The sequence below is a fragment of the Lineus longissimus genome, chromosome 2 (assembly GCF_910592395.1).
Source record: "Lineus longissimus chromosome 2, tnLinLong1.2, whole genome shotgun sequence".
NCBI classification, from domain to species: domain Eukaryota; kingdom Metazoa; phylum Nemertea; class Pilidiophora; order Heteronemertea; family Lineidae; genus Lineus; species Lineus longissimus.
Window position 1 is genome coordinate 27330948 of NC_088309.1, and position 224491 is coordinate 27555438.

Below are 224491 nucleotides of genomic sequence, written 5' to 3' on the forward strand. Positions count from 1 at the left end.
TTGATATTACCCAGACAACAACTGATGCAACATTTGAAGGCATCAATGGGAACAAAAGAAGCATCGTAATATCTGCCCAAGGGGATGTCTATTTGAGAAAGGACCCACACATCCCGAAGTAATTGTCGCATCGCGGAATAATTGACAGCTTTATGTCTCCATTATATCATTTACTCATAAATCCGATCGATCACTGAAACAATTATATCGTCGATGTACCACCCAGGGGTTCAGTTTTGTTCAGGAAGAGATGGCAACTTTAATATTCCTCAGCTCTAAAACCAACATACTGACCAACGGAAGCAACCTACGGCGGTTTATTGTCTTTATATATATATCACCATGCATATGATCTCTGTTTTACGAAATAACTACATACAGTGCAAGGAGTCCGATGGTAGCTAAAGCTGACTTAGAGGCCTATACAACCAGACTTGATGCCACATCCGCGACAATGTTATGTTGCTGTCGACACATGGGCGATTTCATGGAGGGGTGTCGAAGACAACTCCATGCCGATCTATCGTCGTTGTGCGTATCCATTTGCCATTCACTGCCGGCAAGTCGGCATGAAAACAATCGTTATAGGAGGAGACGACACTGAAAAAAGAGGTGTCAAGAGTTGTTCTATGTATTTCTCGTTCTATCTCGAGGAAACTGTCGTGCTGCGCTCTGTACTCTTCGTTAATATTGCCATTTTTTCCAGGTTTTCAGTATTGTTTTTCCAGCTTGCATGGTATCTTCAAGATTTTGTAACGCAGGTGCAATTTAGACGTTTGAAAATGTCCTAAGAAGAGAATGTCCCGGAAACAAAGGATTCTCTTTCATCTCTGTGTTATTGACGGTGGTAGCCTGAACATGCCATAATCCTTCAAAACAATATAGGGCCGGACACCTTTAGCAGGTGGACATTTTCATCTTCTCTATACACCGGCATCAATAAAAGCGTCTTGATTTGGTCAGAGGAGCTAGAAGTATACGAGAAGGAAGTGTGTGTCGAGAAAACTAAAAAAGGGTTCTGAAGCGAGTGGTGAATGTTGATTATATAAGTCGAAGTTGGTGGTGAAAGTAGCATTGCACTGTGAGCCTGCGTGACGACCAGGCTTGATTTATGCTTCGTTTCAGCGGTCAGATTCCGGCATGAAGCGAGTGGTGAATGTTGATTAAGTCGAAGTTGGTGGTGAAAGTAGCATTGCACTGTGAGCCTGCGTGACGACCAAGCTTGGTTTATGCTTCGTTTCAGCGGTCAGATTCCGGCATGATTCTCTGTCCAATAGAAGAAACAATTAAAACATAACTCATGCTTCTTGTCTCAGTTATCGCCTCCCTCTTTCCAATTGGGTATGACTGCAGCATTATGATAACACTGTTCTCTCCAAAGCGTGTTCAGAATATTGTTGTTGGCTTCTCTTCCCCAGCAATTGAACGTAATGTCATCAAGTGTAGTTTCTCTTGCCTTGCCAAGGAGTATTGCAAGGGATTCAAGTTCTTCAGGGAAGGGAATCAATGCAGGCTGATCAAGTACCTGTGTCAGGCTAATAGTACCAAGGAAAAGAAAGATATACCGGCCGGAGTTCGCATCGATGAGGCACACCTAATACATGAGAGAAAACGAGGTCGGTTCTATCATTTATATGTGACTTGCCGAACTACAAGTCATGAGTTACAATGTCCATGATTTGGGTTTGGAAAAGTAGTACATGTATATGTTTATAGGTTTAGTATGCATGTAATTATCACGCCCATGGTAGATACGACCATGGGTTCCATCCATGGATCAATGATGGGGATTCTCCATCGTCTGTCCATGAATGGGCCAATCACGGATGTAGAGAAAACTTCATCCGTGTACCCATGGATGGAACAATGATGATTAACCCTCATCAAAGATCCATGCATGGACACTTTTGCATCAGTTATATAGTATTTTCGTCTTTATGTGGAATATTCTCCTTTTCCTCCACATGTAGTCTTTAAAGAAAACTCCCTTGATTTCACATTTGCTGGGAAAATGTCAATTGAACACCATCATTCGGTAAAGAAATTTGGAATCCTCAAAAATAGTGATATGTACCTTGCAACAGATGTGGGCCTTTATCTTCATAAGGCTTATTTTGATTCAAAGCCGAAATCACATGTCTACGAGGGGAAACTCCTTCTTAACCGACGGGTGTCATCTGTTACAGAATATAATAATTTGCTTTTAGTATCAGCGTTTGTTGGTTCAACAAATATTATTCGACGACAGCTGCGTCTTAAAAAGAAGTGGCGCCTTTATTTGTTTAACATGTCGGCAAATTATGAAAAACTGGCCAAAAGACTTGAACTGTCCTATCCTAGCCCTACTGCAAAGATTGTGGTCTTAGATGATTATCTATTCAGCGTGGCGTACTATGTAAAAACAAAGTATAACAAGCTTGGACATTCGAAACATGCATATCGTCTTAACGGACTCGGTACTTCATTGCTTGCGTCTCAGTTCACAGTAAACTCCATCCTTTTGAATCATAACCTGCTTTTCTCAGTTACCCGTGAAAACATACTTTTTGCCGAACAGGTTACGCAGGATAGCCCTTATTATTATGGTCATTATTTCGTTTGCTTTCAGTTTTGTGGACGGTACATGTTAGACCATGTCAGTCACACTTATTTTACAACCTTTCTGACAGAAAAAGATTATCGTTACTCGTATGACCCTTTGACTGATTTTATCTTTATTGGCCCTGGCAGAGACGGCCAGTGGTACAGGTATTGCCAAAGACCACATCACACGTCTAAGTTTAAGAGGGAAAACCTGAAAAACTGTTTCAATAAACCAACTGAGCACAATATATTCAGGCGCAAAGTCCACATTACTGCGGTATCATTTTCCCGGGATGGGGAAATGTTCTTAATTTATTCCGGAAAAGAAACTTTAACACTTGAACGACACGCGCGTTAAAGTGGAATTTCATCTTCCCGGTCGTATAGCCCGCAGCACACTAGCCGCCAACTTTGGCGACAAGAAGCGTTCAGCTGAGACCTCTCGACGCCGAAGTTGGCGGCCAGTGGATCCCGGTCAAAGCACACCTGCCCAGAATCGGCGTCCAGTAGCGTCTTTTCCGCAACTTTAGGCTGCCATTTTAAAAACATGTGACATCAAGAGGCATACTGATTGGCCATAGCCTCGCTGCCGACGCCAATTCAGGCGGCAATCCGTAGCACCTGGCTTCTTCTTGCGTTCGAACGCGGCGACACGCGTCAAAAATCAAACATGTTAGATATTTGGCGTTTAGTTGCGGCAAGTGGCGGCAAGTGGCGGCAAGTTGCGTTCGCCGACGCCGTTCGGAACAGACTAGGGATTTTTCAGGCGTTCAGGACTCTTGTGGCAAAAAACGCCAGTGAACGCCGAAGTCGGCGGCTAGTGTGCTGCGGGCTATATCCTCTTCGCACACGTTACATAAGTTCGGTCGTTAGTGCCGAGCGTTGGCCTCTTTCACGACTGTTGACTGTCCTGATTTTGCGATCTTTACGATGATACACTAAAAATCAGGCCAGCTTGTGGCATTCATGATTGGCGGTGGTTTCATGGTTCAGACGAGAAAAGCAGACAAGATATGCACTAGCCAAAAATATACAAGCTCGCTTATATATTTTTGCTTATACCTATAATATTTCACGGACTTCATATATAAAATACAATATCGTAAAAGAAGCAAGAACTCTCTATCAATTTGACAGCCCTCTGAAGTCAACTCTTATTAATGAACACGGTTCATATTTTGAATGAAAAGGGTTCGTTAGTGATGGTTAAATACAGATTGCATGTCAAACTCCAGTCTCGAGTCTGACATTTGGTGGTGAGTTGGAGATCTTCCCGGACATCATTTCCTGAACGATGTCCCCTTCGTCAGCTGCATTCGCTAAAGATTGCATGCTCCTCCCTTCGCATACATCGATGATCTCGGTGATCGCCCCGAGTGAAATGCCTTGAAGCCAGGATGTATTTCGACTGACAACTCAAAAAGTGAACTGGGGGATGAAGGAAGGGAGAGTTTTTCACGAGTATAACCGGTAATCGCTGGATTTGATATTGACTCGCAGGTATCACTGGTATCGCCTACCTCCCTAAATTAACCTACCATTCTACAAAAGCAAACCGACTTTGCATCATTTCGAAACTTCTTTACGGGCAGTATGTACAAATAGGTATTGAATGCAAAATTACAGTATTCGAGGATCTCTGATAATGTTACAGTGAATCGTCGTACCGCAATAACCAGCGGGGTGTTCGGTCCTGTGTAATACGTCCAGAATGCATTTCTGATTCTCACTGGAAGCTTCAGCACCAAAAACGAAAAAGACACAATTAACAACATACAGATGACATTTTCATTTGTGGAGCTGTGCGAATCCGTTACCAAATCTTTTCTTCGTTTTCTGCTGATCTCTAGTACGATGATGATCCCGATATTGCTGATAAAGATTACTACGAGTGGCAGATAGGTTGAGGCAATTGAATAAAAGTGATCGTAAAAGACCCTGGCATCAGCATCTTGAAAATGAAATGGGCACAGCCAACCAATGAGTGATGGTTGTCTCACCCGCAATAGGTTAATGGGCAGCAAGGTTACGCCAAGGACAACAAAAGTGGTTGTGACAAATCGTTTGGCTTTTCCAACATTAGAAAATGCCTTAGCCTTTAAAGGGAATATCAGTGCAAGCAGACGGTCAATTGACATGGCCTGCAACAGGATGGATGACGCCAGTGACGAATAGTAATTCCAGAACAAAAACTGATCGCAAACCCATCGGAAATTTGCGCCCGATTCGCGTAACTCTTTTTGCTTTATCGATATAACTGTCCGTTGGAGGACATAGAGCAGTAAGAATATAGAGTCTGACACCGCCATACCTTTCATGTAGACACACGTACTTTGTTTGTGATAGCCCGGTAGAGAAAGGATTAGGAAGGACATGATGTTACCCAACACACCTAAAAGGACAATGGTTGGTGCAACGTACCGCTCCATTATGCTACTAAGTGTGTAGAAGATATCATCTCCAGGATCTGATGGAAAAGTCGCGACAGTTGCAGTCATATTCATCGTACTAAGTTTGGCTAGTAATACTCACCATCACTCATCATTTCGGTTCGGGAAGAATCTTCGTTTCAAATGCCCTCTCCGCAGCTGCCCTGCAGCTTACAGTAAAAATGTCGCACCTCGCTGGTCGCATTGGTCCCGGACATTGGGCGTGGTCCAGTGTAATGTTTTGGATGCTGACCAGTCAAGTGATAAAACGGTAACCAAGCCCTAACAACGGCACTGAATCTCTCGCTCTGACTGATGGCGAACCCTTTAACAGTCTGGGGAGACGAAAGGTCATGTAAAGCGGTCTCGTGACGTGAAAGTGTGTCCTGCCTATAGCCCTGTATCAAGCCACTTATAAGTGCCGGTGAAGCTTGACAGATGACATTCCAGACGCATTGGTTACAAGGGCTCCCAAAAATAGTAAACCGGCGGCTTACCCTGCTGCTGTGCACTCTTACGCAGCGGTTCTTTTAAAAGAACGTGAAGAGAGACTTGCTGTTAACGCCGAGACTCACTACTTTGGTGGTATACAGAGCTGTTGATGTTCGACGCACCTTTTTCTTTTGTTACTGCGCTCTCACGAGGCTTCATCTTTATGTTCACGCTGTTGCAGCTGAGTTTGTAAGTGTAACATTTGAAACGTTATACGGCGTGTTGCTGCATTGTGTTGACCGGACGGAATTCGAGTCATGAATACAAAAGCTCAAGCGGGTTTTTTCTTTGTACTGAGATATAACACGATTGATTTAACTTTATGAACATTCATTCGTCGCCTGTAACAAGATACTTAAAACTAGGCGACAAAAGCTACACTGCCAATTTATTTTAAGATAGATTTTTTAGAATGTACATGTATATAAATGTATTCAGAATTGAAAACGTCGATGTTTTTTCCATTGGGCTAAACTTTAGAATTACCGATCGGATGTTCCTCCGCACTATATAAGTTGTGAATCGGTTTAAAGGGTTAGGGTTAGGGTTAGGCTACTTGTTCATTATTCGGTATTCATTCGCGCCTTAGACCTATACTTCCGATCGGGAATTCTAAAGTCGTTCCTTGGACTGAAACAACATGTACATGTACTAAAATGAGTCGCACTTATGGGCTTGATTGGTGATCCTTTTTGCTGATATAAAACATTAAACCGTCTGAAATCAAAGAAATACATTTTCCCAGAACCGAATAAAAATCCGTTGAATGCGAGGCGTCTGTATTTGAGGGTCCCGTCTTCAGTAATTCTAACCACTGGTCGATCATTGAACTGTTCTCATCGGGCAAAACCCTGGTCAGTTTCATACATGAAGTCAAAGATTACCACAATCCAATGTCATAGCCAATGGTTCTGCAAGTGTTTGGGTTCAGTCTACAGTCTGGTCACAACCTTCATGTACTCTTGTTTACGTACAAAAGTTTTGATCAGAGTGGAGTTTCACGGAGTGTTTTCTGTCAGTGTTTTCGCCATGCATCCGTTCAGTATAGAGTATCTGGCATCACCACATGTGACAATAAAGCAGGAACAACCTATTTCACCGGAGACAATTGAGAATGATCTGCGGAAGACAACGTCCCCGAGTTCATGCGACGAGTGGTCCGATCCCCTCGAGACGACGGAGACGGGGACAACGGACGGCGACCTACCAGAGGTCCTGGCGGCTTTAGAGAGACAGGTCTGTAACGGAATGAAAGGAACTGTTCAAATCAAGTCACATACCCTTATCAAAAATACAGACTATCATCGTCGAAAATCTTCACTGATTGTTTGTAACGAACTTTTAGCTTTAGAACGCGAAACAACATGTCTGCGAAAGAATGGACCTCTGCCGTCTCCTCTGGCGCGTGGCATAGAGAGTCAAAGGAGAACGTCTACGGTCGTTCCGAAAGTAACTTTTGATTTGGATAACAGCCATCCTGTTCCTTGTTCATCTGCATCATCGAACACTTCTTCTCACGCAAGTGGTAAGGACTACAGAAGGAAATCTTCTCTTCTTGTTTGTAATGAACTTTTAGCCTTGGAAAAGGAAGTCAACTCGCACAGAAAAATCGACAAAGAAACGCCTGATGTGGTCACCGGGAAGCCACCGTACTCTTACATAGCCTTGATTTCAATGGCCATCCTGAGCTCCCCAAAACGTAAACTTCTGTTGGGTGAAATCTACCAGTACTGCCTCGATAAATTTCCCTACTTCAAAACGCAGAATAATTCTTGGAAGAATAGTGTCCGTCATAATTTGTCCATCCATAACTGTTTCATCAAAGCTGGACGTGGTAGGGACGACAGGCGCTCAGCTAACTTTTGGGCGATACACTCCGAATGCATCGAGGACTTTCTGAGAGGAGACTATTCGAATAAGTGTATGAGGAAACGTGAGAAGAGACGAAACAATCAACGTGTGATACAAGAAAGAGATACCGAGAACAGTGCTCAACATTTACCGGTACCAAAACCCCGTTATCACCCGTACGCACAGCAAAAGGAGAGATCGCAGAGCCAATATGAGCCTATGACGCAATGCGAAATAATGACAACGCCAGGCGCACCTCATTTGCTGTCTGAGATAAGCAACAGCCGCCTCGGCCCATTGGGACACCAAACGAGTTATTCTTATCCCATGACAACGCCCACACCTGAATCTGCCGCAGAGAAAGTGTACACACCTCCTGTGTCTCCGCCATTTAGTGACCAAGGACAGGTTGTGACTCCGTCGCCTGAAGTCGATGCAAGTCTGACATCTTCTCAACCGAATCTACTAGCGTCACAAGAGCGTTTAATATCGGCGTCCACTTCAGATCTGCCTGCTCGTGACTACCGAGTGTCAGTTGGTGGAGATGTGCCACTTGTCATACCCCGCGCAGACACAAACGAAATCTACCCTTCTGCTTTTTCGCCTCACGACCAACACGTCCGGACGTCCTCTGCTGCGGGAGAACGCATTTCCACGAAATTTGGTGAGCGCCCACATGACTATCTCACCATATCGTATCTTTCTGGAATTGTATCGTTGAGTGGACATTATTGTGGAGCAAACACCTACTCAACATGTTTGTTAGCTTCGAACTGTGCTGGGAATTCTGTGCCGAATCACTGGCCCCCGCGACCTATCACACAGGAGCCTCAGGAGTGTCGCTTGCCGGGTTCGTCCACTGAGCCTGTTGGATACAGAAGTGGCCACCCATGGAATACCAGTTCGTCTCACAGGACGTACCCGATACAAGCGGATACTTTTGTTACTGCTACGAAAAACTTTGGCAAGCCTATACCCAGCGTTTCTGTTGGTCTTCACCCCTCGTTCAAAGTGGAGTCAAACGCGAGTGTTTCCGGTGCCAACCACGTTTACCTTCAAAATGTAGGATCTCGTGTCTCACAAGCCGAAAATGCAGCTATACAGTTTCGACAGTCTGAATCAAAGGCTTATGATGACCGTGTACCAAGCTGGTCACATCCTGGACTAGGCCAGTCACAACACTGGCAGAATGGGATTCACAACTCTGTAATCAATTCTGGGTCGTTTCAAAGTTGCTCGGATTACATTCAAAGAGGTTCGGATACATGTGTTACGAACGGTGTTAAACCGTCCGAATCGACTGGAACCCCTTTGTTTTACAACACGGACTATGAACCGAGATCTCATCATGTTCAGGTGGTGGTGACAACAGAAGGGGTGCAGTGTCCTGAAACGGTGGGACAATCTCATCGTTCGAGGACTGACGCACATTCGTCGCCTACGAACTTCCCCGAATCAGATTCAGGATATCAGCACGAACAAAATGCATGTCATGCTTCGTCTAACGTTAACCTGCAATCCGATTCGGATTGCCAAAGACATAGGGCTGTCTCCGAACTCATCGAATCACAGCCGAGAGAACGGAATGATTTGTACCGGTTGTCCATTGCAAACCATGCATCTTTCGCATCAAGGGTTTCCTCGCAAGCATCTGACCCCCATATGATATATTCTGGGAGACAGGAGAGGGACATCAATGCACCTACCAGCATGCCTACCAGCATGCTGCCTCCCCTGAGCGAGGTTTTCCCGAATAAGAAACACTAACTGAACAAAGCGGTGGGTGAGAGTCTGACTGAACTCTGAAAGTACCGCGGTGTGCTATTCAACCATTATCTTCGAGCAACACATTATGTGATTCAATGTAAAATCAGTCAGGATTCGTTGCGACCTACTTGATTGAACGAAACACTCCTAAAATCAACGCAATACATGATACTATACGAGTATTAGTTCAGCAGGCCGCTTAACAGCTTAATGTGCTATTGGGCTCTTGAACGTAAATATTATTCTTATTTTACCTATTTACTATTTGATTTTTGTTACATCATTTTACCTGTTGGTTTTGAATAAAATAGTTTAATTTCAATTCATTTTGTCTTGTAAACATCTGACAATAACCCTTCTAAGCATCGTCTTGATTCGATCTCAACATCGTCTCCGCCGGGCAGCGAATTTTTTTTCCTGAACCTTTCGGGCAGTACAGTGTTTTGTACAGGGACTTTCAGCCAATCAGATTTCGACAAATGCATGACGTCAGACGTCTTAGAAACATTAGAGCAGTTGGTAGATCGCTCGTCAGAAATGACAGAATACGATGTTCGATCCAAAGGTCACGATTTCGAATCCGGTTGTGGACAACATGTTTCTTTTTCTTTTTCACTTTATATTTTATTTTTATAATGCGTTTCTTTTCCCTTGTTATTTAGATTTTAGATATTTGAGTTATGCTTGACTCCACCTAAAAATTACACCAAGGTTACCACTAATAAACTTTGGGGACGACAGGACAGCCAACGTAACAACCAACCTCTTCCAGTTGGTTATCTGGTCAGGTTGGGAAGACATTGACACAACCTTCAAAGGCCCCTTTAGCTGTACAAGACAACATTTCATTTCCGTTCTACATGGGTGCTACATGACAACTGATTTGGTTGTACCATGGTAATCATCTCACAAGGACGGACAAAGGAACAACCAACCTCTGCCAGCTGGTTATCTTATCTCACGAGACTGGTAGTACCGAATATCTACCTGACGACAACTCTTTAAGCACAACTTGAGTTCTACTTGCGACCACAGTCATCTTAGAAGACTGGTGAATCCTCGAAGTCCTTTCTCGCACGCGAACGTGCCACCAAAAAGACATCAATATCTACAATACATAAAAATACTTTATTTGAATAATCTGTTCACAGTGTAATTTTGGAAAGAAGCCCTCAAACTCGTCGTCAGTCCTCGTTTGCTTTTGAATCACATCGTCACAAAGTCCTTCTCAAAGTATCTGATGACCATCTCCGCTGTTTGCGTGTCGAGGCTGCACTCCGTCAAAGACTTGTTATCAGTTGTTGCTATGGCACTGATCGCTTCCTAAACCATCGAGAAGGACTGCTCACTCTGGCAAGATTGGATTAAGGATCACTCATTTTTCTCACCAAGTTTTACCCAGCAGGAGACAGGAGTGTTTAATGGACAACTCTACAAAGACGCCACAGGCAAGGAGAGACAATGGAACATTGTCTCTTATGGACACCCCCCCCCCCCCCCTCCCCATTGCCCATTAAGCGACCCGACCGAATCAAGTCTGATATCATGCTATCAAAGTTGGCAATTGTATTCTGTTTCGAATGTTTGCAGGTTTCGAAACTGAGCGCCCTCCGAACGACGAACTACAAAGTACGAGTGTCTGTCGAGTTATCAAGTCCTCTTGTCTGCAAATTGATTTACGCGACGCTGAACCATCTTTTATACGTGGTTGTAGGAGGAATCGGGGAAATGATAAAAAAATGCATTTACATCGTCCTTTGGCTTACGGAACCTTCCTTATGCATTTCCACAGTTGGGCAAACTTACATGTACAAGTATGTATGCTAAAGCCAAGCCCACATTTTGACAATGCCTGCATTGTTTTGACAATGCCTCTCATATTGATCCATTGACAGAACAAAAGACTCTCGTGAGCAGGTAACTGCTAGCCGGCCTGGCTGTGTAAGGGATAGAGGAGTATAAGTGCCAGAGCGCTGTGACGTCAAATGTATTGCCTTGGTCTTTGGTCATGATCGGTCGCGGTTGATTTGAACGCCAGTCGGTTGGTGTGTGAGCTGCGGAGAACATCGCGGGAACACTTTCTCCGATATCAAACGTAAAAATACCTTCAAATTTTCCGAAACAAATCAAAACGGCTGCAGCAGAAGGTAAGCACAGTATCTATTCCTGATAAAAGTATGGATTGGTTTCAAAGGGTTTTATTGTAGAAATAGTCATGCTATCAAGGCGGGAATGAACTGCGCAGTTTGAAATTTCAAGTCATACATGTGTGAATTATGTACATCACTGTACTTCATGTACAAGTTCAACGGCAATTCTAATTGCTATCCCTAATCAAATACCATTTGCTCAAAAAACCTAAAGGCGCACGTTCAAGTCATGATGCCGGTAAGTATGGAAGTGATCATGTTAAATCTGCGTGATGCCAGCATTTCGGTTCTATCCTGTGATGTGGAAATCTCCTTTGAATTCATGAAGGTTTGTCTAATTATATGTAAGTTGACGTGAACAGTTTTAACAGTTTTAAATTCAACAATCATTCATTTGGCGGCCACTATCCCGACTGTGGTGTAGCACCCGACTATAACTGGCATGAAAAGGGGATACGCTGGTTATGGATGTCAGATCGTGGTTCCCTGACCTTTGCAAACAATTTCACTGGACGTAACCCACGCGGCGACACCAAGGACCGCTGGCTGATCTATTGATATGTTCGTATAGGGTGTCAAAGTCGGAGAGAAGAAGAGCCACTTTTCTCTTGTAGGGGGTCCATTTGGAAGTGTTTGCATTTGTTAGCCTATAAACACAAGGTGTTAATTCTTCAGTCTTTGGTTTGGCGGAGAAAACTAATCTTACATAAGTCCCAGAACAATATCATATGTCTTTATGGCAATATTTATTACTGGGACCCAGTACAGTGACGTTCTATCCAATATTCTTTGAGGCTGTTGGAGAGGCTTCTTGTCTAAACAGTACCATTCTGCCCCCTCTAAGGCAAACATTGGCTACTAATGAATTTACTGCGAAATGAACACAGTTGAACACAATGTGAATAATTCAGTCTCGGTTTCACCGAAAAGAAGGCGACATGTTATTATTTGATTATGTATGATGATCATGATAATTAGGAGACCCTGTGTGGGTGTTTGATCCAACATACGTTGATGTGATTGGAGACGGAAGTTTGCCATAGTGCCTTAAAAGGTAGGCTATAATAAAGTCAGCATTAGTATGCGGGCGGGGACTATTTCTTTATGGGGCCTTATGGTTCAGCGTCTCCAAGGAATTCTATTTTTAGAGTCCAATGGGGGGGGGGGTAGGGGGCCTTCCCCCAATGTACTGGCTAAAACCTGTCACTTTCAGAGAACGGGGAGGGGGTTTGGGGGACTCATCCCCCAATGTACTGGCTAAATATGTCAGAAGGACGGGGGGGGGGGGGGGGGCTCCCCCATGTCAAACAGTTGTGTGAGTTCACTAGAGCTTGCTCTTTACATATTACTCCTACGTCATATCGACGAGCGGAGTATATTGAAAATCAAGACAGACACACCAGACAAAACACGACCTTTATAAAAAGCTGAGACTAACACGTACAGTACAGAAGGTTACAATCACTTGAGTTTGTCTTCGGCAGAGTGGTGGGCGGTCGATACCGAAGTAGTTGGGTTAACAATGGCTACAACATTTAGGTACATTTACATGTAGTTGTTACGCATACACACGAAATTGGTCACTGGGATTGAACTTCTAAAACCTCCTTATTTTTCACTATTTTAGACCCCTTTACAGTATTAATCACTCTGATAATGGGTTGGAGTAGAGTAGGGGTGAAAGCTTTCACCTTGTTCGCTGGTGTAACGACTGGAACGACTGTAGCTTTCTTGTGGAATGGAAAATGTCGAGCAAACGAAAGTGGTCACTGCCACAAAACTGACAATCTTTACAACAATCCCTTTGTTCCTCCAGTTTATGCGTCATGGACAACAAATTTTGAACCTAGCCAGAAATGGGATGCTAATTGGGATAGGTAGGAAACTATCCTTTTCAATTCAGGTTTGAGAAAGACTTGGGCGGGCGCCTGCCCTGACACGGATGGACATTTTACCAATGGGGGCAATGTCAATGTTGGTAACATTAGCTGAGCTTGTTGAACTATTTTTGACTTTACCACATAATAATAGATAGTGAGGATAACCTGAACATGAATGAGGGTTAAGCCTGTTTAAGCGATGCCTATGATTTCATTCATACCCATGGGCCCATGTATGTTCAAATTTCTAATTTCAGGCGTGAACCAAGTAGTCGAATAAAACCGCTCAAAGAAAATGCAAGTGATGCTGAGAAAGAAGAACACCAGGCAAAGCTGTTGAAATTAACACCAAAAGCTAATCGGCATTTAATCCTAATCCGACATGGCCAGTATAATTTAAATGGCGAAGAAGACATCGATAGGACACTTACAGCTTTAGGTATAATCATATCAAATTACGTGTCTCAAATTCCTTTTGGAAAAATAAGAACTTTACTAGGGAGTTTGACACCTCTAGAAACTGCCCCCTATCTTCAACTAGAGTTGTCCAGTTGTCCAGTTGTAACCCTCTGATAAGTCTGTGGTTCTGGTAGAACTTTGTCTTAGCTTTGCATAATTATACAATCCATATAATGTGAAGTAGGTATGAATCTGTATGTTGAAACAAAGCATTCTGCATGAAACTTCCTCCATATTACTGGTCAGTTCATTTTCAGGTCGAGAGCAAGCAGACTTTGCTGGACGACGACTATCAGAACTGAAACTTCCATATGATAAGATCATCCATTCTACACTCGCACGAGCCGTCGAGACAGCTGATATCATTCATAAACATTTGCCACACTTAGCCATGATAGAAGATCCCATATTAGTAGAAGGAGCACCAATACCACCAGAGCCACCTATTGGCCATTGGAAACCTGAGGCTCAGGTAGGTTGAAGATCTACAGACATATCAAGACGATTCTCTGTGACCTCTTTATGTATGGTTTCTGAAAGGTTGTTTTTTACCCCCTTCTTACAACATATTCAAGATTAACCTGTTATAGTGTGTTATTTTATCACAAAGAAGTTTGGGGTGCACCATCAAAAATTCCCCTTTTCTGCAGAATTGATCAGAACTTCATAGTCTACAAAGTACCTATTTCCATTCACATGCAGTCCTATAGATAACATGAGTGAAAGGGTCTGGGTGTTGGTGTAGTGAGTAGCAATCTCCATGCAGTCTTAAGCCTTTAGGTAGGCCTACATGTTGTCTTCCAACAGCCCTTCCCTTGCATCTCTAAACTGCCTTTCATACCTTTTCCAGAAAAAAGGTCGATTTTCCAGTTTCTTTCACCCTAAAAGTAAACACCAGAGGAAAATGCAGGTATTTCAAAAACGTTGTTCCTGTATAAAGAGTTTCCTTACTTTTTACCTGCCTCCATTTTCTTCCTGGGTTTACATCTTCCCTTTGCATGATTATTTCTGTTTTTGCTCATGATATTGTACCAGGAGGTTTGGAGCTTTGAAATCCCTTTGCTTTGCCTCTGCCTCATGGGTACCAATGATGACCATGTGCTCTTAATTCTTGCTTCTTAAGTCCTGCTGTTAGTCCTGTATTTATGTGATAGGCATGCACTACTACTATCAGGCTGACTTTGCTTTATGATGAGAAACACATCTACAATTTATTTTCACATGCATGTCATTCAAACAAGTGCTCAGTTGTTGTGCTTGTATTAGGTGTTGGTACCCTTGTGTGATTCCCAGGTTGACTCAATACTATGCTCCAACGTTGGCAGCCACAAGAACATGAATGGGGGACCTTCCTGTCAATTTCTAACACTTGAGATGTCTCATTTGAAGCAAACTAGTTGCCCTTCTTCCTTTCTCAGTTTTCTTCACAGCCCTGCTGTCTCTACAACCGTTCTTGTGCTCATCTCGTTCCAGCAGTTCCATGAAGATGGTGCACGTATCGAGGCTGCCTTCCGCAAATACTTTCACCGGGCCGACCCTGACCAAAACAAAGATACTTACGAAGTGATAGTCTTCCATGCAAATGTTATACGATACTTCGTCTGTAGGTAAGTGCCAGACATGCACAATCTTTGTGCTTTAACACTGATCTTCAAATTTGATAATCACTGGATCCAGGAAGTGTATCCTACCAAAGAGACCAAGGAGAGACATCTACATCTACATTTAAAGGTGCTCAACTTGGAGATCTTTCCATTCAATGTTGCTTCCAATAGGCCACAGGAAATTCAACTTCTCCACAAAAACATTGAACGGATGAAACCTAATAGACTGTCAGGTGTCTTCAGATGGTTTCCTCAACTTTGTGCTGGACTTTGACGAACTGATGTCATTATCAAAAAGTCTTCTTACCTAACAGTTCTTTTTGTGTCTTTCAGAGCACTACAGTTCCCTCCTGAAGCTTGGCTCCGCCTTTCCCTGTATCATGCAAGCATCACGTACATGACCATCCGCCCGAGTGGACGTGTGGGATTACGCACCCTTGGTGATGCGGGTTTTCTGCCGGCAGATAAACTCACCACCAGCTAGTATTTTATTCTCCTACCACGCTCTAATATTCTGGATTACTATTGAGACGATCGAGTCACGGGACAGATATCTCTTGCCGTATCCTAGACAAAGTGTTTGCTCTTTGTCGCATTGACATTATTTATGAAAGGTTCTCTCTGTTGTGTTATGTTTGGAGTGGTACCCCATCACATGGAATGATCAAGTCAAACACCTTGGAATATAGTGATATTACTCTCATCCCACTTTGTTTCTACTCTTTCAGAGCATGGAGGCTTTGGTATGAATGGATGTCATTTTAAGATAGACTCGCCAGCAGAGAGCAATTCTTGATTGGTCACAATCCTTTTAAACACAAACTCTTAACTTCACCTCCAACTTGAACTCTATCATCTTGGATTATTCTACACAAGAGATCACAACCACAAACAACTGTAACTAAATCAAATTTAATGAATTGGGTTGATTATACTGAAGATACACGCATATCTTTGCATTCAATGTAAAGATGCCACATATTGTTGCTCAACTTTCCTCATGCTTGCCAATAATGTGTATGTAAAATAGATGGAATAGGCTTTGCCATCAGTTTTCAATTTTGATTTGATCCCAGGCTTTAAGTCGCCCACCTTATTAGGGGTCACAGCTATTAACATATACCTTGACTGACTTGAGTAAAAAGACACCACCCAAGCACATTCCCTCCCGTCTGAGAAAACTATTATAAGTGAGAGTTTCTCCTTGTTTTTTTCTTTATTTTCTCAGAATGAGTACCTCTTCCCTACCCTATGTATTATGACTTTTACCCAAGTAATGGTCAAATATTTATCTTTGGTATATCCATCAAGTACTTACATTTATTTTGGCTTTTATGTGCAAAATGCATGTTACTGTGATCTCTCACTATTTTGAAAGAAATAAACATAAAATTAATCGAAAATGTTGTTCTTGTTTTTTACCTAACACGTTCAGAAACAGACTTGTCCCAGCCATGCACAATTCGGTCTTGTCTTGGCTGTACGGTGGTGGAGCCAGGCTCAATTCGGTCAGATTGTGACTGTCTCATTTCTCTCACAGTGTTCGCTAATGGTGGTGGAGCAGTTCGGTCTGGTTGTGCCTGGCTCGATTTTGGTCTGGGTGGGATTTTCTCATCTCGCCTCTCTTCATATAGGCTAAACGTTGAAGCTGCCCATCCAGGTATGGTTTGGTTGTGACTGTCACGTGTTGGCTACATGGTGGAGCTGCCTGGCCCAATTTGTCTCGTCCTTGACTGCCTCGTGTTGGCTACACGGTGGTGCTGCCCAGCCCAAATGGTCAGGGTGTGAATGTCTCTCTCGTCGTGTAGGCTATGTGCATGTTTCATCTCTCATTGTGTTTGCTACAAGGTGGTGAAGCCAAGCTCAACTCGGTCTGGTTGTGACTGTCCCATCACTTTAATCGCGCTGGCTACAAGGTGGCGAAGCCAGGCTCAACATGAGCTGGGTGTGACTGTCTCACCTTTCTAATCGAGTTGGTTCAACGGTGTTGGAACCATGCACAATTCGGTCGGGTTGTGACTGTCTTAAATATGTTGCCTACAAGGTAGTCTCTCTTCGGGCTAGGCATGACTATCTCTTCTCTCTCATCGCGCTGGCTACGAGGTGGTAGAGCCAACAAGCTCAATTCTGTCTGCTTGTGACTGCTCCATCAGATTGGCTCCACGGTGGAGAAGCCACGCTCAATTTGGACTGCCTGTAATTGCCTTGTGTTGGCTAAACCCACGGTGGAGCTGTCCGACCCATATTGGCGTGGGTGTGACTGTCTCATCTCTCTCATTTGGCTACACGGTGGAGCTGTCTGGTTTGATTTGGTCTAGTTGTGACTGCATGTCTCATCTCTCTCATCGTGAAAGCTACACGGTGGAGCTGCCCGGCCCATATTGGCGTGGGTGTGACTGTCTCATCTCTCTCATCGTGTTGGCTACACGGTGGAGCTGCCCGGCCCATATTGGCGTGGGTGTGACTGTCTCATCCCTCTCATCGTGTTGGCTACACGGTGGAGCTGTCTGGCTTGATTTGGTCTAGTTGTGACTGCATGTCTCATCTCTCTCATCGTGAAAGCTACACGGTGGAGCTGTCCGACCCATATTGGCGTGGGTGTGACTGTCTCATCTCTCTCATCGTGTTGGCTACACGGTGGAGCTGTCTGGCTTGATTTGGTCTAGTTGTGACTGCATGTCTCATCTCTCTCATCGTGAAAGCTACACGGTGGAGCTGTCCGACCCATATTGGCGTGGGTGTGACTGTCTCATCTCTCTCATCGTGTTGGCTACACGGTGGAGCTGTCTGGTTTGATTTGGTCTAGTTGTGACTACATGTCTCATCTCTCTCATCGTGTTGGCTACACGGTGGAGCTGTCTGGTTTGATTTGGTCTAGTTGTGACTGCATGTCGCATCTCTCTCATCGTGTTGGCTACACGGTGGAGCTCAGTGTCCGACCCATGTTGGCGTGGGTGTGACTGTCTCATCTCTCTCATCGTGTTGGCTACACGGTGGAGCAGCCAGGACTGAATTGGCGTGGGTGTGTTGGCTACATGGTGGAGCTACCTTGCCCGATTCAGTGTGGGTGTGACTGTCTTATCTCCATCAGCGTGTTGGTTACACAGCGGAGCTACCTTGCCCGATTTGGGGTGGGTGTGACTGTCTAGTCTCTCGTGTAGGCTAAACGGTGATGGAGCCAAGCTCACTTGATCTGGTTGTGATTGTCCTATCACTATAAGGTGGGGCAGCCGGGCACATTAGGGCTGGGTGTGACTCTCTCATGTTGGCTACACGGTTGTGAAACCGGGTTCAATTTGGGCTAGGTGTGACTGTCTCATCTCTGTCATCGTGAAGGTAATACGGCGGAGCTGCCCAGCCCAATTTAGTGTGGGTGTGAGTGTCTTGTCTCCTTGGCCTGGTTGTGGCTGGCCCATCTCTCTAATCGTGTTGGGTACAAAGTGGTGAAGCCAAGCTCAATTTGGTCTGGTTGTGACAGTCTCATCTCTATCATCGTGTTGGAAACAGGGTGGAACTGTCCAGCCCGATTTGTTCTGGCTGTGACTGTCTCATTTCTCTCATCCTGAAGGCTAAGCAGTGGAGCAGCCCTGCCCCATTTAGTCTGGGTGTGATCGTCTTATCTCTCCCATCATGTTGGCTGCACGGCAGAGCTGCCTAGCCCGATTGAGTCTGGTTATGTCCCATCTGTCTAATCGTGTTGACTACATGGTGGTGGAGCTCAAATTTGGGCGGGTCTCATCTCTATCATGGTGTTCAATACAATATAGAACTGCCAGGCTTTACTTGGTCTGGCTGTGACTGTCACATTGTACTCATTGTGTTGGCAAGACAGTGGAGTCGCCCGATTTGGTCTCACTGTGACCGGACCATTGTGTTGGCTACATGATGATGGAGCCAGGCTCAATTCGACGTGGTTGTGACTGTCCATTTCTCTCACCGTGATGGCTTCATGGTGGAATTGCCTGGCCTGATTTGGTCTGGTTGTGACCGTTTCCGAAGGGTATAACATCCAGTTCGATGGAGACTAGTCACAACCTATTGAAGACATTGTAACAACTGAAGTCTGAGCAATAACAGATAACTCATACAGAAACCAGTCACAAACAAAACCGAACATAACATCAGATTCAGAACTATTCCTGAATATGTTTTTATTGAAATAAGTTTTACATGGAAAGGAGTAATCACAGCCACATAGTGGTACAGTGTTATACAACACCAAACAAGAATGTTTACAAATTTTCTCCCATCTTTATCAGGCATAATTGCCTCTGTACTCGTCATGTGTCTCCACTCAGTAAACATTTCAAAGCAACATCAATCCTGAATTATTTTACAAATGAGAAGCTTCAGTTCGAGCATTGTCTCCAGCCTGTGATCTCCCTGAACAAGTGAATCAATTAACTTCATCCTTAAAGCTATAGGGAAATGGGAAAACATAATGAAATAGAAACACTGGTTGAGTAGTGTATTACACTTGAGCAAAGTGGCGTACTCTGTAATCTGACACACAGTAGTTTGAGAGATCAATCCCTTTAACTTGTTGACAGCAAACTGCTTCAGATCACTTAATAAATATTTGTCAGCCAGGCGGAGAACTTCGAGATTCTTTGAAAGATCAGAACAGTGTAAGGAAGGACAATGAGGTTGTCTGTCACACCCGTTGAGAAAATGTAACATTGCTACAAAAGCCTCAGGTTGTACTTCTGAGATTGAAACAGTACATTTACTTGACTCAGAATAATATCCTTCCAACATGGCAGCAAAAACAGTTGATTTTGAACAGAGCTTACGTCGATTGGTACTGACATGGCTGTGATTATCAAAAGAAAACGTTACATCCAGGTCCATGTCCGATGTCTCGAAACAACACCTGCCCATCACAACTCTTCTGCGTTTACTCGGATGCATTTTTTCAATTGAATCAGTCCCTGCATTATTACTTCCATCATCAATCTTGTCAGCAGACATACGTTTTGTGTCCACAATCCCGAATTTTGATTTTGAGTCCAAGGCTCTTTCTCTCAGTAGACTACCAAGAACTGCTAGACAGTGAACAGCAAACATCAACAGTGTCTTCTGACCAGATACCAGTTCATCAAATACAAGCTCCAGTGCACCACCTTTCAGCAACATCCTTGATTGAAGAAAATGACTCCTGAAAAAGAATTTTTAAAGAATTACTAGGCATTGATAAGAAACATCAGATAATGTCTGGCTGAGACTTGTGGCCTGTTTTTTGGTCATTACAGCCCAATTTCACCCTTTCTTCTTCTCCACAAGCCATCCAGCAACATGTTAAATGATTCTTAGACATCAAATCTGATTCACCATTTTCCCCAAGTTGAAAGCAAAGATTCTAAAACAGTACATGTTTATCTTCAAAGTGAAGAGGACAACATTAGCTGAATGGTCTCTGTACATCATCAGGTGTCAAGGTCCTTATTACTACATCCTCGAATACCAGGGTCAGTTGCATTCAACTCTCCCCGCAAGTATTAAATGAGCTCTGATCTGTAAGTGAAAGACCCTGAAGCTTAGGATGTTATCAGACAGATTGCCATAAACTCTCACCTGCAAAGGTAAAGTGCATTCATGGCCCACATTCTCCTCTCCTTGTCTGTTCCATTTCTGACTCTGTGCAGTATCACTTCCTGTCCGTATCGGGATTCAACAACAAGCATCAGAGCTTGGATGAACTCCTCGGACAATGTCTGCATCTGTTTTCTTGCTTCAGCGTCTCTTGCTGCTCCAACTGCAGCCGCAACATGGCTTGGACTTCCCAACTCCTTCATTGTAACTAGTTGATTGTCCTCACGCTCACAAAGCAATGTCTCCTTTTGAAGTTGATCAGAAGATTGTAGAAGACTACCACGAGATTCAGTTTTAGCCGCAGCTATCAGAAACTTAACAACACCATCCCTTGTTTGGCCGAGTAGAATGGACACCTTCAATGGCACATTCTTTTCAAGGAGTCTTTCAAAGCAGTTCCGGTTGCGAGCAAGCCTGATCAAGATGCGCCAGGCCTTGGCAGGAGGGTTGTGACAAAGAACAATGTAACTCAGTAATAAATCCATACATTTTGTGTTGAGGAGATACACACTCGGGTCATCCATGTGGGAGATTCGAGATATCAATGTCAATATATTGATCACAGTTGCATTTTCAGATGACACCAGATCATCTCTGCAGCTTCCACTGCTCACATCAGAACCATCCAAGACAGACAGAGGATCAGACACACTTCGTTTCTTGCGTACATTGGGTCTTTTCAGATCGGAGCCGTCTTTGCTTTTAGTGCTACTGGCTGTCAGCTGTCCATCGGAGCTGCTTGTTTTGACCTTTACAACTGCTTCTTGCTCAGATTCGGAGGTACATTTTCCCAAGGATCCTACAAGTGCTGAACCTAGTGTACCAGCAATGGTACTTTGAATTTGGTCCGATTTACTAGAACTCAGCATTGGAGTGGACTCATTCTCAGTGACCTGCACATCGGTTAAAACAACTGGTTTCCTTTCCACATTGGATTCTACCACATTAGTCATGAGGCCACTTCCAATTGGTAGTGAAACGTGTGGGATAGTCTCTGGCACACTTTGGATAGGCTGAAGAATTTGGTCAGTTTGAGTGATTTTTGCAGTAGAGGCTGAGAGGACGTCAAGAGAAGGTTGTGAGTAACTTTCACAAGTGTGTTCAAGTGAGAAAGACAAGTGTTGTACAACTCTTGCCTTTTCTCGACCATGATTTAATCCTGAAGTGGCAGCCATTGGACCTGGAGGGGCTGCATGGTTAGACTCTGAGGACTGGTAGTCAGGGGATGATGGCGGGCTGTAGGTTGGGCCATAGAATGGAGACACTGATGGTGACACAAATGATGAGTTACTCAACGGACTGTAACTTGATCTTGGACTACTGTAAGTGGGAGAGAACTTGGAGCTGTAATGTGAGGATGAGTCACTATGGTAACCACTCCAATCAGACCCAATAGGTGACCAGCCACCTGAAGGATCAGCTGAAAAGGATGTCTTGCATTTCACACCTTTGGAGTACTGTGTATAGTCCCATTCAGTGTGTTCATAGGATGGGCTATCGATGCTGTATTTAACACATTCTGTTGCTAGTGATGTTTTCGAGCCATCCTCCACTGCTTCATTCTTGACAGGAGCTGTGGACTCTTCTGTTACAGCAGTAGCTATGGTACCAAGCCCATCAGCAGCTTCGAAAGAAACCTCATCCTTTTCATTCCCATACTCCGTCATTTCGACAGCATCCTGTGGAGCATCCTCCAAGTCAACAAACTTCTCACAAAATAAACCAGAAGGTTCATTACCCAACAAGTCTTCGCACTTGAAGTCTTCTTCCTTATGAATTTCCTGGTTAATTACATCATTGGCCATAGCAACCAAATCAACTGTCTTAACATCTGAACACTTGCTCAGCTGCTCTATAAGGATGTCCATCAGAGAGTTTTCCAGCATCAGAGAAAAGCTAGCCTCATCATACAGAAAACACACAAATGAACTTAAAATCCTGTTGTGTAAAGCTGACATGGATGCATCCCGTATACACTTCATTAACAAGATAATTCCTCCTAATTCTCTCATCTTGATTCGGTTTACTGATTCCCCACAGCAAAGACAAAGCACGTTTATAACTTTCAAAGTGATCTGTTGAGTCTTTGATTCGGATTCTGCAAGGCTTATGAAAGACTTGATACCTGCTGCTGCACCAAATGCAGGCCGGAAATCTTTATGCAGGGCTAGGCTTAGCAGGATAGACAAGGCGAATTCGGAGAATGTCTTATTCGTGGAAGAGAGAGATTCAACAAGGAAAGAGGTACAATCCGCTTCTATCATCTGACCAACACAGCTATCACTTAACCTAGAAAAGAGAAGTGTTGCATGAAAGCAAACAGAATGGCTACAAGGGAATGTCTTGATATTTTGAAGTTCCCCGCAAACAAGTGATACAAATGGCTGCTGCCTGATCAATATGAAACCCAGCGATTACCAGTTTTACCCTTGGACGAAAAGTAATTTCACAAAATGGCCTTTCCAAATCACCCAATGCAAACAAGACTTTTGGCCTTTGTCCAGGATGACCGGTACACTGGTTACAGATGCAAATATGCTCACCTAGCTGTGAGGTCCTGAACTGCCCTGAATGATGCAGTAACCAGTGGTTCATGATCCAACTTCAGTTTCTCAGCAATGGGTCGCAGTCCTTCAGCTTTGATGATGGCTTCACGTCCACAATCGACAGCACCAATTAACCTGCAGGAAAATAGACAGTATGAGTTTTATCTACATACCGTAGATGAAAAATATCAAAAACCTAAAGTTGTTCTCAGGGTGGCTCAAGTTATCAAACAAGAGGCCATTTCTGAACAGAACCCAGTTCAATGGACTTATTTACATGTAAGGTACCAGGTGACTTATAATTTGATCTTATGACTGTCAAAGAGAAGTGAACCCTCTCAGTTACATCATTTGGGACACAAAATATTTTTTATGCTGTTATTTTACCAGGATTTCATAGCATTCACCCCAGAAATACTGTAAAAATGGGTGTACTTAGTTAAAGGCCTGAGAGTTTGATGATGAACTGTATTTTAATTCACAAGTGTAGCGGCTGACTGACTTGACCTGCATGTATGATGGTGGTCATGTTGGAAGGATAAAACCATGGCTGGAAGAAAATCTAGTAATGAACTGATACCAACCTCAGTAGTCTTACATAACTCTGTTGACAGTCCTTGTTTTCACTCTCAGTGAGGACTTTGATGATTGTCGTGATGAAATGCTCCTCTTTCACAACCAAGTGGATGGTCCTCTTATCTAAAGCTATATTCGCCAATGTCCGGCTGGCACGATTGCAGATACTATCCGTATCACAAGATATGAGCAGTTTTGCTGTAAAAGAAGGGAAGAGCACTATACCACTGCATCAGATCTTTTAGAAATGATATAAAATAGTTTCAATCTCCATCAGTCCAGAGAGCACACAACTCATGCATATGGTGTTTTTAAAGAATTCAAAATGGGCAAGCCCAAAACTCCTTTCTCGGCCATGATATCAGAAGCTTGGATAATAAGATGTCTCCCCCTTATTCTCATTTTAATATTTATAACAACACAATATGTTACCTAATATATGGATGGCATCCCTTTTGACCAACTGGAAATAAATTCATTAGAATTACAGTCAGTCATGTCAATGAAAAATAAAAATTTGAAATATACATCAGAATCATCTCACTATCACAGCATATGCAACAAAACCATGTAACCAAACTATTTTCATCACATCACCATTAAATCATGAAATAAAAGACAACAATTTCAAATAAGGTTTAGATGTTCAGTTTAGTATTTGCTGTTTATGTTTTCCAAGTCCATTTTGGAAATGATATTGATAAAAGGACCATGCGCTCACCAAATCTCTAATTCTTTCATCCAGAAGTACACAGTTCCCAAGAATACTCAGGCAAAGGTCCAGCAGCTTTCGTTGTGGTCGACTTAACATCATCATTTCTCGTGTACCATGACTGCACTCTTCATTGGGTAAACCTTCAGCGATTGACAGGCCTTCTCCCAACCGACTCTGCAGGCATTGAGGGCAGGGTTGTCGATTTGCAGTTGCCTTCACCAATATTGGGTTCTTGCATGTTGGACTGACTGCAACCAAGCCAGTTTCTCGTTTTCTTCTTGGTACTCGGCTTCCGTTCAAACTCTCCTGCACAACAGATGTTCCAACAGTCCCACCAACTTCAACATCATTGCCTATGACGTTCGTGTTGGAGGTGGAAATACAAGTGCTAGCATCATTAATGGTCTTAGACACCAATGTCAAAAGTGCATCACTTCCCCCACAATTATGAAATATTTGTACGTTGGTCTTCTCTCGGGTATATTTCGTTCTTAGCTGCACGAGAGAATTGTACACTTTTGATTCACATGAACTCGACAACGAAGAAATGATGGCCTGAATAGTCTCACCAGTTGCTGAAGATGCTGAGCTAGATAATGGGATGTGTTGGGATGATGAAGCAATCCCCCTTCTTTTTGGACTTTCACTTTGTGTTGTGGTTTGACTCGCAGACCCAGAGCTTGAATTGGACATATTTCATGAATTAGACTGTCCTCTCCAATGTCTAATTAATGCCAATGGTACTCTTTCAACACTAACATTTGCATCACCAACTGATGCGTATTTATCATCTATTTTTTTTAGTTTTCGAGCAAAACGTATGAAATTAGGACCTTTAATTAGTCATGACAGTTCGTCTACCATTTTGGACAATCATGCAAAGTCACATGATCTTCTCTGAGTCATGTGACTTAAGCTTACAATCTCCAATTACTCTGCACAATCCGCATTTATCACCACCATTTTGTACAAAATATCATTCAGAGTATTAATTTCCAGGTTTTTCTTTTAAAAACAGGCATTATTTCTGTAAAAACTAGGAATTTCTTAATTTACCGTTGAGATGGGAACATATTTGGTTATTTTTATAGAATAAGGACTAAAAATAGTAGAATTATTTTTGTGTCGACGAAACACAAAGTTTAGTCTTAGTGAACTATCCAAAGATATTCATACACCCGGCACTTTTATTACAGAGTTGACAGGCAGAGGAGTCTGTTTTAGATTGGCGAGTGTTGATTCTTGGTCATGTGACTTGACTAAAATTCAAAATGGTAGACGAACTTTCCACTTCCTCATCGAATATGTTGCCAAGACTCTCGATTTTAAGATCGGAACAGAATTCAGTTAGGCAAAGATAGAAGCAGCAATGTATCACTAACTGTCAATGTATATTTTACTAGATAATAATAACTTTTGTGATTTATTCTGTCATTTTCAGCTTGGTTGACTGATCGACTGGGAGAAAAAACATTTTAATCATTGTGGTTTTAAACAAAGCAGACTTCTGTTACTGAACTTCCTGAACTGCTGAAGGGGATCTTCGATCATGGCAGAAGAACGGAGACCTCTGATTGTACGGCAAGATACACGCTGTGACCAACGATCAAGAACAACAAAACAGTGGGCAGGTGCAGCTATTTTAGGAACTGTAACATTGGAAAGAATTGCATTCTATGGCGTGACTGGCAACTTGGTACTGTTTCTAAACAAAGATCCATTCTCATGGATGTCATATAATGCTTCAAATGCTCTCTTTGTATTCATGGGATTATCTTTTGTATTGTGCCTCTTTGAAGGATGGTTAGCTGATGCTTTTCTTGGTCGGTTCAAAACAATATTCATTTTCTTCTTCGTCTACCTTGGAGGCTACATTCTTCTTCCTTTGTTATTTCCATACCCATTTAAAAGAAATGGTGAAGATACAGAGCTGCCTCAGATGTGTAGTAGTGTCACTTATAATACATCCAATGGGACTTCGTTCATGTCATTAGCTCAGCACTCACTATCAATCCTTGTGCAAAACTGGACTGTTGTGATCACTGGGGATACACCAAACAGAGTTAGCCCAGGAGATGAGGCATGTGCACCATTTGTGTATCTGTCTCTAGTGCTGATGGCAATTGGCACAGCTGCAATCAGAACAAACATTGCTCCTTTTGGAGGTGACCAGGTTAGTACATGCACTTGATGAATGAAACACAACTATAACTTGATCATACCATATTTATACATGTGAAGAGTTTTTATGAAGCAGAACATGGTTTCTTTATTAGTTGCATCACAAACAGATATAGCAAAACCATTTGATCTGGAACAGTGCACATCGCCCTTTGTGGTGCCTTGTAAACGTGATCACAGATTTTTATTTTTTGGCATTGCAGATGAAATCTGAGGGACCTCAAGCGAGTCGAGGCTTCTTCAACTGGTTTTATTGGTCTGTCAACATTGGTTCCTTCATTGCTCTCGGACCCATTGCATATTTACAACAAGAGGTCAGCTTCTTCTGGGGATACCTTGTTCCAGGCATCTGTCTTTTCCTGGCGATGATCGTGTTTTGTGCAGGTAAGAGTCGCACATAATTTCCTGCAAGTTGTAATAAACAGTTCATATCTTGATGGAAATTCAAATATAACACTACATGTAGAATTGTCAGTTGAGTCTGCAGGCGGACTCTGGCGTCTCTGCCAACATGAAGCCATGCAGTACACAATGCCCAGCTGTCTGCATACATTTTACATGTACGTGTACAAGGTGCCTATGGATCCACTCCATGATATGCAAGCTACCACTGTCGGATAACTATTATTATGGTCAATTTCATACCACAAGCCCTTACAGTTGGATTAAATACCTGGCGCATATCAATCAATACACTCGTTCCTGTTACTTCACACTTATATGTCAGCTGTGCAACAACCAAGGTGCTCTCATCTAAAAGAATTAAAATATATTTTCTTTTGGATAACGTGTCATTCTCATCTTTCAGGTTGCAAATTCTACCTTGTCAAGCCACAATCAGGAAGCGTGATTTCTAGTATTTTCAACGTGATCTGGGAGGCCTGTAGTATGAAAAGAAAGCAAAACAAAAGACACCAACAATATCGGTAAAGCTCATGCATATAGTCTTTTATTTCCTCAAATGCAACCAGGAAATCTGTTTGATAATCATGTCAGGATGTGTAGTGATGTAGACATTTACCACCAAAACTGTCTTCTTTTTTGGTATCGTTAACCAAATATTTGGTAAAATTTTAGCAAACATCTAAAGTTTAATCAGACCCACTTTCAGCTCCTACAAAAAAACAACTGACCACATGGTGGGACACAGTTTTGTGTCTGTTGATGTTCGAAGACATCAGAGATGATATTTGAAATGCAGTGATGATAAATGTTCTCTTCTAGGACAATTGACACTGCTGGTTCTTCATCTGAAGCTCAACCACAAGGTCTCCTCGATTATGCCAAAAGTCGCTACGGAGGTAGTTTCCATGACAATGATGTTGAAGAGGTCCGAAGCCTCGGTAAAACTGTGTTGATATTTGTGACTATGATCCCATATTGGATCGGTTATTATCAGGTGAGTGTAAATCTAAAACAAATACATGTACAGGATCTTTTAAAATCAAAACTGTCACTTAATCATGTTAATTGACATGACATATTTTAAACACGCAAACTCTCCTTCGCAAGTCTGTGAACGATACCAGTGAATGTCAGAACGAAATGTTAATTAGAAAGATGGTGAAATGACAGGAGCTGACTTAATCTTTCTTCAACTGTAGATGGAGACCACCTTTCTGATGCAGGGGTTGCACATGCGCCTGTCTCCTGAAAGAGCCTACTTCGATGATGATAGGATTGGGAATATTACTTCAATACCAGTAAATAGAACTGGCAATTCCACATCCGTGAAGCAGTTTCAGGTAAGTGTTGATTTCTGCCAGTCTCAGCAACTTTTCAACATGCAGATACTGGGAACTTGGTGCAGTCATCTGTCCTGAGATTTTCATATCAATTTGGATAGGCATTACATTTTAAAATCACTCACAAACTTCTTCAAATTCTTCCTCGGTTCTCTATGGAGATCCCCTCAGACTTGATGAATAATTGCATGACAGTATGTATACTTTGTCCAAGTAAAATGTAAGTACTTGTGATTAAACTCCATTATATTGTGACCTTTTTTATTTCAGATCCCAGCTGCCTGGCTGTCTTTGTTCGATGTCATAGTTGTGATCATACTCATTCCAATAATGAATCGATTAATCTACCCAAAACTGGACCGAATGAACAGACCTCTTTTGCTGAAGAATCGCATCGCTATCGGGATGGCAGTGTCTGTGTTAGCAATTATATGCGCTGGTGTTGTTGAAAACCAGAGATTAGCAATATTTTGGAAGAATGGAACGGAGCACCCTGTCCCACAGGTTGTTGGTAAGTAACATTTTCTCAAGTGACAGCAAAAATCAACTCTCTGGCTGTATTTAAATTGTGGGTTATTTAAAGCTTGCTTCCATAAGCACTCTAAGTATTACTAAATTAAGTCAAAAGTGTAAGGTCACAACTTAATTCCATGTACAATGCACATATCTGACAGAAGTTTATTTCAATTGTGTAAATTAGGTAATACAAGATTTTGAATTTGCGGATTTAGGTTTCGACCATTTTCAAATCACTTGTAAAATGATATTGACCTTTTAGAAAAGTCGAGAGTAGGCCATAAGTGAAAGAACTATACATGCAGCTGATGATTACTCTTGTTATTTATAGCAATTTTAAAGTCAATAGATATTTAATTTTTTCTTGAAGTCCAATTAACCTATATATTGTGTTATTACAAATACGTCCAAGAGTGATCAAATGTCCTGAAAACAATGTTAACTCTTTAACTCCGTAGACATGATATGAATTATTTTTGTCTTTAAGGTAACACAACATTTTATGCTGCTGATATGGCTATAGCCTGGCAGATTCCCCAGTATGCGCTGATTGGTATAAGTGAGGTGTTTACCAGTATTGGAGGTAAGACCTTGTTATATCTTGTCTTTTATTCAAGGTTTCTCGGCTCAACCAGTGATTATCTTCTCTGGTGACAAAAGCCATTGGGGATATAGGAACAAGAAGACTGTCCTGGAGTAATGGTGGACTTGACAGAATTGTATCCACACATTGTCATTCGATTCCTGACATGGACACACATTTGACAATGGACAATTAGTTCACTTCAATTGTCTTATGCTTTAAAAGTCACTTCCAAGAGTAGGTACCAAGAGTACCTATGGTTTGGCAAGCTAAAGTTCCAACAAGGGGGCGCCTGACGTTGATGCTCTTCAGTGGAAGACAGAATTTCCAGGCCAACATTGAGCATAATGAAAATCATTTCTTACTATGATTTCAGGTCTCGAGCTTGCCTACTCTCTCTCACCGAAAAGCATGCAAGGACTCATCATGGGGTTGTTCTACTTCATGTCGGGCATCGGTAGTTTCCTCGGAACTGCTATCATGTACATCTTCCAAGGGATATGGTTCTTCACCTGGGATCGAGGTGACATCAATTGCCGTTTTTTATGCAGTTGGGATACAGATAAGATATGTGCAGAATGTCGCATGGACTATTATTTCTTTGTCTTGGCAGGTGTGGAAGTGTTTGGACTGATACTGTATCTTTTGTTGACATGGAAATGCAGACTCGGTCAAGACCTGGGGAGGAAGAGAGTCATCCAGGATGATTCTATTAATCAATCAACACCAGCGTCATTGTCAGTTCCTTCAGACGATGTTGGAGACTGTAAACCGGAGGGAAGGAATGGAAGTGTTAAAAGGCAATCTACTAAAGGATATACTATGAATTACACGGCATGATACCATTGGGTCACTACTGTTGGCCAATGTAATGAGTGATGTGATACCACAAATATGGGATGACTGTCTCATATATTGCGAGAGTGTGTTGGCTATGTTATGGCAGGGCGATGGTTAAATTTGACATTAACAAGAAACCAAATAAGTGTAATGGCTGGGACAATCCTATTTGAGGGCAATCCAAGGTATTTCCAGGGAATTGAACTTGTGTTTCGGGATCAATCACACAATATTCGGCCCTGATTTATATCAAATTTTGTAAAATGGATTTTATACTTTGTTTATATTATGCTGTACATTTTATATTGTTTTTAATTCATTGAATAGCTGTATATTTGATGAAGTCCAGTGTATGTCCTCTTCCAGTGTGTTGTTCCCTGACATAATAAAGGTGCTTCAAGGGAACAATCATTTCTGTTTAGTAGTCATGTGGTGTGCCTGGACCTTCATTTCTTTTTATTGACTTGTCACCGAATAGTACAATGTAATAAGACTCCACAATTGTACATTTTCTGAAATTATACTCATGTTGCAGGCAAATATATATACAGTAGAACCTCTCTATTAAGGACACCCTCTGGACCGACGAGTGCTGTCCTTAATAGAGAGGTGTCCTGATTAGAGAGGTAAAATTGAATGGAAACAACTAATTTGGGACCAAAACTAGTGTCCTTAATAGAGAGGTTGCCCTTTATAGAGAGGTGTCCGCTAAGGGAGGTTCCACTGTATATGTGATTTAGTGTTTGAACATCATATTTTGGTGAAGCAAACCGTTTCACAAAACACTTGTTTTTCTGTATCATAAAAATGATCACATTTATTTTATGGCTCTAATTGGCTGAGCTTCATGACTGGAATAATACCAAGACTTAAGAGCACATGATTGATATTTGTGGCAGTTTGGTTACAGAAGCATCATTTCACCGTCAATGAAGTAATGTATTCTGGCAGTGGAGTTTAACTTATTTTTGCTCTTATATGTCCAAATAGAAGACAAGTGTAAATTTGATGTGTGTATCAAGTTTACAGAAGTAGTGGGCTTGACTTGAGAATTCACTGCCACTTTTTACTCTAATGACAAGTGCCTCTTATTTTGTCAATCAAACCAAGGCTGAGAACAGTTTTTGGGGAAATGGTGGTAAATTGTCAAGTCGCTCCTCCAAGAAGTGAAACCTGAGAAACTGACAGGCTAATTTCTATGAGAAATCAGTGATTGTTGCTTGTGCTTACTGGTCAATGCATAATCTTATGGCATTCATTATCTGTGATAAAACGCAATAAAAAAAGCTGAGGGCTGTCAAATCAAATACTGTTGAATTGTCTCCTTTTGAAACAACCATGACTGGACATCAAACCTCTAGTTGCTATACAACTTGTGTTGTGTCTGCAGTCCATCTTAACACACTGCTCATCACTGCGTGGAGAATGCCATCTCCAGGGTTTCGATGCTGTCCCAGATTCAGAAGATCAGTCCATGCCATCTATGGTGGTGCACCTCAGCCAGGCGAGGTTTTATGAAGGTCACGATATAGGTGATGGCTTTGCAGTAGTCTGCCAGTGTGACTTCTTCGATGGCTGTGATGCGGTGCTACAAACAAAAACTACCTTCCATGTTTCAACAGTAACATTTATTTGGGTTGTGACATTGTCCTTGTCTCAGGTGTGGTTGGACCACCGCATCATTGGCTCGTCCCAGACAGTTTTTACAGGGCTTTGAAAGGTTGTGCAACACAAAAAAATATTCTTCACAATAATTTACTATCTAGATTTTAAAACCAAACGTATACATGTATTAGAGAAACATTAGCACCAAGCTGTGTTCCAATCCAATTCTTCTCCCTCCAAGCACCATGTCATTTTTACAGAGTTCGTCATTCATCTCCATAATACCTCCCCTGAATGGGAGACGGAGTTTTACCTGTCACAGTTTCAATGGACTTTAATTCTGTGTTGCCATAGAAACCACATTTTAACGCAGTGATCCAAAAAGTCACGACCCTCACCGAAAAGCAGTGTGATATCAGTCAGGATTCAGTCAGGTTGCAGTGTTACCTCACATTTTTATGGCAGTGTTGAAATCAGTGGAAAGCAGTCATAGGGAGTGTTTTTCAGTCACGCAATACCAAAGCATACAGTTATACAGCAATCAAAAATAGAGGTTAGGGAGTCATAAGCAGTGGTAAGACAGTCAAAATCAGTGGTAAGGCAGTCAAAAGCAGTGCTCATTTAAATATTTAGGCTGACTGATTTCCACTGCTTTTGACACTGAAAATGACTCCCCACTATGCATCATGCACAGGGCTGGCAGTGGGGTTCAGTGTTAATTTAAATATTTCGCAGCACACTGAATCCACACTGAAACACCACTGATTTTGACTGCCATTTCCAAAACCTCTTGGAGGGAGCAGTCATTTTCAGTGTTAATATGAATAATTTATTTAATGGCATGCAGGCACGAACTGTTACTTTTGCTGTCCTATTTTACTTTTTAGACGGTGTGTTTGCGTCCAATATGGCAGTGATGACGTCATCTGCACAAATAGAGGACATCGCCATTGCATGATGACGTGACACAGTAAAAAGATGACAAATTCACATCCTTGACCTACGTCATTGCAAACTTTGTCATAATGACAGTGGTCAGATGGGTTACTAGACAATTGAAACGACACATGGCACATAGCTACTGTCAGTGATGTCAGGGATTAAAGCTAGATCAAATTGACGTCCAAATAAAGTAACTGCACACGGCCTGTAGAATAATGATCTACTGATTGATGTGTATTGAGCTCCCATGCAGATAATTTGCAGTGTATGCATACATTACAATTAACACCTATAGGGCCTACAGTAGATGCATGAAGATACATGCAGATATCTTGCAGTGTTGCATGCATTACAACACCTATAGGGCCTACAGCCTTCTTGATTTGCTGAAAATACAACTTCAGTGTCTGTCCAGATTACCCTTTTTGCATTCATTTGGCTCCTTATGTGTTCCAATTCAAACTGACTAAAACTCCCCTCTTCTCATATTGAAATTCGGGTAAATATCGAGAAATATGAAGAGCTACCATGATTTCTTGAATGTTTGACTATCAAATTCAAACTTAATACTAGCTTCCTGTCTCAGGTTGCATTATGGGTGATATTTAACACTGAATTTGACTGCAATTACCACTGCTTTACACTGCCATCAAGTCTTAATCTCACCAGTCATAAAGCAGTGGTTTTCAGTCATGTTGAAAATGCCACGGGTTTCGATCAGAGTTGGAGAAGTGGAAATCAGTGTTCTTTCAGTCATAGGCAGTGTTTTTGATTACGTCGTTCATAATGATATGCAAGTGGCAGTGCTTTGCAGTGGTCTTTCAGTCAAAATCAGTGGTTTTAAAACATTAAGAAAAAATGATATGCCTAAGACAGTCATATGCAGTGGGGGTTTCAGTCAAAAGCAGTGTGATGCAGTCATTTTCAGTGCACTGCCTTTTGGTGAGGGGAGTCCAAGGAAGCCAAATCCAGCCAGGAAGAAGAAATAATAATCCAAATGACACACATTGCATATTTTTGTGACATCATCGGGGCAGAGCAGACGACAGTTGATATTTCCCTCATCCCAAGTAAAGAACCAAATGCCAGTAAAGAAATAGCTGAATAATGCCCCAAAGAAGCTGCCAACACCACAAAAGAGCCAGAACAAGGACATGGTGACACCCTTCAAGGGGATGGAGGACTGGGAGTATGCAAGCTCTAAACCTGAAAGACAGAAGAGGAACATGGGTGTATGCCAAGTCATCAGAAGTCAAGTCTGTTTTCCCTTTAGCGCCCCACACACAAGCGATCTATTGCAGCAACCTGCAACAAAGGTCACTCTTTGCGACGTCATTACAGATGCCTGCGAAAGAATCTTTGACCACAGCAACTTGTATTCAATGGCAAAGCACACTGAATATAGGAATTTTGTACGTCCATGTTTAAAAGATCCCAAGGAGTGAACCACTGAAGGTATCAAGTATTGCACCCACCTGCTACACTGGCAAAGACTTCAGCCAGTCCAAGTAGAAGGTACTGAGGAATCTGCCAGGCTGCATTCATCTGGGCTGCCTCATAGAATGTATTACCTGTGGAGAACAATTTTAATTGTTCTTTAATGTCTGGTTAATGTCTCCTATTAACCAGCAGACAACGCAATATCTATCATCTAATACCACCTCGCTTTCAAATCAAAATCTGAATCTCTCTATTGGAAATCTCTGCCTACAAGAACTACCATTGTGTCTTTCTAACAAACTAATCACATGGCTTGCTTGTCATTATCACAACTTACTAATATTCTGATTTTTCACATGTGGTGTTTGATTGGTTGCTACTCCGGACCACATGCCATCGCGACGCTCATACTCCACAAGGCCGGCAACAACCACGGCTGAAATGGACAGCACAAACCCAATGGCAATTCGGTTACGGAGAATGTGTGGACAGCGCCCTCTCTGTTTCAGTTTGGAGTAGACCCAGATGTCCAGTAGCGGGATGAAGAAGACCATGACCAGTGGTTCAAATAGATATAACCATGCAACGGGAATCTATCATGAAAAACAAGATCATTTTAAATAGAATGAATTATTGTCTTTTGTAAATATTCCTCCATACTACATATTATAACTTTGTTTTCATTGTCACAGCAGCAGCAAAAGAAATTTTGTGGACCTACTATATGTTTTTTTACTTTATAACAGTACATTCTATCAAATAGTATGTTGTATGTGTCCTTGAAATGTGTATATATTGTTTAAAGCGTCCCCTTTACATAAATATGTGCCAGTCAATGACAGTTATTCTCCTCGACCTCTCCTTTTATGGCATTGATGAATCGATGTGTCCACTTACATGAAAGCCTACAGTTTCTGTTTGCAAATCCATGTGCAGACCTTGAAAGATGAATGCAGTAGGCATCTGGAATTGAAATAGGAAGTTGCTAGTCACACCTCACGAAGGACAGCTTTGTAATAATGTTGTTATTCTAATACTGTCACGTACTGAAATCCACAACTTGGCTCCCCTGTAGTGGATTTTCATCAGCATGCAATATCAATTGTACATTTAACGAGGTCACCTGAGGTTTAGAAATGCATCCCAAGTTGGGATGATCCTAGCCTTCAAAGTTGTACCCAATTTAGAGTCCACATTAAATGGAAAGAAGCTCTTTATTCCAGCTAAAGTAAAATTCTTGGATCTTTAGAGAAAGCTCGTGTTTTTAGCAAATAAATGTTGATGTAGTATCCTACTTGATGGTAGATTGTCCAGTAAGGCACAAAGGTTGAGAAGAGCACTACAAGCTTGAGGAAGGCCAAGCTATCATCAACCTCTTGATCACTGTATGGGCCACCACACTGCTCTCTCCTCGCATAGTCAAACCAACTGCGTGGCTTCCGAAGACTGCTCAGACTTCCGAAGTCTCCTGATACATCTGCTAAAACACTGACAGTACTGAAATGAATAATAACATTTCAGTGTTAAAGGCGAGATGAAGACATTCCAGAGACTATTGACCACTATCAACCTATATCATGCCCGAACTAATGTGGCTTTCCACCGTCCATAAGATAAGTTCTCACCTCCTGTTAGGATCTGTCTTCCAGCAGCATGAGGCCTTGAAGCAAAAACCAAACTTGAGAACCCCCAGACAATTCTTCAGGGCCAAGCGTGTCACGCGAGATGCTTCTGCTATCCTTGATTTGTACCATCCACCACCTTAAATAGAAAACGAGACCTGTCAAAGTGGAAGTCCCTCAGGGGTTCCCATCAGAGACATTATTTTACATATTCATCTGCGCTCAGAATACTGGAAACCTCCCAATGAAGGACAGAATTTGTCACGTCCCTGCATACCCTATGTTCTATGGTATGTTAAATGAGTGCCAGCTTTACCTGTTCCAAAGAAAAACAGTGCCACTCCCAAGCTGATGGTAGATGCGATATAACCAGCATGGAAGTTGAACGTCTGCTGAACAAACGCAATGATCCCCAAGGCAACCAAGGAGCCAATGTTAGCACACCAGAAGAACCAGTCAAAAAAGGATTGGACGACATCTTTATGGGGATGCTCCTCATCCTGTAAGGGAAAGAAAGGATAAGCTGATGAAATCGTTTTGACGTTGGTCACATATTATGCAATCCACTGAAAGAAAGTCCAAGAGACATGTATTCACAAAAAGAGAACAAAAATATCATTTGAATGAAATTGAATAACCACCAATGGGCAAGACAGTGATGTTGCCATTTTTGCATTGAATAATAACTTCACATTCAGAAACCAGGTTAAGATCACATGAAATGAAACGAAACTTAGCATATCTCTGTACAAATGAGTTGCAGAGCTTTCATGAGTAAACTTGAGAGCCAAGGTCTTGTCCTTACCTTCCAATGTTGAGCTCCATATGGTGCGATGTTAGCTTTGACAGCCCCCGCCCCGACAGCCATGAGACAGACAAAGAAATAAATGGGCCAGGCACAGTTCTCATTTAGGGCAGAGCGGGTCCTGCTTGCATCTGCACCACCAACAAGGTTCAGCGTGCTGTTGGAGATCGGAGTATAATTGGAAGCTTGATCAGAAAGAGATATGTTTGTTGGGATGAGGTGATCCCTCGGCACCATGATTGATCGGTGAGTGCACATCTTCGGAAGACTATAGTTAGTATTGGATTCACTGGCATCAAGTAGTTCATCCAAGACAGGGAAGAAGATGTAACCAGCAATATAGATGAGAAAGAACAAGCATATTGTCCTGTATCTGCCTAGGAGCATATCAGCTATCATACTGCCAATGAAGGAAAACGTATAAGCTGTACCGATCAGGATGAATGTTGCTATGATTGAATTGTATGATGTCCAGTCTAGTGGCTCTTTGTTGAGGAATATGCCGAGTGTGACCGCCATGCTCAGGAAGGCCACGCGCTCCAGCACCTCCGTGATGAGAATGGTCAGACAGGCAAAGTGTCGTTTCCGCTGTTTTTCATTCTGGACGGCCACATTTGGTCGAATCAATGGGGAGTTTTCCTGAGCTGTGTTCTCCATACTGTCAACAGATGCCATGCCTACTGATCAAGGAGTTTACCCTAAATGTTGCTGGATACAATACTTGTTTCATTTACACATGAAAGCTTGCATTGTCTGAAACATAATACAAGATAGAAGATAAAAAACATTCATAACTTGCAAGCTATAAATTTCCTTCACTTCCAATCCACATTTTTATCTTCAACAGTGTTGTGTGAAGATCATACTAATTTGGTGGACTTCAACTAAGATGGTGTGTTTTTTGTCAGGGATTAAAATAATCAAAGTGAATGTCAAAATAACTTCAAGATTAAACATACCAAATTATTTGTTCCGCTACAATATCCATCCAATGTATCAATGGATCTCCAGCACTAGCCTACATACCCATCTATATGTCTCGAGTTTTCATATCAAATACAATCAATGTCTAAGCAATGACCCAATTTCTGGGAAAGTGGGTCAGACAGAAATAACTTCCTTGTTAGTGGCCCACTGATACAATTGATATATCATCGACTATACAGCACTAGCCTACAGAGTGTCTCAAAAAACCTAATTTGAATTATAATAATCATAATCTTTATAATTATCATAATCTTTCGTCCTCTGTTAACCCAAGAAACATAAGATGGTCCATCCTTAAGGCCTGGGCAGTATATTTCTTATATTTTCATGTCTTTCCTGTTCTTTTCTTCGTTCTTCTTCATATTTCTACAAAACAAACAAGCAACAAAATAGTTCTTTTCAATTAGATACTCTTTATTCAAGAAGAAAATATACATTTTTTTATACCAATAAGATTATGTTACATATACATCGTTATTAAAGACTAAAAGATTCTGGATAAGATATACGACAGGTTCACTCTCGAAACTGTCCACTCTACATCTGTGACTATAGAATTAAGCAAAGATTTTTTATTTTCAAGAGCTCATTCTGGCTTGTTTTAGAAGATTGAAGTTCGATATATTATTTAACTACGAAACATGGCTGTAAACATAATGGAGCCAACAGTAGACTGTGATTGACACCTGTCAATTAGGGGAAGCATCTGTACTATCAGTTTGCCCTTACAAGTACAAGTTAAGAGTTATAGATAGATTTTAGCTTCATGCCAGAGACTGTCATAAGCCACATAACTCTACAAATGTGTTTCTTCTACAAGTTTGAATAAAACAACAGCTACTTTGAGGTATGTATAACACAACAGTCACTGAGGTACCACGAGAGTTTAGTTTTAACAATACTGCAATACGGCTGGAACGATTTTACACCAAAACAGAACTTGCACAACTTACAATACATCACACCTTGAAGACAAAGGAATTCAAATTACTGGTGAAGTGGATAAATGATCCATGAGAGCCAATTAGGAAGCCTCCTCCCCTGCCCCGAGCCCACCCTCCACAAATATCCAAAGGAAAGACTATTATATTCATATGTTACAGCAAAATGTATCCCCACATGCAACTCCCCAACAACCCTCCTGGCAAATGTCACTTCTTCCTATCAGTGTCTCCATGTCATTTTATAGGCACCCTCTACTAAACTGAGATTATACACAAGACAGAATTTCGTGAACATTTTGTTGATATTTCAAGATATCCCCCTAATAGACCAATAAATAGACCGTTTGGCCAAAGCCATCTCAGAAAAAGATGCAATTTACAGCTGGAATGCTACGACAACAAATTAGCCTGAAAGATGACAGCTCCTGGGCCTCCGGTGCTGGTTCTTCAATGTTGGTTGGTTGTACCATTCGTCCTGACCTCCACTGATGCCAGAACAACAGGACATCACCACACATGTCATCCAGCAGGCTAATATTGTTTATTCCACATCTCTCCTCCTAATGCTTATGTACATGTCCTGGGTTGAATTGTGAATCACCGTGAACCTTCATCATATGCTCGGCAAAGCTGAAACATGAAAGGAACAGTTGTCATCCCAACATGAAATCAAGCCCATTGGAGTGAAACCTATATGAATGCAGTCTGAACACTGTTTCATGTATGTCCGGCAATTGATGGCGATTTATTACAACACTAGAATCACAATAAGCATTCCATCTCGATACGACAGGAGGATGCACTAAGGAATGATTGTCACATTTGGTGCCTATGTGGAATCATCAAACTCACATGGAGTAACGGCCAACCTACTTACTTTTGATGACATTCAGATGCGAGATCCCTCTTGCAGTCTTCAGTGTGAGCGACTTTGTAGAGAACCTTTAAAGAGACAGTAGAATCAATATAATGGAATTACTATGACTATAGTCCATTTATACTCTGTTCCCTCAAGTTTGGGACAGCCCCTTATACTAGATAATATCTTGATTTGCTCAGACTGGTTATTTGTTGGACATCATAATAGCGTGGTTCTACTTACAAGGAAGACTAGACAATGTAAGATGATCGTGTAGAAGAAGGCGATGGTCCGTGCCATTTTGTTACCCATAATGAAGCGACCCTGAAAAGACAAACAATCAGAATGAACCAAAGGATGAAGCAAAGAACCAGATGGAGGCTCCCCTCTCACGCTATTACAGGAATATCTCAAAACCAACAGCTTCTCCATCTGGATGTGCCAGAACAATAAAGGAGTTTGACTTTTGTGTCCTAGCGAACGTCACTTTCATTGACTACCTTGTCTTGGCAGGGAGGGACTGGCCCTGACCTCTAGATAAGGAGCAGAGACAGTTTTCTTACCATGCTTAGTGTGATTTTGTCATAAGGCTTCAAGTTGGCATATTTCCTCATCCTTTCCTTCTTATTGAATGTCGTGAACGGGTCCAGCTTCTCCTCGTATTGTGTGGAGTAACGATTCAATGCTCCGTCATCTCCAGCTGGTCGACTCTGTGGAAGCAAGATGGTAAATGAGTGTGAACAAGGGCAGTCGGTGACTTCTGTATATCGCAGAATAAGCACACTGATACCTCATACAATACATGAATACAAGAACAAGCTGGACGGCATTACGGGCTATAAAGTATGAGTAGATTAGGACTTCTCTGAGACACACTGTACATACTTACTCTGCTGGGGTAGGCTTGCAGGAATTTAATTTTTTCGTAGAGTTTGACATTGTCTGATCGGAGTTTGTCCATTTCATTCTGAATCATCTGTATTTGTTGTTGATGGGCGATGTTTTGCTGAAAGACAATAAAAAGTCGTTTATCTGTAGGAGGGGACATTGTAAACAGTCACCAAAATATCAAAAAAATTTGAACATTTTCTTTATGACATGGAAGACAATGTTTTTTATGTTGATATTTTGAGAATATGTCCAAGTTGTCATTTTGTGATATTTGGAAGAATAAGGTATATTATTAAGGTATATTATATCCCAAATCTCTGTTGATGGACCAACATCAGTCAGGTACTCACAGCCTCTAACTCCTGAGCCCTAACTCGGAATCGTTCCCTCTGACTCTGGACAATAGGCAGCAAAGATCCCGCGGCAGAGTTCGACTTGGAGTCTGGGGTACTTGTTGCTATGGTGACCTCCTTCAGGGCGTCTGCCATGATCTCACTGCTTGGGTTGGTGCTTGGCTCACCCTAAAACAAAGATTGACATGATATTTCATGTGACTTGTCACTGGATAAATGGAACAAGTCTTGGTAGGAGTAAAACCTTCAGTCTCTCCTAAGCTTCAAGGTTATCTACTGTGGCAGGAAGCAATTACGTAGGAGGGATAGAAAGCCATTTTCTCCTTCCAGTGGCTACTGCTAATGATATGGCACTCTAGCTTATTACCACCCTCAGTAGAAAGGAGTATTTTGTATGCTTTGACTGGCAATGCACAAAAGCTTGGCAAGTTGGCCCCCAAAACGTGTTACAGACCTGGTGGATGGTCTCAAAGTGGCCAAATGATCACCACACCACACCTACCTCTCCTTCACCTCTGAATAGCGATGACAAGGCATTCACACTACGGAGATCTTCCTCCAATTGACTAATCAGCTGTTTCTGCTCATGAACAGTGTTGACGGCCTCCGTGTACTGCTGCTGAAGAGCATCGTATCGCACTGGAATGGATTACAACACTTACTGAACCTATACCAACAGCAGACATCAGCAAGATAACAACATGTTAAGACAAAGAGAGAATAATAAGGAGACCCAACTTGTCCTCATTCATGATACCACATCACTGTCATGTTCACCGCCCAAAAGATAGATATTGTTATGTGTACTCACCATGAATTCAATCACGCAGTATGCTTTGGACTTTCAGTCAAATGTGAGAATGTCCTATTTGATTCATTTCAGCCATTGTGTATGGTTCAATAAGGTCAACCTCGAGAGAGATGTGGCATTTCTCTCCATTTGTGGAAATGTTCAATTATAAGGGTTTACATAGGGTACCACTGGTCCTCCAAGTGTACCAACATGTAAAGGTGATGACGCCAGCATTTTGTTCAGTTTTCACCACACTGGCACGGGTAACAACAATACAAAACACAGACTCCAAGCACCAATCTGTCATCGCCATTTACGACAAAATAGGCAGCCGATAGTCCAGATATTCTATAAACTGATACTCAAAGTGCTGCTCCTAACTCACAATCCCCGTCTTCAAAGAGCAGACTTTCCAAATTTTTTCACTTTCTTACATAAACCAGATTCGAAAGTCAGCCTGTCAGTAATAACATGCCAAATACAGTCCAGCCTCTACCACTGTGCACAGGAATTAAATGTTTTGCACCAGTTATTATGACTCGCAGGCCAACTTTCGAATGTGGTCGATTCCGCATGCATGTCCTCAGAGAGATCGTAGAGAAAGCACAGATGGGACAACAAATAGTTTTAAAGCAGGGGCAGAGAATGGTGTGGAGATATTGGAGTCTACAAGTACTGCATAGAAACAACTAGAAGTAGGACATGCAGAAACTGATATGAAAGAACAAAGCCTGAAGTACAAGGCACAATATACAATTTATTCACAAAATGGAAAAAGTCCTCTATTTCATATAACTTCCCATACCGGATAAAAATGCACATTTCTTTGTATTATATAAAATGCCATACAAAAGCTTCTTATAAGACAGCATAACACAATAGCACAACAACATCGATATGACTTTAAAAGGTTGGGAAAACAGTATATGGAACAAGTCATCAATGGAAAAGTATCAAAGATAAAGTCAGAAGCACAAGGAAAGGCTCAGAAAATATGCTGCTTTGGAATACCAATGGCAACGATTTCGTTTCCGTGCAGAACTGGGGATCGACTATCTCCCTATGTCAACTGGCATACTAGCAATGTTCTAAGAGTTCTTATTCACATGATTTTGAATACATTCACTGATGGTGAAATTACCACAGATTATCTTTATATGACTATTTTTTGGAGTGATATTTGATGTAGGGAAGTACGAGCATGCAAGACCACACAGAGAACACATGCATCGAGAAAAAGATTTGGGGCAGAGGGAAAGGGACATGAACACAAAGCATAAAGTGCTTCTTGAGGACAAATGTCCGAGTTACTCTTAATGTCACCATTAGAATACATTTAGATCGTAGCAAACAGGCCAGTACTATTCTCATTAGAATCTAAAGGACTCAACTCCTCAAAGGTTAGCTACTACCTTGTAGATGTTTGAGAAAAGTATATCCTTGGGTGTTGATAATGGAATACACAAAGACTGTTCAAATTTGGACAGAAATAGTGAAAAACCTGTCCAAGTTTCCACCGACTGCCCTGATCTGTCATGGAGTGTCATATTCAATCAACCTCAAGTTTCATGCCTAAGGTCATCTATCTATAGGATAGAGCAGTATCCTATACAATACACGTAGCATCATCCTATAGAAGAGTACCCTTATACACAACTGTATGGGGCACACTGAGTGGAAGCTTGAGGTGGAATGAATAAGAGAAGAAATCGACATTGATGAAAGGAAAACATGCCTGAAGTCTTGTATGCATTTCACATGCACAAATAAACCGCAACAAACCGACTAACCCACGAAATCAATCAAGGATTTAATCACTATAATGAGCATTTACAAATATATCATTTCACTTCAAAGAGCAGTTTGAATTGTTACAGTGAAATACAATATTCTCAAAGTAGACTTATACGAAAAACAAGTACTTAAAACGTCAGAGTCAATTTAGGCAGCAAGGATTCAAGATTTTATCATTCATTAGCCACATATTCAAAACATTTCAAAAGTGTTCCGAAACAAAGATTCTGATGATGAAACTTTCTGCAGTTGATTACTAAGATCTTGAAACAGAAAATCTCCAATCCTCACTTTCATAATTGCCCACTTGGTGTTTACAACTAATGCACTTCAAGGCAAAATCAACAAGAATCCTTTTAAAAAAGACCATTTTATTTCAAAGACTTATTAGAAACGACATCCAGTAACCATCATAAAGAGGGATTAGTTCCGAAGACTTGTAAAATTTGGAATACGTGGAAAAATGACAAGATTTACTGACATCACAACCGAAACAAGTCAAAGAACTGTAGAATGTTCATATTCATAATCACAAAAGCTAGGCCTACCTCTTCTTGAGGGAGAAAGTTGTGCTGCACTCAAAGTGAATCAGATAAAGTCAAACCCATCTTAATAGATTTGAATGCAAAATCTTTATTCATTCATTGATGCTGGACTACCTATGGTATCCTACTGTACTTCCCTCATATTTCAAAAAGAGGGTCACAACTGGTATTACATGTAGTATGCAGTGAATCTTAGGACATATGTAAAGGCACTGGCAACAGTTGTCAACTAAATGCATGAACCGGCATGCCACTAACATGATTTGATCCAATATGACCAACCTAGTGTTGAGTACCACTAATAAACTTGTCCATTAGAACTAGCAACTTGATGAAGAAAAGTGATTTTTCAGTTCATCTGACAGTGGTCTTTAGCCTGATTTCAGTAGAACACCTTGGGTGGAACGTATCACCTACATCAAGCTACAAGAGAATGCAAACAAGTACATTGTTCACACAAGGTATTTAAAGAAGGTTATAAACCTAGCTATGTGAAGTAGGAAAGAGACCCATTTGTCTGACCATAAGTGATTTTAAAAGTATGTTAAGATCCTTACTTGAGTTGTCTCAAGTAACTGGAAGTACAGTTTATATCTCTAACTACATTTAAGTAAAACCTCAGATAGACTGGCCATATATGTGGGAAGCATTCATGGTGAGAAGACCATGGCTCACCAGTCCCTACTGTGGAACCTGTCGTTGCCCTGTCAACATCACACTATCCCCCTCCCCCTCCAATGAACTAATAAGGCACAGAGTCAATGATCATTTCTGTCTAAATACTCAAACTACTCCAGATAACTCTGAAGTAATTGGTATTTGGCTGATTGAAAGAAACAGATCATTTGTTTCTTCAACAAACTAGAATGCCCTTTTCTTGAGGACAAAATTAATCCAAAATCTTTCTCTACTCAATGCACGAACTTGGAAATTCAACTGATTTTCAAAGTAAACCGAATGTCCTCAGACTGGTATGATATTCTGAATCAGTGGTTCAATCCATTTTCAAACTTATTCAGGCAAATCTGGCCAAAAGGCCAAGAAACACAACCGGTTTTGTTATATGTTTTCTACTGCTATTCAGGGAGACAGCAAGATTAGCATTAAGTTTGTTTTTGTAGGATCATGAGAAGTACCAACACATTGTAGAAGTATGCAGAGTTACTGAGGTTCAACATCATCACAACCATCTCGTGTCACTTCAACAAGACAAAATTTAGTTGAAGCCATCATTGAGAATTTTATACATGATTTCTACATGGAATTCATACTCGATCGTATCAACCAGCTATAATGATTTCACTAGACAACACAAAATATAAACGGCTCCTCGTAGAACCTAAAGAGTATTGTAAGGATCCCTTCGAAAGATATGTTACATTAAACCATTGAGGATTTTGCACTAAGGTGAAAAAGCCATTTACAAGTTGCTCACAATCCATTAACCCTTCATTCAACTACTTATTGAAGCTATACCTGAATAGGATGCCACTGGATTTCTTCCAGTTGACTGTGTTGAAAGTATATCAGATATTGTTTTCAACCAAGTGACGGTATGAGTTTGTACGAATGATGTTTGAAGGGTTAATGGTTGATTATTATGCAAACAGAAGTTATCAGATCTCTTCTTCAAAGACAGTGTATGCTCTACTGCGTCTCTAGTCAACACTGAACAAGGTTAAACAAGGCTTGATCATCAAAGCAGCCTCTCCAAGTGAACCCTGCACCCGACACACCAATTTACCCTAACAATTACGGCTTGTCAAAACCTATACACATGACCATTCACTGGAATGCCCTCGGAGGGCACTTTCTGCTGATACCATTTGAATTTGTGTTATGATCCGACATTTTCCCCCAACACGTCCAAATCCACCACCTTCACAGGTGTATGGCCAGACGATGTTGTGATCTCAAGGCCTTGCGTGTCAAGATGTGATTCGAGTACATTGTACATTATTGGTGCACATCATGTCGTTATATCAGATGTACAGTTCATGAGTTAGCACAATAAGTATGTCACCGACTCCAAAGTTGACTCGAGACGTAGTTAATGTAGGTTATAACAAGTGAAGACATGAAATGAGCAAAGAGCAGCTGACCCGAGCCAGGGTCATATACAAGTAAAACAAAAGCAGTTAGAGCGATGAAATCAAATCTCATATACATGATCAATATCTACAGCAATTACAATATAAACAGATAACCTTCAATCAAGGTTCGTGATAGGGAAAGGAAGCGATGCTCGGGGACTGGGAAGGGATTTTTAGTCCAGGATGGGACTCGCAGAAATGCATTTGTGCATTAGTGGATTATCACGAATATCTACAGACCGAAAGAAGATAATGAATTTCATTCATTGGTAAAATATCTTTACATTTGTATTTGAAACTAAAATGGAAGTCTACCAGGATATTGGAACACATCATTAAAACATGAGGTTAATCCTTTTATCAGAAACGGAGGTATGAATCTTGGATATTAAGTCTTAAATCTCATTGGCGTATTTCACTGCAATGTGGTTTTAGAACAAATGTGTTGAAGAGCATATGTCACCAGAAGTTGGCTTTGGGAGAGGAAGCTAAACTTAGCTTGATATAAAACTGCTTTCAAGTTGAACAATATCTGTATGATCATTCAACCAATCATTTAGACTACATGACTATAAACAACAAGAAGAACTGGTTCAGATCATGCCCCCCCCCCCCCCCAGTCCCTTCCCAAATAACTTCTCAGTCAAAACACTACAGAAAATAAATTCATGTTTAAATGTGTTGTTACACACTGAGTTTCACAGTAAGACAAGCCTTGTGTAACACCAAGTTCCCATCAAACTAGAACAGCAGAATCATAGGCCGATTCAGTTTCTCAACACTTTATAATGTAGACTGTGAACTACAGCAATATGCTATTTGACAACACCTTTACAATACAGAGTAGCACCTCATGAATAGGTTTTATGTTGGTTCGTATATATTTCATGTATGACGACACAACCAGACAGCCAAAGGCATCTCAGCATGAGCAATTGTAGTTCATGGCACAACGTCACAACTAACACGCAAATAAACAAAGGGGGACCCTTTGAAAAGATCTGAACCAGTTCAACGTTTCTATACCGGACAAATGAAGGATGTGATGATTCGGAAAAGGAAATGCTTTTGCTGACAACCTCAAATGGTTACTTGGAGAAGCCAAGACTGAGTCCCCTCAAAGCATAAGGCAAAGCTGAAGAGTGTCAACTAAACCATAAAACAATCCAATGGCAAGATTCTATGAGTATATAAACTAACCAAAACAAGAGAGAAGGCCATTCTTTACCACAAACTTAACCTTAATCAGAGCAGAGTGTATATGCTCAAGGTCTTAGAAACGGGGTAGACATGGTCAGTACAGATCATCAGCTTACCATGGATACTGGTATAACAAATCTCAAGCTGCCCTCATATATTGAATTTAATCAGAAGCAATATTTTGCTAAAATGATAAAAGTCTGAAGAGGCATTCAATAGAATGACCCTACATACATTATAGACCAACTGCACAACTTCAGGCTAGATTTGAAGCCACCTGTAACAGAATAGCTGAGTTTCAATCTCACTTCTTCAGTTTGTGCCACACATTTCAGTATTTGACCAAATACAAGGTGATTCCCAGAATACTCCAAAGTGAAGGAGTAAGACATTTTTAAAACAATCGGAAGACATTTCAGTGAAACTGAAAAGAATGGTAAACTCATTAAGAATCAACAAAAGTTAATACTAAAGCAGAGAGTGAGCATTAAGCATCTACTCAAAAGAAAAGATGCGTGAAAATGAGTATTCTTGAATGAATCTTGGTCGACTCCTAGGTTATTTACCAATAAAATAACACATGTCCTGTCCTCTTGTGAACTAAATCATTCTCCCAAGGAGTAACTGGAAGCTGTCTATTCAGGAATAGGGTATGACCTGATGTCGGGAGAACCCGCACCAGTTGACCCCAAACTGGCATGGGATGATTTCAACATTATCGCGGTAAATTTCATAGGTTTTCAAGTGTACATGTTCCATATTTTGATCCGATGATCCATTCCTGACCATTCTACACCCCTCCCTAAACTACACTGAAAAATAAAGACCGCGTTTGTTTTTCTTTATAAAATACATGCGACCATAGTAAAACGTACAGATATACAGCATATAAGGACTTGAAGTTCAAAATGTTTCATACACTAACCCACTACATGGAAAATTTCAAAAAGTTCAAATGGAAAAATAGGAATAAAAATCTTTGAAATTTTATACATTTATATGTTTGTTATACATGATAAACCACAATCATCATCGACAGCACAAGCGTACACAGTCTCATAATGTATATGTTATTCATATGAATTGAAAACAATATGCAACAATGTACAAAGGAAGAGTTGAGAAGACACCAGAATCTTTGAATACCAGAACATTTCTACAATTCGAAACACTGACAAATAGAGGCAAAATGTTTAGGGGAAGCTTAATTACACGATGTTCAATCCAACACAATCAACCCATTTTATGTTTATCCATCATAGGGACTAGGTTAAAGGATCAAAGGCTTAAAAGAAGACTTTGGTTTAAGAGTTAGTAGATTGACAAGTATGAAAACCAAGAGAGCCGACAAAGACTTCTGACCCGAGAACAGCCTAAGCAATTTTTGAACATTCTGCTGCAGCTATCTGCGACAGTTATCACTGCAATGAGCGATCAAATGATAGCTCATCTGCGGGGTAAAACCCATCATCCCTGGCTTTGATATTGATTGCCAGATGCAGCAATAGTGGATTCCTGTCACAGCTACCTGTGATGACCACCACAACCATAGATTCTTGTCTTAGGCGATCAGGCCATAGCGACGAAAATTGATCATTTGTTGGGCGTTATTCCAGCCTCTTATGTTAAAGATGACATCAAGGAAATCTGAAATTGCTATATGCAATCATCCTCAGTCTCGACATTGAAATCAGTGCCAGCCATTTTTGGCTGTACAACACATCGTGATTCTTACAATATTGAAAACTACGACTCATAATAAAGTTCTCTTTTTGAAAAGAAAACATGTTGTTTAACAACAGATGCCATTAATTCAGTTAACTGGTATATAAAATGATGAAGCATACACAGGGAATGTTGGAGCAAAGGTGAACCATGACGATTATATTAGGAGAGACAAACTCTGAACGGTAAAGTTTCAAAAATATAGAGAAAGGCCGCTAATGGCCTAATGCGACATTATGACGTCATGATTTTGTTCTAATTTCTCAAGTTTTTTTCCAAACAACTATCATCACAGAGTTAATCGAAGCACAACAGGGAAAACACAAACACTGGAATGAAAGTGTAAAGCATTTAACCTTTTCACAAGTCAAACATTGAAGAAAATAGTTTACAGTGAACCAAAGTCAAATGCTTAGCCATCTTTGTAGAGTCTTGTGAGACTGAATTGGTTTGTTCCTTAAAAAGACCTCTTGGATCGATAAATTTATGTATATAAACAAGTGATTCCAACTTATTCTAAAACATGCTGTGTAGCACAACACGTTTTACCATCAGATTAGGAGAAATGATGTCATAATTTTGACAAGATCTAAATCGTGAACACTCTTTCAAATAAAATCACACATGAAAACTTGAAAACTCATTCTCAATGTGAAAAGGTTAAATATGAAAAATATTTCATGATGAAAATGACAACATGACAAATGTAACAGTAAAATGCTTTAAACCCACTGTTATAAACCTACAATGGTGATAAAGTTTCAATGAAAACAATTCATGGAATTTTAAAAACGGTTTTGAATTCTCTCAGTTTGGCAGTACTGATAATGACACAATGACATGGCACCAATATACGTGCAGTGTTAATAAGGTTAGACACCACCAGCCCAGCTCAACATGAAATAAATGCAATCCCAGATTAGCACAATATACTATCAAATTAAGATCATTATTCTTGTCTGCTCTGATTAATAAATGGAACATGTCATTTTTAGCTTATTTCAAGTTGACACTGCCTAAAACTTTTGAGTGAAATGACTTTAACAATCCAAAATACATCCACAAAGTACTAGCAGGCAATGCAGTTGTTAAAAAAAAACTGATAATCTTTTATTCCATGATACAACAAAAAGCTGTACAACAAAGAATAATGATTTTAACGCGATACAAGTAATTTCTGTTTTGAACGACTATTGTGATACGACATCACTGTCTGGCAATGGATAGACACACACAAATGACATCGTACAACATTTAATTGTAACTTGAGATTACATTGCAATTGGCTTCAGAACCAATTCAGAGATTCTCCATTCTGGCAGTATGTGATTTTGACGAAGTTTCAAAACCATCCAAAAGTTGTTTACCATCCGTATTCAGACAGATGAGAGAGATTCCAGACAATGAATAGGTAAAAGAGATGAAAAAGAAGTATTTCAGTCGAATCTGCTCCATTGCCAAACTGTGATGCCAGCTCTTCAGACACCAAGATGAAGAAATGCCGATGACTGCTTGGAGAACACAGGATATCCTGACTGTTGGATTGTACGTGATAGCTTTGAAGGGTTCAGCAGAAGAGTGACTGAGACGTCTGCATTATCAAAAGGTAATCATATTCAAAGAAAACTCTGTAAAATGTGTCATTCTTTCAGGAGTTACCATCATACGACACTTTTACTGACTTGAAAAGTTGTCTTATCTGAAAATCTACTGTAAGAAATGTGTATAAGTCAAGTTGAGACCATCAATGAGGAACCTTATGCATGATAAACCATGTCAGGATGGTGGTGCTGCAAACATTTTAGCAGGGTGCTTACACTTGAAACACACATAGCACATCACACTGACTCTGATATGAGGCAACGCCAGAATCAGTGACACCTCAAGGATTGGTCATGCAGGTTCTTGACTGGCCCTACACTGGTTCACCCTCAGCCGCCAACTCTGGATCAAAGCTCTCTCTTTCTTGAAATGATCGATGCAAATGTCTCATGAGAATGGATAAGGCAGAAAACGGTGAGAGGAGTAATACTTTACAAAGACGCAGAGTTAGAAAGTCACATGAATATACAACTGTGGACTTGAGAAGATATTTGAACCATAGAAAATATAACTTCACAACACGGGATGATAAAAATTTATATGCAGATCTGAAATTCCATAATACAAAGTGTCCATTAATTTGAGAAATAGTTTGAGGTAAAATTTGAAGAACAGTAGCGTTCTGGCAAGACAGCACAAAGTGTCTGTTTGAAATGACATTCAAATCACAAGAAGTTATGAGAAAGTATTCAATCTACAGCCTAGGTCACCCGCTCTGACAACGGATGTAAACTTGTGTCTTGAAATGAAATACTCGACACTGATACTCATCTAATTGATATACTAAAGAGTAAAGTAATATAGAAGTAAAATGCAAGAATACTGAGTTAGGAAGATTAAGATATTTGCCAGATATTAAAACGGAAGATGCAGTTTTTTTACGCAGACGTCCAGGCCTGTTTCACCTGAAGTTGCTGACTGTTTATAAGTAAGGTCATTAGAGAATGCTACGTGTGTAAACAAACTGCACCTGCCCACCAAGATGATCATACTGACCTCAACGCTTTAATAGGCCAAGTAATGATCCTATTCTACTTAATACAAATACACAATGAACACATGTTAAAGTTATATGTGCCACTTGAATGTCCACCAGAAAACAGAACAAAACTTTTCAGAAAATATAGATCTGTGCAAAATGGAGATAAATGGTGAGAAGGAAGATGACATAGAATCAAAACAGTTGCAACAGAACATCACTGTATAGCAGCATTATCTTTTTAAGTAATGAAAAATAAAAGATACATGGTTGTGTAGCGAGATTCTGATGCAAGTGTTTTGAGACTTGTGCGAGATGAGCAACAAACAACACATGCAAAAAGTTAGATCAACAGTCGAGAAACCTTCACAGTACAAAATTTAGGAAGAAGGCAATATGAAGACATAGACCAACCCGAGGGAATACACCAGCCGTCCAGGAGAAGCAGATAAGACCTCAATGGAAAACATGAGCAGGGCTTCTCCGTGGACATCACAATCACCAACACACATGCTGGGCTGATCCATGATAAAGCACCAACACGCCTTGACACGTCCCAAGTGAGCACACAACACTTGGGTTAGAACAGAACAAGTCAAGGCAGAAAATGTCACACAACCAGAAAATGGCTGCCTACTTCACATAAGGCTGCCAAAAAGTGAAATATGGCCACCTAATAAATGTATGCGGCATTAAAATTCCCAGCCTTCATTTCTTCCATTCTCTTCATGAAGGTTCTTCTCCAGCCGTGATATCTTCTCTGAGCGGTCCACTTCTTCCCACTCCAGCTCAGACCGCTCAATCGCTTTCTGTAGCTTCTTGATCTTGGTATCGCGTGGTGATCCATCCTTTGAGAGATCGTCTACTTCCAGCCGACTGTCATGGCTGTGAACCGACGTGGCAGTAGCAGGGGTAGACCGCTCACTGTGGTCACCCTGCGTGGTCAACACATCACTCCCTTCACTCATCACTGGTAGATCCATCCCGTCCTGTCGCTGTGATTTATCCAACTGTATCCCCTGATACACCCACTGTGGTTTAGCCGACTTGCGCCGATTCGATGCGGACAGCGATAATCGTCTCTGTCCATCGGCACCGTTACATAGACTCTCAGAGTCAGAGTCTTTTGCATTGCTGCCATTATCCATCAAATGATTACTTTCAAACGAATTCGCCGACGAAGCCCGACTCAAGTTTACAGGTTCAAAAGATGGGAACATCCACTGAGTCATTTCCCGACTCTGAGAATGCATGTACTGATTATAATCATTTGATAGTTCACTATTATCAGACATGTTTTCTCCATCTTCGTTTTTCGCCTGTGAGTTTTCTGCATCTGACCCGTTATCATTGGTGGGTGTTCCCGGGTGAGCTTGCTGCTTTGTTCGCATGCGATGGTTATGGAACCAATTGATGACAGTTTTTGGAGCAACACCAAGCTGCATGGCCAAGGCCTCTATTGTGCTCTGATTAGGATATGGGTCTTGTAGATATGTTTGACGAAGCGTCTCCTTCTGTTCCTCAGAGAAGAAGACGCGGGCTTTCTTCATGGGTACACCACCTGAAGAATTTGTATTCTCCAGGGACTGATCCTCAGCTTGACTGATATGGTGATTCTTCCTCTTACGGTGGGCTGAAACAAGATATGGAAAATCATGAGTTGGTGAATGGAGAAGTAAATATAATGATAAATATTAGACATGACATATCATGGAATGGCGATAAACAGGTGCAACATCTTAAGTTGTCGTGGAAAGTTATCAAAGAGCGTTGTAAGTTCATTAAAATCTGTTAAGGTTTGTGTCTATGAAGTTCACACAGTTGTAGTTGTGGCAGTTAAAAGTTTCTCTCAGTTTAGACTGTGCCTCTTTGAATTTGTTTCAAAGCTGCAACTTAACATCGACTCAGGGAGAGTTAGGCAATGTTAGTCGCAATCAAAATGAAGAAATGATGTCAACTAGTGTAATTCATACTACTTAATGACGAAGTAAAACAAAATTAAATTAATCTATGAACAGAATTGGCTAGCTAAACAGGAAACAATCTAGCTTATCATGACTATCGTGGCAATCTAAATTGAGTGGCAGCATTTGATGAAATAAAGCATTAACGAAATAACTCATCCCCACTGAGCCGAAAATGTGACAGACACCACCATTTCGGATTCCCAACACCAGGTTTGAAATGAGAGGCAAACTTGGCAGAGATGTGTACTCATAGGGTATATGAGAACCAGATTGAGAAGAGAGAGAGAGGGTGGTGGGGGAGAACAGGCCATTACCTTTCTGTTCAGCTTGATATGAGCGTAGCCTGTCCACATTAAGTGGATCATTCAACCATTTGAACATCTTGATAAAAGGCTCCCGGCCTTTCAGACTCAACATTTGCCAAGGTTTAGGTTTTGACAGCAATTCACTAACGGATCCCTGCGACAAACCCAAGATGGCTTCACCAAATAACCTCTGTCCGAGATTATTGGCCTGAAGGACTTCTTTCACTTGGCTCGTAATGGCAAGAGTGTCTAATTCGTTGGTGAGAGCATTCAGCTCGTACATGGTTGGATGATAAGGTGGGCATAGTAGTGGAGGTGGACACGCTACTGGACATGGTGGTGTGCTCGCTGCTGAGTACTTGGCTACTGGAACTTCAGAATTTTCCTGAGGGTGACTAACGACCGGTACTCGTTGATGGTTAGCCTGGTGGTCGTGACTAGTGACCGGTATTCTTTGATGATTAGCCTGGTGGTCGTGACTAGCGACCGGTACTCGTTGATGATTAGCCTGGTGGTTATGACTAACGACCGGTACTCGATGGTGGTTAGCCTGGTGGTCGTGACTAACAACCGGCACTCGATGGTGGTTAGCCTGGTGGTTAGGTGGGAATTTATCAGCAGGTGAAGAAGTTCGAGAGCGGGATTTTTTCTTGACGTTACGTACAGGCGTCGGTAGAGGCGGAGGAGGCGGAGGTTGTGGAGGAGGTACATCCTCTACTTTAACCGCAGCCTTCGCTGCTGTAAATACAGAGAACCAAGAATCAGAGAGCTGCCTCGCTGAGCTCCTTGTTTCCCCAGGAAAATTCTGAACAGGTGACACGACCCTCGTTTCTTTCATTCAGCTAGACATTCCATTTCTTCAGCATTTCTGATTTCACTTGGTTTTTGTTATTCAAAATTAAGAAGGTGCAGTGAAAACGAAAGTGTAACTCTTTGAGGATTTAGGATTCTCTTTTGTGGTCCATATGTTCACTGGGCTCATTGAAACTACTTCCATGTAGTGCTTGCCATCAAATATGATCCTGGACACATCTCATGGACTCCAATGCCTACTCTAGGTGCCATGTGAATGAGTGTCCGACAAGACTCTGACCCAGAGTTCTTTCAGAATCTTATTTTGTTCTTGTCAAAACAAGAGCTTTTTTTGGAAAGTGCCACATAACAGTCTATGGATGTACTATTGAACAACAGTTAGTGGCTAAAACTACCCAACAACAAAATGTGCAAATCCTCAAAGAGTTGACTACCTAAGATTGAACTCTACTGCACTAAGAAACTAACAATGAAACTGAAAGTGAGTGTGGCACCACACTGTTCAAAACTCCTGTGGGAAACTAAAGAACGGAAAGAAAACACTCTAAAGTGAAAAGGAACAGAGAAAATATGTGAAACTAGATTAGAACCGATACCAATCGACTGCTAGATGATCAGAACCAGGTATGGTTGTGCCAGTGGCGTCAATACAGCCACTGGCTTCCGTTGAATTTGAAAGTCAACGAGAATGTCTTAGTTTTGACTCTACAGGATTCTTGCTTGTCCCAACAAATGCATTGCACACCAGAGACTGAGCCCAAAAAGTATGAAACCCATTTCTGATCTATACTGGGTGACTGAATGCTTTGATCATCACACCAAGCCCTAGCAATGTTGATTATTCATGTTCTTTATCGGCAAGTCTGACCCGGTGATCATCTAGCAGTTGAATTTCTATGATACAACAGAATAAACTTGAAAGCTTAGAAGCCTTTGCAATGAGTTTAACTAGGCTAGTATTTCATGATTCAGATGATTTCAGGCCGGCACGAGATCAGGTCGTTCAAAACATGTATTTCACAAACTGGAATAGTCACTGACAGGAGCTCATGTAGCTATCTCCAGGAAAATTTATCAAGAAGCCAGACAGTGACACGCTCCAGTATCAAGCTTCCACATCTATTACAGCCGAAATTATTGAATCATGATATGCATTTTGGCTTAAGGAATGCAATGGAAAAGCAGTTGTTGGAGGGCTTGATACGCTTCATGGTTTTTACTTCTGAACAAGTTTTTTTTTTCAGGAAAAAGTGCTCTAATAACAAACTTCCTTGGGGTATTTCTACCTTTCAGTGTCAATTCATCAAAAAACGTTTGTGATGGAAGACTGTTTAGGAGGTATATTTTGAGGAGACTGACTATTTCTTCATGTCTAAATCTTACTTCAGTTGTTCTATGAAAGAACTCTGCCAGAACAAAAGCCCAAGAGTGAAATCTGAGGTTCAATTCGAGTCACAAGAAAGGAATGACATCCTTAGATGTTTTGCAGTTGCTAATAAAGGCAAAGATCATTTTTCCCATAGCTACACCTTTGCTCGTGTTCACTGAGTGGAAAGAACTAACAAGTTTGATTTAGAGATATACCTCCCTGTCTTGGAACGATTGAACCTCAAATACTAGTGAAGTGAAAATAAATCAAAAGAAGTGAAAATCAAAAAATTGTCAAATGGAAAACTGTAAAATGCCCGCATACATACCTGCTACATGATTTGCCAAGTACATGGCGTTACTCCTCATGAGCTTGTCAGGGGCAATCCTATACTGGCTTGCAACGAGCTTCGGGATTGCCTCAGCATCCTCCAGGAAGATCTGCATTCGTATGAATGGCTCACGACCTTTCTGCGTCAACATGTGCCATGGTTTAGGCCGGGCGAGAAGGTCGCTCACACTCCCCTGTGACAAGCCCAGGACATGTTCACCAAACAATCTCTGACTGATAGAGTATTGACTGAGAGTTTCTTTCACACGCTTGACCAAGTCATCCGTATTGATCGTCGAGTAACAATCGAACTGTTCTTGAGTGATAGGTGGCAGCACAGCTTTGAGAGGTTTCTGAGGGGGAAACGGCATCTGAGACTTGGACACCAAAGAGTTAGCGATCGTCTGCATGTGTTGCAGCGGTGACATTGAGTTGCTTGGATATGACGCATCCAATGGCATGCCTTCAGATTTCGGCCGCACCAAGCAGAAAGCACTCCCAGCATGCCTGGCAGCGTCCTGCGTACTATCGCTACAATTGGATTGAGTATCTGATTGGTTTTGTGGGCTCTTTAGATGTGAGCTGTGATCGGAGAGATCAAGGGGTTCATTTTTGATGTGAAAGTCATAATGATTGTTATTAAGATGCGGTTTGATATCTTGGTGCATTGGATGATGAGGATGATGATGCTGAGCCATGTGGTGGTTCTGTTTCTCCCGCTCCCTCTCATGATGTGCCTGCACCTGCTCTTCATGCTGGGCATTCTGCGCCAGACGTGCCAACTCCTGCTGGTACATACGACACTCGGCCATATTGCCCATACTCTGAGCAGCCTGCGCCAACTTCTCCAACTCCTTCTGATAAATTCTTCTCACAATCTCCTCTGACATACCCGCATCATCTTGATGGCGCTGTTCCTCTGACGTGCGACTCCTCTCCCGTCGTTCCTTCTTATGGCCACGATTCTCCTTATCCTTCTCCCTCGGCCGCTCCTTCTGTCGTTCCTGTGGCATGTCTGCCACCATATGATACGGAGAAGCACCATTAAAGCTTGAGTTATGAGCCATCTTGGCCAGTTCTTGTTGATAGATACTGTTCACCATATGAGTAGCCATGTGAACCTGAAGAATGAAGACAATGAAACCGTGAATCAACAGTTCATTTTATATCCAAATATTTTTTTCACTTTTCTTTTTTTCTGCTCAAAATGAACCAACATCATCAGTCCCAAAACTTTTTGACTCTGAAAATTTTTCAAAATTTTGAACTGATGAAAAAGTTCAACAATTTTGGCGGGAAAACTTAATTATGCATTTTGTCCCCGGATTTTCAACTTCACCCCGGTAACACGACCATTCAACCTCTGTCCCATGAGTAGTCGTATTTCCACTGTAGTTATAACTTACATCATGCATGTATACCTTTTCCTGTGCTTGTTTGGCCTGCATAGCTGTCTGGGCGTCACTCAAGATTTGAGCAATTCTTTCCTCAGTTTGTGAGTCCTCGTGCTTATATGGCGATGTTATAGGTGTTGAACCTGAGGAGAAAGGGACTGGATATTAAATACATGTACTATGAAGTAATATCCTCACGTGGTAAAGAGAAGATCTTAAATTAGTACACTTCACAACCTACTATCACAAGGACTGACAATGCTTCGTAACATCAAAGTTCAAGAAGGTATGCACATCATTGTCTGTAGGCACTGTAAACATGATGATGATGAGCTACTTTAGACTGTCTTATTCTGAGATGATTGCTGATTCAGCAGTTAGTCTGCAGCTTTTGATTCAAGCTTTATTTGTCAGGTTTGAGTTAAAGAAGATGAAACAATCATTCTGCAAGTACCTTTTCTTGGTGATATGGCTTTCAAGGCCATCACATTCCTCCCATCCAGAGACCAAGCAAACATTTTCCGATACGACTCACGTCCTTTCTCCGTCAACTTGTCCCAGTGTTTGGGTTTCGACAACAGTTCACTGACCGTCCCTTGAGACAAACTTAGCACATGTTTAGCAAACAGCCGCTGCCCTATATTATGCGTTGATAATATCTCCCGGATCTTTTGTGACACATCAGCCGTGTTTAACGCAGGTGAATTGTTACTCTCTTTCTGAGCAATAGTTTGTAGTTTTTGTAAGGCGACGCCATCTATTTGTTCGGATAGCACACTATTTTCTCCGTTAAGACTGGAGGAGTCCATTGACGAGTCCATGGACTTCTCCAGCTTGACACCACGTGGCAGCACAGGTGGTGTCGATGGTTCTGATCCTGAGTTCGACATCTGATACGCTGCGAGATTCTGTCCTTGATACATGTTCGCGAATGCCTCCAAGTCCTCTGGAGGTGGGTACTCACGAGAGGCTGCAAGTGAAGGAAATAGTCATCAACTACAAATTCATCTCAATCAATCACTTTCAGATTTGACTTCCCTCTGCCTAATCAGCAAAATAATATTTGCTGCACAATAACTGAACTTTTAACTGCAGTATTAAAACATGATGTCCACTGGAGTGACACAATTTGAACATCTTTCAGACTGGCTTTAGATGCTACTCACTCATTATTGCAAGACTAAACACAACTATCAAAGCATCAATGCCAATTAAGTTGCCTGAGTCTTCACTTTTTACCATTTTCCATACAATCCAGACTGTTTCAAGACAGTTTAATTTCCGAAAGAAATACAGAGCAAAATCTGTCGCACTCACCTTTGCGCGAGGCCATAGCCTTGAGAGCTAAAACATTCCTCTCATCCAGGCACCAGAGGTACATCTTACGATACCAATCACGTCCTTTCTCACTCAACTGATCCCAAGATTTGGGCTTTGACAACAAGTCACTCAAAGTCCCTTGTGATAGTCCTAGTACATGATTAGCAAAATGCTTCTGACCAATATTATGCGCACTCATAACCTCCCGGATTTGCTGAGAGACCTCAGCAGTGTTGATCTCAAATGACGGCGAATCATCGAGAACATTTTTCTCCGGTTCATTATCCACCTCGACCTCTTCAGGCACTGTGTCAACGTCTTTATCTACCTCTCTATGAATCTCAGTCATGTCAGCACCATTGTCAGACGCAGAGTCAACGTCACCATTCATTTCAACCGAATCCACAGAATCCAATGCTGGTTCGTCGACTTTCATCTCATCCTTGATTACAGTATTTTCACCAGCGGTCGAACTGTTTGACTCGGGTTGTGGTGACGACGACGACTCCTGATACGTCGCAGCTATTTCCTCGCCCAAAAAGCTTGCAAATTTGTCCGTGTTACTTAAATCTGTGGGGCTCTCGCTTTTCACCTCAGTGCCATTCACATCATTGCCACTAGTCCCTGCAAGAAAGGTGTGACATGCCATAAGATGGAGCTTTCTCAACATCCATGCACTCGGCTTATTTCCACAAAAATAAACAAAGAAGCGGAAAATAAAGCTTCCTCATCGATGCTGAAATGATGAGCTGGCGAACCTGATCATATTCAGATCCAAGAATGAAAAAATTTACAAAACCACAGAGTTTTGACACAACAACAAAAAGTAGAAAAAGAGTCATAGGCATATACACCTTTCTTGCGTATGGACGGAAGTGGCTGGAGGAATGACGGCGTCTGAAGCTGAGAACACCTACGTCTAACAATAAGACAGGGCAACAAGGTGCTAGGGGTGAGCTACATCCTACAGTTCAGTGAAGACTACGTCAGGCATGACCTGTAGAGACCCAAAGGACCTGCATCCACTCAATCATAAATACATTTTTCAAACAAATAACTGTCATTTTGTTAGGACATGTATTTTGTAGCGATTTTTAACTGTGTTTATATGAAACAGTATGTTTTTGTTTGTTACTATTATGAGGAAAAACAGAGAAGATACACAAAGGAAGCAATCTTCTTATTTGTCAGGAAAAGAATAGGAGTATCTCAACTCAGGTTACAGGCGGTCAAAAGAATTTGGGAAATATTGTCAAGTACAATGATCTGTTTCAGGGCGCTATCTTAGAAATCAAGACATGCTGTACTTTTATTTCAAAGAATACTTGTCAAACGAGATTAGGGAGGCAGTCTGATAGAAGGGATTTTCATTCAAACAATCATTCGTGAGGCTATCAATGTTTACAACCCAATGTGACAGCACAAACCCCCATCCATGCTTAGAGTAGACCAATCTGAAATGCAACTGCAACAAACGGTATTGTTTATATGTCAAGAGCAAACCATCCAAACCACAGCAAGGGGTGTATGTGCACATGACGAAGTGAAAGCCACAAGGTCTGATCAATCAGATATCCAAGTTGAATTTGTAGTAAACAGGGTGTCACAAAATGCACAACAATATTTCACCAGCTGGCAGAAGATAGATGATGAAGCGACAGCAGGGGCTCTACTGTGACCATCATGATTGGAGGATATTCCAAGTCACGTGTTGATCTCCTCAATCTAACTCACAGACCAAAGCCTAACAAATGAAAGACTGTATTGTACATTTCTAAACGACCCAGCACATCGAATGAGGACAAGTTGGGAACCACATCTAAGACAATATATTCAACTATTTCAGCAATAAGGCAACTGTTTCGGATTGAAAATCTGTCACTATCAAGATCTTCACAAAGTTGACAATGCTTTTTTCCAGTTGCCAAATTCCTTCGGAGTGAATATTTTAAGTCAAAGTTAGACTATAATAAGATTAGGTAAAGGTAAAAGACAGTATTTAAACATTTGGTCAGAGAATATCTGCACCATTTACTTTCAATGCAGATATTTTCTGAGCGTACACGTCATAAAACTAAACAGTGCAACATCAGCAAACATCTTTTGCTATTTTCCATCTCATGATATCAAATTACCCTCAGGTAGACAGGTCAGAGGTAGCTTCAACTCAGTTGTTAATTCTCGAAAAATCTTCCCCAAGTCCTCCTGAGGTGCCAGTTGAACGTGTAAAATGAGCTCAGGAGAATAGTTTGCAATCTCTATTAAGATTAACAGGATCAACTACAGTTGATAGGGTCAATAAAGAAAGCATGTTTAGTCAAATGTCCTGCCTGAGGACGTGACATTTTCTTCCTATCATGACATGTTACCACTCAAAAGATGTAATCTGTGATGTTGCACAAACTGATCAGTTTTAAATACCGCCAGCACCCACTTTGTTCGCAGCCTCATAAATTGGGAATTTTGCAACATAAATTTCCTTGCCACTAACTTACAGGTTATGTCAACAGAAATGAAAGTGGGATGGCGTAGTGTTTAGAGCACCAGACCTCTGCCGAGAGGTCGAGGGTCCAAAACCTTCGTGCATCAGTTTGTTCTTTCTATATTCAAAAGTGACAACCTTACTCCATAACATCTTGTAGAGTACTCTAACATGCATCAACTGCTATCATCAGAATTGGAAAAGTACTTCATAAATGCTAACTTTCAAAGCTGACAGGTGGTTATAATCCAAATACACACAAGAACTGGGTGAATCGGGCATGCAAACAAAGTGGAGGCCAAAGTATATGAAATCATCTAGAATTGAGAACCACCCGTACACTTACCTGATATCTCATTGTTGGCAACCTTGACTTGTGTGTTCTCACTCTGAAGGGCCCTGTTCTTCTCCATCAGTAACATCTCCAGACTCTTGCCCTTGGTAGACTCAATCGACTCGTCGGAGGAATTTGAGAACTCGATTGACTTGAGGATCCTGAAATTGAACAAACAAAATGTTAACACAAAATATTGATCCCCCATTTCTGATCTTGTTGCGGGACAGAGCAAAATGGGAGTTGATAGGTAGATGATAGGTTCCCCACTGGCTCAAATTAGGTGTGTCACTCTTCTGGGACTAACCCAAGCAGCTCTTGTCATTGGCTTGAATGAGTGAACACTGTAAAGCATGTTGATATTTGTAGATACCAGTGTCATAGGATCCATCCAACATAGATAGGTATGTGGCCAGTTTCACTCACTCTAATTCCCTCCTCATTTCTTCATAGTCTTCCTGGGTCTCGAGCTTCTCCTCCAGCAGCTTGAATGCTTGGTTTTTGGCAGCGAGCTCCTCTTCCAGCTTGTTTATCTGAAAAGTAACATATATAGATCATGAATTGTTTTACATAGATAACTACCAATCTATGGTTTTTCTAAAAATTCTTGAAGAATTCAATCCCAGATCGCAGGTAAATTCATAATATACACTACACTTTTGAACAACAATTTGCCAAACATGCAACATCATCGAAATCTGAGGATGGTTTATCCAAATTCCATTGGATCATTTGCCATAACTGAAACTTCTGATACGCCCAGTTTGACTTTTGAACAAAACACTGACACTTTCCTTCAAAAAGTCTGGCTGATTAGAACGTGGTCTTGTAACACGTCACTGCAACTGCCGTCAGGCAACAAACCCGGATAGAAGTTTTCAGCCATGTCAGATGGATATCCAAACGTGGCCAACAGCCCACAAATTAGGAAGGAAGCTCCAATCATTACATCGCAATATGTCACATCTGATGAAAGCCCCTAATAAGAAACTCCTAAATACCCCTTCAAGACTAACGACATATATTTACGGAGACAGATTATTTTTCCACAAAGACCCCGTGAGCAAGTGACGAATCAGCCCAAAGGGACAGAAAGAAGTCAATATTTGAGAAGAAAGAGACTCGTGCTCAAGATCAGGAGGAGGTTTTTTCTGCCTTGGAAAGTTCCCACGAGCAAGTGGCAGCATCTTAGGAAGTTATGCTGCAAGGTTTGTATTGTAGGTTGGAATTCCCCGACATTGATATGCAGAAGTCTAGTCTATGCAGGATGATGATACAGGTAGCAGTACAATCATGGTGAGAAAGATGAATTTTCGACCCAACCATAAATTTCTCATGTCGAGAACTATATTCACCAGAGAATTCCAGGGTTAAGAATTTTTATTGGCGGCTGCAGAAAACACCTCCAGTCACTTTCAGATTTACTTTTGGAGAATAGTGCATATTGCTGCAGTTCTTAGTTTATGTCAAACATCTGACGTTGGGAGGGTATGTTTTTAGTAATCTATTTTCTAGTTCCAAGTAGGTCGTCGTCAGCCTCTGCACAGCAGACAGTGCCCCAATACAGACATATCATACACCACATCCTTCTTTTTTGAGACAGCCCATCAACCAGTATCACTAGACCAGCAAGTCCCTCTGCTCTCATACCAATGTACACTTCATCCTCTCGAGTCACACACATACCTGACTACTGCTGACATCACGCAGCTTATTCACCGATGCCTGCAATCGTTGAACGTCCTCAACCAACTGAGCAATCTGCAATGACATGTGATCAGATTATCAATCATTTCTAGATACAATGTATTTGCATAAAGAGGAAATCAATACATGAGAGAGTGATCTGTGTGTTGAAGATAATATGACACTCACAAGTTATAAGTGATCAGGACAGAGGGGTTTTTTCTGCTCAAAATGAACCAAAATCATCAGTCTCAAAACTTTTTTGACTCTGAAAATTTTTCAAAATTTTGAACTTATGAAAGCATTAGGCTTAGAAAATGTTTCTAAGTCCAAATATTTTTTTCACTTTTTTCATCATCAGTCCCTCACCTCTTTTTCCTTAGCTGCTAACTCCACCTCGAGACTGGATCGTTTGAGAATATCAATAGCCTGTTCCATATCTGGCGCTTGTTGCATCTGCTCGGCTTGGTGGAGATTTTGGGTCGCTGAGACGAGTTGATGCTTCAGCTGCTCAACTTCACGCTCCGCTGCTGCAGCGCGCTACAACGAGAAAGATTAAACAGCTTGAAAATATTTGTTATTGATGAACAATTATCTGCAAAATGACAAGGCTGCTGCTGGGAGCTTTCGGATTGTCTCAAACTCAAAACATTTGGTCATATTGTTGTTGATTGAAACAGATTGTAAAAAGAATTCTCGAACAGACAACCTGATAAATACAGGCTGGTTTTTGATAACTGCTGAAAGGTAGACACAAAAAATAGTATCTATTTTATGTAGCATATGCCTTTCCGCAAATCTTCATCAGACCAATCTCGCTAGATATGGACAAAACTAACCAATCCATGGTCACAAAACCTGAAGAAAGCAGTTGGCAACTGAACAAAAGTCCGCCTGATATTGCGATGAAAAGTATCAGATTTGAGAGAAAAATTCCAAAGCACTTTTTCTGTTATCTGTTACTGAGGATCTTTTCACCCGGAGGCTCATAGGAAGATTTATTAGTTCTTCTCTCAAATAAAACGTTATTGTTGGCTACAGGTAGACAAAGGCAAACGCTTTGTTGAACGCTTTTTCTCCCAGAGCATCACTGTTTTCCAAGGCCTTGACATATTGGGATCTTGTTACCTCTCAATATCTCTCATTATCGCTATTGTTCAACCGACCATGATCTGTTGTGATGAACTGTGGCCAGGTTAAGTGCAGTAGCTTGAGGAAAGCCATAACAGTGAAGTATTTCTTACTGCAAGGTTCAATGACTTTACAGAAGGCAACTAGGTCTACCTGTTCATGCAAACATGTGAACAAGAGCTGTTGTTGTTTGTGTCTGTTAAGAAACAACACAGACTTCAATATTTCAAGAAAAAGCCACAACTGAAAACTTCTTGAGCCACAATATGGTCACTGCACATCTATTAAAGGACAAAGAAATAATGGCAGACTATCAACACTCAAACCCACACAAGAGCCATCAATTTACTGCTCTTTCTTCCCTGATCAAAATGATAACCTTTCAGGCCTTTTCACCAACCAGGACAGAGTACTGAATCTGACTGAAAGAGCGCCAAATGGGTGACCTATCAGGATATTCAATAGCTATTTTCAACCCATGAAACGACACCATCATCTATGGAACGTGAATGGACCATTGAGAAAGGTATTGAAACAGAACAATCAGGATCTCAATGTATCACCGGAGTCCTGTCGATTCATCATCTCATGATTATAACACCATTGAATACCTCGTAGTTGCTGAATGAACACGCAAAAAGATATCATGAAAATAGCATGGTGTTAGTATCAGCAGAAAAATATCAGGGTACAATGTGTTTTGTCAACAAATGAGGCAGACTGTCAACATGTGTGTGTGGGCACATCTCACATGCATTGTCTTTCCTCCCCAGGCTGATTTCCACAAAAACTCCCATCCTCGGTTCTGAAACTCAAAACCCAAGTCATATCGATATTAGGCATCGTGTATCTTTAGAGAGAGAACAACTTATATATAAAGAAGCTGGGCAATAATCTGAATCCATACCTATAGGAAGGCAAAAAAGTTTCGAGAATGCTTTGAAGTCATCCCTGGAGACAACCATGGCATATGATCATCAATAAACTGTTCTGCTGAGGTGCAACACCTGAAACCATGATATTTTGGGAATACCTGATCAAGTATCAAACTGCCTGGAATCCTCCGATCCATCCATCAATCCAGCAATGTTTCATTCTCTATCATGTCAATCCATCGTGATTCTGTCAAACAACTGCTTCCAAAAATGAGAATATGGCCAGAGAGTAAACCCTACTAATCACATCTACCTGGTTTTGATACACATCCTTCTGAAAGCGAGTCCAGCCTCAGCCACGAGACACACCTCACACACTGTCAACCACATCAATACAACTCCAGTGCATCCTAATTCCCATCCTTCACCGACATCGAACACAAAAATCCACCATTTGATCAAAGGTAAGTCGACAATAAAACAGTGAGTCACATTGTCAGCGTGGAACCAATGCACGGTGTTCAGTACGAGGAGGAATCGCCTCAAGGGAGTGCGGCTCCGTCTTGTCAACCTGTCAAGTTATCCGTTCTGAAGGCAGATGTTCCGTGATTCCAATCAATACCTCAGCGCCTTTATTGATCAGACCCAGGAATAATTATCAAGTGCTCCCAATGACGAGTTATTAGTAATCATTCGTCAAATATTATCATAATCTTCTCCATGAGAGGAGAGCAATATCTGTTTTTCAATAGGGCAGGTGTGAGAATAGCTGGTGAGAATCAAATCAAATTTGCAGGGGGGAGGGGGGAGTCGTGCACCACTTGAAATATATATGGCGTAGTAATATGGTGATGCAGAAGACCTTCTCTTTTTGAGGTTTACAAGAAAGGTTGCTTCAATTCTGTCATTTGCACCACACTGCAACCTTTTCACTACAGTATCAACTTTTGAAAAAAACTAATGTTAGTTCCAGATCTCTTCTTTATTGCTAAACATCCTCAACAGAAAAATGAAATCCTTGGTTATTGTAAGCCAGTGTATGTATAAAGGATATTGATTATTTTTCTTTGAAACACAAGCCTTTTTTCATCGGTGAAATTTCTGAACAGCATATGACATGGCAAGTGTTCTAGCCAAGTTATGTATCCTAGCAATCTCCAATAGATCACAATTTTCTTTCTGTTTGCTAAACAGGTGTAGTCCCAATCCTTATTGATTGAGGCCCCCACCTAGCATTGATCATCCATCTCATGGAATGTGACACAGGGTTGCACTTGCAGGGGGAGGGAGGTGCTGGGGGTTGTATGGTTAGAGTGAAGGTGGTACATTGTGGGTAGCAGCTAGCAGACAGGGCTCAGAGTTCATGAAGGCAGTGGCTAAGGGCTGTTATAAGGATCATTGGCTAAACACTCAGAGTAGGATGAATTCTAAAAATTCACTCCCTTACTGAAAAATATCACTACCAATAACTGAAGAAACCCCTTTATTTGAAAATAGGGGACAACTGATTAAGACTCTCCTGAAAACCCCAGATCTAATCCAGGAGCACTTGGTGTCTCTGCATGCGTTCCTCCAAGTGGTCAAGACACACCAACATCCACTAAGGAGTTATTTAACGAGTTCTTCACAGATCACACCCGAGATAAAGATGGCTATAACATGGACCCTATACGAGTTGATACCAAATCGATGCGGATGGACCATTCCAATCATGTTTAGTATGATTCAAGTGCCACGGAGACATAATTGATGATGGTCAGTGTGATCAAGACTCTGGAGGAAACATTGACTGCTGTCACTGGGAATGATGGGTTGCCTTTGTGTGATGGAGCACATACAGGGTGTGACAAAATAATAATTGACAAAGACACTTCAAGACAACAGGGTCATCTGCTTGTTTTTGCTGGTTATCTTTGTTCCGAGGAGATGAAGCTTGGCAAATTTACCCACAGGCTTAGAGAATGAGAAATAAAAATTCCTGTCAACGTTGACGCATTCATACTGCATAAATCAACACTGCTTTTGTTTAATAACGCAGCATCGCCAATGGCCAATTTCGATACACCCTGTATAAAAAGGTTATGGGGAGGCAGGCCTTAGGGGAACGGTTGCCATCTTGATCTGTGGCTTTTTTTTCAGATGAAGAACCTGGCTCATCTCGAGGATGATCATAGGGCACTGGACTATTCAGATTGCACGCTTGATTTCTAATGGCGTTAACGATGTAATCTGATCTGATGAGTGATTAGTGAGTGATTGGAATAATCCTAATCCAGAGCCTGACTAGCATTGTCTTGAGCCGATTCGCCCCGATCTCATCACAACAAGGGCACTTAACGGAGATGTCCAGTTGGAGCTATGACAAGATTAGTGCCTGTGCACTTCTAGACTTCTTAACAAGCATCAACATGCTTTGAGAAAAAACAATGGCTATAGGGACACCCTAATGCTGCCCTTACTATTAACTGACTTGTATTAAACTGCTGCCATTACTAACCATCACTACAGAAGTCATTGAGAGCATAATCAAGTGACCATACTTTCTGGAATCAATACGGAATTACCAACAACAATTGTCCCCAAGTCCTAAGTGAAATCGTTAAAATTCTACATTATCGTGTTGCATAAAAAACCTCCAACACCTATTGAATCTAAATGTCAACCATGTCTTATTAAAATCAGAAATGATAGAAATAGATAGATAATTTGTTGAGGTTATATTACTGCCTGTAAGTAACAACATTTGCACTTGAGGAAGCGAAGCTGTGTTATACGTCATAATCTTTGAGTGGGTTGCGATGAAACCATATCTCATTACTTGATTGAAAAATGTGGTGATTCACACCTCAAAGTTCAAGCATTTCAATGTTTTGTTTGATTTGGATTTCAATTACCTGCTATCTGAACTCTTCAGCCCTAAGTTTGAGAACCTGCTTTTAAAAGTGTCGAGAAAGATTTCTTCTCTCATGGAAGACAACTTCAAATACCTCACCTATCAGTCAGCTGTGTGTATGAATCTGTCGATATGGACCAGATCTGAGGTTCAAACCCTAGAAAGATGTTTTGCTGCTATTCCTGACAGAGAGCATTGTTGGTCACAGATTGATTCATGACAGCACTTTTTCTAGATATTCGATCACACTATCGTTCCTTTCATAAAACAGCTGCAGCATCGTCGAGAAAAGACCTGATGACAAAAACACCTCTTGCGGCAACTATCAATACCTTACTTTACTTCGAACAATTAATTGGTCTCACAGAAACAAATCAGACATGTTTTTCTTCTCCAATGTGTCACAGATGATCAGGGGCAACATTTTAGACACCGTTTTTCCCCATGTTCAGTCACCTGTAACTGCTGTATCATTTGTTCGGAGGATGTGGTCGATACACAACTGGCAATGACAGACAGTTCAATTGCCTATACGTGACGAGTGATTGGCAACCATGAGATTGGCGAGGAACCAATTACGACCAGGTGCACTTGATCTCGCAATTATTTCACAATACTCGCGATCAACCGACAATTGTTTCCTCAGCACAAATCGATGCCTCGAATCAATCGGTGCCAATACCACGCAGACTGTTACAAGACATGCAACAAGAAAAGAACCAATACCAGATATCGTACGGACAACGAATAAAAGCCCCCGATCAAACCCCGTCCCGATCGCATGTCGCAGCAAAGTGTCCGCTTATTAAAACTCAACGTAGGACACCTGATAACCAAATTATAAGGTATCGTTCTCAATTTTCAGGCACGAGGTGTGTCATTAGGTAATCAATGTTAACTGTCGATAGCAAATGCACAATCACGGCTTGATTTAACTATCTCGATCATGGCAGGTATCAGAAAAGTGATGTGGAGAATGGAGTCTGTGGCGATACAATGATAGGTTGGTGAACACGGAACAATTCATATCACATCACGGAACTGAGTCACTCAATGTTCAAATGGCAATTTTTTAAACAATTTATCATCATAAGCAATCAAAGGATTAAGATATTTGATGAAAATGATGACATCAAAAGAAAAGAAAAGAAAGTGAACTGCAATCAGCCATACACTAATTCAGCCAATTCAAGGATCAGAAATCCAGAAATGAATACCTTGGTGGATAACAGTAGTCATAGCTAATTGTCTCAATTGTTCAACACCATGACAATACAAGTAAGACTGGACATGGTGAATGAACAAGCTTATGGTCACATGACCAGGCTCAACTGGTTTTTGGCAGTTCAAGCATTGATTTGAACTGAGTGTGGGCTGGAAAAAAAGGGTTCTTCAAGGACCTTCTTCAATTTCGGATTTTATATCTTATTTTGGATTTATGTTTGAAGTTTGATTAAAGAACAGCCTGGGGCCATGTTAAGGTAATAGTTTCCCGACTTTAGGAGATATTTTGAAGCAGTTTACTGGAGAAATAGATAATTTTTTTGGCCCTCTGATAATCTCACTCTGATTCATCATAACACTTGTTTGAGCCCACTCGTTTCCTAAAGATGAGCACTTGTTTGAGCCCACTCGTTTCCTAAAGATGAGCACTCATGTTGATCCTAATGTCTAGACCTGAATTGTAACCAATTTCTAGATTGAAGGATGATCAGCTGATCGGCTAGTACCCCCCCCCCCCCCCCCCCCCCCCCGGTAATTTCAGCTGAGGGTAATGATGTTGAAAGGGTTGCGCTCCTTGTTAATTATTCTCCAAATAACAGACATACATTCAGCGTTTATTCTTGCTGGAACAAGGTAACTTTGTTTACAATCTTTTCATTTTTGTTTCAGTGGGGGATTCACCCAGGCCGTCCATCTCTGGAGTAAGTTGCATTTCTTAAAATTTTTATCGGCTTGATTGGAGAATCCCTAACAAATGCTTCAGGGAGAGATTTCGGTTAAGGGTCAGATACAAAGCCTTTCGGTAGTGATGAACTTTTTTGGACTTTCAGGGATTCTGCAAGAGAGCACATGCCTTTTTAAAAACCACTGCAAAAGCAATGTGGTTTCTTCACAAATCAAGAACTGCTTCTTTCTTTCAGCATCCATCTGTGTTTCTATGAACTTGACTTGTACTTTTACCTGAAAGGTTGGTCACATTAGGTGAGCTATTAGACGCAATATTCAGGAAAACAGCAACTTGGTGAATGGACAGCCATACACCATTATCATGCTGAAAACGTGTCTGCCATTTCCCCTTTTTTATAAGAGAGTTAAAAAATAACAGAAAAAAACCCATAAAGCACCACATTTTCCAATTTTTTGCAACTTTACGCTGACGTAGATGATCATTCTTAAAGTCTAAGCTTTCACATAAAAGGATGAACATGCTAGACTGTCAGCCTCTGCAAGGCAAAGGCTAGATAATGAGAAATAAAGTACATAGGCCTGAATTACATGTAACAACGCAAAAACCATAGAAAATCATTGCATAAGAAACAGACAAACAACATTAGCAAGAAGAAACTAGAAGAGATGAAAAATACTTTCTAAAGATACTTTCACCCAAAAAGCTCAAGTAATTGAATGAGCACCACCAGATTAGAAAAGTGTCCATATCTATTCAATGTTTGCATCACCATTCCATATCGATTGTACATAACCCCCCCCCTCCACCACAACAAAGTCCAACCCCATCAGTACATTATTAAAGCATGATGTTCTGATAATCAAATATACATAATGTTTCACATCAGCTTCCTACAACCCCGACAGGCAACGATTGTCGTAAAACCCAATTAAAATCAACTCCAACCAATCATATGTTCACTAAAATCAAAGAGGAAGTTGTTGAGTCTCGCTTGTTGACAACTGACTTACCATCATCCCATGCATGCCAGGCCATGGGAATGGATACACCGACTTCTCACACATCGGTGGCATGATCGGGAATGGAAACGGCCAGCGCCACTGATAATCCATTTTATCCGAGTATCTCCTAGGAAATGCCAACACTGATGCCAAGAATGAAGACACGGGCCTGTAGGGCTTGACGTGGATGATGCTAATATACTGAGAGAGGAAGGTAGCTCACTTGCAGCACCGAGTGTAGTCTGTCACGCTGAATGAACGAACCAGGTTGTCCAAAGACTAAATGCTCCAGGTGAAGAAAACATGATACTAACAAATGCATCGAGGAATATTTGGTTTGATATAATCAGAAAGGCCAAAGTCGAACAAGTCCGCAACAAGTCATATCAGAAATGTCGCATGGCATTACTCTGAAAGGCCAATTCCTTATAACCAGGCAGGGTCATCCAATTCGACAAGTTACACAAAGCGATCAGATTATTTTTTAGCATCAAAGCTGTTTGGGTCGACGTCATTTTTCCTCTGTCTTTGATCTCGGCATCTTGAGGAATGAACCATTAGTCCCAAGTTACATTTTTAGCTGAGTCTAGAGCAATATGCTTAATAGTGTGTGCCGTGTGCACGGACCACTTTGAACTGGTGTCAGCCAAGCTAGATCAATCATTCCCATAGTTGAGATGACATACATCACCTCACAACAACATCCTTTACAAATTAGAAAACTTTTTCGAGAAAAAATGTCATAGACCAGCTCCCATTCACGGAGCCACGATCAAATATCCAGGCCTCAAAATACTTGATGAACCTTTTCCTGAACTTGCATCCTTTCATATGACATAAACAGTTAAAGTCAAGAAAACTTGCAATCGTTTAATTTGGGTGAAAAAATATGTTCACCAAAACATCAGTACAGAGGCATCTTGGCAATTTTCACCAGCTCGAAATTGATTAGAATGACACTATTTACACACTCAAACATATCATGCATGAGTTTATTTATTAGTGGACAAATATTTTGACCGCTTGACATAATTCACTTGTTGGTGACGAGTAGTTTAATCAGGCTTGATTATGAAGTCATATCATGTATCCTTCAAATATGAACACAAATATTTCCAATACTGCACAGAATAAATTGGAATAAAATTGGTGTAACCTGTGCTGCAGATTCATAAGCACACATTAACGAAATTTGAATATTGATGAGAATTCTATGTAGATTTTGGCCAAGAATTCTTCCACTGAACACCAGCTTTTAATACGACATCAGCTTAAATGAAATGTCTAACAATACGAATCGAAACAAATTCATAACGGACCTCTCCTCTTTCAATTTTATCTATTTCCAATACCGCCTCAAAATACTTTGAACTAAAAATATCAAAATGAACATTACAAAGTTCCGTACCCAGATTTTTATTGGAAAGAATATCACAAGTTTATAGATATTCAATCGAAATTCTAAGCTGAAGAGTAGAAGCCAAATATGAAAGGCTAGCCAATATAAGAACATGATTTTCCTTCTGCTGCCCCAAGTAAAACTAGTTCCCCTCGAGTATCAGGCTTTCGAAAAAAACTCAATTCACTTGAGAAGAATACCTTAATTGGAAAAAAACTGCAACTGTATGACAGGTTGGGATTCCAACAGCTGTAGACAGTTGGTAATGTCACGTTCAAGTGTGTGAGCCATCGTGGTGTGAGACGTGGATTTCACCCATCCCACATTTTAGGTTCAATTATGGTGCAGAACTTAGTTATGACCTTGGGCAAGTCATTTCATTGATTTCAGTACTGAAATCTACACGACACTGGGCTTAGCAGGTACATCCTGCCAAAGTCAAAACCTACTGAAACCTCACAGTGCTAGAAGTACAATGATCATGAAAGTTACAATTGAAATTACAAATGTCACCGTTGACAATGATTACATCAAAGGAGAACAAAAGCGAACAATGAGCAGTATCTTTTAATGTTGCATCGGGAAATGATAATTGAGCAAATTAGAGCAAGAATTAATATCTACGTGTATCAATTAGTTTGAAATTACTGAAAGGCGTTGCAATTAAAACTGACCCTAAATCAAAATACGACATGTTTGAAATGCGAGAAGTAATTTTTTATTCAATGACGAGAATGATTTGACCCACATTCATTTCAAATTGCAAGTACTGCCTGATTCATGAAATGAGGAACATCCCAATTAATTAGATCAATTAAAAGGCAATTAGTAATCAATTAGGGTCCTCCACGGTTATTAAGAATCACCTCTTACACTTAGAGATGACCTTTTGATCTGCGATTGGGGCTATGTAATTGACTCAATAGTTCCAATGGATGCAACTCCAAGCAAAAACTTCGATTGCACATAGTTACTAGGTGACTGCATAGTCTGAATTTACTAGTAGTTTACTTCCAACAGAGCAGTGAAAGAGTCTCCTGCATTAGTAAGTACTAAGCTCTTACCTCATTGGCCCTCTCAAGGTCCCCCATCACCATCTCCATCTCATCAGATCTGAAAAGATACAAATTCAAATCATAAGCACCAAACAAAGAAGACAGGGTTAACAAGATGCCTCATGACCACTGAAAGAAATCACAGCATCAAGTCCAATTGTTGGTAACATCTGAAATATTCAAGACGAACTGGTGTCCGCCAACAAGTGAAGATACAGCCATGCCCAGTGACAAGACTAGTCCATATTGAAATATACAAATACATACTCAGTCTATTGGAGCTAATGGTATAAATAGTGATACTTTGTTTATTCTTCCGGTCAAATGAAAGTAGCCATGCCCACTGACAAGATCGGATGTTGTCCATCAGTTTTGAGTCATTCAGGCAATATAGAGATGACATTATTCATTGATGGTCTTTTTTATCAGGTCAACGGCATATCGATGATCAAACCAGCACATAATTTATTGCTTGTGGATACCGATAATCAACCTATAAAGAAGACATTTCTATCTAGGACACAGGAATTAATCCATAGGCCACACAAGGTATCAATATGGTGATTGAGATGATCGAGCAATTAGATCCCAATTGAACGCACATGATCACTTTCAAAGGTCAGACATGTATCTATTTGCCAACAGATCATGGCAATAAAGGCCTGTCGAAAATGCACATTGCAGAAGTGAAGCTGAGACGATCATGCCAGCCAGCATTAACATCTTTTGCTTTTGTCATACATATCCACAATCCACATTCCACATTCCATCCCTCTAGACAAAGGAATGTTCTGTAGGCCTATTATACTACAGTCAACCAACCTTCACCGTATTCAAATTCAGATATCAAGAGGTTCTTTCTTCCCACCAGAGACTTTGTTTGGAGGGAAGACATATTTCTGCTGGCATCAACATACTCAAACAGATAAAGCACAGTTTATCATCAACTGATATTTTGATGGGGCCACTTACATCTAGAGATAGGATAATGTATAGAAAGCTAGTTGACCTAGGCCTAGATGTTTACACTGTTTACCATGATCAGCAGATCAATTCTTCAGGATATTCAAGCCTGTGCTTCATCAACTAGGCTTCATCTCATGACAGCCAGGTCTAACAACTATCAATTACTGTTTGATCTCATACTTTATACAAGTAACTGGGCCTGGCAAAAAGGTAGCTATTGCAGAACAGGTGAACTAATCACCATCAATCACCTCTGATATGCCTATACCTACAGACGGGACTTAATATGTAATAGCTTCTTCACAAGCCAATCAAAACCAAGTGAACCACTCCTCTGTATTCCGCTAGGCACCAAACTGTCCCCAAACTGGGACCTGTATGACAAAAGTGATAGTCTATCCAATGTGAAATTGCCCAAGTGAGCAGGCCTTGAAAACAAGGGCAGAAATAAGTCATTCACTCTGTTAGCCACAGAGAACAAAGCCCAGTGAGCTGGCGACACCTTAACTTATCTCTCAACTCAAGAACACTCGCTGACTCCTGCACAGAAAAGAGAAATTGCCTCAACTCCTCCTCATCCCTTGACCCAATGAATAGCACCGAAAATAATGCACCAACTCAAGAATGAAGTCAACCACCTACCTGGCAAGAAACACGGCAAAGATGTGTTAACGTACAGAAGATGCAACCTGTTCGTTTCATCGTGGAGCAACTAAAACATTATCAGTCTTTGTCATTTTATATCTATCACACTTATCAGTTTATTGATCGGGCTAATGCCGCAGATATCGACAATCCTCCATCCCTAACTGCTGGATACCACAACGACTGGTAAAGAGAACTCATCACAGGGTATCCCAATTATTCATTTCAAGAAACAATTCTTAAAATGGGAAAAAATCCACAGCAGAAGATCATCTGTTCTTGTGCATTACCTGAATGCATCTAAAGGTGTGGTCTAGCCACAAATTGTCAAAAAGAACTGGTCCATTATCATTTTCACAAAATCAATGCAATTTCCAATACCTTTCTCAGTTTCTTATAGTTTTTTCTTTCAATCTGTCATTTTTCACATTGGTGACTTTGAGACACTTATTGGTATTCTACCATTCTAATGTGGTTGGCGAACTTTTGTGCTAACCAATCAAGTAGTTTAAGAATGTCTGAGTGCAATCTTTTAGTTTTGATGGAAGGAAAAAAGTTGTTACTCGTTAGCTCAATCAATTTTGTTGATCACTAGTGTTGTCTGAATGACAGAGAAATTTTGCAGGAGAATCAGATAGAGTACTCTTATACTATAATTCAAAGGGAATGTACCAGTAGAAGAGGCTTCAAGCTTTCACCTGATCGACTGAGTTTCCCTTGAAATTCACTATACGTTTGAAGAGAAAATATCACAACCAAGAATTTTCTTCAACCTTTAAATCCTAACAGGATTTTTTCTTGATCTCTTGATGCAAGCACCAGAATATCAAATCAAACACAGATACGAATATTCATCCAGAAAGAAGTGGAGATAAACACAAGATCGGATAATAAAAGTTATTAATAATTTGAGTGCATCACACTTATTGAGTTTGGTGATTACGTCGCCATCACTTACCCTAGCCTCTCTCATTAACAACCACAACACTCTGGTATAAACTAACACCTAACAGTTTTTCCATTCCTCAAAACGAATCAAAAATACATTTATGCACGAGTTGTGAAGAGTCCTCATTTTTCTGTATACAAAATGAAGATTTGATAGATATTCTATAAAGTGACTTGCCTCGATGCAGGACTGGACTTGGACTTACAGGGTCAAGGGTCTGTCGGGATATATTAACAAATCATCACCAGAGTACATTGCAATAATGATGCAGATGCAGCCAGGTTGAGGCCACATCATTAACAACAGCTACTCTTCTCACACCTTAATAGTCTGATTGGTTCAGACTCATGAATATCACAGGTTTATCAGCTTGACAACATCATACATGTCTCCTACCTTCAAGTTATTCGATATGGAATAACTTCACCTCTTTTTCTGCTATTGTTCATGCTATTATCAAATTTTGCTTTGCTCCCCTCAAAACCCAGCAACTCCGATTAAAAATTCAGCAAATTTCTCGACCAAACCCACTAATGGAAAATTTCCCATCCCATCCCAAGTTTTCCCAACTCGATAGCTAGCCGGCCACCATTCTATTAATACGTTGAGAATAATCAATAGATTTTGAGTCAAGTGCGGGACTTGTTTGACAATGTGACGGGCATACCATACTCAATTGCTCGAAAATCAACACGAAAGTCCATGTTTCAGCTCTCACATAAACATGCCCCACCCCTCCTCCCTTGAACAAAACTTTCAACTCCCGATCAATAAAAGTTTTTGAACAGCAGCCAATTGTTCTAAACTTAATCACACTTTGCTGAAATAGTAGAATATTTGAAAGGATTTCTACGAACGCGGGGTAGGCATCGATTATTCACCTTGTAGCGTGTTCCAAATAGGGGAGGCGTGCGCTGAGTGGGAGAGCCAAGAGAGGCTGATAAGTGCCTGATATTGATACGTGTACATGACCAAGACATTGATTGCTATCATTTCATATTGAAATTGTTGTGTGTGAATGATACTTCTGGCCGCTATTTCATATCCGAGCTAAGAGGGGCATTATCTGACAACTTGCCCGGACTCTTTGTCTGTCTGGAACCACCTGCAATAGAAAGTCGATCCTCTTGAAAAAATGACGTTATGTACCGCCGCACTCACGTTATCTTCTCCGATACTTTACATTACATATGCCCAGCGTCAATAGCATTTGCATATCAGGATCAATAATATCTTTCAAGGAGAAATACCGAAGACTCTACCTGAGAGCGAGATTTAGAAATCATTAAGTCACTTTAACGGCCACACTTGCCTAATTTCCTCTATATTTACACCATCTGTCAAAGTGATGCACATGAGCTTCCAATAGACTTGGCTTGGTACCAGACTCCAAACTCGTTTCAATTCAAGCGACACTGAATTCCCATACATTCATTAGGCCATTATCTGACGAATACACAGTGCATTATGTCAAGCATGGCGAAACAAACGCATTTGACTATCGCCATTACGGGAACCGTTACAGGAGAGTGCATTACTGGAGATAGAAATGATATCGTGGACTGGCCGCCCCGAGGCATTAAGACGGTGTAAAATTAATATTGTTTTGTCATGCTCATTGCGGTTAGTGACTTGAGTGAAATCATCCTTTATCAATCATGATGGGTTGGCATTGCTGCATGATTAGGTTCAAGTTGCTTTTTTAGTCGCTCATCTCACACTCGGATGCAGTTTTCAATAATGCAGAAGAAAACATTTCATGTGAGATGTTCTTATTTGGAAATAGGATTAATGCTTCAAGTGATTAATCTCAAACACAGCTTCCAATACTTTACCCAAAATTCATCTGATAATTTTCAATTCTGAACCAACTTTCCTTGCATTTCATGAATGCATCTTCTTCCAAGCAGCAAACTAGCAATGGCTACAGTAACATTATTTTAATCCCTGTGAAAACAAAACTGCATGGCAGAGTTGTTAGAAACCAAGCTGTATTGTACATACTTCAACATGAAATATTCGCTATCAAAAATAACATTTTTTTTCTTATTATTAATCATAATATTTAATTTTTTACACATCACGAAAATTCATTATTATTAGTTTTGAAATTAACCAACATGTATCATGAATTATTTCTTTGAATATACATTCTGTAAGACCTATAGTTCCTAGAATTCATGACAATTTTTCTTGATCAAAGGGTATATCCGTTAACAGTAATCATTCGTAAACACTCATGAAACTCATTATAACCACATAACAAAGGAACCTTTTGAAAGTCTGCTCTTTCAAAACTCCATTTCATATGAGTGTTGAATACTAGTAAAAGGAATCATTACTTCTTGAATCCAACAATTGAATACAAATTTCAATATTAATCTCCAAATAAAAATTTGGCAAAATTATTACATCCCCAATTATAAATCATTCATTGAGAACGAGACCATGTCATCTGTCTTAATTGCGTCGTTTCTACGATATTTTTTTGTTTATTTGTTTCCACTTTGTATTTGATTGAAGCCATTCACTATTGAAGGTGGAGATCCCAGTGTTTCTCAGCCTTCGAGGAGAACATGAACTACGCCCTGATAATAATGTGTACACAAATTTTATTAGCATGCTTATCACCCTATTGAATAGTTTTTTTGAAAAGACGCAGTTCCTCATTTAAATATCGACAAGATACACATAGTTACTGAGTTTCAAATAAAATATTGCCAAATGTATTGAAACAAGCCTTATTTCCCATTGAATGACACTTTAATTAAAGACAAAAAGCATAGTTATATTATAGTATCGACCAGAACTTGACTTTCTGTTAACAAAATGGGGAAACTGAGTTGAGAAATGATGTGAATATCACAGGTTTATCATGTTTCACCACCCTTTGTTCACCATTTGAACGTTTAATTCTCACCAAGCCCTCCCTGTTCCCAAATATCAGACACTTGCCAATGCGATTCAAAAGTCATTACTATTATCTTCTTCAACTTGATATGAGAAGTACACCAATGGACTATTTGGCCCAACTGTTATCTGAGGACCGCTGATCCATCCGGTTCAAGTGACCTTTCCAATGCTTTCTCTCCAGCCATTGTCATAACAACAATGGGCGCGATTAGAATAATTAGATGACATCATAGGCGGGCCGCTAGACCAGCGGCGGCTATAGATCTATCAATAACGCTAGAGATGGGTGCAGATCGCCTCCGAGGTGGTTCGAATTTGATCAAACTTGATGTAATTACCAATGACGAGCTCCTTCTGTCGCCATGATCAAAGTGGTCACCACAGAAAGAAATCAGTTTTTGCTTGGAACGAACGTTGCCGGGATCCCGGCGGGTTCATTTGTGTCAGATTTGACATTAATTGAATTAGACAAGTATGGATTCTTGCGCAGTGGGTACTGGAGATATGATGTATTGACATAATATAGGATGGTTATAATGGTTCTACAGTGGATGGCTGCGCGAGTCCAGTGTATTGAGGCTTTTAGGTGAGGTGGGAAGGACTCGCCAAAACACTGACAAGGATTATTATGATATAGTGTAGGAGGCAGTGCTACATTTGGGCATCAAATAGCCCTCTACGAAAGAGACTTTTCGTTGCATCATTCAGAGATGAAATAGCATCCTGGGATTAGCGAACTTGGCAAAGCTATTAAGAAATGTTCCACATAACTCCACAACTGATGAGAAAGAAGAAAGGAATGAACTTTCTTTCATCGTGTTTGGCAGAATTTGCACCGAGGAGAAAAATTTGTAATTCCTTTTCAACACACAGACCAGTTTGCCACACTTGAAAGCTTATCTTGTCAAAGAAGGCCTGTTGACAATGGAAGGTTTGCACTGTTATAGCTAGTGTTCAGTATCGTGGGCTCAAATGCATCGTACAACAATGATTATAAGACAAGACAGACGATGGCCAAGTCCACAATATTAGGGGCGTGATTGCCTGCACCAGCAATGAATGATCTAAAATGGCTGCTGATCCAGTATTGCTGGGCGATTCTGAACATTGAGAATGTCCGAGAATGCATCTCTATGCGCTGGCATCATAAATAATGCACCCGGGTCTATCTGATGGTGTAATGGACCATCCAGCACAGAGGTTGCTACTCTCTGAGCATGCACTGTGTACATATTGATTCAAGTCATGATTGTTAGTCAAGATCCCCGGTCAGTTGAGATGATAAAATGTACCACTCTAAATCAAGCATTTCTTTATGGCAAGCACTCATATTGACAATTTGATTCCATATGTCACCATTCCATGTTCCTGCTCTTGCTTCAGATATGGAATTGGAAGGGGGGCCATTGATCTTGATTACACATCCAGCGATTTGTATTTGCTGCGGGGACATGATCTGTATGCCCACAAGAGCTGCTATAGTCGAGGCATGGTTTGTCATTGCTTCAATACTCTCTGTTGGTAAGCCATTAATATTAGACCAATGCTTTTTGAAGGATGGTGAAATGAAGCCTCCGTCGTAATGCTTTCAGTTAACAAATAGACCAGGACGGTTGGCTGAAACTTTTTATTTTACCCCTTCAAATGTACGGCTATGCCATATTCCAGAAATTATCCAAGGATTTCAGCTCTCAATAGTAGTTGTCAGCAAGGAAACTTACATGTATGGCATAAAGTTTTGCCAACACGAAAGAAAGCAGCTAGACTATCAAGGTTGATGGAATTTTCTAAATGAAACTTTGAACAATCCAATATCTGATAGAAAGCTGTCACACCTATGTTGGTATATCTAACTTCAATTCTTGAAAAGATTTCCTTTCACAACAAGATTTCTGCCCGAAGACATATAAAACAGGAAAAGGAGCTTCCTGATATGGATTGGAAAATGCCCGCAGTTATATTATTAGGTTGTCAACATTTCGAAAGTTCTTTAGGAGAGTCTTTACAAGACATAGCGATGAAAACCGACGAACATGGATAAGGTGGTGAAAACAACAAGGCATCCATAAAAATAATATTGAGCTAACAAAGGTTGAGTCAGAGATGTGGTGAAATAAATCGATAGAGATATGGGTGAGATATTGGGCATGTATCGTGAAGATTAGGCTTAGGAAGACACACAACAAGTCTTTAGAAACCAATATCCTGGAAGCCTGAGGGACAAAGCGCTGATCTTGTGAAAGTTGAAGTGCAGCCACGAAATAGTGGAAATCTTGAGGAAAAGTGATAGAAAACTGAAGTGGAACAAGGAACAAATGTGCCATGGAAACAGGAAAGGGTGAAGGCCTCTCGAGGATGACTTATAGCTGTGATCACAAATCTGATGACTAGAGGCACAACAGGGACCTAACACAAAAGCGAACGAACGCACTTTTTTACCATCCCTTCCGGAATTAGACTGGGAAAAAAATACCAATATTGAACCCAATATCGGAAATGTCCTTATCGTGTACATGAATTTGAGCAATAGAATATTCATCACATGCACTCCATTAGGTGGAATCAATAATAACATATACTGTTCCCACATAGTTTATCCTTTAAATAAGATGGTACAGGTAACAACGAGGGATGGTGGGGCCTCAACCAGACTTATGGAGACCAGCGAAGTAAAGCCATGGCAAGGCTTTTCCTGGTCATTAGAATGTTACCCAAGAAGTTCAATTGTTTGTAATGTTTGCGTGCAACTGCAAGTGCCCACATCAATTAGAAAAAGAGACAGCCACCGAATAAACAAGGCAACAGAAAAATTCCCAAACCTGAAAAAACATTTCAAACTCTCTCTCAAGAATATCTGTTTCACATTTCTAGAAGATATATCCTGCCTTACAGTGTATTAACAAACCCAAGCAAAATAATTTCAAACCAGAATGATTTTCAGGGTTTTTTAGCACATAATTTCACTCAGTCATACTTTTTTGACGACTTTCAAAATATTTGCTAACTTTCAAGATATCTTCACACCCTGAAATCCAGTGCAGAGTAGTACTATTAGTAACATTATTGATCTTCTCGCTCTACTTCAACTACAGGCATCCAAAATATTCGTAAAAATAACCAGTCTACGCTGATAGGAAATGACTTGTAACTTACTTGACCAACAGCCATTTACCAATAACATTAGCAGCATTTCCTTTCTTATGGCCAATCACAACACATAGGCAAGAAAGAGGCAACTTTTTATCACTCACTACTACATTACCAACACCAACAAAAAATTAGGATAGATTTATAAATAATGTAGTATCTGATAGAATATGGTGCACTTCACTCAAGGCAGTTCTGAAACATAGTCAGACTGAAAGACGGACATTAGAGAGAAAAACTTTTTTAATGATGAATTTGACATCTTCCTGTGTTTTTTCAAATGGTTTTATTACTTCCATGTCATAACGTCAGGGTCCATTTGGCATTAAAATGTCACTGCCATAATTGACAAGTACTGGTAGGCCTGCCTGCCGATACATTCATAATTATTTAAATGCAGTAAATGCAGATCACACATAACCAGGACTCCACATATGGTAAAATACATGATGACAACAGATACATTGGTAGACGTCAGAAATCACCATCCTTTCCTGATAATCACATAATCTAGTTTTAGGACAGTCAAAAGGAAATCAAAGACCCCCAAAAAAATGTATCCTAGTTTTGATAAAGTAAACCAATGTAACACAATAAAGCATCTGATGTTTTCCGCAATAAATGAGCGCCCACTCGAGAGGTGCTCAAAATAACCATCACCGAGCAGTGCAGTAACGACAACAGTCACTCAGCCGTCTAATCGCTGTTATTTTACTTGTTAGAAACCTAGCAAGTGTTGATGCAGTGTAGCATCGATAAACTTCATGACTAACCAATTTGCCTGGTAATGTCAATGAGGCGTTTAGGGTGTGCTAATGGCACATGGACAGGAAGGAAGCCCAACAGAAGATATCAACTCCGCTGCATATAGACGTATTAATTTCTTTTGACTATTGATTAGATACATCCTGTCTTTTAGATCTCGCTTTCTTCGCCGATGCAGCGGCCACAGTTTGATGGAAGTAAATATTGATCAGCTTTCACGAGGCCCGCCAGGCAAAGTAACGTGATGTTGATTGTATGAATGATACTTCTTGGACGAAGACTCCACTGATCTGCCTTGTATCATGTACTCAATCATGGTCAGCAAACACTGCAAGAGAACCAGACTTTTTTGGGCAGAATTTTGATGACCCTGAGCAGAGACCCAATCTTGAAGACGACACACCGATTGCACAAGTTACTGTTCGCCATCAAGGCAGATTTTGTCCATCGTCTCAATATCATGGACCACTTTTTAGCAAATACAGCAAAAAAAGATAATGGACTGCCCTGTTTTCATTGCAACTAGAGTGATTAACCCAGGCCAGAATGTCAAACCTTGTGTATGCCATGTGATTTGGCCAAGTTTCCTGACAATCCCACATACCAGAACAAAACTGGTGAACGTCTTGGTAAGCTGAACAATAGTTATGTTATCTGTAAATATTACATCACTCCAGCAGATCTCTCAGACCATCTCAGTATCATGTCCGCTGATCAAAGATTATGGTCCTCAAATATAGCAAATGGACATTTAGCTTTTATGCCAAGCAACGCATTATTCGCATTATGTCATCATGACCAAACATCCGTACAGACCATCAGATTTTTGACAAACAGTGTTGATCATTCGTATTATGTCACCTCGACTAGATCGCCACAACCATCAGCAGTGTTTTATCACCATCAAGTTTGGTTTACACAGCTCCAAACTTATGATGAGTAAATCGGTATTAGCACGCAATCAATGGCTTGCTTCACACCCAACTAGGCAGAGATTTCTACTTCACGTTCGCCAACCAAAGTTGATTTATTGGCACAGATAGTTATTAGATGCATCTCGACATGGCTAAAGAAATGGGCGTCGGGAAGAAAACATATTTGGTTCGTTAGGACGATAACATTAAGCAATTCTTTATCGAAGTTTCCACTTTTGGAACAAGTATTGTCCTCTTTACCAATCAGAGATGGTAAGGAAAAACCTGAGGCTAGTACTCTCAGAGAAAGCCATTTTACCAGTAGTTAATTGTTATCATATGGAAACATCAAGATGTTCATGTTACCTTACAATACGTTATTTTCCTCGTGGAGACAGATTCAGGCAAAAAGTGAGAAATCAACTGGGTACATAACTTGAGACATGAAGTTCTAAACTTTGTGCTGAAAACCTACAATTATTAGACACCGTATTTTCAGCCTACATAATGTCAAAGTCTAATTTGATCAATGAAAGTATCGCAGCATTTGCGTAAAACTTGGGAAAGTTCCCTGGCAGCATGCATAAGATCGGAGACAACAATCACACGGCAACAAGAAAGTTGTTGTAAAAGTGATGCCTCGGAGATATGTTTACCAAAATAGAGATATCTGATGTGACTGATGTATTGACTTTTCTATGAGGGAGAATCAAAGTGTGTATTCTTCTAACGGATACATCAAACTAGGCGCTTAATTCCCGCCGACTATTGTTTCCAATATTTGATATAAACTGCCAAATATCTTCATTAAAATTTATCAGTGCATTTTGCCGCCAGTGATAGTTTAACGTCACTTTGCAATGGCAGTATCAACAATGAACAGAGTCTGACTGCATTCAAGTGATTTTAAATGGATATCTGGCTTTTGGTACTATTGACACAACAAAGGGAGGGGGAATGGTTATTGAGTAAATAAGACAGCTTAACACCAAGTCAATAAGTGCACCAAATATCACTGTTGTTGTTCCATTCAGTCAACTTCTACTTTTTTCAATATATTTTTTAAAGGATTCTTGAAACTAGTTATAACATTTGTTGCAACATACAAATGTAATGGAGACTGCTGAATTTGGGGGATATCATCAATCAGAAACTAAGCCAGGAGTTGATATTCTTGCAATACAATCCCATTGGTCATGATTCACATCCAGAAGGTAGCCAATCTGGAGCCGTTCTGAATCCAACTTTACAGCAATTTGAGATTATAGATGTACATTCAGATCACCATAAACACAATAAAACAGCAAACCTTCCCAGCAATTCGAAACTTAAAGATGAGCACATTAAACTTAAATCAATTAGATGCAACACAGCGCCTACATCGTGTAACACTGTGTCAAAGCTGATAGAAGCAAATCTCTCACATAGATCACCGCCATATGGAGGAGTTAAGATTTCAGCAATATGCCAGAAGGAATCAATGGCAAGCGAGTGTGATTCACATGTTTTAGACATAGTTCTAGTCATTAAGCAAGATATCGATCACTTGGAAGACTACAGAGTCGATGCAGCCAAGAAAATGTTATCCAGACACTGCGTTATTGGGGTTAGATTTCGGCAGATGAATCAACGATGATGTATCAGCACTATGATGGAGATCTTGGGAGTTGTGCAATGTTGGCAAAGACTCCAATGAGGTGTCCCAAGCTGAACCTGAATCAGAGTTTACAGATAGACTGGCCTTTGAGAGTCAGTCACATCAAACATATCCCTTTTCCCCCCAAGCACTTTTCGAACACTGGCCAATGAATGGTGTACAGTGTCTGCAAAAGATGCATGAATTGGGTGACTGAACCTTGAACATAGTCGTAAAGGTATATATCTCTCCTGGAGCAATGACTGTTGGAGATGATCTCAGTCACCTCCCACACTTGGCTTGGAAGCTTTGACAATGCAACCCTAATCCAGTCAAGCATTGGAGATCAAAGAAGAGGGAGTAGACCTATCAGAACCCTGAAATACATAGACCCAAATCCTTGTTACTACTGCAGAAGTAACAAACTCTTCAGTGACCGACATAAAGTCTTGAATGGACTCTGAAAATAATCGCAAAAGATTCCCTGTTGAATATCTCAGAAAGAAGATAAAACTAAAAGCGGCCTCTTGCTACCTACCCATTCTGGTCCCAAATTCGGCAGAGTTGAACATTGTCAATAGAAGCTTTTGAATGGTCGACAGTCTGACGCCTCTCATCCATTGATTAGTCGTAATCAGGAATATTAATATTTGATGTCTCATGCAAATCGTAACGGGCAATGTAAAATTTCTCAACTTCACTGGAGGGGCGTATTGACTAATGGAGACAAATTACATTCGATCAAATTAAAATGCTTCCACTATGGAAAGTGTATAAGTGTATTGGATTCCACTTGACAAGAAATAGATGGAGGATTCAGACGGAGATAGTAGCAGGCTGACGCACGTTGCATCTATTTCAAACCTTTTCGATTAAGTTATGTATGCATTAAGTGAAGAAAATCAATTTTGGATGTGTATTAGAGATTTAATGTACAGAAATCATGTGCTGGTAATCAACTTGTGCATTGTGACTGAATGTTGGCCGACTGTCAATGGAGTCACATGAATATTCATTGAAAGTTGCAGTAATTAGAAACTATAAGACAAAGTTGATACTGAACAATGCATAATGCACATTGATTGAGAACTGGAAGTATCAACAGGACAAGCAACTTCCTTTTCATGCTTTCGGGTTTGTATCATGGATATTGTAGCACCTACACCATCACAACTGTTGTCAGCATTATAGGCTACATAGGCCCACTGGATGAGAAAACGAGACTTAGCAGGTTTTTATCCTGCATATAGACTTGACCACACTCAGCCTATGAACCCAGTTTAACGCTTAATACCTTTCTAGTCAACTTCCCTTGTTTTTTAAAATTGACTTTTCAAAATCCATCCAGTGCAACTTCCTAAAGTATACGTCATTATTGACACAAGTCAGATCTAGCTATTCCCACGAGTCCCACAACATATTTGGTAGGTTTCATCAAGGAAGGTCCCATCAGCACACTATTGGGTAAAATCTATACGAATATTAATGGTCTATATGTTAGTCGTAGATGTCGATTCAAAAAGCATCTTTAACTAGAGTATGTGAGGCATATTGTGCACACAGCCTCATTGATTTATTCAGCCAGAGCAATGCGAGATGGAGAACTTTAGATTATATCATTGATATACACGCTCCCCTGGATCATTTGTATTAGGCACTCGACCTGAGAGATGTCAGTCGCCGATGCTTTGATCCACTGTGATAACCTTGGATTTGGATGAAAGAAGAAACGTTATCATTCAATAGACAAAGTAATCAACTCTAGAAGATCTAGTCACAACAATGCTGATGATCAAATATGAACTTCAAACTCGTTCAATGTTCAATGTTTGACTTGTCCTCATTGGCAATCACCGACACAAATCTGGGGGACAGGATGAGTTGAGCAGCCCTGTGAACGAAACTCAATGCCACAATACATGACATATTGAAATATAGCTAGGGACACATTTGTACATGAGAAGTTGATTTAAATGGTAAACTCAGCAATGTCACCTCACACCACCCATCTGATGCATTTTCATTTGGCATTTAAGCTGATTCAACTCTGTGCTGTAACAGTACATGAACTGCTCAAGATATCATAATCCTCTAATCAAATCAGGAACGAACACATTCGGATAATCTTCTCAAAAAGTGAGTGTGATCATAAGTTATCCCAAGCAACCATCAGCTGACATTTACAAATCATCTTCTTAATTTGAAAATTTTGAGTTCTGATATCTTTTTATACAAATTCAGAAAGCTAACAAATTTCTTTCTCAGCAATGACAGGCGTATCAAAAGTTCTTTCCATGTAAAATTCCTCCCCTAACTTTTGTGTGACTACAGCCAGGTTGACTGCAGGTTCCCAAGTTCTTTGAATGAAACATGACATCAAACCAAGTGTCTTTAATAAGCCAACATATCCTTTCTTGAGGTGTGATTCACCCCGATACCCCTCAGTGGCAAAGACATACAATTAATTCTGCCAACTTTTTCAAATCTTCCACGTGACCTTTTCCACATCGAGCGTTAAAAACATTGATTTTCTCTAAACCTACCACGCCATTCTCATTTCTTCCCGCCACATATAACAAGCATTTTGACTTCGTGAAGCGTTTAAAAAGAGTTGCGAGCAGGTGATGAGATAAAGGAGATAGCTGCTTATCTAATGAGAAATACACCAATTCTTACGCAAATAGATACCCAATGAGTTTCACAAGTTTGAGAAGTTTTAATCTTCCTGGCCGTGACAGTTCAGCGAATGTCACCTGATCAGCGATTATTACCGTTCTGAAATCTCGTAGGATGCCACTCATTAAGGCACTGGCTAATCTAAGTCCACATAATGATCTCCTTCTTGAAAGAACCTTTCAAACTACGATATTTATAAAACCTGACAATTGGTTGCATTGAATTGAAATCATCATGTTACATGAACTTGACATCATTGAATTGGGATCATTTGTAAAATGGGATGGAACGACAAAAATGTTGCGATATCTTTTTTTCTCTTTATGACATCATTTATCTGGACAATATAAATGGTGAATTTCTGGCCTGAAATAAAAGTCGCATTCATCCTTTTTAACACAGTGGGCTTAAATGAATGAAGCAAGACAAGAAAAAACCTGGCCGATCCAAAAAATGAACATGGGCTGTAACTTTACAAAAGAAATGATAGGCAGCCAATAAAACTGATACTCCTAGGAACCAAACAGCCTCCAAAGCTAAATTACACGATAACAACATGATTACTAATCCCAGAAAACAATGTGTTTTCGCAGGAGCCAAGTGTTATTTGCGCAATATTGATTTATCGGGGGCAGGTGAGCGAGTGAGAATACAATACTCAGATACCGCTCAAGGATTACATGATCAACCGGCTTCTTTGTGAAACTAAGACCTACGTCTATTGGGCTAAATCGATCAATCTCAGGTTCCAGGGGCTATATCAGCATTCAGAGAAAACATGGGAGTGTTGTGTATAGCAGGTAATGGCTTTAAAGTCAGCAGAAGGCCCCTCTGATGTAACATGACCAACCAGCTTCTTTGTGAAAGTACGATATTGCCTTTTTTGACTTGCCACTCCAAATGTCCTATTAGGTTATGCCTGAGCTGCTTGCTAGAACAAAGGATCTGCTAATCACGGTTGTGCATGCAGCAGAGACTGTTGTTATAAAATGTGTGATACATGCTGCATAAACTCCATCAAATTGATGATGCTACAAATATTCAAATCCATAGGCCTAGCTACACAAACATCGACAGCAGAGATCTGATACCTGAACACAGTTTCTAGTTACCTTCAAATGCTTGTCATTTTTCTCCATGAAAGTGTACAATATGGAATGTTTTATACTTAGACAAGATAGTTGAAGTGTTAAAGGCAGGTGAATTACCAAAGAACGAGAAAATAGATCCACATCTTCAGAGGTATTCTGTTACCGGTTATGATCTGCCAAGCAAGCATCCAATACTTCTGCAGCAATAGGCCTAGTGATATGGAATTTAAGCGAGTGAATAGCCGAGACTTTTTTATGAGCTAACGAAACAGCGATGATCAGCCAAGATAGGTAGCTTGGCTAAGTAATGGTAGGCCTATCCATGACCAACAATGCGCCTACAGGTTTCACTGAACCAAGTACACTGATATTTGAGACACGATGCTTTCCCCTTTGGCTCAGTATTGGTAGGCCCTATTCGCAACCAATAATGTTTGTGTCTAGGTTCAGACTGAGCCAAGTACATATGAGATATCTTAATGTTCCATTGATAAAGGCAAGAAAATGATAACCAGGATCATTTGTCTTGTATCATTATTCGCCAATTGAACAATCTGAGAGCATGACAGCCATGACAGTGCTTATTGCTATACCATGATGGCTCAAAGACCAACTCGACAAGAACACATAGAGTACATGAAACATGAGACTTGTTCTCTTTTCTTACAGCAGCAAGAGGCAAGCTTCCAAGCTATCACCTGTTGCAATCTGTTTAAAGTGCAGTCACACACCAATTGAAGGTCTGAGTTAGGCTCTCCAGAGTCAGGTCGTTGAATCAGTCAGCACAAGTGACCCGAGACCCATGCTGATCTGAGGCCCATGCTGAATCAAAGGCTTAATCTGGATGGAACCCAACAGCATGGGTTTCATGGCTGTCCTAATAGGAAAGCCTGGGAAGCAACATCCATTGACTTTTGAAAAGGGCTCAGCTCTTCAAAGATGGGTCAATAAATCAGGCCAAGTTTCATGCGCAGTAAGGACAATGACCTTTGTTTTGTCTAATATGTATAGAAAAGGTAACTTACTTGGCTGAGGTAGCCTCATCATACTTTGACTTGAGGTCGAACAGCTCAGACTGGGTTGTGTCAAGTGCTGAAAGGGAGAAGAGCAGCCTCAGGAAAAGATGTTCAGACAACAGATAGATCATTACCAATGGTAACCTATTCTACTTTAGGTGAACCTATTGAAGGTACCAAGGCTATTTAAAGCTTAAACTGAACATGTCATTTTCTATCTTCATATATTGGCCAAGCTGCAAGATCAACATCATTGTTGTCACACACACATCCCATGTAGCTATATAGCACTAGGGGTATCAACCTAGATTAAGTGTCTATTTCTTGACCGCATGGCTGATGAAAAACTTGAGATCAACAGTTTGAGAACTTCACATAGATATGGCTGGATTCTTGTTGATTCTTAATGAGTGCATCTCCAAATGTTCTGCTTACCACTTTGCAGTGTTGCCACCTTGTGTTCAGCTTCCCCTAGTTTCTTGGCGACCGACAGTTGACTTTCTTGTCGTTGTTGTTCCTTCTCAGCAAACAATCTCTGCAGTTCCCGTTCTTTCTCCTTGGCCTTCGCCTAAAAGGAGACAAAAATAAGTATTCGACAAAAATGTACGTCTCAATAAGAAGTGAAACAGTTTGATTGAGCAAGTGCTGCACATGGATTTACAGGGTTGCCATTCAATGATCTTTGGTGATTCAGTCCAGTTCTACGTAATATGATAAGCTTTTTGGCTCTTTGTAGACTTTGTCTAAAGCTGAATAAGCTAAAGGCATTAGCTTTGAATATTTCTGCATTTCACTTGAGGTTTAAGAAGCTATGGTTTAGTGTTATTTGATTTTGAAGCAAATAGTTGTCATCAATTGTTTGAGGAACGAGCGTTATGGTTTTACAGCAGGTTTGTTCAAACTCAGCATCAACAGAATCAACTGCATTTCTTGCCAATATTTGATAACCTCAAATACTGGCTCTCAACGTCTCCTGACCATTGACATTTCCAGTTGGGTGGAAAAAAATGCAGCAAAAGGATGCTATAAGAAATATTGGCTTGGGAAGCCATAGATGTTTTATTGTGGCCCGTAACATTACACAGACTTCAGAGCTTTCAAGTCAAAGGAGAGCCACTCAGTGATTTGCCGCGGAACAATCAATGATGTGTTGGTCAATAGAAGGCCACCTTTTACAGGTCACACATATGAAGGAGATAGCAAGAGGAAAATTCAAAATCTATCCACTTTGCAAGATCAAAAAGATGGCATAAGTTTGGAATCAACAACGTAAATGCCACGGGTGACTACCCTTTCTAAGGAAGAAGGGGCGTGAAGACTGCTCTAGGCTTGATTTGGACAGTAGCATTGAAAAGCTTTCCAAGTCTTTTGCAACCCTGCTTTATTGATAAAGCCAAGAAGTCTTACTAACCACGGTACCCCTCAACTCACTCGCCCTCTTCTCCATCTAGTCTACAACTTAATCAATTCCTCACTCATCATCAGGAGTCTAAGCTTGGCTTTAAAATCTTTGATGTGGCACGTTTCATATTTCATATTTCATGCACCTGAAGTACATGTTGGGAAGACACAGTCGTGAACACTAAAATCATACCAATGTTTTGGTAGAAGAGAAAATGACAAGGCAGGAGAGGGCCGCAGGGACACAAACCACTGCTGAGAACAACACCAAGGAACTTGTCATAAGTTGTCACAAAGTTCGAAGCGAATCATTGTCACCAATATGATAAAACAGATCAAGAGAAAACCGCCAATTTTTTGTTGATCCATCCAGGTGAAATCCATGTGGTGGCAATCAGATCAAATGACTCTGCGGCCGATATCGTTATCGAAATCCCTGATCACCCACCCATCATAATCATCCAAAATGACCACCGCAAATTCGCCGACATGAGAAACAAGATATCGATCAAACGGGGAAAACTCCATAGTGATTACAAGGGGGGGTTAATGAGGTCGAAATTAGCTGATCAATTAGATGAGGATGAAGGCAAGAGTCGAGGAAGGCAGACAGGTGGATGGGTCTCACCTCAGGAACTATTTCTACCAACCAGATATATTGATGTAAGAATTGATTAGCGCTTGCTTTTATATTAGGCTGCGACATTACGAATTCAAAGCAATCTCGTTGTAATCAATGAATATGCAGGGGCCCAGGAGAGCGACATCAATAGGATCTGACAAGCAGCCAAGTCTTTAGGTAGCGGATACTGATAGCACTGATGCAACACATCAAAGAAGATCCATATGTCAACGGCTTGGCATATTGGCTGCGACTCACCATCAATCAGAAGGTTTGATATTTTGTGGGAACAAAGCCCCGATGATTAAATGGGGTGGAAGGGAAGCCGCTCGGCTGTGTGATTGATATTACATTTTTATGTAAAACTGATACAAGACAAAGTCGCAAGTGATCAGTCGAGATGCAACACAGATACAATTTCACCTCAAGCTCACCAAAATATTTCCAACAGGATATTGTACATTGATGTACTGGTGAGCCAAGGAAACTTCAGATGAAATCATTTATGATTATTTTGATGATGATCTCAAACCTAAACCCAATAGCTGTCCAGCTCACTGGATAATTTCTGCTTGCTCAAAGTGTGTGCCAAAAGATGTCCAATATAACATCTTTGAGGCAATCAGTATTGCATGATTAATGGGTATGTTGTGGTGTTTAGTGGTGTGGTTTGAAGTGTGTCAACAATGCTGGCCTAATCAAGACCCAATGATCACACTACAACTCTAATAGTGGTGCAGATTCTTTCTTTGCAAATCAGTCTCTATCAGTTCGGAGTTGTACACAGACAACACCAATGAAGGTTATCTCTATTTTTCCTCCTGTTAGCTGCCAATGCTGGTTCACTATTGTTTCTAAACTGCCCTATGCTTACCTGGGAAGCAACTTCCATTTTGTCCTCATATTCTTTGAGTTTTTCTTTCAGCAGCTTGATAGTAACTTCTGCAAAAAGAACAATTCAGAAAACAGATTAGTCGTGAAAAGCTTCAAATCCTTTGATTCATCGCCAAATCTTGTCATCAAGTCAAGTGTTGAAGCAAGCTGACTGGACTCAAGTTGATCACAACAAACAGTAAACTAGTTTTCAGATTTTAACAAAGACTTCGAAAACCACCACAAATGTCAAAGAGATGACACCAGCTTTACAAATCATAAATTGCTGGAAAGCGGTTTACCATCATCTATTAGCAGTATAAAAGGAAATGTGTGATCTTTCATTAGGAAATAGGCAAAGTCAGACTACAAGTGGCCATATAACAGTACTGACTTGGGGCAATGTTCCTGTTTAAAATAATGCACAATGGAGAAAATGTTTCAAAAATATTCCATATCAAAGCGAGATTTGTATTGTAGTAACATCATACCATTGAGATGTGCCTGGTAAAGTGAAAGTTTTGCAATTCTATTGACATTTTGAGACAGAACGCTATTCGATCCATCCGCCAGCTTTGGCAAAACGGTGTCAAATGATTGTATTGGAGATGCAAAATTTCAAATAATCTTAACGCTTTCACCCATGGGGCACCATGGACTGAATGCTTTTTAGCGAAAAGCTGACATTTACAAGACACTGGCTTTTGATGTCAGGTCAATTTTCATGATAATCACATTAGATTAGTTGTTTTAGATAAACTAACTCAAAGCAGTTTAGCATCCCGGATTTCCAATTGAAAAATCACAACTCGTTCTTTGTCTTTGTACCACGTGATATGAATTGCGTGGATGTTGATGTTTGAGAGGAAGTTTGTCTTAGTACAAAACTAAAGGTTTTCCACATCAAACCAACGTCTCCAAACTTACATGTGGATTGGGTTGACTTGCACATCAAATTCCAAACAACTTTTTTACTTATTCTGGGGTTTAGATGGGAATTTTTGGTAATTCGGGTGTATTCAGTTGCAGCTTGGTGTAAAAATGCTCATTTTGACATACAAAATATGCCAATACCCAAAACATTGTAGCTCAGTTATTCAGAATCACATCAAAGGCTCACGAGATCAGACACCTTTGCCCATCTGGGTTATGCATCAACTAATTAACTATTTTCACTGCCAGGACCAGCAGTATCTGTCCCTAACCCCACTGGGGGTGATCATCTTACGTAAATGGCCAGGTCCCTGTCCCAATCGATCAATCAGGACATTACTAAATCAATGGCTGCACCGTCCTCGTGAGAAAGTGGGAAAATAGCATGGCTCATCCATCAAGGATGATCAAACGCCAATTGCTATGCAACGCATGTAAACTGACATCATATAGATCAGGTTTATTATCTATCAAGACCTCTTTGATGGGCATAAAAATGCCATGCACATGGTGAGATATTCCAGCTCCGAACAGATCGCATAGAAAAACGCCAGCAGAATAGCGAGATATGAGCATTGGGGAAAGAAACATCATCATTGACATGCGCTGGAGTGAGCGATTCTAAAAACCAGCCCACTTTCACAATATTAAAGGTACTTTAATGCAAATTAGATGGGAATGCACAATTCGGAGCCTGTTTGAGATGATAATGATTTTTCTCTGACAGGAGTTTTTTCATTGTGTATTCTGATAGAGGAAACAATTGGGGGAAGCAGTGGGTATTGAGTATTCCATCCAAGTCGAGCTTTCTAATAAACCATGTCACTAGAGCTATGAAGTTCTGACAGAGCAACCGATGTCAGCCATTTCTATGGCAGGGAGCGCAAGAGTTAAAAGTTACCCCATTAACAAACTCATTGTAATTCATCTCCAAAAATAACTTTTTCCACGGCAAACATCCACCACTGACATGTATTTGCCAGTCTGATCAAAGGTATCAATGAAGGCTCAAGTAGGTCATCACCGCACCAAAGGCAAAGGAACCAATAGGCGTTTTTACACGGTGCGGGTTCAAGCCGGATCGAGACTAGTTCAGGTACCAGCCGGTTTATTTTCCCTCGTGTAAAAGCGAACCTACCGTCCTGAACCCTCCTGGTCCGAGGCGGGTTCCGATCGCCGGTCTCGGGTCGGTGCAGGCCGGTGTAGGCCGGTGGAGGAGGGTTTATTTATGCGTGTAAAAGCGAACCGGCTCCGAGCCGGTTTGCACACGGTACTCGCGTGACGTCATTCGCGGGAATAGCTGCCGTGTTCCTGGCATGAAATTTTCCGCGGAAAGAAACTGCTGTGAAATCTTCAATTTATCGAGAGCAAGAGCTTTCTTTCCATACAAATGCTGTGTACAAAGCAAAAACTCTGCATCTCACCGGCGCCATCGTAAACCATTTTGTATTATTTGTTGTTGTGATATTTTCGTAGCTCCACCGCCAGTAGGATTGATCAGCGCCACCAATTGACGATGTTAGTGACGAACCGGCCTGGAGCCGGATCGAGGCCAGATCGTCGAACCGTCCCCGTGTAAAAGCGAAATGAACCGTCCTGAACCGAACACGCCTCGTGACGGTTCAGGAGGGTTGTCTTGAACCAGCACCGTGTAAAAAGGCCTAATATCTCCTTTAGGTACCTCGTAAACGAGACATTTTATTAGCTGTCACCTGTGAGAATTATCTCCGCAATAAGCAGAAAAGAAAGAGTGCTTGTCTGCAGGTAAAACTGGTTACCATTGGTTTTGATTTGTGATGGCCCTCGCAGATTTTTATTTCAGGTTGCTGCACCAAAACTCTTTTGTTTGCGGGGTGCTTTAGCTATGAAAACATACCTTGGTTCTTCACTTCAGCAAATTCATTGTTGTAATCATCTAATGTTTCTCTCAGTTGCTTGTTTTCTATCTCAAGGTCCTGTGATTTGTGAGCTCGTTTCTGGAGTTGAAGGGCATGCTCTAGCACCGGCACAGGGTCTGAAAATCAAACATGATTATTTACATTTCACAATATCATAAGAGTAAGTTTCATAACATGCTGTGAAGAGACCAATGAAAAGCTGCAGAGGTGTCTCCACCAACTGACTGACTGTTTCATCAGAGCTTCCATCCATCTTCTGTGTGTATTGGCAAACCAATGAGCAGCAATATTTCAGTTGTTGACTGTTCCAATCAAGCCAATTTCAACAGTTCCTACCATTCAGCAAACAATCACCTGTACTAGTCTTCTTTACATGTAGCTTACAACTGGATCTGATGAGTCTGAAGATCAGCATCCATCCTCAGTTTCAGCTGGTCATCCAGACCATCCATGATCAATTGAAGTGTGTGAAAGGAGGCCTGTAAAATGTCGATGGCTCATCAACTGGTCAAGTGATATTTTATTGTCACACCTATCTGGGGAAATAATCAGCATTTTTCCATGTCTTACCTGGCAGATCAATGAGTCTTTTATAGATTGTCAGGAAAGATGCTTCAGCTGCTTTGCTTCTCTTTGATAAGGCATCGATCTCACCTTGGAAACTTTTCAGGAGGGGAGCTACAACTTTTCGGATGTCCTGAAAAATATGATGAGGAATCGCACATTAGTTACGTTACTGAGGTTGTCTCTTATTATAGTGACTTGTAGTCAAGAACTGCTGGCATATCAAACTCATCATTAGATACCATCTTCTTGGACCACGAGATGAGACATTGGGTGATATGAATAAAGACTAGCAAATGCTTTTACTTCAGTTTTGTACAGAAAGGCCTAGTGTAAATGTACATAGAGTTTTAGATAAAAGCATTTGCTAGTCTTTATTCATATCACCGATTGCGTCACAGCATGTCAAACCCCTCGCTCAATCCAAACACTGCTACAACGTCTGACCTAAAACAAAAACATTAAATTCTAAAGAGAGAGAGAAATTGAAGTTAGGTTTATCAATTTCCAAACCAGTAGACTCCTCTGAACATACTGTCTTATTTGATAGTCCTCTTTGTTCCTAGCAGCTACATCTTCTCCTATGAACTTTGTACCCATCAATATCGGCAATCTTGATAGGACAAATCATGTCAATGCAGGACAAGCAACACAAACAACCTCGAGTAAAAGTGTCCCCAAAGGTTACAGAGGAAGATGACTCTATCCAACAATATCAATGAATGATGTCCAATCTTTAAGTGGCTTTATAGGTCACTTCAGATAATGGCCATGGCTTGCATTAGTGATGGGTGAATCGGAGGTTTACCCTAGCAACAATAATTATCTGTGCAAATAGCTGCATGCTCTAAATCACCAGCAGGACATTAAAATTCCAATAATGGCTGGCAGGGGGATAGATAATGGGTGCATGATGGCCATTGGACAAATAAGAGACACCAAGACACCTTCCGAAGAACACATTCCATGCCTCATCTGAGCTAGCATCAATTCACACAAGGATGTTGGGTCACCGAAACCATGCAGTAACACATTGCTTTTCTTTATTGAACTGCAAAATTCTTCATTGATGGCAGCAATTTATTTTGTTGGTGGCAATGTGTTTAAAAGTCTAGTCCATCTGAAGGACATTCACCTACGTGTACCCCTTGTTCCAATATCTTATCTAGTAACCCAGTCCATTGAGACCTGATTGAAGATGTCAATATCATGATGCCTGATTATGTAACTTGTGACCAGTTATCATTTGCATACCCATCTAGCCAATGTCTGCATCAGAATGCTAGCCTCAAGACATTCCCCTAAGAAGCCACCAAGACTGGTAGTGACCACATCTCAAGTAACATGCTCAAAGCTGTTCCCTTGTTGTCGACTTTAATAGGGTCATCACTGATCCAGCATTTTCAACCATCATTACTTCACAATGACACCTCCATTCTATCAGTTCTTGAATCTTCCCTTGCAAACCTCACATTGTCCGTGCCAAGTCAAGCAAGGATGCTCTATAAATCAGTTCAAAATCTCCCATCACAGACAACAACTTCTGGCGCACAGAAAACCGGACTTAGGGAGTGACAAGCCTGATCAACAATAGCCATTGCAACACACACAAGAATGATTTATTGAAGAAAACGAGGCCAACCGACAGCATTTCTGGTCGAGTGATGCCGATCAATTCTGTGAATTCCTAATGGATGGTGGTCTGATCTGAATAGTGTTTTTCCATAGATAAAACTTCCTGTTCATTGGTGCCGAGCCATTACCTATCACTTCAATAGGATTTCAGCTTCATCAGTTTGACAAAAGGTGCAAGTCATGAACAATGCCTGGATCACAGACACAGGAAACCTATTGGAACAAAATTGTCAGACACTTCAACATTCTGTTGGATAAACTGCGCAATTCCTTTATACTTCAGTTTTCCTTGTAATTGTACCAAGCTTGAGATCAGAACGACCCAAGACCAAAATCTTGCTCATCATAACTTTATTTGACGTTGGATCTATTGCTTTTGCATCTCGAGCAAAATGGTAATTAACATAATTTTGGTTGTAAAAGTCACAATCAACATCTAACGGTTCTACCCACCAACTAATTGTTCCAGACAACAATTTGCAATTTTCGAACACCAAGCTGTACACATTGTAAACCACAGAACAGCAATGTTTTAGTCGATTATCGTCAAAATACACCAACAAGAATGCACAATTGATTTTTCCTCATTTCAAAATGTTGCTAATGCATAATAAATGGGGAACATTGATACAATGCGATTTCACAGCACTTAAAACTATCGGGCGAAACCTTCCATTTCAACATTTCAATAGCTAGCACAGAATTATGGCATTTCTTAAAGGTGGTTGCTTTTCACCAGCTTGACACCCAATATACCAGATAATCATAATCAACTGGGCTGGGGAGGGGGGCGGGGGCGGGGGAGGGGGACGGGGCTGGGGAGGTAGGTATCAAAACATCCAGGAAACTTTAGCCAAGCAAGCTAGGTAATGACAACTCCTACTCTGAGGAAAACAAACAGTCTTAATGGGATTTTACCCATCATCCTCAAAACAAGCTCAAGAGTGATAGTTTTAGCACATTTGAATCGATGTGCGGCAAATGAACAAGTAGATTTTGAATCGAAATGGCTGGACACGCTCTGAGGTAGTCTAGAGGCGCATTATTAGGACTAAGGCTGAATAATTGAAACACTAGAGGAGCAATGATGACATGATTTTAATTGGGTACTTTATCATGAGGCCTGTCACTTGGAACCACCAACAGATATCAATAGTCTGTCATTGGACAGTTGGAGTGGCCTGTTTTAAAACATGGAATGATTTTTATATTTGTACATGTTTCTGGTCAATAATCGTCTCGTGGTTATCGGTGATGCTGTGGTTACACAGTTTCGAGTATATTGACTTCTCCACATCATACTTCATATGTATGTGTGGCATAAAATACATAAGTGGCATTGAATATGTATGTGTTGGCAAAATAACTTTGACAGACGGGTGGTACATGATTGAATCGGTACGCGCCCGTGGGATCCTGGAGCCTCCCCACGAGGCGAGATGTCCTCCCAGTAGATATGTCAACTATACATAAAACTACATAGTTAGATTAAAAATCCATCTAATGATAATATCTACCAGTTTCAGCGATTAATTAGATTATATCTTCACGATTACAACTCATATCATTATCAGTTTGTTTGTTGATTTTATTATTTTTTCTTATTGTTTATTCATGACCAGTTTTAGTGAACAATGAATGAAATACAGCCTTCCTCATCCAGGCTTTGTTGATCTCAGATAACGAAAAGGATGTCTGATGAGATTTTTTAATCATCCAGGCGAGATTCCCTCTGCGAAGTTTTCATAAGTTTGGATATAAACATATGTGGCACGCAAGAATCAACAGCCTTCTAATAATTAAGACCTGAACATTTTGAGGTGAAGGTCACAAGGTCAAAGTTAAAGGTCATTTCGTTGTCAGGAGTGCCTGCAACATGTTTTTGACTCTACTGAATTCTTGTATCATTGAATCAATTCAATCCAAAATGTTGGTCGTTGCATACTAAAGGGCCAATGATGAGCAGAAGATCATTGGGTCAAGGTCACAAGGTCAAAATGATATTAAAGTCATTTTATGATCATGGCTTTTGGATCTCTGGATCAGTTCAATCCAATGTAAATGATCAGAATAGAAGCTTTTCTCTACAGTGTCACAAGTTTAAAACACAAAATCTATACTTGCCAGTTTAGGCCTACTTCTCATCCTTTGATAGCTTATAGCCGATTCATATTGAGCCAGCATCAAGGGTGAGTTTACTCTATAGTCATATTGGTAAACCCAGAACATCTATACCTAGATCAGTGAAAAACTGCTCAGATAGAATTACATGTAGAGGATAGAATGTGAATACCCTGCTAGTAACAGGAGCACATCAAATAGTCTGTAGGTTCATACTTGCAAAGATACATGCCTCTAAATAGACACTGGATACAAACAAGTATTCCGATAGTCATTTCAAGAATTGCTTGGCTTTTATCTCGCACAGCGCTTGTCAGGAAAAAAATGAAATGATTTACACATAAAGAGAGCAGTGTTTCTGTAAGAGTTCAGTCAAACGGGCTGATGCATTCTCAACTTGTTCTACTGACTTTCTGACTTTAAAACTACTCGGATTTTGAAACACCAAGACACAAAGTGTTGATTTTGCAATGGAAATTGGTCATTTTGTTATTCATATAACAACGGTATCTCATCATTGAAATTAGGTGGAGTTTAATTGCTATATTTTTTCAATGTCAGATATTTCACTTAGAGAGGCTCGAACTTTTATTTGATATTTATTTTAGTTTGTCAATTTGAGTTACAAATGCATCATAACTTGTCCATTAGGCGGTGCTACATTATTGGCGTGTAACTAAGCTGAAATAATTTTGCATCAGTAAATATGTTGTAACTGAAAAGTGCCTGGAGTAATAGAGATCAGATTCAGAATTAAAACTAATATGCTGATAATGCGGGAGGCATACTGCCTGAGGGCTGGCAGCTGTAAAAACTGTCATTGATATGTTCAATCAATTTAGGCTTCCTTTGTCATTTCCCTTTTTTCATTCATGTAACTCTTTTATTGCCATTATAATAGTTTTTATGAGTTTGATACCCTTCTTCATTGTATTTTATACTCATTTATCACCATAACTCACAAAAGTCACTTTTTGCAAGGTGAAAAATGGTAAAAGTCAGAGCTGTGGATGCATTGCTGCTCTTGACAGCATGCATTCATTTTGCTTTGTGAATATGAGGGTTACTTTACTTGAACTTCAAGCAGCAGCACTCCAAAATTTTCCATGATCCATTTTTTTTAAATTTCTGAACGCAATCACAAGAGCTTGCATGGCTCTTTTTACACTGAAATCATTCTCCGATAAATAAATCAACCTCAAGATATCAGAAATGATCACTCAGGTACCAATAACAAAAAAAACCTCAAAGAAGCAATCAAGAAAACGTCAATATTTTTCTCACTGGCAATCACACGGGCATTTTCATGCCTTGCCAACCCCGCACAGATGAGTCCAAGTTCAAAGCCTCGAGATGAAGGTGTACATTTCCCCTAAAGACAAAAGACTGAAAAAACTAATCAAAGATTCATTACATGGAGTAGCTAGTCGAGCAATCAGTCATAAACAAATTGCCAGCAGAATGTTTGGTGCTGTGAAATGATCTGATCATTTATTATCCAGGTAAATGATCACAAATGCAGCATCTATTTTCGGGCTCTCCCCTGGTTTCTTCATCGAGTGATTAGTTTTCTCTTTGCTTGATCTCATCTCGGGGTACACTGCGATGATCCAAGGTAACCAGGGATCAGGTTGCATTCGCTCATGTCGTGTCAATATCATCGCTAATATGAACAACTGGGGGGACACAGCAATGAGACGTGACAACTTATTGTGCATTTGATGGTATAAAGTTCAAGGCTGGGATTTACAACTCAAACAGATCAGCGTGCAATTGAAATGTCAATGATGAATCCATCACAGTATGAGATATTCTGATGATATCATTTAGATTCCCAGATGAAAACATCTTTAATCCTCAAGAGGATGGAAATTGAAAACAGCGAGTTCTAAAACCAAGGCATCATACAACCTCATCTGATCTCATAATGCTTGAAATTTTCCCCGAGTAAAATCTATAGATCAGCACAATTTGCAGGCCCATGCAATCTGGAAAATAGTTTGGGGATATTTGTTTTGGGATTTCTTGCATTTTCAAGAGGAACACTTTCTGATCAACCATTTCTATTCCAAATTCATGCGCTCTCATTCAGCATACCTATCAATAACGCAGTGTATAATGAAAATTAATTTGATATAAAATTTCATAAACACTGTATTAAAAGCTACAGCCCCACATCAAAGGCAAGAGGGATGGTATCCATTATCTATACCATGATCAATTTGATTATATAGGAACGCATGACAATTAGCAATAAAGCAGCACTTTTTTCCATATCAATAATGCATGGATCCAATGACAATCATGATGATACATGTGATTATAAAGTTAGTAATATGATGTTTTTGTAGGAGTGATCAACAAGATAATGATCGGCCAGGATGAGAGATGCGAGGCTAAAGCACTATTACACCAAACCCAATATAAAGTCAAGTTTGCTCTCATACAGGTCTCTGTAGCACCCCAGCTGACGATGTTATCAAAGCCTCGTTCAAAGAGCGGGTGCCTTCCTAGCGTCTTCTGAGAAGTAAAGCAACACCCAGCCTGCAAAGAGGACAATCCACATGAACACGTTTTTTAAGACTTGAACTTTTGAAAAGCAAAAGTGGTGAATTAACGTCAACAAAGCCAACCCGGTTGATTCATGCTCAACATGCTGAGCCACGTCTTAGCTTCTCGCCAAGACGTTACACCCAACACACATAAGGTCTGTATCATACTGCATCTCTAGTCAAAAGAATTATCAAGATACACCAAATAAAGCCGCCATCCATAATGAGAAGCTGGACACAGGCAGACTCGGGATACCCTATTATTATTAAAACAGATTCCCTGTAGGGATTTTTTCAACCAAAGTGTATCTTTTGTGTCGGTGCCGTGTTTATCATTAAGTTGTCCCAATAAGTTTTTGTAATACTAATCCAGGTGTCTTCCCTTGAGCGGTGTTTACGCCAGATTGGTTGAATACAATAAACCGCCGAACCTATACCGGGCACATTTCCATATTGATCAAGCCAAATGATCAACTGATTTACTTCCTTTTGTGCCCGTGGTGTACGCATCACCGGCTGCCTATAACCAATGGCAGATGGTCGAGAACTGACGCCATTACTTCATCTGGCTGACTGCACGACCTAGGACTGATTCATGACAACAATATAACACATACACGAGAGATCAATGCATTATCTATAAATTTTGCTATGACTAGTCGGCTGTATCAAGAGAATCATCGAACGGCTTTAGAGTCGATTTGCAGGTTTTCACATGTCCAACAAGTCAGAAATTTAAGAGGCGAATACCATGACAGTGCCACAATAGTTCACAACTGACAATGCACCTCAAGACCAGCCGATCACTGCATTCATGTAACGTGTTTGCCTATTGGCATGGATCCATCATGTCTGTGTCTGTGATCCCAAACCATGGATCACCACTGACCGGCTATCATACCGGTTCAAGAACATCGGCGAACAAGTTAGATTAGTGTAATTATCGAAGCGGTGCATGAAACGAATACTGGTCGCTGGAACCGAGTCAAACTATTTACAGCCAATGGTGTCCTTTAGAGCAAGATGCAATACATGCTGATCAAGTAGGGCTGGAGAGTTTGTTCATCAATTGTCTCGTAGTAGGTCAATGATCAATTTGACTTGACATGTAAACCTTCCCTTCATCTTGATATTACCTATCATAGGCATGATACACATTGATTCAGATACTCAGCCAATTTAGGACACAAGAAACTTTATGGTGAATTGATGAGCAACATTCCAATTCAATTGATGAAACTCGGGTCAAGCATTGGCTGAGTCAGAGTGAGTGGCATTCTGGCTTTTGTTCTTTAGCAGCTCTAACTTCATCTAAAGAAGCTCTGGGATGCATTCACGCACAGACCTGATTATTTGTGTCCTGAGGCATGTCACTTCACCTCAGCAGTTGCTACTTTCTTCCAATGACATGAGATAGTTGTAAGCCAGTGCCTTGGGTGTTACACGCAGCCTGAACTTGTTTGCCCCCTTTTCCAAATACAGGCGATAGAATTGATACCAATAGAAAAGAGTAGCCATGTCAAATCTGGCTAAGTTTTCATCAACCTATTATTAGCTCGTTTCCTTACTAACCAAAGCCATGATACTTTCACCACTACCATAAAGGAAATTATTCATATTTGAAGGGCATTTGATGCAACCGGACACAATACTTATGAATGGTCCTACTACTCAAATAATGCCACCGGAAATAAGGAATCATTTATTGGCAATACAGCCTACTCCATCAATTGAATGATTCGGCCTAGATGCAAAAACTCGAACACCACATTGAAATAATTCAGAGGTGTTTGAGAGGAAGAGACCTGAATGTCTGAATCAGGTCATCTTTTTATACAGTGGTCCAATTTTCACTTGAAATAGATTTGTCATCGCTCAGAGCCATCAAAAGTTAGGATCTGGCTTTCTTCAGTGATTGAAAGTGTAGGCTCAAATCTATTTTGGGTCAAGTAACTCAACACATTTGAGAATGATTTTCGACTGAACATATTTTGGTACATGCTGATTGGCAGATGAAATTAAACTGGTTTTGTATGTTGGTCATCCATCTTGAACAACGAGGTAGTGTACTAGTACACCGAACAGGATATTGCTTTAGCTTTAGCACACAGTTTCTTTTTCCCAACACCTACATACCAAGAAGGTTTGGGACTTCTTTCGGATATGAGCAATAAATCCCACATCCCAGTCTGTAATTTGAGATGTTTGCCCATTGATTCAAAATTGAAATGAAAGTCTTCCAAGGATTCTGACTCTTCCCTTTAAACTAGAGACTTCTAAAGATGTTTCTCCAGGGTGAAACATTGAACTGATCATAAGGATAGATGCAATGCCAAGCATCCTAACAACCTATAAACCTGGGTAGGCCTATTTTAGCTGAAATACCAAGAGTGTTGGTAACCTCTCTCAGAGAGTTTCTCCGGAGTAACAGGGGTCCTAACCAGGTGATCAAGTGGATACCAAGAAGACAAAGTAATCATTAGTTTGCCAGGGAAGCAATCAGACCAGACACCTGCATGTACCACTCCTGATGTGCCACCACCCAAGACAGATACCCATCCCCTCAGTTGCAATCATTTTTCTCCGCCTCGCCTCGTAAAAAGATCGCATGTACAGTAAATCAAACCTCTTGGGTTCATTTCGTTCCCCTGGCAGCTTGTGATCAATATATGTTCACCTGTATTAAGGTGGCTGTCATCAGCTAATCTAGCCAAGGCTATCAGCCTGGAACACAGGATCAAATATGGGAAGAGAGACAACATGGACAATGGATGATGATGGACGGATGTGTTTAACAGGCAATGACTCAAAAATGAGGTACTGTGGTGATTAGGATAGGGGAACCTAATTGTCTCCATACCTTATGGTCTTTGAAGTAGAAGAGTCCCCTACTGGGGAAATGTTCATGACACAAAAGGTTGGTGAATTTGTCATTGGAGTTGGAATTTTCCAAAGTTTCCTGATTTTTCCTGATTGTCTACAGTATCCTGAGTTTCTAATCATATTCACCCGATGACTCGCTAACATGCAAGGGGAGCAGCATGTGAATGACCCTAGTATGCCATGATGAAGCACTTCAACCCTTCTTTACACTGATCTCTAAGTCAAGTTACCACATGTTATCAAACCAAGCTGAACAAGCCGGAGCTGGTGGAGAATAGGACTAAAGCATGAAACCCTGCATACAAAAGGTTCACTGCTGGGTCATTGATGCCCACAGTCAGAGATCAAACCCGCCAGAGTGGCATGATTGATGGACATTTAAAGTGGTCAAGTCATGGACAAAGAATTAGGGCAGGATGCTGCCAATTGGACTGTTTCACTAGCAAAAGAATGCAAACAAGTGATCAAACCCTGCCGGATTTCTTATGGTCAAATGACTGGGGAAAGGGACCAAATCTCAAAGTATCAATTTAAGATCACGACTCCCTATAAACATTGAGCTGAACTGCCATTATAACTTTCTCCAAAGAAAACAGTTGACCGAAACTTCTCACAATACTATGGGGTCTATAAAACAGATAATTTCTTGTTGAATTATGGCAAGACTAAGACTATTAATGGTCAGGACAGAAATCCAAATCAAACAGCTTTCTTTTCCCTCAAAATATCCAAAGTAATTTCAGAGACCCTATAAATCTTTGGAAACTGTTCATAGAGACCAGTGCTCAAACAGTAGAAGAATCAAAGTATGAGAGTGACTCTTGAGACCAAAACCGCTGACACCAACAACCTGAAGAGGAAAGTGATTTACTACAACATTATGCACAAGTTTGTCCACAAACAACACTAGTCAGGGCATTTTTCTCCAAAGACGAAGAAACCGATTGAAAAATATAACAAGGCGCGATCCTCTGGTCATTTAAACATGTCCGCTCAATGATACAAGAGGGAAATCATGGTGATAGCCTTATTTTGCTTGTTTTCCAGCGGCGAAGCCACAATGGTCATTGTGTGCCCAGATCAATATGGAAAACACTGGTCAATGCAGTTCATCAACACTGGAGAGGCTGCAAGAAATGACTGGCTCCCGCTCCGTTCAATCTTTGGCTTTGGGATGGGAGAAAAAAACTCTGGAGATCAAAGGATACCATGTTCTGAGCAGACGTCCATGATAACATGAGATATATTGTCCATTGAATATGGACCAGAGATTGATGGTTGCGGAGACTTGGCTAAATCACAATATTTTGGGATGGGAAGGCTTGAAAGTGGGAAACAAGTCAAAGTGAACAGTATTATCTTATTTTCCTTGTTCAATTTTTCAAAGATCAGTACAAGCAGTTGATAAGTGATCCTTCTGCATGCAGTACATAGTCCCTATACATAACAGAATTTTGTGATTTGTCTTGGTTCGATCAGGGAGGCCATAGCTCACTGCATTTCACACAAACAACATTCAAAGCATATTGGCAAGAAGTTTGAATGACAACTAAACAATTATTATACCAATTTAACCAATTATTTATTGGAAAATAATCAAAGCCTATTGTGGATAAAGTGGAAGGGTTGATAACTGAGGATCTTTCAACGATGATGAGCTCAGACCAAAGGGACACAGACAGTTTTCAATTGAACTTGGAAAGTGATGTCTAATTTGTTTACATAATCCAGTTAATTACGGCCTATATAAGATAATCGATGCACATATATATTGAAAATTACCTATTACCTACGAGACAGAAATCCCATTTTCTGCCTGAATGGACATGTTAAATTGAAGTTCAAGAAGTTCTGTTGCAATGATGACATAAGATTACTCATGGGTACATATGCAGGCACAGAGACCTCATCAAACTTAGTTTGAATCTAACATTCCATTCAATAATTGGCCTACTTTTCAAAAATTGTTGAAACAATTTGATATGATACATTTGGCTGCATAACATTTTTGAGGGAAAAGGAGCAAAAATCACATTCAAAAAATTTCACTTTAAAGTTCGCCCATTTACAGATCTAAAAGTGGTCAAAGGAGGGCCACTCGACACAGCTTCATACACGATGATAAATGGGTCGATTTTGTAAATCATTTCACGAATATTGGTTCTCAACTTCATCACGGCAGGAACAACTTCAACATGCAAACACATTATTCAGTTACTAATGTATCGTGATGGTGAGGTGAAATATTGAGAGCCAACATTGATCCAGTTCTAAACAATAGACTTCAAATTTGACAGTAATTGGGTTAAGAAGCAGGAAACTCCTAAAATATTGATGAGTGGGGAACGGGAAAAAGTTCAGCGGCAATAAAAATATTGATTGCCAATCTGAAGTGAAATTTACAATGGTGCACTAGTGAACCAGAGACAATGTATGGGGTGACAAATTCTAGCAATGATCAAACTTGGAAGCACTGCAACACTAGAAGTCAGTAAGTACATCACACAGTTCTTTGAAGCGACTCTTGTGATAGGCAAGATCTACAGGGAGCTGTCACATTATACAAGTAATCAATGCACAAGAATATTACCACCAATTTGCATTTGAAAATTAACCATTATTTTGGAGGGGTCATTGCCATGGTAACGGATGGAAACTTGTTCATTTGAGAAATAACTGTTGCGAATAGGATTTGTGACACATTTTGGGATACAGAGTCAGCCACAATGATAATTTTCTCCATCTTGCTGCAGCCAACTCCTATTTTTCATACTTTGCCAATCAGCAAAAGGTAGATCAAATTTTCACAAAAGTTTGTTTCTTTCTGCTCATACATCATGTGAGTCATGTGAAAGTGAGTTAATTGACAACAGTAACTAGTAAGACTCGAGAGGCTCTGACAACAATGCAAATGAAAAGGAACATTCAAGATGTCAGCAATACACCACATCCATGTATAAATGTAAGCAAGCCTGTAATTCAATTGATTAGTAAACGGTTGAATCCATGGTGATCATAGGTTGCCTACAGGCCAGGACACCGAGCTCCACAACAACTTGCTGACTCGACTCGAGCGTTGGATCAGCAAGATCTCATTGTTATCGCCTCGACATCAATAGGTTCGCAACGGAAGAAACCTACCAGCAATGGTATAACACTCTTTTTAAATATGGCAAGATTGGAAAAGACATGTTTGAAATAATACAATTGCTGGGCTTTAAATGTGTTGCTATGGTGCATATTTTTTCTTTAGCACTGACCAGAAAGTAGATCTGTATCGGCAGAATAAAACAATCCAAAACGATGACTTTATTTGCTTCTGGGGAACAACTTTTAAGATGTTACATTAGTCATGAGATTGTCAACATCATGCAACTGGTAGATGGATCTTTGCTCTTTTGAATAAAAATAATATTACTCTTAATTAATCAGACAATTCATTTGACAAAGAAATGAAAGATAATTTGCCATCTGCCATCCCTTTATTTGAACTGATACAGCCTATAGGCAGTGACAAAACTCTAAGTCCAACTCAACTGGGGACGGAAAAAAGCCAATGTTCGTGATGTGACCGACGGTCATCACCTGGCCAACAGCGTGGAACTGCTTCAAGTGCTACATGTCCCCTCTCCAAATATTTCTGGAGGATTTTCTCAAAACTTTCGATTGCAGTTTATATCATCTGAAACTTGAGTACAATGACAGAAATATAAATAATGTACTGCTGGCGATTACAATCAACAATAGAGTGCACGCTGAGCAAGCCATAGATCCAACTATCATAGCCCAAGGAAACGCAAAGGATGGATGTGAAATGTAACCATCATGTAAGAAATAATGGTGTTGATGAGCCAGCAAACACCAAAATCACGTGACATTACTGAGAAACAGGACGCATCTCCTGTTGATCGCGGCTCAAGCATGCCCAACACATGTACAGGAAACTGTACATTGATATACACGTAAACTCATCAACGTCTGGTGGATGACTACTCTCGGCCAAGTTTCATCTCAAGTTGGGCTCCGATAGCTCTAAACTTCAAATGCAGTGAACTCACCGATGCACAGGTGATTCCGCCCATCTAGAGTTGGAGCGATTCTTACATCATTTCTGCCTACTCCCTGAAAATCATCCTCCATGACAACCAGGCCTAGGCATATATGACTAACTTGCAAAAGAATGGTAATGATAATACAGGATCAATTACTAAGAAAGCCATACACAGCGATATCCTGAGATTGGAAAAGTACCTGCGGGTATCCGAAATCAGACAATGAATTGATGTTCCCAGATGATTATGGACGACTTTACATTGTCGTGAATTCTGAAGGTGCGGTAGGGAAGTTGGGTTTGCCTTGTGTGAAGATGTGTCAATCTAGTTCCAGGCTGATTGACGTCAATTCATATCAAACCATGGAACATGGGCCTATACTCTAACCTTTATCCTTGGTTTTCCAATTCTTTTTTCTTTAGAATGAACTTTTCATAAACAGCAAAATGTTCTATTCCCATTATGAAACCACTCAAAGGTAATTTTTGGGCAACCAATATCTAACACAGGGGGCAAATGTGTAACCTGTTGTATTCTATCCTCCGAATGTGGCAAAGATCTGAAATAGACCATGATGCTGATGACTAGACATGATATTCCATCTTTTCATGACAGCAACTATAATAGTTGCCAACTGATTAGGCTTCATATCCTTGCTAGCAAAAGAATAGCATTGGTAGAATGAAGAAGTGTGTTCAACAAATTGAATTAGGTTGTGAAAACTGCACCAGTAAGTGTAAACTGTAACAGAGAAATAATCTGTGAGAAGAAAAAGTTTTGAACTGCACACTGGTACGATATCTGATGAGTGCTTATACTGCAGCAGCCATGAGAGGAAGAGTGCTGTGCATGCTGCACGCAATGTACACAAGAGAATGCCGTCACTGGTCTCTTATCGCTGGCAATGCAATGAATTATTCAGCCATGTAATGTTTAGGACATAAATCATCGTTGAGGATCAATCAGAAGAAAATATAGAGCCGACCGACCCACCATTGATGAGCAGACGCCAACTGATACACACTATTTGAAACACTTTAGATGGGGCCAGGGTGGAAACGCTCGATAAGAAACATTTGGTGATCGTCTGATGTCATAGCTTTAGACATACAACCAAACTACTTTTACAGAAACACATACCAAATGCAACACACGTAAACGTTTAATTTCAGTGGGAACGTTCCATCAAAAACAGCCTGTTGTTGACTCAGGGTGTGAAATATTTAGACTTGAAAAACTTCACTTGCTCATTTGGGGAAAATATCAACCAACCATCAAGTTTCAGACACAATCCATGATACACCTGAGTTAAATGTTGGGGCATGGAAACGTCTTGATCACTAACTTTTTTCTGATCCTAAGGAGCGCAGGGCTTCTGGAAGAAAACTATTATCTATACCATACCCTTTTAAGCAAAGAACTTGAAAGATGATGAAGTACTTGCAAAAATCTTAATGATTAATGAAATTCTTTAGATAATGCCGCAAAATCACCTTATGGTATAATGTAACTAATTTTAGTTGATTCGTCCAGACTTGAATGCTTGAAACCTCTGAGGGGCAATCCGATATTTTTGAGACTGTATCACTAAGTGGATGGCCTGGCACAATGGATATAAAAATAATCACACGATGTGTCTTTGATCTGGAGAGGGATTCAAGCACTGAATGACGAACAAAGAGTCCTCCGGGTCATCTGCTGAACTGGCTTTCTCTAAGTCTTGATCACTGCGGTGTTTGATGTGATCAGAGTCAAAGCAGCCTACCAAGGTGATCATTTAGTAATGACTGCAAGTGTCAAATACCAACTACACACTGCAACACAAGACTGCTGGGCTCATGGATATGTATAAAGTCGAAGAACCTCTCATTTCAGACACAGACTACATCACACATGAGTGGTGATCCCGGTACCATGATAGTGGGTCAGAATGGTGGGGGTGGGGGGCTGATTCTTAACTTTATACCCCCACATGGACATGATACATGTAGAAGTCGGGGATAGGTTGATCAGTGTTTCTTGAACCACAGTCAAGCCTCTTTGGTACCTGAAACTGTAAAGAGGTCAGTCAAATCTTGTCTGTTATCAATTCTATAAACAGAGTCTGATGCTGATCTGAACCAGACCAAAATGATCATCAAACATTAACCTACTCTCAATCTGTCCTAATAGCAAGGTTGCACTGAATGTCGTCAGTGACTGAATGAAAGAGATAATGGATTAGCCAAGGAATCTGTTGACCAAGATGCTGAATAGCCTTCCATTCAGTTCCTCTCTTTCAATGAAAATGTCACTGCTGATCATCAAAGGTGGCCATTCAACACGTTGAAAACATCATGTCATCTCATATTTGGATTTGAATGATAGACCAGCCAACGAGGCAGATCAGGTCATCAAGAATTGAGACTTGAACAGTTGGAGAGAGACTCTGGTTCTGATGAGCATGAGGTTCATATTTGGTCGTCTAGCCTCGATGTTTGTAGGGAGGAGAGGGAAAGTCATTGATGACAAGAATGCATTATACAACAAATCCCAATCCATGGCTGAGACCATACACAGTAAAATTACTTCAAATGCTCTAATCCTTGCCATCAAGGACATTCCTTTATCAGCCTCTTGTTTAGAAATGAGAATATTCACCTGAAAAGAAACATTCAAATCACGAAAAAGGAATTATCAAATTACTGTTCATTGAGGTGGCAAAGTGACAATGGTTCCTGAAACTTGTCCGCTGATCACTTGGACTACAACCTTTCTTGAGATACCGGGTATCATTGTCAATCATGTCGATGGACTGATGACTTGGGCAAAAATACTGCGACCAGTAAATGGCTTCTTCTTTAATCAGTGCCACGATGCTTCTTTTAGATTGATCGTGCTGGAATGATTTATTTTTTTAATAGTCATGGAATTTTGTTCACAACACACAGCATAATGGTCTTGTCCCTGGTGACCATTTTATAACCAAATCTGATCACTGGCATACAGCAGCGGCTCATTGATTTGAACTCAATAATAAAAACCACCTGAAATCCAACAATGACAAAGTTTACCTCAACAAGCTATCACGTGGCTTGCGCATAATGGACGCAATATTTTGAAAATTGTTGGGCAAGCGCTGGTGCTGGTGACAATAGGGAGCTACTCAATGTATCAACGGCAAAGCACCAAATTCAGTTATTGATCGTGAAGAAGGAAATACCCGGCGGAAAGTAACTGCCAACCAGAACTAACTAACACATGAATTAAACATAAAAGATATTGTGAAACTTGGAGTGTTTCAAAAGTGAACACTCAATCTCCCACTTCAAATCATGGCTGTTCAATCTGACTCCTGTCGACAATAGCCAGGAAATACTTTCGCCACATGATTTCTGCATCAGAAAATCCAAATGGCTTGGACAATGAACGCCATTTTCATGTGCAAAAGAAACTTTTGTGAGATGATTGAGATATTGGTATTGGTATGGTTGAAGTATTTCAAGTTTATTGTTCCATTCAGATATTGAAGAGGGAGATGTGTTAGTTTGGATGAGAAATGGAGACAGAAAATGTTTAGGAAGACAATAGCAGGAACATACCTGGGACAGGTGATGTTACCAGTAACCGTAACAGCAACAATAACAGTAATAACAGTAACGAATAACAGTAAAACTAAGGTGATATTCTCAACAGTATCCTCCCATAGCAAGCTTTTGATTCTTTCTAAAATACATTCACACAAAGATTGAGTGTATTTCAAATTTGTTCAGTTTTGGAGTGATACAAAGGCCTGCTGTGGGAAGATGCTTAACAGAGGGAACAAAAGAGCTCTACCCACACAGATACCTACCTCCGGTGTGTTTTTCTTGAATTCTCGACTTTGTTCCACTAATCGTTTCCTACTAATATCACTATCATCCTGGCGGCTTGCTAGTTCGGTTGCAGTTGTGTCAAGTTCTTTCTGTAATTAGAAAGGCAAATAATTTTAATGTCAGCTCAGAACACTCCATCAATATGGGTTTCTTTCAAAAGTAGCCCAAAATTGGTTTCTTCAAAGGCACAATCATGATGAAACCAGCTGAAATTCTCCAGCCTAAAAACCTGTCACTCTAATTCTACAATCATTTCTCAGCATTTTGTCACTGTGTTCCTCAATCGCTCACTAAAGAATGAACTACGGTACCAAAACCGCTTAGCATCAACTTCAAGCACAAGACGTATTTTTTTCACTCCGAGAATGGCAATAAAAGTTTTATATCAATTGATTACTAAACAGTTCAGCTAAAACTTGATCCCCAAAACTTACAATTTGATTCAATCTTTCATTCAGAATTCGGCAGACGTTTTGTAATTCACAAACAATAGCATAAGCACCACCCTACTCGACCAGTCTGAGCTAACCCAACTAATCGCACCCAGCATAATGCTCTCTTCCTCCTCATCAATATGAAATCAGCCAACATATGTTTGAAAGCGAACACTTGCGCCGAGATATGCTGCACCAATAAAGTCAATCTATCAACTTAGCTATCTGCATCATTTGTATGCTGATCACTCACAAGATGAATATTTCATTAGCAACGGGAAGGAGCGACATTATAATATATAATGCCCCGCTCCAATGCCATCCTGGACCAAGTTAGAACCGATGGAGAGGCCGCATCATATAATGGATGTGATCGTGCTCGCATGAGGCTATGGCTAGTCGATTAGAACCACCAAATGATACAAGATTGTAGCTGGAGGGCTTAATCAAGTTATGCATTGTTTTCTTGGCTATACTGATTGATAAGTCACTGTCGGGGATGAGCAAGCTGCCGAGGCAGTATCATTAACAGAGTAATATTAATCAAGAAACTATAGCTGCCCATAATGAGGAGAAAGAAAATCAGAGATGGGGTGACAGAAGGCACCGCATCAATGCTCCTGGTAGCGGGGATCAATTTTTAGGGAATGTCTCATCAATAATACCAGTTCTATGATGGAGTGCATCATCAAGGATTGCGAAAGAGGTCTCTGGACTGAATAAACATTTGAACCAAGATGCCCACTATTCCTTGAAATGATCATATCTGGTCAATATTGTTCACCAATACCTAGATTTTTGAAAATCGCCTCCCCTCGTGAGATAATACTGGCACTGGCAGTCATTATAGGAGGTTGGAGGTTGATCATGAATTCTAAACCTGATGACATATGGCAATCCTCTCTACATTTGATTGATGAGCCAGCCGATGAAAGGTATCGATCTTGTACTAATGACTCAAACCAATGCTTCATTATTGAACTTATCAGCAGAGTGAGTGACACACACGTTACACACTGGCTCTCAAATCTATCGACTTTCCGCTGTGCTATGGATGCATAGGATAACATGATGAAGTGCTTCCCTAACATTTCAAAAATCAACATGCGGATCAATAATTTTTAATGACCCAAAAATGCTTTTGTTATAACATGTGTAACTACATGTACACAGTGCACAGTCACAAATTGAGTTGGTACACACTTGATGTAACAATTGACCAACGTTTTTGAATCATATCCTGAATTCGCCTATTGCCGTACCAAGTGAAACTGAAGAGGTGGCAGGAATGACATATTCATAAATCTGCTACATGATCAATAATTCTCAAGCACAAAGTAACCACTAATTTACAATAGACCGCCGCAATACAGATATTTACTCTCACAAAGTGTGGTCCGTCCAAGGATAGTGAGTTTTATTGGAATGGTTTGGACTGGAGTTCAGGCATCACTGCATGTGTAGTTCTCAGGTTCACAAGGTGTACAAAAATATCTCTCATAAGTCACTGCCTGGTGAATCAATTGAAGTTGCCACCAAGTCAAAAGAATGTTGTTTATCTATCATGAATCATTTGGTCCTTTCCAAGCTGCCTAACTTTATTCATTTGCGTCCTCACCAGAAGTATAAATAGTGATACCAACCTGAATCAAGATAAGGAAATGAATTTCCTCTTTGGCTAATGAAACTATAAATTTCTGATCATCATAAAGTCAGTTGTTTTGTTCCAATGCTTCAAGAATCAACCATGTAGGCTACATGACTGTAAAATGTGACTTCTCAAATAAAACAACCACCTTGGACATGTTGGATGATCCAATGAAATAAGAGTTAAAGAGACACCGACATCTTGTCACCTAGCATGGATAATGCTTTATGCCTTTATGGAGTTTATATCAGAAAGTATTGGCTTTCTGGACCTGTCATTTTCAAAATCATTGCACTAATCAATAATTTTTCATCAGTCTAATTGCAATTTAGGGGAAGCCATGAAGCCAGCTGATTGATTTATCGATGCACAAATGACTCGTTCCCATAGCGACATTATCTTTGCCATCAGGAGTCCATTATCCTGGCGAGGGGCTCTCTTTGTTTGCTGACTGAGATCTATGTATCGACCTCCTGATAGGGATGAAGGAATAACCGTCTTTGTTCAAGATTGGAACTTGTATGACTTGATTACTAATGTGATTGCATGCCACGTTCTAGCAGTTCAGAACTGTCTAAACATTCTCACTAGATCCGTTACTCCTAACTACCATTCTGTCAAGGAAGGTACCAAACGTTACATGTATTTGTGGTGGGGGTCTCCTCTACAGGGGACATTTTTTAACCCATCCAAGGGAAATGGACCTTTTTGAATCACTTCCAACATGTCCAAACAATATAGGTCAAAAATTCTTGTTCTCTCAATCAATAGACAGTATCATGATCAATTCCTACAGTTCACAGAAAAAATTATAACAGAAATTTGATTCTAACCAGCAATTGAATAACATTCGGTCATAATACACCCCAGAGCAGGCCATATGGCATGTGATTTTTCTATTGTTTGAATTCTCCATGGAGTTCTTTATCGATCTGGCCCATCAATTTCATCTAGGATATTGGTTCCAATGCACTGCGTGCAAGAGGAACAAAGAGTTGAACGACAATACCGATCCATTCAATTCCACACGAACAATAAAACCAATCAATATTGCCTGATTTGAATACATGTAAAATAGGTCCGTGATCAAGCTGGATCGAGCAATCTGATGCCGAGGGCTTATCAATCAATAACATAACTGATGTGGTACAATACAAACTCCAATTTCCTAGATGAAGTTTGAAACTTGCCGTCGTCACAAAAGCATACAAATCACACATTGAATAGCTGTGCTGTAGATATTCACCAAATCAAATATTACAAAGATTGATTGATGATTCTGAATTTTTGATGCAAGTGCAAATTGAAATGGGGATGGTTTTCACGAATACAGGAGAGTGAACAAGAAATTTGAATATTGAGAGCTTATGGAGGGAGGGGGAATGACAGCAAGTGATTTTATCTAAAAATCACTAACTCGAACTCACAGTCAATCTCTTACCAAAGAAATTATGGAAATAATATCAAGACAAACTCTCTTGAAACTTGTGAAAACCAATCAGATAGGCAAGTCTTACCAAGAACGAAGAAAGACAATAATTCTTGGGTTTTTATCAATCAAAAATTTAACACACCTGGAGGTAGGGCAATTAACCAACCAATAATCAATCAACCAAATTGATGACTTAACTAACACTAAGCCCCAGCAATAATCAACTCTAAGAGGCATTTTTAATTGAAAGCAATCAGACAGGCCAACTGGGCCTATAATGTCAATGTCTGAGAGGGATTTGGATTGTTGAGTTACACTCACTAATCAATTTCTAAGGATAATTACTTTGATTACAAATTGGGTATTGAATGCAATCAGACAGTCCAGTCAATCAGCTATTGAAAGGAAATGTATAAAGCGACTTAAACTCAAATTCTAAGTCAAGGGTATTTACCCACACAGCCTGCTAATGCTACTCCGAATTCAATTGGCAGGACTTGGTACTGATGATGGGATAGGACAGTTTAGATAAGGATTCATGAAAGTCAACCTAGTCCCTGCATAACTTCACTGTGTCTCTGCCCACATCAGCAGAAACTCAACAGGTAAATGAACCAAGATGTTTGCAAGCACGGCACAGAATCTTTCCCAAACATTTACTGAGTGACACACTATATGTCTCAAGAGCCAACAGAAGGAAACTGATGCTATCATACTTCATCAGGCATTTCTCAAAGTATCAGTCAATGCAGTCTCCAGGTTCTATCACTGACCCACTTATCACCAAGCATCCACAATGACTCATTATCAGACAAAGACAACCAACAAGCAGTTCTGACAGTAATTAAGTTTAATTTTCAAACATGCAGCAGGACACAGTACATGACCAAATTGTTTAATCATGAAGCATTCCTCTTCATAAGTACGGGATTTTTATATGGAAATGTAACTTCAATGAATGATTGAGTTACAATAACATTTCGAATGGATGATGAAATAATTTTTACACCAACATTAAAAAATTTGGAAATAAATTTATAATTGATAATTTTTAAAAGTACAAACCTCAACTTTCTTAAATATGTCTTATGTGTAGCCACAATTTATAGAATAGATAAAAAACATTGCATCACAGTGTCACTGGAAATTGGTCAATGCCATGCCAGAGTGTGGCAGAGTGATCGCGGCTCTAAATACAAGTCGGCAGGAGCCAGCAACACAAAAGAACGAAATCTTATACCATACACAGCTCAGACATCACTGTTGACACACTTTTACCTTGTCTCCAAACCTCAACTCAGCAGTCACAATGCATTGACTGATGCTGGGCTGTGCCAGGTAGCCAGAAATAGAAGCCACAGGCAATCCACTTTCCTCTCGACAATCACCTCACTTTCTCTTAAATTATTCTTCTTGTCAACAACAAAAAAACATTACAGTCAGGATATGAAATGAACACTGTAAATGAATGATGACACATGAACTTGCGTGAGAAACTCAACATAAATCGCATCAGTGAATGCAAACAACAGACCATGAGACAGACAGATGACACAGAAATCGCCATATTGATTTTTACTGATATTTTATCAATCAAGATCGGCTGGATTCCGAGCACGATTTTTCAGCCTTTGTGACAAGACATGGCTATCAAAAGCATAGGAATAGCAAGTATATATCATTACAATGACGACACCCTTGTTTAAAATTAAATAACTTACCTGTAGCTCTTGCAAATCGAATGTTTTCCAATACTGACACATCGACTGCACATTCGCAGCCATCTTGACGGGGATTACAGCTAATCGATTGGTCACGTGATGAAACGAGATCGAAGTTGCAAACTTTTATGGATGCTTTTTTGATCTCAATGCATGGCTTCATATCAAAATGAATACGCTTGATGTTTAGCCTACAGCTCCTTCAATCGAATATCTTTGTACTCAACGCCCTACGGGGCAATAAAAAGCTGTGAAAGCAGCTTTATTTATTGATTTCTTGAACTTGCGATTTGGAAATCGTGCGGCGAGATTTTTCGCGATAGTGCGATATCAAGATGGCAGCCTCCATGCAGTGGCGGAAATCTTTGAAATTTCATGATATTTTCCAATATTTACGCAAAGTGCAGGAACATGCAACGAAAGAAACAGATTCAAAGGACCTCTTAGCAGTCAGAGGTTGTGATATTTACGTGTGGAACACAAATGGATCCGACATTTTGACGACAAACCTGAAATACATTGCAGAAAAATCTGACCCAGAAAAATCTTCCAAGCTTCCATTTCAGGTGTGTGTCACAACAGTACAGTGGTGTAAAGTTTTTATGAATTTGGACCCTTGCTGTTGATATGATGATGACTGTATTCTATGTGGTCTGTTCCTATCAGCATCAGCCTTCGTTAGCAGGAGCCAGCACTCCGGCTCGGCAGCCCTGAGAGTGAGACACTTGGATATAGCGAAAGGCGAAAGTGAAAGTGTGAACACATTGGGGGTCCTCGTCAGCAATGCACCATTTCGGTACTCAGTGGACTGCATTAAATTTGTAATTGATGCGTTTTTATGCCAATTACGTAAATGTTGGTGACGGTATCCAGTCAAAATGCCCCTCGTCAAAACGGCCCCTATTTTATATTTTTCATTTCTAAAACAGTCTGATTCTCTATTTAGATAGTCTGATCAGTTTCTTTTGTTTCATACTTTAAAATTAACGTTACATGTTATTGCAAATGCTTATTCTTTCAGAGATTGTTTTGTACTGATCCTCCCTTATTTGATGTTGAAAGTATCTTACTGAGCCCAACTGGGAATCTTCTTGCCCTGATTGGACCGAGGGGCGTTAGTGTTGTTGAGCTGCCGCGTCAATGGGGAAAATATGCCAGTTTTGAAGGTGGCAAGGAAAAGATCAACTGCAGGTTGGTCTACTTGAAATTATTATTATTTTGGAAAGATTGATGAATAGGATACATGTAACTGTGAGGTAACATGCTAGCTGATATCAATGACAAGTCATAGGAATGATTCATATCATTCTATGACTTTCTAGTTATCATTGAGTTTACTGTAAAATACCTTTGAAGATAAATTTCTCATTTCTTTCTTTCATTTTGCTGGCATGTTATGTTTATCTTGAACTCTCCTTTGCAGGACTCATGCGATAGAAGAACGCCACTTCTCAAGTCACAGCAAAGTGAAGGTGCTCCATGCTGCTTGGTACCCTGGAAGTGAAACTGATTCTTGTCTTGTGGTGCTCACATCTGACAGTCAGCTCAGGTTTGTTGAAAAATATCCCTCACTCACTCACTCTTGCAACTTGACATTTTTATGTCAACTGCCACCACATCCCTCCAGTCATTATGGTCCTGAGAGCCGTCAGCACAAATACTCAATATTGTGGCCAAAACTCACACACCTAAACCATCTTTGGAAATGTAAAACGAGCCAAGCCATTTTGATAACATTGTTTTACAAAATTTATCATTTGATTCCATGGCGCACTGTTAAGTTACTGTTGCTATTTCAGATTCTATGATGTGTGTGATGGACATGCCCCAATCCAGGTCATCCCATTATCAGATACCGACTCCGAGTTTGGATCTACTGTTGACCTGTCGACCACAAGGAAGGGTTTCACAGTGGCACTTGGAGAACTACCTGTTTCCTTTGACTTTGGTGAACCGATCCCTGTCCAGTATGGCAAGCAAGAAGACCAGAAAGAGATGGTGCAACTCATCTATATTCTTTGGGGCAATGGCAATGTTTATTCACTTGCTGTTAGCCTCACGTCAAAGAGGTGAGCTTCACTTGAAAAAGCTGTGCTCTAGCCTCTTGGTTGGCCTCAGCTCAGCCAAAAAGATGGTCAAAGTACAAGGCCAACAAAGAGCCCATGGCACATGCCTAAAACAGAGGCCACCACACCAGGCCACCAAAGATTTTTACAGTGAAAGGCCAACAAGAGGCCAGAGCAAAATGCCAACAAAAAGGCCAGAGCATTAGGCCAATAAGGAGGCCAGGCAACAAGGCCTAAAAGGAGGCCTATCAATCATGAGGCAGCAAAGATGGTCATATATGATCAGGCTGTCAAATATAGTCTGTCACAAAGAATCTAATGAGCCAATGTCCTTAGTCACTTTGCATTGATCGTCCGTGGTGGATATTATATCGTCTGACAGTTTGATCAGCAAGTTGGATAAGTTGGAGAGTAGAGCAAGTCTATGTATTGATTTGTGTATAATTGATGACAGGGGTATTGATCAAGGTGTCATTTGGAGATGGTGTGATTCCCATGTATCAGCGAGATCAGCTCTATGATTGATCACTATTGGATATCTAGATTAATCATTGCAACCGGCCCCAAGATTGGATCCTTTTCAACTTGTGACAGTTCTATGATGTCTGGGCTTTGAATCAGTGCAGTTACGGTCTGGTCTTTTCAAGATGTACCGATCTTCCACATTGGATGGTCGTCAATATTGATTTTCAAACCTCAAGATTTTTGAGACATTGTCATTATTATAGAATTGATTATGTCTTCCTCATCACCTATCTGTGGTCAGCTCCAGTGTTCATCATGCATAATGTTGATGCGTCTTCCTGAAAGGTCCTATTAAGTACTAGCTTCACTCACAACAAAAATTGATGTATTAAATCATTTACTTGATTGCGAAGCATTGATTTGGCAATTTGCCCTTCAAAGTTTTTAATTTGATCTCAGTCAATATCTTAGAGAAATTCAGATAAATCAATTTCAACCAAAGGAGAATTCTTCCAATATTTCTCCAAATTAGAAATAACCAAAATCAATCAACTGTATCTTGTATTGATTAGATTCATGTTGATCAATTTTTCAATCCTAAGATGTCACCAACATTTCACAACAAATCTTTATTCTTGTCAATAAATACCAAAATCTTTAGGAAAATCTTCAGACCGGAGTACTAATTGTTTTCTTTGAAATCTTTGTTCCTGTAATATCCTTGTCATTGTCACATCAACAAACTTTTCTGCTAAAAAAGCTCTAGACTATGTAACATTTCAAACATCCGAAGTCAAAAACCATTCTCTCATCCACCACCCCATGACACTTGCCAATCTTGTTACCATCTCCCAGTATCTCATTGTTCTAACCAATTTCCATTACTGGCAAGCCATAACCATTTATCAGTGTGACCATTATTGACCTGATGTCTCGGTGAAATTACTTGGAATACAAGTTATCGATCATCATTTTATCAATCATATATGAGAGCTTGATCAGGTTGGCCGGCCTGGTATCGAGAGCCCACAATCAATCATCCAATCGACTTGTCGTCTTGACAAACTACTCCGGTGTCACGCTGGCATTGATGCTGCTTCATCCCAATAGCTGGGCTTTTCAATTTGTAATGCTAGCCACGATATAGATTTCTAGTCGCCCACATCTGCAAGTATTGAAAAGTTTTCCCGGATCAATTATTGGTGAGGTGAAGTCATTTGGTCAGGGCAAGTAACCAAGGAGGCAAGGTTTAACAGTTTGTTTGGAGGAAGGAAATCAAGACTATGTTGAAGCGATCCAAGATGTGAAGCTGGCTGTCAGCAAATCTTTCTCAATGATATTTCAATCTTATGTTTAGTACGTGAACTTTATGCACCTACCAACAATGAAAAATGGGAATTTTAAGTTGAGTGAAAGTCATCTGTTACCAGTGTGAGTATAGATTAAAGACTTCTAGTCATCACATCACTGAAAGACATAACTCCCCAGGAGAATGCTATTGTTAAAGATGTATTGATTATCATGATTCACCACATGATTAAATATTCTGGCCGGACGATGCTCAATTGATTTCCTGTATTGTCAATATCCTGAGGTATTGACCTCGCTAATGAAATCCATTGATTATTGGCTGCCAATAGAATTGATTGGACGCCCGTGGAGGATCCATACTCACGTAGCACGAAATCAATCAAACTGCCAAGTTCTTTTTTTCTTTATCCCTTTCTTGTTATTTTGACTCTTTCTAAGGTTCTCAGTGCAGTGTAAAGTGATAAATTGGTTCTTGTTAGCGAGATAATGTCATTCTACAGCTGATGATGGCAGTCAAGAAGACGTATTACCTACTAATATATCAACAAAATATAAGAAATTGAGAATCTGAAATCAATTGGTGTTTTTCGATAAAAAGACCCCTTAATCTTTTTATGTATTGATCCTGTCTCCTGGTACAAGTTCTATGACGGGCTCAATATCGTAATCGAAATCATGATTTTTGGCATGTCGTGTCTGCAGTCCATAAGGTTGATTATAGGTCAATGATGAGGTGATCTTGACAGGGATGGGAAAATCAAGCGATTTATCTTCTTCAGTGTGGAAATTCGATGATTTTAAATGATGGTCAGGTTTATAAAGTAACGTTATTCTGACCATGTGTGATGTTGATGATCTCGAAAGAAAGTTGAGCTCTATTAGGTGGTTGTTTATAACCTTTGGTTGAATGAGAAAAGGAGAAGCCTGAATAAGAGGCACAAATGACCCATGCAATGGTTCTGTCTGAGATTACTATTCTTATCTTTTAGATTTTCTAAACCCCAGTTGACCGGCCCCCTGTCCATGCATCCACCGGCAGAAGATAACTACGGAACTGATGCATGTTCTATCCTGTGTCTGCGTAGTAATCCACCGGTGCTGGTCGTCGCTACGTGTTCAGGCAACCTTTATCATTGTGTGGTGCTCAATCAAGAAGAAGAAAAATATGTAAGTGGATTTAAGCCTGTGACTGTCAGAATTACCCTGTGACCGGTTTGGCCAAACTTTGCTAATAAATAGTCCGTGTGGCTTTGCAAACTGGTAAACTGGAATCGACCAAACAGCACACATGATCTCTGTACTGGTTACATGCTGTTACCTTTCTTAAATTCCTATAAGTAAATACCACCTTGTAGAAAATGTACTGTTTGGAGTGTACTATTTCACTGATTTGACTGTTGATTTCAGTGTGAGTTGTTCTCTAAGCAGCCCATACCCCTGCCAGAGTCGACTCTCTATGTCTACGAGAGTGTAGAGCTGGAATTATCTTTGACGACCGTGGCTATAGAAACAGATGAAGTCATTGAGGACGACTTCTCTTGTCCAATCAAATTACACAGAGGTAAGATCATTTCGGTGAACTACAGCAAGGATCATTGTCAAATTGTTGGAACAAATGAAGACATGTTGGTATGGAGATAAAAGTCCTTTGCAAGCATGATAAATTTCGAATCTCTTATTTGCACTATCCCCACAGTATCTAACCTTGACCTTTGCAGATGATGCCACCTCTATCCGGTACCATTGTTCCCACAGTGCTGGTGTCCATACCGTTATCCTGCCATGGATAGACAGCCTGGAAAACTTCTGTTTAGGTAAGGAAAGAACTGCTCATCTTATCACAAATATGTAGAAATTGACATGTTCTACTGCAACCTTGAAATAAAACTACATATCCAGATCACGTCTGAAAGCATTAAAGTAGGCAGGGCATCATGAAGTTTTATGTTCTTTTCCAAATAGACAGGTTCCTAAAACTTATACGTCGAGTGGCCTCATTTAATTCTTATTTTTCCAGATCCCTCCTCACCTGAGATCAAATTCAAGCAGACAGACGAGGCCATTGTTGAACATCTAGTGTGCACTAAGCCTGTTGCAACCAGGTAAGAATATTTGATACAGAGGTTTGGAGGAATGAGGTTTGCATTGACTGGCTTTGGCGTCTGACTCGGATTATGGGATCAAACCCAGTGTGTTGTCAACTTTGTTCCCTGTAGAGAACCCCACAATGCCTTTGACGTTCTCGTAAATGTGACATATCATGAGTTGACTTGACCAAAGCCATACTGGGTTCTCTAGCTGTCCATGCACAGTCTCTCCATCTTTGTTAATACCTTATCATTATTGAATAACAATGTAACATATTGTCATTTTAGCCCTCCGTCACCCATCTTTGGTTTATGTGTGGTAACTGACACTGTCCTTGGTACAACCCTTCTTGCCCTGACGTCAGTGTATGAGTGCATCGCATTACCGTTGCTGTAAGTAGCTAGATAACTACTCAGGAAAATCAGAGGATTAATCTTCGATGTCCAATAACCATATAGTCATAGGTGTACCCCTTGTCATCTCGTAGATTTTCAGACAAGACGCATAGTGGTAATGGTATAAACTTAGCCTGGGGCTCCCCGGTACGCTATGGTACATTGTGACAGAACCAGACACATCTGTTTAACAAAGTCTTGTGTTGTGGTGGATCTTTGAATGCTTTGTCCATCTCTTTCAGCTCGCGCTACAAGAGAGATGCAGGCAGATTACTCTCCGTGTCAGGTTCAGGCAAGAAGTACCAGTCTCCAATGAAAGAAATAGCACGAGAGCCTTTTGATATTCATATTCAAAATGCACTCGCCAGAGATGCTTCAAATCCCCTCCTAAAGTGAGAGTTTATGTATCAACTTACCTCATTCAATACAGGCTTCTTCTGTGGCTCCCTTTAAATAGTTCAAGATCAGATGGTGATGTAGAGAGAATCTATTGATAGAACTTAAAGAGGAAAGCTTTAAGCACTTCGGATGAGATGGTCGCATAACTGGTTTGATTGCCCTCCAAATTTCTGCTGATACTCTTGTTAGAATAGATCCATTCGTTGGCATTTATTTTCAGGTTCTTGCCTAATCTTTTACTTTTGCTCTTCACAGAACAACATCAAAGACAGATCTCTCTCCCCAGGAATGTTTCCAGCTGCTGAGTCGATCAACACAGATCTTCAGAGAGGAATATATACAGAAACAAGAGCTGGCCAGGGAAGACATACAGAGAAGGTAGCAGTTTGACATTATACATGTACTTTCTACCTCCTTGCAAGCTTTTTTGCATTGGAGATCAGCTTTTGGACATAAGATTGGCTATATTGAAGGTACTGTGGTACATATACATGTCTTTGTAAATGTCTTTGACCATTTGGTGATGCCTGTATAGCAGTCACTCTCATTGTCATCAATTCTGTCTTGCAGGGTACGATTCCTTAGGGAGCAGAAGAAATATTTATCGAATGAGTTACAGAAAAGTCGGGAGGCTCGGAACATCTTGACAGACAAGGCCAGACAGATGGCGGACAGATACGATGATACTTATGAGAATCAGCGCCTGATTGTACAGAGGTAAGTTTGGTTGAACACAAAGTACAGTAGAACCTCTCTATTGAGCACACCCTCAGGACTGACAAGTGCTGTCCTTAATAGAGAGGTGTCCTGATTAGAGAGGTCAAATTGAATGGAAACAACCAATTTGGGACCAAACCTAGAGTCCTTGATAGGGAGGTTGTCCTTAATAGAGAGGTGTCCGCTAAGGGAGGGTCCACTGTAGTAGGGTAAGAGTCACTTCTCTGCCTTGATGTGTGATGTGTTCTATCATCCAACCGTCCAATACTAATGTAGGCATGCACTTCTTTATGTTATCAGTGCCAAAATCAGAGCTCATTCGTATAGAACATAAAGGGCAACCCCTGATACTGAATACACTCTAGCCTAGTCCACTATGAAGCTTTTGAAGTGCTTTGATACCATGTAAGCCGCCATACTGTTCGACATTGGACCTGTATGTACCCTGGTCTGCCATCTCCGGTTCTTTTCCTAATATTTTACGGTTCTTTCAGGGTTGAAAATGTCCTAAGAAAGGTGCAGTCGCGGTTACCGGTGCTCTCAGACGAGGAGAAGGACATGCATAAAGAACTCAAGTCAATCGAAGAAAGAATGAAACGTTCGAAGAACTCTCTTGAACAAGTAAGCCACCATCGTCAAAGACATTAGTCCTGTGTAAAATGTGCTGATATGCTCTCCCTGGTCATTGTACTGCATTGTGAACACCACTTGAAGTTCTCCAGCATTTGATCTGTGTTCCCTGAGATTAGCACCAACCTTCCGTAAACAGAATGTTCTCCGATGTCCAACACATTGGCACTTATTTGAATGAAAACATCAAGATCATATTGGTACCAAACAACTCTCTCCATTTTGTCTTTCTGCTCCCCCCCTTTGCCCGTTATCAACATAGCCAGTAGTTGAAAAGATATCTGGCACGAAGGCAAATTAGTCATCCTGGCTGACTGTTCAATCACAACCATTTTCAGATCCGAGTGAAACAGAGGTACCAGAGAAATCAGATTCTCCACCAGCAGGACGAGGAAAAGCCTAAAAAAGGCATGCCAAACAAACAGTCTACAATGATCAAAACGTTGTTAAAGGACGAGTAAGTCTTAGCCAGAACGTCTTTCATGATCAATCCATTCTTCATCATGCTTTCAGTTGTTGCAAGCCATTTTAAATTCTCTACTTTTGTTTGTCGTGGATTCAAGCCACTGACTTTAACATAAAGAAAATTCATTCAAGCAAGTTTTGTGCGCAAGACAAACATAACTCGCCCAGCGCTGGCCTAACTATGAAATCACTTATGTTTTCCCACAAACTTCCAATGGATAAAAACTTTAATTGTTAGTATGAATTATATGATGAAATTTGTTTGTCGTTTCAGGGGAGACCAAATATGTGATATGGTGAAAAATCTCAAACTGGTGATGTCGCAAGTTGGAGTCATTAACCCGTAAAGCAGTGGAGCTTCATTGGACCCGCTGTCGGTGGAGCGTGCTGGAGTCCTCAAACTATGGACTCTGTTTAACTGTGACAGACACTTGAGGTTATACTGGGGATGCCTATATTACTCACTGGCTTACTGAGAACATGACTCTCCAGAATGACATGGTTTCCGAAATGGACTACATGTATGAATTGTGTTGTCGTATTGAGCCAAATGTTGAAGGCATGAGAATCTCTTGGGAGTTTCACATCGAACTAAATTGCAACAAAATGATAGTTGATAAAATGTTTCTGTGTATTGACATGTGTTGCATTGGGCCAGGTTGCTCTATCAACGTTAACAGTAACATTGGCTAATATACTGGAAGAGATGGGTTAAGCTGACGCTGGAATGTCATGTGTAGAAGTGACTCTGTGCATTGTGATCACTGGTAGTGAAAGAGCTCAACCAGAATATGTGAAATTTTAGATGTTCTTCTACTTAGGTTGGACTTCCTTACAAAATGAGAGAGCAAACCTTTGTACAGTCAATCAGGCCCATTTCATACTACTGACTTGCGGTTTGTGACGATAGGTTCCAATTTTCAAAATGCCCCTGAGATGAGACATGTTTTAAAGTCTAATAATGCAATTTTTTCAATAAAGATTTTTGTACAGATATCTTGTCTTTTGTTGCTTTGTTTCTCCGAGACACTCCAATATTATGCACATCCCAAAAGCTTGTGTGAAACGTCAGGCAGTCATAAATGACCCCTTCAGTTTGCCTCAAAGAGACACTGCTCATATTTAAGACTGTCTCAGAATGCGACATGATAACATATTCTGTTTTGTATTATATATCCACATCAGTTGTGATGAGGCAGTTGTCCTTCAAGCTTTGCTGTCGTCTGTGTCGCCATTCTTGAATGAATCTTCGTTCCTCCCTGCCAGTATTAAGTCGTAAACCTGAACATGTGATGGTGTCCCAAGTGCATATACAACGGCGTCTGATACATCGGAACACTCCAAAAGCTGAAATCAACATTGTGCAGCGTTATTATTTGAGAACCAGTGTTCAACTGATGGTCAGAGTCCAGGTGTTCTCGCCATTTGGCACTCGCATCCTAAGGAAGAATGACACAATGATAAAGAGGAGTGTCCAGACCATTGACACTGTCCACAACATAAAGAAGTCTTTACTATACTGGTGTCTGTTGAGGTTCCTGACAGTGCAGACGCTGTCCACTCCCCATGATAGCGAGCATTGTCTGTGACAGAAGGTGTCCTGACTATGAAGACATTGTCCATGATAGCTTGGAGGTGCCTATATGAGGACTGGTTGTGCCCTAAACTTACCCCATGGTCATGGTTAGGATTATCATCATTATCGACTTCGTCATCATCATCCACACTCTTCACCAACCCGGGACTAATTGCCTGAAAGAGAAGATTCCTTTAGTTCAGAAATGCAAGTGTCTTTCCCAAAGATAAGGGCAGAATGGAGTTGCCCTCTACCGACTTTACAATTCAAGACCAAAAATTCTAGGCCCAATGCCTACATCTGATTCCGTAGTGTGCTGGTTATCACATCTGTCTAACACGCAGAAGGTCCCCGGTTCGAGACCGGGTGGAATCATCTTTTGTAGATTTTTCATAATTTACTTTTTTGTGAAGTTTCACTTTTTGAATGGTTGTGACTTTCATAATTAGTATGTTTCCTTACCGTGATTCTGATATTATCTATTTTGAGTTGTCTCAGGTGCGATCTCATGCCTTCAACTTGACATTTGATGGCTGCTTTGGTGGACGAGTAGAAATGCCAGAGTGGGTCCCTCGGAGTATAATGCGCATCTGAACTGAAATTCACAAAGTAATGTTTCCCTGATACCTGGGTATGGTAGAGCTAATTACATTATCTGTTGTATTTACAAATGAATCCAATGAGATCGGAGCATGGTCTCAACTGGTACAGTGTGGATAAGATAAATCTTGTCGAACGGGAGAGGTTTGGACGGGACGGCACATGTTGTATGTGACAAAGACATCCTGACCAACCCAACTACTGTCCTTCCTTTGACCGTCCTGGCGTCCAGCATCTAGAGTGAACGCGCGAAAAGAAGAAGACACAACGATGTGTCTTCGAGATTATTCTTTATGAAGTTATCTTTACCTATTGATATAAACCAAATGTCCATCCCGGACGCCTCGTATTCGCATCGACTTGATTGCTTCTCTGGCGACAATGCTATATGCCAAGACATTAACCTGAAAGAGAGAGCCAGCGACACTCAAGAGGGCACAAGAGGAGCTATGCAGGGATGGCGGAATGGACAGACTCCTGAGTCTGGACCACTTTTCAGGCAGAGGACCTGCGTTTTGTCTCATTTGTCTGAAGATCATCAAACGGTAAAATCAAGTAATCACACTGAAGAAATCAACTCTAATATCATGACGTCTAATATCATGATTCATCTGTCCGGTAATGACATAAAGGATTCAATCATTGCGCAGGCTAGTTGTTGTGATATCATTAGGAGGACAAATTTTTGATACGGGTACAATCACTGCGATTCATTCACAATCACTGGGGTTAAATATTGGCTCTTTTATCAAGAAGATGGAGGGATGAGAAGCGGAGGAGAAGACTTACCTCCAACATTTCGCGCCAGATCTGCGTGTTTCCCTCAAGTAACGAGGCATCCGTATGTGAGAACCCGGCACAGTTGACACAGATGTCCACCCCGCCGTACATCTCTTTAATCGTCTCAAACATGGTCAGGATATTGTCTTCCTTGCTCACATCGCATCTCAGAGGGAGCAAGGAGCCACCAAATAACGCACCAACATTCTCTTTCAGTTCGACCGCAAGATCCTGAGACAAAACGAAAACAAATGAATTGTTTAGAATCAAAGACGCACGTAAAACCCTGACATCCGAGTCCAAGCTCCGTATAGTTCAGACTTCCCCGATGCAGGAGGGGACATTCGCCCCCTAAACCACACATTACTGAGCAAATAAGCCTCAGTTTTCATCTTTTCATACCACTTGGAGTTGAATTGATTTTCATCAATCCTGACTGACCCACTAAAGGCCGACGTTTTCATTATGTCTTTAGTCACGGGGCCATTCTGAATGGCACAATCTCTGGCTCCCACATTTGATCGGCTGACCACCTGTTTCATCAACAGCTGACTCCCCGAACTGTTCATAGGCCTAACCATACTGTATTTCATTGACTGAATGCTGGCAATATCAATATCATTGTGTATGCCACTCTGCCATGGCATTACTTGGTGGATATGCCTCTGTAGAGAAGACTTAGTTCTGTATTGGGTGGATATCGATCTGTGTGCAGTGAGCAGACGAGAGGGCAGGTGAACGCGCTGCGTACAATAAACTGAAGGGAGATGAAATGAATGTAGTCTTTATGCTCTAAACTGTCCCCCAACTAGTTCCATCACCATCGCAACTGGTCTTGTGATGGACTCATCCCTGGGACGGACCAGATAAATCTTTTATAGCGTCGTTTCGTTATATAACTGGGGGATGATTGCTTGCATTGTCATACATGCGTTCCTCTGTCGTTAGTTTGTATGGCATCGATTCCTGGCATGCTGTCTCGAATATGGTAAACGATATGAGTATTTCACACCCCCAGTTCATAACGTCTTATTTTTTACAGAACAGCTGTATGTTCTAAATGGATTCTTAATTGCAAAGACTCGGGCCGGTTGTTAGAGGACTATGCATGTAGTAAGAACTTGGACTCAATATACGTGGAGGCCCGACAATATCGAATTAGGCCGCATTAAGAGCACCGAAGGGGCCTTCAGATGATGTGGAGTAGTTCCTCCATTTGAAAAGCACAACCATTGACGTCAAATCCACCCGCGAGTTATTTTAGAGCAAATTCGTTCAGTTGGATCACACTGAGTTAGCAAAATGATATGGTTGCGAGTAAGAGTTCATCACAGGACGAATTTGATGTCTTCGGCGGTGTCGCAATTACGCGACAGCTGCGACATCGAATCAAAACCAAGACCTACACCGAATTGAAAATGCCGTGCAAAATAAGGCCTTCCCAGCCAAGGAAAACAGAAGTCTCCTTCAACTCTACCTGTATTCTCTCCACGTCCTTCCCACAGCCAACCACCTTCAAGCCAGCCTCGACCAGGGCGGAGGCTATGGCAGCACCTATCCCAGCAGACGCCCCTGTCACCAGGGCTATACGTCCTCGCCATCGATCCATCGTGGTTTCTCAATAAAAATCAAGCTGACTGTACTGTCAGGTTGCCAGTGGAGCAAGTGGTAAGAGTTCACGCCACCTGCTCGTTCAAATATTCACTAAAGTGTCTTTATTTGCTGATGAAACGGCGATCACTTGTCACAATCATACTTTATATGAAACATGACAAGGTTTGATCGCTCGAGGGGGGGGGGGGGGCAGCGCGGTATGCTATCATGCGTCAGTACAATGCAGTATGATCCGGAACATTGGTAACCATTTGTTATAATGTGGCAATATTTTCCAGTATTCTCACAGTATTCTTAGGAAATCACATTATACGCCCAGTATATAACATTATAACATTATTCTATGTCACTATAAGACTCTTTCACCAGTCCTCACACCTCTTTTTTCGATCAATATTGTCTCATATCTCTCACCATGTTGACAACGTGGCAGAGCAGCCAACAAGACTAATGTGGCCTGACTGTGACTGTCTCATTTCTCTCATCTTGTTGCCAACACGGTGGAGCAGCCAAGACTGATTTGGACTGGCTGTGACCGTCTCATCTCTCTCACCATATTGTCAACACGGTGGAGCAGCCAGGACTGATTCGGCCTGGCTGTGACTTCCTCAACCTCTCTCATCATGTTGTCAACACGGTGGAGCAGCCAGACTTCCTCATCTCTCTCACCATGTTGACAACTTGGCAGAGCAGCCAAGACTGATTTGGTCTGGCTGTGACTGTCTCATCTCTCTCACCATAATTATTGTCAACAAGGTGGTGCAGCCAAGACTGATTTGGCCTGGCTGTGACTGTCTCATCTCTCTCACTCACCAGCAGCCAGCAGGATTGATTCCTGGCTGTGACTGCCTCATCTCTCTCACCATGTAGACAACTTGGCAGAGCAGCCAGGATTGATTCGGCCTGGTTGTGACTTCCTCACCTCTCTCATCATGTTGTCAACACGGTGGAGCAGCCAGGACTGATTCGGCCTGGCTGTGACTTCCTTATCTCTCTCGTCATGTTGACAACTTGGCAGAGCAGCAAAGACTGATCTGGCCTGGCTGTGACTGTCTCATCTCTCTCACCATAATCATTGTCAACACGGTAGAGCTGCCAAAACTGATTAGGCCTGGCTGTGACTGCCTCATCTCTCTCACCATGTTGACAACTTGGCAGAACAGCCAATACTTCATGATTTGGCCTGTCTGTGACTGTCTCATCTCTCTCATTATGTGGTCAGCACGATGGAGGAGCCAGGACTGTCAAACAGTTGTGTGAGCTCACTAGAGCTTGCACTTACATATAATAGTGTAAAACTAAAATTAATATAATATATATATATAAAACCGTCATCGGATGCACATCCGATATGCCACGAGATCCTTTACCGTCAATTGCCTTACCGTCTTCGGATGCGCATCCGATATGCCACGAGATCCTTTACCGTCAATTCCCTGACCGTCTTCGGATGCGCATCCGATATGCCACGAGATCCTTCACCGTCAATTCCCTTACCGTCTTCGGATGCGCATCCGATATGCCACGAGATCCTTTACCGTCAATTACCGTCATCGGATGCGCATCCGATATGCCACGAGATCCTTCACCGTCAATTCCCTTACCGTCTTCGGATGCGCATCCGATATGCCACGAGATCCTTCACCGTCAATTCCTATACCGTCATTGGATGCCACGAGATTTTTTGTTACCTCACCGTCAATTCCTATACCGTCATGGATGCCACGAGCTTTGTTCGCGTTGTAAAGGTTTCGGGGATACGACCAATGCATGCGAGCACCGTCGGCGGAACCCCAAACCGCCCTCTCGATCTATCCGTAAGAACAAGCCACTCTCGTGACCGTCACAGTTACGGACTCCGGACCTCCAGACTTTAGAGACCGAGCTTTTCTTTACCTTACAATTACTGTATACTCGGCGCCTCACTTATGTGTGTTGTTTTTTTCACATACATTGTTCTCGTGGTTTACGGAAAAGTAGGCCTAAAATGTTATAGTGTCTAAAAACAATATTCAGTTAATGGAATTACACTTTTTTCCATTACTGCTTGCTTGATATTGCCCTAACAACTTTTTCATGAATCAATTTTGAGCATTATGTTTACAACGTAGTTATTATAGCACGAAATATGAGTCTAGAATGCCAAATACTTGCAACTATTATGTTAATCACTGAAATCTTAGTGTACTAATTGCTCGCTATAAGCTAGGTTATTGCGCCCCTAAACCAACGTACTCCCCGGAACTCAAACTTTAACGTGAGTTAATTGTAATCTTACTCTCTATATACCAAAGTGATTTACCTAGGAATACAGTTGCACTTCACTGAAAACTAATGATGTGTTGATGAGTTCAATGAATCCTTCGATTCCTTTGGTTTTCTTGGCGAACTGACGTCCGACAATCAATGACCCGTTGACGTGTACCTGCAATACGCCATTAACGTAGTGTGTAAACAGATCTATTTTTGGACGAAACTCAGCTCCTTTCAAACATTGGTCCATTTCGCCAGTGATGACACTGCTTCTAGGCTGTACCACAGCACATTAAGCTGTAGCAGCGCCAAGCAACAGTCAAGACAAATGTCGGCTGCCAGCCGCAGCTGGATCAACCCCCTCGGGCCTCGCCCCCCCCCCCCCCCGTACAACTTGAAGTAAACTGCTTGAATAAGCTAGCTTGTCGGCCTATATTTTTACTTTTATGCCATTGCCATAGTACGTGTTGACAAACGTTGCCTGTGAAAAGGGTCGTTTCAAAATGGCCGAAATTTATTTTCGCAGGGTGTCTATTCAAATTGCATCTGATGCCAACCGAATTGTGACGACTTGTTTCTCCAATCTTTAAGTGCACAGTGACCAGCCCACCACCAGGTAGAATGTCCACCATCACCGAAGGAATTGATCGCATTCCCGATTCTCTCGGCTTTCTGGTCCTCAATATGAAGATGGTACTGTACTTGGTGTAAGTTCTGCAATACATAAGTAATAAACATGATTATCCACAGAATGATGCCAGAGTCAGATTTTTATGTTGGTAAGCTGGGCTGAGTTGGATTTGACAATAACGGATTTTGTAAGGGAATTGGTCTGTAAAAATACAGTCTGTTTGATTACTGTAATCAGCAGTGTATGACCGGTCATAGGTTGAAATGTATGTCTTTCAACTGTTTTGCTGATTCCACAACACTGTTGGTTTATCACTTCTCTCTTTCAGTTTGGTGGAGAACTGGAGAATGACGAAGTAAAGGCAGATATTTTTATGAACCTGATACAGAAAGCTGCTAAGATACAGATGTCAGCTGATGACAGGACGCCATTAAAAAGACTATCAAGTTAGAACCAATCCGAAGCATAAGCTCATCCGTCTCTACATTGTGTAGGTTTAAAGCCTTTAAAATCTGTCGAAATACAGATTTACCCATGAGACATTAACTCGATATATCACAACTGTGTGACGATGTCGACAGACGGTGATTGATTTTTCCTGTCATTCTTTTGATCTGATATATTTCAGGGTTACCGTTTGATAACAAGTTGAGGCACATGCTGGCCAGAGTACCATCATGGGTACTGGGAGTTCTATGTTGAGATCCCAGGATGAAGATGACGTCCTGGGAATTGAATATGAAGGCAACAGTCATGGAGTCATCAAGCGCATTCCAATTGAAGTCAAACCACGTGGAAAGCTGGGGCTGCGTTCAGTTGGCTCATTGGGTCGTAAACCGAAGGGTGGGAGCCTTCAGTCAGCTCTCTCTGTGGACCTTGAGAATCCAGAAGCGGAGAAAATTAAACGCGAGTTTGAGATGTACAGAATGCAGAAAGAAAATGAGATTACGAGTATGGAGAAGCGAGATCTGAGATTGGACACTGAAAACAAAAGGATGAGGTCTGAGCTGCAAGCTTTACAGAAAACATGTACAAAGTTGAGAGCTGAGAGAGATTCTGCCCAAGAAGCTGAGAGGCAGGCTCTGGCTCGTGCTCAGACATTTGAAAATGAGAGAGACAAAGTACAGAGACAGTTTAAGGTGAGTGTTCTTCACTCAGTTCTGTCTCATTGAGTGCTGTACTCTAATTTGCTATTGCTATGCTGAAGAATCATATTACACTTTCAATATGCTTCAGAACCGTTGAATGGCTTTTTTTCTGTACATCCATCTTTAGACACTCCTATCAGCTTAACAAAGATGGAGTCCAAACTGATCAGCCCATTAATGACCAACTAATTATGTCATAATGCCATTCCCATTGCAGATATTCAGAGAAACAAAGGAAAGTGAAATCCAGAACTTGTTGAAAGCGAGAAGAGCATTAGAGACCAAGTTGTCCAAGAGCAATTTGATTGTGGAAGATATGGAGACCTCTAAAGCTGGATTAATTGATCATTTAGGTTGGTACTCATTGTAATTCCTTAGTTTTTTGTGTATTTTTAGTGAAATCCTAACGATAACCACATACATGTACATGTACATCTAAGAGTTATTACTTGTCGCTTGGTTCTCACACTGCTTGAAAATATACAAATTCAGTGGCTGGGCTTATCCTTGTCACCTTCTCTGGCTAGTAATAATTCCATTCTACCATGTGATTATTTCAGGCAGTTCAAATCCTGGTGACTGGTGGACAGCTTTGGAAAGTGAACCTTCCTTAGGCAGCACCACACAGCTCCATCAGCCAGTGTTTCGTGGCCCTGAGTTTGCACACAGCACCATGGAAATGGAGGGACCCTTTACCAATGTCACCAAGGAAGACTGGCTACATGCTGCTGCTAGCCTGGCACAAATAACATCAGGTGTGACTGAGGTGGTTAGCAATACTATTCGGCTGTACATCTCGGCTCCTGCCGATATGTGTAAGGAGATGATTCTATTAAATCAGGTAAGGCAAAGAAAGAGTCACTTGGCTAATCATACCAATCGTACAATGATTCCATTTAAATATCAAACTAACCCCAAAAAGAACAAATGCAGAAGAAAAGGAAGAATTCTTAGACAAATTTTGTTTCAATTTTAGGTTTATCTGCCAAAGCTGCAGCAGCTGTGCGAAGTTGAAGGCCGTTACCTTGTTTCAATCCATATGCCTTACAGTGAGAAGGATTGTCTCTCAGATCAGGCTCTTGAGAGGCTTTCCTCCGCCAGGGCAAGACAGGTCCAACAGTCCACTATCTTCTTGGCCTTCTTAGGGGACAACATCAACAGGTAGGCTTACGTATAGTCTTTTCTATTTGTTTTGTGATTCTGATTCTGAAACTCAAGTGGGAGAAATTGACCTGCAAAGAGCTGTGTTCCTGCTTTAGTTCTCAGATCAATGTACTTCATTGCATCTGTCTTATCATTCTAATTTCATTGCAGGTTTACAGGGATTGAGTTTCGTCTTGGTCACCTTGACAGCCCTGGATCAAAGCCAGCCCTCTTCGCCTTCACTAGTGCTGTCAGAAAGTAAGTGTTCTACGACATGTGGTTGCTGTGGGAGAAAGTCACTGTCAGTGCAGTTCGGTGTTCCCAGTTGGTGCCAATGATAGCAGTGGCAACTATGGTGATAGATGTGTCCTGTGATCTATCCATGGTTTATTGCTTTAGTCACAGATACCATGACTCATAGAGACGGGATTATTTGTTTGCTCTAGTGGTTTCTGTATTTTCCTCCACGTACATAACATTGAATATTGTAGTAAATATTTTCAAACATGAGTGGGAGTATTGATTTTAGTAAAATTTTCAATTATACTTTCTTTGACCTGTTTTTAGTCCATCTCCTGAAGTGCGAGAGTTGAAATCCAAAATTTTTGAATCTGGTAGCTGCAAGGTCATTGATGGATATTCTACACCCGAGGAGGCTACACAACACATTCACAGAGAATTGGAAAGGATGTTTAAAATTGTAAGTGATGGAAGTTCGTCAGTTGGAACACAAGACTTTACATTCTCATATTGAGTACAAAACTCATTACAATCAATTCAGAAAAGGTTAAGCAATCAGCATCATCCAGTGATAGACGTTGTTCTGTCAGTCTCAGTGTTTTCACCAGTTTGCTTTGCTCCAAATCTTCACTGACGGGGCTATTTGAACCAAAAGCTCAATGTTGTGAAAGCTTTCTTCTTTCTGTCTATAAACTGTCATTTGTTTTCTTTCAGGAACTTGGAGTTGACATCAAAAAGGAGCCCACAGATCAAGATTCTGGTTTTGTTGATGATGAAAGTTCAGAGCATCTCTGTGGAGGTTACATCTGGGATCCACAGGGAGATTATGAACAGATTGAAGCATTTGACTATGCTGTCTCTTCAAGTTGTGAACTGGGATTTGAAAAGGTAAGAAATATCAACAGCATCCTGTCCACATTTACTCAAAATGATCTGGTTTCTTGTCATAAACTGTTCATGAAATGAATAATTGATACATGTATGTTAATCTGTTTTGGGTTTCTTTTCCAGTATTATGAACGTCTCAATGCACACGTCTCTGCTGCTGGTCCACTACCTCCCCTCCTGATCTCAGGACCAGACGGCTCAGGGAAGTCACTGCTGATGGCCAAATGGATACAACTACAGCAACAAAAATCAATGGGTGCGCTCGTGTTGTACCATTTTGTAGGAAACAGTTCTTCCTGTAGTGCAGACGCCTCTGTGATAATCAGACGACTGACAGCACAGTTGATGCAGCATGTTGCATCACCGCCAGCACTGACTGGGGATCCGAACAGACTTGTGGAGGAGTTCCCGCGATGGCTGGAGAAGATATCAAGCAAAAGCCCAGGAGGATTACTGCTAGTTCTCGATTCTATTGAAAGATGTCAGGTGGGTTGATTTTACTGATACATATCCTACCTCTTTCGCAGGAGTTTAATAGTCTTAATGCATTGTCGGGGTTCTTGGCCATAACAATCAACCAGTGATACCATCGTTGGCTAGAGTACTTTGCAGAACTATCATATGAGGTTGCTGTAATGGGCCCATCAACCAGTGTATCCGATATTTTAGCACGTTGAGTTGCCTCGGCATGGTAGTCAAACCTAAGCTACCTATTTTGACTCTGCCTCGGAAATTGCAGCTCCTGAGATGATCTCCACAGACGAGTGCGACTTCAAAGAATAAGAGTTTTGCTATGAACCGTCTAAGTAATCTTCATCTCGTCGTATCATGCATTTTCAGCAACTGTCCAACTGCTCCAATATTACCTGCTTAGAGAGAAAAATGGTGGTAATGAGAACATGATATTGACTTTGATGGATGTTGTTACACTTGCACATGTGAAATCATGGACAATTAAAGCACATTCCTCATTTTATCGAATGCTATGAGCTAAATGGTTCCTGCTTTTTGTGACTTTTTTCATCTTTTCCTTTTGTTATCTTGCACCAGTGGTGTCAGTCATCAGTGTCACACAAACATGGGTAGCCTCTGTATCAGACCACTGGTCTATTCTCATAAAGCATTCAACTTCTTTCTATCTATATGTCCTGTGGGAATTCACTATCAAATGTGAATTACTCATAACTTCCAAAACAATAGATAGGGCCATTGTTGAAACCTAACAGCCTGAAATCTTTTTAAAAGTTTTCTCAATTTCAATTATTGAACTCTAGTTGTGTTCCTTTTTTCTGTGTTTAGCAAGCTGAGAAAAATCTCAAGTGGTTGTTGGATCCGTTACCTGTGGATGCGAGGGTGATTGTGTCTGCCAATGGTGAAAACTGTCCACAGGCTTGGAGGTAGGAATCAACTTAATTTTTCATTAGAATCTGTATCTTTGGTAAAGTTCAGGACAGGATGTGGTGGCAGAAACCAAGAATTAGGACTAGGGAATCTGTCAATGGCTAAATTGGTGCACATGACATTCTGTTAGAAACCAAGCCTATCTGTTGTGTGTATGTGTGTATTAGCGTTTGTACCAGGAGGATTCATCAAGAAGTTGGGGTGTTGAATGAGCTTTTCTGGTAGGTCATTTTCTTGTTTTCCATATGAATGGAAAAGGTTGATAAAATCGGTTTTCATCTCTCCCGTAGGTCATGGCCAACCATTCACCTTGAGCCTCTGACCAGTAAGTGTGTGAAGGAGTTGGTGCAGACGGAACTATCTGGAAACGGACTGACGCTGGACCCAGAACAAGAGAGCCTCATTCTTACTAACTGCCGGACGACTGCGACATGTAATCCCCTATACGTAATGGTTCTAAGTAGTGATATCAGCAGGTCAGTTAAACAGTTGTATAATTCCATTCCCTCTTCTGGGGAGCTTCATGAGAGAAAAGCCAAGCATTAAGCATTGAGGGGTTGGTTACTCCACCTTTGGGACTGAAGAATGCTGTCCCTGGTTGATAGCTAGTGATGGCTGGGGTAAAATTGAACGTTGATGACCAATTTGATGCGGAGTTTAAGTGTCGTTTATAGGCTGGTGACCTGTTGTGAATGGTTTGTTTGAAAAGCTTCACTATCATCTCACCCACAGCTGAATGAGGCATCACCGCTGAATTGTATCAACTCATGTAGTATTGACACTTTAACTGTCACTTTTCCAGGTGCAGCAATAGTGAAATGAACCGGCGTCTGAGTAGTTTATTATGCTGTACGGACTGTGTGTCTCTGATCAAGATTGTGCTGGATACGATACGACAAGAGAATGAAACTCCTGACACGAGAGGACTCGTCAAAAAGGTGAGAAGCATCCACTACTCTAACTCTTTCCTTTAACTTGTTGAGTGTGGTGGTGCACCTGTTTGGATCACTACTCTCAGTCCAATGATCATGGGTTCGAACCCTGGCCTGGTCATTGCTTTGGGCTAGGCTCAAAGGCTCAAAATACTGTAAGCTCAGTATGAGCCGATTTCACAGGACTTGTTTTCAGCTCTATTCATACATTGAACTGAACCATTGTCTACTGCTTCGCCTGATAAACAACTCAAATTTTTCAGATCCTGCGGTTTATCTATGTGTCAAGGAACGGTATATCAGAAAACGAGGTGCTGGGATTACTGCCGAATGTCGACTGGAACTTTCTGGGGCCACTGATCTATGCTTTAGTTAGCCAACATATCATCACATACATATCTGGTTTAATGGTGCTAGCTCATGAACAGGTAATAAGGTTTTGTGATTATCTACTTTCAGTCTTCCCAACAAGTCAGGATCCCGTTGTTCATCTCAATCCAATTTGGCATTTGTGTGATCTACTTCACTACATAGAAGTAAAGTTTTAATCGATCAAGCCCAGATCTATAAAGTAAATATGATTGATGTACACCATTATGCATCTACTTATTGCCTAATTTTCTTTATATTTCAGGCTCAACGAGCAGTTTATGAGAAATATTTTAGTGGAAATGATACCAAGGCCATAGAGAGTACGAGAATACTCTACATCAACTATTTACTTGACTTCCTACAGTAAGTTGAATCATATCATAGCAAATAATGTCATCCAAGTACAAAATACCATAATTAAATAGGAGCTAGAGTTTTAGGAAGTTCAATCTTCCACAAAATTTCATCCATGGTGTTAATTTTCAGGCCTGGAAAAGTAACGTGCCGTGTGGCAGATGAACTTCCTTGGCACATCTACCAACTGGAGAACAAAGCGAAACTACATGAATGCATCCTAGTCCTGTGTATATTCCTACGCCTGTACGGCCGCGGCCGCTTTGCTGAACTGATTGGCTACTGGAACTTTGTTGGTGCTGATAAGGTCACCATGGCTGAGGAATACTTTGAGGCCACTAAGAGACTAGAAGAAAGTAAGATTCTGTTTGAATTAATCAGAGACTTATTCAAGTTCATATGGAAATGTCACCAGCAGTCTGGTGACTGATAACATAACAGTAGTGACAAACATAAGAGCGAACTTCTCTGATCAGTGAATAATGGATCCACCCGTGTTTAGTAGTTTGTCACATGACTGACTGACTCTATAAGATTTATACATTTGGTTCCAGTGGTTGGAGATTGCAATGGAATGATTACACTGCCTCGAATAGCTGATATGTGTGAGGCCCTTGGTAGATTTCTGCGCGACATAGGCCTCCTTGACCAAGCCGTCCACCCCCTACAGCATGCCCTTGAGGTGAGGGAGACAGCCTTAGATCCTGATCATCCAAAAGTTGGCCAGTCGCTACATCAGCTCGCCGGACTTCACGCTCAGTGGGGCAAGTTCAGTACCGCCGAGGCCCTCTACAAACAAGCATTGGAGATCTATGATAGTACACCAGGGTTTAGTGCTCTTGTGGCGAAGGAGTTGGATGCACTGGCCGTCCTCTACCAGAGACAAGAAAAGTAAGTAACAAAACAATTTTCACAAAATCTTTAGAGTTCTCAAGTTCATGGCTCATAGAGCCAACAAAATCAGTTCCTTACCCGAGAAATTCTCATTGTGGCTCTGTTGTATGCTCCACGCAGAACAGAAAGCTTTGCTGTGGGTCGAGCGGGAGGAACAGCACTGCCCACTGCTCCTCTCTCTAGTCTATGTTGTTTGGGTGGCAATTCCAATTCTCAACTAGATTTCTAACTTTTCCAGACATGAGCTTGCAGATCCACTTCACAAAAGATCAGTCGCTATCAAGAAGAAACTCAAGGTGCCCAAGTCCTCTTCTACCAGCTTCCAGAACACTCGAGGTAACAACATCTTACAGAGACGAGCCTTGCACCTGGAGGAGTTAGCTATGGGGCCGGATTCACCAGACCTAGCCAGGACCCTCAATGAGTTAGGAGTGTTGTATTATCTACAAAACATACACGAGTAAGTAATTGTACCAGGGTTTATTTCTATCATACAGCATACCTCCAGCAAGCGATTTGATTCTTTGCTTGTCATATTCTAATGGCCTGACCTGTAATGACTTCTTGACCTGAAAAAGCGCTGTTTGTTTTCTTTCAGTTCTGCTGAATCATTCTTCCGTCGCAGTCTTGAGATTCGCGAACGACTTCTTGGTGATGACCATCCTGACTTGGCTCAATCCCTGAATAATCTGGCCGCTCTGTATAATGATAAGAGAAACTATGATGATGCTGCTCCACTCTATGAGAAGGCATTGAATATACGACTAAAGGTAAGTCATTGTGCCTCACAAATGTACTGTATTTTAGCGACTTATATGATGTTACCTGGGCACTTCCAGAAAAAAGGATCCAAGGAAACTGGAGAAGGACTGTAGGCCTGGCAGGGCAGGCACTTAACAAGATGGGGCATGAGTTGATATGTGGTGCACAAGACTAGTGGATGTATCATGCTCTCTATAGAGCTATGAGTTTATGATGATGATAATGTTAACTAGGCTTGTTGGTGTAGATTAATCAAACCAGCAATCTCAAATGCAGGACCAAATGCTACCAACTTCTGGTTCATCTTATCCTCTATCTTCTTGCCTATTCACAGCATCATTCAAGTGACCATCCCAGCGTAGCATCAATAGTGAAACACCTTGCAACATTGCGCAAGAATCAAGGTGAACTGGACAAGGCAGAACCACTCTACGAGATGTCGGTGGAAATCCGAGAAAAATCGTTTGGGAAACATCACCCGTCTGTTGCGACAGCTCTGGTGAACCTGGCTGTGCTGTACTGTCAAACCAACAAACATTTGTCTGCTCTTCCATTGTATGAGCGAGCTTTGAAGATCTATGAGGACAGCTTTGGTCCGAGTCATCCCAGAGTTGCTGAGACGTTAAGAAACCTTGCAGTATTGAGATATGACCAGGTATGTGTAGTACTGTGTCACTGGGAGTTACCTAATGTGAATGTTACATGGACATTCTGCGGACAACATAATCAGATGAGATGTTCGATTGCTAGTCTGATGCCAATCTTACTGGTATGGCTTAGATAGTACAACTCTCTTTCATGTTTCTTTGTTTATTGTGAGGCGTTTCTTAGATTTGAATCTTGTAGTATACCAAGAATTGGCAAAAATCTTTTCTTCTGTAGAAACTGTTTAACTTAGAGACAGGTTGTGCTATAAGGTTAAGGTTCTCTATTTCAGGGAGATTATGAGATTGCTGCTAAACTTTACAAGCGGGCCACCGAGATTAAAGAGGACACACCAGGGTTGAGGAAGTCATCAGGACAAAGCTCCGGTGAAGACACCACGTCCACAGTGAAAAACGCTCGCAACCAATCAAATCAGTACTATATGTGAACAATGAGATACACAACAGTTTTCTAAGTGCCAAATAATTCATTTTGTTTAATTTTGAGATTTGGGCCATTCTTGAGAAAAGTACATGCACGTGTCTGGAGAAACACGAGGGAGACTCAGTCCATACATCAGGGCTGTCTCCATGGCTGAGAAATGGGAAGTTTTCAGTAGGGGGTGTGATGGGGAAGGGGTTGTACAGAAAGCTATATTTGCCTGTACTTAATGAATGGTACTTAATGAAGAGCTGACAGATCTAGACTTTGTAGATTTGTAGCTTTACAGGCCAGTACTGCTGAAGTTTTGCAATGACTTTTAACAACTAAAGGTGCTTTTGTTATGCATGATACATCATGGCTGTACCAGCTTCCTGTCAGTAGAATTTCATTCATGGGTTAGGTGAATGAAGTTTATCTACTACTCTAGTTTGCACTTAAATCCTTTTAGAGCTTCTTCTCAGTCCCACACTGTTGAGCTGTTGGGTCATCTCGAGTAAATGTGCCTTTCAAACCTGGTCTGCAGACAATGCATCAGATCAAGTTTTGTTTAGTAATCCACTATGCTGCTGAAAACATGACATGGCCCACAGTCGGGGTTTGTAAACAAAATGAGATGTAAATAAAATGATTATATTGTATACTTTATTAAAATAAATGTCAAATTCGTACAACGTGATTTTGGGGTTGAGTTGTCATTGCATAGAATCAACAACTTTCAGGAGACAGCCACTCATGACCTTCAACCAAGGACCACACGTCGGTAATAGCAAGGACGACACACTACTGCCAGTAGCCAGTCTGACCCCATCTCACTTTGATAACCAACAGTGAAGCAAACAGAAGAATTAAGTGATACATTCCCTACCATTTTAATGTGTGTAACACAGTTATAAAGAAATGTTTGATTCATCTGGAGATCATCCCATAGATGATTCTGAATCCTCCTCCTTTGGCCACCAAGCTGGCTGATGAGGCATCACCTTTACCTTCACTCCAGAAGCTGCAGACACAGACAAGTCATTTTTCATTTCACTTAACCGTACCACTCCAAGTCCATATTTACTGAGCAAATTGCGAAGAACTCCAGCAGATCGTCCATTGGGTTTCTCAATGTTTGAGCCAGGTGAAATCACACCGGGTTGTTCTGATTCTAATGTCAATGGAACTAATCTCTTTCTGGTTACTCCCGTATGATGAGTTCTGGCAGTCAGTTCTTGGCCAACATAACAACCTTTATTGAAACTCACTGCAAATAGAGATGTACAGTATATCATAAAGGTGAAACCAGAGCTGGGACTTGGTGTTATGGTACTTGGTGTTATGGTACAATGGTATAATGATATCTTCATCCAAACCACATCACTATTATCATGAATTGTTATGAATCAACTCTTACCTCCATGAAGGTACACCAGATTGCTCTCGAGTGGCAAGGCTTTCCCGGGAGGAAGATCCACAACGCCTTCACCAATACCAAGCTTCATCCTCTCAATATCATAGGAAGAATCGCTGCAGGGGGTTTCTACATCAAGGCCTGCATGGAAACAATACCAAAGTTATCATGATGAGGAAGACCCCGACACTGACAGTTGAATTTCACCCTAAAGCCAGGACATTTTGTCCATCAAGCCAACATGTAGGTTTATGACGATTAGGCTAAAATGAGCTGCTTCTTCAAGCCTTGATAACATGACCATCATTGTGGTGTACTCTTCAGCCCCAACACTCACCTTCTACAGGGTATGTTGCAATACACCGCCAACCAAAGGATTTTAGTCTAGGATCAGAAGTACAAGTCACTACAGATCTGGAATCTTTAAATTCTAATTTCAGTGAAGGCTCTGGTGTTGACGCATGCTCTGCTGGCCGATAGAATGACCACAGTTTATGGGATTCACTCAAATCAGCCACAGTTACCTGAAATATAAGATTCATTTCAATGATATTGTGAGACATGAAACAACCATGCCAAATTTTAGTCGGCTCAGCTTTGCAAATAAAGATTGAACAGAACTAGTCCATTCAAGCCCGGTCTGGGACAAACTGGCAGAGACAAAACCTTGTGATAGCCAGCTCAATTTGAGACAACTGGGATGAGGGACATTCTGTTTCATTATGTTCACAGCAGACATGATTAGATTAATAAACATACCTTCCTCCGCAATTTGTATTTTTTCATATGTTTCACCAATTCTTGAGATACCTCTGCATCACATTCAATGAGAAAGTTGTCCAGCACTTTCTCAGCGCTGCTTGCATTGTAGATGATGATGTCATACAAAACCCTGCCCTAAAACAAAACAAAACCTGAAACCTTTCAATATCATAATCAAGACATAAAACAAGATTTCCTGAATGACTGAATTTACTTGTAACTTTCACAAAGGGAGGCCTCATGTGGCATAATCCATTTGGAGGGTTAATGTGAGCTCCAGACATGGCTTACCTGGGCATTAAGAACCATGGAATAAACACTTTTACACCCATGGCAATCCAAGCAGTTCATATCATTGGTGATAAGTCCTTGAAGAAAGACTGATGCATCTTTGCCTGTCACTTGAATGACTCCCCTCGTTTTTAGCTGTTCAGCATAGAGTTTCCTTGAGTTATCCGAGCTGTATAACTGACATGGCTGACAAGCCTGACACAAAAGTCCTCTGGATGATGTTCTTGCAAAAGTTTCTTGGAACTGTCTCGACTTAATATCTCTAATCATCCAGTGAAAGCCAAGTCTCGATCCTTGTCTCAGGGACAACATTTTGTTGGCTGAAAATATGAAATGATACAAAACTTAACCATTGTTCTCTGTTTGACTGCAGGCTTAGCCGCCTAGGTTCATTCGTACCATCCAGGATCCATGACGTCCATCGATCGCCCATGCCCTGGCCTTGGGAGATTTTTTCAGTTTCTTTTACTTTCACTTTCAGCAAAATGTCCCATTTTTAGGATGAAGAGAGGAGGGGCATGTCTAGTTCAACGATACATATCGTAATGCAGAAGTCTATCATATTAACTGTTTCTCACCTTTAGGATTGCAAGAAATCAGCGGAAAGTGGAGAATGTCGACGAAGGATTATGGACAAAATTTTTAGGGACGTCTACCATTTTGTCCACAGTGTAGAGTCACATGAGCACCATTTGACATCTTTAGTTCGAGTCACTAACCCGAGTGAATTCCCAGCTAGATCTGCGCATGCGTATTTAGACGACAGCGTTCAATCTCCCGGGCGCCGGGCCAAATGTCCAATTTACATGCACCCGCTGAAATTGTCAGAGGAGGTCGGGTGAGACACGATGTCCACCATTGACGACGCTTGGAGAATGGATAGCGTTCTCATGTTTGTGATTTGGGAAAGATACTTATCTCTCATGAGGCCAAGCCTCATTTGCTGCAATACCACATGTTTAAAGACGTTATATACTGTGAATTCCTGCAGTTCCAAAGATCCCGGACCTTTGATGAGATGTCAGACAATATTCCGAGTCATTTGTAAGAAATAGCTCCAGACACCAGGTGCAGGTTTGGCTGTTCATTTTTGGCCGAGACTTAACACTCTCCGCCTTAAGCTACTGCCCCATTGTATTGTATCGATGAGGCGAATATCCCATTATGATATTTTGGAAGACACTTCAATCAATGACTTCACTGTCTTAGGATGTGACAATGTCCTCTTTCTGAACATGGGGAAGAAATCGGTCCCTAATGTGGAACAATCTCGTTGATTTTTGGATTGGAATAAGAATAACTAAAGAACAGCTTTTATCGCACGAAAATTTATTTACACAATGTCTACAAAACATTGGATGCGAGTCGTCTAATGAACTTCTCAAATCTATAGCTTTTTTTCTCTGCCATTAGAGCACAAGTTGCATTGGTGATAAACAAAATGATTATTTATTCAAATTCACTATGACAATGCAACACCAGCCACAACCAAATTACAATGTTCCAAATTCGTAGTGAGGAAATTTAGAACTGGACATTTGCTTCTGAAATCCCAATTCACAACTGACATTGCTCATTGATGATCAACCCAGTTTCTCATCAGGGCCTTTCAACTACTACAAGCAGCCTATTGGGGCACCAAGCTGAAACAGGGACCACCAGAAAACCTCCAATTTGCCCCAGTTGCTCATAGATGCATCATATATGTTGTTATCCCAGCACATATCTCTGATGCTTTAAAATCCTAGATTGGAGACCCAAACCATCACAGAACAACAGAACAGCTCGCACAAAGGTAGAATATTTCATGTCCATGTTCATGTAATAGTCCAATTCATATCTAAGCATAATATTGCAAATTGGTCTTCTTCTTAGCCTGTACTTCTAAGATGGCATCCATGTAGTCCTCATGCGTCAGTTCTGTAGCTTCTCGTCTCAGGGCAATCATTCCTGCCTCGACACACACTGCCTTGCACATAGCTCCATTAAAGTCATCAGTACATCGTGCAAGCTCTTCATAGTTTACGTCTTTACTGCAAACGAAAGATTAAAATTTTACAATTTATTGACATTGCGGCTTCTCTGATATACATTGAGCATCTCTGCGAAAAAGCCTAGCACATGGGCAAGACAGGGAACATGTTGATGTTGATGCAACTTACCTAACGTTCATTTTCCTCGAATGGATCTGTAATATTCTCGCCCTAGCTTCTTCATTTGGCGTTGGGAATTCTATCTTACGATCAAGACGACCAGATCTGAGTAGAGCAGGATCCAAGATGTCAACACGATTGGTGGCAGCTATCACCTGAAACAGAGATTGTCCATGATCAAAAACTGACATTCACTGGAAAAGATGGATAGCTAGATAGGTAACTGCGACACACGTCTTTAACCTTTCTTTGTTTGTCAGCCCACGGAACATCTCGGTGGGCTAATCCAAACACAGACCATGCTCACATTCTCATAGGATGCAATTTCTGCGCTTAGTGATAAGAATTTGAAGGTAATCTGCCTATTGAGCATTCACTGACCTTGATATCCGAACTTGGTGCAAATCCGTCCAACTGATTCAGCAATTCCAACATGGTTCTCTGCACCTCTCGGTCTCCAGCCTTCTCACTATCAAACCTCTTGGTACCAATAGCATCCAACTCATCAATGAATATAATTGCTGGGGTCTTCTCTTTAGCTAAAGCGAATGCATCTCTGACTAGCTTAGCTCCATCACCAATGAACATCTGAACCAATTGTGGACCAGCAAGCTTCAAGAAGGTTGACTTGGTCTGTGCAGCACACGCACGAGCGAGCAGAGTCTTGCCTGTTCCTGGTGGCCCATATAGCAAGACACCCTTAGGTGGCTGGATTCCAAGAGCTATGAACCTCTCTTTGTGTGTCATTGGAAGGACAACGGCTTCAATCAGCTGTAAGGTAATATGACATATCATGAAATGAGAGGCCCCACATCAGTTTCAAAGCCACATGACTGAAACCAGATAGAATAAACAATTAGCCTGTGCATCCTCATTTTTGTCATGATGATAGCTACGTACAGGTAGTTTTTCTTACATGATTAAAGCTGAATATCTCTATGATCTAGAATCTATTTCAACTCCCACTTTACCTCTTGAATCTGTTTGTCGAGACCACCAATATCACCATATTGTTCTGTCGGCCTCTCATCAACTTCCATAGCCTTCACTCGGGAATCAAACTCCTGGGGTAAGGTCTCGAGGATCAGGTAAGAATCTTTGTTTACACCCTGAAAACATTGTGAAGATATCAGCGATTAGGAAAAACAATAACATACAAGTCTGAGGTATTAAATGTGCTGTCAGAGAAACGTTTTTCACCACACGGAACAAAATGCCCATGGTAAGTTTCAAACAAGGGGTTATACATGATGCAAAGACAAAAGAAGTACTGGAAGTTCCACTAGGAAAATGACTTTTATTTCACATGTTAACAACCTTGGCATCAGCCAAATAACAATTTTGATACATGTACTTACCACAAGGTCACCAGGATGAAGTTTCTCTGGATCAACTAAACCTATCACAGGCAGAAAGTAAGTCTGAAAAAGAGAAACAATAATCAAGAAAGATGTTACAAATCTTCAAAAGGAGTTACTCACAGGTTACCTTATATACACTGCAGTAGGAGTATATGCTCAAGAGCCTGACAGGCAACACTAAATGCAACTTTATATGGGACTGTGCCATGGATAAGGTACCAGTTTGAGCTGCAAATTGGAAAATTGTGTAATTTTCTCACCTGTCTTGTGGAGGTCTTGATAACAGCACATTTGCCTTTTCTTTGTGAATCAAGATCAATGTTGCCCCCATCTTCCTCAGCCTGGTCTTGTGGGTCAACATCAAGCAACTCAATCACATTGGAAACCAAGTATGGCAGTGTCTTATTCACTTTGATCTTCTCCGTGTTCTCCTTGATTTTCTCTTTCTGGGCTTGAAGCTCATGTGAGATTCTCATCACTTCTGATTTCATGATCTGAAAGAGTACAACAATTAGGGTTCAACACATTTATTAAATCTTTTTATGCACAATAGTCAATAGCAGATTAAAATACAATCATTACTAAGCGAGGATAAAGTGTTTGAAGAAATAAGTCCTCAAAGATACAGAGTTAAATCAGTCTTGTTGAATACTCTTCTAAGATCTGCAAAAAACATGTTACTAGTCTAGTGTATCTGTAACAGCACTGTTTCACTTAGGCAAACAATTTACAATACATTAAGTCCAATTAATTGTAATTTTGTAATTCTTCAGTATGATCATGCCGTATGTGTCATCATGAAGCCGTTTTTGTCCTTGATTGAATTGATGATATGATAAGTGATGCCCTAGGCCCATTGCCATGCCATCCCATCGTATCAAATTCAAAATGTCGTAATGACATTTACCTTTATTTCATTGTCAAGGAGTCTTGTACGGCTGACAATTTCATCAGTGCCCATCCGGAGAACATCTTCACCCAAGGACTCCTACAAAGAAAGCAAACATTGCATTATGTACGATGTGTGCAACATGCACGTATAATTATCTGTACATAATTGGTGTACATTTTTCAAGTGATTCAGCATTTTGTTTACATATTGACAACCACAGAAAATGACCACATACGCCTCAAATCACAAAAACTTAGACATATTCTGAGAGAATAGGATTTGAGCTATCTTTCTATATCATCATATGACAATAAGTAAATGAATTTAGCGAATAAATCACCTCTCCATCTTCCCAAATCGCCTTGTCTTCTAAGCGTGCCGCCGCCATCTTGTACTTGTAGTTTCTGAAGCCGGTATCACGTGACATTTTCTGCTTTCTTTTTACTTTCTGTCAGAATGAGAACGATTAGCTAGCCTGAACGTGCTTTCAATATAGTTTTTTTTTAATTCACGTAATACACCAGATAGACTTCAAAAAATATTAAAGAAATTATTTTTATCCAATCGGAATGATTGTTGGTATCGTAGTCGCGGGCAAAAATCAACCATGGTGAGGAAATATTTCTTCCATAAAATTCCCTTTTTCGGTCAATTACAAGGGAACTTTTACACTCTCAATCACTTTGGTGTAGTTCAAGATCACTGTTCATTCTAATGACTTTAACATTTGTACCAAATGATGATGAATAATGAAGGAAATTGACCCAATTTGATCGCCCGGTTTCGCGTCATCTTCCGTCATCACAACACTTTAATTAAACAGACACTAGCCTGACATGCCTGACTAGGCCTATCGCTGCAGTGACTCTCACCAGTGGTAGTATTCTGGCTCAATAGTAAGTGTGAATAGGCCTAGTAAGTCCCCCACTGCCCCAGGCCTAGCAGCCTGCCTCCTTGGCCCCCCCCGTGAAGTTGCCAGTAAAGAAAAATATTTGTTGTCCACTGGTCAGACTCTACTCCCCAGTCTATAGATCCATGCACTTAATTGGGACCAACGTTTACGAAAACGTCGCGTCTCGTCACGTTACAGTTATGTAAAATGCATGGTGACGTGACGACGGCCAACACTACGTCATGTAAACGTTGTTCCCAATCAAGTGCATGAATCTATAGTACTCATTTGGGTTGTTGTGGCAAGGTAATTATAAATGTGTACAACATGACTTTTTCAGGACGTGTTTTTAATGATTCGACGCAAAAAGGTGACTATATTTGCCGATGCCAAAGAGTCATCTACAGTGCTGGATTTAAAGAAAGTTGTAGAGGGCATAACAAAGATGGCTCCAGCTGATGTTAAACTCTTCAAAGATGACCAGGTAAGGTCAATCACATGCTTGGGCTGCGATGTATGTGACTCGATTACCATTGTACAATTGAGACTTTTGTGTCAAATAGATCATTCAAAAAGCATCATTAACCATCTCACTGTACTTGAACACATTGGACAGGTTTAGCCTTTCGTTTATCTGGAAAAAGATACATTTTCACATGATTTATATATCTTACATTTCAGCCTTTAGATGACAACAAAACTTTAGGAGATTGTGGTTTCACCAGCTCCACAGCCAGAGCACAAGCGCCTGCCACAATAGGTTTAGGATATAGAGGAGATGGTGAGTGTGACGATTATCACTTTTGTAAGGTGGAGATAAAGGAAGCCTGAATTGTCCAAGGACAATGAATGGGACTTAGTGATAGTGAACTAATTTTCGTTTTAATGGTTTCTTCTCTCAAAGTGATACACTTGTAGTACTGCAGACCTTTCAACGATGCAATTTTTACCTTTCAGATGGTGAATTTGAAGCTCTTGAAATCACAGCACTGTCGTCTCCTCCTGAATTGCCTGATGTCATGAAGCCACAGGAAGGTGGCGCATCAAGTCATTCTCAGGAGCACTCGGACAAGTAGACATTTTAGAACTGTTGAAAGATCATCTTTGAATGGATTTGTATCCATACAAACCAACCATGGTACCATTTTTTCGAAAAAGGAGACCCAGAAGATTTGGTGTTCCATGATGTGGGGAACAATTTTAGGTGGATGGGGCTTGTAAATAACACATAACATTAACATAGTGGGAAGATTTGACCAGTATTGCACCATGTATATCATGAAGACAACACCATCTGTCATGAAATATGTATGAGTCGCTATTGTCTGGTTCCAATGAATCCAACGTTTGTGTTTCTTTCTCGGTTTTTATACTGAAGAATATTGTAACCTTATTCCACATGACTTATACAGTTACCTAAAAATTGTACTATGAACATGAAATGTGAATCTATCTGACTGGATGTTACAAAGTATATATAAATGCAATACTGGGAATAATATCATACCTCTATAGAACAGAATCCAGCTCCCCAATTGCCTTTCTGTTGAACCACATATAAATGTACTTGTGACTGTTTTCTATGGAGTATATTTATGTGCAATCCTCATGCTACAAAAATGGAACAAAATTACAAACTATGGTTTGGTCTGGTTTCAGGGAAATTGTGTGCCAACAGATATTTCACAGTCTGACCTATGTTTAAATTGTACTTTACTTAGTAGAAGTGTTGAAAACAATAAAATTAAAATCGGAGTCAGAAATTCAGTTGGCAAGTTTTCCCTTTACCCCCGATCTGGATACGATGACTTGAAATCCCAAGAACTTGTGTAGTCGAATTTGAAAAGAGTACTTCGACTTCTTAGCAGAACTTAAATCTTATAATCCTTGTATATGTCATGTGAATGTACAGTTTGTATTGAAAGTTTTCATGTTCTAAGATTTATCTCTGGTATTCTGTGTCTTCATTGTCAGTTGGCATATACGACTCCTACAAGTGTGGCGAATGTTTCGTTGCTTTTTACAATGCTTTCATTTACAGAGGCCCCTTGCTCCGGGACTGGGTTGAATAATTTTAACTTTCCCTCTGAATGGCAGATTTTAGTTCATTTCACATACGCCTGCATCAGTTTAAAATATGAAGCCTACATGTACTTTCGTTTAGTTCATGGCACTTTATGTTGGTTAATGTCATTACGTCTCCGGTTCGTAGAGAATTGAGAAGTAATATTACCCATGCAAAACCTGGGCGAAAAAGTCTTTCTCTCAATGCCTTTGATGAGTATACGGAATTACTGAAAAAAGATGCCAATACCTCAGTTTTGTGACTTCAGAGCAAGTACAGGCACATGACGAAATAATCCTGTTAAAGCAGTCAGACTTTTTTACCACTGCATGCGCCGTGTATGGATTTCAGGTTAGTTATGTTGTTAGAGCCGCTATTACAAAATTTGTGGAGTTATTTTTCAAAGTCCATGGCAGTACTGTAGACACTCTGCTAATAATATAATCTTGAAAACATGACTTTTTAGTTTGTTTACCTTTCTTGAGATCATCTGATTTGGTGCTCTTGGTACCAAGTGCCATCAGTATTATAGTGAACTGATGGGTGGTTTACTTAGAAGTTGAGGGAAACATCAGAAGAGTGGTAGCATGGAAGAAGCTCACTCACCGGGAAGTATACTGACTACCAGTCTGCCTAGATAACATTCCCTACCCCATCATCTATCAGAATAGGACTTCATCTGGCCAGAGTAACCCAGTAGGTATAACAGGGCATGAGAGGGAGCGATAGCTACATGATAGCAGTAGTCTATAATCATTAACATGAAATGAGGAAGTGCGCGGACGGTGAAACTGACACTATGAGAAGCATGGCAGTAACGTCCCTCACCTTCTTGCCTTCTGAGGTGTCAAAGCTGGTCTCTGTCTCTGGCATTGCTTGGCCCTTGCTTCCAAGGAACTAGCTGACGTTGAGCACATTACAGATAGAAAATTCCCAAAGGCACACCAGCGTAACCCGTCCTAATATAACACCATGGCCAAACTAAAATCTTTCTGTACATGCCATTGCCAAACTTGAAACAAGAAGCAGATTTGTGCAGAGAATATCACGATCAGGATGTGACTAGTCGCCTCGCCTTTAGTAACAACCAGAGACAGCCTTCTAACCGACAGACCTTTTCATTTTGGCTCGTTGGAAATCCATTATTGAAAAGGCAAGTTGCTAGTGTTAATCTGCATCTCGGAGAACGATAGATGTCTCCGAGACTTTTGAAGACATCCATCCAATGATTTGTGCACCAGAGTCCGAGACAAAGTGGACAGGTACTTTCTGAAATATATTGGTCACATTCGAGTTGGTTGTGCTCTTTTTTGGTGCAGGAAGTTCCTTGTCCCATCCAGTTGTGTTCATCCTTGGATTCATCCTCTCCAGGGTAATCCAGAAAACAGATTGGAAACAAGATATATTTTGTAACAGTTCCTTTATTTCATTTATCTTTATACTGGTGACAGTAGTGTAAAATTATCCAGCTTTTAACCCAAAGTTGTATCAAGTTATCTTGACGATGACATCTTTCTGAAGGTTTTGGACTCCATCAAGTAAATCAGTGGATCTTACATGATACTGCCAAGGTTTTTGCCACTGGTTTGAAAAGACATGCCAAAAATGTGGGTCAAAAGGAGCCATCACTGCTGTCATCATGTCCGTTCACTAACTGTTGAGGAGCTTGCACTGCGATTTGAAATGACCACATGAAGAAATCACAGAAGCAAGTTCTGTGAAGCGGCTCTTTTTTGAGTTTTTTCTGTGGGCTTCTCAATAGCAACATATCTTTATATTTACAATATCTTACAAAACATGAACATCTTAACAATCTTATACAAAGATGATATGGCCTTCAGTTTGTATTTCATACATTTTTCATATAAACATCTTGATATAACTTATGAGGTACACAGAGAGAGGATACAGAGGGTAGCCGTGTGCCATGTTTTTATAAACACCCTGTAGCCAATCTAAACCTGATGGGTACTCAGCATTTAATCCACTCCAAATGGGATAACATTACACAGAGGTACTCCGAGAACACCAAATTTGGTTTTCTAACTCTTCCCTTAGAACACTTTCCATCTACACAGTCAAACCCATATAATCAGGATATGTTAGCCATCGTAACAATATATATACATTTCTCGTAAACCTGGTTTTACATGATCAATAGCAAAGTACACAATGGCCAACCTCTACCTGGTGGCCCAGAACACATTGCTAAAGTAAATACATATCAAACGATATCCCGTATATCTAACAGCTGGAATTGTAATTCTGTCCATGAATATAATGTCAACTCCAGAAACTGACATGAGGTGAAAATCTTTTATTCAAAATTTTCAGAATTTGAACACAAATTAGGAGGCAGAAATTGCAAATTATCTAAAACTCTTTTTCTTATGATATCGAATTCTTTAGCAGCAGGAATTGAACAAATTTCTTCAAGACCAAAACTGTGATATGGAATAATCGTTTCAATGTGATAAGTGTTAAGTTATAAACAGGACAACAAACAACATGCAACTCTCTACTTGCCTTTTCATTCAAATAAAATACATACTACCTATAATTAAATCATGGTTTTTAAAACACTTTGAGACATCACCATCATGCATATCTTAAGGTTTTGCATAATTTATATAAAATTTAGAAAAATGAAAATATCACAATAAACAAATGAATCAACAACAATATAACCAAGTGACCTTGGTCTAATGATATTTTAAATGCTGTCAAGATTTGGACAGGGAATACAATGGAGCAATAAAAAGAGGAAGAAAACAATCAACAAGAGGGCCGAGGCCTTTCACGGACAGCCAACTGAATGTTCTGGGGAGTACATGTCTCCAGACTACAGCCTACTTGTACTGTGAACTAACTTAATGGAAGATCTAATGATAGCAGTTGAGAGTTTTGAATGGATAACAATACAACTGTGAAATAATGTGTAAAGAGTCAAGAACAATGTGTTCAAACCACTTCCCTATGGACTACTTAGTGGTGGTTTCTTACACAATGATTGATAGCACGGTCAATGATCTCATGATGTAATGCATCACTCAAGTGTGACGCATCCATACACACAGGACCAATACACCAATCCATGGTGGTTTACCATATACCATACACATAGTGTACACAGACATGTCAACCATTACAACCTTGTCTGTCGTGAGTACGTGGTTTCAACAGCAGGCTGATTCTTTGCTTTCACTTTGTAACACCCTGAACACAGATAGCCAAACTGCTCACTTCCATAAAATCGACAGCCAGTTGAGCGGCAGTACTGGAGTGGTTCCTCATTAGCAGCATGCTGAGATGGAGTGACAATATTGCATTGGGATTTCATCTGCAAATCCAAATTGTCATACCCTGTGAGTGGAGCTGATTGTCGCCCAACCCCTGGCTGCCGCTGCTGGACATGGCCCGGACTCTGATTGGTATGGACGACAGGGATGACCACATTACCATCAGTCTGCACTTGGTGCTGAACCCTCATGATCCGAGGACTCGATTCAGGAGTACTTCTGCGTAAAACATTCCCACCAGATGCAGGTGGCAATTTCTGGACACCTCCGTCAGGAGGTAACGATCTCCGAGTTTCGGGAGACCGACTACCATCATAGAAGGTAGAATTACGCAAATGGAGGGTTTCAGTTTGAGAAGACACTTGATTGTTCAGATTGTTAGAACTTTGTGCAACTGGTTCTTTCCTCAGAACCACAGGCTCCTTTCCCGCAAAGAACTTTGACCTCCCAATGGCCCCAGCATGTCCACCACCGCTACCACTGTTGGCTATTGTCACAAGGTTAGTTTTAGTGTCTTTCTGGACTCCTTGTGAGTTCTGGAAATTTAAGGCCTCTTGTTTCTGGCGCGAGAAACAGGATGAGCACAAGTAGCTTGTCTCATCTGTTCCAAACATGTTACATCCCGGTGTGATGCACTGAACAGGAGCTCCCTTGATGGTTTCCCGGGACAGCCGTTTCTGTTCAATCTTCATCTTTAACTCAGAGCCACGCTTCCGCCTGATATCCCGGTCACATTCAAACCTTTCATGTGCCGAGTGCAGATAGTTCTTGATCATTTCCTCCTGGTACTTGGCTCGTTTGTTACTTAACTTGGCACACAGGATGTGCTCCTTATCCTTCAGCATCTCAACCGTCACCGAGAGATTCGTGCTCTGCGTCTGAGAGCCACTCACAGACGCTCTACGAGTCCGCAGCTGAGGTGTCTCGGATCCCGTCACACTCTTCATAGCCTTCGTGATACCCCCGAAATTCTTTTTGAGTTTCTTACTCATTGTTTTGCCAATGCTACCAAACTGCTTGGCCACAGTGTTCATTTGTTTGGCCACCTTACTTTTCTCTTTGTTTCCAACTGAATCCTCAGATTCACAAGAACCACTACTCGACTTACACTCATCACTATCATTAGTATTTACACTTTCCTTACTATTCGCCAAGTTGTCAATTTCATATTTTGGAATTGACACCCTCTTGATGTCCATGTAGCGTTCAAGAAGTGCCAATTTCTGTTCCGAACTGAGATATAATGCTCTTGTTTTGTCCGGGTTATGCTCATCTTTCTCCCAGTCAAAGTCTGGTCCAGGATCGGCATCAAAATGGAGGGGAAGCACCTTGAAATCTGGATCTATCAATGGAATCACGGCTGAAAAGAGAAGAAATTGATGTAAGACAACAGTACATTTGTGTGAAAGTCATTGCCTGGGTTGGTGTAAAAGGACATACATGTTCAGGCCTCCTCCCATCTGTGGTAGTTTGGGTCAAAAGACTCTAATGAAAAGGCCAACTTCTAGTCATATACCAACCTGGCAGCCTCGGTTTGACATCGGGTGATGTTTCCATTTCCATGGCAACTAAAGCTGAGAAGTGAGCAGCATCGTAGGTCAACACGAGCGGCGACCGATGGCACTCTTTGGGGTCGCAATCCAATGGAAGGTATATGCCACCAAACGGTATAGGAGCCAACGCTTCCCCATTGGAATCCTTCAGCATGACGTCTGCTACAACAACAATTGGTCGGCGTAGGACATGGGCAAGGACAAAGACGTGGATCTCTTCTAAACTTTCATACAATGGACTATCTTCCTCAGATAATCGTTCCATACCACTGAAGTACAATAGAAATTCTTGTAAGAAAGTTGTCAAAGGAACAAATTGAACAGGCAAACCTGCATCTATCTACATGTAACAAGCAGGAATGGAGCCCCATCTACATGTAACAAGCAGGAATGGAGCCCCATCTACATGTAACAAGCAGGAATGGAGCCCCATCTACATATATTACAGGTCAGTATGAAGTGCTATATATATGAACTATACATTTCAATAGGCACATCTTTTGAAAAACAACATTTTTGTTGAGTGAGCTTCTCGGAGAGAGGGGAACTTATTGTAATATAATTCAGGAGATCATTTAGCTAGAACTACTCACCCTCTTGTGGCAACACTATCACAACAGCTGTTTTTCCTGCCTGGATGTGATCGAGGTTTAGCCGAGGCCAAATGGAGCACGGACGACCATTCATTCTGCCACTCTTCTTCAGAGTATATCAACTGAGCCTGCAAATAAACACACATAAGTTGAACCCAGAGCCTCCTTATTGAATGAGCTTGGCACTCTAACCATGATGCAACTGATCTTAAAAATAGTTTTTGTGTAGGGGAGCACTAGAACTGTTTTTGTTGAGTATCCTTAGGCATCTGCAGCATCAGGCGATTTTGATGTAAAATATCCTTGCTATACCGGTATTCTAACTTCAAAGGAAAGTAGGACAGCGTAGATCTTACCTCTCTGTTGAAGAGTATCTGCTGCCATCTCCACCTTCTCCAAATAGCACCATGATTTTCACCGTTGGACATAGTATTAAAGAGTGCCTTCCTGAGTGTCAGCCGCCGATCATGGAAACCCCACATTCCTGAAAAAGTTCACACGTAACTGAATAACTTATCAACTTCATGCCTTTAGTTTAGATGCCAAATTCAGGCCTTTCAATTACGTGGAGACCTCTACACCCTGTATTTTTTTAGCCTATTTTGGGGGACATGTTTTTTTGCTTTTTAGCTTAATTTGGGGACATTTCATCGCGCCAATTTGCCTGAACAGCGACGTCATAAATCAAAGTTAGTGACTGATATCATCACATACACCTGAAAAATCATAATTTTTAGGGTAAAACTATAAAATTAGGCCATTTGGATGAGATTTGGTTATGTTAGGGGTCAAAAAACGCTTCAGGGGGGTCATATTATTAATAAAAAAAATTTAAAAAAAAAAAAAAGACCTAATTTGGGGACATCCTTTACGGCCTACACCGTTATACGGTGTAGGAATCATGTAACTGAGAGGCCTGAAATTCATGACCCACACTCCATTTGCTTCAAACCTTACTGAACCTGACATATAATACTGATCTAACAAGGCTGACTTGATACATGTATGTGCCAATGCAAACTGTACTGCATCCGACTGGTATTACCCACCTAACGAGGCTGCATGTAATAAGCAGTTGCCATCACCAGACGTGGCTAATGGAAGTAACCGCTGACAAGCACCAATATCTGCCCACCAGTTCAGTCGACCTGCTTGCTCCAGGGACACTAATGTTGATGTCTCAATCAAATCCTTCTCCAAGAAAGCCCGGAAGTCCTCCGAGTACAAGGTGAGGTCTGGCAGCATGAACGTGAACTCTGGCGTCTCAACGAAGTAGTTGGTATGATCGAAACTGGACTCCTTCACGTCGCTGAGGACGATGTTGTGGGCTTTATCCACCAGGAACATGTTATCCAACGTCTTGGACATCCCACGCTTTAGTTTCTTGGCTGCAAATATAAGATATCAAGAATCATTGATCAAACATGCCAGATACAAACCAATCAATGCCAGTGGCTTATAAAGGCACTTGCAACAATCTCAGGGAAGTGAGACGAAGTGAGTGAAAGCCAGAATATCTCATTTGCGGTGCCCGCAAGATACTGTCAAAAGCAGTGGATCTAACATAATGATACCTACATGTCAAGTTACGCCTACACCCTAGTTCTGAGATAGCTACCAGGTACTCGTTCTGAGATCTCACAAAGCCTTGATTTATGGCTTCCGCAGAGCTAAGCAGAAACAACACCCCATCTGGGTGCGGCCCATTGACCTAACACCCAAACCAATCTAATTCTCAGGAAGATCCTTCTCTTGCCACATGTGTGATCCACCCCACAGTCACGAACTGCCGGTAGTGGAAGTGGCGCTCCGCCAGACTTATTGAATTTTCATAGAATCAATATTGATTTGGGATGTCTCGTTGACAAGAATGGAATGTACTGCAACATGGATGGGTTGACAATCACGGCCTATCTCATTCCCACTCAAGGCACAGCACACGTATAATCAGCATTCAGTTCAGAAGGGTTACTTTGATTGAGACAACAATAACACAATAGTTCTATTGACATCACTGTTGAGGAGTCTCTTTAGCTTATCCTGGGTTATTGGCCAAATGGAGATGAACTTGGGCGGTTCACAAGACCTTTTATTCTAATCTTCCAGTAATTTTTACTCTAAAACTGCACAGACAGTGCCATCCAGTCAGAATCCTGAGGGTGGTTGGGATGAATTCAATCCAAAGGAGGACAAGCTATGCCCATGATGAACAGAATCAAAGAAAAGTGAGTGCTGTATCAAGGCCAACTTGTAGTTTCCAGCCTGTTTATGTGCAAAGTCCCACGATTCAGAACCTTCAACAACTTGTCAGATTGAATGCAAAACCAGGAAGCAGGTGAAGAGTCAAAAAATAAATGGTAAATTGTAAACATGGCATGAAACAAATTGTGCAGAAAAATTATTGGAAAAAAGTGAAGTGTCTTCACTGGCCCAAAAACAAGCGCAACATTATTGAATGACTTGCTACTGGTGCATTTCATTTCACATCTCAATTTCAGTGCTAAATCATCATTTCAAAATGCACAGTTTTTCACGACCTTACCATTTCTGGCCCCCCTCGCAAGACGACGGGAGTCAATGCTTGCTTCAAATGGACCTAGGTGAGAAGACAAACTATAACAGCAAAGTGCATCACTTTTCTGCAGGTAACTAGTCGGTTCGGATGATACCCCATCCACAAAGTTCATATTAAAAACCAGGCTGCCTCGTACTAATTTACCACTGAAACATTCTCTCTTTCATGTCAGACCAAAACACAGCCATATCAATTATCATACAATGCACTTTGGATACATAACAAAGGTTTCACTACACTGACTTTCTGAGTTGTTGGCGATACTTTGAAAAGCAGCACGCACTGATAGTAATTTAAGCAAAAGGAATGATTAGACTCGTAAATTGCAAGAAGCCAACGCTGAACATGACTGATGGGGAATAACTTACGTATTGCATCATCATCTATTGCATAGGCTTTCTGGAGAGGAGGAGGTTTATTATAGGACAACCCCGAATTTGGAGGTTGGTTTTGACCCTTTTTTTGTGCATCGCCACGACCATGGTGCAAATTGTAATATGCATGTCTGGATGCATCCATGTCCCAATTCTTACCTGAAATGACAAATAGCAAGAAAAAAATCAAAATTGGTACAAAGTGACACAACATCAGCACTTGATGGTAGAAGAACTGGGTTTGTCGAGCAGAAGAATTTGATGTGTGGCCAACCCCACAGATACGGGAAGCTAGATCCAATGGGAGTAACAAGGTTGGTATGCAAATTCCTGAAAGAGAAGTTAATTTTAGACGTCTGTCCATTTTGTTCATTTTGATGGCCATGGATGGGTTTTCATGAAACCAGTCATCCCGAAGTAAACATTTCCAATCCATGAACACCCCTGTTGATGAGACTGCAGCATTAGGGAAACACTGGAAATCCCAAGGGTGTCCTTCAGCTCTCAGGATCGAGTCATTTATTGTTCCACTGGCTGCAAATGGAGAGATAACTTATTCATCATTCATCAATAAAGTGCAATTTGAATAATGTCACAGGGCTTCTTCAACTGCCAGAAAACTGCATGTACATATGAGGACACTGCTAGAAATGGAGAGCTTGTTAATTGTAAACAACTCACAGGAGACAACTTATGTATACAAATGGCAAAACCAACCAAGTAATGTTGCAATTCGAAGTCCTCCCCCTTCCAAAGGCTGGAAAACATGTGCAACGGAGAAAACAAGAAACCAGAAGTAATGCTGTTGTTTTTCGAAGTTTGGTGGTGGTAGCTTCTGTTGGGAGTAGAACCAAATTTCGAATGATCACAACAGAAACTCACCTCTCCTCTGAGGTGAAACAAATGGGTCAACCGTAGAGGACATTGGTCTGCCACCCGGGCGATAGAGACCGTGGTGACACCAGGTTTGTGACCGTTCCATTCCAAGAAGACAATAATCCTTCAAAGGAGGCGAGACTGGTTCTGGCAAACTATGCCTCTTCTTGTACCGACGTAATGATTTCGATTTCGATTCCGAAACAGCCGCAAATTTCTGTTTAATCTTTTGCAACATTTTGATACAAAGGGTCCAGAATTCAGCAGTGTTTCCAATTCCACACAACGATTATGATGGTCAACAAAATAGCAGTCAGCTCAAGGGAACACAAGCCAGACTGGCCTCCCAAAGTTGTCCCCCACAATTGCTGATGTGCTTTCCACAGAAGGTGACAACCAAAGAACATGTCCTCCAAATAAAGTGATTATGCGATAACTCTATACCGAGTTGTATCCAAGCCAATGATGTGCCGCTGGTCTTGTTTAGACATCAAACAAACGTGACCAAAAACGGAGAGTATTATAGAAAATAGCCGCGAGCTGTGAACACTGATCCTCCTCATGAAGGCCTACGCACATTCCCATGTTCTATTGGAATGGGTGTATTCATATTCAGGCTGTCACCACCTTTAGTGTGTCAAGATCATGCCATAAAAACAATAGTGGCAGGACTTGAATTAGCCAGACAATGTGATCTAGTAGCACTTGGATTACAATGGTCCAGGATAGAGCCAACTGCAGACAAGTTGCTGGTTCAAGTGCAGATAAGTCCTCTTCCTAAAAAGATTTACTGGAAGGCTGCACTTTACTGCTATCGGAAATCATGACGGCAGGTTCAGTGAGTTTTCAAGCTTCAGTTATCAGTCTCTAATACTACTTGAATCTGAAATCAACAACTACTCACCTTCCCATGAATTATGACCAAGGAACTCCCTCAGGTCTGCCATGCTGTCTGTGGCTGAATCCGCCCCTGCTTTATCTTTACTCATCTCAGTCTCTAAGTTGACTTCTGAACCCTTCAAACTTGAAACCTCAGTCTTTCCTGGACTTATGGGTCTTGCGTCAGTTTTATTATGTTTAAATTTTATGCTCCGTGAACCGTCATTTTCTTCATATACCTCAGAAAGTGTCAGCGGAGTAGTTCCAGTTTCTTGAGGTCTAGTTCGTCTTGATCCTGGAGAGGCAGTGCATGAAGCAGAAGGAGAGCCAGTATCATGCGCTGACCAAGCCTCGCCCACCGTCGGTGAAGACCGGCCACTTTCTCCAAAGGTCTGATTTGGACTGTCGTTCTGTTTAATTCCAACTTTGACAGATCGCGCTGTACGAATGCTACTGAGATCAGAGTCAGTCCTCGTCAATGGAACGTCTGCTTCACCAGGATATGGTGACACGACGCTGGACTTGGATACCCCACACCCCATGGTCTAGGTTTTAGGAAATCACATTGTTTTCGACTAACGTTCTCATTGATATATCCTAGTAATGTATTTGAAATCAGGGATGTATTTTCCACCATGCTGTCAGTCAGTTGCTTTCAAACCACACATAATGAAACCAAATACACACCAAAGTCTCTTACACAACATGGAAACAAACTCATCAACAAATTTGTCTTGAGGAAATGGGCCCTGTCAACCCGAGTCCCCATTCCTCAAACCAATCATGCACTTCAAATCACCAATGGTTTTTTCGACTAAAGAATGACTAAATGAGTGGACACAGTCCAAAAAAACCCAATAATAAAAATACAACGTAGTCTTTCAGGTCCACCAACATTTGTACTACCGGTAATCCATTGAAAAGTGAAAGAAGGACACAGATGATAAGCCAAGATGAATGTTTGCGGATCAGAGTTTGATTACTGAACATATACCAAGTCCTCCTGGAATATGAATCAAGGTAGCAATGAACACAGTGGCTTCAATAATTGAACCATCCCAACCTATGACGCACAATTATATTGGCCAGAGAGGGTAAATAATGTATATGAGAGTAGGATGATGGGCAGCATTGACTGTTTCAAATCTTTCACTGCAAGTTTTCACCACTGTGACACTGAATGAGTTCTCCAGAGTTTTTACAGTAGAGTCCACGCATCAGAATGTTTTCACAGATTGGCCAAAGCCGACAATCCACTCCATATAATCATAATCACCGAGTAGCATTTACGTCAACCATTATCCCGATTTTTGAGAATTATAATGCGCCATTGCTCATCCCATGATAGCTACATGTAGGAGTGGTGTAGCTGATTCAGTGTAGATTACGGGAAATCAAAGTGAAACTAGTACATTTTGTTGTAATGCATCTAACAGCCATAGGACATATTGCACACCCAGCATGTAAATAAACAACCCACCATGGAAGCATGCCATGCTGTGGATCAATACATCCAATTTCATAGAATGATTGTCCACATTTAGAAATGATCTGCGCGGTGCAGCCACGGAGCTGCCATGGAGCTTTGGCAAACGCCATGGGCTGTGATAATGCCATGGAAATAAAGAGTTTGTCGATGAATCTGTTCATTAATTTGTGCTACCGTCACTGCTGAGCACACATCTAGAGGATATTGCCATCAGAAGGCATGAATTGAATTATAATAGTGAATACAGCCAGCACTTACATGTAGTCGAACGAAAACTGTAGGGGATCAGATCTCAATCTTCATTTGGGAACTGAATGGCGAGGGTTCAATTATCTGACAATTTGCGGTTAGTGACTTTGCAGCTAATTATTTCACAATCCCACTGTCTTCTGAATAAGACTCGTTTCCTCGACGATAAGTTTCCTGTTAGCTGTGTGTTCACATCAAATAAGGATGGGAAGAGACAGAAGACAGGTTACAAGGAGGACTGAAGCCACCCTGGCAGCCACAAACACAGTATACTGTTTGCTGATGAGAGGGAACAAGTAAACCTACAAATCAACCTCAAATCATTCACAGTCACACACACCACCAATCACCCCAATAATACATCGAGTGAGTGTACCACTGACCGACGTGGGAAAATACACCCCATTAAGAACCAATTCATCCACGATGTAGATGAATCTCTCGTGATCCTTTCCGTAATTGAATCAGAAATGCATGACAGTTTGTCACTGGTCTAAACGTTGCTATGAATAATGCCACAGATGTCCGCAGCCAATATGCATGGGCCTATGCCAGCCATGTTCAATAGTCAACAAAGAACAGATTGATCCAATACATGGTGCAGAAATACATAGATTTGTTGAAAATGGATATCAATGCATTGAACTGAGAAGATTTAAAGGCCAAGACGACAATAGGACAGAGCTCAACTTGTAACACCAAGATAGCAATAATGATTTAGGCCACCGATCAGCTGATTAATACCGAGTGATTGACAAATAGTAAACAGTTCTTCAATGGTAATCAGAGCACTGACTGAATATATCCGAAAAATCTTCTTTTAAGGGACCACAACGAATTTAATGTTACCCTAATGACACCTACACCAGGCACCAGCTAATGACCACATAGTTCTTTATGAATCACTCCCCTTTCTACATACTGTGTTGACAGTTTTAAAGCTGGCTGGGGTGTGCCTGTCAGCCTATCTTACCTAGTTCAATGAAACTGATGCGACTTACCTGGCATAGTGCGTCTCCATGGTTTGAGCTTGTAGAAAGACACTTCAGGAGAGAGTCCAAGGCTAAAGCATGTAATGCACATGTTGACCTCTCAGTCCTCCTGTCCGTATCTTAAAAGAGTTCAATTTCCATATTCTTCACACGTCCAGAAATTCTTTCAATCAACAAGACTACTTATGCCTATGTGCCCAGATACCCTGTCTGACAAACGCACTAACATACTGCGACACACACTTGATAGTTGAGTCCCAATCCTGAGGATTCATCATCCTATTTCAACAAGTGTTATTTTCAAGTGTTACATCTGACTGACACTTAGTATTTACAGTACAAGTATTCACAAACGACAGACACAAGTTGTGATGGGGAAAGAGAGAGAGAGAGAACTACAGAGACCAGGGATAACACGCTCAGTTGTCACAAGATCATCTGATGATGAGTCGACATACCAGATCACATGATGCTGATCAAGACGTCTGCCCAAGAATATCGGAGACCCCTACATAGAATATGTAGATCATTATGAAGTTGACGGAAGTGATGGGAAATCAAAATGTAGGAACTCAAACCAAACGATTGGCCACCACCCAGTACCTACTTATTTCAGATTCAAAAGACAGTGATGTTGTAGGCTAAGACATGCAGTCTGTCTACCAACACTAGAATAACTGAGCAGGGGAGTCCAGTCCACATTGGGTATCTGTCTGAAGCAAAGAGGTACATTTGGAAACAGTCGAGCATAGAGAAGAATTGGTTGGACTACATCAGATGTAGGGATGGTATATCAAACAAAACCTGAAGAGTTGGGCGGGATTCCACCAATTTTACGTCGATGGTTCCTCCAGGCTGAAACATCTGCTCCAGGTCCCCAGGATGAAGTGCGTAGGATACAGCTCACAACGGCTCTGACAGCCCCGGATGATAACAAACCCAGGCCTGAAATTATTGATTCTGTTAAAGGACAGAGAAATCAATCGAGTGACAGCCGGCACTGAATACACCCAATCATCAAGATTGATAAAGCTGTGAGGTCTGACTGTGCACAATCTATCCCATCCACCTGACCCTGGTGCAGGGTCAGTATTCAATTATCTACATTGTAATGCAGGTTGGAATGTGCTTCAGCACTGTCACTGCCCACCGCACTGAAAATGTCTGAAACCGTCAGAATGAAGTGATGAACTTGTGAACGTAATGCTACCCCTGGGAGTATGGTACTTCAACCTCAACCACATGACACCCAAAGTACCATGCGATTGATAACATAGGACAGTTGAGATGACAGTGCTGACTCCAGCACACAAATCCCTATGTATGACATGAATATGATTTACACATGGAACGTATATATCCCATTCTAGTAGGGAGGTACAGGAATCAATATCCATCACATAACAACAAAACTTGAGTAGTAACAGTACAATACAATCCAATCAGCAACAGTGAATACCCAGCAATGTGGAAGAATTATCTGAGTGCAAAACCTGAAATGAAATTACTCCATTTCATGAATTACATAGCAAAAGGAGCATGTAGACTGTCTGTGTCAGCGTCTGACTTAAGTCACTGAACAGATTTGATTTTTTGTCCCGCTTTCAGGGCTTTCCAAGTTCTTACCTCACTGGTGGTTAAGGCCTCTACCATTTTTAAGTCCTACATGTAACTTGGTCAGAACTATCATGATCAGTTGCTTCAGTGGTTGGAAAACCTATAATATGTTTTAACTTTTGATGATGGCCATGATGATGAATATTGGGACTTCAGGATTAGACAGGAAGATCATTTTTAAAAATCCTCAGTTCAACTATAGAGTAGAACATATAGCTACAACATAAAGTGTAACAATATCAACAAGAAAAGAAATATGGAAGCCAATCGAAGATGATGGCTTCAAATACTCACCCTCCAACAAATCTCTGGCCAAGCCTGGGTCTGCCCCAGTTTCTGCTACAAACTGTGTCAATTTGGCGTCCATACTTAGTATTTACAGACCATTTCTTATGGACATTCCTGGAAAAGAGAATGAAAGATCTTTTACAAAATGGTCTATTTATTATTCAACAATGACTTGAAAAGGGAGGAGGGTGAATTATAGCCTGGGCTAGATGGCTGTCTAATCATGAACAGTTAAATTAACTTTATGTCTGTAGAGGCACAGTTCAAGTATGCGCCAGAAAATGGAAAACAATTCATCAGCACTGCTGTGCTGTTCCACATCATCACGGGCACGCATACTCCATCATGTGCTGGTTGGTATATTCTTTCAGTTGTTCATGAGGTGACTGAACGTGTTTGGATGTGTTGATGTGATGTGACGAAAATGGTGGGCAATAACAAGACCTCCGATGCTATTTTAGGATGTAGACTGTTAGCATTGTCTACTACTTTACTGCGGCCACACGCGCATACGGGACAGGACTCTTGACTGTCTCTGGTCGAGCAATTTTGCGCGTGAGTGACCAGTCTGCCAATACAAACATCGTAAAACTTTGAGTTATGACCGCTGCAACCGTAGTCTTGTCTACAATGCAGAATGAGTACAGTACATCCATGATAATCATATCACTCATATCACCATGATTCAGTACATAAAAGCATTCGCAAATGCCAAAGCAATGGCAATGGTAATGCACTGTACTGTTTACATGCAGAATGCAGTGCATTGTTGTCGGATGGATGTCAACAAAAAAACTTGAGAGAATATATAGAATCAGAAATAGCAGAATTTCGACAATACCAACCTATATAATTAGTTCAGCGATGAGTTCAAAATGTGCACTATGACACAAAGCTACTGCCACATCAAACGCAATTACGATTGAAGTATAAACAACAATGACATAGACGACAAACTGGATGAATGACTTCTAAAATTGAAACCATTGCTTGTTGGCTGATCATTATTTGGTCCCCCAGTTCTGTGGTAAGGCCTCGTTTTGGGATTTGTCGTTTATACGTCACTGGCGCTGAAGTCTATTAATAGATGGGGATGACCATGGCGTACGTTAGCTGCACATTGTGTGCATAGTGCATGGGTGGTGTAAAGTGAAAGATAGTCCCTCAAATCATAGAGTCCTTCACAAATACGTTAACGATTACATTAGTAGGATGGCATACATCCTGACTTAATCAGTGGTTTTGAATATACCCCGCCTCTCGATATTTCAAACGGTTGTATATATACGACGTAGGAGTATCAAAAACCTGTATCTCCGGATACAGGTATACCGGTATATAGCCATTGATGCCGCCGAGAAAAATACACCTCTGCCTCTTATTAATAATAACAATGATAATAATAATAATAATGTATTCATTAAACCTATTATATAAAAGAGTGGCGGAAACAAACATACTCATTTGAAATAATATAGGCCTAGGCCTAATAATATCAAAAAGGTAAGAGCATGGAGGTATAAATAAGAATCTTATTTATACCTCCATGGTAAGAGCAATGATTTTAAAATCTTATGTTGTTGAATGTTTCAGCTTACAGATGGATGGCCTTCATTCTGTGATAAAAATGCTTTCAAGAAACTTACAACGGCTCCTGACAAATTTACAGTAGGCCCTACTGTCGTACACGTGTCAGAACTTTAGTTTCAATTCATGGTTTCCCGCAAGAAGAATGAGATGGTCACCTGACATTGGGAATTCTTCAGTCCGTCAACGCATGCGCCATGAACACTACCACTTACCACAGAATTGGGGGACCAATTAAGATCAGCCAACAAGCAAATCGATTTCTGTTCGCACCATTACGCAGGCGCAGTGTGTTGAAAAAGCCGCCTATCGGCAGATTAGCAACCGCGGAATTCAAAATGGCGAAAAACTATTGTTGTATTTTGAAGAAAATAATCGCCCCAAAGAGCTCTGCTTTGGATGAATTTGTAAACTTTTAGAGGATTTACTAAACATATAAGCACTTTGCATTTACGAGAAATGAGTTGGTAAATATATCTTTTTGAAACGTCTTTCTAAGCGGCCGTGGCTTACGTTGTGATCTTCATTTTGGTTAATGGTTGAATGCCAGTGTACTGTAAGTGTATAGTGTATTGTGTATACGAGTGTTACACTTACACTACAGTGTAGATGAATGTAGTACATCAATACGTTGCATGTATGTTATGTTCATGTTGAATGCAACACACACTACACAGTCAGTCAGATCAGAATCAGATGATATTAGGCCTTCACCTGACTCAGTACTATAGATCCATGCACTTGATTGGGACCAATGTTTACGAAAACGTCGCGTCTCGTCACGTTACAGTAATGTAAAATGCATGGTGACGTGACGACGGCCAACACTACGTCATGTAAACGTTGTTCCCAATCAAGTGCATGAATCTATAGACTATCATCCTGAAGCTCTGGCTAACACTCGGTCCTATCGACCGAGCTTTGTAATGTAGCGTGTGCGAGGGCCGAGGGGAGGAGGATACGGCTTTGCTGGCTCTGTAGCTGATTGGTCAGTTAGATTCCCATTGTCTCTTGACTATCTAAATCTGTGTTTTGCCTAAACTTCACCCACCTCCACCTCTTCTGAGTTGATTGATTTACTGAGTCTGAGTAGGTGACTAATGCTCTATAAATCAATCGGCTATGCTCAATTTGAAGGTATCGGTTATGCGCCAATGATCAATATTTCAGGAGGCTATTCTTTCCTGGGCTGAATGGATCATATCAAACAAATTGTAAAGCTGATCTCTAAATCAATAAATTATGCAGTTTTTGATCAATCAAGAATTAAGAGTAAGTGTCAACATGAAGTTGCCTTTGGCTCATTTTAACATTGTGTGTGTGTCATTCTGCACTGGAGATCAACCAGGTTAGGGTGAAATGAATTGTCTACAATGTACATGTATTGTATAATCAGCTAATTGCCAAGTCAAGTTGCTACATGCCTGGTCTCTGCTCTTTGGATTCAGCCAGACCAACTTTGTTTTCTTTCATGCCATTGCATGCATGTTAGTGGTTAATATAGGTGTGGTCAGACACGGTAAGCAAGAAACAATTGGGAGAATAGAAACTGTTTACTGAATACTGTTAACGTTCATGTTTATGTAATTTACATGTCTGTGAATAACTTGTGCAGTATCTTGAAATTCCACCTTGTCCTTGCTGAATTCGTTGAACTGTGAACTTCACAATTGGCAGTTCCAAATAATGCAAATAACTCAACTGGATGGACGATTGCCAACTTATGGCCTCATGATATAAATATGGTCCTCAGACAGTGAATGCATTGCTTGGATTGACACTCGCTGGTTTAATGGAAATCCATTCATGCTTGAAGCATCGTGCTGACATTTCTCAATCTTTTCTATTCCAGGTTTGCACAAATAATTTTGAAATTATGGGGCTGTACTGTCTTATTTTGCCCATTGGTGTAATAGTTTAACTTTTCAGAACCTGGATTGATTCAAATCACTATCAACAAAATTGAAAGTTTGTTGGAAGTTGAGAAGTTATTGTAGGTGTTGGTGAGTGACGGGTGAGCATCAGCAGGTTTAGTTTTGGTATCTCCTTTCTCTTTTTCAGAGACTGACACTCAGTGCCATCTCTTGTTTCCCTTCTCTCATCCTGATGACAGTAAGAATAGCCTGAACTGTTCATACCTTTTTCAGACAGCCTATTCTAATAATATGTATTGTCTGTGTCTTCCAGGTGAACCTTGATAAAGATGGCCGACTGCCTGTATGAGTGTCTCCGTGAGGCTCGTCTGGAGCATTACTACCCAAAGCTTGAGGCCAATGGAATTACAATGGCGGAAACATTATCAAAGTTAACCATGAACGACTACTCCTCATTGGGGATAAGCAGTCTGGAGGACAAAAAAAGACTGTTCCGTTTGATTCAAATAATCAGGGCAGTGCAGGGCCCTGATCAGCCTTCAAGGTCATTAGGTCAAGGTCAAAGCAAGCATCAGTCATCACAACGTCCAACCCAGAACAAAGAATCAAACAAAAATACGAGTACCAGTAGGCACGAATCAAAGAATACACATCGAATCCAGAACCATGAGAGAACAGAGCCTGATCAAAACACTTCTCAGGAAAGTAACAAGGAAAATGTTGGCACTCCTAAGCCAAGCCTTAATATACCAACTAGGACAGTCGTTGTTAGGGGGGCTGGTACCTCAGAAAAGAAACCCATGCTTGCTAAGAAATCTGTGCCATCACCAGCTCAGTCTGATGTGAGTGTCACTTCTTCAAAAGGTTTAAACATCGTTGCACCAGAAACCCTTGGTAAGCCGGCTGGGCCAGCATTTATTGAAAGGATTGTGCACAACACTGGTTACAACTATGGACTGCCCAACTCTGCAACGAAGCCAAAGACATCCTCCGTCTCATCGAGTCAGGCTGCAGATCAAGCTACATGTAACGGTGAGACTGATGATACGAAGATCAAAGTGTGTGTCAGGAAACGGCCGCTGAGTAAGCGAGAGATTAAGAAGAAGGATGATGACGTTGTCAGGATTGAGAATCACCATACCGTTGTGCTGGTTGAGCAAAAGGTTGCCGTCGACTTGACAAAGTTTACACAAGAGGTGAGGTTATGTTCCTTTCATTGTATAGAGCATGTTGCAATGGCTCTTTATGATTCTACATGATATCTAACGATATCTGTGTTTTCTTTTTCAGCATGCCTTCATCTATGACGAAGTGTTTCATGAGTCCATGACGAACAAGGAAGTCTATGAAAGAACTGCCAAACATCTCATCAAGTGTGTTTTCAGTGGGTAAGTCTAAATAGAGGTTGGATATGGGCAGTGTGCTTACACACCTAGCCTTACTTGCAGATATTATATTCCTCTTTTATACATGAAGTTATAAAAAAGCCCTAGGGAAATGTATATGAATAAGTAATTAACATGAACCGTCCCTGGGTGTACCAAAAAGCCTACCCTAGTATTGAGAGAGTTGTGTAAACACCATCATGCTTACTTCCTCTCATGTGATATTCGTCTTCTTTTATTAGGGGTATGGCAACATGTTTTGTGTATGGACAAACAGGAGCAGGAAAGACACACACAATAATGGGCAACCTGGAGGTGCCTGGTCTTTATCTCCTCGCAGCCCAGGACATCTTCAACAAAGTTTGCACAGGTTTGTATTTTGCCATTAGCTAGCGATCCTTTGTTATAGCAGTGATTCATTCTTTACTCTCATCTCAAAGCTACATGTTATGAATAATAGGTATCCTATAAAATCCTTGAAATTTAGGCCATATTGGTGATTAAGATTTCTGGGGTATGGTTTTGGGGGATTTGATGCCGAGCAGAGTGAGTATTGACTTGAGGTGATGCTCAGTCCCCTTTCGTTTACCCAGTCTTATTAGTAATATTACTGCACATGTTTTGTTGTGCTGTGGACGAAGTGGTGCTGCTGGCCGAAACTGGAATGATGAAGGAAATCGACAAATAAGGATATTCCTACTCTTTGCAGCTATTCCGATTAACTTTTGCTTGCTTTCTTCCAGGTCATGAGGATGTAGATGTGACCATCTGGGTGAGCTACTTTGAGATCTACTGTGGCCAGCTGTTTGATCTCCTCAACAAGAGAAAGAGACTACATGTGCGAGAAGATGGGAGTCAGAGGGTTAACATTGCTGGCTTGTCTGAGGTTGAGTTGGATAATGTTCAGAGTTTAATGGAGGTGTGTATGTTTACTGGTTCATCCGCAATGGTTTCCTTTTCAACCGAATCTTGACAGAGTGATGAACCTTGATGTGTCAATGTTCTTGTGACTGGTAACCCACATGAATGCTGAGGTGGATGACAATAGACCTCTGTGCTAAAGTGGCCTGCTTGTAAGCAAGGCAGACATCTATCAGGTGTTGTTTTAAACTTTTGTAACCCTTTATATCTCTCATTACAGGCAGTCCAGCATGGTAACAAAGTCCGCAGCACGGGAGCAAGTGGTGTCAATCCAGACTCGTCCAGATCACACGCCGTCCTTCAGATTGAACTCCGGAATAACAAGAAGCAGAGAATTGGAAAGTGAGTGGATAATCTAAGAGGGAACGAGACATTTCTTTTGTAAACTTGTTCTGGACAATAATGAAAGAAAGTTCTACCTCTTCAGTTGTTTTATTGTTTGTTTTGAATCAAGTAGTATTTTCCTTCGTGACATCGACTTCATTCAGAGTGATCATTTTCCTTCTCCAGGATTTCCTTCATTGACCTGGCTGGTAGTGAGCGTGCAGCAGATGCCACAGACACCGACAAGCAGAACAGATTGGAGGGTGCTGATATCAACCAAAGTCTCCTTGCTGTAAGTAGCAAAAAAATGTAGCGAGTTGAGAGCTGAGCCGTGTCACATTTGTCTCTGCAATGCTGATTGTTATGTGTCCTTACATAATGTATTTTCTCTCTCCATTCAGTTGAAGGAGTGCATCCGTGCCCTTGACCAGGAAAGCCGTCACACACCGTTCAGACAGAGCAAGCTAACACACATCCTGAAAGACTCGTTCATCGGTAACTGTAGGACCTGCATGATTGCCAACATCTCCCCTTGTCTGTCAGCCAGTGAGAACACACTTAACACACTACGCTATGCAGATAGGTAAGCTTTCATGAATGCACTATGCCAAGTATGACCTCTGAGAAAGTTGGGATAGGGGTCAAGTTTTCAAGTATTATATGCCAAGAATATGATCACACTGTAAAGGGCTTTCTCCTCAGTAGTTTTGCCACATGCTCATACGAAGTGTTTCTTGTGTTTTACAAATTGAACTTCGTGATGAAAATTGTAACCAATTTCTATTTCTAGAGGCCTTGTTGAACTGCACTAACAACTGAAGAAATAAAAAGCAGTTTATTTCACTTGAGATATCCAAAATTTGATCAATACTTTCCAGGGTAAAAGAGCTGAGGAAAGAACTGTCACCAAAGACCACCCCAATGGAAGATACTGCTGCCAATGCCAAGTCAGCCATCACTAAAGAGTTTCCCACAGTTGGAAAGATGACTCCTTCGGTATTCCATCCGTCCAGTGTCCCACTGTCGTCAACACCGCTCCGCCCAAACAAGGTTGAAAATGCACAGTCTGAGTGCGAGACTGGTTATTCACAGTTCGAATCGCCAATTTGTGGTCATAAAATCCGTCCCAGGAAGCTTGTCAATGCCTTATCAGCTGAGGAGGACAAGCAAATTAATATTGCAGTGAAGGAAAGTTCACGAAAGGTTTGTGGTCAAGTTGTTGCAGAAAAGGAAAGTTTAGATTTGACCTCTGACAAGGGTGTTTCAAAACGAGTGTCTGGGTGTCGCGAAAACAAAGATTCTGTTGCTGGAAAGATTAGTGATGTGAAGTTGGATGCTGAAAAACCGATGGACATTAGTACTAGTAGTGTCAATATGTCTACTGACTCTAGAACAAGCCTGGCCAGTCGGGCTAGTAGGAAGAGCAAGAAACCAAATGATAAAGTGAGAAACTCATCCAGTGATGGTGCTGGCACCAAGAACATTTCTAACAGTTCCAGGCGCTCGGGCACAGAAGTGCTGAGACCAAAGCAGGGTGACAATGTTCATATGGACAGTCCTTTAAATTTGAGTGTTTTAAAGCAGGGGAAATTTGACAAACAAACTGGCTTGATTGCACGTCTGGAGAAGGCTATGGAGAAAACAAGAGAAGCTTTAAATCGATCTTTGACCAGCCATGATTTGATGGCAGCGTCTGATATGGAGAAGGATGATGTTCTGGTCCGTGGTGATGAGGCACCTCAGCTGTCTGAAAGACAAGTTATCGGAGAGAACAAGCCCAGTGCTAAATCAAAATCTAATGGCTGTAGTAAAGACACCGATGTGGAAAAGTCTCCCATTCTGGTTGAGAAGTTTTCAAAGTCAGGCGTCTTGAATCACCCTGTGAAGTCATTCATGCAGGCAGCTAAGAATTCACCGGTGACAAAACAAAAGATGGCGAAGCTCGTTCGAGCTCAGAAAGAGGCTGCAGGGAAAATCAACAGTGTGAAAAAGGTTTCTCGAACTCCAACTAAAATGCTTGATCGTCCGATGCCGGATCCAAAGGTTATGGTAAGTAAACCTGATCGTGAAGCAGATACGGACACGTCTCAGGAGGTCTCCCCAAGCAAGAGAAGACGCATGGTCTCTCCGCCAGAACCACAGCTTAAAACCAGCACAGATTTTGATGATTACTTAGCAAAAGCTCTCCATGACACCGGGAATAAACGTAACAAGTTCCAAGTTTACGATGGCAAATTTCTGCCACGTTTAGAAGACGTCGCCGACCATACCAATACGGGTGCAGAAAAACCATTAGCAATTGTGAAAAAATCTGTTGATGGTGAAGGGAAGGAATTATCATCTGGTGTAGAATTGGTCCCTGGAAATGATCATGTAGATGGTGTGTCTACTGTTAAGAGTCTGAACATTTCTAGCGATTCTCAGACAAAGTCACCAAATATTGTCAAGAGGAGTTTGTTATCAGAGTTCAGGGAGACCGTTGTCATTGGTACGAATCCTAAAAGTCCTGTCACAAAGACATTCTTATCACCAAGAAAGTTGCCTGGTGGCGTTGGTCAAGACCTTATCAGCTCTTCTTCACCAATGAAGAAGTTTAATAGTGAAAGACAGCAGGCCTTTGTTAACACTCCAACAGATCAGAATCGAAAATATGATAGGGGTACAGCCTACAGTGGTTTTGATATGTCCAGTGATAAAACTTTGACCGAGAATTCTAAATCAAATGGCCTTGAAACATCACCTGATATGCGGCGTCCAAAACTTCTTGACCGAGATACAGGGGACTTATACACGATGTCACAAAGTCCTCAGAAATCCCCCAGGATGGCTGCCAAGATCAGTCCAAGGATGCAACATCTGCCAAAACCAGCTTTGGGACAGGTCAGTGAGGCTTCCAAGAAAATCAACAGCTTACCTACACCTGATGAGTTCTTGAAGTCATTGGCTGGAAAGAGGTCATCAGTGCGTAAGAGCAGAGATCATAGGGCTGACGCAGAGCCAAAGTCTGAATGTTTGGATCGACCAAAGTTCAAGGCGAGTGTTGAAGCAAAGAGTGAGTCAGGAGCTGTGAAGAAAGACCGAGCTAAATGGGAGAGGCCACCAGAACATGTCGAACCAAGGAACTCAAGGCTTCTGGCTCGTAATCAGAGGCCAACATGGATTAAACCTGAGGCAACGAAGAGGCTCAGTTTGACGAAAATGCTTGATAATCCACCTGGTGAAGGTCACATAGAATTAGAAAACGATAAATCTGACCTTATTCAGAACTTCTATTCAAAATTGTTGAAGTATAGCTCGAAAGATAAAGTTTTGAAGGACAAGAATTCAGATTCTGGGCCTAAGTCTAATGATGTTTGCAGCACTGTGTCAGACTCTGCTCTTCTAAAAACTAGAAAGCCATCTGGTGGCAAAGCTAATGGAGACCACATCACAGAGTTCAGTGAGAAGATACCAGCCGTGTCAAAGTGTAGGACGGTTACTGACAGTGGTGTTGTCATGCCAGGCCTGTCTCTAGAACACAAGAAAACTACAGAGACAGAAAGTGACGTTGAAACTGCTAGTATCGGTACATTAGATGATGTGTCGAGTATTGCATCTGTCAGAAGTCTCCCGGTGATCGAACAACTACCCGAGGACACGAGGCAGATTGTCTCGGAGCCCCTGCCACCTCACCCGCCCGTCGACTTGCAGAAAACAGCCTGTTCTGCTTGGAAAAAAACTGCACCAGTGAAACCAAAACCTATCAAAGCACATGTAGCCTTAGAGGTTTCTCCTAAAAAGGGAGTTAAGAAAGTGACTTGTACTGCACCCATAAGGTCCGAGAAAGTTGACCCCCTGTCCTTGTTTTTACCGATTCATCCATATCCAGTTACTCCAAGTTCTAATGACGTCCTTACAGCACCCAAGGTCATTACAAAGATAGTTGTGGAGGATGATTCAAAAGACAAGACCGGTATCTCGGAGAATTTGGATGACTCTGAAATTGTCCGAACCCTTGATAATGCTACCAATCATAAAGATCCTCCAAACAGGGATAACCTTGTCAATAGTCTCAGTACTATTGGAAAAGCTCTGCAGCAGAGTAAAGTCAGCATGGCCAAAGAACTGAGCAAGACAACAAATTCTAGCCATCTGAACCGAAATCATGGTGATCCGTTGTCCAAAACAATTGGTTATTCTAGTTATCATGACAGCGCTGTATTGGGAGGTGCCAGGAAAACTGAGCGTGGAAAGGATATTGTACGCAGTCATGATTCAAGCCAAAGAAGGAACGATATGACAAAAAGTGGAAAATCTCTTGCTGACAAGGACCCTCTGCGAAATACGATTGGTGTTTCATCTGGTAAATTCCTGACAAATGGTGACCATTTGTCTTCAAGGAGTGCTAGGGACAGCTACAGATGGAGAGATCCTGACTTTTATCGCAGAGATGAACCTTCTGACAAAGTCAATTTAAACCCATCTTTGGAGCGCAGCTTTGAAGCAAGGCAGCAACTTGGGGAGTCACTTCGTAGTACCTACGATAGTGTTAAATTACGTTCGACGTTGAATAGTATGACGATGACGGGAAATGGCTCAACCCTGCGAGAGACGACCACAGAATACCACAGCAGGCACAGCACTGTAGAATACAAGAGTAATACGGATGGAGGGAAGTCACAATCGCACCATGCCAGGTAGGCAAATGTGTTGTTAGCATTTGACACTGACCTTTAGTCTTGGCTCTGTTTTCCTGCTTGATATGCAAGACTTAAGTCTTGATTTGCAACATATCCTGTTGAGGAACTTAGGGTCTTGGTATCTTCCATAATGAGGGTTCAATTACCAGTAGTATCTGTTATAATTTCCTGAGTTCAACAGTTATCATATGTTTGCAGGTTGCGGGTGATATCTGGCCATGAAGAACATCTAGCAGATGTGACAGCTATGTGTAGGAGAGAGATGTCGCTGTTGAAACAAGTGCGATCAGGAGATGTGGTAAATATCATCAATATTGTCAAACCGTGGTTCTTGGTTGTTTTCTGTGTGTTGTAAACATTCATATTTGGCCGTTTGCAACGGAAAGATACGTTTCAGTTCTTTGAGTAACTACATTGATTGTCTACCTAGTGTGTCTAGCTGCCTCTTATACAAGTGGTAATATAGATTATGTATAGTTGAGAGAAAATATCTTAGTGTCTTTCCCACTTGGTTTCAGAGTTTCAGTGACTACACCAACAGGATGACGGACATGTTACTGATCAAGCTAAAGAGTATCGAACTGCTGCGTGATAGGATTGCATGCTGTAAAGTCATCGCGTGAGAACCTCTCGTCATGAGAAAAGGAGGATTGTAGTTGTTAGGTTGTCTCCTCGGTGCCTCAGACTCCCAGAGAAGATTTAGTGCAGTATTAGAGAGTGGATTATTGGAAGAATAGTTGTTGATATGGTGTTGTTCATGAATAGACATTGTGGCATGTAGTGTTAGCTGATTTTCCTTTGACTTGAGTGCGATTGTAGACATAGTCATAATAGATTTTCTGCACTGAGACACCCTCTATTGTATACAAAGTGCGTGTGCATTATTGAGATTGACATTAATTAAGACATTCCACCTGTAATGTATAAAACCTCAACTACCATGACAGCCTGGGTATCTGAAAGTATGCCAGATTGTTTTTGTAGCTAATTTTGATCAGTGCCCCATCGTTTACCACTGCCAATGGTGATCTCATCTTGTACATCAAAAACAAGTAAGACATTTCATTTTATTTCTTATACTTATAGCACGATTCCCCACCGAATTGTAATAGGCATGATGCCTGCATCTACAATAGTTCATACTTATGACAAACATTTTTCTATATGTATACATTTTACTTGGTATAAGTCTGAAATGCTTGTCCTGCTACAAGTTTTCTACAAAGTTTACATTCCAGGGCCTGGTTGTTTAAAAGTGTGGTGCGATAGGCCAGAGTTGTGTTATTGTACTCGTAGTGCACAGTTGTGGCTTGTCATTTCCAGACTGGCAGCATTTGTAATTTGTCAAGATTAGTCTTTGGTTTAACCTTTTAAGCTGCAGGCATATCTTTGTATTGTCAACGAGGCATTCTGCTGTTGTTTAGAAGAGAAAGAATTTAGTTTGATTGTGGTATATTTTAGTTGCATTTACCGTATATACATGGTTCATACTTGAACCAGTTTAAACGGACAGTTTTAGATGGGAATATGTGTGAGTTGCTTGATTAATGCTAATCAGTGTTGTGAGAGAGTTTGAAATCGCCCTCACTGCAGGCAGTGGAGGCTGTATAAGTTGTATGTGTCTAGTGATTCAAATTATTGTCTTTTATCAGTATCTGTTGGCTTTGAACATTAAATAAGGGTTTCTTCTGCCAGCACTTGAAATTGCACATTCTGAGCTCCCACTCATGTCCAATGCACAGATGTGCTCATGTCACAGCCTAATTAATTGAAGAAAATGCAAAGACAAACATTTGAATGGCTAGACATATATTGATGTTGATAAAATCTTCAGATGAAATAACTTATCAACTTTATATCATTGAGAGGTGTTTATATTTACGTCAGAATAATATTTATAAACGGCAATTTAATGGGTCCATTCATTCACAAATAGTGATAACGATGCGTCCAAAAACTGCTGAATTGAGGGGCATCAATTTCAGAGTATTATTTTAAAAAGAGTGTTATAGTTTATATCCCATGACAAATAGGTTGGTAGTTTTAGACATGTATCACTTTGATGGCTGCCTCTGAATTGTGTTAATGGAGAGCAGAGTTTAATGGTGTGGCTTGGAAAAAAAGTTTTTTTAGATGACTTTGTTTCATAATCAGTGTGGGGAAAAGTGTGCCGTAAGCTTTTACTCTGTCAGCATTAGGAAGAGATGAGAGGGTTTTGAAAACATATCCAATTGTGTCTACATGTATGTGTAGTGATATATTTTGGAAAATGTGATGCTTACTTTTACTGTTGAATGATGTTTTTTGTGTTGTAAGATTTAGGAGTTGGCCAGACCATTTTTGGGAGCAAGTTTGCTTTTTCTGTGTTTGAATGAAAAAAATGGTGTTGCCAACACACGTAGAATGAATGGCAAGTAGGATCAATAAAATATGATGTTAATGGATTCATGGTGTGTCCTTGTTAATGTTTGCAGTGCATTTCCCTAATCAGAAAACAGGTGGGCAATGCTTGTTCAACCTGACCTTATTCCAGCGTTATAACATCTAGTTTCAAGTGAGCAACTCTGAGGAAGGTTTTTCTGTCAAAGGTTGTGATCTTATTTCCACAATAGAGATTGTGACAGTCTCGTCTCACAGATCAGGTATACGGACAATTGAGACATTTCCCATACCCGACCAAGACAGTCTTGTCCGGTGACTGGTTGGACAATATTAGGAATGTGACATGTCATTTGTTACATCTGGTTCCCCAATCGGCTCGATCTGACGGAAGTGGGGATTCGACATTTGTTTAAGGGGCAATAGGTTGTGATAAGTGTCCCCAAGGACAGTTGTGATAACAGTATTCCTTACAACAGACCAAGTATGGCTGGTTTCCCCATGACAGGCAATTCAAGGGTTGGAACACCTGGTTAGATCCTACCAAGCTGAAAAGGGGTGTCTCGGACAGTCTTTCAAAGATTGCGTCATCTGGTTCAAAGCTGAAGACGGGGAGTTTTCATCTTAGGTAAGGTTTGAGGTACTGGTTGACAACAGCATTCTACCATTCCATGTATCTGCACAACTTGCCACTCTGTCACAAAGTGGCATCGTCAATACCTTGGAGACGTCAAACTTATGCATTCCATCATGATTTCGTCTGCGATAGCTGCTCAGTCTTTCGACTGGCCAACTTAATAAGGCAAACACATCGGACATTTCTTTAAGTATAAGACAATCATTTTATTATGAATACTACAATCGTGTATTGAGCACCTACTTGCAACCCACTTCCAAATCTAAAGATTCAAGTGTACAATGTAAACAGTAAGAACTAAAATAGAAATGTTGGAAATCTTTTTTTTAAACACTGGTGCACGAACGCAACATAAAACATTATGTGTAGGTCATGATGGTAAAGAGAACTCGAGCTCAGACCAACGCATGTTCTACTCCCAAGAGATGAAAACACACAGTGTAAAGTACAATAATACATGTAGATGGGAGGTTGGTAGGGTGTGAAAGACATAGGTCTGTACCACAGGGCATCCAAGTTGTTAATGTAAAGCAACGAACTCTTCCAGGGAGAAGGGAAGATGTCCTTTGTAGTCTATATGATGCTGGCGAACAGCTCGAGCAGCAAGGCATTTCAAGCTGATCTTCTTCAGGGTGCGCAGTATGATCTCGGAAACACCAGTCCAACATACGTCCATAGGAGTCAATCCTTTCTTATTGGCCCTGTCCATATGACCTCCATATTCACACAGAAGGACAATGATTGAATGTAGAGTGAGGAAGTCACTAATTGGTTTATCGTAGGTGACAATGATGTGTAGAGGGCTATCACCGTTCTTATCCACAGCATTTGTGTCTGCTCCACAGTGAATCAAGAGGCGCACAACAGAAGCATTAGGATACCTGACAACGTCACACACATGGAAATCATCAACAGCTATTTGAGCATTAGAAGCGACATGAAGTGGGGTCATACCATGACCTAGCCGAAGGTCCATTTTGTTAAACATGTAAATGAACTTACACATTTCGAATTCTTGGTCTGTGTTGTGTTTGACTTTGCACAGCAAGGCAATCAGGTACATGGCAGTATGGAAGTCGGCTTCCATGGCTTCCTCCAAACTGAGTTGAGAATCTCCAGAGGAGGGTTCTGAACATTTCTGGTGGTTCTTTAATTCCTTTATGGCAAAATCAAACACACAGAGAATTCTGTCAAAGTCAACCTTCACCCCAACATGGATCATCTGAGAAAAAACTTGAGCAAATCTCAATAAGTCTTTCCCAATTGATCTGTTATTCCCGAATCGTAAATCCATGGCCCTCAGCCAAAGTCCAATACACTTGTCAAATTGGGCCATATCAGCAAATACAGCACCGCGGAAGACAATCGGGTGAAGCAGTTCTGGGTTTTCTGTGCCAAGGATCCGTTCCCGCATGATCAAAGCCTCCATATGGATCGCATGGGCATTGTGTTCAATGGCCTCAAGCTCAGACAGTGTCAGACACTCGCATCTGTTTTCATAAGCATCCTCTGGTGGACTCCAACTTTTCTTTATCACATTGTCCGGATCTCTGTGTCGTTCCACCATTGCCAGCCACATGTAATGATAAGCCTTTTCAATGTTATAGTTATCTTTATCATTGGCAAAGGCAGTACCCATTAGCTCTAAACACTCAATTCTTTTTTCCGCATTAATCCAAAAGTCAGTTTCGTCGTGTTCCGATTCTGATAAGAAGTATTCCACCACTTCAGCTTGACAATTTTCAGCTGCTGTCATGAGAGGTGTCATGCCAACATTATTTGGTTGAAGTGTAGCACCGTATTGAATGAGCAATTTTACAATTTCAACATATCCACATTCCGCAGCAAAGTGGAGTGCTGTAGCTTCACAATGAGCCTTTAGATTCGGGTCGGATCCAGCCGAGAGAAGGGCTCTAACAACTTTCACATGTCCTTTGTAACAGGCAATCATGAGACAGGTATTGTCATATTTATTGGCGATAGTAAAGTCAGCATTGTTCTTAAGCAAGTATTCCACTATTTCCAACCGACCATCAAAACAAGCCGCTCTCAAAGGGGTAGAATTCGAACTTGTAGCGTGGTTCGGCTGAGCACGCATTTCGACGAGAATTTTGACCACATCTAAATGTCCACCGCCTGCAGCACACCACAGAGCTGTGGCTTCTTCAATGATGTAACCATCAAACTTGACTTGAGCGACTTGTTCAATGTCAACATCAAAGTTGCTCAGCAACATGCGAACAACTTTCGAGTGTCCATTCCTGGCAGATATTATGAGGGGCGTTGTGTTCTGGCCATTTTCAAGGGTGAAGTGGGACAGGGCTTCATTGACCTCTTCACGCCGTCGATTGCAAAGCAAAGCGAACAAACTGATGGCCATGCCATCTCTGGCAGCCATGTGTGTCTTTTCTTTCAAAGACGACATATTTTGTCCAATAAATCTGTATTTAGAGGCATGATTTTCTTATGACATGTATTGTACGACAAAACATGCATGAGGAAACAAAATTTCTTAGTTGTGGTTGTCGCAATGGTAAACATTGGACAACCTCACACCGACCATGTTAGAGACTGCCGCGATGCGACATAAGACAAGTTCGGCTTGTAGTGTGAAACTACATAGCCAGGCGCGGATCCAAGGGGGGGGGGGGCGCACCCGCACACGCCATGATCCCACGAAGGATCTTTCCCGCCGCAATCGGCTATCTGTGCAATGGTCAGCTGACCGACCAATACGCCGCAGATGCGCTACAGACAGGTAGCCTAATCATGGCGGAAAAACGAAAGTCGCAGTCATCTCTCGTCGATTTATTTGCGAAGAGTAGAAAAAAAGACGCTCAACTTTGAAAAAGAATTTTCAACCTTCTTTCATAAATCACTACCTCCTTCAAACCACGTGCCTTTCCTTCAGTCGGACTTTTTTTCAGAATTTTTTCAGGCAATACCGATCTGTTCCTGATGATTTTGCAGACAAAAAACACTGAAAATGGGGTGGGAGTGGTGCTTAATATTTGAAGATCAGATGGCAGGAAATCGCATATATGGAGTCTTATCTTAAACATTTTTCTGGGGGAGGCCCCCAGACCTCCCGCCGTCGCTTCGCGCCTGCGGCGGTCCCGGTCTTGATAGCCTCGGCGGTTAGACGGTTGCAGTGTGGAATGGTTGGTCACGAGTTCGAACCCCGACGAATCTATTTCTTTTAGATTTGTGTAAAATGTTCTCGCTATTATTCATTCATGTACGTTTATCAGGCGCGGATCCAAGCGGGTATACCAGACGCAAGGCTCCTAATTGATGTAAACGTTTTTCATTTACCACTCATGAAATTTTGGAACACACCTGTCCAGGAATGTTGATGAGAAATGCAGAGCACGCTCCCTCTTCTTCCAGTTCCTAGATTCGCCGGCCCTCTTATACCACCACCTTATACCATTATGAAGATTATCACGAAGAAAACCCCTTCACCCGAACTTTTCAAGCTGAACTACACACTGATTTAGGTGTTCGAGCACTCCAGAGAATGGTTTGACATGTCGGCGCTAGATTCATTATCGGTGATGAGCATTTAGTTTGTAACTACAGTGATGAGCTGCAGGCGGATAGATTCAAATTACATATCATCTTCCTGGTCACCTAAATCCCACACCCAAACTGTCCCTTCAAATCACGTTCACGGAGCAAAATAAATACAATTGCCGTGTGTTTGCGCACTTCCGACGACAAAGGAATCGAATCTTAATTCAAATTCGCCATTGCTGACATCATTGGCGCCAAAGACTATTTCTTTTGACCCTGTTGACCTCGCTTCTAAAAACTTTTTTGAGGAAGCCATTCAAACATTAAAATCAACTACGAACATTATCTATAATATCACCGAGCTATATAAATGCGATATATCAAGAAATAACTGTCGCATTATCGAATTATACGGTTAGCTTGGAACTATTTGGACCCAATTACCCTTCCGCCAGCGTATAACCTCGTCACAATCATGGCGCTTCTTCAATATGCCGACGACTTGACCAACGAAAATCCCGGTCTACCATTAAAGCCTTGATGGCCTCGGCGGTTAGACGGTTGCACTGTGGAATGGTTGGTCACGAGTTCGAACCCCGGCGAATCTACTTTTTCGAGATTTTTGAAGAATGTTCTCGTAATTATTCATTCATGTACGTTTATCAGGCACGGATCCAAGCGGGTAGACTCTATACCAGACGCAAGGCTCCTAATTGATGTAAACGTTTTTCATTTACCACTCATGAAATTTTGGAACACACCTGTCCAGGAATGTTGATGAGAAATGCAGAGCACGCTCCCTCTTCTTCCAGTTCCTAGATTCGCCGGCCCTCTTATACCACCACCTTATACCATTATGAAGATTATCACGAAGAAAACCCCTTCACCCGAACTTTTCAAGCTGAACTACACACTGATTTAGGTGTTCGAGCACTCCAGAGAATGGTTTGACATGTCGGCGCTAGATTCATTATCGGTGATGAGCATTTAGTTTGTAACTACAGTGATGAGCTGCAGGCGGATAGATTCAAATTACATATCATCTTCCTGGTCACCTAAATCCCACACCCAAACTGTCCCTTCAAATCACGTTCACGGAGCAAAATAAATACAATTGCCGTGTGTTTGCGCACTTCCGACGACAAAGGAATCGAATCTTAATTCAAATTCGCCATTGCTGACATCATTGGCGCCAAAGACTATTTCTTTTGACCCTGTTGACCTCGCTTCTAAAAACTTTTTTGAGAAAGCCATTCAAACATTAAAATCAACTACGAACATTATCTATAATATCACCGAGCTATATAAATGCGATATATCAAGAAATAACTGTCGCATTATCGAATTATACGGTTAGCTTGGAACTATTTGTACCCAATTACCCTTCCGCCAGCGTATAACCTCGTCACAATCATGGCGCTTCTTCAATATGCCGACGACTTGACCAACGAAAATCCCGGTCTACCATTAAAGCCTTGATGGCCTCGGCGGTTAGACGGTTGCACTGTGGAATGGTTGGTCACGAGTTCGAACCCCGGCGAATCTACTTTTTCGAGATTTTTGAAGAATGTTCTCGTAATTATTCATTCATGTACGTTTATCAGGCACGGATCCAAGCGGGTATACCAGACGCAAGGCTCCTAATTGATGTAAACGTTTTTCATTTACCACTCATGAAATTTTGGAACACACCTGTCCAGGAATGTTGATGAGAAATGCAGAGCACGCTCCCTCTTCTTCCAGTTCCTAGATTCGCCGGCCCTCTTATACCACCACCTTATACCATTATGAAGATTATCACGAAGAAAACCCCTTCACCCGAACTTTTCAAGCTGAACTACACACTGATTTAGGTGTTCGAGCACTCCAGAGAATGGTTTGACATGTCGGCGCTAGATTCATTATCGGTGATGAGCATTTAGTTTGTAACTACAGTGATGAGCTGCAGGCGGATAGATTCAAATTACATATCATCTTCCTGGTCACCTAAATCCCACACCCAAACTGTCCCTTCAAATCACGTTCACGGAGCAAAATAAATACAATTGCCGTGTGTTTGCGCACTTCCGACGACAAAGGAATCGAATCTTAATTCAAATTCGCCATTGCTGACATCATTGGCGCCAAAGACTATTTCTTTTGACCCTGTTGACCTCGCTTCTAAAAACTTTTTTGAGAAAGCCATTCAAACATTAAAATCAACTACGAACATTATCTATAATATCACCGAGCTATATAAATGCGATATATCAAGAAATAACTGTCGCATTATCGAATTATACGGTTAGCTTGGAACTATTTGGACCCAATTACCCTTCCGCCAGCGTATAACCTCGTCACAATCATGGCGCTTCTTCAATATGCCGACGACTTGACCAACGAAAATCCCGGTCTACCATTAAAGCCTTGATGGCCTCGGCGGTTAGACGGTTGCACTGTGGAATGGTTGGTCACGAGTTCGAACCCCGGCGAATCTACTTTTTCGAGATTTTTGAAGAATGTTCTCGTAATTATTCATTCATGTACGTTTATCAGGCACGGATCCAAGCGGGTATACCAGACGCAAGGCTCCTAATTGATGTAAACGTTTTTCATTTACCACTCATGAAATTTTGGAACACACCTGTCCAGGAATGTTGATGAGAAATGCAGAGCACGCTCCCTCTTCTTCCAGTTCCTAGATTCGCCGGCCCTCTTATACCACCACCTTATACCATTATGAAGATTATCACGAAGAAAACCCCTTCACCCGAACTTTTCAAGCTGAACTACACACTGATTTAGGTGTTCGAGCACTCCAGAGAATGGTTTGACATGTCGGCGCTAGATTCATTATCGGTGATGAGCATTTAGTTTGTAACTACAGTGATGAGCTGCAGGCGGATAGATTCAAATTACATATCATCTTCCTGGTCACCTAAATCCCACACCCAAACTGTCCCTTCAAATCACGTTCACGGAGCAAAATAAATACAATTGCCGTGTGTTTGCGCACTTCCGACGACAAAGGAATCGAATCTTAATTCAAATTCGCCATTGCTGACATCATTGGCGCCAAAGACTATTTCTTTTGACCCTGTTGACCTCGCTTCTAAAAACTTTTTTGAGAAAGCCATTCAAACATTAAAATCAACTACGAACATTATCTATAATATCACCGAGCTATATAAATGCGATATATCAAGAAATAACTGTCGCATTATCGAATTATACGGTTAGCTTGGAACTATTTGGACCCAATTACCCTTCCGCCAGCGTATAACCTCGTCACAATCATGGCGCTTCTTCAATATGCCGACGACTTGACCAACGAAAATCCCGGTCTACCATTAAAGCCTTGATGGCCTCGGCGGTTAGACGGTTGCACTGTGGAATGGTTGGTCACGAGTTCGAACCCCGGCGAATCTACTTTTTCGAGATTTTTGAAGAATGTTCTCGTAATTATTCATTCATGTACGTTTATCAGGCACGGATCCAAGCGGGTATACCAGACGCAAGGCTCCTAATTGATGTAAACGTTTTTCATTTACCACTCATGAAATTTTGGAACACACCTGTCCAGGAATGTTGATGAGAAATGCAGAGCACGCTCCCTCTTCTTCCAGTTCCTAGATTCGCCGGCCCTCTTATACCACCACCTTATACCATTATGAAGATTATCACGAAGAAAACCCCTTCACCCGAACTTTTCAAGCTGAACTACACACTGATTTAGGTGTTCGAGCACTCCAGAGAATGGTTTGACATGTCGGCGCTAGATTCATTATCGGTGATGAGCATTTAGTTTGTAACTACAGTGATGAGCTGCAGGCGGATAGATTCAAATTACATATCATCTTCCTGGTCACCTAAATCCCACACCCAAACTGTCCCTTCAAATCACGTTCACGGAGCAAAATAAATACAATTGCCGTGTGTTTGCGCACTTCCGACGACAAAGGAATCGAATCTTAATTCAAATTCGCCATTGCTGACATCATTGGCGCCAAAGACTATTTCTTTTGACCCTGTTGACCTCGCTTCTAAAAACTTTTTTGAGAAAGCCATTCAAACATTAAAATCAACTACGAACATTATCTATAATATCACCGAGCTATATAAATGCGATATATCAAGAAATAACTGTCGCATTATCGAATTATACGGTTAGCTTGGAACTATTTGTACCCAATTACCCTTCCGCCAGCGTATAACCTCGTCACAATCATGGCGCTTCTTCAATATGCCGACGACTTGACCAACGAAAATCCCGGTCTACCATTAAAGCCTTGATGGCCTCGGCGGTTAGACGGTTACACTGTGGAATGGTTGGTCACGAGTTCGAACCCCGGCGAATCTACTTTTTCGAGATTTTTGAAGAATGTTCTCGTAATTATTCATTCATGTACGTTTATCAGGCACGGATCCAAGCGGGTATACCAGACGCAAGGCTCCTAATTGATGTAAACGTTTTTCATTTACCACTCATGAAATTTTGGAACACACCTGTCCAGGAATGTTGATGAGAAATGCAGAGCACGCTCCCTCTTCTTCCAGTTCCTAGATTCGCCGGCCCTCTTATACCACCACCTTATACCATTATGAAGATTATCACGAAGAAAACCCCTTCACCCGAACTTTTCAAGCTGAACTACACACTGATTTAGGTGTTCGAGCACTCCAGAGAATGGTTTGACATGTCGGCGCTAGATTCATTATCGGTGATGAGCATTTAGTTTGTAACTACAGTGATGAGCTGCAGGCGGATAGATTCAAATTACATATCATCTTCCTGGTCACCTAAATCCCACACCCAAACTGTCCCTTCAAATCACGTTCACGGAGCAAAATAAATACAATTGCCGTGTGTTTGCGCACTTCCGACGACAAAGGAATCGAATCTTAATTCAAATTCGCCATTGCTGACATCATTGGCGCCAAAGACTATTTCTTTTGACCCTGTTGACCTCGCTTCTAAAAACTTTTTTGAGGAAGCCATTCAAACATTAAAATCAACTACGAACATTATCTATAATATCACCGAGCTATATAAATGCGATATATCAAGATATAACTGTCGCATTATCGAATTATACGGTTAGCTTGGAACTATTTGTACCCAATTACCCTTCCGCCAGCGTATAACCTCGTCACAATCATGGCGCTTCTTCAATATGCCGACGACTTGACCAACGAAAATCCCGGTCTACCATTAAAGCCTTGATGGCCTCGGCGGTTAGACGGTTGCACTGTGGAATGGTTGGTCACGAGTTCGAACCCCGGCGAATCTACTTTTTCGAGATTTTTGAAGAATGTTCTCGTAATTATTCATTCATGTACGTTTATCAGGCACGGATCCAAGCGGGTATACCAGACGCAAGGCTCCTAATTGATGTAAACGTTTTTCATTTACCACTCATGAAATTTTGGAACACACCTGTCCAGGAATGTTGATGAGAAATGCAGAGCACGCTCCCTCTTCTTCCAGTTCCTAGATTCGCCGGCCCTCTTATACCACCACCTTATACCATTATGAAGATTATCACGAAGAAAACCCCTTCACCCGAACTTTTCAAGCTGAACTACACACTGATTTAGGTGTTCGAGCACTCCAGAGAATGGTTTGACATGTCGGCGCTAGATTCATTATCGGTGATGAGCATTTAGTTTGTAACTACAGTGATGAGCTGCAGGCGGATAGATTCAAATTACATATCATCTTCCTGGTCACCTAAATCCCACACCCAAACTGTCCCTTCAAATCACGTTCACGGAGCAAAATAAATACAATTGCCGTGTGTTTGCGCACTTCCGACGACAAAGGAATCGAATCTTAATTCAAATTCGCCATTGCTGACATCATTGGCGCCAAAGACTATTTCTTTTGACCCTGTTGACCTCGCTTCTAAAAACTTTTTTGAGAAAGCCATTCAAACATTAAAATCAACTACGAACATTATCTATAATATCACCGAGCTATATAAATGCGATATATCAAGAAATAACTGTCGCATTATCGAATTATACGGTTAGCTTGGAACTATTTGGACCCAATTACCCTTCCGCCAGCGTATAACCTCGTCACAATCATGGCGCTTCTTCAATATGCCGACGACTTGACCAACGAAAATCCCGGTCTACCATTAAAGCCTTGATGGCCTCGGCGGTTAGACGGTTGCACTGTGGAATGGTTGGTCACGAGTTCGAACCCCGGCGAATCTACTTTTTCGAGATTTTTGAAGAATGTTCTCGTAATTATTCATTCATGTACGTTTATCAGGCACGGATCCAAGCGGGTATACCAGACGCAAGGCTCCTAATTGATGTAAACGTTTTTCATTTACCACTCATGAAATTTTGGAACACACCTGTCCAGGAATGTTGATGAGAAATGCAGAGCACGCTCCCTCTTCTTCCAGTTCCTAGATTCGCCGGCCCTCTTATACCACCACCTTATACCATTATGAAGATTATCACGAAGAAAACCCCTTCACCCGAACTTTTCAAGCTGAACTACACACTGATTTAGGTGTTCGAGCACTCCAGAGAATGGTTTGACATGTCGGCGCTAGATTCATTATCGGTGATGAGCATTTAGTTTGTAACTACAGTGATGAGCTGCAGGCGGATAGATTCAAATTACATATCATCTTCCTGGTCACCTAAATCCCACACCCAAACTGTCCCTTCAAATCACGTTCACGGAGCAAAATAAATACAATTGCCGTGTGTTTGCGCACTTCCGACGACAAAGGAATCGAATCTTAATTCAAATTCGCCATTGCTGACATCATTGGCGCCAAAGACTATTTCTTTTGACCCTGTTGACCTCGCTTCTAAAAACTTTTTTGAGAAAGCCATTCAAACATTAAAATCAACTACGAACATTATCTATAATATCACCGAGCTATATAAATGCGATATATCAAGAAATAACTGTCGCATTATCGAATTATACGGTTAGCTTGGAACTATTTGGACCCAATTACCCTTCCGCCAGCGTATAACCTCGTCACAATCATGGCGCTTCTTCAATATGCCGACGACTTGACCAACGAAAATCCCGGTCTACCATTAAAGCCTTGATGGCCTCGGCGGTTAGACGGTTGCACTGTGGAATGGTTGGTCACGAGTTCGAACCCCGGCGAATCTACTTTTTCGAGATTTTTGAAGAATGTTCTCGTAATTATTCATTCATGTACGTTTATCAGGCACGGATCCAAGCGGGTATACCAGACGCAAGGCTCCTAATTGATGTAAACGTTTTTCATTTACCACTCATGAAATTTTGGAACACACCTGTCCAGGAATGTTGATGAGAAATGCAGAGCACGCTCCCTCTTCTTCCAGTTCCTAGATTCGCCGGCCCTCTTATACCACCACCTTATACCATTATGAAGATTATCACGAAGAAAACCCCTTCACCCGAACTTTTCAAGCTGAACTACACACTGATTTAGGTGTTCGAGCACTCCAGAGAATGGTTTGACATGTCGGCGCTAGATTCATTATCGGTGATGAGCATTTAGTTTGTAACTACAGTGATGAGCTGCAGGCGGATAGATTCAAATTACATATCATCTTCCTGGTCACCTAAATCCCACACCCAAACTGTCCCTTCAAATCACGTTCACGGAGCAAAATAAATACAATTGCCGTGTGTTTGCGCACTTCCGACGACAAAGGAATCGAATCTTAATTCAAATTCGCCATTGCTGACATCATTGGCGCCAAAGACTATTTCTTTTGACCCTGTTGACCTCGCTTCTAAAAACTTTTTTGAGAAAGCCATTCAAACATTAAAATCAACTACGAACATTATCTATAATATCACCGAGCTATATAAATGCGATATATCAAGAAATAACTGTCGCATTATCGAATTATACGGTTAGCTTGGAACTATTTGTACCCAATTACCCTTCCGCCAGCGTATAACCTCGTCACAATCATGGCGCTTCTTCAATATGCCGACGACTTGACCAACGAAAATCCCGGTCTACCATTAAAGCCTTGATGGCCTCGGCGGTTAGACGGTTGCACTGTGGAATGGTTGGTCACGAGTTCGAACCCCGGCGAATCTACTTTTTCGAGATTTTTGAAGAATGTTCTCGTAATTATTCATTCATGTACGTTTATCAGGCACGGATCCAAGCGGGTATACCAGACGCAAGGCTCCTAATTGATGTAAACGTTTTTCATTTACCACTCATGAAATTTTGGAACACACCTGTCCAGGAATGTTGATGAGAAATGCAGAGCACGCTCCCTCTTCTTCCAGTTCCTAGATTCGCCGGCCCTCTTATACCACCACCTTATACCATTATGAAGATTATCACGAAGAAAACCCCTTCACCCGAACTTTTCAAGCTGAACTACACACTGATTTAGGTGTTCGAGCACTCCAGAGAATGGTTTGACATGTCGGCGCTAGATTCATTATCGGTGATGAGCATTTAGTTTGTAACTACAGTGATGAGCTGCAGGCGGATAGATTCAAATTACATATCATCTTCCTGGTCACCTAAATCCCACACCCAAACTGTCCCTTCAAATCACGTTCACGGAGCAAAATAAATACAATTGCCGTGTGTTTGCGCACTTCCGACGACAAAGGAATCGAATCTTAATTCAAATTCGCCATTGCTGACATCATTGGCGCCAAAGACTATTTCTTTTGACCCTGTTGACCTCGCTTCTAAAAACTTTTTTGAGAAAGCCATTCAAACATTAAAATCAACTACGAACATTATCTATAATATCACCGAGCTATATAAATGCGATATATCAAGAAATAACTGTCGCATTATCGAATTATACGGTTAGCTTGGAACTATTTGTACCCAATTACCCTTCCGCCAGCGTATAACCTCGTCACAATCATGGCGCTTCTTCAATATGCCGACGACTTGACCAACGAAAATCCCGGTCTACCATTAAAGCCTTGATGGCCTCGGCGGTTAGACGGTTGCACTGTGGAATGGTTGGTCACGAGTTCGAACCCCGGCGAATCTACTTTTTCGAGATTTTTGAAGAATGTTCTCGTAATTATTCATTCATGTACGTTTATCAGGCACGGATCCAAGCGGGTATACCAGACGCAAGGCTCCTAATTGATGTAAACGTTTTTCATTTACCACTCATGAAATTTTGGAACACACCTGTCCAGGAATGTTGATGAGAAATGCAGAGCACGCTCCCTCTTCTTCCAGTTCCTAGATTCGCCGGCCCTCTTATACCACCACCTTATACCATTATGAAGATTATCACGAAGAAAACCCCTTCACCCGAACTTTTCAAGCTGAACTACACACTGATTTAGGTGTTCGAGCACTCCAGAGAATGGTTTGACATGTCGGCGCTAGATTCATTATCGGTGATGAGCATTTAGTTTGTAACTACAGTGATGAGCTGCAGGCGGATAGATTCAAATTACATATCATCTTCCTGGTCACCTAAATCCCACACCCAAACTGTCCCTTCAAATCACGTTCACGGAGCAAAATAAATACAATTGCCGTGTGTTTGCGCACTTCCGACGACAAAGGAATCGAATCTTAATTCAAATTCGCCATTGCTGACATCATTGGCGCCAAAGACTATTTCTTTTGACCCTGTTGACCTCGCTTCTAAAAACTTTTTTGAGAAAGCCATTCAAACATTAAAATCAACTACGAACATTATCTATAATATCACCGAGCTATATAAATGCGATATATCAAGAAATAACTGTCGCATTATCGAATTATACGGTTAGCTTGGAACTATTTGGACCCAATTACCCTTCCGCCAGCGTATAACCTCGTCACAATCATGGCGCTTCTTCAATATGCCGACGACTTGACCAACGAAAATCCCGGTCTACCATTAAAGCCTTGATGGCCTCGGCGGTTAGACGGTTGCACTGTGGAATGGTTGGTCACGAGTTCGAACCCCGGCGAATCTACTTTTTCGAGATTTTTGAAGAATGTTCTCGTAATTATTCATTCATGTACGTTTATCAGGCACGGATCCAAGCGGGTATACCAGACGCAAGGCTCCTAATTGATGTAAACGTTTTTCATTTACCACTCATGAAATTTTGGAACACACCTGTCCAGGAATGTTGATGAGAAATGCAGAGCACGCTCCCTCTTCTTCCAGTTCCTAGATTCGCCGGCCCTCTTATACCACCACCTTATACCATTATGAAGATTATCACGAAGAAAACCCCTTCACCCGAACTTTTCAAGCTGAACTACACACTGATTTAGGTGTTCGAGCACTCCAGAGAATGGTTTGACATGTCGGCGCTAGATTCATTATCGGTGATGAGCATTTAGTTTGTAACTACAGTGATGAGCTGCAGGCGGATAGATTCAAATTACATATCATCTTCCTGGTCACCTAAATCCCACACCCAAACTGTCCCTTCAAATCACGTTCACGGAGCAAAATAAATACAATTGCCGTGTGTTTGCGCACTTCCGACGACAAAGGAATCGAATCTTAATTCAAATTCGCCATTGCTGACATCATTGGCGCCAAAGACTATTTCTTTTGACCCTGTTGACCTCGCTTCTAAAAACTTTTTTGAGGAAGCCATTCAAACATTAAAATCAACTACGAACATTATCTATAATATCACCGAGCTATATAAATGCGATATATCAAGAAATAACTGTCGCATTATCGAATTATACGGTTAGCTTGGAACTATTTGGACCCAATTACCCTTCCGCCAGCGTATAACCTCGTCACAATCATGGCGCTTCTTCAATATGCCGACGACTTGACCAACGAAAATCCCGGTCTACCATTAAAGCCTTGATGGCCTCGGCGGTTAGACGGTTGCACTGTGGAATGGTTGGTCACGAGTTCGAACCCCGGCGAATCTACTTTTTCGAGATTTTTGAAGAATGTTCTCGTAATTATTCATTCATGTACGTTTATCAGGCACGGATCCAAGCGGGTATACCAGACGCAAGGCTCCTAATTGATGTAAACGTTTTTCATTTACCACTCATGAAATTTTGGAACACACCTGTCCAGGAATGTTGATGAGAAATGCAGAGCACGCTCCCTCTTCTTCCAGTTCCTAGATTCGCCGGCCCTCTTATACCACCACCTTATACCATTATGAAGATTATCACGAAGAAAACCCCTTCACCCGAACTTTTCAAGCTGAACTACACACTGATTTAGGTGTTCGAGCACTCCAGAGAATGGTTTGACATGTCGGCGCTAGATTCATTATCGGTGATGAGCATTTAGTTTGTAACTACAGTGATGAGCTGCAGGCGGATAGATTCAAATTACATATCATCTTCCTGGTCACCTAAATCCCACACCCAAACTGTCCCTTCAAATCACGTTCACGGAGCAAAATAAATACAATTGCCGTGTGTTTGCGCACTTCCGACGACAAAGGAATCGAATCTTAATTCAAATTCGCCATTGCTGACATCATTGGCGCCAAAGACTATTTCTTTTGACCCTGTTGACCTCGCTTCTAAAAACTTTTTTGAGAAAGCCATTCAAACATTAAAATCAACTACGAACATTATCTATAATATCACCGAGCTATATAAATGCGATATATCAAGAAATAACTGTCGCATTATCGAATTATACGGTTAGCTTGGAACTATTTGTACCCAATTACCCTTCCGCCAGCGTATAACCTCGTCACAATCATGGCGCTTCTTCAATATGCCGACGACTTGACCAACGAAAATCCCGGTCTACCATTAAAGCCTTGATGGCCTCGGCGGTTAGACGGTTGCACTGTGGAATGGTTGGTCACGAGTTCGAACCCCGGCGAATCTACTTTTTCGAGATTTTTGAAGAATGTTCTCGTAATTATTCATTCATGTACGTTTATCAGGCACGGATCCAAGCGGGTATACCAGACGCAAGGCTCCTAATTGATGTAAACGTTTTTCATTTACCACTCATGAAATTTTGGAACACACCTGTCCAGGAATGTTGATGAGAAATGCAGAGCACGCTCCCTCTTCTTCCAGTTCCTAGATTCGCCGGCCCTCTTATACCACCACCTTATACCATTATGAAGATTATCACGAAGAAAACCCCTTCACCCGAACTTTTCAAGCTGAACTACACACTGATTTAGGTGTTCGAGCACTCCAGAGAATGGTTTGACATGTCGGCGCTAGATTCATTATCGGTGATGAGCATTTAGTTTGTAACTACAGTGATGAGCTGCAGGCGGATAGATTCAAATTACATATCATCTTCCTGGTCACCTAAATCCCACACCCAAACTGTCCCTTCAAATCACGTTCACGGAGCAAAATAAATACAATTGCCGTGTGTTTGCGCACTTCCGACGACAAAGGAATCGAATCTTAATTCAAATTCGCCATTGCTGACATCATTGGCGCCAAAGACTATTTCTTTTGACCCTGTTGACCTCGCTTCTAAAAACTTTTTTGAGAAAGCCATTCAAACATTAAAATCAACTACGAACATTATCTATAATATCACCGAGCTATATAAATGCGATATATCAAGAAATAACTGTCGCATTATCGAATTATACGGTTAGCTTGGAACTATTTGGACCCAATTACCCTTCCGCCAGCGTATAACCTCGTCACAATCATGGCGCTTCTTCAATATGCCGACGACTTGACCAACGAAAATCCCGGTCTACCATTAAAGCCTTGATGGCCTCGGCGGTTAGACGGTTGCACTGTGGAATGGTTGGTCACGAGTTCGAACCCCGGCGAATCTACTTTTTCGAGATTTTTGAAGAATGTTCTCGTAATTATTCATTCATGTACGTTTATCAGGCACGGATCCAAGCGGGTATACCAGACGCAAGGCTCCTAATTGATGTAAACGTTTTTCATTTACCACTCATGAAATTTTGGAACACACCTGTCCAGGAATGTTGATGAGAAATGCAGAGCACGCTCCCTCTTCTTCCAGTTCCTAGATTCGCCGGCCCTCTTATACCACCACCTTATACCATTATGAAGATTATCACGAAGAAAACCCCTTCACCCGAACTTTTCAAGCTGAACTACACACTGATTTAGGTGTTCGAGCACTCCAGAGAATGGTTTGACATGTCGGCGCTAGATTCATTATCGGTGATGAGCATTTAGTTTGTAACTACAGTGATGAGCTGCAGGCGGATAGATTCAAATTACATATCATCTTCCTGGTCACCTAAATCCCACACCCAAACTGTCCCTTCAAATCACGTTCACGGAGCAAAATAAATACAATTGCCGTGTGTTTGCGCACTTCCGACGACAAAGGAATCGAATCTTAATTCAAATTCGCCATTGCTGACATCATTGGCGCCAAAGACTATTTCTTTTGACCCTGTTGACCTCGCTTCTAAAAACTTTTTTGAGAAAGCCATTCAAACATTAAAATCAACTACGAACATTATCTATAATATCACCGAGCTATATAAATGCGATATATCAAGAAATAACTGTCGCATTATCGAATTATACGGTTAGCTTGGAACTATTTGTACCCAATTACCCTTCCGCCAGCGTATAACCTCGTCACAATCATGGCGCTTCTTCAATATGCCGACGACTTGACCAACGAAAATCCCGGTCTACCATTAAAGCCTTGATGGCCTCGGCGGTTAGACGGTTGCACTGTGGAATGGTTGGTCACGAGTTCGAACCCCGGCGAATCTACTTTTTCGAGATTTTTGAAGAATGTTCTCGTAATTATTCATTCATGTACGTTTATCAGGCACGGATCCAAGCGGGTATACCAGACGCAAGGCTCCTAATTGATGTAAACGTTTTTCATTTACCACTCATGAAATTTTGGAACACACCTGTCCAGGAATGTTGATGAGAAATGCAGAGCACGCTCCCTCTTCTTCCAGTTCCTAGATTCGCCGGCCCTCTTATACCACCACCTTATACCATTATGAAGATTATCACGAAGAAAACCCCTTCACCCGAACTTTTCAAGCTGAACTACACACTGATTTAGGTGTTCGAGCACTCCAGAGAATGGTTTGACATGTCGGCGCTAGATTCATTATCGGTGATGAGCATTTAGTTTGTAACTACAGTGATGAGCTGCAGGCGGATAGATTCAAATTACATATCATCTTCCTGGTCACCTAAATCCCACACCCAAACTGTCCCTTCAAATCACGTTCACGGAGCAAAATAAATACAATTGCCGTGTGTTTGCGCACTTCCGACGACAAAGGAATCGAATCTTAATTCAAATTCGCCATTGCTGACATCATTGGCGCCAAAGACTATTTCTTTTGACCCTGTTGACCTCGCTTCTAAAAACTTTTTTGAGAAAGCCATTCAAACATTAAAATCAACTACGAACATTATCTATAATATCACCGAGCTATATAAATGCGATATATCAAGAAATAACTGTCGCATTATCGAATTATACGGTTAGCTTGGAACTATTTGGACCCAATTACCCTTCCGCCAGCGTATAACCTCGTCACAATCATGGCGCTTCTTCAATATGCCGACGACTTGACCAACGAAAATCCCGGTCTACCATTAAAGCCTTGATGGCCTCGGCGGTTAGACGGTTGCACTGTGGAATGGTTGGTCACGAGTTCGAACCCCGGCGAATCTACTTTTTCGAGATTTTTGAAGAATGTTCTCGTAATTATTCATTCATGTACGTTTATCAGGCACGGATCCAAGCGGGTATACCAGACGCAAGGCTCCTAATTGATGTAAACGTTTTTCATTTACCACTCATGAAATTTTGGAACACACCTGTCCAGGAATGTTGATGAGAAATGCAGAGCACGCTCCCTCTTCTTCCAGTTCCTAGATTCGCCGGCCCTCTTATACCACCACCTTATACCATTATGAAGATTATCACGAAGAAAACCCCTTCACCCGAACTTTTCAAGCTGAACTACACACTGATTTAGGTGTTCGAGCACTCCAGAGAATGGTTTGACATGTCGGCGCTAGATTCATTATCGGTGATGAGCATTTAGTTTGTAACTACAGTGATGAGCTGCAGGCGGATAGATTCAAATTACATATCATCTTCCTGGTCACCTAAATCCCACACCCAAACTGTCCCTTCAAATCACGTTCACGGAGCAAAATAAATACAATTGCCGTGTGTTTGCGCACTTCCGACGACAAAGGAATCGAATCTTAATTCAAATTCGCCATTGCTGACATCATTGGCGCCAAAGACTATTTCTTTTGACCCTGTTGACCTCGCTTCTAAAAACTTTTTTGAGAAAGCCATTCAAACATTAAAATCAACTACGAACATTATCTATAATATCACCGAGCTATATAAATGCGATATATCAAGAAATAACTGTCGCATTATCGAATTATACGGTTAGCTTGGAACTATTTGGACCCAATTACCCTTCCGCCAGCGTATAACCTCGTCACAATCATGGCGCTTCTTCAATATGCCGACGACTTGACCAACGAAAATCCCGGTCTACCATTAAAGCCTTGATGGCCTCGGCGGTTAGACGGTTGCACTGTGGAATGGTTGGTCACGAGTTCGAACCCCGGCGAATCTACTTTTTCGAGATTTTTGAAGAATGTTCTCGTAATTATTCATTCATGTACGTTTATCAGGCACGGATCCAAGCGGGTATACCAGACGCAAGGCTCCTAATTGATGTAAACGTTTTTCATTTACCACTCATGAAATTTTGGAACACACCTGTCCAGGAATGTTGATGAGAAATGCAGAGCACGCTCCCTCTTCTTCCAGTTCCTAGATTCGCCGGCCCTCTTATACCACCACCTTATACCATTATGAAGATTATCACGAAGAAAACCCCTTCACCCGAACTTTTCAAGCTGAACTACACACTGATTTAGGTGTTCGAGCACTCCAGAGAATGGTTTGACATGTCGGCGCTAGATTCATTATCGGTGATGAGCATTTAGTTTGTAACTACAGTGATGAGCTGCAGGCGGATAGATTCAAATTACATATCATCTTCCTGGTCACCTAAATCCCACACCCAAACTGTCCCTTCAAATCACGTTCACGGAGCAAAATAAATACAATTGCCGTGTGTTTGCGCACTTCCGACGACAAAGGAATCGAATCTTAATTCAAATTCGCCATTGCTGACATCATTGGCGCCAAAGACTATTTCTTTTGACCCTGTTGACCTCGCTTCTAAAAACTTTTTTGAGAAAGCCATTCAAACATTAAAATCAACTACAAACATTATCTATAATATCACCGAGCTATATAAATGCGATATATCAAGAAATAACTGTCGCATTATCGAATTATACGGTTAGCTTGGAACTATTTGGACCCAATTACCCTTCCGCCAGCGTATAACCTCGTCACAATCATGGCGCTTATTCAATATGCCGACGACTTGACCAACGAAAATCCCGGACTACCATTAAAGCCTTGATGGCCTCGGCGGTTAGACGGTTGCACTGTGGAATGGTTGGTCACGAGTTCGAACCCCGGCGAATCTACTTTTTCGAGATTTTTGAAGAATGTTCTCGTAATTATTCATTCATGTACGTTTATCAGGCACGGATCCAAGCGGGTATACCAGACGCAAGGCTCCTAATTGATGTAAACGTTTTTCATTTACCACTCATGAAATTTTGGAACACACCTGTCCAGGAATGTTGATGAGAAATGCAGAGCACGCTCCCTCTTCTTCCAGTTCCTAGATTCGCCGGCCCTCTTATACCACCACCTTATACCATTATGAAGATTATCACGAAGAAAACCCCTTCACCCGAACTTTTCAAGCTGAACTACACACTGATTTAGGTGTTCGAGCACTCCAGAGAATGGTTTGACATGTCGGCGCTAGATTCATTATCGGTGATGAGCATTTAGTTTGTAACTACAGTGATGAGCTGCAGGCGGATAGATTCAAATTACATATCATCTTCCTGGTCACCTAAATCCCACACCCAAACTGTCCCTTCAAATCACGTTCACGGAGCAAAATAAATACAATTGCCGTGTGTTTGCACACTTCCGACGACAAAGGAATCGAATCTTAATTCAAATTCGCCATTGCTGACATCATTGGCGCCAAAGACTATTTCTTTTGACCCTGTTGACCTCGCTTCTAAAAACTTTTTTGAGAAAGCCATTCAAACATTAAAATCAACTACGAACATTATCTATAATATCACCGAGCTATATAAATGCGATATATCAAGAAATAACTGTCGCATTATCGAATTAGACGGTTAGCTTGGAACTATTTGTACCCAATTACCCTTCCGCCAGCGTATAACCTCGTCACAATCATGGCGCTTCTTCAATATGCCGACGACTTGACCAACGAAAATCCCGGTCTACCATTAAAGCCTTGATGGCCTCGGCGGTTAGACGGTTGCACTGTGGAATGGTTGCCACGAGTTCGAACCCTGGCGAATCTTCTTTTTCGAGATTTTTGAAGAATGTTCTCGTAATTATTCATTCATGTACGTTTATCAGGCACGGATCCACCGGGTATACCAGACGCAAGGCTCCTAATTGATGTAAACGTTTTTAATTTACCACTCATGAAATTTTGGAACACACTTGTCCAGGAATGTTGATGAGAAATGCAGAGCACGCTCCCTCTTCTTCCAGTTCCTAGATTCGCCGGCCCTCTTATACCACAATCATTAAAATTTCATTTAAGTGTCTCAATTTTACCATGGCAAACTGACAGCACTTCACCATAGTGAATTGGTACGGTGAAATATATTCACCATGGTGAGCATGGTAAACTTTGAATTCACCATGGTATTGGTGAGCATAATTTATGGTCAACTCCGATTTTACCATGGTAGGCCTAAATTATTTTGAATTGAATGAATTGGATTACAGTGTATACGTAACCATTAGACTCACTACGTTGTGTGAGTTATCATTTTAATACGAAGCATAGAGAATTTGTGTCAATATACCGACTTTTGGCTTTGGATTACGAAAAATTATGTCTTAAAAGGAAAATACCATTCAACTGTGTGGTGTGACCACGCATTGATCTCAAACTGAACTATAGTTTGTTAAGTTATTAACAGAGGGCGCTCGATCCTTTAATTTTTGCACAACTTCCGGTGCACGAACGTGACATTTTTGTCTCTCAAAAGTCAATGAATACGCCCAATCAAAGTATCAGATAAACAAAAATCATGGTAGGTTTGAAAGAATAAGCATTTGTGATGTTTTTAATATCTTTATAGGGTGATATCTGCGAGTAGTTTGGACGATTTTCACATTTCTGTGGTGGTGTTCAAGGTTGTTGTTATTGTCGGTTTTTTTGTAGGCCTACCGTGCAAAGCTCCATATCGATATATATCCAATCTAGCCCCTTTTATAGTGGTCCAATTAAAAATTACATCTTTTGCAGGACATACAATAACCAAGTCGCAAGTGTGTGACAGGGTTGGGCAATGGCAATCAGCTGTCCAATGCGGCACTTTGGGCCAGTGCTGTGTCGGTGTGGCCGTGGGCATATCTGTTCACTGAGTCTGTTGTACGTTGACACGAAGTTGGTTAGGCCTACTGATATCTTACCCGTCCTATCATCATTGTCAATTATTATCAGTTAAAGTTCTTTGAATGCTGCGGGTAAAGATACACTATACAGTCTATAGAGTGTGGGCCTGTATATCACACAGTGTCTGGTCTGGTCTCTTCAAACACATCCTTAGTGATTGTGACGTCTCTGGGTTTTGAACAGTTCTACTACTTACAAGAGTTCATTGATTCATGATTTGATTTTCAGCCGCAAAATGAACATATAGAGTTACATCGGAAACGCCATGGCTACAGACTTGATTATCATGAAAAGAAGTAAGTCAATAGCCTAATTCCTTGTTTCATGTTCAGTGTGAGAAGAAATAGTGGCTTCATTCTGTGAGCAAATCTAACAATGTAAATGCTTTCCTTATAATATTGAAGTTGTCCGCTAGTTTTTAGAAGATTCTAGGACAGCAGTATGTTGGAAGGCATTCATTTTTAGGGTCAGCTATTTCTCCGCCTCCTCTGATTAAAAACTTCATTCTTTGTCATTTGTACTTTCTAGGAGGAAGAAAGAGGCTCGTCAGCCCCACGAAATGGCGCAGAAAGCCAAAAAGCTGAGAGGATTGAAGTAAGTACTTTGGCAGAAGAGATGATGTTTATCTGCTCCAAAGCAGGTTATGGCATTACGGACCCTGGAGATGAAGAACTTCATCACATACTTTCAACACTTCCTACTGATTGAATGTTGTTGTGTGGGAAAGGTGTTGCCTGGGAAACTGGATTCCCAGGTTAACTGACCTGAATTTTCACATCCACAGTCCTAAGAATGTGTTGTTGTCACCAAAAAGACGGACACAGTTGAAATTTGTTGTCACTTTCGAAAACTTGTGACACATGAGTTTTTATTCTCTATTTCAGAGCAAAAATGTACAACAAGAAACGTCACTCTGAGAAGATCCAGATGAAGAAGACCTTGAAGATGCATGAAGAGAGAAAGACGAAGCAGAAGAGTGATGATAACGTACCTGAGGGAGCTGTACCGGCTTATCTATTGGACAGAGAAACACAAACTAGAGCTAAGGTCTTATCCAATATGATAAAACAGAAGAGGAAAGAAAAGGCTGGCAAGTGGGAAGTGCCTTTACCTAAAGTGAAGGGAGTCAGTGAAGCAGAGGTATTCAAAGTAGTCAAGACTGGCAAAAGTAGACGTAAGTATCACATAGGCTGTTCAAACAAAACATAAAGCTCACTTCGGAGTACAGGAAATATGTAATGTTTCATGTAAACCTAAGTGGCATGCCAAACATATCAGAATGCTGTGTAGGTGTTGAAACCAATAGCTGTGATGCCAAAGTTACATAGTCCTTAAAATATTACTGTTGTGCCTTCATGTTTACAATATGAGCGATTAACTTTATGTTCCTGTGCAAAAAATATTCATGTTTTGATAAACAGACTCAAAATTTACTTCCACTTGCAGGAAAAGCCTGGAAGAGGATGGTTCTAAAAGCCACATTCGTTGGTGAAGGATTTACACGAAAGCCACCGAAATATGAGAGATTTATAAGACCTATGGTGAGTCAGACTGCACTACATGCACTACACCAGAAGACTTGTAGATAATTGACTCACTGCCCAAGCAACAACATGATATGCATGAGAATAAGGGTAGATATGAATGAAAGTCCTGTTGTCAGTTCAGTCCTCTTCATCATGGTAATACATCATAAACCTCAGTCTCTTCCTTTCCCTTTCAGGCTCTCCGTTATAAAAAGGCTCATGTGACACATCCAGAACTAAAAGCTACATTCTGTCTTCCAATCATTGGAGTTAAGAAGAATCCAAATTCAGCATTATATACGTCTTTAGGTGTAATAACGAAGGGAACAGTGATAGAGGTAAGTTGTTTTGTGAAATTCCTAGACCAGATCTGAAGTTCTGGTGTTCCCATTTTTTGTATGGCACTGTATCTTGGTGGAATTGAGAAATGTCAGTTACTGGGGTTCTTGGTTTTTTCCTTTTTGAGGTATTGATTGTATGTTGTTGTCTCTTGGAATAATCAATTTTCTTTTGTAATTTCAGGTGAACATCAGTGAGTTGGGTCTTGTTACACAAGGAGGGAAAGTGGTATGGGGGAAATATGCTCAGGTGACAAATAATCCAGAACTTGATGGCTGCATCAATTCTGTACTATTGGTATAGAATCATTATGGATATCGGAGCATTGTGCCTATGGACTCTTTCACTGCCAATATCTAAACCTACCAAGTCTGATCATAACAAAGTTGAGCAGGATTATTGGATCTATGCTCATCTCGAACCTGTTTCATCAAAACTAATGATGCTGGGACACTTGTCTCCACTTGTCACTGGAAGTATGAAGTACGATCTTAAATAATGTTGTTAAGAACCATTGTTTCTATTAGAAAGTCATTATCACATTCTGAATGTCAGTTTACTTGTTGGCCTGTATTTGAGTGGCTCTCTGTCAATCATGTCAGTCAGATATCTAAAAAACATATGTTTTGGAATAAATATGAAATGAGCCAAAAATCTCGGTTGTTTTTGTTATTTGTTGAGACACGTTGTATTATCTCTGTCAATGTGGCCAGGTTATGATGAATGGTTATTAAACAATGTTGAACATGACACTTTGTCCCGAGATGGGTTTCGTCCTCCTCCCAGGACTGTTGGTCGCAGAGGATAGTTGTCTCTGTGGACAGGACGCCTCCTTGGACCTGACCATTTCACCTCGGGAACAACTCCCAAGGACAAGGGTCCCTGTGGCAATTAATCCTCCACTGAGGATTGTGACAATTTGTCCTATTTGATTCCAAGGACCATCACCTCTTCCTCTGAGCAGTGGAGAATGATCCTGAGCCAATGGCCATTAGCCAGTTTGCCCCCAAGCTCAAGGGGTACATTCATTAAGGACATGTTTTTGCGCGCAGTGTCTACACCCAAATACGGTGGGACTGCCTGTCCAATACTGATATCGTAGGAGGAAAATAGCCCTGCAGTTCACGCCTCACTGATCCACATCAAGGTAGACTTAGCACAGGGTCTTAATGACATCAATGTACTCAAAAACAAATGAATACGTAGTAAATGTTTATTTCTGCCGCAAGTTCCCAAAAGAAACAGACCATCATGAACATGTCATTCATAATACAGGAATCACAGTAATATTCTTCACAATTATGAAAAAAGCCCAGGACAGAGAAGAAAAAACAAATTTGCATCCCCCAAAGTTATCTGAACCCGAGATGTATATAACTTGGCTGTTCACACCCTAAATAACATACTGTGCTCACCAAGTTTCCTCGGGTGGTGCTAAAGTCTCACCTAAAATCAATCAGCACATTATATCCGAGTCCTCTGTCGTCGTGCAAGTTCAGCTTTATAATGTACTTTTACAACCCTATATTACATGATTCCACTTCACCAGAACTGCAGCAACAATAAACACATCTTAACTTGTAGCAAAGCAGTCAAAAAGCTTTGCTGTAAAAAAAGGTGACAATGCATGTAGTCTTTTTATTACAAATGCACATTTCACATAATCTTTTGACCAAAAGAATAACATTACACCATCCTGATTATGGTAGATGTATATAAGTGTTTCCTACCATAGCACATGTATTTATACATTGTAATTGCAAAGTGTCCATTCCTGTGGTAGAGTTGAATCAAAGTGCTTCCATAATGTTAACAGTTGTGGAGATTTTCCCCTTTGACCGACATCCATGTTGACACATGCCCCCGAGGGCCTGAAGGCTCTATCTATAACCAAGTACACCTATACCTAGACATGTGTAAATTCCAGTCACACTGACAGATCGGTCATCTTCCTTCATCATAATTTGGATCAAAAAGAATGCTCATCACCATATAGACTCCTAAACCCAACTTAGAATAGAGGATCTCTGTTACATGTATGCCAGAAGTCTTTCACACAGCTAAACATAAGCTTGAAACTGAATAATCATGCATAGCACACTGAACTGTGTTGTAATATTGATGAAAGCCCACATTGCCTGTCAATAGCACAGTCATACCAGAGAAAAACATTTCCAGAGCTGCACTGAACCATTGTTCTTTTCATTAAAAGATATATTTCCATTTTCATATATGGAATATTGAATCAAGAGAAATTTCAAGCTTACAGGATTTTCACCTCGGTAACCTGGAACCCTTATTCTTCAGAATTATGATTAATGTCCTTAAAACAGGGGCGTTACAGGAGACACTGTTTAATCCTATCACACCCTTCATCACACCCATGTCAACTATAGTAGTACATACAAAATAGTCAAGATACCATCTCAATCTGCTAAGCCGTTTTCTTGTAGACTACAAGTACAAGTTCCTCATTTTCCATTGTCACTTTAGAAGTTGTAGAGGGTAATGATTACGGTCCACTAGCCCTGCAGATATCCAGGATACTTGAAATGTTTCAGCATTAAACGGTTGCAGTCCTCAGTGAATCTTTCAGAAAGCAAAGAGTCTGGCTCACGCCATCTTATTAATCACTGCTTGATGTAAGGACTGGAGTTGAGCAGCCCATTTGTCCATAGCACTGTATCGGGCAACCTGTGTTTGTCGGTCTAATTCTAGCACTTGATTTACTTGATCTATCCTACCCTGAATCGTGCTGAAAAGAAAAGTAATATAGCGGTCAGGATAAAAGTCAGTTGATTTGCAAATGAAATCAGTTATCTTACTGGCTAATGAATTCATTTCAGTGATAAGAATTCTATAATTGCCAGCAATGAAGCAAATGTACAACTGTTGCTCTCAAAGGAAAGTACGGAAACAGCATCTGCTGAAGTGACCAAATCGCACACAGTCCTCTCCACATAATATCAGCCAAAGCAAGATACGCCACATCTCTCACAACTCACCTGTCTAAAATACAGGACACTAATAAATTCTCAACCTCTGTCACGTCGATATTGAGCTCCTTAGAAATGAACGGTATGTGTATCCTAGTATAGGGTTTTATCAACTTGATTAGTACCTGGGTCCTTATATTCCTAAGCAAATCTGGAAAGCAAGAGAAAGTCATTAGAAACGGATGTTCAAATGACCATGATACATCATCATGGAGAAAGGTTGTTTAAAGTTAGATAGATCAACATCTAGGCCTGCATGAAAAAGGACTTACTACAGCAGTGGAACCACAACACCAATAAGAATACAGCAAGTGTGATTGTGAATGACGAAGCTGTCTTTGACAGGAAACAAGAAAGTGGCATTACCTTCTATATGTTCTCTAATGAATGGATCCTCCATTATGTTCCGTCTATTGGTTTTTAAGATCTTTTCGAATTCGTTTATATCATTGTTCTGGTATGCACTGGAAAAGGAATGAATGAACAGATAAGACATAAAGTCTGTGTGTCACGAGTGAAATGTGGATGCTAGGGAATTAGCATGTATGTCTTCACCTGGCAGCGTTGACATCAATGCAACAGCTCGGTGGGTAGAAGACTTTACAAAGTACTAACCTAACTAAATTTGTCATTGCTAGGATTTCTGGATCATTTTTATAAGGCTTTGCTTCCTGTGAATCAAATGGGTTGATCCCGGACTTCATCAGCATATTGGCCAGCACAAGATACTTCAAACACGTTGTTCGTCTGAAAGAGAAATAATGAAAGAACTGGTTATTAGCTGCCAATTTATTTATCAGCAGTACCTGTGTATCATATCCATGTGTGGAACCTTCACATTCAGTATCATGATTCAAGTTGGCACAGTGTCTCTTATGAAGAAAGTGTTACCCAAGATTGTTTATCTGATCTCCAGACGAGATGAAATTGATATACATGTACATTGTGTCGAATTCAGGTTGGAAGTCAATTCAATCTCCAGCCTCGGTGTTTTCAATTGCTGCCATAAAAGCTTACCTCGGACTCCCTGACTCATCGTAATTCTTGAATGCCTCGAAGAAGTCTGTATGAGCTTTTTCATATTCGCCTTCTCTCAGATGCATCTTGCCACCACATTCTCGAATGACGCCCATGATTAGAGGATGTGGGATGGCGGACTTGATGTGGAGGGACTGTTCATACAAAGCCTGGTGAGAAGAGCAGCGGTTAAAGCACCTACCAATCCAATACACTGCCTCCGATCCACTCGAAGAGTCGATAAGGCCATACACTTTGCGTAACCCTATACCCTCGCAAAGGTTTCCATCAGAGATTCTATGACAGACGATAATCGTCACAGAATCCCCGAAAGCCCATCCAGAGAGATGAATCGGAAACTGAGATGCCATGCTTTCTACGGACTCTGCTTACATAGAATGCTAAGCATTCTCAGAAATAAATTCAGGAATATTACGGAACTTACTTTCAATTTTTTGTTATTTTTCTGTGCAGTATACATTTGAATTTCCAGGGCATAAATCTCTAAGAGTTGTGTTCCTTTTTTCAGGTCATCTTCACCTTCTTCTGTCTGAAAAAAGTACATCACAGTTGTATTAGATATCTAATTATAGTCACTGATTGAAGATCTTAAATTTATACTTGATTAACCAGTTTACCAAATGAGTGGTCATAGAAGTGGCGCCATCACAGAATGTCATCGATAGAGTAAAAGAAGCTTTGTTAGGAATGTATGCAGTAACCTAATAGAAAGACATGACGTTTTCAGGGAAGCTCATTACCTTGGTATAAAGCAGTTTTCTAAACAACTGATTTTATTGATAATCGATTACATACTGGATAAATTGATCTATTAACAACTATTATCAAATCAAGAGCAGTTTACCTGACAAGACTGATGCAACTGTTTCAATATTTTCTGTAATTTTCCGTATTCTTCTCGGTCAAAGTATAACTTTCCTAATTTTGTATTTGTTTTGAACCACAGTCTATCATTTTTGGCTTCTTTTAAAGCCTCGAGCGTTGTCTCGTAGAAGTTTTGAAGAAGGGCCATCTGTAAGTAGAAGAGGTAATACACAAACTGAAAATCACACTACATGTATTTCCCAAAACCTGACAGTTAAAACAGCTTGGAATGAAATCATCTTGGAAATCAGCAGCTGAAGTAAGAACAAAACCAAACACATCGTTCAACCTGATGTGACATATAGATCTCTCCTTCTCTAACAAAAGATACAAAATATAGTTGATTTCCACTGCAGACAATGAGGAATATCACTATTGGTTTCCAAACCCAGAACCGCTCTCAAAGTAACCCAACCTGTCTTGAGAAAGTCGATCAAAGAAGATTTGAAAAAGAAAATAAGCAACGAAAATATATACAACATATTCTATATGCGCTACTGCAAGAACAAACAACTTGTCTAACAAAGCAGAGCCTAGGTTGTTTTGTTCAGTGACAACACTCTCAAGTTTTCCATGGTTACAGTAGTATGTCACACTATGATAATTTACCAGCATGTTATTCTGTCTCAAGAGATTGTGGTCAAAATACAGAAGAGTGTTCGCACCCCATTATGAATGAAGCCAAGGATAGAGTTAAAGCCTGGGAGAAAGATGGACTGATTGATCCACAAGTCCAGGTTGATGGGAATGAAGCCAGGGACATTGTTAAGTGATGCATTTTGTTGTTGATCTTCACCAGGTTATTCTTCAACACAAAGAAATGCAGTTTTTTCACAGGAGTGCTTAGACCAGAGTTCAATGGAACGGCAAAATCATTTACTCTTCATTTACAACAGGTTTTATTCATATAGAGTAATAATTCTCTCTCTGCATCGCTCAAGTCCATTGAATGAATCAAATTTCATCGAAATGGCCCAAGTCTAGTGCTATGAGGTCAAATTGGTGATGATGATAACACAATGGCAGCTATCATGCAGATCTTCCTCTACTCAAACGTGTGCTTTATGATAAGAGTTAGTTCATCAGGATAACACTTTCCCCTCTAAATTGATGTCAACTTAGCGCTATCTGGGCAATTCAAAACAGTAAAAATTTTTGTTACTATGAGGCATTTGATTAGTTCATGCATGCCTGGAGCAGAGGGGCTACAGCACACATGACTTACCGACTTTTTTATACCAGGAACCTGGCCCTTGCTCTAAAATAAAGCAAAACAGGACATGTATTTTTACCACAGTTTATTCTCTGGTCAGCGATCAGTAATTTGTTGGTACTTCTGCCAGCGGTGATGTTGGTTCCAAGTCCTCAAAGGAGTATACATTTTCAAGACATTCAAGAATGGACCTACTTAGGTAGCTTCAGTGAGGCCACTTTCACAACCAAGTGCTTGATATTAAGCACCAAATCCCCTACCATCCCAACTTTATACCATGTAGTCATCCCTCTTAGTCTTTTTACCATCGACTTAGGCAGTACTGCAGCTTGAAAGAAATATATTTTTAGCCAACAGATGTCTTTCAAGCAAATGAATGCTCATTTAGCATGTTGAGGGTCAACATCTCAATAGGTAAACTTACCTGCTTTGATGTCGAAATGTAATCTAAAATTGAATTGATAGACTTCTCCGAGTAGTTTCTTGTCACAGCACTTTTGATGTACATAAGCAGTTGTTTGTACCTCGTCATCATTTCTTCAAAGTTCCCCTGGAAAAACATTTTTAAAAAATCATTTTTGGTAACACTGAAAACAGAGTTGTATCTGTCCAAAAGCCTGGGAAAGATATATGATGCATGTTCTTGACATTTGGAGAATATACTCCAAATTTTGATACACAAAATTTGTGCAGCATGTACTTCCTTTTAAAGACATAATGCATTTTAAAAACATGCGACAGCGAAACTTACCAGTTTAAAGTTAATCTTTATCATTTGTTTCAAAGCTTTAAAACCCCATTCGCCCTTGTCCTTCCCTTCCAAGTCGAGCACCCTTTGAAAGCTGTCCAATGCAGATCGCGGGTCATCTTCTTTCAATGCCTTGGAATTGTAATACTGGTTTTCCAAGTCAACATCTGGCTCAGAGTTGCTGTCCTCCGAGTACTCCTGAAATGAACAAAGTGGTACAATCTTGACTCTCATATTACAATAGGTAGATGTAGACACTTAATTTTGTGTATATCATAAATAACTCAACCAGAAGCTGAAATAGAGAAAAAACCAAACACAAAAATGACCAATGAAATGTATGCAGGCCTATTATGACAACAGTACACTGTCCAAAACGTACACAGCACATGCATTGCACTGCACTCTACAGAAATGCACGCAAAATGGGATGAACCGGCATTTATTTATGTCAACTTTCCCTGCATAATCTCACTAACAGTAGAAGTTGAAACAATGTGACGCTACTATGAGGTGAACCCTCTTGCTTTATTCTTTATCTACAACAGTTTTCAGAGTAAAATGACAAATGCAAACCCACCAAATCATACTGTTCATCATCACCATCATCACACATGAAATCATCTTCGTCCGACATTTTGGCTTTATCGACAAAGTGCGCAGGCGCAGGACAGCCTGAAAAGCAGGAAGTGACGTAGTGCAGATGATGTTCAACACAAAATTTTAGAATGGTGTGTTTTATCTCGATTTAAAACCTAATTTTATCCTATACTTTGTGTCTAAATCCCTTATTGTAATGAACTAATGTTTAGATCTTGACCCAGCGTTTCTCGACATCATATTGCATTGTATATGCTATATTCCATTTGTTTTATTTCAGGCTGACTTTTTGAAGGGTTTGCCCTCCTACAATCAGGACAACTTTACCAAATATCATTCTGACAACAGCTGCAAAAGCAGTGTAAGTTTGGCCAATCTGCTTTTGAATGAAAATCACTCAGCTTAAATGCAAAGAGTCCATTCAGTCGGGGTGGAATTTCTTTCCGTATCATGATCAAACTCAACCAAAGTTCAACCAAAATAATATCGAAGTTTACTAACGTTTGCCACATTGTCTTCTTTCTTTAATCTTGGCCTATCCCATTCTTGATCCAAGAAAGAATTTCTACAAAATGTTTCTTCATGAATAACTTTCTTGTCGAAATTTCTATTTTAGGAGCTCATTTGTTTTGTATTGTAATGTTTTGTACTATTTTGCAGGTCAGGAAACCATCTGTATATATTTCCACAAAGGATTATCCCTCAGAGCAAGGTAAGCTAAATTGTCAAATCTGAGCACATTTCAATCGTCCAAAGGTCAATCACTGAATCAGTACAACAGAAACCATATCTTCAACACCTGTCAACTATATAAAGAGAAATATCTGACAGTCTTGAGTACCACCAGAAATTCATTTTTTTAGTATCACTGTTGAGTGTTTGATGTCAAATGAATGGTTTGCATTGCTGTTTATTTCTAATATGATTATCTACATTTCAGTGATAACAACAGAAAAAACTAACATTTTACTGAGATATTTGCACCAACAATGGGACAAAAAGGTATGTTGATTGGCAGAGCAAACATTTGTTTTTGCATTTTCTAATGTTTTTACTATTCTTTTAGATGACTCTATCAAACCAATACAGCTTTTCATTAGAACTGATCAGACTGAGAGGATATCCTCAAAGATGTCGAAGTGTAACTGAACTTACTGCTAATACAAAGAATTTTTTAATCATATCTAAAGTGATCTTTGCATGGTGTGAAAAGGATCCTTAAAGAGGCATCCAAAGTTATTACAACAAACAGATGTAGAATAGATTTGAAACTAGGGGTGCTGGTCTGAGAAGTGTCAGTAATACTTCTTCCATTCAGTTGTAGGATGTTTATTTCAATTTCAGAATTCCAACAAAAAGAGGGACTCATCACGGGCTGACTTGGACAGTTCGGAAGGATCACAGACAAACAAGTTAAGGAGACTAAATTGTGGCGATGACCAAGTCTCTTAGTTGATATCAGATTCATCTAGGAAACTTTGATGTTGTGAAAAACTTTTGAGATGACACACTCTGCATTTTGTTCTATATTTTGCTCAGAAGGAACAAAATCAGTCAAGGTGGATAAAGACGTAGCATAAAAATGTCGTGTCATTTTGAGTTAAATCGCAAAAGTATGGACTGTTAGTGACTGAAGACTTTTAGTACATTTCAGGATGTGGGTTGACATCATTGTTCATACTACTCCTCATGCTGTGGAACTAAAAAATAGCTTGTTGATTACACCCAAGAAGTGTATTAATATCTTTGTAGGCTTCAATGTCTCCTAGCATTGGTTTTTTTTACTACAGGTATTTCTAACTTGTACACTCGCAATGGAATATAATCCGTTTTGGCAGTTTTTCACCAAAACCTTCCAAACAGTTTCTGTTTGATTGACTTAAAGATCTGAATGATCGTTGTCTTTAAAGTTTTCTCAGCATGCGATACACGGAACAGATCACATCTCCTATGGTGCTGAGCTGCAGCTGACAGATCAATCAATGATGAGAATATGCTGCTTAAATCTTGATGTTGACTGTGACTTGTAGCTCTATACTGCAACAACAGTTGTTCACCGAATAAGGTTACAAACTGGTTTAACCTTATGGGTCTAAACTTGATGGGAGGACGTTGTTCTTGAATTGATATTGGGGGCCTTTACTTTTTCTTGTGTGAATTTGGGAGTGGGAAACTTAAAATATTCACTTTATGTACAATCAATCGATCAATATTGACATTTGTAAAGCGCTCTAGTTACTCAGCAGGTGGATATTCTAGAGCGCGATTTTGGGCGTATCCATGGCAGAGTTGGCCAGTTTGTGTATTTGTGAAGCATAGTCTTGCATATTGTATATCCCTACTTGTAAATGATTCTCTGTATGTAAAATTTACAGTAAGTGTTGTTGGTTAAGGCAGTTGCTTGTATTTTCTGTGTTATATAATATTGCAAGAACTTGTACAGTGTATAGAAATTGAACATTGAATGGCCGAATGTATCCTAAATCCCGTGACAATGTGTTCCTGTACACATGGAACAGTGAACATTCATTTCAACAAGCCATTACGAATAAAGTTGATTCAGCACTTAGATATATCCTTTGAAAGTCTGTCAAATGATGAATGGTCTTTACCTATAGAGTAAGAGAAAGTATGTCTGTAATGAGAGCCTGTAAAATGGTGGGACTAAAAGATTGTTGAAGTTTGAACTGATTGGAGCTTATGAATGATAACTTAGCAGCTTCAGTTTGCATGATAGCCAGCATCATGTGAATGATCATTTGCTTTGCACTGATGGCTGTCGCCTACTTGTTGGCAAGGTGCTGTTCACATCGTAGAACTTGCTACAAACTGACTAATTATCCTTCTCAATGTGTCACTGGTGTATGCCCATGTATTGGCATGTGACTTGGTTATATTACTCCAGGATATTACTCCCAATTGAGATGAAGCTAAAATAACCTGTCATGATCCTTACAAAAATGCTTCCTTTCTTTGCTGACACTGGCCTCGTACCTCAGTTGTAAAACTATTGGTTCATTTATTTCGATTTGATTGATTTCATGGATGCATTCTGAACCACACTTACAAGCATACATGTACAATACAAGACATACTTTCCACTATTGACAGATTTAAGCGAATCTCCTGTCAATCTGTGGCCAGTCAACATTACAGCTATCACCTGGACAGAGGCCTTAGAAGACATGCTCATCAATTTATAAAGTCACTGGAGTGACGACACTGTAATGTTTAATTGGCATTCAATGTATGACTGTGTCTATGTTTATGGTAAATAGTCAATTTTGAATGTTTAGTACAGTCTTTGTCAAAAGTACTTTCCTTCCTTTTCAAGGTGGCTTAAGTTTCCAAGGACGGTTTCCAAAAAAGGAAGCTTAAATGCTCACAGTTGATAAACATGCATTCTTAATCAAATGATGATAATGAATAGGCTTCCTACCTTTGACAAAGATTGCACTGTGGTGCATGTCATTATTGAGTTATCCATTGTTCAGTTTGTTAATATTTAATAAAGAGAAAATACTCTAAATGATTCAGTCTTAATATGTGTCGTAAATAACGCTGTATGGGCACAGTCTCAGGAGGAAATGCCGTCTCCAAAATGCAGAGTTCCATGTTCTCGTCCAACTTCTCCCACTGTGGATGTTGACTTGGCCATCTGTCCACTCAATGGATGTACGTATTAGACTGTGATTGTCTAAACCAGGAGGACACCCAGCTGTAAGTCTTCTGTCCACTCCGGTGTCACAACCAGGAAAAGTCTTCCAACACAACCTACATGTAGGGTGACGATCATAAGTGTGAACGTCTCAACCAGAAGGACATCCAACCAGAGGCCAATTGCCACCTGATCAGCACATCCCAATGTGGAAGTCACAACCAGGAGGACATCCAGCTAGAAGAACCAAGGCCCATTACCTCCTAATGGCTCATCCAACTGCATGTCTTGGCCAGCACAAACATCTTGACCCATCAAGGGTTGACATTCAAAGTTGATCCGCTCAAGGCGCACATCAGAATTTGGTGAATTTTCTTTAAGCAATTGACACGTCATCTTCCATAGTCTTAATTAACCAGGACATTGGTCTACTCTCTACACACACTGGTTGGAGGTCTCACAACAAAATACATCCATTTTGGACCCTCTGTTGTATGTCTCAACCAGCACTCACTGACACCTGTCAACTTCATCCAACTGATTGATACCTGAGAATACTTCCATTTCTAAATGAAGCTGATTTGTTCTCCAAGAAGTAAAAAAGGTCAGCATATTAGCAATATGAATTTATTTGTCTTAAATGCAATGATTGTTTCAGAAAATAACAGATTAGTTTGATAACGAGATTACATAACATAAATGCGAAGTTTCCTAGGCAGAACTGCCTTCCCTATCTCTCACATCTTTGTCCAATTCAATAGATATTAACATGGAGTGCAACTGCTCACAAAACGCAGTCGGTACATGTATGCTAAAACAGAATGTACACAGGTACCTGGTTGGCAGCCCTGCACAGAAAACTTAATCCTATATTTTTTGAGCAAAAGAATTACTGGCGACCCTTTGTCTAAGACCTTAGGGCACCTTTTGATTTGACACTTAACTTCAAAGCAGTAACGAAAATGTCTGTCATAAAACCTATAATTATGTGCACCTGTAAGATTCAAGTTAGGTCTTCATAGACAAAGCTACCCCGATGAGTTCAACAAAAACAGACCAGTTATTGGCTTAATCCTATATAAAATGCTTAAGAAAATAAAGGTTTATATTTTATATAAAAATCAACAGGTACATGTAAAAACAACGATTCCTATTCTATGACATCTAACCACAGTATTATGCTCAGCAAAAACTACATTATTTGTGTCTCTTCCCACAATCAACTGTTCAAAAACTGTTTTTAAGGCTAAAATAGATTCACTTTCTATTTGGCAGGTAAGAAATGTATCAAAATAAATGCAATGAATTTGAATGAAAAATGGCAGTATGAAATACACATAACTCAACATCCTAATCTAATCAAGACAACTACAATCTCTTCTAAGTACAATGCGTCCCACAAGAAAAACATCATCAACTTGACTTTTTTCAACAAGGACAATATTGTTGCCATCTGAACCAGTAACTCCTTCTCAACACTGTGAATGCTAATGTTCTGTTTCTGACACTAAAGTGGACACATTCACTTGCATTTGAACAAATCAAACAATTGTCATAAAACAATGTCAGTTGTCTACTTGGCATGCTCCTTTGCCATACTCAGTATCTCATTCATTGCATTCAGAGCTGCCTCATTCTTGGCAGTCTGTACGTCTGCTCCATATCCAGGAGTGAATGCCAGGTTACCAATACAGCAGATGGAGGTATGCGACTCCCCTTGACTGTTGGCAGTGATCAAATCGTTCATGAATTTTGGCTTCATTTCTAAACAATACGATAATTGGAACACTGAGGTAATCGGGTCCGAGAGGTCATCCAGGTATGTTTGCAAGGTTGGAGTCGGGTATCGTACGACTAGGCGCAACTTCTTCGATAAGCTATCAGGCCTCGCTGGGGGTAACTCTGAAATAAACAATCATAACGCTTAAGTCTCATCTTACTTTGATACGTAAGCAAACATTAAAGTACACAACCTCATATTTCTGTGAGACTGAGTACACGTAACCATGGCCACACATACATGCAAGCACTTCTGACTTATTATTGCAAAGTCTTATCCTACTGCATAGTGAGAAGTGTAAATAAACTCCTCTATCCACGACACGCTTTCTTCTTCACTGATAACATTCAGATGGGGTCTTCCAGTCTGATCTCCAAATCCCAGTGGGAACTGAGTGTAAAGAATCTTCCCGAAGGAGACCATTGTTAATTCAAAACTTACTCGTTGGAGTACTTTCAGGTGAGCAGACTGATTTCGTCGGTGAAGCGATTCTATTGGGTGGAGGGGGAAGTGATGGCTGCCAAGCTCCTGTAGGTTTGATATCATTATCTGATTGATGCCGAACTACAACAGAGACGTGCTCTTTTTTGATTGGTTCTGAAATGAGAACATATTCATAAGTACCGCTGAGAGCAGCCGGTGATGTCAACAGAAAAGATCAACAAATAAAGTGAAGGGGCTAATATTCCCGCAAGAAGAAATTCTTGAACAACGCAACAGTCAGATAATTTCCTTCACTCTTTCATTGCGCTCAACAGAAGTTCAGGCACGAGGACTGGCAATTGATACTAAAACGCTCCCTGAAGAAAAATTGACGACTAACGTTTGTCACCTTCCATCTTAATAAACCTATCTCTTGGTCCCCCGATGGTGTTGGTCAACACGTTCAATGCTGCCTCAACCTTGGCACCCTCAGCAGTGAATCCATAGCCGACAGGGAAACTTCGACCAGCAACTGAGCAGGTGCATGTATGAGTTTCACTTCGAGTGTCGCATCTCAGAGTTTTGACAACAAAGCGGCAATCTGTCTCCAGACTGGTCGCAAGACGTTTGACAGCGTCAACAGGGTCTGTAGAATCGTTAAGAAAGCCTTCTAGCATCGAAGGTGGCCACGAAGACACCGTCTTCAGCTTTTGCTCAAGGGTGAATGTTACTGGAGGGTTGTATGGCACTGAAATAGAAGAAATCAGCAAATGACTTGCTCGGTAAGTGAGGTTGCTATGTACCGTTTCAAGTATTTTGAGTTGTAAGGCAGTCTGTAACTGAAAATGTGACAACTCACTTCCTTTCCTGTCCCCAGGTGTCCTCAGTGCATTGACTCCAATGGTATGGTCTGGCTGCTGGGCAGATGGAGAATCAAATGAAACACTCTTCCTCTGCAGAGCTTCAGTTTTGGTAGACCTAACTGATCCTGGGTTGGCTCCAAGTTGACTAGTTCCATAGGTCTCCCTGCCTTGTGGTATTGGTGGACGCCGGTTGCTCTCTATGACTGCTGAGGTCAATGCACTGTTGAGAGCTTTGGAAGACACAGCAGCAAGTAGAGCAGCGGTAGGCTCACTGTCCTGCTCCACCTCCTCGTTTGCTACGACATCTGTGAACGCCTCCGATAGAGCCTTCGATGAAACGGCACTAAGTTGTCCAATGGTCTGCTCCTTCTCAAGAGTGACAACACCACAGGCAATCAAGTGTTTTGGAATGGCCGGATGAACCCCTCGAACTTGCCCTTTCACAACTCTTTTCAACTCGGTGTAAAGTCTGGATGTCCGAGCTGAAAGAAGACTTTTCTGACGTTAGAATTTGAACAAATAGGAGATTTGCTTTCAAAATTTATAATTGTAACATTGCTCAGCACAATTTTTAATAGTTCTAATGGAATTAAACATATGGTACAAGAAGACAAATGGCTCATTCCACACATTTAAACAGACGAAAGTCAGGCATTTGTGGGGTTTAACGTGATTAAATCATCCAACTATTTACTGCCCAATTGAGAAACTTACCAGGAAAGTATGAGGTAATCTTGTGTCCCGTCTTCTTGAGACTGTCACACATACAGATCACCTCTGGGTGCAGGAACTGGTACGACTGAAGATTATAGATGATCTGCTCCATATGTTCCAGCTCGCCTTCAACAACTGTATCCACTCCTGCAACAAAGTCAAGCAATATTCGGATTAGTATAAAAGTCGAGAAACGAATCTCTAATAATTTCGGACAAGAGTTGAAGACACAGGCAACCCATTCCAAAAGGTTTACTTTGATTCAACTGTAAAATCTAGAGAAATTTAACAGATGTTCACTGTTTATCACTGCTAATAACAACAACAACAAAGATCAAAAGTTTTCTGTATTCCACACAGCAAGGCGAACATCAAATACACAACAATGCTGTCTTATCTTTAATACTTGTTCAATTTACTCACTGCTGCAAACCTCAGAATTTCCCTTGACTTTTGAATCCACCACAGCATGATCAGTCCCTGAAGGAGTTCTCACACGATTCATTGTATCATTGATGACCGATAACTGTCTCATTGGGAAAACTCGACGATTTGCTGCCCGCACATGATCTGTGTCAAACGTTTTGACTTGTACAAGTTCAGTGTCCTGCACATCATTTGTGGCTGATTTTTGAGCTTGCACAGGTTCAGGCTCTGTCTTTGCTCCCTGTGGAGTTCGATTTTGCACAAGTTTCGTCTCTGTCTCTGCTACTTGCGGAGTTTGAACTACTTCATGCTCTGTCTCAGCTACCTGGGGAGTAAAATATTCCGAAGCATCCTCATAATCATCAGAGTTACTGCTACCGTCCATATCCTCAGCACTGATCTCCACTGTTTTAAGGCGGTATGACTGTTTTTCAATTTCCTCGCCTATATCGTCCAAATCTAAAGGATGTCCCAGGTTATTATTTTCATCAATGACCTGCTTAACTGGCAACTTCATGACGATGCCACTCAATCCAGAAACAAAACGAGCCTCGTCAGTTCCATCTTCACCCCGTTTTTCCATATCTGGCACGTAACGAACTTGTTCCAAGCTAAATTTGTTTCGATTCAATTGCGCCTGAAATAAGAATTTATGAAAGATGAAATCAACCATATAGATAGTTATTAATTACAGACAATATGATATGTTGTGTTAATTAAAATGACTGACACAATTACTTGAAATGACAGATCATTCTGAGAAAACCAAGCCAACTACTGTAAGGTTTCAAACAATCGCAAAAAGGACTTTTTTTTTCTTCCAAAGCCATTATTTATTGTTAAAGACCGACAGGCAGTGTCAGAGTCTTCTTCTCCTTGATTTGACGACAGATTCTTTGGTTTGTGAATGCAACTCACTGATTGGGCACTGTCTTTGAACACAAACAAAATACTACTTTACTTTCTTACCAAGGTCTGCTGCAGCGGTCGTGGTTTGGCCAGCCCCTTTGATTTACGTGCTCCCCGTCCCTGCATCTTGCCTGGAACTTTGACCACCAATTCCTGAAAGAAATAATGACATCCGCATTTCAAACTTATGTTACTTTTGACAATGACATGCATGCACATGTACTCATGTAGCCTAGTGGACCAACATAACAATAACATGGTAAATTTATTTGGAATGGATGGTCAGACAGTCAATGCTGGGCACGTTCACCCACTTCGTGACTTTTGCAAGGCTTCGTATCCTAGTTGAATACCAATATAGATACTCACCGCCCCACCAACATTGTACACTTTCTCACATTCTTCGTCAAAGACAAAATTGGAAGGGACTTCGGCCGACATTTCTGTCATGTCTTACTTTGGTTGGTTGGTTGGTGAGCTCAGTAAACGACAGATGTCGCCACTGCTTTTTGGACTTGACCCAATTCTGTTCGAAGGCCACCAAGATATCAAGAACAGGAGAGCGCGTTAACCAATTTGTCTAACACGCGCATTATCTGTGTGTTATTTCTCCTTTAACTTGCGCCTCATATCCCCGTCTGCTACTGGTCCAAATATTTCAACTGGAAGGGAAAGGTTGAAGCCACAAAGTGCTTTGCATGACGTGGGCATGATACAACCACCGGCGGGATCAGTCGGAACGGCTCTTATGCGGTTTTACCGTACGATGCAACAAGTTTTCTCCGAAATATGGTTTAGAATATGATTAGCTAATCTCTGATCCACGAATGATGAAACAAATATAATAAGGGCTTTAATTAATAATCATAACTTTCTGATTAATGCTATACATGACTCCTATCTGTCGTTAGGACGTATTGTTTGTCCCATACTAATTGTTCGCCCCAAAGTAATGACCATGTCAACAAACCATGTAGTTGGGGAGTAGAATTCGTACAAATGAGAAAAGTTCGTTTCAATGAATAGGTTAATCGTTTTCTTTTGTCCCCTGTATCACCAACTTCACCACCGTTCCTCATCGAGTCATGGTATCCCATCGCGTCTATACATAAGTTTTGGCCCCCAGGGATGCGACCCCCCAGAATGCGACTTAGCATGTTAGTGACAATAATAACATTATTGAATAGGATTGTGTCCCACTGTGTGGGTGTTAGTATGGTTGTCACGCTCCCCACTCTCTCTTTTGACTCCCTTTGCTTATAATGCACGAGTAGAACAGCATTTTGAATTTTGAATGTTTGTCAGGCTTGTTTTCACAATTTACTGTACTTCCACATCATTTTACCTAATGTGCATGAAGTTGTGACCACATGCTTGCACAGCCGTCCCGGTTGGTTGTTCCTCTTCTAATCAAATATGGTCATACCCATTGTTGAAACAGCCAGTAATAGCATTTTCGTGTTACGTAATCGGATTGGAGTTCAAGGTCATTCTTTCACAAGTTTGT

The 224491-nt window shown here is 40.9% G+C and overlaps 19 protein-coding genes across 34 annotated transcripts; 8 read left to right on the forward strand and 11 right to left on the reverse strand.

The window, feature by feature from the left end:
* Positions 1–12847: 12847 nt before the first annotated feature.
* Positions 12848–16618, forward strand: LOC135483889 (serine/threonine-protein phosphatase PGAM5, mitochondrial-like). Of its 4 annotated transcripts, XM_064764947.1 has the most exons (7): positions 12848–13149; positions 13410–13591; positions 13869–14083; positions 14462–14521; positions 15085–15218; positions 15549–15694; positions 15944–16618. In XM_064764947.1, the coding sequence occupies exons 1-7, from the start codon at positions 12929–12931 to the stop codon at positions 16009–16011; spliced, it is 1026 nt and encodes a 341-aa protein (XP_064621017.1). In that variant the 5' UTR covers positions 12848–12928; the 3' UTR covers positions 16012–16618. The 4 variants fall into 4 exon arrangements, with proteins under 4 accessions (XP_064621017.1, XP_064621018.1, XP_064621020.1 ...); XM_064764948.1 differs by lacking the exon at positions 14462–14521; XM_064764950.1 differs by lacking the exon at positions 14462–14521 and having other exon boundaries at positions 15088–15218.
* Positions 16619–19368: 2750 nt separating this feature from the next.
* LOC135483326 (uncharacterized) lies at positions 19369–25514 on the reverse strand. The gene is made up of 6 exons (XM_064764119.1): positions 24651–25514; positions 24362–24392; positions 23938–24127; positions 23351–23488; positions 20790–23096; positions 19369–20373 (listed from the first exon to the last, which is right to left on the reverse strand). Exons 1-6 carry the CDS (start codon positions 25335–25337, stop codon positions 19533–19535), a joined length of 4194 nt encoding a protein of 1397 aa, XP_064620189.1. The 5' UTR covers positions 25338–25514; the 3' UTR covers positions 19369–19532.
* Positions 25515–25909: 395 nt separating this feature from the next.
* LOC135483327 (solute carrier family 15 member 4-like) lies at positions 25910–31816 on the forward strand. Its single transcript, XM_064764120.1, has 8 exons — positions 25910–26817; positions 27029–27209; positions 27634–27751; positions 28050–28224; positions 28430–28570; positions 28841–29081; positions 29574–29669; positions 30046–31816. The coding sequence occupies exons 1-8, from the start codon at positions 26194–26196 to the stop codon at positions 30507–30509; spliced, it is 2040 nt and encodes a 679-aa protein (XP_064620190.1). The 5' UTR covers positions 25910–26193; the 3' UTR covers positions 30510–31816.
* Positions 31817–33264: 1448 nt separating this feature from the next.
* On the reverse strand, positions 33265–37973 carry LOC135483328 (solute carrier family 15 member 4-like). The gene is made up of 9 exons (XM_064764121.1): positions 37883–37973; positions 36924–37676; positions 36435–36618; positions 36122–36257; positions 35792–35993; positions 35394–35459; positions 34834–35089; positions 34532–34627; positions 33265–34262 (listed from the first exon to the last, which is right to left on the reverse strand). Exons 2-9 carry the CDS (start codon positions 37596–37598, stop codon positions 33955–33957), a joined length of 1923 nt encoding a protein of 640 aa, XP_064620191.1. The 5' UTR covers positions 37599–37676; positions 37883–37973; the 3' UTR covers positions 33265–33954.
* A 1441-nt stretch (positions 37974–39414) lies between these two features.
* On the reverse strand, positions 39415–42063 carry LOC135483052 (protein CASP-like). Its single transcript, XM_064763561.1, has 8 exons — positions 41961–42063; positions 41460–41596; positions 40955–41125; positions 40603–40719; positions 40277–40423; positions 39957–40037; positions 39732–39796; positions 39415–39484 (listed from the first exon to the last, which is right to left on the reverse strand). Exons 1-8 carry the CDS (start codon positions 42061–42063, stop codon positions 39415–39417), a joined length of 891 nt encoding a protein of 296 aa, XP_064619631.1.
* Positions 42064–46806: 4743 nt separating this feature from the next.
* LOC135483329 (homeobox protein cut-like 1) lies at positions 46807–119370 on the reverse strand. 3 transcript variants are annotated; one of them, XM_064764122.1, is made up of 18 exons: positions 119296–119370; positions 114039–114149; positions 96970–97096; positions 96378–96515; positions 93570–93637; positions 91108–91240; positions 90682–90748; positions 73964–74012; positions 64058–64228; positions 63689–63763; positions 62429–62535; positions 62015–62163; positions 59184–59810; positions 58321–58836; positions 57879–58009; positions 56471–57593; positions 53970–54698; positions 46807–53321 (listed from the first exon to the last, which is right to left on the reverse strand). In XM_064764122.1, exons 1-18 carry the CDS (start codon positions 119356–119358, stop codon positions 52381–52383), a joined length of 5325 nt encoding a protein of 1774 aa, XP_064620192.1. In that variant the 5' UTR covers positions 119359–119370; the 3' UTR covers positions 46807–52380. The 3 variants fall into 3 exon arrangements, with proteins under 3 accessions (XP_064620192.1, XP_064620194.1, XP_064620193.1); XM_064764124.1 differs by lacking the exon at positions 53970–54698; XM_064764123.1 differs by lacking the exons at positions 73964–74012; positions 90682–90748; positions 91108–91240; ... (3 more) ...; positions 114039–114149; positions 119296–119370 and adding an exon at positions 71510–71864.
* Positions 119371–119610: 240 nt separating this feature from the next.
* Positions 119611–128489, forward strand: LOC135483331 (nucleoporin 88-like). The gene is made up of 15 exons (XM_064764125.1): positions 119611–119861; positions 120317–120486; positions 120719–120844; positions 121095–121364; positions 124127–124304; positions 124545–124698; positions 124856–124951; positions 125155–125239; positions 125513–125617; positions 125863–126012; positions 126275–126397; positions 126590–126736; positions 127231–127357; positions 127705–127823; positions 128106–128489. The coding sequence occupies exons 1-15, from the start codon at positions 119631–119633 to the stop codon at positions 128176–128178; spliced, it is 2154 nt and encodes a 717-aa protein (XP_064620195.1). The 5' UTR covers positions 119611–119630; the 3' UTR covers positions 128179–128489.
* Positions 128445–132434, reverse strand: LOC135483332 (dehydrogenase/reductase SDR family member 11-like). The gene is made up of 6 exons (XM_064764126.1): positions 132265–132434; positions 130797–131018; positions 130317–130411; positions 129870–130002; positions 129503–129583; positions 128445–129178 (listed from the first exon to the last, which is right to left on the reverse strand). Exons 1-6 carry the CDS (start codon positions 132394–132396, stop codon positions 129038–129040), a joined length of 804 nt encoding a protein of 267 aa, XP_064620196.1. The 5' UTR covers positions 132397–132434; the 3' UTR covers positions 128445–129037.
* Positions 132435–134617: 2183 nt separating this feature from the next.
* On the forward strand, positions 134618–145077 carry LOC135483333 (nephrocystin-3-like). Of its 2 annotated transcripts, none has more exons than XM_064764128.1 (22): positions 134618–134658; positions 135246–135361; positions 135614–135775; positions 135914–136424; positions 136651–136786; positions 136994–137274; positions 137410–137594; positions 137748–137834; positions 138144–138276; positions 138531–138704; positions 138828–139190; positions 140004–140101; positions 140396–140581; positions 140908–141043; positions 141301–141465; positions 141672–141772; positions 141896–142119; positions 142318–142654; positions 142896–143117; positions 143256–143427; positions 143754–144074; positions 144357–145077. In XM_064764128.1, exons 4-22 carry the CDS (start codon positions 135963–135965, stop codon positions 144510–144512), a joined length of 3939 nt encoding a protein of 1312 aa, XP_064620198.1. In that variant the 5' UTR covers positions 134618–134658; positions 135246–135361; positions 135614–135775; positions 135914–135962; the 3' UTR covers positions 144513–145077. The 2 variants fall into 2 exon arrangements, with proteins under 2 accessions (XP_064620198.1, XP_064620199.1); XM_064764129.1 differs by having other exon boundaries at positions 134634–134658; positions 135181–135361.
* Positions 145078–145133: 56 nt separating this feature from the next.
* LOC135483334 (putative transferase CAF17 homolog, mitochondrial) lies at positions 145134–147683 on the reverse strand. The gene is made up of 6 exons (XM_064764130.1): positions 147533–147683; positions 146955–147274; positions 146661–146798; positions 146239–146425; positions 145905–146042; positions 145134–145754 (listed from the first exon to the last, which is right to left on the reverse strand). Exons 2-6 carry the CDS (start codon positions 147264–147266, stop codon positions 145426–145428), a joined length of 1104 nt encoding a protein of 367 aa, XP_064620200.1. The 5' UTR covers positions 147267–147274; positions 147533–147683; the 3' UTR covers positions 145134–145425.
* A 594-nt stretch (positions 147684–148277) lies between these two features.
* On the reverse strand, positions 148278–151759 carry LOC135483892 (26S proteasome regulatory subunit 6A-B). Its single transcript, XM_064764953.1, has 8 exons — positions 151701–151759; positions 151376–151456; positions 150729–150962; positions 150466–150528; positions 150079–150216; positions 149489–149878; positions 149117–149262; positions 148278–148987 (listed from the first exon to the last, which is right to left on the reverse strand). Exons 1-8 carry the CDS (start codon positions 151746–151748, stop codon positions 148795–148797), a joined length of 1293 nt encoding a protein of 430 aa, XP_064621023.1. The 5' UTR covers positions 151749–151759; the 3' UTR covers positions 148278–148794.
* Positions 151760–151918: 159 nt separating this feature from the next.
* Positions 151919–154775, forward strand: LOC135483335 (elongin-B-like). The gene is made up of 4 exons (XM_064764131.1): positions 151919–151970; positions 152593–152736; positions 152934–153033; positions 153210–154775. The coding sequence occupies exons 1-4, from the start codon at positions 151968–151970 to the stop codon at positions 153326–153328; spliced, it is 366 nt and encodes a 121-aa protein (XP_064620201.1). The 5' UTR covers positions 151919–151967; the 3' UTR covers positions 153329–154775.
* Positions 154776–155720: 945 nt separating this feature from the next.
* LOC135483336 (OTU domain-containing protein 7B-like) lies at positions 155721–170088 on the reverse strand. 7 transcript variants are annotated; one of them, XM_064764138.1, is made up of 8 exons: positions 169947–170088; positions 169108–169215; positions 162706–162870; positions 160812–161150; positions 160119–160246; positions 159763–159890; positions 159137–159438; positions 155721–158976 (listed from the first exon to the last, which is right to left on the reverse strand). In XM_064764138.1, exons 2-8 carry the CDS (start codon positions 169178–169180, stop codon positions 157463–157465), a joined length of 2649 nt encoding a protein of 882 aa, XP_064620208.1. In that variant the 5' UTR covers positions 169181–169215; positions 169947–170088; the 3' UTR covers positions 155721–157462. The 7 variants fall into 7 exon arrangements, with proteins under 7 accessions (XP_064620208.1, XP_064620207.1, XP_064620205.1 ...); XM_064764137.1 differs by lacking the exons at positions 169108–169215; positions 169947–170088 and adding exons at positions 167206–167315; positions 168001–168048; XM_064764135.1 differs by lacking the exons at positions 169108–169215; positions 169947–170088 and adding an exon at positions 167206–168083.
* A 932-nt stretch (positions 170089–171020) lies between these two features.
* Positions 171021–182309, forward strand: LOC135483337 (uncharacterized). 3 transcript variants are annotated; one of them, XM_064764140.1, is made up of 11 exons: positions 171021–171155; positions 172876–173758; positions 173853–173950; positions 174190–174317; positions 174691–174866; positions 175089–175210; positions 175379–175484; positions 175594–175775; positions 176071–179868; positions 180070–180169; positions 180390–182309. In XM_064764140.1, exons 2-11 carry the CDS (start codon positions 172892–172894, stop codon positions 180492–180494), a joined length of 5682 nt encoding a protein of 1893 aa, XP_064620210.1. In that variant the 5' UTR covers positions 171021–171155; positions 172876–172891; the 3' UTR covers positions 180495–182309. The 3 variants fall into 3 exon arrangements, with proteins under 3 accessions (XP_064620210.1, XP_064620211.1, XP_064620212.1); XM_064764141.1 differs by lacking the exon at positions 171021–171155 and adding an exon at positions 172482–172540; XM_064764142.1 differs by lacking the exon at positions 171021–171155 and adding an exon at positions 172682–172702.
* Positions 182310–183096: 787 nt separating this feature from the next.
* On the reverse strand, positions 183097–185389 carry LOC135483893 (protein fem-1 homolog B-like). Its single transcript, XM_064764955.1, has one exon. It carries the CDS (start codon positions 185310–185312, stop codon positions 183408–183410), a length of 1905 nt encoding a protein of 634 aa, XP_064621025.1. The 5' UTR covers positions 185313–185389; the 3' UTR covers positions 183097–183407.
* Positions 185390–204426: 19037 nt separating this feature from the next.
* Positions 204427–207406, forward strand: LOC135483894 (ribosome biogenesis protein NSA2 homolog). Its single transcript, XM_064764956.1, has 7 exons — positions 204427–204522; positions 205116–205183; positions 205416–205481; positions 205772–206061; positions 206334–206428; positions 206611–206751; positions 206936–207406. The coding sequence occupies exons 1-7, from the start codon at positions 204520–204522 to the stop codon at positions 207053–207055; spliced, it is 783 nt and encodes a 260-aa protein (XP_064621026.1). The 5' UTR covers positions 204427–204519; the 3' UTR covers positions 207056–207406.
* Positions 207407–207957: 551 nt separating this feature from the next.
* On the reverse strand, positions 207958–214248 carry LOC135483895 (COP9 signalosome complex subunit 2). 2 transcript variants are annotated; one of them, XM_064764957.1, is made up of 11 exons: positions 214192–214248; positions 213615–213809; positions 213288–213413; positions 212876–212908; positions 211631–211798; positions 211211–211315; positions 210766–210935; positions 210364–210495; positions 210115–210212; positions 209758–209899; positions 207958–209507 (listed from the first exon to the last, which is right to left on the reverse strand). In XM_064764957.1, exons 1-11 carry the CDS (start codon positions 214246–214248, stop codon positions 209366–209368), a joined length of 1368 nt encoding a protein of 455 aa, XP_064621027.1. In that variant the 3' UTR covers positions 207958–209365. The 2 variants fall into 2 exon arrangements, with proteins under 2 accessions (XP_064621027.1, XP_064621028.1); XM_064764958.1 differs by lacking the exon at positions 212876–212908.
* Positions 214249–214300: 52 nt separating this feature from the next.
* LOC135483338 (DET1- and DDB1-associated protein 1-like) lies at positions 214301–217740 on the forward strand. The gene is made up of 5 exons (XM_064764143.1): positions 214301–214342; positions 214492–214572; positions 214872–214923; positions 215152–215213; positions 215556–217740. The coding sequence occupies exons 1-5, from the start codon at positions 214340–214342 to the stop codon at positions 215661–215663; spliced, it is 306 nt and encodes a 101-aa protein (XP_064620213.1). The 5' UTR covers positions 214301–214339; the 3' UTR covers positions 215664–217740.
* A 770-nt stretch (positions 217741–218510) lies between these two features.
* On the reverse strand, positions 218511–223440 carry LOC135483896 (uncharacterized). The gene is made up of 8 exons (XM_064764959.1): positions 223354–223440; positions 223045–223137; positions 222073–222712; positions 221650–221796; positions 220932–221417; positions 220473–220820; positions 220091–220246; positions 218511–219771 (listed from the first exon to the last, which is right to left on the reverse strand). The coding sequence occupies exons 1-8, from the start codon at positions 223432–223434 to the stop codon at positions 219443–219445; spliced, it is 2280 nt and encodes a 759-aa protein (XP_064621029.1). The 5' UTR covers positions 223435–223440; the 3' UTR covers positions 218511–219442.
* Positions 223441–224491: the final 1051 nt, after the last annotated feature.

Excerpts from the sequence above, each read along its gene's own strand:
- LOC135483889 (XM_064764947.1), top strand. The coding sequence starts at position 12,929 with ATGGGTTGGAGTAGAGTAGGGGTGAAAGCTTTCACCTTGTTCGCTGGT. Across the intron at positions 13,592-13,868 it reads TAGGACACTTACAGCTTTAG|GTCGAGAGCAAGCAGACTTT; the intron begins GTATAATCATAT and ends GTTCATTTTCAG. Across the intron at positions 15,695-15,943 it reads GGCAGATAAACTCACCACCA|AGCATGGAGGCTTTGGTATG; the intron begins GCTAGTATTTTA and ends CTACTCTTTCAG.
- LOC135483326 (XM_064764119.1), bottom strand. The coding sequence starts at position 25,337 with ATGTCCAATTCAAGCTCTGGGTCTGCGAGTCAAACCACAACACAAAGT. Across the intron at positions 24,393-24,650 it reads ATGAAAGAATTAGAGATTTG|TTGGTCAAAAGGGATGCCAT; the intron begins GTGAGCGCATGG and ends ATTTATTTCCAG. Across the intron at positions 23,489-23,937 it reads AGTTATGTAAGACTACTGAG|GTTAATTGGTGCTGTCGATT; the intron begins GTTGGTATCAGT and ends ATTTTCCTGCAG.
- LOC135483327 (XM_064764120.1), top strand. The coding sequence starts at position 26,194 with ATGGCAGAAGAACGGAGACCTCTGATTGTACGGCAAGATACACGCTGT. Across the intron at positions 27,210-27,633 it reads GATGATCGTGTTTTGTGCAG|GTTGCAAATTCTACCTTGTC; the intron begins GTAAGAGTCGCA and ends CTCATCTTTCAG. Across the intron at positions 28,571-28,840 it reads CATCCGTGAAGCAGTTTCAG|ATCCCAGCTGCCTGGCTGTC; the intron begins GTAAGTGTTGAT and ends TTTTTATTTCAG.
- LOC135483328 (XM_064764121.1), bottom strand. The coding sequence starts at position 37,598 with ATGGCATCTGTTGACAGTATGGAGAACACAGCTCAGGAAAACTCCCCA. Across the intron at positions 36,258-36,434 it reads ACTGTTTTTCTTTGGAACAG|GTGGTGGATGGTACAAATCA; the intron begins GTAAAGCTGGCA and ends TTTCTATTTAAG. Across the intron at positions 34,263-34,531 it reads AGTCTTTGCCAGTGTAGCAG|GTTTAGAGCTTGCATACTCC; the intron begins GTGGGTGCAATA and ends TCTGTCTTTCAG.
- LOC135483052 (XM_064763561.1), bottom strand. The coding sequence starts at position 42,063 with ATGGCGATGACAGATTGGTGCTTGGAGTCTGTGTTTTGTATTGTTGTT. Across the intron at positions 41,597-41,960 it reads TGGCGTCATCACCTTTACAT|TGCGATACGATGCTCTTCAG; the intron begins GTTGGTACACTT and ends AATCCATTCCAG. Across the intron at positions 39,797-39,956 it reads TACATTGTCTAGTCTTCCTT|GTTCTCTACAAAGTCGCTCA; the intron begins GTAAGTAGAACC and ends GTCTCTTTAAAG.
- LOC135483329 (XM_064764122.1), bottom strand. The coding sequence starts at position 119,358 with ATGGCTGCGAATGTGCAGTCGATGTGTCAGTATTGGAAAACATTCGAT. Across the intron at positions 97,097-114,038 it reads TCAAGAAAAACACACCGGAG|GACATCCGAAAAGTTGTAGC; the intron begins GTAGGTATCTGT and ends CATATTTTTCAG. Across the intron at positions 59,811-62,014 it reads TGCCAACAATGAGATATCAG|GGACTAGTGGCAATGATGTG; the intron begins GTAAGTGTACGG and ends CCTTTCTTGCAG.
- LOC135483331 (XM_064764125.1), top strand. The coding sequence starts at position 119,631 with ATGGCAGCCTCCATGCAGTGGCGGAAATCTTTGAAATTTCATGATATT. Across the intron at positions 120,487-120,718 it reads AAGGAAAAGATCAACTGCAG|GACTCATGCGATAGAAGAAC; the intron begins GTTGGTCTACTT and ends TCTCCTTTGCAG. Across the intron at positions 121,365-124,126 it reads GTTAGCCTCACGTCAAAGAG|ATTTTCTAAACCCCAGTTGA; the intron begins GTGAGCTTCACT and ends CTTATCTTTTAG.
- LOC135483332 (XM_064764126.1), bottom strand. The coding sequence starts at position 132,396 with ATGGATCGATGGCGAGGACGTATAGCCCTGGTGACAGGGGCGTCTGCT. Across the intron at positions 130,412-130,796 it reads TCTGGCGCGAAATGTTGGAG|GTTAATGTCTTGGCATATAG; the intron begins GTAAGTCTTCTC and ends TCTCTCTTTCAG. Across the intron at positions 129,584-129,869 it reads TAGATAATATCAGAATCACG|GCAATTAGTCCCGGGTTGGT; the intron begins GTAAGGAAACAT and ends CTTCTCTTTCAG.
- LOC135483333 (XM_064764128.1), top strand. The coding sequence starts at position 135,963 with ATGGGTACTGGGAGTTCTATGTTGAGATCCCAGGATGAAGATGACGTC. Across the intron at positions 136,425-136,650 it reads AAGTACAGAGACAGTTTAAG|ATATTCAGAGAAACAAAGGA; the intron begins GTGAGTGTTCTT and ends TTCCCATTGCAG. Across the intron at positions 142,655-142,895 it reads CTCTACCAGAGACAAGAAAA|ACATGAGCTTGCAGATCCAC; the intron begins GTAAGTAACAAA and ends TAACTTTTCCAG.
- LOC135483334 (XM_064764130.1), bottom strand. The coding sequence starts at position 147,266 with ATGTTGTCCCTGAGACAAGGATCGAGACTTGGCTTTCACTGGATGATT. Across the intron at positions 146,799-146,954 it reads CCATGGTTCTTAATGCCCAG|GGCAGGGTTTTGTATGACAT; the intron begins GTAAGCCATGTC and ends GTTTTGTTTTAG. Across the intron at positions 146,426-146,660 it reads AATACAAATTGCGGAGGAAG|GTAACTGTGGCTGATTTGAG; the intron begins GTATGTTTATTA and ends CTTATATTTCAG.
- LOC135483892 (XM_064764953.1), bottom strand. The coding sequence starts at position 151,748 with ATGGCGGCGGCACGCTTAGAAGACAAGGCGATTTGGGAAGATGGAGAG. Across the intron at positions 149,879-150,078 it reads TCGACAAACAGATTCAAGAG|CTGATTGAAGCCGTTGTCCT; the intron begins GTAAAGTGGGAG and ends ATTACCTTACAG. Across the intron at positions 149,263-149,488 it reads CACCAAGTTCGGATATCAAG|GTGATAGCTGCCACCAATCG; the intron begins GTCAGTGAATGC and ends TCTCTGTTTCAG.
- LOC135483335 (XM_064764131.1), top strand. Across the intron at positions 152,737-152,933 it reads AACTCTTCAAAGATGACCAG|CCTTTAGATGACAACAAAAC; the intron begins GTAAGGTCAATC and ends CTTACATTTCAG. Across the intron at positions 153,034-153,209 it reads TTTAGGATATAGAGGAGATG|ATGGTGAATTTGAAGCTCTT; the intron begins GTGAGTGTGACG and ends TTTACCTTTCAG.
- LOC135483336 (XM_064764132.1), bottom strand. The coding sequence starts at position 165,008 with ATGGGGTGTGGGGTATCCAAGTCCAGCGTCGTGTCACCATATCCTGGT. Across the intron at positions 160,247-160,811 it reads ATTACATGCAGCCTCGTTAG|GAATGTGGGGTTTCCATGAT; the intron begins GTGGGTAATACC and ends GAACTTTTTCAG. Across the intron at positions 159,891-160,118 it reads AGATACTCTTCAACAGAGAG|GCTCAGTTGATATACTCTGA; the intron begins GTAAGATCTACG and ends GTTTATTTGCAG.
- LOC135483337 (XM_064764140.1), top strand. The coding sequence starts at position 172,892 with ATGGCCGACTGCCTGTATGAGTGTCTCCGTGAGGCTCGTCTGGAGCAT. Across the intron at positions 173,759-173,852 it reads TGACAAAGTTTACACAAGAG|CATGCCTTCATCTATGACGA; the intron begins GTGAGGTTATGT and ends TTTCTTTTTCAG. Across the intron at positions 180,170-180,389 it reads AAGTGCGATCAGGAGATGTG|AGTTTCAGTGACTACACCAA; the intron begins GTAAATATCATC and ends ACTTGGTTTCAG.
- LOC135483893 (XM_064764955.1), bottom strand. The coding sequence starts at position 185,312 with ATGTCGTCTTTGAAAGAAAAGACACACATGGCTGCCAGAGATGGCATG.
- LOC135483894 (XM_064764956.1), top strand. Across the intron at positions 206,062-206,333 it reads CAAGACTGGCAAAAGTAGAC|GAAAAGCCTGGAAGAGGATG; the intron begins GTAAGTATCACA and ends TTCCACTTGCAG. Across the intron at positions 206,752-206,935 it reads CGAAGGGAACAGTGATAGAG|GTGAACATCAGTGAGTTGGG; the intron begins GTAAGTTGTTTT and ends TTGTAATTTCAG.
- LOC135483895 (XM_064764957.1), bottom strand. The coding sequence starts at position 214,248 with ATGTCGGACGAAGATGATTTCATGTGTGATGATGGTGATGATGAACAG. Across the intron at positions 213,810-214,191 it reads ATGATGAACAGTATGATTTG|GAGTACTCGGAGGACAGCAA; the intron begins GTGGGTTTGCAT and ends TGTTCATTTCAG. Across the intron at positions 210,213-210,363 it reads GCAATGACAAATTTAGTTAG|TGCATACCAGAACAATGATA; the intron begins GTTAGTACTTTG and ends TTCCTTTTCCAG.
- LOC135483338 (XM_064764143.1), top strand. Across the intron at positions 214,573-214,871 it reads ACAACAGCTGCAAAAGCAGT|GTCAGGAAACCATCTGTATA; the intron begins GTAAGTTTGGCC and ends ACTATTTTGCAG. Across the intron at positions 215,214-215,555 it reads ACCAACAATGGGACAAAAAG|AATTCCAACAAAAAGAGGGA; the intron begins GTATGTTGATTG and ends TTTCAATTTCAG.
- LOC135483896 (XM_064764959.1), bottom strand. The coding sequence starts at position 223,434 with ATGACAGAAATGTCGGCCGAAGTCCCTTCCAATTTTGTCTTTGACGAA. Across the intron at positions 223,138-223,353 it reads TGTACAATGTTGGTGGGGCG|GAATTGGTGGTCAAAGTTCC; the intron begins GTGAGTATCTAT and ends TATTTCTTTCAG. Across the intron at positions 221,418-221,649 it reads GATTACCTCATACTTTCCTG|CTCGGACATCCAGACTTTAC; the intron begins GTAAGTTTCTCA and ends GTCTTCTTTCAG.